Genomic DNA, 274,342 nt, shown 5'->3' with positions numbered 1-274,342 from the left:
CCGTGACTTCCAAGGTCACTGCGGAAGGGGAAAGCTCAGAGCCCACGGAAGTTTTTCTGGGCCGGGGCTAACGGTGACCCATTGGGCCTGTCACGAGGCTCCATCTGGGGGAGGTTAGGAAAGGTGGTGTAGCCCACCCGGGTGGCTGAGCGGCTAGTTTCTGCTGCAGGGCCTCACAGGCCCTTGGGAAGCGCCTGACTCAACCTTGGCCAAGAGCTAGGAGAGCGGCCTCCTGGTCACAGGACAGGGGCTTGGGCAGACAGTGCTCCAGGCTCGACCTGGCCTCTGGGTGCCTCCTGGGAGTGGGGAAAGGTGGCCCTGCTCTGTGGGCCCCCCTGGCCTGCTCGGTGGGCACTGGGCAGGGGCGGCCTGTGAAACCCCATCTGCAGAGCTCCACCTGGGAACGTGGTGAATTTATTGCCTATCCATCGAAGAGCTTTGAGCCGCACGCCAGCTTGAATCTGAATGCCTCAGCCAGCCACACTGGCCGTAGGGTGCAAGCGTGACCCGTGTGTGAAACGGGGCAGCTCCTGAGGCCAGGGTTGGGGTGGCGGACCCTGACCTTCCATGTGAAGGGCATCAGCCCGCCGTCCCTGCCAAGCCCGTCACCCGCCCCCTGAGGGCTCCACAGCCCACCTACGCCCGTCTAAGGGCTCAGCCAGCAAGTGTGTATTGAGCACCTAGCACCCTCACTCAACAGGGAAATGAGGTGCCCCATCACCCGCCAGAAGCCAGGAACTAAGAAGTCAAACCTCACCAAGTGCTGGAGAGGAGGTGGCAACTCCCAACTCACACTGCTGGTGGCAATGTCAGATGTCAGTTGGTGCCACCACCTCAGAAAACAGTTTCTCATTGAGCCTATTGACATATGCTTCCCCGTGACACAGCAGTCCCACTGCTAGGCACATGTCCACCACCAGACGCGAATGAGAACGTTCATAGTCCCCAAATGGAAACAAGCCAAATGCCCATCCCCAAGAGCGTGGATAGATCAGGGTAGAATGCTGTGTAACAGGACAGCAATAAAGAATGGGCCAGTCTTACGTGCAACATCATGGGTGAATCCTGTAGATGTTACGTTGAGCAGAAGAAGCCAAATATAAGGGTACACAGTATGATAGCGTCCATCTACATGAAGCTCAGGGACAGGTGACACTAATTCATGGTGATGGAAGTCAGTATAACACTTACTTCAGGGGGTGGGAGTAGACTGGCAAGAGGGAGCTTTCTGGAAATGTTTTATAATTTGAACTGAGTGGTGGTTTGATATAAAAAATATTAAGCTGCACACTTAAGATGTGTGCACTTTTATGATAGCCTCATAAAATTTGTATTTATCTTTCTATTGAGACCCATTGTACAGCAGGCACTTCTAGGTAGTGGCGATTATGGGAACAAAGTGTCCTTGGGGTTTGTTCCTGATGGGGAGAGACAGGCAATAGAGAAATGAAATAGGATGATACGTGCTCTGGGGAAAATAGAGCATAAGAGGCAGGAGTGGGGAGCGCGGCCCCAGCCATTCTATAGGGTGTTCAGGGGACACTCTGATAGGCGAGGTTTAAGAAGAAAGGCCCGTTAAGGGAGGCTGAGCGGCCACGCCGCTCCCTGTGGGCACAAGGCTGCCGGCAGAGCAGCCGCGAAGGCAGAGGCCAGGAGAGAGCGTTCCGATGTGACTCTGCCGGGTTTCCTTCCCTCTGTGCTCCCCCACTCCCACTTCCTCAGGCACCACCAGGGGCCCCACTGGGGAGCCACCAGCCCTCTCCTGGGCCTGCCTTGGCCAAGGGGTGTCCCATGGGAGGGAAGAAGGTAGTGGTGTCCATGTAGGAGGAGCTCCTCCCCTACACCTGCCCCAGGTGCAGGGACAGGGGCTGGGGAAGGAGGTGTGGTGGGGAGAGAGCTGAGGTGGGGTGTGACCTCGCCTGCCATCCACTGGCCTGGAGGTGTGCAAAGGGCCCCGCTGTGGGTCCTGCGTGGGCTCACCTCTTCCCCTGTCCAGGCTGCACCTTCCGCAGCGTCAGCTGGCGCTATCCATAGCGCTCTGCTCCTTGCGGTTCCTGGGCAGGGTGAGCGTGACACGTGGCCCTCTTCTAGCGGATGTGTCACCACCTCCACTTTACAAATGGGGACGCTGAGGCTCTGAAAGAGAGAGGCTGGCAGGGGCTTGTACACGGGTCTGGGGCGGGGGACTCCAGTGTGTGTGTGTGTGTGTGTGTGTGGAGCTAACAAACTCCCCTCTCCAAGGCTCCCCACTCCCATCCCTTCGCAGGTACCAAGTTCGCGTTCCTCTAGGCTATGAGCTCAGTGGCAGTGGAATGGCACCTGGGTCACAGAGGCCTGGTCCCTCCTCCCCTAGGGCACAGCTTTGGTGAGAGTGGCAGGTGGCTCTGGACTCTCTCCTTGTAGCTGGCGGGGGCCCAGGACGGGGCAGGGGCTATGTGACGCTGACCTTCCATCATCAGAGTGAGCTATTTTTATTGTAAAATCACATCCTTCCTATCCTGTGTGCGTGCACATGTTCCAATAAGACTTCTGTACCCACCGCAGAAATCAGAGCTGCAAAGGAAAATACAAGATCCAACGCTACACGCATCAGGTTGGCGAGAATAGGAAGTCAGATAAACCAATCACTGGAGGGCAGTTTGGGGAATGGCAGTCCGTGTCTGGGGTGGGAATGGAAACTAGCAAAGATGTTCGGAAGGGCAGTGTAGCCGCTAAGTGCCCCTGGCAGTTCTGCTTCTTGGTAAAACCTCACAAATAGAAAGTCTTGTCTTAGGCGTGCTTTCAGGTGGTGAAGAGTTGGAGGCTGGAAGTGGCTGTCACTGGGGAACGTGTGGCAGGCAGAAATGTAGACAAAGCTCATATGCACATGTTGAGTGAAAAACAGAAAAAGATAGACACCTACAGCACAGCAGTGTTTATACAAACTAAAAACATGAACACAATAATCTGGTGTATTTCTGCCACTTACTCTGTGACCTTGAGCAAGTGACTGAAGCTCTCCATGCTTCGGTTTCCTCATATGTAGAGTGGGGACAATAACAGCCCCTCCTTCAGAGACAGATGATGATTAAGTAAGACATGACACAAAGTGCTCAGCACCGTGCCTGGCACCCAGTAAGCACCCAATCAATGGTGCCCCACCTTACTGACGTATATGGAAAGCAGATTGGAAGGGCATGTGTTAAACACACAACAGTGGGGTCTGGGGGAGCCAGAAGAGTATTGGGGATGGGCTGAAGGGGAAAGTCCATATTAAGGGAGGCTTTGGGGACCCTGGCGATGCATGGAGTGCCCCAAACCAAGGAGCATGGACTACTCACGCCTACATAGCCCATGTTTAAAGAAAAAAACAAAAATATTGCTAATTGTGTTTTAGAATGGGCTAAATCAGTTTGTCCACTAGACAGTGTCTAGACAGGACAGATAAATAGTGGCCCTGCAGTGTGCCTAGGTCCCCTGTGTTTTCTTGGTTCACTCACCCAATAAATGTTTCCTGAGCACCTGCTCTGTGCCGGGCGCTGTTCTGGACTCTGGGGAGAGGAGCACCAAAGAGAGAAAGAAACGGAGAGCTCCTGCAGGGCTTCCCTTCTAGTTGGCAAGGGACCAACTGCCAAAGAAGACACCTACACCTAATGTCAGGGGCAGTAAGGGTGATGAAGGAAAAGAAAATGGGGAGTGGACTTCTGGCCAAGATGGAGGCATAGGTAGATACACTTTGCCTTCTTGCACAACCAAAAGAAAGACAACAACAAATTTAAAAACAAAAATAGCCAGAACTGTCAGAAAATGGAACTGTATGGATGTCCGACAACCAAGGAGCTAAAGAAGAGACGTTCATGCAGACCAGCAGAAGGGGCGGAGACAGGCAGTGGGGGTGCAGAGGGCACGCGGCAAGTCAGTGGCTGGCGGACTAGGCGGTCCCACATTCCTGTGCGGATACACCACGAGCAACAGTTGGGGAGGGAGGCAGACCGCACAATCCAGGGTTCCAGCGCAAGAAAAGGAAGTCTCAAGACCTCTGAAAGTAAAACCCTGGGGGGGTTGTGGCAGCAGGAGAAACCCCCGGCCTCACAGGAGAGTCCATTGGAGAGACCCATGGGGTCCTAGAACGTACACAAACGCACCCTCCTGGGAATCAGCCATAGAAGGGCCCGGTTTTCTTGTGGGTAGCAGGGGAAGTCACTGAAGGCTGGCCGAGGGCCCAGCAAGCGCCGTTGTTCCCTCTCGGACCCCTCCCCCACCTACGGCGTCACAACGCAGTGACCTGGGTTGCAGCGACCTGAGTCGCCCTCCCTGGTGAATACCGAAGGCTCCGCCCCTTCAGTGTAACAGGTGCGCCCAGGCAAAGAAATGTGGCCCGAATGAAAGAACAGATCAAAGCTCCAAAAACAGAACTAAGCAACGAAGAGAGAGTCAACCTATCAGATGCACGGTTCAAAACACTGGTGATCTGGGTGCTCACTGAATGGGTTGAGTATGGTCGCAAAGGGAGGAAAAAGCCAAGGCTATGCAACGTGAAATGAAGAAAAATATGCAGGGAACCAACAGAAAAGGGAAGGACACTGGGACTCAAATCCACGACTGGGAGCAGAAGGAAGAGAGAAACATTCAGCCAGAACAGAAGGAAGAAACAAGGACTCAAAGAAATGAGGAGAGGCTTTGGAACCTCTGGGACAACTTTGAACGGTCCAACATCCAAATCATAGCGGTGCCAGAAGAAGAGGAAGAGCAAGGAATTGAAACTTTATTTGAAACTTTATTTGAAAAATTAATGAAGGAGAACTTCCCCAATCTGGCCAAGGAAATAGACTTCTAGGAAGTCCAGGGAGCTCAGAGAGTCCCAAAGAAGTTGGACCCAAGGAAGCACACACCAAGGCACATCATAATTACATTCCCCAAGAGTGAAGAGAAGGAGAAAACCTTAAAAGCAGCAAGAGAAAAGGAGACAGTTACCTCCAAAGGAGTTCCCATAAGGCTGTCGGCTGATTTCTCAAAAGAAGCCTTGCAGCAAGAAGGGGCTGGCAAGAAGGATTCAAAGTCCTGAAAGCCAAGAACCTACTTCCAAGAACTCTGTCCAGCAAAGCTCTCATTTAGAACGGAAGGGCAGATAAAGTGCTTTCGGGTAAGGTAAAGCGAAAGGAGCTCACCATCACCAAGCCCTTATTGCATGAAATGTTAACGGGACTTCTCCAAGGAAAAGAAGATCAAAAACTATGAACAGTAAAATGACAACAAACTCACAACTATCAAAAACTGAACCTAAAAAAAATAATAAACTAAGCAAACAACCAGAACAGGAACAGAATCATAGAAATGGAGAACAGAGGGGAGGGCAAGAGGGAAGAATGGGAGAAAGGGTACAGGGAATAAGAAGCGTAAATAGTAGGTACAAAATAGACAGGGGGAGGTTAAGAGTAGTATAGGAAATGGGGAAGCCAAAGAACTCATATGTACGACCATGGACATGAACTAAGGTGGGTGGGAATGCTGGTTGGAGGGGGCTGCAGGGCAGAGGGGAATAAAGGAGAGGGGAAAAAATGGGACAACTTTAATAACATAATCAATAAAATATATATGTTAAAAAAGAAAAAACGGGTGTGTGGTGGCGGGGAACGGGAGTGCGCCCACTACATAGGAGCTTGAGGAGCCTGGTGCTCTGGCCATTTGAGCCCCGCTTCCTTGTTCCTCTGTGTGTCTGCGTGTGGGGGCGGGGGATATGCTGCCTTTTTTCCAGCCACAGATTCTTTCCCAGCGCCTGTCCCCTTGGCGGGGCTCCTTTCACTTTCCCCTCCCCCCTAAGTTCTTCAGAGTGTTGTTTCTGCCTCGTGGTTTGCAGTCCTCACCTCTGATGTTGCAGGAAGCCCATCAGCTTGGGGGTGGAGGTGCCAGTGACGATGACAGGGTAGGGGCCTGGGCCCTCCCTTCCTCCTCCGAGGGCTCCTCTTTGTCACTCCTCTGGTCTGATCCCCTGGGGGATCCACCTTGCTGCCACACTCAAGAGAGTAGGCCCCCCCCCCGCCCCGTTAAAGCGTGGGATCTGGGGTATTTTAATTCTAGCACCGCCCCCTATCAGCCTGGTACTCTGAGCAGATAACCCGACTTCTCTGTGCCTCAGGTTCCTTTTTCTAAATGGGCGTGATAATAAGGATATAGTGCGGGTTACCTGCTGTATACAGAGATCTGCTGATCACCCATTTTGTGCCAGGCTCAGTTCTAGGCACTGGCATTTGGCTGTGAAGGAGCCTTGTCCCAGGCCCTCTGTACCTGACTTTTGGCGAGGGCCGGGGTTCTCACTCTGGCCATGCACTGGAATCACTGGGGAGCCTTGAAAGTGACCGATGCCCTGGGCCCATCTCTGGAGATTCTGACCCAGCCGGCTGGGGGTCCCAGGCATTGGTACTTTTTAAGGCCTCCCGGTGGGGTCTAACGTGCAGCCCAGGTTGAGAACCACAGATAAGAGAAGCTGTACAGTGACTCTGAGCGGTGCCTTGCTCTGAAATCTCCAGCAAATGATGCTGTTCTGTCGACAATCGTCCCATCATTTATTGCTCAGCCTTTCTCCTGGGCGGGACTGAAGCATAGAAGTTTTTAGTTTTGATGAAACCTTTTTTTTTTTTTTTTTTTAAGATTTTATCCATTCACTTTTTTAGAGAGATGGGAAGGGAAGTAGAAAGAGGGAGGGAAGCCTCAAGATGTGGTTGCCTCTCATGTGCCCCTCACCGGGAGCCCGGCCCACAACCCAGGCATGTCCCCCACCCTGGAACCGAACAGCCGACCCCCTGGTTCGCAGGCTGGCGCCCAAGCCACCAAGACACACCAGCTGAGGCTAATTTTGATGAAATCTTATCTACTTTTTCTTTTGTCATTAGTGCCTTTGGTTAAATCATTGCCAAATCTAAAGTCATTCCTAATTTTTTTTCTGAGTTTTAGCTCTTACCTTTAAATCTCTGATTTATTTTGAGTTAATATTTGTATATCCTGTGAGATAAGGGTCCAAACTTCATTCTTTTACATGTGGAAATTCAGTTGTTCCAGCGTCATCTTCTGAAAAGGCCCTTCTTTTCCCATTGAATGGTTTTGGCACCTGTCTAAAGTCAATTGACCATAGACCCTGGCAGGGTAGCTCAGTTGGTTAGAACATCTCGACTTGCCAAGGTTGCAGGTTTGATTCGCAGTCAAGGCACATATAAGACATACAAGAATCAAACAATAAATGCATAAATAAGTGGAAAAGAATTACTGTTCCTTTCCTTCATCAATTAATTAAAGAAAAAAAATCAATGGACCATAAATGTAAGAGCTCTTACTTCTGAACTCCCAATCTATTCCATTGATTTATATGTCTATCCTAATGCCAGTACCACACACTGTCTTGATATTAGTAGCTTTATACTAAGGTTTCCCCTTGTAACGGGGAACCCCTCTGCAGCGTTTGGAGCTTTTTCTCTGTGCAGGTTCTCCTCTTGAATATTCTACCCCACAAATTCTAGCTGCCTTCCACTTCTCCAGACCCTGGCCTCCCTCTCCTTAACTCAGCGCAGCTGAGAGCCCACCCAGTGCCCCGCCCTGCGCTGCAGGGAGGCAGTTGTCTTACCTCCAGGCCAAGGGCGCGTGGACTGAGGACGGTGCTGCTCGCCTTGTTTGCTTTCCTTCCCTCAGAGATCACAGTCCTGTGCCACCAGTTTTCTAACAACTGAAAGTAATTGTTTCTTATACTTTGTCCAGTTTCTTAATTCTCTGTGGCAAAAGGATCGTTTCAGTCCACGGCACTTCCCCATGGACAAGGAAGTCCCTCTCACTCGGGAACTCCCCATGTCCTTCGCCCCTTCTGCAAGGTTCTTCCTGTGCTTTCATTTGGATTACAGTTGTGGGTGCATGCTTGACCCGCGCCCCCCCGCCCCGCACTGGACTGTGCCCATCCCGAGGGAAGGGGGCTTGTCTTACCCATGCCTGCACCTCCAGCGTGTCTCCCAGGGCCTGGCGCAGGGTGGGTTGTGGCGGGCAGGTTTTGTCTGTCCCGCCCCACTTGCCTCAGGTCCGCTTAGATCACATCCCCATCTTTAGAGAACTGCTCCTCCTACTCCAACCAGGTGGTACTGCCGGAACTGCTGTGGAAGTCCCCTCCCAGTCAGGTCCCTGTGAATGACCCAGAGATGGTCATAGGACTCAAACCGGGACAGGCCATCGTCCTTCCCTGGGACTTTTCTACCCCCTGTGGCAAAGGTCCAAGGACAACAACCTGGCGCTGCCTGCAGCCTACATCCCCATTGCACAGAATGAAGCCAACAGAGAAATGGGGATACGAGGGAGAGTAAGGCGCACACCTGCACATGCGCGTGTGCACACACACAGGCAGAGGCGAAAGGACTCAAGTTCCTCCATCCTGGCAAAAATGAGGTCAGCAACATCCCTGGTGTTTTTATGACTTAATTAAGTAAGCCAGTCATTTATTTTATCATTTTTGGCTTATTTTAGTTCTGTCAATTGCAAACCAAAGGGACCTGACTAGTACAAGGCATTTTAATATATTTGCTGAATGACTGGGATTAATTTGCATATGTGCCTCCTTCCCAATTCAGCCAAGGTTGCTTCCAATGAGAACCAGGAAGGTAAAATAAAAATAGTAATGGATAGTCGAGAATATGAAAATATAATTAAGAAGTGAAAATGAAAATCAAATCATAAACATTGAATATAAATCTGAGTCCATAAAGGTCTATAAGGTGCTCTGTTTTTCTTTTTAAGTGCTCTTTTATTTTTATTTAAAAATTTTTAAATATTATTTTCTTTTTAAAAAATGTTTTATTGATTATGCTATTAAAGTTGTCCCATTTTTTCCCCTCTCCTTTATTCCTCTCTGCCCTGCAGCCCCCTCCAACCAGCATTCCCACCCACCTTAGTTCATGTCCATGGTCGTACATATGAGTTCTTTGGCTTCCCCATTTCCTATACTACTCTTAACCTCCCCCTGTCTGTTTTGTACCTACTATTTACGCTTCTTATTCCCTGTACCCTTTCTCCCATTCTTCCCTCTTGCCCTCCCCTCTGTTCTCCATTTCTATGATTCTGTTCCTGTTCTGGTTGTTTGCTTAGTTTATTATTTTTTTTAGGTTCAGTTTTTGATAGTTGTGAGTTTGTTGTCATTTTACTGTTCATAGTTTTTGATCTTCTTTTCCTTGGAGAAGTCCCGTTAACATTTCATGCAATAAGGGCTTGGTGATGGTGAGCTCCTTTCGCTTTACCTTACCCGAAAGCACTTTATCTGCCCTTCCGTTCTAAATGAGAGCTTTGCTGGACAGAGTTCTTGGAAGTAGGTTCTTGGCTTTCAGGACTTTGAATCCTTCTTGCCAGCCCCTTCTTGCTGCAAGGTTTCTTTTGAGAAATCAGCCGACAGCCTTATGGGAACTCCTTTGGAGGTAACTGTCTCCTTTTCTCTTGCTGCTTTTAAGGTTTTCTCCTTCTCTTCACTCTTGGGGAATGTAATTATGATGTGCCTTGGTGTGTGCTTCCTTGGGTCCAACTTCTTTGGGACTCTCTGAGCTCCCTGGACTTCCTAGAAGTCTATTTCCTTGGCCAGATTGGGGAAGTTCTCCTTCATTAATTTTTCAAATAAAGTTTCAAATAAAGTTTCAATTCCTTGCTCTTCCTCTTCTTCTGGCACCGCTATGATTTGGATGTTGGACCGTTCAAAGTTGTCCCAGAGGTTCCTAAGCCTCTCCTCATTTCTTTGAGTCCTTGTTTCTTCCTTCTGTTCTGGCTGAATGTTTCTCTCTTCCTTCTGCTCCCAGTCGTGGATTTGAGTCCCAGTGTCCTTCCCTTTTCTGTTGGTTCCCTGCATATTTTTCTTCATTTCACGTTGCATAGCCTTGGCTTTTTCCTCCCTTTGCGACCATACTCAACCCATTCAGTGAGCACCCAGATCACCAGTGTTTTGAACCGTGCATCTGATAGGTTGACTCTCTCTTCGTTGCTTAGTTCTGTTTTTGGAGCTTTGATCTGTTCTTTCATTCGGGCCACATTTCTTTGCCTGGGCGCACCTGTTACACTGAAGGGGCGGAGCCTTCGGTATTCACCAGGGAGGGCGACTCAGGTCGCTGCAACCCAGGTCACTGCGTTGTGACGCCGTAGGTGGGGGAGGGGTCCGAGAGGGAACAACGGCGCTTGCTGGGCCCTCGGCCAGCCTTCAGTGACTTCCCCTGCTACCCACAAGAAAACCGGGCCCTTCTATGGCTGATTCCCAGGAGGGTGCGTTTGTGTACGTTCTAGGACCCCATGGGTCTCTCCAATGGACTCTCCTGTGAGGCCGGGGGTTTCTCCTGCTGCCACAACCCCCCCAGGGTTTTACTTTCAGAGGTCTTGAGACTTCCTTTTCTTGCGCTGGAACCCTGGATTGTGCGGTCTGCCTCCCTCCCCAACTGTTGCTCGTGGTGTATCCGCACAGGAATGTGGGACCGCCTAGTCCGCCAGCCACTGACTTGCCGCGTGCCCTCTGCACCCCCACTGCCTGTCTCCGCCCCTTCTGCTGCTCTGCATGAACGTCTCCTCTTTAGCTCCTTGGTTGTCGGACATCCATACAGTTCCATTTTCTGACAGTTCTGGCTATTTTTGTTTTTAAATTTGTTGTTGTCTTTCTTTTGGTTGTGCAAGAAGGCAAAGTGTATCTACCTATGCCTCCATCTTGGCCAGAAGTCAAGAAATCATCAAGGTATTCTATTAAGTGAATGTTACAAGTTTGGGTCTGAGCTTCCTGGCAGCCAGAGCAAAAAAGGAAATGTAGCTACTTAGCTCCCCCACCCCCCCGGAAGACACAGTCTGCATGTTCCCCAGGGGAAAGAAAATATTTCCTAGACAGCAGCTAAATTTCTCCTAAACTTTTCTTTTTAGCACCAAAGGGGAAGTTTCACAAGGGGCTCTGTGGGGAGGTGCTGAGTGATGGGGACCAACGCCACTGCATGAGCACAGCCATAGTCTTTGATGATCCTGCCATGTCTTATCCTTGGAATATGTGTCTAAGGGACAAGGAAGGCTGCCCAATGTAGTTGTTAACCGGCGGCGACCTTGCCTTGACCTCTCAATAGCTCTTGTCACAGTTGGTCACTCCCCACTCTTTGAAACATTTCTTCCCTTGGCTGGCAGCCCTCGCTCCCTTGGCTTCCTTCCTCCTTGCTGGCCTCGAATGGTGGCAGGCCCGGGCTCACAGTCTCTGGACCCTTCCTCATTTTTCCTCTCTCTGCCTCGCCTGGCCCAGGTCCTGCAGACCCTCTTCTGGCTGACAGTCCTTCTTTCCACCCCAGCCCTCTAGTTTAATCTCTACATGGCAGACAGAGAGGTATTTTAAAGGTTTTATTTATGTATTTTCAGAGAGAGGGGAAGGGAGAGAGAAAGAGAGGGAGAGAGACATCAGTCGGTTGCCTCTCGCATGCCTCTAACTGGGGACCTGGCCCACAACCCAGGCGTGCGCCCTGACCAGGAATCAAACCAGCGACCTTTCAGTTTGCAGGCCAGTGATCAGTCCACTGAGCCACACCAGCTCGGGCAAGAGACTCTTTTAAAAACACAAATCAGCTCATATCACTGCCCCTCTCGAAACCCTCCACTGTGATGTTTGCTTTGGCCAATCCAGAATGGAGGGAAATAATAGAAGATTATTTTTGTCTCTCAATGTTCCTCTAAAATTCACAAAGGAACCCCTTCTCCGCCCCCTGAGTGCAGCCAGGACTTTCTGTGCCATGTGTCCTTACAGTGCGGCGATCACCTGAAGTCACCTGGCAGGTTCTATCAGGACGCCCAGTTTTGAGCAGTGGTTACATCTCTGGCCTCCCTGCAGCAGCCTCTCTCCACCTCCCCCGCCATTTGGGCCCCTGCAGACAAGGACGGAAGTCAGTGGATGGGAAGTGGCTGCAACGTTCTTCCTTCACCCTGGGCAAGACGGCCTCTTGCTTTCTGGGCGGCATCACTTCAAGGCAGGCTCCCACCCTGTGGGAGCTGTGATGGCTCCGTTATGGCCACCCCCTTAACTGCAGCTCCTGGGAAGCGGGCAGGGCCTCCCTCCCGGCTGGTTCTGCCTTTCTTTGGACTGGCACACACAGACCCACCCCGTTTGGATCCCCCACCCCACCCGCCCGATAACAGGAGCCCCTGGGCAAGACCACTGCTGCCCCGCTGCGGGCCAGCTCCCCGCATGGTGCTGCAGCCTTTCCTGGAGGTCTCCTGGGCCGCTCACCCCTGGGCTGCCATGACTCCGGGAAGCCCCGCCTCGAGCTCTGCACGTGGCCTCCTGGAAGCACTTCTCCCCGGATTTGGGACTCGAAGGCAGCCCGCCAGCCCGTCCCCTGAAGAGAGTGCTGGAACTCGGGGTGATATCCGCTTGTTCCAAATTAACCTCATCACAAAATTCCCCTTTCCGAATCCACCCTCCTTCCTTTTATACTCTTGAGGTGATCCAGGGATTTCAAGAGTGACATGATTTCTTTCTATTTTCTTTAAAATTTGGACCTCGGCCAGCGGCAACTTAGTTTGCAGCTTCCTTTCCCCTTTATACTGACCTAGTTGCGATTCCCCATGTCCTGTCGCGCTTTCCACCATGCTTACAATGACGAATCTGGAGTCCTTTCCCTGGCCTCCGAGTCCCACATGATCTGACCCTGGAGATCCCACAGAAGTTTAAAATATCAAAATATCAAAGAATATGAGAAATAATTGTATGTAAATACAAATAAATAATTGTTAGTAAATATATAAACTTTATCAAAATGAATGTCTTCCCAGAAAAATATGAAAGGCCAAAATTGGCAGAAAAATATAAAAAAACTTTAACAGGTCAATACCAATAAGTAAAATTATAATTTAAGACTCCAACGTGAAAGAGCCCTGATGGGAACATTTGTGCAGGCGTGGGCCACTAGGCTTTCAAGGGACAGATGGTCATTATCTTATAGAAGTTGTTCCAGGAGACAGGGAATGAGAGGAAGCTGCTCAGTTCCTCATATGACTCAGACCAGATAAGGACAGCAACAGAAAAGGAAAGGAAACGACAAAGCATCTCACTCTGAACACAGATGTTAATACTCTCATAGAAAAAATGATAGAATGCCCACCCAGGGGTAGGGGAAGGACTTTAGACATCCAAAATACAAATCCCTATCCAAAACACTTACAGATCTGCCCTGGCTGGTGTGGCTCAGTGGATAGAGTGCTGGCCTGAGAACCAAAAGGCTGCCAGTTTGATTCTCAGTCAGGGCAGGGCACATACTTGGGTTGCAGGCCAGGTTCCCAGTAGGGAGCCCTCAGGAGGCAAACACACATTGATGTTTCTCCCCCTCTCTTTCTCCCTCCCTTCCCCTCTCTGTAAAAGTAAATAAATAAGATTTTTTAAAAAATTTACAAATCTATGTCAATACTAAGGATTTCTGTTCCACAAATGTCCTCAGAGATAATGTTGACAGACAGGTGGTTGCAATCTAGTGAATAAAGAATTGCGAGTCAGTAAGGGAAAGACAAGAAATGCAACAGAGAAATGGGCAAGAATGTAAACAAAACTCACCTAAGAATTGGCCCAAATGGCAAAAAAATTAATCAAGATGCGCTCAAAGGAGTAATCACTACAGTGAGATATGCCCTGATGGGTGTGGCTCAATAGGTTGAGTGTTGTCCCACAAAGTGAAAGGTTGCTGGTTCGATTCCCGGTCCGGGCACAGGCCTGGGTTGCGGGTTCGGTCCCCAGTGCAAGAGGCAACCAGGCGATGTGTCTCTCTCACGTCGATGTTTCTCTCCCTCTCTTTCTCCCTCCCTTGCCGTCTCTCGAAAAATAAATAAGTAAAATCTTTACAAAAATTACAGTAAGATTTCATTTCATAACCACCAGGCAACTAAATATGTGTTCGGTGAATCATATGGACCTTCAGTGAAGGTGCGGGCGGACACAGCTCCCTGGTCAACCCTTTCGGCATGTGAAGGGTAAACAGCTTCTCCCCTGAGCGATCTGAAATGTCATGCATTCACTTCAAGACCCCCCACTCAGTCTTTGGTAAATGAGCCACAGAGACCCTCGTGCAGATGAGCCAAGAGGCATTTTCAAGGGCGTTGACTACAGTGTCCTCTGTGGAAACGGCAGTGGGGGCAGCCCTGGCATCCGCCCTCAGGAGAATGGATTAGTAAAGGGTAATGGGGGCAGACGGCGGAGCACTGGGCAACGGAATCAGCAGGTAGCTTTTGAAAACACAGTGTTCAAAGAGAAGAGTAAGAAACAAAAATGAGATTCAAAGCATAAGACCGTGTATATAAACTGAAACCACAAATGCACAAATGTGATATTAGATATTTGACAAGAGGCAGGTCATATTTAAGCGGGATGGGGATGGGGATCAAAGCTGCAGGAGGCAAAACCTAAGCCAAAATGAGAGCGGCCCTGTATCCAGTGGCTATTCGTGCGCACTGTGCAATACAGAATAACAATAAACTCAGCTCTCTGCTCCCAAGGACCGAAAGAGAGGTGTGCAAAGTACAGGAACTGGCAATTCACAGAGGAGGCTCAAGCAGCCCAGAAAGATATGAAAAGTATGCAAAGCTCACAAATAATGAAGGGAATGCAAGTTATAGCAACAATGAGATCATGGCTTTTTCATCTATCAGATGAAAAAAGGTGAGGGTATAAACACTATGGATGGAAACCTCCACTGATGGAGCATCTGGGGGAAGTGACTGGGCATGATCAAAAGGTATATTGCTTAGAGCCAGCAAGTTTGCTTATAGGAACGTACGTTTCAAAAGTGCCCACGGTGCAGCGGTTCATTTACAAGGCTGTCACTGCTGCAATGTCTGTAGTAGGGAAGCCGGCGGAAGCTGTGTGCATGTTTGACAGCAGGGGACGGGATTGGTACATTGTCGGCCAGACTGTAACACTCAGTGAAGGTGGCTGTGCATGTACAGACAGGGAAAGCTGAGCAAAACATACTATTTGGCAGGAAGAGTATGGTCTCATTTTTACTGAGAAATTATATACAGTCGTACGTCACTTAACAATGGAGGTAAGTTCTAAGGAATGCTTCAGGAGGCGATTTCATCGTTGTTGGAACATCACAGAGGCGCTTACACTAACCTAGGTGGTCTAGCCTACTGCACGCCGGGGCTGTGTGGTAGAGCCCACCGCTCCTGGGCTCCCAGCCTGTACAGCACGTTACTGTACAAAACAACATGATATTAAATCAAGCACAAGAGAAACTGCTGCAATCAAGAGCCACGTAGTACACAAGATCTATGAGGCTGCTGCCTTTGGATATGAGTCTGGGCTACGTGGGAAGGGTCAGGGCTGAGGTATGAAAACCCGGGGGTAGTTGGGGGGGCTGCAGATGGCTTTTATGGCTGTCCCACTGACTGGGTGAGCGCTCTTGAAGAGTGAGTGTGGCTAGAGAAGGGGTCAGAAAGCACCTTATGAAAATGTTGACCTGAGAAGCCCAGAGCTGTCCCCTGGCAAGGAAGGAAGTGGCCCAGAGTTTGTTAAAAAAAAAAAATCATTTGGATCGGGCTCTGCAGGGGACTTGTTCTCTGAAAATGAAACACCTGTGCCTTCCGCCTGGGGTCCTGTGAGTGACATTCAGCAGAGGAGGTGGAGGGGAGGGTGGGATGACAGCCCGCCCGGAAAGCACCGAGTTGACCTGTGTTGAGTGACAAGAGATCTTCTTCACCTGCAGTGTTATTTAGGCCATTAGGTTGGTTGGGCTCATTGCAGAGGTGAGACTTGTTACTGGGATGGGTCTGAGCAGATGAGTGTCCACAGGAACAGACGGCTGAGAAAAACATGCCTCTAGGGCGTCTGCTTGGGTTTACTTCCATCGCCTGTCTTGCTGGGGCCGCGCTGCTGGCTAATGGCCGACTCTCGCATGGCAGCTACGGGCTATGGAAGTGCTCTGTGTGTGTCTGTATGTGTGAACGGATTTAATCCTCCCCACGGCCCTAGGCGGTAGATGCGGTCATCACCAGCCCCACACCGCTCGCGAAGGCACGGGGGCTCTGAGCAAGCGGCAAGTGGAGGAGCTGGGACCTGAACCCCAGCGCTTCCCGTGCACTCTTAACCGCTATGTTCCACTGACTCTCGGTAACGGGTTAGTTATTATTACAGCAGTAAAAACAGACATTTACTGAGTGCTTTGCCTTTGTGATTTCATTCAATCCTTGCAACAAACCTAAGGAATGGACTAGTTTGGCAGAGAAGAGAAGAGGCTCGTCCAAGGCCACAGAGCTGGTGAGAGGCCACTCCAGGGCCTCGGGTTGGTACCACGTCCCTAGGCCGCGGGTGATAGTGGTCGGCACCAGGCATCCCACGGGGATTTACCATAGCAAGGCTTTTCGGCACTGCTAGAAGTCTGAGAAGATTTCAATGCTCTCACCCTCTGCAGAGCTTTCTGCGGGCTTCAGTTTGCCTGTGACCTCGCTCCTGGACATGGCATTCAGCTTCCTGGCCTTTCCTGCCCTGTCAGGGCCTGGGAGGGCAGGTGGTTGGAGCAGGACCTTGTGAGAATTCAATCTGGCTCCCACGGGGCCTCCGCCAGGGCTGGGGGCCGCCCCGGAGGCAGGCAGAGGGAGAGGGCCCGCCTCGGGTGCCGCTTGGCCATCTTCATAGGGTCTGAGGGTCCATTTTACAAGGGAACACAGGCCAAGCAGAGACAGGGGACTCATACCAGGTCAACGTGGAGGCCTGGAGAAGCAGGAGCAGAGGCAGGACTTGGCCCTGGGTTTCCGAACTGCCAGGTTTGGACTATCCCTCAGCATCCTGCTGAACTCTCCCACCTGGAAGGAAGTTGGTCTCACGTACCCTGGCAGACCCTTCCTGGCCTGCTGTTTGCCAGGGCCCTGGAGGCTGGCTGAGGACTGGTTGCCATAGAGATGGTGGAAAGGACAGTTCCACGGCTGGCAGATGAGGATGGGGGATGGGGCAGGACACCAATATGCTAAACACCCACCAACAGTTGGTCAGGACCACGTCGGGGCGACCAGGGCAGGACCCGCGGCTCCAGGCTCCAGGGAAGGCCACGGGCCTGCTCAAGCTTCTGTCAAGCATCCCGCAGGCCGAGCAGGTGAGGGAGGCCGTGTCGGGGGACTTCCAACTGCCCACTGCCAACCTTCCAAGAGGCAGGCTGGCTCTCTGGGCTCAGGGGTGACCAGGGCTGAGGGAGGCCCTTGAGAAGCTGTGAGACCGGAGCTGAGGCCCAGGTGAGAGTCAGGGAGGCTCGAGGGGGAAGGGACCACGGGGAGGCCTGTGAGGCTGCGGTGAAGACCAGGCGAGGCCAGACGGCGACTCCCAGGCTTCTGGCGGCGTGATTAGGAAACACTGCAGGGGGAGGAGTGTCGGGGGAAAGAGAATGAGTTTCTTCCACTTTGGCTTAACAAGTCCAGGGCCCCGTGGGGCGTTCAGAAGAGCTGTCCGGGGCCCAGAGGCAGCACAGGGCAAGGGTGACAAATCTGGGCTCTGAGGACAGACTCCATGTGTCCAGGTCCTGGCTCCACTTACTGGCTGTGTGGCCTTAGTCCGATGACATTACCTCCCGGAACCTCGGCGTTCTCGTCCGCAGGACGGGTGTGATGGCGGGCGCCCACCTCGCAGGGTCCTTGGGAAGCTGGAATGAGTTAACGAGCGAACGCCCGGGGCCATCACTATGTGAATATTAAGAATGGAGGTGGCTAGCCGTCCGCTTTCGGGCCAGCCAAGGTGCAGAGGAGCGGGGGCCCCCTGGGGAGGTGTGAGGCGGTCTAGGAGCTGGGCTTCCTCTCCTGTCTTCACCCAGAGGAGCCCTGGGAGCGGTGACGGTGTAATTCGGCACCAGCGGCAGAGAGCTCAGAGCACAGGGCGGACGGCGAAGGAGGGCCAGACGTCCAGGGGCCAGAACAAGAAAGGACATGGTTCTGCTGAGGCTGAGGAGTGAGCAGTGTGGGGCGGGCCGGGAGGGTGCTGGGTGTCAGGCCGTGCTGGGTGCAGGCACGCTGACCCTGCCCTTTGCCCTCTGCCCTCTCCCTCCTCAGTCTCTCTCCTTCTCCTCGGAAACCCTCCTTCCCTTTCCAGTGGGCCTGGGAGAGCTTTGCCACAGAAGGCTGGGCTCCACTCCAGCCTGGCTTCCCCTTGGCCCCTGGCCAGCACGCCCTGCCCTTGACCCCTGCAGTCTCCAAGCACAAGCCCAGCCGTAAGTCCAAGCCCTTAGAGCCTCATGGCTTATGCTGGAAGATGAAGACACGAAACCTGCAGAGGAGTCAGCAGTCAAGGGCCTGGAGCTGCATCTCCATCCCTTCCGGCCAAGGGGAGGACCAAGAGCTGGAGCTGCCCAGTGAGTGCGGCCTCCAGTCACCTGAGAGGAGGCCGGGACCCGGATCAGAGTCCGAGGAGGCTGCTGAGCTGGAAGCCCCCAGCACTGAGGAGGCTGAGAGGGATCTGAGCCCTGGGGAACTGCCTCAGCTCACCAGGAGAGGGTCGATCTCAAAGGAGAAATGGTTTGCAGAGGCGACAGAGGAGGGTGAGGAGGAGGAACACAGGGCACCCCACAGAAGGAGGGCGGGGGCTCGGAGAAAGGGGCGGAATTCCTGCGAGGAGGCCTCCGAGGAGGGCGAACCGCAATGCCAAAGGAGCAACCCCAGCACCAACAACCCCCAAGGACCGCAGAGGAGGAGGGCAAGGGCCCCGAAGCTGGAGGGGGCATGGGACCTGGAAAAGTTGCAGCGGCAGCTACAGCAAGACTTGGACTGTGGTGAGCGTGGGGCTCCAGGCCTGGGCGCCCTAGGAAGTTGCACAGCAGGGAGCGAGGCTGGGGAGCAGAGACCTGGGCCCAGGCAGGGCTGGGGTGCTGCAGAGGCTGGGCGGGATTGCCCAGGGGGCCAGGGAGAGGGGAGTCCCTAACTCCTCCCGCTGGGGATAGGCCCCAGGAAGCACCCCTGGAAGGCTTTGCGGGCTGCTGTCCAGGTCTCCAACAGGAGTGGGAAGGCCCAGGCCTTGGGAGATGATGAGACCCTCCTGTTTGTCAACTTCCCTAATCGTACCTTCCACAAACGCCAGGAGGCCACCAGGTAAGGTGGAAGGAGGAGGAGGGTGGGAGCCAAGGGCAGAGAGTAGAGAAGGAGCCAGTTCTCCACGGGACACTGAGTCCCTCATCCTCTCATCCATTCCTCCCTTTATCTATTCACCATCTTCCATCCATCCATCCATCCATCCATCCATCCGCCTGCCTGCCTGCTTGGCCAACTGTCTATTGACATAAACAACTTTTCATTCTCTTCCCATCTTCTATCCACCCATAATTTATTAACTAAGTGACTAATACAACATATATTGAGTATATACTCATGTGTCCTCAGGATATAAAGATTACAAACAGACTTCATCTAGACCTAAGAAGTTCCAGGTCTGCTGGCAAAGCAACAGTAATAGCAGCAGAGTTAGATGGTTGCTCTACGTGGGGCTTGCGCAGGAGACAGTGGGAGCAGAGGGTGAAGAGGACGCGGGTGCACAGCTGTTGGCATTGTCTAGGGGAGGGATGACTGGGCCTGAACCGGGTGGCCCGAGGAGTGGACAGAGGGGTGTCCATTTGGAGGCTGGCTCAGTGGGCCTCAGTGACCGGTTAGAAGTAGCAGGTGAGAATCCGCTCAGCATCCTGATAGCACCCCCAATTCTTACCCTGTCATCTCCTGCTTGAAATCCTTCTCTGCATCCCTGTGCCCTTGGGACAAAGCCCACCTCCCTCAGTCACGAGGCTCCTGCCTCCCACACCCGCTGGTCAAAGAGGCTGGACGGTCATGCTCTCCCTCTCTCCTCTCCTGGGACCGGCCCTCTCCCCCGCTGCCCCGCTCGCTCAGGTGCACCTCTCACCCCTCAAGTCAGGGCCCGCCAGTTCCCCTCCGTGCTCACCTCCGTCACCGCTCTCGCCGCCCCACACTGCGGGGGTGCCGGGCTGTCTGTCCATCCCTGCGCAGAGCCGAGTCTGTGCAGAGCCGAGTCTGTCCATCCCTGCGCACAGGGCAGGTGCCGAGTCTTATCGACCACAGCCTCTCTGGTGCCCTACACAGCACCTGGCACATAGTAGGTGCTCAATAAACATATACTAATTGAATAACTGCATCTACCCCCTTGTCTATCTGTCCATGACTCAGTTTTGCATGAACTCACCAACATTGAGCTTCTGTCCAGGCCAGGCTCTGTTCTGGCTGCCGGGGATACATTGGTGGTGAATGTATCAGGACAGATAAGAAACTCTGCTCTCATGAGGCGTACGTTCGACTTGGGCAGAAGGATAATTAGTAAATGAACAGAGCGTGTAGCTAGAGCAGGACAACACCTGAGGGGGAGATGGGCTGGTCAGGGAGCCTCTCTTTCCCTGACATGCGAGCAAAGGCCTGATTGATGAGAAGGAACTGGCCATGAGATCTGAGGGAAGAACGTTCCAGGCTGATCTAGGCGTTGTCTGTCTATTCAGCCATCCACACCCTTCATGCACCCCCTTCATCCACCCATTGATCACATCACCATTCTGCTTCTTTTTTCCCTATCCATTCATCCACCTGCCTGTCCCTCAAGCCAAAACGCATAAACTAGCCCCATACTCCCCTGCCTGGTCCCTGGCCCCCTGTGAGGCCCCTGGTCCCCACTCACTTCTCCCATTCCCCTTCTTCCCTCGCCCGCCCAAGGAGCCTGCTGCAGACCTGGGAGCAGCAGCGGCGGCAGGAGCGGCAGCAGGCTGAGCTGCGGCGGGCCCGGGAGCAGCGGGTGCAGCAGCAGGTGGCCCGCTGCCTGGCCGCCTACGCACCCAGAGGGAGTCGGGGGCCAGGGGCCTCCCAGCGCAAACTGGAGGAGCTGAGGTAGGAAGCCGGGCTGCGGAGGGCCTGGCGGGGACAGGCAGGAGGTCCCGGGAGACCGGTCCTCACCTTCCCTCAGGGCTGAGCCTCCGCTGCCATCCTCCGACCACTTTGCTGCGCTTTGTAGATACAGCCAATGAGGCTCAGAAGGGGCTGGGCCAGCGCCACCCAGCGAATAACGATCTGTGAAGCTGTCAGACGCTCAGGTTAAATGTTCTACACGCTGTATCACTCTCAAATCTTGTTCTTCTGATTTCCAAGGCCAGGCACACTTACTGTAAAAATTCACATGTCCCCAAAAGAGCTGATGTAGCAGGCGAACTGTACCTATAATCCCACTCCTGAAGACGGCATTGTTGTCAGGCGGAGTCATCTGTTTTAGTCTCTTCCTATATGTTGACTATTTAAAAAAAAACAACCCACAAATGCATATTTAAAGGCAAATCTCTTTTAGACTCATAACTGGCGCATGAGGTATTATCACCATTCCCATGATTCTACAGGTGAGGAAAGGGAGGCTCAGAGAACTTAAATAATCTGCCAAAGGTGGCAAGTGAGCTGCGAAGCTGGGATTCCAACCCGGGCAGCCGGTCAGCCTCCCGGCCCCGCTGCCTGGGCGGGCTCGATGCCCCCCGGTCCTCAGATGGAAGGCGCCAGGGTCCTCCCCGAAAGCCCGGCCAAGGGGACCAGATAGCACTCTGATCGCTGATGCCAGCGACGTGGGATACGTACCGTGGACGTGGGCAGCCCTTTCCAAGCCTCATCCCCGCTCCTCCTGGGAGGTGCCTTCTTTCCAGATCTCAAGTTCATTGCTTTTCACTAAGGCAGGAAGCAGACGGTTACAAACTGCAAGGGGCAGATGTCGTGAGATGAGTTCAAGCTGGGGAGCTTTCATTTTCTGCTGGGGAGCAGGCATTTCCCGCGGGGCCTCTCAGCCCTCCAGCCTGTGACTTTCCTCTGCAGGAGCTGAATGGCGATTCTGCCCTGCCCAGGAGGGAGGGCACGAAGAGCCGCCCTGCAGTGGGGAGGTGATGTGACTTGCTTGTGATCAGGAATGATGACAGGGGACAGGGCTGACACCCACTGGCACTGTTTCCTTTCTCCCTCGGGCACGTGCTCTCTCTGAATCCTAACAGAAATAACCTAAGGGATCAGGCAGGAAAATGTACATGACATCGCAGGCAAGACGAAGACTGAATGGCAGCTCATGTTTCCCAGCCCCCCACCCCTTGTAACTGTTGTAAATTCCCTCTTCAGTGACAAAGACTCCTTGTGGCAGGAACTTCTGTTTCTGGCCATGGGCTTTCAAGTCTATCTCTTTTTCTTTTAAGATTTTATTAATTTTTAGAGAGAGGAGAAGGGAGGGAGGAAGAGAGCAAGAGAAACATCAATGTGTGGTTGCCTCTTGCGTGCTCCCTAGTGGGGACCTGGCCCACAACCCAGCCATGTGCCTTGATTGGGAATTGAACTGGTGACCTTTTGGTTTGCAGGCCGGCACTCAGTCCACTGAGCCACACAAGCCAGAGGTTTACTCACTGGCTTTTAGTGGTAACAAACTGAATTAGGTGAAGGGAGAGTCACAAGAGTAATCAGGATATTTTAACACAACATTTTTTCAAAACACTTCAAATTTATTTTTAGAGAGAAGGGAAGGGAGGGAGGAAGAAAATGAGAGAAACATCAATGTGTGGTTGCCTTTCTCATGCCCCCTACTGGGGACCTGGCGCACATCCCAGACAGGTGCCCTTACAGGGACTCGAACTGCCGACCTTTTGGTTGGGAGGTCAGCATTCAATCCACTGAGCCACATCAGCCAGGGATCAAGTCTCTTGTCTTTTTCTGGAATGAAGGAAGATTCCCTCTCTGGCTCATAGCCAAGGGTCTGGGCCCAGCAAGGCAGTGTTTTCTACAGGGCTCAGTGACCTTGCTGGAGATCCCAGCAAGAGTCAGCCTCTTCTCCCCTCCCGCACTATCTGCCACCACACCCCGTGGCCTCTCTTATGTGCCTCTCAGACCAATGCCCAGACCTGTGTGTGATGCGGCCAGAGGGCCCCTCCTGCTGCCAAGAGGCTCAGCCTGCTGAGCAGACACATTTCTGATAAGTGCACAAACTGGATTTTGTAAGTGGGTTTGTGCTTCTGCAGTGGGAATCTTTCGGGATGTGTTCTTTTATTTGCAACACATTGTTCAGTTCCCATGTCCCATTTCCTAAGCTGTCTGCTTATAAGAACCACAGCGAATGCTGGCAAGCTTGTCCCATCCCTGCTAGAGCACCGAGAAGAAAACAGCCCAGAGCCCAGGGAAGGGCTTTGCCCAAAGCCACAGCCAAGAGCCACAGCTTCCTCCTCACAGGCGCAGTGTGAGAGGGTGCAGGGCGTGGACTGGTTGCAGGAGAGGCTGCGCGAGCAGTGCCCCGTTGCTCAGACGCCAGCGCGGGTCCCTCTCCCTTCAGGGTGGCTGGGAGGAAGCCGAGCCCTGGCTGCACAGCCTGGACACTTCAGCTCGGGGTTAGTCTTTCACGCCCCAGCTGCACAACCTTGGCCAAGGCCCTCAACTCTCCTGAGCCTTAGGGGAGTGCTAGTACAATGGGGCAAAGACTAATACCTACCGCAGTGGCCTCAGGAGGAATCCAGGGCGAGGACAGGAATGAAATGGCTTTGTAAAGGTAAGGGCGGGAGGACACGGAGCCCTCAGTGAGGATGAGTGGCTCACGAGTGGGGATGGGCTGTGTTCGCGGTTAGCTGCCCAGAGGGCCGTCTCCCCGCAGGCGCCAGGAGCGAGAGCGCTTTGCTGAGTACCAGGCCGAGCTGCAGGGCATCCAGCACAGGGTGCAGGCCCGGCCCTACCTGTTCCAGCAGGCCATGCAGGTGAGGGCTGGCCCTGGGCATGCAGGTGGTCTCCCGCGAACACAGCTTCTCACCGGCCCAGTGGAGGGGGGGCCAAGGTGGGAGTGGGCCCCCTTAGATGGGACCCCAGGCTGCTGCCCGTCGGGAAGCCCTGCCCCCCCTCAGTAATCAGAGCCCCACTTGTCCTCGGTGGCCCTGGTGCAGAGTGGGACACCCCTGTGTCTCCTCAGGCCAACGCCCGGCTCACAGTGACCCGGCGTTTCTCCCAGGTGCTGTCGGCACTGGGACTGGATGAGAAACAGCTGCTGGCTGAGGCAAGCAAGGGGGACACGCAGGGCGCCTCCAGGAAGCCCAGGTGAGGCCGTCTAGCTGGCCAAGACATGGGCTCTGCCCCACGGCAGGAGAAGCACCGCCACGGCCGGCCCTCTGGGCCCTTCAGGATCTCCTCCCGCCGTCCCTCCGTCCCCCTTCACCTTGGGCTGAAGTCTGGGGAAAGGCTGAGGGAACTCGGTGGGCAGCCCTGGATCTAAGCTTCGGTCCTGCCCTGTCCATCCTGCATCCCCGCTCCATGACCTGGATGACTGCCACTCTAGCAGTCAGCAGGTCCATCCCCAGGCTCTGTCCTCTCTGTCACCCGAGGAAGGTGGGGCTAGGGTTATCCCCTCACTTCTCCATGAAGAAACTCAAGGCCTGAGGGCCAGGCGCTTTCCCAACAACACGGGAATGAATACACAGCAGAGCCAGTCTGGGACTCTTCGGCCACGTGAGTGGTCACACATCAAGCCTCCATCATGGACGGGTTCCATGCCAGTCACCCCATGCATAGTGTCCCTTACGCTTTAGAGCAGCCTGTTGCAGAGCAGGGATTATAAGGCCTAATTCACAAAAAGGAAACTGAGGTTCAAAGACAGAAAATCACTTCCTCAGGGCCCCACAGCTAAAGAGCCAGATTTAAACCTGTATCATCAATGACAATGGCCTTTCCCCTCCGATAGCCCAGGTGTCCTTGGGCGTGGGGTTGGGGAGCTGCAGAGCCCAGTGGCTTCTCTCCTTGTCCTCTTCTTTAAGGAGCCACAGGTCAACAGGGGAGAGAGTGGAGCACTCTTCTCAGAGCCCCCCGAGGGAAGAACCCATCGGCAGCCAGCCTGAGAGGCAGTCCACCCCAAGACCAGACTGGGAACCCAGTCCCTTCGATAAAAATTAAAGCTTTGTGGAAAATACAGTGTGGGATTTCTGGTGGTGGTGGGAAGAGGCCATGGGTTGGGAGTAGGAAGTGGTGGGTGGGTAGGCAGCAGGTTTAGCTTGTTCCCCCATTCCCCAGGGGCTATGGCTGTTCCAGCCACCAGTGCCCAGCACACGCCACCTTGTGTCTGCTGCTGAGGGGTGGGGCATCTCACAGAGCAACAGCTGTGACCCTCCACCCCCACCCCCCAGTCTCCAGCACATATGCTGGGTCCTAGAAATTCAAGAGTGAACAGGGCAGGATGGCCTCTGCCTTTGAGAACTCCCAGTCAGTTGGGGGAGAGGGGCAGACCTTTAAAGGGGCACACACATCACAGCATAGCAGATGAATGCACAGGGGCTGCCATGCAGCAACTAGGGGTGGGGGTGGGGAGTCAGGAGGGATTGTGTGAACTGGAGTTTTAACTTTAAACTTCAACTCCTAGCCCCACTCAAGGGGGAGAAAAAAAAAACCCTCACACACACAGTTGCACCAAATTTTGCACCCAATTTCAGGGGGTTCACAGGCTCACAGCTCTTCTGGAGCTTCTTAGCAGTTTACTGAGAGCAGGTTAAAGAACCCAATCGGCCCTGGCTGGGTACCTCAGTTGGTTAGAGCTTCAGCCCCATAGCCGAAGTTGAGGGTTAGATATACAAGGATCAACCAATGGATGCATAACTAAGTGGAACAACAAATTGGTGTTTCTTTCTCTCTAAAATCAATAAATATTTTTAAAAATCCAGAGAACGTGGGAAGGCAGCATTTACTGACAATGCTGATTACAGAAACTCAGGCCGGGCTGTGGAGCTCGGGGTCTCGCGGAGAGCATGCTGGATCGTCCAGCACCCGCAGCAGGCACGATCCTAGGGAGTTCATTAGGAGGACGCCTCATTGGAGTGGCGGGAGCGGTCCACGGAAAGTCCGTGAGACAGTGAGCATCCCGTGGCTGGGGTGCACGCGCAGGGAGGCCTGGCAGGCGCCTCCAGCTCCGGGGACGCTGGCTCGGATATCCTCTAGGTCCTCATAGCTCTGGGACCTAGATCTCAAACAAGTCCGTGCACCTGGACGAGTGCACGCTCAGTTGGACCACCGACTCAAAGACCTCCACCCGGCCGGCGGCAGCTGCGATCCAGCATTCGGGCTCCAATGCCGGTCTTCCCATGAACCTCTGGGGCAGGCTCCGAACCGAACGACGGAAGCAGCCGGTCTTAGTTTCCGGCAACACGACAGCCGCTGCTGGGCGACCCGGAAGTTTTCCCATTTTGCGTCGTCGGGGCTCGGTGGCGGCCGGGCTCGGGGCGGACGTACCACCATGGGGTCGTCAAAGAAGCATCGCGGGGAGAAGGAGGCTGCCGGGACGACGGCAGGAGCCGGGACCGGGGGCGCCACCGAGCAGCCGCCGCGACACCGGGAGCACAAAAAACACAAGCACCGGAGTGGCGGCGGCGGCAGCAGCGGGGGCGAACGACGGAAGCGAAGCCGGGAACGGGGGACCGAACGCGGGAGCGGGCGGCGCGAGACCGAGGCCCGCAGCAGTGCGCACGGGCGGGAGCGCAGCCAGGCCGAGCCCTCCGAGCGGCGCGTGAAGCGGGAGAAGCGCGACGATGGCTACGAGGCCGGTGAGGGGCGGGGCGAGCGCAGGGGGCGGGGCGGACGGCCGGGGGTCCCGGGGTACGGCGGCGGCCGCTGGCTGTCTTCAGCACTTGCTAAAAGGCTTTCATAAGGGTATTTGGGATTAAAGGTTGTTTCCTACTACTAATCTCTGAGGACAGAGATTTTGTTTTCCTCAATTGGCTATTCACAGGCCCTCAAATAAATGTAATGAGTGAATGAATGAATGAATGAAGGAAGGAAGTGGTACCAGCGTGTACAGAAGCAAGAAAAAACTTGTTATTGGGTGGGTAAATCTTGTAGAGCGCATAGTAGAGACATGAGGCTGTAAGATAGGTAGGGGTCCGAACACGAAGGACCCTGCTAAGAAATTTGAACTTCGTCCTGAGGGAAGTGGAGAGGCACGCATTTGAGGTGGGGAATGAGTTGAGAGCCATGCATTTGAAGTGGGGAATGCGTTGATCATATTTTGCAAAGATCACTGCATTGAGAACTGGGTCAAGGGTGGTGAAGACCAGAGGCCAGGAGCGGCCTGCACCAAGGCGACAGCAGTGGGCTGCAGAGACCCGGCTAGACTGAAGGGGTAGTTTGGAACAGGGATTAACACGCCTTGAGTGAGGGTGGGAAGGGAAAAAAGGGATTGAGGATGACTGGAATTTCGGCTTGAGCAACTAGGTGGGTTGTGGTGTCATCCACTGAAGTTGAGTTTGGAAGAGAAGCAGACTTGGGGGGGCGAGATAATGAATTCAGTTGGAATTTGGAGAGTGTTGCATTTGAAGTGCATGGGAGAAACCCAAGGTTTGGGCTGGAGAGAGCAGTTTGGGAGAGGTGGGTATTTAGGTGGCAAATGAAGTCCCCTGGGAGACTGGGGCGCGTGAAGCCAGGGGCAGAAGTAGAGCCCAAGAAATGCTAATACTTGAGTTGTAGGTGGAGCAACACACTACAGAAAAGGTGGTGGAATAACCAAAAAGGCAGGAAAACCATTGAATCTGGTGTCATGGGATCTGTGGGAAAAGAGTATTATTAGAGGAAGGAAGTGATCAAAAGTGTCACACGCCACGGGCAGTCAAGCAGTACCAGAGTGGAAAAGAACTCATTGGATTTAGAAGTAAGGAGCTGGTGTCCTTGGAGAGAGTCTGGAAGGGTTCGAAGCCAGGGTCGACGTGGGAGGAAAGAGGAGGAGGGAGGTTGTGGGGAGGGGGGTAGGTAGGACGAGCGTGTGGTGGCAGCTCGGTTGGGGGCAGCTCCACCTGCAAGTGTCTAGCTTCTGTCCGTGTGTCTTTGTGAGGTGGACGGAGGAAGTTTGAAATGCTTCTTTATCTCTTGTGTTCCCAACATCCAACACAGAGCAGGCACCAATAGATGAGTTCTTGACTACACGAATTGCAGAGGACACAGTCACACAGCCAACGCGGTCCCTGCCTTGTGGGGAGTGACAGGCCTAGAAATGACTGACCGTGCTGTGGGTCGGCGGAGGGCAGTTCATCCCGATTGACGTGTAATTGAACAGGACTTCGTGAGGGATGTGGCTTGCGATCTTGGCATTTGGCCAGGGCTTCATCAGTCAGGGCGAGGCCGGAGTGGGCAGTGTGGCTGAAAACACAGAATACACAAAAAGAAGGAGGTAGCAAAGTGAGTGATGCAGAAAGTTGGGCTTTTCAGGTCAAGAAAGGAAGGTATGTAGGCGAGGCGGGCTTCTCAGAGACTGGGACGCAGCTAGAAGGAGTCGCTGGGCTGGGAGAAAGCTGCTGTGTTCTGGCGTCTCAGGAAGGCCTGGCACGAGTGGGGGGCCCTCGTCTGGGCAAGGATGCGGCTCCTTGGCTTTGTGTTCAGCCTCTGAGCCGTGCTTCGTGTCGTTCCAGCCGCCGGTTCCAAGGCCAGCTCAGGAGATGCCTCGTCACTTAGCATCGAGGAGACCAAGTAAGTCCTGTCTCCTTTGTCTCCACTTTTTCCTTCTGGAACAGGTAGGTGTGGAGCGGCTGCTTTAGGGAGGCTTTCATACACGGAGGCAGCCTGGTTGGACCTGGAAGCGCCTTGTGAGCCCTGTTAGCCAGCCGCTTGGGTTCTGGAAGAGCACACGAAGCACCAGGAGGAAGGGCGGCGTTCCGCTGGTCCCCCGCAGGCCCTGACGTGTTCCCTGCCTGGGGGGCCAGGGCCCTCCCCGTGCCCAGACTGCCTGGGTCAGGCCCTGTGCCTGGGACCCTTCGGACCACTCAGTCCCATCCCGTTTTCACCCTTTCTGTCCAGAAATGCATTTTGTGCCCCATTTTATTTTTGTATTTTTGATAGCTCCTAACACTTATATATCTTGTCTTCAGTAAACTCCGGGCAAAGCTGGGGCTGAAACCCTTAGAGGTCAATGCCGTCAAGAAAGGTGAGCATGTGTCTGAGGGCGGGGATGAGGGAGGGCATGAGTGTCGGGGAAGGGGTTAGAGCACAGGTTCGGCACTAGCCGAGAGCTTGGGCGCGCCCTCGCTGATAGGCGCGGGGCTCCTTGCTTTCATAGTGGCTCTTGGCTTATTCTTTAAGGTCGAACAGTCGGCACTGCCTCCTCACCCCAGCCGTTAGGTAGCCTTGGATGGGCTGAGGGATGCGCACGGTTGCCACAAACCGATTGGAGCTGTGTGGGTGTTGAGGTGTTTTTTATAAGTACGATTTGGGGGGCTCGGAAGGCACGGAGGGTCCTGTCGTGCTGCGTGGGATGACACGGGAGTGTGGGGATAAAGTGGGAGTGGGGAAGTGAAGGGCCCTCCCCGCTCTCCTGGCCCCTTCCGGTGCCCCGAGCTGGAAGGAGGCAGGGTGAGTGCCTCCCTCCTCTCCCCACCAGCCATGGGCAGGCATAGCCTCACGTCTGGGCCCCCCTTCCAGAGGCGGGCACCAAGGAGGAGCCCGTGGCAGCCGACATCATCAACCCCATGGCCTTGCGGCAGCGAGAGGAGCTACGAGAAAAGCTGGCGGCTGCCAAAGAAAAGCGCCTCCTGAACCAAAAGCTGGGGTGAGGGGGCCCCAGCCGGGGGGGCAAGGGAAGGGCCCGAGGAGGCTGCCGAGGGGCTCTGCGGTCGGGGTCAGCGAGGAGGAGCTGGGCTCCCAAGGGCTCACTCTCTCCCTCTTCAGGAAGATAAAGACTCTCGGGGAGGACGACCCCTGGCTGGACGACACTGCGGCCTGGATTGAGAGGAGCCGGCAGCTGCAGAAGGAGAAGGACTTGGCAGAGAAGAGGGTGAGCGCTGGGCAGCGGGGACGTCGCTCAGTGCCTCTGGCGCCTGGGTAGCTGGTGCGGCAGGAGGCTGACCTGCGCGGGAGGCGAGGCTGGGCTCAGGGAGGTGGGAGGTTTGGGGTCAGTGGCGTCTGCCTTGGATTCTCGGTGGCTATCCTACAAGGCTGGCCCTTTTTGTGCTTCCACTTGATAAAGCCATGCATGCCTTCAGGCGATCCTAAGTGGCCCTGAGGTCATAGGCCCTTCCCCACCCGCCTTGCCCCGTAGGCCAAGCTGCTGGAGGAGATGGACCAAGAGTTTGGAGTGAGCACACTGGTGGAGGAGGAGTTCGGGCAGAGGCGGCAGGTGAGGGTGCCGGGGCGGCGGGTGGGGGGACCCCGCTGTCTGTGGCGCTGGGATGCCCAGGGCTGCTGTGTCGGGGCTCCTGACTCGGCTGGACCTGCCCCCTTCCTTCTAGAACCTGTACAGTGCCCGGGACCTGCAGGGCCTCACCGTGGAACATGCCATTGATTCCTTCAGAGAAGGGGAGACTATGATCCTTACTCTCAAGGACCAAGGTGGGTCGCACTGGGGTCCCTTGGTTGGGGCACAGGCGCTGCCAAGGTGAGGGCAGGTGCGAGTGGGCACTGCCTCTGTCCCGCCCCAGGCGTGCTGCAGGAGGCAGAGGACGTGCTGGTGAACGCGAACCTGGTGGATAAGGAGCGGGCAGAGAAGAACGTGGAGTTGCGGAAGAAAAAGCCCGACTACCTGCCCTATGCAGAGGACGAGAGTGTGGACGACTTGGCACAGGCAGGCGGGCAGCGCGGGGGCTGGGCAGGGCACCGTGGCGGTGGGGACTGTGAGGCATTGGTGGCTCTGTGGCTTTTCATGGGCCAGGCTGGGTCCCAACCTGTACTCCTTGCCTTGCAGCAAAAACCCCGCTCTATCCTGGCCAAGTACGACGAGGAGCTGGAGGGCGAGCGGCCGCACTCCTTCCGTTTGGAACAGGGCGGCGTGGCCGATGGCCTTCGGGAACGTGAGCTTGAAGAGATCCGGGCCAAGCTGCGGCTGCAAGCTCAGTCCCTGAGCACGGTCGGGCCCCGGCTCGCCTCCGAGTACCTCACGCCGGAGGAGATGGTGAGCCCCATGGCCGCGGCCCACCGTTGTCGCTGGGGCTGTGGTCTCTCCCTCCCATCAGATGAGCTAAGGAGGGAGGCCGCGCCTTCCAGCAGAGCTGTCCTTGCAAAGGAGCAGCGATGGGCAGCCTTGGGGGTTCTGGGACGGCGGCGGGTGTAGGCAGGACAGGGGCCAGTAGCCAGACGGGCCTGCGTTTATGTTCCGGCCCTGCCACGCAGCCAGCCTGTGCCTTGGGCGCGCCAGTTAACTGTGAGTCCGAGGCGCGCCATCTGAAGTGGGGGCTGCCTCTTGAGGCCTGCTGCAGGGTCGGTGGCCATTTGGTGGATCATTTGGTGAGTGGCAATTTTAGAGCTGTATGCGGCTGGCTCAGGGGATCACGTGGCTGAGAGGCCAAGAGCAGGAGTCCGGGGCCACACTACTGAGGCTGACAGTCCAGCTCTCCCCGAGTTGCCGGGAGATCTGGGTGAGGCCCTTCAGCGCTGTGCCTGTTTTCCTCACTTCGCTGGTGAGACGATGCTCACATACCTCATGCCTTTTTTCTGTGTAGGAAGTGTTCATCCTTGTGGGTTGTTAGCTGCCGAGCTCCCTGCTTCCCCCTTCATGTCTCTCCTCTCCTCCCTCAGGTGACCTTTAAAAAGACCAAGCGGAGGGTGAAGAAGATCCGCAAAAAGGAGAAGGAGGTGATAGTGCGGGCCGATGACTTACTGCCTCTTGGGGACCAGACTCAGGATGGGGACTTTGGTTCCAGGTGGGCTTGGATCCAGGGGTGGGTGTGGGGGTGGGCTGGCCTGGGCCGATGCTCACTGGAGAGGTGTCTTTCCTGCAGGCTGCGGGGCCGGGGTCGGCGCCGAGTGCCCGAGGGAGACGAGGAGGCCCAGGAGGAGGAGGAGAAGGAGCCTGTGCCTCAGCCCCCGCAGTCAGATGACACTCGAGTGGAGAACATGGACATCAGTGACGAGGGTGAGGGGCCCCCTGCCAGCAGAGGGTGGGCGGGAAGGGCAGGGAGGAGAGCCCAGGGTCCCAGAGGGCGACCTGAGCAGGCGTCTCCTGTGAATCCACCAGAGGAAGGTGGAGGGCCACCACCTGGGTCCCCGGAGGTGCTGGAGGAAGATGAGGCGGAGCTGGAGCTGCAGAAGCAGCTGGAGAAGGGACGCCGGTTGCGGCAGCTGCAGCAGCTACAGCAGCTGCGAGACAGCGGTGAGAAGGTAGGGACCCTCAAGGCTGGGTGCGGGCACAGGTGGCTGTGGGCCTCAGCAGGACAGGGCGTCGCACCCGACGCCTCACCCAAAGCTCACTTACAGACGGCTGAAGATAACAAGAGTGGACACGGAGTGTGTCGGAAAATACAGGGAGTTATGTTTATGACTTTATGGTAGAAAAAGATTTTTTCCTTTTTTGTGTTAAAATACACATAACAAAATTTATCATGTTACTTTTCAGTGCATGGTTCAGCGGCATTAAGCACAATCACGTCGTTGTGCAAACACCGCTGTGTGTCCCCGTAGCCCCCTCCATCCTGTAAAACAAACTGCTGCGAGTCGGTAGGGACTCCAGGCCCCCGCCCCCAGGCCCTGGCGACCACCGCCCTCCTTTCTGTCTGTGACTTTGACTCCTTAGGGACCTCCTATAAGTGGAACCATAGAATATGCGTCTTCTTGTGATTGGCCTATTTCAAAAGAAAGACTTTTAGAGATGTAAATGTAAATGTAAAACATAAACCATGAAGGAAAAAAACCCTAACATTTTTACTTAAAAATTAAGAACTGAAGTTATCTTTAAAAGGTATCAGGAAGAATGTAAAAAGACAGGTCCAAAGGAGAAGATAGCTGCCCATGTGCATGACCGTCGGTAGATTGGTATCAAGAATATACAAAGGACAAACATTGACAAAACAGAAACGGGCAAAAGAGCCGAGTAGGCAGCTCGGGGAAGGGGAAGGATGACTGGCCGGTCGGCCGCCCAGTGGGGCCCGGCTGCGTTGATGGAGAGGGAAGGAGAGCGTCCGAGGGCACGCCCACGCTGTTTGTCAGAAATGCCAGAGTCTGGCAAAGTCTCGTGTGAGGACGCGGCGCTGCCAGAATTCTTACACTTTTCCTGGGCATGTGAGTCTAATCAGAGAGGGGAAACATCAGCACATTCTTTCAGAGTAGGTTACACGTGTGAGCCTGCATGTAACCTACAGCCCAGTCGGCCCCTCCCGAGTCTGGGCCCCGGACATGTGCCCGCGCGCGTGGGGCACGAGCCTGTAGCTGCACCCTGTGTGGTGACGGAAGAAGTCCACCCTGGGTGCGCAGGAGGCATGGGTGAGGTCTGTCCTCATTGTGGAAGGCGCTCTTGTAGCAAAAAGCTAATGAACTAGAGCCACTCACGTCAAGATTAACTTTTAAAATACTAAAAAAAAAAAAAAATCGTAGGAGAATTATACGGTCCAGACTGTACACCGTTTAGAAAAGGCCTAGCAAAATAACGCAGTTGTTTGTGGGTGAGTCTTGACGTGGGGAAACTGTAAAGAAGGCCAGGGAAGTATGACCACAGACAGAGAGCCTGAAGGGTATTGTTTTTCAACTCAGCTGCCTAGGTGTTTGGTTATTTTTGTTTCAAAAGACATACGCATTGTTATGACGTTCATTAAAGAAATAAATGTAATATAATACAATGGAAAGGAAAGGGTGCAGAAATGGATGTGGTGACTAGAAACTTCTCTGAGGAGGTTGCTTTCGAGGGCAGAGCAGTGGGCTGCGGGCTGAGGAGGTTTTTCAGAGGGGCAGTCCCAGGTAATCCTCGTGTGCTGATGGCGGTGAGGCAGCAGAGGGGACCGAGTGGGTGCAGTCAGGGGGCATAATGTCAGGGGCAGAGTTTTGAGGGGTCTCAGCCATGCCAGGTAGGAGGGTGGCCTGAGGTAGGAGCCATGCCGGGCATCTGCGAAAGGAGGGAAGGCAGGGGGCATGGGTGGCGGGGGCACTCAGTGCTGGGAGCCTGTGGAAGCTCCAGAGGGCATCTGAGCACCCCGAGGCGTCAGGGAAGGGGCTCTAGAAGGGGTGGGTGGCAAAGAAGTGGCAAGAGAGGCCCTGGTGTGCTCCAGGTCCTGGGGGAAGGTGTGGGAGGCTGAGGTGGCGAGTTGAGGGGCTTTGCAAAAGGGTCGGCAGCGGCCTGGTCATGAGGGCCATGTAGGATTTAGGATGTTGATTCAAAGGGCAGTAGGGAGCCATTGATGGCTTTGGAGCAGAGGAGCGACCTAGTCTAGTGAGGCTGGTGCAGATGCAGAGTGGAGCGCGGACTGGGGTCAGGGAGGACATGGAGGCCATCAGAGGTCTACGGCAGGCAGTGAGAGTGGCTTGTCTTGCTGCTCCCAGGGAGGACCTGGGGTTCCTGGGTCGCCATGGCACCGCCCCAGGACCCTCTGGGTTTGCCCACAGCTGCTCCCTCCTCCAGGTGGTGGAGATTGTGAAGAAGCTGGAGTCCCGCCAGAGGGGCTGGGAGGAGGAGGAGGACCCGGAGCGGAAGGGGACCATCGTGTTCAACGCCACGTCAGAGTTCTGTCGCACCCTGGGGGAGATCCCCACCTACGGGCTGGCTGGCAACCGCGAGGAGCAGGAGGAGCTCATGGTGGGCATTCAGGCAGCCCCCCACCACCGCTGACCTGCTCTGCTCGGGGCTGGGGGCGGACTGTGGACAGCAGGGTTGGCCCTAGTGCTCCTCAGGGATGGGCCGGGGCTGATGCTGTCTTCTGTCCTCAGGACTTCGAACGAGACGAGGACCGCTCGGCCAATGGCGGCTCCGAGTCTGATGGGGAGGAGAACATCGGCTGGAGCACAGTGAACCTGGATGAGGAGAAGCAGCACCAGGACGTGAGGAGGGGGGCGAGGAGGGGCCGGGAGGGCGGAAGGGTGGGCACCACACCGCCTGGTGGGAGCGGGGCCTGGGCCGGAGGCAGGCTGCTCAGTGTCTCAGCGCCTCAGTCCCCTAGGCTTCTGAGGACGCAGCGAGGCATGCGGGCACACGGGGTCTGGGGCATGGAAAGGGCAGCAGTCATGCACGGTGGGGGTGACCGGTGGGCAAGGGGAGAGAGAGTCCACGTGGCCCGCTCACCCCTGTGTGTGTGCCGCCCCCCAGTTCTCTGCCTCCTCCACCACCATCCTGGACGAGGAGCCCATCGTGAACAGAGGGCTGGCGGCCGCGCTGCTCCTGTGTCAGAACAAAGGTGAGGGGCTCCGGGCCACCATGAGCCTCTGTAGGGGCCCGGGCGCTACAACAGCCAGGAGCTGGCACGGCCTCTTCTGGTCCCCTCTGCTGTGTCCTATTCCCAGTGCTGGGGACCTCTCCTTTTGCTCCTGGTTGTGGGGCAGTGACAGAAGTGTATGGCCTGCCCTTCATCACCCCAGTTTTGATGGCTTTGCTCACATGTCCCCCCACAAAGTACCATTCATCCCCCAGCGCTCAGTGTCTCCTCTGAGGAAGAATGGGGCAGGGGGAGGGGGACTCGAAGCAGCCCAGGCTGTGGCACAGAGACCCTGGCATTAGGGTCCCAACTCCGCCATTTACCTGGTCAGTGGCCCTTAACATGGGTTAATTTCTCCAAGTCTCTTCCATTTGCCTGCAAAACAGGGCTGATGTCCTTACCCCCGCAGCCCGGCTGTGAGGGTCCCGCAGGGCCTTCTGTGCAGTCGGGGGTGCCAGGCCTGCCCTGGGGCTGCATCTGGGCCTGGGGGGCAGCCTGGAGCCTCACCGCCTCCCCCCCGCAGGGCTGCTGGAGACGACAGTGCAGAAGGTGGCCCGGGTGAAGGCGCCCAACAAGTCCCTGCCGTCGGCGGTGTACTGCATCGAGGACAAGATGTGAGTGTGGCGGCGCTGGGGGCTGGCGCTGGCCCGGCGCTGCCCAGCCCCCGGGCAGGGTGGGCGGTGGCTGGCCCTGAAGCCCCTTCTGTCTTGGGCCAGGGCCATCGATGACAAGTACAGCCGGCGGGAGGAGTACCGCGGCTTCACCCAGGACTTCAAGGAGAAGGACGGCTACAAGCCCGACGTCAAGATCGAGTATGTGGATGAGACGGGCCGGAAACTCACACCTAAGGAGGTGAGGGCCTCTGCGGGGCCCGGGGGCGCTGTGGGGCCCGGGGGCGCTGTGGGGACCGTTGGCCACTGGCCGGGCTCCCTGGAGAAGTGTCTGACGCTGGGTGCCTCCGCCGCCTCCTCTGTGGTGGGCTTAACAGCCTCCTCGCGGGCCTGGCCTCCCGCGGGAGGGTCAGACAGGTGCCTCGGTCCCTTTGCCCACCTGCCCCCTCAGTGGCTTGACCTCCCCTCACGGCCACCATTCTGGCGGCCAGTGTCCAGGCCCCGGACTCACTCCTGTGCTTTCCCAGGCCCCCAGCTCCGTCTGGTGGCCCTTGCCCGACTGTCCTGCCCCGCTCCCTGTCTCCCACCGCCACTCCACTCCACCTGCACTGCTCTCCACATATGCCCGCGTTTGCTGGGCCCCCCACGCCGCGCCCCCCCACACGTGTCCGGGCCTGGCCTCAGCCCAGCGCGTCTTGCCCGGGAGCCCATGGGCCCCAGCGCAGCACATCCCTCTCCGGGGCCCGCCTCCCCTTCTCTGGCCCCCTGCCCACCGCCGCAGGTCGGGGGTTCACCACTCCTCCCCCGCCCTGTGGGCACAGGCAGCTCTAATGCGGTCCCTGCCCTGTGTCCCCAGGCTTTCCGGCAGCTGTCCCACCGCTTCCATGGGAAAGGCTCAGGCAAGATGAAGACGGAGCGGCGGATGAAGAAGCTGGATGAGGAGGCGGTAGGTGGCCCACGGGGACGTGGGGTGGCTTCCACACCTCCTGGTGCTGGCCTGGCTGGTGGGCTGGGGCTGCTTCCTCGCGCTGACTGGCCGTGACCCCACAGCTCCTGAAGAAAATGAGCTCCAGCGACACGCCCCTGGGCACCGTGGCTTTGCTCCAGGAGAAGCAGAAGGCGCAGAAGACGCCGTACATCGTGCTCAGTGGCAGTGGCAAGAGCATGAACGCGTGAGTGGGCCGGGTGAGGGGGCCGGGCGGGCGGCGGGGGGCCTGGTGCCGCACTGCAGCCTCACGCCCTTCTTCTCTCTGCAGGAACACCATCACCAAGTGAGGCCGCCCTCGCTTCGACCCCCGCCCCGACTTTAATATTAAATAAAGTTCCCTTCTTATTTTTTCCTCCCTGGTCATGGTGCAGATTCCAGGGTTAGACCTGGGAGAGGCAGGCGGTGCTGGGAGGGACATCAGCACCATCCTCAGGCAGGCTCAGTGGTCTGCTGTGGGACCCCAGGCACGTTCCTGAACCTCTCTGAGCCTTAGTTCCGCCACTTGTACAGGGTGTCTTAGGAAGATTAAACGAGCTCATTCATTCATTCATTCATTCATTCACTTCGAATTCAGAGGTGAGGTGGCTTAGCGTCTGGCCTTTGCTAGGCGCGGTCTGGTCATCAGATGACACGAGTAACTGAAGATGAAGGCAGAGTACAAGCCTGGATCCTCTGCGACAGTCCCTCCCTGACCCTGCCGCCAGCCAGCTGAAGACAGGCCAGTGGCGTATGTTCTCGGCCCCGTCCCCCACCACCCCAGCTCTGGTAGCACAGGCCCTGGGCCATTGCCGAAGGTCACACCTGGTCCCCTGTACGGCAGGCTTTCTGGTAAGAAATGGAAGAGACTCAGGCCCCTGGCCTCCAGTGGCACACGAGTCCCTGCCGCCAGGGCCCGGGACTGCCCAGCCAGGTAGGGCAGGGACCGGGCTCGTGGGGTGGAGGAGCCTCCCCACGCTCCTCACGCTCGGGCCCCGTGGTCTGTGTGGGGCACGCAGGGTCCTCAGGGTGGGAGTGCCTTCGAGCGCCTCCCAGGCGCCCTGTCCCAGGACCAGCACCGCGGGAAGGCGAGCGTCCTGGGGTGAGCTCTGCGAAGGAGGCCTGAGGGCGCTGCTGAGGGACCTGCCAGAGCCTTGAAAGGGAAAGATGGCGCGTGGCTCCCGTAGGAGTTGGACAGAACCAGTGTCCTGCCCCCACCTGCACCCAAATGCATTCCAGATGGTTCAGATTTTTCTAAAAATGAAAAATGTAAGCAAAGAACAAAATACAGTTAGTTGCCTTAACTGATTGCTTTTGACGGCAGTTTCTGCATGGCACAGTCGCCCTCTCTTGAGCTTGTCGTCTCCCCGTCTTGAGGTCCAATTCTGATTTAGTTTGTGCCTTGGCCCCTTCCTCAGCCCTTCAGGGAGGTGCCCACAAGGGATCTAGATTGAGTTTAGGATCTGGGGACTCAGCCCATTTCTCCCAAAGGCCTACGCGGCCCATCTGCTGTTGACAGTCCTGTGTCGTGTCCCTGGCCTGGCAGCTCCAGCCCTGGCCCAGTCCTGGCGGAGCTCCTGCTTTATCCCCTGCGGTCAGCGGCCTGCGTAGGTGGCTGTGGCCATTGCTGGAGCCAGGGGTGTCTCCTCCTTGGTCACTGGCCTGGGTCTCCCTCCACTCACCGTCTGCACGGTTCTGGCACGTTCCCCAGCCTCCAGAACCCCTCTTCTTGGCTCCCACATGGGATGGTAGCTGCTGCTTCCAGTTGCTCAATGATATCTCAGTGTTTGACTTTTGCCTTTATAATTCTCAAAGATCTTTTTAACATTTTACATAAAATTCTCATGGATAAAGTAACTGGTAAGAGTTTCAATCTCCTGCCTGGGCTCTGATTGATTCAGGCACCAGGTTTTAAAAAAAGATTTTACTTATTTTTAGAGAGAGGGGAAGGGAGGAAGAAAGAGACACACCAATATGTGGTTGTCTCTCATGCGCCCTCCTGGGGACCTGGCCTGCAGCCCAGGCATGTGCCCTGATTGGGAACTGAACCCGCGGCCCATTGGTTCGTAGGCTGACACTCAATCCACTGAGCCACACCAGCCAGGGCCAGGCACTGAATCTTTATACTGAAATTGGTTTAAAAGGAAGAAAAAGAAAAAAAAAATCAAGAATTCCCCTGCCTCTCTTGTACTGATTATATTTCAGAGTAACCTAATAGCTGACAATGGTAAGCTTTTCCTTACAGAAAAATTCCAGCTAAAGATAGAGAACTAATGAGATAATTAGGAAACCGCCATTTTGCAATGCCTAATTAATGAAGGATGTAGGCAATTGGTGATCAGCGGCCACTAAACCTTCAGGTGAAAGCTGATAGGAAAATTTACAACAAGCGTATGTTGCCATAGGGTCCTGAAGCCACTTACCAACTTTGACATCATTAAAAGCGGAACAGGCCTCCTGGTGTGACGTAGTAGCATCACCTCTGAAGTATTCTTTCCAGAATAATGGCCCCTAGGTTTACCTACCAGTTTAAAAAAAAGGGGGGGACAGAGGAATATGTTAGTCATCCCCACTAGGGAGATTCTACAGGCGAATGAGCTGGTTTAATACGATGTAAAAGGTGAGCGATTAAAAAGGTGCGAGAGACATTGAGAGGAACACAATGGACTCTTTGTTTGGATCCTGATTCAAATTGGAAAAATCATTTTTGAGATAATCAGGCAAATTTGAACAGACTGGTTATTAGATGATATTAAGGAATTAATTTTGTTGGGTATGGTACTGGCATGGGGGTTAGGAAAACAAATTCTTATCTGTTAGAGATGCATATACAGGAATGTAACTTACCCATTACATACATATGTATAATCCAACATTAAAAAATAAAAAGCCCTGACCTGCCTGGCTTAGTGGGTTGGGCGTTGTCATGTAAAGTGAAAGGTCACCAGTCCGATTCCTGGGCAGGGCACATGTCTGGGTTGCGGGCCAGGTCCCCAGTCGGGGGTGTGTGAGAGGCAACCTTTCTATCTATTGCACATCGATGTTTCTTTCCCTCTCTTCTCTCTCCCTTCCTCTCTCTAAAAATGAAATAAGTAAAAAAAAAAAAAAAAAAGCCCATTATAAAACTTTGTTTAAAAAGAGAGCTGAAAAATGTTGGCTTAGCAACAGAAAAAAGTACATATGTTCAGCCAAAGACATGACCAAGAATGTTCAGAACAACGCTATTTATAACCATCCCATATTGGAAACCCAAATGTCCATCAACAGTAGAATGGATAAATGGTGGATATTCATATAATGGAATGAATAACATGGATGAATCTCAGACACGATAGAGGTAAAGACCAGGCATAGAATTATATGCTGCTTCAGTTTAATACACAAACGGGTCAGAGTAATCTACGCTATTAGAAGTCAGCATATTGCTTTTCGAGGTAAAGCCTGAAAGAGAGCCAGAGGGGCCTGAGGAGCAACAATGTCTGAGGGCAGAAGGCGATGTCCCAGCTCTGAGGAAATTCTTCCTCCCTCTGCCTTTTTATGTTTTTCTGTTCAGGCTCCGGACGAACGGGACGGTGCTTACCTGCGCTGGGGTGGGGAACTCTCCTTGCTCATCCTGCTGGTCCAACTGTTAATCCCTTCCAGAAACTCGCTCACAGACACACCCAGAAATGATGTTTTACCAGCTATGGGGCATCCCTTAGCCCAGTCAAGTTGACATGTAAAATTAGCCATCACACTGAGTCACCTAAAATGGTCTAGAAAATTACTTTTCTGTTTAAACAAAAGCAGTGGTTTCTCTTCCGCACAAGCAATATTTGCTATATGTCCTGCTTTCTGTTGTTTTTCTCCAAGTTTTTAATACTTTTTTAAAAACAATATTTTATTTATTTTTAAAGAAAGGGATGGAAAAAGAGAGGGAGAGAAACATCGATGTGTGGTTGCCTCTCACATGCCCCTCACTGGAGACCTGGCCTGCAACCCAGGCCTGTGCCCTGACTGGGAATGGAACCGGTGACCCTTTGGTTTGCAGGGTGGCGCTCAAGCCACTGAGCCACACCAGCCAGAGCCACCCTTAACATTGTCACATGTGTATTAACCAAGTCTAAACTTGGTCAATAGATCTTTCTCCCTTCAAACTATATAAAGCCTTCAGAACCCTTAAATTATAACTGTTCCCTCTAGTCTTGTTTTTGTTCTGCAGAACTTGATCTTGACTTTTTAAGAACCGTCCCCAAATTAGCATCATCATTAATGAACTTGCTCCTCAGATCTCTCCCTGGGGTCATTTTCATTCTTTCTGAAGTTCATCTTCTAGGAGTTCCTTCCATCTGTTGGTGGTAACCCCCACACCCTGCCGGCCCCGAGTGGCGGCACCTTGGTACAGGGCAGGGACGGCCGCGCTCGCTGGGGCGAGCATCACCCTGGGTCCCGCTGGCTGTTTGCCTGAGGCTCTAGTGCCCCGGATCAATGGAGTCAGCCTTTCTCGGGGCCTGTTGGCAGGCCCCGCCTGCCAATCCCGCAAGTCCCCCTCCCGGACTCTTCAGCCACCAGGTCTTGCCATCTCAGGTGACTCTCATCAAAATCCCTTGGGCTGGCATCGCAGGCTCCGCAGCCCCCAGATTTAACAGGCCCAACACCCACTCGGCGTTACCTGCCCGTCCTCCAGCCCCTGGCCTTCCCTCCTCTGTGCGCCTGCCCTAGGGGACACTTAGCGGTGCTGAATTTCTCTGTCAATACATGCTCCATCTTGGGGACTGCGGGAGAGACAGGAGGGATCCCCCAAAGTGTCTGATTTGTCAGCCCTGGACAGAAAGGGGGAACAAAAAAGGGGAGGGCGTCACTGCCGAGGCCTCCCCTCACAAAGCTACGTGTGGCCGCGGGCAGTAGAGGACTGATCACACCTTGGCTGCTAAAATGCTGAATTACTGGGGGATGTGAGGTGACTGGGCGACCTGCGTGAGAGAGGAAGACAGCTGGAGGCTTCAGGGATGAGGCGAAGAAGACAGATGAGCCCGAAGGCTTCAGCGGTTTCTAGAAGGGGGCTGTTGAAACAATGGGGAGGGGAGTCCCTGGGGAGAAAACCCCTTTAGAGATTAGAGTTTTGAGGTTTCAGCCCCTCTGCTCACCTTACAATGTCCCACGGCCTCCTGAATCCCATGTCATTTTCTGAAGCAGGGTTTCTGGAGGGGACATGCGTAGCCACAGATGCCGCGGTGAGGCCCCTGCACCTGATCTGGGGACTTTACAATGAAAAGCCTGGGGCAGCTCCCACTTCCCTCCCAGCCCTCGTGAGCACAAGCTTATCTGTATACCCCAGAGGGGAGCGACTGACAAGGCCTCCGTAGTGAATACCCCCGTGGGTGGGGAGCTTGTGGTACCAGCAGTGGACTGGTCACAATTGCTGTTGGACCCTTTGGCTGGACAGAGGCTGTCGCTACCGTATTGTATAACTGGGGTGGGATGGTTTGGGGTGTTGCGGCCCACGTTGTTGTTGACTGGTTGATTGGACGTGCTTATGGTGACCCCTGCTGGTAGCTTCTATAAATGCTGTCTAAATATGGAGCCAGGAACTGATTACGCGTCACATCAGCCAAGGGTCTGCAGTCGGGACCACAGTGCACACCACGAGGGGGAGAAGAGTCTCCTCGTAGGACAACTAATGAGAACAGAGCGATACCCAGCACCACCTCCTCGCTTCACCTGGGATAGCTAGTCACAACGTTTCTGGTACTTGGCACCTCGTTGTCAACGAGCAAGGGTTACATAATGGTGTGGCTGTGACCAGTGGTCAGACTCTGTCGTTAACAGTAACGGAAAAAAATCGCTGCCACCACTGGCACTTGGTAGACAGCCTTGGCTGTTGCTAATGCTTTATTCTCGTCACCAGGCAAGGCTCACGACGTGCCTTTACACCTTCCACAGGGCCTTCAGCTTCTCTTGCAACGTGCCATAAATTCAAACACAACATGGGCCCGTTGGTGACCTGGCTTTCTGTGACACGGATGACAGCGTGACAGCGGTGCCTGCTGAGGAACGTCCCACACTGCCGTGCGGCCCCTCGGGCACAGGCAGGCGGGGATGCTTGGGCCTTGCATGATGACAAAATCTAGGGAGCTGCAGCCCGACTCGCTTCCTTGGGGGACACGTGGGGCAACTTACGAAGTCGATTGCTGGCCTGACACCTCCAACTACATACAGAGAAAGAGGCGCTACACCAGCTTAGCTCCTTTGTCCATGGAAGGCAGCAGACTCCACTTTTAAGAATTTCACAAAAGCTATTGTCCTGGGCCACCAGGCAAGGGGCTGGGCCTGAATGGGCCCCTGCACAGGAAGCCCTGAGGATCCGGAAGCTGTGAACCAAGCCCAGCCACTGAGCCCCCTGACCCTGGATGCATGGCCTTGTCTCAGCTTTGGAAATCATTCCACCGGTACTTGCAGGCCTCGGGGCTTGTGCACCTATGGATGTCCTCCTGCCACTGCGAGGTGCGAGCTCCCATGCAGGTCACGGAACACCAGGTGCTGGCCAGATTCAATGGCCGGCCCTGCCTTGCCACGCTTTGCCGGAGGACTTCCCTGCCGCTGAAGCCTCGTCTGCCCACACACCTGCCTACACACATGGGCAGCCCGGGCCGACACCCCTGTCAACAGGGACCGGTGGGGGTTGAAGGGAAGAGAGTCTGGCTGCCTGGCTCCTCCGGGGCTGTTGTTGAAGTGGCTCCTGAAGTTCCCTACAAAGGAAACTTCCAGTGTGCTCCCCTGTAGTTTAACCCTACCACAGAACGCATCCTGAGCTGAAAGAAAGAACATAATAGGACACAAAACAGAAAGGATACGCTTGAAAAGCTAAGAGACATGGAAGATAGGAAGGTCTGAATACTAGAAATTCTAGAGAGAAATGTAACCATGGATGGAGAACATCTCTGAAGAAATAACGGTGACACCTTTCCTGGAGTAACAGAAACATGAAGCACCTTGGATAAAAAAACCCAACAAACCCAAAACCCAGAGCACCAAAAGGAGAGAAAAGGAATTACCCACACTTACACACATTATATAGAACTTTAAGAGAATCAGACATAATGTTTAACAGAGAGAGCAAAAACATCGTATACATGGGAATGATAATCAACTGATATCAGATTGTTCAATAGCACCACTGGATGCAAGAAGACAAAAGTAATATTTTCAAAGTGTTGAAGGAAAAGAATTTGAATCTAGAACTTCCTATCTATCCAAACTGTCTTTCAGCTATAACCAATGAGTCCCAATATACCAATTATTACAGTAAGTTAAGTGAATTAAACATTTCAGTTCAAAGACAAATAGTGAGCCTTGGCCAGTGACTTGGTTGGAGCGTCCTGTGTGACAAAAGATTATGGGTTCGATTCCTGGTCAGGGAACATACCTAGATTGTGGGTTCGATCCCCAGTCAGGGCATGTACAAGAGGCAACCGATCAATGTTTCTCTCTCACATCAATGTTTCTCTCTCCCCCCACCCCGTTCCTCTCTCTCTAAAAATCAATAAACATATCCTCAAGTGATGATAAAAAAAAAAAGATAAAAAGTGATTCAATTTTTAAGAACCCAGCTAACACCTAGTGACACCTAAAGCGTGGGAACGTGCACTGACTGAAAGTCAAAGGATGGAATATGACTTATTAGGCAAAGTCCTACCCAGAAGAGATCCAGGACAGCTCCACTAGCATCAGATGCGACAAACCGAGATATCAAGCATCTGCAGCAGTGGGAAGAGTCCCTCTGTAATAAAGGGCTCAATGACAAAAAGAGGTAGCAATCTTCACATGTTGTACTTAATACAATAAACTCTAGATATGCGAAGCAAAAATGGAGACTGCAGAAGAAATCAGTAATCCCACCTCAAGGACCCACGGCCGGTGAACATCCATAGGCACGGCCACTGTGGAAAACATTTCCCAGCGCTGCCTCAGGCGGTGACAGAGGAATTCCACACCCAGGCACTGACCCAAAAGAAACTCTCCCACATGAACACAAACACATCCAAGAGTGGTTACGCCACACAAACACAGGAAGAGCCCGAAGGCCAAAAGCAGAGGAGTGACTGGATAAAACGTGATGCAGACCCACGGAGAAATAATATTGACAATCAAACAAACTGCAGTGACACACAGCGAGAGGGAGAATCACACAAGTGCATAATTAAAGGAAAGGCGTCCTCTCCCAAATACGACAGTCTGTTAATGTTTTCATAAGGTTAAAAATAACTTTTAAAAACTCTTTTAAAAATACATGTACATATAAGAATGTACCTAAAAAGAAAGCAGCCCTGGCTGGTGTGGCTCAGTGGATTGACTGCCAGCCTGTGAGCTGAGGGGTCGCTGGTTCGATTCCCCATCAGCACACATGCCTGGGTTGCCGGCTAGGTCCCTGGTTGGGGGTGTGTGAGGAGCAACGAATCGATGTATCTCTTGCACATCGATGTTTCTCTCCTTCTCCTCCCCTCTCTCTAAAAATAAATAGAATCTTAAAAAAGTAAGATGAAAACAAGGGCGTATGAAATTCAAGAAGATGGTTACCTTGGGTGGGAGAACAGAGAGTAGGATGGGGAGGGGAGGTTTGTGGTTGCCTGGGTTATTGTCAAAGTCCTAGCTTTTGTGGCAGTGGGTCTGAAGGTGTTTACACTATCAAAAATATCCAACTAAATATTTAAATACATTTTGTAGACCAAAAGAGGAATCAAAACAGAAATTAGAAAACACTCTAAACTATACTTTACACCTATCGGAATGACTATTATTAAAAGGAAAAAAGCCAAACAAACAAGAAAGTAATGTGTTGGTGAGGATGTGGAGAAATTGGAACCCTTGTGCATTGCTGGTGGGAATGTAAAACGGTGCAGCCACTATGGGGGGAAGCAGTATAGCAGTAGCTCCTTTAAAAATTAAATATAGAATTACCATATGGTGCTGCTAATCTACTCCTGGGCACATAACCAAAAGAATCGAATGCAGGGTCTCTAGGAGGCATTTGCACAGCCATGTTCAGAGCAGCATTATTCACAATAGTTGAAGGTGGAAGGAATCCCAAGTGTCCACTGACAGGCGAACGGGTAAGTCAAATGTAGCATATTAACACACGCACAGTGGAATATCATTCAACCCTAAAAAGGAAAGGAAATTCTGACACATGCTACCCTGCGAATGAACCTTGAGGACTCAGTGAAATAAGCCAGACACAAAAGGACAACAAATACTGTATGATTCCACGTATCTGAGGCATCCAGTCAAACCCATGGAACCCGACGCGAGGTGTGCTCGCCAGGGCGGGGCGGGGGCGCGTGGGGAGGTGTTCACGGCTATGCCAACATTCTGGAGGTTGGTTTGTTGCACGATAACGTGGCTGCACCGAGCAGTACTGAACTGTACTTTTTAAAATGGATAATATAGTAAATTTTATGTGTATTTTAATACAACTTTAAAAATCAAGATACAGGTAGGCACAGAGCTGCATCAGGGCAAATTTCAGCCTCCTCACAAATCCCCCACTTCACAGGGCAAACAGTACCATGAGAAGGGCATGGCCCCGAAACGATCCCTTTAACCCAGTGATCAAAATCAGCTTGACATCTGCCCTGGCTGGTGTGGCTCAGTGGATTGAGCACCGGCCTGCAAACCAAAGGGTCACTGGTTCGATTCCCAGGGCACAGGCCTGGGTTGTGGGCCAGGTCCCCAGTAGGGGATGCATGAGAGGCAACCACACATTGATGTTTCTCTCCCTCTTTCTCCCTCCTTTCCCTACTCTAAAAATAAATAAATAAGATGTTTAAAAAAAAAAAAAAAAAAAGCTTGACATCTATACCGTTTGTCTCATGATATGCAATGCGCACACGTCAGCTCTAGGCTATGTTTGCTAAAACTGTCTAACCCCAACCTGACCTTGCAAAGACAATGACACGAACCCAAATGTAGGGCATTTTTATAAGGTAACTGGACCGAACTTGCCAAGAGTCCATTTTATAAAGAACAAAAACAGCTTAAGGCGTCTCCTATTCTAAATTAAAAGAAACTAAAGAGATGTAACAATTAAAGACAAAAACTATGTGTTGTGTCTACAGAGAACTAGAATATGTAAATGTTCTACCCTGATGAAGGGTATTACAGGTACTTATTTTATAATTCTTTGGGTTTGAAAATTCCCTTAATAGTTTTGGGGGAGGACAGTGAGGAGGTAAAGCTGAATGTTAATGAGCTAAGCACCCAACCAGAAAGGTCAGAAAGCCACAGAATAAACCCAAAGGGAGTATGTGAGTGCAGGGGGACCAGGACGAGAGGGGGCATTAACTAGAAGGAAGGTCACAGTGAAGAGAAATGACAGCAAAAAGCTGGTATTTGGAAGAGACTAAATAAACTTCTCCCAAGCCCGACAAGATAAAAAGGAGAGGAACCACAAATGAACAATATTAGATATAAATAAGATATAACTTTAGATACAGTCAAGATCACGAACGGAAGGTGATTCTACAAAAAATTTTGTACCAACAATTTTGAAACCATAGGTAAAAAAATGAGGAAGTAGGAATATATTTTTCCTTGAAAATATAACTGATCCCAGAACAGAAACCCGAGCGATTATTAATAACAACGTAGAGTTAAAAATCCACCATTTCCAAAATGCCAAGCACAGTTGGTTTTACCGTAAGCTTTACCTAAAGGGAGAGAAATGCAAACTTCCAATCTTCTACAAGCACATAAAAACAAAGGCGAGAGAACATTCTCCAAGCCATTCTAGGAGGTTGCCGTGACTCTGACGCAGAAACCAGGTAAGGGCAGTGTGGGAAAGGGGGAGCTTGAGCCACCTCCCCTGTGCACCTGGACGCCAAATCCTCCAATACACCAAAAACAATTCTAGCAATTTACTGAGAAGCATATCCTGACCCTCTCATTCCAGGAATGCAAGGACGTTGTAATGTGAGCAACTGTGTCAAGATATGTCACCACATTTGCAGATGAAAGGATTGCCTAGCGTGCTCCTGGGCACATACACGGGGTGGGGCAAAAGTAGGCTTACTGTTATTTGTATGGAAGATAACAATTAATAAATAATACAAGAATAAACCGGGCTTCACATATTCACAACTGCAAGCCTGCTTTTGCCCCGCCTCGTGGACGGGGGCTGGATGACCAGGGCGGAAGAGAAGGCGGCCGCGCTGCGCGGGGAAGCCCTAGCGGAAACGGCCTGGCTGCAACGGTTGGTCCTCAAGGGAGAGAGGCGCTGAGGCCGCAGGGCCACAAGTCCCAGGCCTGGCTGCAGCAGGGGTCAGTACCGCCAGGCAACCAATCACAAGGGCTGCCCACGGCGCTGGGGAGGGGAAAAGGGCTTGTGGAACGCTCAGCTCATTCTGGAAGATCTATTTACACAGCTGGAGTCCACCACCGAGCTGGGCAACAGTGGCAACCAAGCTTCAGGGAATGACAAAGGGGAGCCGCAGGCAGAATACAGGTCTCTACCTCCACCGGGGTTCTGAGCTCCAACCCCCCAGGAGCTGAATGGCTGATGAGAGATGGAGAAGTGGAGATGGAAAGGTTTTAGGGGAGAAAAGAGTCTATTAGGTAAATAGCAGAATCACTGAGAGCTGGAGGAAAACGCAAGGCCAAGACTGCAGACACAATGTCGAAGCAATCACATGCAGTGGGCAACAGTCAAAGGAGTACTTAGAGGAAAACTCAGAGCCCTAAGTATCCTGAAAAACGAGATTGAAATTAAGTCAACACATACAGCTCAGAAGCTAAAAATGAGAGAATAAACCCAAAGAAACAGGAAAAGGCTAAAAAAAAATAGACATTTTGCAAAGCTAGTCAAAGAAAACACACAGACACCGGGGCAGATGCTTGCGGGTTCGATTCACTCTCGCGCCTTGTCCCTTCTCCTGGTATAAGAAGCAGGTCACTAGGGTCAGGTGGGGCTCATATTGCCTCCCCCCACCCCCCAACCTCCTACTCAGCCCTGGCCACAGCGATTGCTCAGGGGAGGGCAAGCGACTGAGCAAAACCAGTTGGCCTTCCCTGTGATACATGAATCCTGATGAAGGAATTCTTTGTAAGGACTGAGTGGAGACGGGAACTTCTGAGGAAAACACTTGTAGAAAGGGACCATCAGCTGAGAGGAGCAGAGATACAAGCAAGGGAGAGCTCCGATGGCGCGCCGCCAGCCCTGGCTCAACTCAGGCCAAAGCTCTGCTCTCAGACCCCAGGCCAACGGGGCTCTTGCTTGCTTCAATTAGATTTAATTGCTGATTCAATTAGATTTAGTCACTTATTAGTAATATACGAAAGCCCTAAATACAAATTATTGTGCATTACTTTTTTTGCCCCCAAACCTTAAATATACATGAAATATATGATTCTCAAAAAAAAAATTATCAAAATTGACTCAATAGAAAACTTGAATCAGAGAAAGTTAAAAGGCAAAAGATCCACCCCTAAAAAGACACCAAGCACAGATGTTTTTATAAATACATTTTACCAAACATTGAAGAAGTAATTCCTTTGTAGAAATTCAAGCCAGAAGAAGATGAAATGTTTCTAAACCCATTCCACATGCTAGCATAATTCTGTTACCAAAATGCAACAGGGAGATCAGATCGTTGAAACAAAAAGTGAAATTGGCCCAGAGAAAGATACAAAAATCCCAACTAAGGAAATATAAAACTAAGCAAGGTTTACATCAGCATGTGAAAATAGTTCCACAGTGGGAAGCCTATCGATGAAAATCGGTACAATAAAACAAAATCTTTTGGTTGTCTCCACAGATGTCAAAATTCATCATGATGTGCTGAACACAGGAAAAATCCCACAGTAAGCTAGGACAGGAGACACCTTCAGCCTCATGAAGGTTACCCACCAGAAACCTAAAGCAAGACTCGGATGTCTTCATGAAACCTGAGAACCACTCCCGCTAACAGAGGAACAAACAAGGGTGCCATTCAGCATTGTACTACAGGTCCTGGCCTCTATAGTCCAAGAAAAAGAAAGGATCAGATGAATCTACCTCTAGGAGAAGACCTGGCTTTTAATCGGAAAGAAAAGAGAATCGACTGAAGAGTGAGTTAGAATTAGAAAATTCAGTTAGATCAATTAGGTGAGCCCAGGAGGACCGACAGCTTTCCTACACACCAGCAATGGTTAGAAATGTAATTTTAAAAGACCCATTCATAACAATAAATAACTCTTAAGATTCCTAAGACTAAATTGAACTGGAAACATTAGTGACTCATATGAAGACAACACTTTACAAAAGGACAAACATAACCTCATTTTTGGATAAGAAAATTCAGGAGCCCTCACTGGGTAGCTCAGTTGGTTAGAGCATCGGTCCCAATATGCCAAGGTTGCAGGTTCAATCCACAGTAAGGGCACATACAAGAGTCAACCAGTGAATGCATCAATAAATGGAAAACAAATTGATGTTTTTCTAAAAATAAGTAAAGCTTTTTTAAAGAGTCAAAAGTGTTAAGATAGCACTTCACTCCAAATCACACCATGAGATTTAAATCCATGCTGATAAAAATCTCAATAAAAATGAAAATTGACAAGCCCACTCTAGAAGTTTTTATGTAAAAAGGATATGAAATCTTCAAGGAACAGTGGGACAGGGATGAGGGAGCTGTATCAATCATGCTATAAAACGTGGTTATGTGCACACAGACCAACAGGACAGAGTAGGAATTTCAAAGAGAGACGTATATATGCAGGAATGTAGTTTATTTTAAAAAGGTGTTTTAAATCAGTGAGGAAAGAATGACCCATTCAATAAATGGTATAGAGACCAGTGGCCATCCCTTTATGAAAGAAATTAACTATTTCCCATAAAAAATAAACACAAACAAGTTAAAAAAACACACACCTATGTATCTCTACTTCATGAGGTTTGTATGTATACATTTTTAAACATGTATGTACACATACGTATATATTTAAAGCTATAATAAGCAAGCATAAGAGAGTGAATGAGGAGCAGGCACATGAGGAAAGGTTGAAGTCCCATTGGATTACAATGGGAAGTAAAAAGACAGGAAGATCCATGGGCACATTTGTAGGGTTGGTAAGGGGGAAGTGAGAGTTCTCACCCGTGGCTACTATTTTCTTCTCTTTTTTAATCCTCACCCAAGGACATGCTTATTGATTCTGGAGAGGAAGAGAAACATCGACATAGGAGAGAAACATTAATTGGTTGCCTCTCCTACACCCCCCAACAGGGGACTGAACCTGCAACCTAGGCATGTGCCCCGAGTAGGAATTGAACCCGCAGCTTCACAGTTTACATGACGATGCTCCAACCAAGAAAGCCACACCGGCCAGGGCTGGCTACTACTACTTAAGTATAAGCTGTGGAACTAGCAGGGGAAGGGGGAATGCATAGACAAGTTTTGATATACACCCCAGAGTAGATCTGCTAGGCAGTGCTGAGGGTCCATTTGAAGTTCATAATGATGACTTTAAGGTCAAACCAGCGAGCCCATTGGTGGTTCTAACAGTTACAGGCACAGAGCTGAATGACTGGGTCGGCTGGGGTTAGGTTTCAGGAGATGACTAAAGGGGAGGAAGACAATGGAGTGGAAGGTGTGGGCCATGGAATCCATGTTGCACAAGGAGGAAAGTGAAGATAGGAGAATAATGGTGAGAACATGGTGGGGCTGGAGGATGAAGATAAAGAATTTTTTGCAGAGGTGGTAGTTGAGCAAGTAAGCAAGAAAGCCAGGAAGTGGTGATTGTACAGGTATTTGAATTTAAAAGGTGCTGCAATTTCTATTGCTGTCAGGAGTCCAGGGATGAGGGATATAGGCAGCAGGTATGGAATAGAAGAGCATTAGTGATGGGGATATCAAGGAACTAAAGGAGTTTGGCGCTGAATGGGCCCATCCACAGGGTGTACGAAATAGACTAGGCAGAGGTGAAAGACTCTAGGCCAGGAGATTAACTCTTTGATGTCTGAGCAGTGACTAGAAGGTCAACACCAGCTCTGACTGGCGTGGCTCAGTTGGATGGATGTCCTTCCACAAAGTGAAAGGTCACGGTTCAGTTCCCGGTCAGGACGCATGCCTGGGTTGCAGGGTCGGTCAATGTTTCCCTCTCACGTCTATGTTTCTCTACCTTTCTCCCTCCCTTCCCTTCTCTCTAAAAATAAATAAAATTTTACAAAGAGGAAAAAAAAAAGGTCAATGCCAGCAATGAGGAGGGAAGAGCGTATAGTCAGAGGTTAAAAAAAAAACAACAAAAAAAACCCCGTAGGTGGGACGATGTGGTTTGCAGAGGGCCGAGGAGCGACAGTCTGAGTTGCCACAGGGGCCAGCAACCAGGGGGTGCACACGGCTGCATGGAGGCAGGCACTCCCGCAGCCACAGGCAACTAGAAGGGCAGGGCCAACAGCTTACGAGGCACTATGAAATTCACCCTGAGTGTTTCTAGAGGTAACTGGGACTAGGTCCCATGGCTGCGATCCTGGATCAGTGCTGATTATAAGCAGGCAATAAAGCGGGACTGTCCCCGGTTGTAAAATACGTGCAACGAGGGACCGCATAGGGCCTGACACTAAGCGCCCAATGAGAGAGAACTTAGAAAAGACCCCAGCCATTCCCTGTTTCCTGCCCACCAGCCCACTTGCCCCTGAGGCCTCCACCAAGGAGAAATTTCTGACTTCACCACAGGTCCCTCCACCCTCCAGAGAGCCACTCGGACACCAGCACATGTCACCACCCACCAGGGGTTTAATTCTCCTAGGTCAGAGGTCAGTTCAGAGAGGGGTTCTGCACTGTCCCCATCCAGGGCAGGCAAGATCTGCAGAGCACCCTGGGAATGTCCAAGCTCAGAGGAGCCAAGGACCAGTCTGTGAGTAAGAGAAGTCGGTCCTGGGGTCTCAGGCTGCCTCCTCCTCTTCGCTCTCCTCCTCACTCTCGTGATACTGCCTGCGGTTGGTGTTAACAAAGAGGTCAGAATCGTCTTCGGAGCTGGACTCTTCTGCTGATGACTGTGGCTCAGCGGGGAGTTCGGGCTGAGCCTGCCTTCATGGGGGAAAAGGGCAGAGTTAGCCCGATGCCTTCTGGGAAAGCCAGATCTGCAACCAAGAAGCCTCACAAAGAGGACCCTATGGCCAAGCAGTCAGGGCTCAATGAGTCAGACAGGGACAGAGTCAGAGCACAGAGCTCTGCCCAGTCAAGAGAACAGACTACAGATCACTCATCCCCCTACCTCGAAAGTTTATTAGAGTTTATGCTTTTAATAATAATGACTCTACTACCAACACGCAATGTATCCACATTGCATACCAGATACCATATTAAGCAATTTTACAAGCTCCTTTAATCCTCACGAGGCTATAGGTGAGGAAATCCAGGCTTAAGAGATTAAGTAACCTGCTTAAAACCCCCCATTTATAAGTGGGAAAGCCCAGGTTTTAACCCACAACATCCAACTTTCAAGTCATACATATAAACACACAGGTAGGAGCTCTGACCAGAAGAAAGGGAGGCTCTTTTCCACACACCCCTCCCCCCGGCCCCCGCCAAAGCACTAAAGCCCAATGCCCTATCTTCTGTCTTCTCAACTCTAAAGCTTGATCCTAACCTGTTCCTGTTGTTGTTGTGTTTCTCAGCCACTTCAGAGAAGGCCTCAGGCCTGTGTCAAGAGAAAAGCGAGGGTCAGAAAGAACAGAGAAATCTTTCAGCATAAAAACTGCCTCCAGCTGTCCCTACCTGGGATGCCATAATCTTTCCTCCCCCAATTTCACAGCTAGGAAGTCGATCCCCCCAGAAGTCAGGCATCAGGCAACCAATGACCAAGGGGACCACCTACCAGAGCCCTTCCTTCTGCAGAGAGCGCACATGGTCTTTGCAGAGGACAAAGGAGATCTCAGCCTTTACCTTTTCTCCCTCTTCAATAGGGTCAACAATGAGAAAGTCCCCTGCAGGCGGAGAAAAAGCAGAATCAGTCCAGCTTGCAGAGGTAAAACCAAGGTCACAGGAAATGGCTCTATCTCCTAGAGGCTGCCTCTCTCACCTCTCTTGATCCAGATGTTCTTGCGGTACTTGGAGGGCATGCTCACCAGGAAGCGCTGCCCTTGGGCTGTCTCTACTTCATGCAGATTGTTCCCTGGGGTCCTCAGTACCTGGTCCGGGACACCAAGAACCAGTTGGCCTCATCAGCCCGCTCAACGACCTAGTGAGCTGCACTGCACCCTCCCCTTACCCTAGGGGCCCAGCAGGAGCTTGTGCCCAGTGCTACTCACCCTCACGATCTGCTGCTGGTCAGAGGGTACCATGTGCTCCCCCAGCACCTCCTTCACCACGTGCTTCCTTTTGGTGGCCTGAGACATGCTGGGTCCTAGCCCAGGGCGGTGAGGGATGCAGAGGCTGTCAACTCCTCCTCTTTAGTTTCTTGGATGGCAGGGTGAGAACCCAGGACTGTTTTGAAGACAGGGAGGGACTTTTTACTGAGCAGTAACACAGCGTCCTGGGTAAGAACATGGGCTCTGAAATCTAATTGCTTGCATTGAAATCCTACCTTGACTATTTCCTGTGGACAAAAAAAAAGGGTTCTATGGAAAGTAACCTTACAAGTTGTTCCTAAATGGGCAGGTCATGGCATAGAATTATGCCTCAGGCAACTTCTTTAGTGAAATGTGTTTTTGTGTGTGTGTGTTTATGTATTTAAGATTTTATGTACTTACATATTTTTAGAGAAAGGGGAAGGGAAGAGAAGGAGAGAAACATCAACATGAGAGTGAAACATCGACTGGTTACCTCCCGTAAGTGCTCTGACTGGGGGCTGACTCTGCAACCCAGGCATGTGTCCTGACCAGGAATTGAACTGGTAACCCTTTGCTCTGAGGGATGATGCCAACCAATTGAGCCACACTGGTCAGGGCAGTGAAAGGTTTTTAAGGCAGCCAAGCAATACCCCTTGAAAGCATGCCCGACCTCGCAGAACATATACTCTTGTTAACTATCCTGTAATCCAATCCCTGCCTTGCTTTCTCCCACCCCCATGTACCCTTCTTAGCTCCCTCAACTTCAAGTGCATAAAAGGAACCGCAAAAATGTAAATCTCCGAAGCATTTAAGATCTTCCTCCCTGGCATATATTGTCAGGTTGGCTCAAATAAACTCATAAAAATTCTCTCCAGGTTTGGCTGTTCTCACGTTGCAATTCTTACTGTTCAACTTCTCTAGGCTTCTGAGAAAAACAGTAGCTAACCCAGAACACTGTTATTAGGAAGAGATGATGTAAGCAAGGCACTTAGCACTGTGCATGACACATAGAAATAACTCGTGTTGTTCTAAGTACTAGCGTAATCACAAAAACTAAATAAATCACGCTGGCAATCACTCAGGTAGGATGAAATGAACTGCATCGTCTTCAATATACTTGTACATCCAAGGGTAGCACAGCTACACAACATGGATGCGCAATCTCTCAACACACCACAGGCAGAGACCAATTAGGAGACCACCGCAACGATCCCAGCCAGGAACGAGTCCATTAAAGGGCGAGATAAGCAGGCTTGGCTTAGGGCATTTGCTGTATTTCTGCCTTGGGTTCTGAGATGTCAAGGACTGGCACCACCGAGACTGGTGGTTTCCAAAACAAACTCCAAAGTGCTATATCTAGCTGCCGTTCCCTGGCTTCCCTCCCTTCCATATCCCGGAGGAAAGACGCTCTGAGAGAGACCCACACTTACTTTCTGACCCTCTTCCCCCGCGGGCGCTGCCTAATCGACCCCGTTCTCCACGCTGGAAGTCGGGAGCGGCTGGCTCACGACTCACTTTGCAGCTGAGCTAACGAAAGCCCAGAAAAGGAGTTTGCTGGCTGTCCACAACGGTGGGTCGGCGGGGACTCAGGTTTCGGTTCCAGCCAGCCTCGTAAATGCCCGGCCGCGCTGAGGGAAACACTAACAGGTCTACGTCGGACCCTTCCGAGCGCCGTACTTCCGGCGCTCTTTGGTAAGCCTCCGGCCACACTTCTTCCTCTTTGTCCGTCCCACTAACTCTTCCCCCGCTAGGTAGGCCAAAGCTAGGTCCTCGAGTTCCGGATACCGTGCAGCGGGGAAATGAAGTTTTCTCAACCGAGGCCTCTGCTCCCTGAAGCCGAAATTCCGCCCGAGAACCAAGACTATACAAAGGAGCCTGGCTTCTCGCGAATCGACCGGAAAGGAGCGCCTACTAAGGTCGCGGCCGAGAGCCAGATCCCCTCATCTCTATGGCTCTACGAGGCTAGAAGTGCCAAATTTAACTTTTTAGGCGGCTCTTGAGGCGACCCGGAAGCGGAAGTGGAAGAAAGTTCTAGTGGGTTGAGGTATTAGCGGGAGTAGCCGGGTGGCGGGAGGAGCCGTTACAGGAGCTGAAGCTGTCGGTGAGTGCCAGCCACGGAGCAGGACCTTGTCTGGAGAACAGTGGAGGTGCATGGAGGAAGGGAGGAGACGGGTCGCGACCGCTGCGGCCGGCCGAAGGATGGGCCCTCCAAGAGGGCTTGGCGGCGGGACGCGGCGCGTGGGCGCGGCGGCGCGTGGAGGGGGGCGGGGCGGGGCGGAGCAGTGGCGAGGACCTGGAAGGGCTGGGCGGAGGTGTACGCGCTGTGGCCTGCGTCTGAGAGCAGCTTGTGTGGCGAGCGGGACAGAGGGACCCTTTATTTGCTTTTCAGGCCAGGGAGCTCTTCCAGGCTCTGTCAGTGCCTTCTTTTGCGAGCCAAGGTCACCGAGGATGTGACACCCTCTGGGCGAGCCCTAGCTGCTGACTGGGAATTTTCGCACTGCCCTGCGCGCGCCACCTGATAGGGCAGGATAGTCTTTCCTCTAGGGCAATACCAAAATCCACTTCCCTCAGGGAGTGGAAAAAATTTCTCTCGAGTAGTGGGGAAAACTCTCATTGAACCTCTATCTTATCTGTGAAATGAGGGGTATGAAGTGAGCCGCCCTAATGGCTGGTTCAGCTTTCTCTTAACATGAGATTTGGGCCAGTGGGCCTTTGGGAGCTCCTGGGTTTTCAGCCCTAACCTGCCTTTTCTTGGGATACCCAGGTTAATCCTGATCAAGATGACAACCTCCCAAAAGCACCGAGACTTCGTGGCGGAGCCCATGGGGGAGAAGCCGGTGGGGAGCCTGGCCGGCATTGGTGAAGTCCTGGGCAAGAAGCTGGAGGAGAGGGGCTTTGACAAGGTGTGGGTGGCTGCGTGCAGCTGGGGAGGGCACGGGTGGCCGCCTGCGATACTGCGTGGCAGTTTGGGAGTGGGGAAGTGAGTTTACCTCTTGGGGGGTGGACGGTGATATATAATGTGAAGAGGTAGCCAGAGCCAACCCTGCCTCCTAGGCTCACACGCTTTGAACCGCACAGAAGTGGCCTCCTTGTTTGAGTCTCAGAGCATTGAGCACCTTGTCCTTTACTTTGCCTGTTTTGCAGGCCTACGTGGTCCTTGGCCAGTTTCTGGTGCTAAAGAAAGATGAAGACCTCTTCCGGGAATGGCTAAAGGACACATGCGGCGCCAACGCCAAGCAGTCCCGGGACTGCTTCGGGTGCCTCCGAGAGTGGTGCGACGCCTTCTTGTGATGCTCTCTGCAGAGCCCCCAGTCCCTAACCCAGGTCTTGGAGTCTCCAGAGTTTGTAGCTGAGTAGGGGCTCCTCCCTTGTCCCCTCAAAGGAAACAGTTGCTGTCTGCTCGCCTCCGGCACTCTCCAGGGTCTTTGGGGGAGTTCTCTCCCCTCACCATTTCACCTTTTTTGGAATTCTTGTTCTTGCATGCATCCGCCTTCTCCTTCCCCTTCCAGTTTCAGGTCAATAACTACCAGCTTTTCTGAGTGGATTCCTGGTCCCTTCCCTCACCCCCACCCTCACCTCTGGTCTGTTTTATGCCATTTGGTTTCTCTCTTGGCGGAACAGTCACTGTCCATGTAAAGTTTTTTGAGTCAATAAAGTCAGTGGCCTTCAAGACTGGGCTCCGTGGGTTGAAAAGCAGCTGGGTTGGGAGTTGCCTCTTCCTCAAGGGCTGATCGGTCTGCTGCCCTCCTTATCAGTGCAGATCGAAACTGGCAGCTTCCTCCTCACTCCAGAGGACGGCCACCCTTGCCACGCAAGCCTCGGGCAGGTGCCTTGCAGTGTCTCAATCCCTTAGTAACGTGGGAGAGCGTGTGGGTTGACCCCTTCCTGGGACCCAGATACGCTGTGGTGTTCCAGATGCCGGTTGAGTCAACAGCTGGGCTAGGCAACACCTGGTGGAAAACTCAGTGGGAGTCAAAGGTACCAGGAAGGGGTGGGACCCAATATGGGTAAAAGTTCGCCTGCTACTCGTCATAGGCTCTCTTGGCCTCCAGAGGGAGTAGGCAGGGCTCTCACCACGCTCTCTCGGGGAGGCAGAAAAAGCATGGGTATCACAACCTGGACGGTGTGAGTTACACTTTTCTCTGGTACACTTCCATCCTGTTCTGGTTGAACGCTTAGTGAACCAGGCCCATAGCTAAGGTTTTTTGCAAATATTTTTTTCTTCCACATTAATGAGTAACTATTTCCTCTTTTACAGGTGAGGAAACCAGGGGCTCAGAAACTGATAAATAATACGTTCATGGACTTACTGGTAGGAGGTACCCAGAGTGGCCCACAAGACAACTTGGAAACACATGTACCTGAGAGCCCTGTGTTCCTTGGTCATGCTACTCAGCCTCTCTGAGCCTCGGTTTCCCCACTTGGAAAAAGAGGTGGTTGTAATGTTGGATGGAATGCTAGCTGCGCAGCACGCAACACTGCGTGGCTTTTGGTCCTTCAGTAGAGCAACAGGAACTACTTGCTTACAGAATTTTCCTGAGTGTCACCAGACCTTGAATGTCAGGTTCTTGAGTCTCATGGTTATAGAAATGAGCACTGAACTAAGTATAAGATCAAACAGATAGAGTTTATTAAAAAGAGTTTGTGGTCCTAACTCGCGTAGTTCAGTTGGTTGGGCATTGGCCCAAAAATCAGAAGGTCACCGGTTGGGACGTGAATGAGAGGCTACCAATTGATGTTTCTCTCCCTCCTTTCCCCCTCTCTAAGAATAAACAAATTTTTTTAAAAAATGTTAAAAAAAAAAAAAAAGCTTGTGCACAAGGGAGTTGGCCAGAAAAGAGAAGTTGAGCTTCCAAGGGGTTCTTGTGGGCGGGTTATACTGGGGCCCTGGGATGGGTGTGGGGCTTGGAAACGCGGACGCGGTCGGGTGTCCCACTGTCGTCATCTGGTAGGGGCTGACCCTGAGGCAGTCACAAGGTGTTTGCCACGGTCAGTGGACCGCTCAAAGGGCCCGTAAAATGCTTACACAAATATTGTAGTTACCGTTTAATTGACAGAATACCTTTTGCAGAATATGATGTTAAGAAAGGATGTTACAGCACTTGATACTAACCGAGCTATCTGTGTCCTAGCCTCGTGCCAGAGGCTTGTGATATGTTGTGATAGCTGGGTTTAAGAAGTGCAATATTAAAACACGCCATGAGTCTTAAGCCCAGTGTGTAAAGACACACACTGAGTTATAACTCAGTGGCACAACCAGAAATGAAAAAGAATGTTACGGTTGTACGTTCTTTCTTTAAAGACGTGGCTAGATTAATTTCAACTCTGAGATTTTACAGAAAGGAAGGAGTCCTAGGCAAGCCTGTAATGTGAGTTCTTTCTGTCAGGATGGATTGCAGTTGTTACCCCCTGTGCTGTCACCAGAGCGTTACAGTCTGGTAAGGAGAGACTGACATCAAACAGAAACTGGGATAATTGTGAGAGGTTTTCATGATCTTGGTAGGGGAAAAGTAGGACAAAAAAGTTGATAAAATTGAACTACATTAATAGAAACTTTCACTAAAGACACCATAAACAGAGTGAGGGGCAAGACTCACCCAGAGTGGGGAAGGGTATTTGCAGCACATAAGTAACAAAGCCGCATCCAGAGCACATACCAAACTGCAGTGAAGGAAAAGCAAGTAACAGTAGAAAACTGGATGAGAGACTTGTGAGGCAGCCCTGAGAGGGACAGCCAAGGGGTGGACAAGCCTGCGGAAAGGCACGCCGCCAGAGCCGCCATCGGAACCGCGAGGGAGATGCTTCCGTCCGCCCCCTGGGGAGTCGGGCGGTGCCCAGGGCTGATGAGAGGATGGAGCGACAGGAACTGGTGGGAGTGTGCGGCCCTGGGGAAGCAGTTGGGTGTTTCCTAGTAAAACTGAAGGCCCATCCTGTGACCCAGCAATTCCACGCTCTCAGGGCTCTGACCGAGGACTCCCACAGCAGCTCCAGCACCTACCTGAGCCTTGACAACAGCTTTGTAACAGTCCCCAATGGGAACAACTCATGGCTGTCAATACCAGTGAACGTGAGCTTGTGATACAAGGGTTGAATCTCAAAACATGAAGTAGTGTGGCTCCCTTCTTGTAAAGTTGCTCCGGGGTCTCTACATAGGTGGCAAAATTAAAAGAAGGGCTTATTGCAAAAGTCAGCAGTGGTTGCCTTTGGGGGCAGGAGGCGAGGAGCGGGGAAGCCTGGTGGCGGCGGTGGTGGTTTCCATTTCTTGACCTGTGTGGTGGTCATGCAGGTGGTAATTGTTCAAGTCAACACATATGTCCTGTGCACTTTCCTCTACGTTAGCTAACACCTCAGAACAGTAGGAATATAAAATGGAAAGAAAGATAAAGACCCAGGGATAGAGCGCTTAGGCGAGCAGCTGGACGCTATGGCGGTTCTTAGTGGGGGTGAGTGTTTAGTGCAGGGCCGGCTCTGGGAAGTGCAGGTGGCCCCTTGGAAGGGCACCAGGTGGTCAGCAGGGCCCAGCTTGTGTTACAGGCTGCTGCCTGGGTGGGTGCCAGCCTGAAGCCCAGACTGAGCTGGCAACATGGGCTGTCTCAGGCGCTTCAGGCTGTACTGCGTTTCTGATGTTTTCCTGGATGGGTCCAAGTTCACTTCAGAGTCCCCTCAGCCTTGACCCTTGTACTGTGATGCTGCCACGCAGGCCTAGTGTGCTTGGTGGGGCCACAGCTGCCCCCCACCCCCTGCCTCAGCCCCAACTGCCAGGTGAGGTAATGGAATCAGTTCCTTCCCCGGGATCCCGCCCACTCTGGGTGCCCAGTTTGGCTGCCTGTGGTTCTGGCACTGGGGCCCGCCTGGCAGAACTGTGGGGTGCGCTGCCTGCTTTGCTCTGCTTCTTCGTGGGCCCTTCCCCGTCTCACCCACAGGCTTTGTCTTGGAAGGGCTGGCGCCTGTCTCGCCTCTCCCTCAGGGCTCAGGCGATACCTGTGACAGTCCTAAAGCCCCAAACGCTTTATCTGGGCCCCTTGGTGCATCCCACACAGCTTCCTGGATCAATCCTGGAGCAGCAGGAGACAAAGGGCGTCTAATGTGTGTGTTGTGACAATGTGGCCCCTCAGAGATCCAGCCCCAACTCAGCCAGCAGGCCTGGGTGTCGGAGGAAACAGACCCGGGTGGGGATAGGGAGAAATCAGGTTACCTATGTCGGCCCATGCTGCCCAATGGGACCCGCTTTGTTGGCAGGCATAGGTGGGCCTGGAAGTCACTCACATTGACTCAGTGTCATTGTCCCATCCACCCCCTGCTGCCACTGCACCCAGCCAGAGCTTGCCCCCCACAGCCAGTCTGGTCACGAGTGTTCAGATGTGGCCCAGCGCTTGGGGTGAATCCTGCCCATGCACTCGGGTCCTGAGGGAGCCCTGCTGCCCCGGGAAGGAAGTAGGGGCAGGCTGTGGGACGGACCCAAGCCCGACACATCGGCCCCTGGTGGCAGCTCAGACGGTATGAAGGCTCACAGTAGGTACTCGGGCTGTCAACCCCCCTTTCACACTGTCCCCTCCCTGCAGGGACCAGGACTCTCATGTTACTCCTGACCTTGACAGGTGGTAGCCTAAAAGAGCCAGCTGAGCCCAGGCCTGGTCTCCGGGCCTCCTTTACTCCCCGTGTGACCTGCCACGAGGGGCCTCGCTGCCCTGGGCCTCTGGCTCCTCTTGGCTGCAGGGGATGGCGAGGGTTCAGCCCAGGAGGAGCGGAAGTCCCGGCACCGGAGAGCTCCTCCTTGGGGCAGTTTGCACCGCTGCAGGGCCACAGCTCTCCTTGCCACAGAGTCGCCTTTCCAGGATGGGGTCCACAGGAAAGGGTAACAGAGCCCTGGGGGAAGGGATAAAGGTTAAAGGTTCAATAAAGAGGGTTCGGGGGGCAGCATGAAGGCTCTGGGTGGCCCGATCCCAGGATGAAGGGAACGTCGAGTGCTCACCCCGGTCGGTAAGACCCATTGGCCAGGGCCAAGCAGGTGGTGCCATAAGCAACCTGGGTTGGGCGGTCTGGGCTGCAGTGAAACTGGAGCCTGCCTTGTGGCCAGTGGAGCTGGCCAACCTTGGGCTCACGCCAGGCTCAGGCCTCCTTCTGGAAGCCAGAGTGCTCCTTCAAGGGTCAACAGGATGGAGTCCAGGCTAAGGGCTCTTCTCCAGATGAGACCCAGCCCTGGGAAGTCCTCCCGGGGTGCCCTGCCTGCAGGCGTGCGCCGCTGCACAGTAGGCCCCATGCTCCTGCGGAGCAGTCGGGACTAACACGCTAGGGTGCGGGCCCTCGGGTGCCACCCCAGACGCTGCCACAGGCCCTTCCGCTTTGACCGCCATTTCTGCCTTGTAAAAAGAGAAAATATTCACTGCCTCTGCAGAGCTGCTGAAAGGGTGAGGACATACGTTGAGTCCCTGGCACATACTGAGAGTTCAGTGATTGTCATTTCCCCTCCCCCATCCCTCTTTTCTCACCAAGACAATACTAGCCATTTGACCTTAGGCAAGTGTCCTGACCTCTCTGATAAACTTTCTTCATCTGCAAAATAAAGATGATGCTTATTACTTCGTGCTGCTTATAAGAATAAACCAGGTGAAGAGTCTTTGGTAATTGACCAGTTGGGGTGCAAAAGACTCATCGGCATCAGCACAGAGGAGTGGCAGGTGAGGCAGGGCACGTGAGCTGGGGACTGGGCCTTGGCCAATTTTCCAGGGAATTGGAGATAAGTGTGGCCGTGGCTGAACTCCAAGTGACAGGAGCGCAGACCTGGGAAAGCTGGAGGAGGCTCCTGGCCCTTGGGGCTGCCTCCTCTTCCTTCCCCTGTGTTGCTGGCCTGGTCCTCTTACTGTCCCCCTTCCTGGCTTCTCTCAGGTCAGATCCCTGCCTGGCCTTGGCCACCTCACCAAGCCAACTTCGAGCCAGCCAGCCCTCTCACAAACTGGAGCCTGTCTCTTTAAGGCAGACACCTGAGTCCACAACGAACTGTGACAGTTCCGTGGAATCCCAAGATTGTTTTCACAGCTGGGCCGAGACGGTGGGGTAGCTGGTGAACTAGGCAGTGACCACACTCTGGTGCTGGGAAATGCTGGATGCTTAATCATTTATCATGGTACAGGTGAACCCTTGAACGTCGATGACCGCCCTGAACTAATAGCTCTCTATTGACCAGAAGCCTTCCCAATAACATAAAACAGTCCATTCACACATATTTTGTATGTTACATGTATTATATACTATATTACACGTAAGTAAGCTAGAGAAAAGATATCAATAAAATCCTAAGAGAACACATTTACAGTCCTTATTGAAAAAAAAATCCATGCATAAGTGAACTCCAGCTCAAGCCCCTGTTATTCAAGAGTCAACTGTAATGATGATCACTTAAGCACGAAATGCCACATACTATAAACCACTACCTCTGCCAAGCCCCAGTTAAGATCCTTGACCTTGAGCACCGACCAGACCTCAGTTTCCTAAGGGCAAAAGGCCCGCTTCCCTCTAGCAACATCAGCAACATGTTTAAAAGCAAGTACTGTGCTCATAGCTAAAACACAGGGAAAGAATCCCAACAAAATTCACAAACTTCTTCCATGTTTACTTCAATGCTGGTGTTACCAGATTATTACCCCCCTCAAAAAACCATTGGTTTGGGTTTTTTTTTAAACTAATTTTTGCTGGTACTTCCAGCCCACACCCAGCTTCCCTATGAGTGGCCCAGGCTCTGGCCATCAGTAGAATAACCTTAGAAGAGAATAGTTGTTCCCTTTCTTCAGATGAGGACACTGAGGCTCTGGAAGCTCAAGGGACTTGTCAGAAGTCACCCAGTTAGGAAGTGGCAGAGCTGGTGTGACACACACCCCTCCCGGCCAGCCCTCATTCTGGGTCTCAGTCTGGTTTAAGAGCAAAGATTTGAGTTTGACTGTTGGGGCTCAAAGGGCAGCATCACCATTTACTATGTACCTTCTGGGGTCCTTGGGCAAATCAGTTGTCCCGGTGTCCTGTTTCCTCCTCTGTTAAGTGGAAATGTACATTCCCATTTCATGCTAGTTGTGAGGGTTAAACAGCATCCAGCTCAGCACAGCAATGTCCCTGGTTACCTGCTATTAACATGGTACCATGCCTCCTCTAGGCACTTTACCTAGTGAATCCTCACCGCACCCACGTTTTACAGGAGAGCAAACTGAGGCAGTGAGAGGTTAAGTAACTTCTCCAAGGTACAGTTCGTAAATGGGGTGATAAGAGCTTGCTCACAGCTGTTGATATTTCAGACTGGATGGGCCCCCTGTGAACTGTCCCAATGGTGGCACTTGCGGGGGACTGCCTGCCACTGCCCTTTCCTTCAGAGGACGGGGTGTATCCTGTAGGGTAGGGGAAGAATCTCGCGCACAGGTGTGATGGGGCCTGTCGGCTTCTCCCGTTGGAGCTGAGACGGGGGCCTCACCGGACTGTGCAGCCCTCGCCTACGTCTTCAGCGGGCGCACAGCGGCCGTGGGGCGGGGCCGTGTCTGGTCGGGCGGGGCCTCGGAGCCCTGAGTCCTTAAAAGCGGCGGGGCCAGGATAGCCTGGCAGTGTCGACTATGGCGCATCCCAACGTCCCGCGGATGCTGGGCCTGGCCCTGCTGGCGTTCTGCCTCCTGGCGCTGCCCCGCGACACCGAGGCCCGGCCGGGGGAGGTCTTAGTCGGAGGACGGAGGGACCTGGCCCCCAACGATCCACAGGTTCAGAAGGCGGCGCAGGCGGCCGTGGCCAGCTACAACATGGGCAGCAACAGCCTCTACTACTTCCGAGACACACGCATCCTCAAGGCGCAGAGCCAGGTGCGGCTGGGCCAGTGGGACGGGGCGGTGGGACTGAGGCGGGGAAGGCGCCAAAGTTGGGGAGAGTCAAGAGAGTATTCAGAATATATTAACACAACGTTTTTTTAAAAAAGCTTTTATTCATTTTTAGCGAGAGGGGAAGAGAGGGAGAAAGGGAGAGAAACATTGATGTGAGAGAGATACATTGATTGGTTGCCTCTCGAACGCCCCCAACTGGGGACCTGGCGCACAACCCAGGCCCTGACAGGGAATCCAACCTCCGGCCTCTCGGTTGGGAGATCGGCACTCAATCCACTGAGCCACACAAGCCAGGGCAAACACAACCTATTTTTAAAACTCAGATTCATGCCAAAAATTTACAAGGAGCAAAATACCTAAGTTTGAAGTAGACGGGATCTAGCTCTAAACTTGCACAGCTGTTTCACTAGCTTCACACTAGTCCTTGCCCTGCCCAGTTGATTTCAGAGGGAGATGAGGCATGGGCTTCAGGATGGCTTGTGCACCTGGGTCCGCCTCCTGCCTGGCCCGGGGCCTCTGCCCCTCTCCCCAGGGGTCCCCGCCAGAACGGCCCTTTCCCAGGTCTGAATCCCAAGGCCAGTGTGCTGGATGCACTCAGGAGAAGGGAAGGGGAAATGGGAGGCTGTGGAGAGAGGCGAGGGGTCTGGGTCGGGGCACAGCCCCAGCACCTCTGACCTGTGCTTGCCCTCCGTCCCAGCTGGTGGCTGGCATTAAGTACTACCTGACCGTGGAGATGGGGAGCACAGCCTGCCGGAAGAGTGCGGTGGCAGGAGACCGCATGGATCTCACCACCTGCCCCATGGCCGCGGGAGCACAGGAGGAGGTAACAGCCCTGCGCGGCGCGCGCCACGCTCCCAGCCCCGGGCCCTCGGGTTGGCCAGCTTGAACTAGTCTGGCCGGCTAGACTGAGGCCAGATTGAACCTCTCCCTGCCTTCTGGATGACTCAGCCCCAGGTCAGGGTGGCGCACAGACAGGAGGCTGGGGCTTCCCCATCGAGTAAGAGAGTTGGCCAAAGAGACCAGGGACCTAGTCTCTGCCATCTGACTTGTCCCTTGAGCCGGTGACTGTCCCACACTGGAGGCCCGGGCTGACTGCTGGGAGGAGGCAGGCCTGGACCCAGGCTCACCCTTCCTCTCTCCACACTCTGTCTGCAGAAGCTGCGCTGCGACTTTGAGATCCTAGTGGTTCCCTGGGAGAACACCTCCAAACTTCTAAAGCACCACTGTGTGCCTGTGTAGTACACCCCTGCCGTCGACCCCTGCAGTCGACCCCTGCGGCCCTGGGTGTGGGAGGGAGTGGGCCCGTCGGTGGAGGGCACTTTAGGTCAGTGGGCCGTATCTGTTGCAATAAATTCCTAGCACTGCTTCTTGCATCCGTCTCTTCCGAGTGCTTCACTGCTCCCTCTTCCCCCCACCACTCCCACTCCTGGCAGCTCCGCCCGCGAGCCCCGGCCCAGCCGAGCGGCTGTCCCAGCCCACTGCTGAGAGGTACAGGGTTCAGCCCGAAATCTGGAGTCCTTCAAGCACCCCGGTACCACAGATGTGGGGAACAATACTCCTGATTCTCAATATTCTCAGAGTTAACATATGGGAGACCAAGTCACAGGCACTTAATTGGAGAGGAAAGGGTAGGAGCTGGTGAATTCTCTGGGGAGCGCCTGCGTGCTGCTCCTCCCGCTCAGCCCCCCTGATGACTCAGGTGGCATAAGGGGATGCAGAGGGGTTGGGGAGGTCAGCCAGCAGGGCCCCAGGACTCTGAGCTCCCAGGCTGTGAGATTTCTCCACTCACATGTGGCCCAAAGATGGCGGAGCCCCTGTGGGCCGAGACCAGGAGCGCTGAGACAGTGACTCAAGTACCCATTGCAAGCCCTCCCTGGTGCTTTGCCCTGGGCAGGACCCCCTGAGGGGGCTGGACAAGGAGCTCCCAGAGGCTGAGGTCACACCTGCTGCTCACAGGAGGAAGAAGGGGTAGGCACGGTGTAAGGAAAACAGTTGCAACATTTTCTGCAGGGCTGAATTTGCATCTGCAAATCCTACTTCCCACCCCACCCCTCCACACACCCAGAACTCCTTAACACACCAGACACACAGAGAAACCCAAAGCATACACGTGGATGCTCCCAGACTCCGCACACATGCCCAGGAAAATCACAAACACAACCTAGCAACCCGGAAGCACTCCCACCCCGAAACCACCTGGAGATGCATACGCGATCCCCAAACACAGCACCCCAGAGATCCCCGTGCTCCATCCGGGGCCGTCCAGCACCCATGCCTGGGGCAGGAGAGGCAGTGGCTGGACACCTTGGGAGCAGCAGGTGCGGGAACCATGAGGCCCAGGCAGGCAGAACGCCGTGGCTGTGGAGAGCACCCCCACCCCTGCCCGCTGGCTCCTGACAGGCAAGGCCTCACACCCTGCTGTGGCTACCTGGTCCCCTGCCCAATGCTGGGCCCTAATGTGGAACAGTCCTAGCTCCCAGGCCCTGCCCTCTGCCTTGAAGGCCATGTGCCTTAGAGGCTGGGACTGGGAGGTGTAAAGTAGATGTGGTGCCGAGGAGGTGCTGCTTCTGCTCTGGGGCCTAGGGCCTCCGCCACGATCACATCCAGCCTGGAGGTACAGGGGCGGTTGGCAAAACTGCTTGCCCCCACTCTGGAGTCCCACTTCTGTCCCCCTCCAGCCTGTATGGCATGATGGCTTCACTCTAGCAGGGGTGAGGTGGCTGCTGTAGATAGTGGAAGACCCCTCCTCTGAATGGGAGCCCCCAGAGCCAGGGCTGGGCGTGTGCCTGACTCAGGGCTTGCCCTCTAGCACCCGGCACAGGCCCAGGCACTCAGGCACCTCTGGGTTCATGCCATCCTTATAACGGATACTGACAGTGCTGGTAGGCCTGAGTTCCTGGGCTCTGAGGCCCCGTTCTAGATTCTATGGGTCCCCTAAACGCTGACAACAAGGGGCTAGTCCAGCTGGTTCTTTCTCTCCTGACTCCCAGGCCAGAGAGGGCTCCCCCTCACCGAAGCAGGACAACTGCTCACCTTCCCTCGGGTGCTGGGCCTGGTCCACTTTCCAGCTCACCCCTCTGGCTGCTGCTGGGGCGCGGCTGGGCCAGGCTAGGACACAGGGCCCTGCTGGGGCTGGAGGGGACCACAAAAAGTGCCTTCTGCGTGCAACACTCACGCACGCACACGTGCACACACACAAGTTCTCCCGCCCCGTGCCTCGGCCCAGCCAGGGAAGACGCAGAGCCAGCTGGGGGTTTAACGCTCTGTTGGGGCCCAGCCCTGCAGCCTTGACAATCACTCCGGCATGTCCGGGGTTTGTCCCGACCCGCCCCTGCAGGAAGCATGCCAGAGGCTGAAGTCTGTGTCCGCTGTCTCTGTCCAGGGATCACTTCCGGAAATCCTCTTCTCCAGTCTGTGGGGTGGGATGGGGTGGTGGCTGAGCCGCCAGCCTCTGCCTTCTCAAACGCGGCCGATGGGACTGTTCCTCGGGGCCACTCCTGAGCACGGGTCCCTCCTGCCTGGCCTTCCAGCGTCCCCCTACCGCGGCCCCTCCCTCCTGGTCCTGCCTGGTTCACCTCAAACGCTGTGTCCACGATCTCATCGATGACGGATGCCTGGGAGCGGAACTTCTGTTGATAATGCTCCACCCCAGCCACCAGCTGCAGGAAATGAAACACTAGCTCCTGCTGCCTGTGGGGAGAGGGCAGAGGTGAGCCCTGGCCGACCTGCCTGGCTGGTCCTTCGAGGCCCTCAGAGCCCCCAGATGGCTCTTCTCGCGCGCCTCCTCCTGCCCGCGCCCACACGCTCACATCACCCTTGACCTCCACTTCTAGCCATGGCCACAACTTTTCTGTGTGTGGCCTTGCCTCTCCCTGCCACCCTGTCTGCCTGTACCACAGAGGGCATTAATTGTGTGGCCTCCCAACCCTCCACCTCTACCCGTCCACCGTCTTCCTGCCCCCCCCGCTCCGTGCGCCGGTTCACCTGCCACCTGCCCACTTGCCCATCTGATCACTCTGCCTTCACTCACTCGCCTACCCCTCCATCCACCTCTCTTCCCTGGACCCCTACCCCACCCCTTCACCATGCTGTGTAGTCAGCCATCCACCTAAATTCCCACCTGTTCAGCCACTCTACTACCCACCCAGTAACGCCTTCACCGTCTTCCTGTCTTACTGATCCACCCATCAAATAACACTGAAATCAACCTACGCTGCAAGGTGCTAGGAGAACATAGACATAAACAAGAAACATCCCCTGCCCTCGAGAAGCGCATCTGTAGCGGAGCCAGAAAAGTAAATCAAGTGTGTTTACACTATGACCAGTGCAGACCCAGGATCAGGAAGGGCTTCTGGAGCCAGCGCCGCTTGGCTGAGTTTGGAAGATGTGCGTGTTTGCTAGGCTCAGGCAGGCCTCCTGGTTCCCTGCTCCAGGACCGCGGGGGCATGTCCTGAGTGGCTGGGGCCAGCGTCAGTGAGGGAGGTTTCAGGGGACGGGAGGGTTGGAGGTAGAGATGCCAGGCAAGGTCAAAGCGAGGCGCCTGGACCTTGTTCTCAGGGAGGCAGGAGACCTTGTAGGGTTTCAAACTCAGAGGAGAAGAGAAAAGCCAAAATTGCTTTTAACAAACACCACTCTCTAAATAAATAAAAAGCAAAAAAATTTTAAACAAACAAATGAACACAACACAGAGTGTCCTTGGTGGAGGTGGACTAGCGGGAAGGATTTGGAGGTGAAGGCGCCCCCGAGGGAAATACGGCAGCGGCACCGAGGGCCCAGGCGGGGCTGAGCGCGGAGAGCGGGAGCATGGACAGAGGCCAGGAGGCCCGGGAGGTGGAGCGAGCAGGATGGGAACTCAGCTCTCCCAACGCTTGGCCACTTGAGCCCGGTGCCAGCAACCGCAGACCATTCCAGGGAGAGAGCACAGTGTGGGCAAAGGCCCGGAGGTGGAGAAGTATGTGCTCTGCTTGGGAAACACCGTGGGTGAAGCAAGGGCGTGATGGGGCAGTAGTGGCTGCAGCAACAGAAGCAAGGTTGGCAAAGGCTTGATCGCGGAGGGCCCTTGGCGCTTGGGCTCTGCCGGTGGGTGACGAGAGCCCCGCGGGCGCAGGAGTGAGGCGGCCCCGTCTGCTGCTTTGGAGCCAGTCTGGGGGAGGTGGGGCGAGGCCCAGATTTCAGAGAGAGTGCTCTCTGGGAGCCAGGCAGCAGGAGTCCGTGCCAAGGTGCCCACCTCGAGCACAGCCCTGCGCCCCTGGCTGTCCCGGCCCAGCTGACCACTCAAGTCCGCGGAAACGGGGTATTGCCCGTCAGCCGTGACCCAAGCTGTTCCCTGGCCCACCCGCCTCATCCCTCCACTTTGCTGAAGGCCAACACCGCTGCAGAGGCGGGGTCCTCACGGGCAGGTGCTCGTCGTCCGTGTCCTCTTTGTGTCCTCGGCCCCTGGCCTTGGAGGGGCCCTCATGGCCCTTTTCGTGCGGCTGCGGGACTCTATCGGTGGTGCAGGGTGACTCGTGGTGAGCAGATGCCAAGCTCTGCACATGTGACCCACAGGCTCTTCACACGCCTCAGTGCTGCACCCCCTGCCACGGGGGGCCGTGGACCTTTCCCGGCCAGGCCCGCCGCCACGCCCCAGAACTCTCCCTTTAGACCCAAGGCCTCCCCTCCTTTTGGATCTCCATACTTCTCAGTCATGGTCCCAAATTTTTTCTCGATGAGGCGCTTCTGTTTGGTGTGTTCACTCATCACCTCTTTTGGTTCTGGATGTGGAAAAAAGGGGGGTCAAGGAGGTGCCTGGATTGAAAGGGGGTGGAGGGAGCCCCATGAGCCATGGAGATATTCAAACAGGGGCTCACAAGTTTTTGCCCAGGATGCCCCCACAGAGCTCACTTCTCCAGGCACGCAGTGTGTGGCAGTTTTGTGTGTTCGACTCAGGCCTGGCCAATAGGAACAGCCTATCCTTTTGGCTACAGTGATTGGTTCAGAAATAGACAGGTGATCAATTGGAGCGAAAGAGCAATTTGAGCCAATTAATTTTTTGCTTCAGTTCGTCGGCACTGAGTGTCCATCCCTGATGGAGGGGGCAGGCGAAGGCCCAGGCGACCCCTGAGGACCTTTATTCCTCTGGTGTTAATGCTCCTAAGAGTGGGACCCTGGGGCTCAGATTCTAAAGTTCTGAAGATATTTTTTTTTTTAGATTTTATTTATTTACTTTTAGAGAGAGGGGAAGGGAGGGAGAAAGAGAGGGGGAGATAAACAAGAGTGTACGAGAGATACATCGATTGGTTGCCTCTCACACACCCCTAACTGGGGCCTGGCCCTCAACCCAGGCCTGTGCCCTGAGTGGAGATTGAATCGGCGACCTTTCAGTTCACAAGCTGCTGCTCAGTCCACTGAGCCACGCCAGCCAGGGCTCTGAAGATCTTTAAGCAGGAAACATAGTAATGAGCCCAAAATCAATTCACCCAGAAAGTTAGGTGTGTAAATATGAATATGTACAGGGAACTTTATTTTTGCGAGCACTCTGGACAAGTGCATATCTGGCCTTGACAAAACCCTCAGACAGCCAAAACCATCCCATGTAAAACCACCGCTATAAAATTAAGTTACTAATGGAAACGAATGTTTGGTAAATCATAATTTGGCTAACTAGACATTTTACCAATGGGTCTTTCAAGAATTGACTCTCGGTTTCATTGGCTTTAAAGGATTGCCTTATTCTCTTTTGGACCAAAGTCGTAAGCTTTGAAAGCTCGTGGGGGAAGCAGCCAATTATTTCTTTTTCACATCAGTGTTTGCTTCTCTCCCTCCCTTTCCCTATCTTTCAAAAACTAAAAATTAGCCCTGGCTGGTGTGGCTCAGTGGATTGAGTGCCAGCCTGAGAACCAAGGGGTTGTTGGTTCGATTCCCAGTCAGGGCACGTGCCTGGGTTGCGGGCCAGGTCTCGGGTAGGAGGCATGCGAGAGGCAACCACACATTGATGTTTCTCTCCCTCTCTTTCTTCCTCCCTTCCTCTCTGTCTAAAACTAAAATAAATAAAATCTTTTAAAAAATTAAATTAAAATTAAAAAAGGAGGAAAGAAAGTTCTCCTGAGCCTCGGACTCTAAAACTCTAAAACCGAGCCTGGAATCCTGTGTCCGAGAGCAGAAGGAGGGGGCGCTGATACCTGCTTTGTCGAGCTCTGTCAGCGATTCACACAGCAGCGGCTCCTGGATCCGGGCGGCCCTCTGCGAAGAAGAGGCCTCGGGCTCGGCAGAGTCCCAGGCCTGCCTGTCCCTGGAGCAGCCGCCACTGGCCTGCCCTCCAGCCTCTGTGCCCCCCGCCCCGTGTTTCCCTGACTGGTCTCCCTGCCCCGCCCCACTAGGTACCTCCTGCTTCACTTTCTCCAGGCCTCTGAGCAGCGCCATCTGGAAGTTATCCACCAGCACGGCGATCACGAGGCTGGAGGAGGGAGGGACAGTGGGGTACTCTCAGGGACCAGGCTGGAGGGGAGGCCAGCACTCTTCTCCGGGTTCATCACCGCGTGGCCAGGGAGAGAGGGCTGGGAAGGGGCTGCCCGAGGTGGCGGGGAGGCGGGTGGAGCTGCGAGCAGAGCAGGGGCAGTGTCCTTACTTGAGGAAGATGAAGTACTGGATGATGATGTAAATCATGAGAATGGGGATGATGTACCAGGCCCCTGGGGAGGGGGGAGTTGGAGCCGTGAGTTCCCTGCCGGCCCTCACCGCTCCGTGGCCGGCAAGAATCAGAAGCCCCACTTTGGAGACGGGGTAACCAGCGCCCCACTTCGGGGTGTGCCCACCCGGGCAGCCTCCTGCCTTCCACCCAGCCGAGGGCCTGCCCTACCCTGGTCCCAGCTGTCCAGGTAGATTTCGGACCAGTCGTCCAGAGTGAGCAAGGTGAAGAGGGTGAAGATGGTGGTGAAGATGTTCTGGAAACGCTTGGGGTCAGATTGGCGGAACAGTGCCCGGAGCACCACAGAGAAGAGGACTGGCTGTCAGGGCTGAACCAGGCTCACAGGACCCGTTCACCCTGTCCTCCTGCCCCCCGGTCCCGACCCTCCACCGCACGGCCCCGTGGTCAGGCTCCCGCGCCCCCCGCCCCCCACCCAGCGCAGGATACAGAGGCAGGTAAACATGAGGACAAGGATGGCGGTGATGGATGGCAAGGACCGCACCAGGGTCCCGGTCACTTCCTGGAGGCTGGTCAGGAAGCTGTGGGCAGGGGTTGACAGGGCGGGAGTCAGTGGTGGCGGGGATCTGAGCCCAGGACCCAGAGCTGACGCTCCACCCAAGACTTGCTGGTGACTTGGGAGAGCCCCAGTCCTTCTCTGGAAAGCGAAGAGAATGATCTGACGGGGCCTATCAGAAACAGGCTGGAGTCTGCAGCCTCCCCTCCCCCATCCTTGCAACAGGTCCACGCCTGTGTCCCCTCTTCCTTCAGAGTCCCCACACTGGGGCGGGCCGCTGTGGCCCCACTGACCTGAGCCTCCGCAGGACCCGAATGGCCCTCAGGGCCCGCAGGCTCTTGGAGACCTTGAAGACCCTGAAGACTTTTTGGTTGTAGATGGTGCGCTTGAAGGAGCGGGAGTTGAACTGCATGAGCGTGAAGTCCACCACAGCCATGATCATGATGATGAAGTCTGAGCGCACAGGGTGCCTCAGTATAACCCACAGCACTCCCAGCGCTGGCACCCCCTGGTCCTGTCCCCTTTTGTCCTTAGCCTCCCTCAGGCAGTTCGGTGGCTCCCACCACCCCTCCCACCCCGCCACGGACCCCATCCCTACACACCCAGATTGTTCCAGGCATCACAAAAATAGTCGAGGCCCATAGCAATGATCTTGAGCATAGCTTCCACCACGTAGATGGAGAGGAAAATGGAGTCAAAGGCGATAAAGTACCACTCTGTGGGGACAGCAGGGGCTTGCTCAGGGTCATCCCTGGCAACCCTGGTCCCTCTCTCCTCCTCCCCATGGGAATCTTAACACATGGCCATTTGAGGAGACCCTCACTCTGCCCACATAGCTGTGTGTCTTAAATGCTCTGTGCCTCAGTTTTCTTGTCTACAAATGGTGATAGTAACAGCCTGCCTGATAGAGTTTTCATGAGCATGAAAGGCATTTAACACCGTAAAATGCTTATAATGGAGCCTGAACCAGTGAGCGTGCAAGAAATACCAGCCATTCTTTTTGTTCTTCTCTCCTTAGCTTATGTCCTTTCCCTCATCCTGCTCCCAGGGTTTTAGGGGGCGCCTCCTCAGGTTTCCCACTCTCACCCCTTTAGGGTCTCCTCAGAATCTCCTGGTCCTTCTAGCCCACTTGGGTTCCTGACCCTGGTCCTTGCAAAGCAGCATATTTAGAGCAAACACGCCACCTCGTGGCTGTAGCCTCAAACAACACAGCCTCTAGGCCAGCGGACCTTTCCGTTTCTGGCTGCCTGGCTGACGTCAGCTCTCTCTCTAAGCCTCGTCTCTGATACCCAGCAATGTCATCCGCTTCCCAGGAGAAAGGATCAAAGAAGGTAAGTTATGTGAATCACCGGGCACTACATCAGGCCAGCAGGAAGCCTGGAACAACATCAATAGCCTTCTCCCATGAACAGGGCTCCCGGCTCTTACCGCCCCGGATCTCAACTTCTGCAAAGGTCTGGGCCACAAGCATGATGGTGTTGAGGCAGACAACAAGGAAGATGAAGGCGTCGAAGACCAGGGAGTCAGTCAGGTTCCTGAGCATCTTCCGAAGGCCATGAAAGAGGTGGCAGATGTTTTCCCACAACCAATTGTGCAGCTTCCTGTGAGCCCGCTGGGCTCTGATGGCTATAAGGGAGCCAGAAGGTCAAGTCTGTGTGTGTGTGTGGGGGGGGGGCATGGGGACCCGGGCCTCCTCTCAGGCCGGGCTGCCGTTTGCCTTCGCGCTTGACTGCTTGCTTGCTATTCATCACTAAGGTGCCTCTATGTTGGTCCTGTATTGGTACCGGAGCCTCAGGCCCGACTCCTTCCCTGGTAGATGCCGGCCTGTTTGGGGTCCGGGGTCTGCCTGAGCGCATCTCGAGGGCTCACGCCCTTATACACCCCTGCCGCTCTTTACTCACAAGGCAACTTCTGAGAGGAAAACCCAACCACCCACACCACTCCATGCCCTGGGTAAACTCTTCCTCTCCCTTTAAGATTCTGCTGAAATATCATCTCTTGGCTGCTTTCCCTACCCCTGTCCGTTAGACGCGCACCCCTCTCTGGTTGTTCGTGGGATTGTTGCCATGGTTAGTGACAACTAGCGGCCAAGGTTGGGGGTTGTGCGTTAACAGCCAAGGTCCCTCCTTGCCCCCAAGCAAGGCCCTTATTTAGGTCCTGCTCCCCAGTGTCTGTCCTGAAGAGGCTCAGAGTTTAGTGTGGGAAATATGGGCAGATAGAACCCACAAATGTTATGATATGCAGGACAGGCCTCCATCACTCTGTGGTCTGGGATCAGTTGGTTAAGGGACCACCCCTGGCTCTGAAGCCCCTGGAGGGCGAGTCTTCCCTCTGCCTCCAGGGCCCAGATAGGCCAGGTACTCGGATAAGAGGGAACGTTCGAGAAATGAACATGTGAATGAATAAAGCAGCGACTGAATGAACAAACAACCGAAGTAGGCCTGAAGTGGGTGCCTACTTCTAGGAATGAATGATTGGATGGTGAACAGTCAGGTGAAGTGAATAGCCAATGGAATATACCTGCAGCAAGAGTCGAGCCTCGTGACCTGTGCAAGGGCGGTGCAGGGCCTGGGTTCAGTCTGGGATCTGGGTCGGGCAGTGGGAGCTGGCGGGGAGGGTAGAGACTCACTTTTGCGCTTCTGAAACTGCTCCTCTTCAGCCCAGCTTCCTGAAGTTTTAGAGCAGGAATCCTGAGGGTGGACCTTGTTGGAGACCCTGGAGGCATGTGGGTGCCCTGCATCGGGGGACTCAGTCAAGCCATCAAGCACGCCCTGCGTGGGCACCCGGCGGGGCTCGAGGGTTTCTGGGCTGCTGGACCTGCGCAGGCCAAAGACCCAGGAACCCGCGTGGCGGGACTCCACATAGTGCTCGCTGCGGAGGGCGTCGTGGTGTCCGGCGCCGTGCGGGCGCTCTCTGCGGTGGTGCTCTCCGTGGTGGCCGTGGTGGCTGCGGTGGTGCTCGCTGGGGTCGCAAGGCACGCCTTGGTGGGAGGACCCCGCGTGGAAAGAGTGATGGGAATGGGTCTCTCCATGATGGAGAGGCCTTCGGTGGTGGTGGCCTTGATGATGATGGTGCCTGCCACGGTCGTCAGCGTCACCGTGCTGGGGGCCCCCCTGGTCATAGACCTCACTGTTGCTGTGGGCCTCTTTATGGTGGTAAGGCTCACCTTCAGGTGGGAGCCCACTGTAGTGGAAAACGTCACTCTGGTGGTGAGGCCCACTGTGGCTGTGGGGCCCCCCCTGGGGGTAGGGCTCGCTCTGGGCGTGGGGTCTACTCTCAGGTCTCCTGCTCCCCTGGCGGTGTTCATCAGCGAGGAAGTCCTCAGCATGGGGGCGGCGGGAGAGGAGAGCGCCCCTGGACCCAGCCAGGGCAAGGGGTGTGGGGTGATGCGCTCCACCATGATGGTGGGTGTGGTGGTGGGGGGGCGGCTGGCGGGGGGAGGGGCAGTCACGGAAGTCCTGGAGCGCACCGTGGTGGTGAGGTCCCCCGTGGTGATGGGGCACGTCATGGCGATGGGACCTGTGATGGCCCTGGACTCCACTGTGACCTGGCCTGTGGTGCGGGGACAATGAGCCGGGGTCAGAGAACACATCGGAGTCACTGGCCTCTGCCTCTTTTTGAGCCTTTTTGGCCGTTGAAGGCTGATCCATGACTGATAGGAATCTTGAACGCGAAGAGCTCAAGATGTAAGCCCAGCAGACCCCGGCTGGGTGGCCCTTCTCACCGAAGCTGTGGCAGCAGGGCTCTAGGAGGGCCTGACTCTTCTCACGGAACTCTCCCCTCTGTGACGTCACCGGCAGCCCCCTCCCAGGCCTCAGTCGCAAATGCCTCCCTCTGGGCTGCACTTCAGAGTCAAGGATCTTCGAGACTTTGTGAAATTAGGAAACTGAGGTCAAGAAAAGGGAAGGAATGGTCAAAAGTGACCCATCGGGTCAATGGCAAAGCTAGACAAAGGGTATAGCTATCTCCTACACACACAGAAAGCCGGTGGCTTCGCCCTTCCCCGGGGTCCGCCGTGAAACACCAACTTGCCTGCGGAAAGAGGCGGACCAGATCGATAGGATGGGTCATCTTATGCGGCGAGGACTCCTCGCGCGACTGCCTCCTCATGCGAGTTCACGTGGGACACAAATACGGTCCCGTTCCACGAGCTTTTTCAGAAGCCTTCCGCAGACCTCCCTCCTGGGCCAGCACGCCATCGAGTTCCCGTCATGTTTTTTCCAAGTCTCTGCCAGCGGCCAGCTCATCAGAAACAGACACGAGCTCATGTCAGTCTGCATCGCAGGCCTTTTTTGCTTTCACACCAAGTGGTTAACACACGTCCTGCCCAATGTTTCTCCCACGGGGGGATTTCACCCCCCTTCACTGCCCACTGCCAGGGCCCCCTCGGCGTGGGGCTGGCACTGGCTTACTGAGCAGAGCCTTCTGTAAATCAGACCTGTCGCTTTTCCTCTTCCCCTTGAAGCTGTTGGGTGTAAACTAAGGGAGAGGAGGCGCAGCTGTAGAAACAAATTCCGTGGGACCCTGAAGCACCTGTGCGGGCGGTTTGTTTGTGCCTCCAGCATCCACTTGGGCCCAGGGTCGCGTACACCGCTTGGGTGTCCAGTGGGATGCAACGGCGCAGACCCAGTTCCACGATTCTGTGGCTCAGGGAACACCCAGTTCATCAAGAACGTTTGCTTCCCATGATCACTTGGCGTTCCATAAATCAGGCATCCAGCCTTTACCAAGGCCCAGTGACAAGCCAGAAGCTGCTTTTTAGAATGTAGAATTGTTGGCAGAGGCCGGCATGGCTAAAACTCCACAGGTCGTAACTATGATACTCCTACTGGGACTGGCCAGAGGTACCACATGGCGTCTTTGGCTGACACCTAAGTCAGGCACGTGGATATACCAGGCATGATGCCCAGGTGGTAGGGCAGCTTGTATCACAGCCTTTTGAAGAGCCTTTTTCAGATCCAGACCTAACACTGTCATATTTATAGTTTACCCAGTACATGAGTCAAAGCACCTTGTCCACAAGTGATAGCTTTTGGCTCCAAAACCCAAAATGCATACCATGCATCACTCCTCTTTCTTTATGGTGCATGGTGTGGGGGGACAGCAACACGTCTCTCCCGTTAGAAGATATCTGACATTCCCCAGACCTCCGGTCCCCGAGCAACTTTCCTACTGTGGCAGGCCCTGGAGCATCCGCAGGGTTCCTCTCTGACTCCCTGGCACACCTATGTCTACGGCACCTGAGGTGCTTGATGTTTCCTGCTCAGAGTTCAGTTAGCATAACGGCATTGATTGAATGTATCAGCATAATGTTCTCTGTGTTGTCAAAACGATAGCGGTCCCTCTGGACCTTGCAGTTTGCAGGAGAATGGAAAAACCTGTTCTATGTAAATGCAAACTGTGTGTAATTTACCATACTCAGGGGAATGTAAGAGAAAGCATGTGCTAGTTCAATAGCCACACACCAGTTGCTGGGGTTTGTATTGATTTTCTCCAATAAAGACACCACATCTAGAATTGCAGCTGGGATTGGCATCGCCGCATCATTGAGTTTTCTTTTTCGCCTGTAAAAAAAGGTGAGTTATAAGGGGATACATTTGGAATCACTGCCTTTGCATCTCTCACACCCTTGGTGGTGGCGCTAATCTGCAATTTCCCCGGGGCTGTGTTATCGCTTTTGGTTTGTAACTTGGCAGGGGAAAATTTCAGGGGTCCCACCTGGCCCTCTTTTTTGCAAGGTCAGGAAGCCGGTGGGAGGTCCTGTCAGCTACCGCAGGCTGACCTCAAAGTACATTCTGGGAGGGGGGAGTAACCACTGTACCCATCTGAGGGCCTCAGGAGTGTGGCCTTGGAGCTCTAAAGGCCTCTGGTGCTAATTGGTCTCCATGGGTGTAATATTCAAATTAACATCTGTAGCTGCAGTGAATTTATCATTTTAGCTGAGCTGAAACTATGTTTCTCAGAATCCTCTTCCCTGCAGTCCTGACTTCGCGGGGGCCTCAAGTGACATTTTGTGCAAGATCTGGAGAGTAGGAGTGAAACAGCAGTTGTAGCCTTTTTCCACTAGGACGGTTGGCACGGGGCCACCAGAAGCCGTCACAGCTCATCCACAATGACCTTCCCTGCTAGCTTGCCGTGGTGGCACCTGGCTCCATGACTCCTCCAGCTTTCTCTGGATCCTCCAACTTCTGTTGCTCCTGTTCCAGGGGTATGTTTAGCTCCCTGACAGTGTGCCAGCTTCTCCTGTAGGTCACATGCGCCATCCAAGGTGAAGGCTGAGATGCAGCAAAATGTGGATGCAGCTTCTGGTCCATGCGGTGGGTTCCAACCCCCCCCCCCCCCGCTCACATGCCAGTGTGTCTTGCTCCCCCCACCGCACAGTCATCCCAACTGTCTGCCGGCTGCTTTAGGCTCCAACACCAGCTAAAGGGACAACGGGCTTCCATAGCCAACCCTCACGACTACGTGGTGAGAAAGGGTCTTCTCCCCACAGTACACCTCTACCATATATAGTCGCTCCCAATAACTTTGTTTCTCTGATCAAATCCTGACTGATATAGTAACTTTAAAAGACATACAGACTGCCAGTTTTCTTTGTTAGAAGAGCCTTAGAGCACCATCCACGTCTCTTGTGTCTGTGCGCACTGTGGCAAGTCGATCAATGTCTCTGGTTGACTCCTTGTCTTAGCCAAGTGCTCATGCCAGGCTTTGTTTTGCTCCTGAGCAGCGCTGCATGAACATTGAGCCAGGAGCAGCCCTGTTGCTTGAGGAAAGAGGGGAAAGTAGTATGGTAGAGGGAGTGTATAAATAGCCCCACTTCTGCCCCTGCCTTCTATCCAGAATGCCCCTTGAAATGTGACTTTGCAGTATCTAGGTTCCTGCTCCTCAAATATGGACGGGCCTTGTGACTTGATTTGGCCAATTAAATGTGGCAGAAGTGCTGAATTGTCTCTTGAAAGACTTGCGAGAACTCGCCCGTTTTCCCTCACTCTCCTGCACCCACACTTGGCCAATGAGAACAAGCCCAGGCTCATCTGCTAAAGATAAGAGAGACCAGATTTCTCTATATTCTTTCCACCACATGAGGCTATGGAGGGAAGCTGACTTTCTGCAGTCTGGAAGGGAACCCTCACCAAAGCCCAGCCATGCTGGCACCGTGTCCTCAAACTTCCAGCTCCAGAAGCTGTGAGAAATAAATGTGTGTTGTTTAAACAAACAAACAAACAAACAAACAACCAGGAAACATAAGAGAGACCACATGGAGCACAGCTGAGCCGCCTTGGCCGAGGCCATCTTAGACGAGCCAGCCCCCAGCCACCCTGCCGGCTGACCCATGAGTGAGCTCAGCGTAAGGAGATCGGTCAAGCTCAGCCCAGTTCAGTGGAACCACAGAGATGAACCATAGTCTAGTGAGAAATAGTAAGTTTTTAAAAGCCATTATAGTTTGGGGTGGTTTGTCACATAGCACATAGCTAACTGATACAGGCAGCATGGGAAAAGTGACATTTGAACTGGGTTTTGAAGAATGGATAGAAGCTCTCCAGGTGGAGCAGAAGGAAAAAAGCACTGTGGGCAAAGAATGGAGGTTTGAATGGGCGCGGCACCTTCGGGCAGTGATATGCTGGTTTAATACCCATTTCTCCACATGTAGTTCTGCTGTGAGTGTTGGTTGGTATTTTTATTTTTGTTAATGAGTAACAAACTTTTCTCATGGAGGGCCAAGCAGTAAATGGTTTAAGCTTTGGGGGCCATAGAGTCTCCATCGCAACTACTCAACTCTGCAATTGTGTAAAATGCCACAGAACAATAAGCAAATGAATGGGTGTGGTTGTGTTCCAATAAATCTTTATTTACAAAAACAGATGGTGGGCTGGATTTGGCTTGTAGTGTGCCAATCCCTGGTCTACATGAACAACAAACCAATAAATCAAATTCTGGTTTGTAGAGTTTGTTGATTTGTAGTATAACTATTCCCACCGTGGCTGATTCCCACCGCCAAGGTAAAGTCACTGAACACTGTTTGGATGAGATGTGCCTAAGGAGCACATGATTCTGTAGGATTCCGACCAGACACATACCATAGAGACAGATACCCTTAACAGTATAAATAACAGTAAAATCTAGTAAACTAATTAGGAAGTAATGAGTTGTATTTATTATCTTTGTTATTAATATGATTGATTTAATGGTAAGTTTATACAATAATATAACTTTTAACTTTTCATATATTTAAATTGTGCTCAACAACTGGCTGGTAAAATTCAGCTTTTAAGAGCTAGTAAGAGCCAGCCCTGGCTGGTGTGGCTCAGTAGATTGAGTGCCGTCTGTGAACCAAAGGGTCGCTGGCTGGATTCCGGGTCAGGGCACATGCCTGGGTTGCAGGCCAGGTCCCCAGTCGGGGGCGTGTGAGGGGCAACCACACATTGATGTTTCTCTCCCTCTCTTCCTCCCTCCCTTCTCCTCTCTAAAAATAAATAAATAAATAAAATCTTAAAACAAAACAAAAAAGAGCTAGTGAGAGCCAGCCCCGCCATACCGGCGGGTCCAGGGAATGCTGCCTAATCCAGTGTGGCTTGAACGTGATGGGGACGGAGGGACGATGGGAGATGTGACTGGAAGGTTTTGGGGATCAAGCTAGGTTGAGCCTTGTGGGCCTGGGAAGAGAGGGTTTCCAGAAGGATCGCTCTGCCTACAGAGAGGAGGCTGCATGTGCTGTGGGGAGCCTGAGGCAGCTGTGGGGAGCGTGAGGAGGCTGTGGCTATAACCAGTAGAGAAACTCTGAAGACGTGGACAAAGACATGTGCTGAGGAAGGAGTGGGGTATGCCAGTTATTCAGGAGTCAGAACAACAACCAGGACATGGGGACAGGTAGGTGGCGCTGGAGAAAGGGTGAGGGAGACGTTAAAGAGGCACCAAGGACTGGGGCTTGAGTGTGGGGAACCACCCTGCCTGGTATCGGGGACTGTAGCCCAGCGTGAGCAAGGGCTGACCTGTTAGTCCCAACTGGAACAGCAGAAACGCGGGCCGGCAGGCATGAACCGATGCAGGCACAGGCGGCCCCCCCGCCCCCCCCCGGGAAACTTCACGGGACGAGGTCCCCACACTTGAGTACCTACTTGAATGGGGGTGTCAGCCCCTGAAACTGAGAGCATTGGGGGAGCTGGTTTTGGCAGAAAAATGAGATGTTTGGGTTTGAACATTGTGCATTTGCTGCCCTGGGGACACCCACCAGGAAGGGAGCTCTGGGCCGGAGACACAGCTGGGACAGAGGGCCAAGGTCTTGCCTCTTGTGGCTCCAGCTCCTGGGAGTGTCCTCGCTCCTGCCTCTGGCCTGGCTCTAGGCCACCACCTCTGGAAGCCACATCCTTTCTCTGGGCTTCCTTTCAGTCTCCCCACTTGTAATGGGGTATTAGGCTCTGACTCCCATGCCCTGCGTGGATGAAAACCCCATGAGACTGGGACAGGGGTGGAGGAGGCTGTTTCTGTCCTGTCCTTTGCCCAGCGGAGCATGCCAGGGACTCTCGGGGCAGAGAGGGCTGGCTGGCTGGGGTCCCCAGATTCCTGCAGTACCCCTGGTTCACAGGAGCTAATCTCAGGTTTATGAGGTTGAGGAAGGGCCGCGACGCTCCCCTCCCCCATCACACCCCCTCTCCTCGGCGCTCTGCCCGCCAGCCCCCCTTCCACTCCACCAGCTCCTCCTGGGAAGCTGCCCAATGGAGGTGGCAGATCTCTGTTTCCTCTCTCTGTGCCCCGTCTTTCTTACCTCTGCCCCTTCCTCTCCCACTCGAGCCCCCCCCAGGGGGCTTATCTCAGGCGGCCCTTTGAGAGTGAGCCTGCAGGGCTGCTGGGTGTGTGTGAGTGGGTGGGACAATGGGTCCCAGCGGTGGGAATGGGCTCAGGATCCCAAGCGCTCTGCTTTCCGTCCTAGATCAGCTTCTCCCAGCTGGGTGAGCCTGGGCACTTCACCTTTTTTTTTTTTTACCTCAGTTTCCCCTTCTGTAAAAGAGGTACGAGAATAATACATATCTCATCAAGGAGTTGTAAGAATCACGTAAATTAAAATACATAAAGCACGGAGGGAAGCACCCAGCCATAGCAAGTGCTCAGGAAACGTTAATGAGTGTCCTTGCTCTCGGGAACATGCCTTCTCCTGGCAGCGCTTGCACCTTATTGAAGGCTTTGCTCCTGCCACCTCAGTGACTCCCCATCCTCTACAACAGAGAGCCCTGTCTGGGTGCTGCTGTGTCAGGAGTGAGCTGTGCCTGGGCTGTGACGGTGACCCCGTCCGCGGTGGGGACAGCCTGGCTCCCCCTGCTGGTCATCTCCCACCATTCCATTTGCTGCACTGTCCCATGCAGAACAATCTGAACTTCGGAGCATGACATTCAAGGCCTCTCACAGCCTGGCCGTGGTGTCTGTCTGGAGCACCCTCCCCTGTCCCTGCTCTCAGCAGGGACATCCCTCCTCCAGGGGGCCTCTCCAGTCGGCTCAGGCAGGCGCTCCTGTCCTCCTTTGTTCCCGCCACTCTTGGCCCATCCTTCGATAACCATCGACAGCAAGGCCGCTGCTTGCCCGCACAGCGCCTTTGGGCAAAGTGGCAAAAGGTACCCTTACCTCAAAACGCTTTCTCCCACCTGCCGGGCGGCTCTTGGAATTGATGTGCCAACCTGTAACATCTACAAAGCGAAGGGTGTCGGGTCTGGGGAGCCCTGACAACATCAGGGCTTTAGGGATATTTCCATGAGCCAGGCACTGTACTAGCTGCCTTAGGTCAAGTACTGTTCATTCCCCAGGAGGAAAATACTCATTTGCAAGGTGAGCAAAGTGAGGCTCCAACACTGAGACCAAGGTCACAGAAGCAGTAGGTGGCAGAGCCAGGGTTTCAACCCCGAAGCATTTAAGGAGGTAATCGCCTCCATTAAAGTTGTCACCCTGGTTGCTACTTGCATGTCTGCCTGAGATGTTAGTGGGACCTTCTCCAGGCAGGGACCGCGTCTTACCCATGGCCAACACCCTGGAAACATGCAGAGTGGGCACAGAGCGAGCGGCACCACGTGTGTGTGGATGGAAGGAGCCCCTTTGCAGGGCATCGGGGTCCCAGGGGCTGTTGTCCTGGGTTGTGGCTGAAGCTGGAGATATTTGGACCTCAGAAGAGACCCCCTTCTGAGCCACTGAAGGCTGACATTTAATATCACGCCTACTCAGAGTCTGTGCCTGCTACTGCGCCAAACAGAGAAACCATCTCCCAGGGCCTGATGTTTCCAGTCAGTCCTCGAATCCAGGCTTTTCTGAGCCCAGAGTTGTGCTCTCTGCTCAAGTGGCGCAGGTTTGTGAAGGAGAGCCCACCTGCCGGGGAGGCAGGAGAGGCCTATTAGGGCAAATCTTTAAGTTGAGTTTCCCAGGAGGATCCGGAGCAAGGTGAAGGATGTTCCTGGCAGAGACAGGACCAGAGTCGAGGGCTGGAGCCAGAGGCCGGGGCGGGGGAGCAATGGCAGACGGACAAGTTCTTGGCCTGAGGTCCCAGCATGTCTGTCTCTGCGTAGATGACTTTGTCTAGTACAATTTTTTACTGCTGTTTAATGCTGGAAGCCTGATTGTACATTTGCCTGTCTGTAATTACTGCCTTATTTGCCTTTCCAGAGCTCTCCTGCTAAAAAGTGGGGTGCTATCAAAACAGCCCCCTTTCAAGCCCAGGCTGGGTCATATGACCCGTCATCCGACCGCTGCAATCTCCGTTGCCCAAACAGGCCAATGATTGTCTCCGTGGGAAATGAAGAGGAGCTGCTGGCAACATCTTGGTCTCTCCACTTGCCGTTCTTTGCGGGGAAGGCCCAGGGGGTCGGCCTAGCCTCGGGTGTATGAACTTCTTTATTCGAATGGCCCTGGGACAGCACTTAGGAGCACAGGTTCTGAGGCTACACTGCCTGGGATCAGATCCTAGTGACCACTCTCTAGACATGGCCACTAGGCCATGTTTCAGTTTCAGTTCCATCGCCCATAAAATGGTACCTGTCTCACAGGGTAAGGAGTATAAATCCCCTAAACAAGAGGCTGACACATAGTAGATCATGTTAGCTATGTTCATGGATATGTCAAAGTAGCTGGCTCTACACTGTAAAGTAGAAAAGAAAGTAACAGAAAAAGTCCTGATTCTCTGCCAGTTTTAAGAGGGAACCTTGTTTGCTGTGCTAAAGGACATGAGAGGACATTAAAGGACATTAATGGCCCTCCCTTGTCAGGATTGTCTTCTCCTTGTGGGGAAAAAAGCCGGTGGTGAAGTCAGTGACTCAAAAAGGGGAGGGGAAATTTGGCCCTGGCTGGTGTGGCTCAGTGGATTGAGTGCTGGCCTGCGAACCAAAGGATCACAGGTTTGATTCCCAGTCAGGGCACATGCCTGGGTTGCAGGCCAAGTCCCCAGTAAGGGGCGTACGAGAGGCAACTGCACATTGATGTTTCTCTTTCTCTCTCTTCCCCTTTCTCTAAAAATAAGTTAATTAAAATTTTTAAAAAAGGGGAAGAGGTAAACTTTGGAATTCAGCACCTCCTTACCTGCAACGCTCCTCCTCCTGCCTCAGCTCCGCCCAAGGAGGCGCTGTTCTGCTCCAGTCCCCTGCAGCCCTTCCTCTTTGTTTGCTGCTGCTCCAGTGTCCATGCCCTCACGAGCTCCGTGAGGAGAAAGGCCCCAGCTGCCTCGTTCACCTGTGTCCCCAGGTTACAGCGATCATGCTCAAAAAATGTTGCTGAATCAAATTAAAATAATTTATATTTTCTCAAAGGAAATGAGTGGAGCCTCTGCCAAGAGCGGCAGAGGGTCCCCCTTATCATGGGGCCCACAGCCATTCTTGGGCCCCTGCCTCATCCTCAAATGTGGGGAAATCTGGCTTTCAATGACTGACACACAACATGCACATTTCAAAGATATTTTATTTAAAAAAAAAACCAAATAAACAAAAAGCCCAACCCAAGAACCCTTGGTTCTGGGAGCCTGGGAGCAGCTTAGGCCTGTGGCAAGGGTGGAACCTGGAAGACAGATGGTGTGGGCCCCTCTCATCCCTGTGAGGAAGAACCCCAGGAGGCTGGCAGGCGGAGCCCCATTCTGCGGCCTGCGCTGATCCGCTGGGAAGAGACCTAGAAAAAGGCAGGCTGGACAGTTCTAGACAGGCCTGGGACCACTTGTAAAAGTCACCAACCAGGATGTTACCCGGAAGGAGGACAGGATGGCCTGGACCTTGATCGGGTCTATCAGCACCCTCCCGGAACACCAGGTTGAGACCACCCTACGGAGGTGGGCTCAGATAGGGAGATGCACCTCCAAGTATGGCGCGGGGCTTAAGTCTTTTGGAAGTGGGGGCCCAGATGAGGCAGACCTGGAGGCAGCCCCAGGCCAGACTCCTGGAGCTCAGTGGCCCTGGGGGCCGCGAGGCAGTGCCCGGATGGGCCGAGGCGGCGGGGGATTGTCCAGAACCGGTTCGGGCCGGGCCCGCATACTGACCCGGCGCTTTTGCTTGCGCAGCAGGTAGTTGGAGTACTGTACCTCGGGCATGGCCAGCTTGAGGCAGGCCTCAGTAGCCAGGCCAGCACCACCGCTGGGCAGGTCGTAGCCCATGATGTCCACCTTGCGGCTGGGCTGCCACGGCTGAAGCTGCTTGGTGCGGATCTGTGCGGCGGGCCGTAGCACAGGCTCATTGCCGAAGCAGCGCCGCAGCAGGCGCTCGCGGGCCTCGCGCAGCTCCCGCGCCTCGCGCTCCACGCAGGCACGGCCGGCGTGCGCCACGCGGCGCCAGAACGTGGCGTTGAAGTGGTCGTAGAGGCCGGCGTCGAGCGCGTTCCAGGCGCGCGCGGCCTGCGCCAGAGCCGCGGGAATGCTGGCCATGCGCGAGCTGGCGGCACGCGCGTTGAGCTTAGCGTAGAGCACGTCCTCCAGGTCCCAGGCCAGGAGACGCCGCAGCAGCACGAGCGACTCGTCGAAGTACTCGGCGATCATGACCAGCGAGAACACCTCCTCCACCTGGCGGATGAGGCCCGCCAGGTAGGCGGCGTCGTCGCGCGGGTTGCGCTCGTTGTCGCCGCCCAGGTCGTAGGCCAGCGTGTTGTGCGCGAACATAGCGAAGTGCTCGCCCGCGCGGTAGTAGAGCTCGGGCGCGCGCAGGAAGGCCTCGAGCGATGCATTGGGCACGCGCCGGAAGGCAGGGCAGTACTGGTTGTAGTAGCTGAAGAGCGACTCGAACATGGCCGCCGGCTCGCGCAGGATGGTGACGTAGACGGTGCCCGGCGGCATGAGGCGCTCGAGCTCCGCGCGGTCGAAGCGGAGGTGGCTGGCCAGCACGTGCGGCGGGCGCGTGGCCGGGTGCACGAAGTGCGCCGAGAAGTTGCGAGGATAGCAGAACTGGTGCTCGCAGCTCGGGTGCGGCAGGGCCACCGTTAGGTTGTGGCGCTCGGCGAAGCGGAAGAGGATGTTCTGCACTGTAGTGCCCGCAGTCTTATGCGTCTTCAGGAAGGCCACGGTCATGTGCTTGGGACGTGGTGGCGAGTCCCGCAGAGGCGGGCAACTCAGAGGGAACAGCCTGGGATACCTGCAGGATCCGGGGGGGGGGGTACGGGGAGGAGGGTGTGACAGGTGTGCGGCTTGACCTCTGCCCCGTCCCAAGGGTTGTGGGGTGGGCCACAGAGTGGCTTATTTTGGGCTTTACCCACAGAGCAGTAGAGGGGTATGGTAGGCGGCCTCTAAGATGACCCACGTGATCCCTGCTGGCCTCCTGGCATTCATGCTCTTGTGTATTTCCTTTCCCTTGAGTATGGGCGGGACTTACTGATGCCTCTAAGGAATAGAATAGGGCAGAAATGATCGATGTCACTTGTGAGATTACATTACAAAAAGACTATGGCTTCTAGCTTGGTGTCTTTCTCTAGGAAAGCTCATGCAGGGGGCAGCGAGCTGCCATCTTGTGAGCAGCCCTGTGGGGAGGGACCAGGTGGCAACAGTTCCCAAGGACGGGGGCCTTCAATCCATCCCCGTACTTGAAGAGCTCAAGTCTGCCAGCAACCACACGAGTGAGCGTGGTAGGGGAGCCCTTCCAGTCAGCCCTTCAGATGGCACCGCAGCCCCATTACAGACCTTGGGCCAGAGGCACCCTGCTAAGCCCCACCCAGGTTCCTGACCCACAGAAGTGAAATAATAAATGTTTGATAGGCTCAGCTGCTAAGTTTTGAGGCACTTTGGTTACACACAGAGAGATAATTAATAGAGGGACAATAGCCCTGGGACATCCTGGAGGAACTCTGCTCTCCAGATATGGAAAGTGAGGGCCAGAAGGAGAAAAACCATTTATATAAGTCTGGCAACTCAGATAAAGTCACCAATCCTCTTGCTCTCTAGTTTTCTTTTTCTTTTTTTAAAAGATTTTAGTTATTTAATTTTAAAGGGGAAGGAAGGGAGAAAGAAAGGGAGAGAAACATCGATGTGTGAGAGGTACATCGATCCTGCACACCCCCAACCTGGGACCTGGCCTGCAACCCAGGCATGTGCCCTGACTGGGAATCGAACCAGCGACCCTTTGGTTCACAGGCCTGTGCTCAATCCGCTGAGCCACACCAACCAGGGCTGTTTTCTTTTTCGTGTTTACTTTTTCACTGGCTCCTCACCTTGTGGATGAGTGACTTGGGCTTTGAGGCAACCCATTTGTCATATGATTCTGTTAAGCTCTTTGGATCTTTATTTGTTCCCTCAGCCAATCCCTCCCCCCTTTTTTTAGCATCTCCTATGTGCCAGGCACTGTTGTAGACTCAAGAAATATGATAGTATAAAAAACCGATAACAATCCTATTCTTCATGAAGCTTTCGTTTGTTTCCTTAATCCTGAAACAGGGTGTTCGGGATTACAGGTGACCGTAAACTCTCGTCAGACTCTGAGTCACTCTCCGGTTTCCCTTCTGCCGCCCTAAGCACAGTGTAATGAGTCAGCTCTAAGCAGCTTTGAGAACACCATTGAGATTTCTCGTCGGTGGCCGATCCCAGCTCACAGTAATGTCCCCACAGGCATTAAAGGCCAGCAAAGCATCTGGCAGGGGGCCTGGGCCCGCCGACACCGTTGTCCTGGGCACACCATGTAGAAAGTCAGGGAGTGGAGGCCCCGAGGAGGTGCAGGGATTTGTTGGGGTCGTATGTGAGCCAGGAGTAGGATAAAGGCCCCTATTAGTCGTCGCGTGGAATCCTGTGTCAGGGTGACAGGCTGGGTCACTCATACCGTCATTTCTATTTCACAGAGGAGGAAATGGGCTCAGAGAGGTGAGGGGACTTGCCCAGCACAACAGAAGTGGTGAGAAGTTGCTTGCAGTCCTTTGCGGAGGCAGCCCCGTGATGTTGCGCAGCACTTGGGCTAGAGTCCCAGCTTAGTCACTAACCCTGTGACTTCGAGCAAGTCACTCAGCCCTTTGAGTGAAGATCAATCCCTGCCCCGGGAGGCTGTGTGTGGATATAGAGAGATGTACGGAAAACACTTTCAGGAGAGAGGGAAGGAACAAAGCCCAGCAGAAGACAGACTTCTGGCGGGTGCATGGGATGGGAAGGAGCGCTCTCAGTTCTTGTGCTAACCAGGCAGCTTGGCCACAGGAGGTCCCCTGTCTTCCCCAGCCCCGCCCCCTCCCCAGGCCCCGACCCCTTACCAGCTGAGTTGTGTCCCCTGGTGGATGAGGAGGCTCAAGGTGCTGCACCCGAGCACGAGCAGCAGGATTTTCCGGCGGCTCATCATCTTGGCGGCCTGCTGCAGGCGCTGGAGGATGGGTGGCATGATGGGGTACCCAGCCCTGGGCCGGCCAGGGCGTCGCTATCCAGGACACCCTTCGCCGGCACTCATGGGGGCTCCTGAGGCTCTGGTAGCAGGGCCAGTGTTCCTCAGAGACCTGGCAGGAGAAGGAGGCAAACAGGTTTGTAGTGGGCCCGGGAGCTGGGCTCCGAGCCCCGGCGGGCTGCTGCGAAGCAGGCGCCCAGGAGTGGGGCGAGCAGGGAGGCCCGGGAAGATCAGATTCCTCCCTCCCTCCACCAAGACCCTATCTCCACGTTGCTCCAGATAACTTAGTCTTGGGTGGAATTACAGACTCTGGGGTGTGGCCAGCCCTGTAGGCCACAGCCACTGCCTCCCCTGGGCCCTGTCTCTGCCTCTCTGCCTGCCCCTAATTAGTCTGTCTCCTCGCCGTCTGTGTCCATCTCCTCGCCGTCTGTGTCCGTCTCGCTGATAGACTTGCCTTAGCACCAAGGCTCAGCTCAGAGCACAGAAGCCTCAGCCCAAGGTTTTCCCTCCTCCAGGACTCCTTACCTGATGGCCTCAGTCAAGGGCTGGTCTGGACGCCAGAATCTGAGCTCCTTAGAAACTGACCAAGCCTTCGCCTCCTCAAGCCTCTGACGTAGGGAAGGGGTCAATACTGCAGGCTACTAGGTGCACTGTACTATCATATACTTAATCCTGTTTAATCACTTAGGCCCTAACAGGTATTCCCGCTTTACAGATAAGGAAACTGAGGTGCTAACTGCTGACACCCCTTGTCTGGGCCACACAGCTGGTATTAGCCGAGCCTGGAGTCAGACCTGCTCTTTCTGGCTCCAGAGTCCGTGCCCTCAGACAGGTGTGCTGCTCCCAGAGAGACATCCCCAGCCCGCCCTGGGCGCTGGCACATCGGCGCGCTTCCCAGCCCGGAGCCCTCCTAGCTGGGCTCCCGCTCTGAGGGCCCAAGACCAATAAATCCGTGAGGGAAACAAAGGAACGACTTGCAATCCTGGAACCCTATCTGGATTCCATCCCCAGACACCTGAAACCATGGCCGCCCTGTCGCTCACTTGCAGTGGGGTGGCACGGGAGTGGGGCGGCCCTGGGAGGGCGCGGGGTGCGGGCAGCGCAGAGGGGCTCCTGCCGCTAGCCTGCTGAGAATCTCCCGGAGAAGGCGGGCCAGCATCCCAGGTGAGCGACACTCGGGAGGGCCAAGGGCCTGCTCTCCGGCCACTCGCCCGTCCCCACACATGAATGCCTTGGCTCAAGGGCAGCCCAGCCCTTGGCAGAGCTGGTGGAAAGTCAGCTTCAGTGGCAATGCCTGCCCCCTGGCTCGGCGGGGTCTTTGCCCCAGGGGCCTCAGTCTCCAGGTTCTGGTTCCGCTTCTGCCAGGCATACACCCCTCTCCAAAGGGGAGGAGGAGGCTGGAGCCTGCCGGGCATGTGCGAGTGTGGAACTAGGACACCTGGGTCCCAGGAGGGGTGAGGTAATGTGAAAACTCTTTGACCATCACCCCCCCGCCCCGACTCCGGCGGCCCTGGCTTGGCTTCCAGTCCCTCTTCCCCTTGCCCTGATTAATCCCGGATTACATTGAAACCTGTTTGGGGGGAAGGATGTCCTGGCCACGCCTGTCCCCTCTCTCCAGGCCCCATCACCTCGTTTGGTCCACCAGCTGGCAGACAGACGTAATCCGCCTGGAGCCAAGCAGGGTGAAGGGTCCACCCACAGAGGACAACCAAGGGCATAGCAGAGAAAGCCCAAGTCCTGCGGGTGTTTCCAAGGATTTGCTGGGGCTGGGACCGGGCCGGGGCCCCGCTCTGCCCTGGTGGGCAGCCTTCGGGCGGAAGTCAGGGTCAGCGGCCCCTCAGGATGTAGACCTTTTTCCCTTCGTCATTGATCCTGCCTAGAGGACTTGGTGACCACACAGCTTCCCAAAGGGGCAAAGTAGGAGGGCCAGCCTATTTCCATCTTTGCTAAACTCACTGAAACCACCCTATTTTTCAGAGGACTCTGGGTCAGCCAAAGATGTCAAGCCTTGAGGAAGCTACAGTGGAATTTCCCCTGGGAGATGCTTCAACTGGGCCCCACAGAGAAGCGTGATGGGCTGCCTGGTGGCCCTCCCCGCGCCCCAGGGAGCCGGCCAGCCAGAGCCCAGGGCCAGGCTCACTGGAACAGGGCATCATCGGCGCAAGAATTCTCTGGGCACTGGTTCCTACTTGGCCACTGTCAATGACGGGACGCTCATCCCCTTCAGATACAGCCTGATCCCATTCTGAGCAGCCTTGGCTGTTCATAGGTTCTTTCTGGGATAGCTGGGATCTTCAGCTTGTCCCCTTCCACCTTCCACTCTGCACGGTCGCTAGCGCTGCCCTCCCACACCACAGGGACCATTTTCTCCACGGCAGACCTTCAGGTGTTCGAAAGTGGTAACCCCGTCTCCTCTGGACGGGCACTCGGCCAGGGAAACATTCCAGGTCCCGCAGAGGGTGCCGCTCAGACACCCGAGGCAGCCTGCCTCCCCTTGGGAAGTTCAGTCCTTGGGGATGGAGTCAGGGCACTGGCGCCCAGGAGGGGCTGAGTTTCCCTGGTAGCCTCCAGCCTGGGGTGGGGCGGGGTGGGGCGGGGCTGCCGGGGCCAGGCCCCGGTTCTTGCCCCTCAGATGGCTTCAGACTCCTTCCTGGCCCCTGCCCCCCGCCCCCCGCCTCCCGTCCCCCGTGCCTCCTCCATGGGGAGAGCGTCCCTCAGCCATCCCAGACGGGTCAGTGTGCCCAACCTCATCAGAATATCAGTGCTAATTTTAGTCAGAACACTCTACCTCAGGCTGCTGCCCGGTTTTTGCAAATTGCTTTTCTTTCTCCAGGGAACCAAAGAAGAAAGGGAATAGCTAACCAGAGCTCTGCAAACTGGCCTGGACGTCTACCCACCCCCAAAGGAGCCCTTTTCTCTCTCCGCTCCAAGCTCTAGGGCTGATACCGGTGCATTTAGAGGAGGGCACCCTGGCCTGGACCACCCAGCCCTGACGACCTGGCTGACCCTTGGCTGACCGGAGACTCCGTCCTTACTTGAGGAGGGTACAGCCCAGCTAATGGGGAAACTGCCCCGGGCACTACGGAGGAAGGGACCAACGGCTGAGAAGGCTGCAGATTAGTGTCCCGGGAGATCAAGTACCTTTCCACCTCCCTCCTCCCCTCCCCAGTCCCAGCTTGCGCCAGGTCCCTCTTGCCCCCGTTCCCTGTCATCCATCCCCACGTCATCCCTACCTCCAAATTCCCCTCTCCTCTCCATCACTACCTCCCCCCCACCCCGATTGTCTCAGTTTCATCCCAACCTCCCCCAGGATCTGTCACTGGGATCTGCTCACCGTAGGGGATAGGCCAGATTCGCCCCCTCACCCAGTCCTCCCTCTCTCCCCAGGGGGCAATGAGTCGCCCTCCTCAGACTCTCCAGGCACTGGGTCCCCAGGACACTCTCCCGCCCACCCTTCGTCCCCATCCCGGTCTTGTCCACCCTGCCCCCCCAGCCCCAGGTTGACTACCGCAGTACTCACGCGCGAGGGCTCTGCCTCCGATCTGGGTGGCGGCGGCGGGTGGTCGCCGCTACCTCCCAACCTTTCTGAAATCCGCTGCGGGTCCGAGGGTGCTGGGGCCCTGCGCACCGAGTACCCGTTGCTCGCCTCTCGGAGGCTGGATGGGATCAGGTGGCAGCGTCTGCTGGGCTTCGCTCTTGACTCTGCCCGCTGCCCGCCCCCCATCGCACACTGGAGGCGGGGCGGGGGCGGGGGCCAGCAGCAGCGCTGGGGAGAGGGAGGGGAAGGGGAGGGGGCAGCCCTGGCTGGCGGGCTGCTGCACGTCCTCCGGGCGGCATCTTCAGATGCGGGCATCTTCCACTGGCAATCTTGCTGAGTCCGGACACCAGTGTGGCCAGCTCCTTGCTCTCACTTTACAGAGGGGGAAACTGAGCCCCAGAAGATATCTGGATACCACAGCATTGCTAGACATTGCTAGACTTTCCTGGACCCCACTGGTCATCCTTGGACTGGAGGGTCCTGGGGGAGTTAGAGACACAGGCACACTTATAAGCACCCGCATATGCTCTCTCTCCTCTTCTCCTCCAGCCCTGAGTCTGGTCTCATTTGCCCTCACACCTCTGGGTACTCTTTCCCCTCCAGCCCCTGAGGGAGCTCCTTGCTGCTCATCCATCCCCACTCTTTATCAGGACCCCAGACCCACTCACTCCTGACCAGAGCCTTAGTGGGCCTGGGACCCTGCCCAGGCACTGTGCCTGGGTCTGGCTGCTCCCAGCTCTCTGACGGGGAGCTGTTCTGAAACTTGCAGGGGTGATATATGTAAAGGCTGCGTGTGAGCTCCTGCGTGTGGGGGTGGCCTTGAACTTTCTACAGCCCTCTTAGTTCTTAGCTCCCGCCACCTGGGAGCCACACGAGACACCAAGAGCCGCACATTTAGTTCTGCGGTCCTCCTCGACCCCTGCTTCCTCCTGTGCTGATATGGCAGGGGTCCTGGAGCTGAGGCAGCCACCCAGAGCTGGTACTGGAAGGGGCTGGATTCCATTCTAGACCCACGCAGGTAGATATTGCATGAAGACCCTTACTAAGGAGGAGAAGGGAAAGGGGACACTTAGCAGCAGGAGAACTGCTCGTGGTTCCCGTTTGGCTCCTCAGTCTTCCCATCTGAACAATGGGTTTCCTACCCTGCTTGGGTCTCAGAGCTTTTGGGATAAAAGGGAGCCCCACTTGGGCTGTCACTCTCTGGCCGAAGCTCACCCATCAGTCCTTAGTTTTCTTGCCTCAGAGACCCCCCCCCCCCAATCCGCTTCCCTAGCACATGCACGTGCCTTGGGGCCTGTAGCCTCGGATGACCTGCCATTGGCTCTCCAGTTACAGGGAGCAGAAAGACACTTCCTTTGTGTCAGGAATGGTTCTGCTTGAGCGGGCTGACAAGCTGGAGGGTAGGGCAGCACTGCTTTTCCTTCGTCCTTTCTGGGTCTGGCTTCTCAGAGCATCAGGAGACTGGGATGGTGGTAGTGACAGAAGTGGACGGGTCAAGGTTTGGGCAGGAGCGGGAATTTCCTAGCCAGTCTTTTTCTCTGTCTCCCATAAACCTCACCTGCCCAGGGCCTGGCACCCCGTTCTGTTTTCCCCTGCCGCCGGCTACCTCTCTGTTGGAGGCAGTCAGTGAAACGGAGCATGCTGGCGATCTGAAGGGTGTGGGTGTTTGTGAGGAATGAGACCATTTCACTTGAGTTTCCTGGTTCTCTCCCCCAGCGCGCACAGACACATTGGTAGTGAGCCTGTCGGTCAGAGACAGAGCTAGAATGGCAGAGGAAGCTCGGAGCTAGTGGCACAGGTGGGGAGAGAAGCTGAGTTGACTGGTCAGGACAGGGAGAGGTGGAAGCTGGGCGGGCAAGGGGTACCTGCCCATTTCTCTCTCAGGGCACAGGCCACTGGTGGGAGTGTGTGTGTGTGTGTGTGTGGCAGGAGGCAGGGTCGACCTCCCAGGAGACTGATGGGGATGAGGGAAGAAAAGGTCCTGAGTTTATTTTGGAGATTAAAAAAGACACAAATCCTGTTGCTGGAAAGACTGTTCCATTTCGCTCCCCCTCCTCCCACCCCGTTATCATTTCTTGAGCGTCTCTTGAACGCAAACAGACCCCTGCTTATGTTCTTGGGGATCAAGGTGGGGAGAGGGGCAAGAAAGACGTCAAAACAAATGATGGACGTTATGGGAGCTCCATGGAAGGACAGGAAAACGGGAGAAGGCCTAGCGGAGACGACATCTGAGCAGGCCTGGAAGGTGGAAAAAGGGGCTTTAAGTGTGGCCCTCCCCCCAGGCCGGCAGCTGGAGCTCAGCCCGGGCAGGTCCGCTCCTCGCACGGCTCTGATCCCATTTCAGCGCATTCACCCGGGCCGGGGGGTGGGCGGCAGACAATCAGACACTGTGTTATCACAGGCATCGGCTGCAACTTCCCGCTTTCTGGCGCCCTCAACGCCTGGCCGCCGGGGAATGTGTCCTCAGGGGCTCCTTGGGAACGTAAGCGTCCGGGCCTCCCTCGCCCAATCTGGGAGCCGGGCCGGAAGGCTGGCGGGCGCTCCCGGGGATCAGACACTGAAAGCGGCCCCGCCCCTGCTTCAGTCCCCAGTGTATCCAGCGCAGGGGTCCTACGCCGCACTACAACTCCCAGAAGGCTTCGTGGCGAGGCTGCCTAGAGACCATTGGAGAACAGCAGGGGGGAGGGTCTCTATCCGAAAGGCCTTCCAACCCTGGAGGGGACGTGGCGGACCGCGCTGCCGGAAGTTCCCGGAAGTGGGCCTCCAGTCAGGCCCGAGCTTCCGGTTTGGTCGCGCGCCTTGCCGTGGGTAAGATGGCGGCCGAGCATCCCGAGCCTCCCAAAGGAGAGTTGCAGCTGCCGCCGCCACCACCTGGGCACTATGGCGCCTGGGCTGCCCAAGAGCTTCAAGCCAAACTGGCAGAGATCGGAGCTCCAATCCAGGGTGAGGAGCACTGAGGGTCAAGAGCTGGCAGCGTAGGCCTGCGGGGAAGCGGAGTCTGGTTACCCCGGAGACCCGGGGGCGGGTGGTGGAGGCGAGCTGGCCTGCTCGGCGTGTCCTACGCCATTAATCCTGTGCTTTGCCCAGCAGGGAGTCGCGAGGAGCTGGTGGAACGGCTGCAGACCTACACCCGCCAGGTAAGTGTTGGCAGCAGGATTTCGGGATAGGCCGAGGTTCTGGAGAGGCATTCGTGACTTGTCGGCTCGGTCTTCATTCTTTATGTACCTCCACACAGCAAGCGGGGCTTGCCCTTTTTGCCTGTTAATTGTCTTTACCTGCTCTGTTGTAACCGTGTCTATGCACATACTGGTTCTCCCCAGTGCTCAGCCAGAGTTCTGGCAGAGAGGCACTCGGTAAATTTTGTTGCAAGAACGGGAGCGAACGTCGTTGAGTGGAAGAGCTTGTTCTTGGACTGACCTGGAGTCCTTTCTCTTTGGCAGACTGGCATCGTTCTGAATCGGCCTGTTCTGAGAGGTGAAGATGGGGACAAAGCTGCTCCCCCTCCCATGTCAGCACAGGTAAAGAGATTGTTTCACTTTATCAAATCCCTTTTGCGAGGGGTAGTCCCTTCGTAGTGTCCTGGGGACGCAGCTGGCAGATGGCGCAGGGAGGTGCTGCAGTGGCAGAAGCAGGAGCGCTTCAGTTCTCCCCTGGTCCTGATCCTGGCCTCCTTCCTCAGTGTCTGCTCTTCCAAATCCTACAGGTCATTTAAGATTCAGCTAAAGTATTTGGAAGCCTCACCTGATTTCTCTCCCCTAACCCCCCACCAGCTGGAAGTAATTACCTGCTTCTTTGTCCTCCTGGGGCACACAGTTCCCATGTTATTTACTGAGACAGTAGGGCTCGCTCTTTGATTTGACTTCATACACTCTACATTTAGTCAGTTAATTGGGGCACACTGTCTCCTGCTTTTTTAAGTCCTCTCTAATTTCGTGTCCTTTCTGATCCAGGATGTGACCGTTTTTCTGGAGAGCAGTGGCTCTGACTTGGGGTCCATTGACTTCTGTGTGTGTGGGATAAGGAGTGCTCAGGTGGTCTTTAGAGGTGTTCACGAGTCTCCTGAGCCTGTATGCAAAATCTGTGCTCATGATATTTTTCTGGAGAGAGAGCCGATAGCTCTCATTGGTTAGTGGCCCCAAATTAACATTTTCTCTTGATATTGCTATGGAATATTGTCTTGAATGCAAGAACTGTGTGTCATTTAGTTTTGAATCGTAGCATTTGCATGATAGTAAATTCCCAGATGTCTGCAGTAGATAAGTGCTTCCTCGATTCTGGTCAAATGTTTTCCACAGCTCTCTGGGATTCCCATGCCACCGCCACCCATGGGACTGCCCCCTCTGCAGCCTCCTCCACCACCCCCACCACCTCCGCCAGGCCTCGGCCTTGGCTTTCCTATGGCAGTTGGACCCCGCCCACCCAACTTGGGGCCCCCGCCTCCGCTCCGGGTCGGCGAGCCTGTGGCACTGTCAGAGGAGGAGCGGCTGAAGCTGGCCCAACAGCAGGCGGCGTTGTTGATGCAGCAAGAGGAGCGTGCCAAGCAGGTAGGGCAGCTGGCAGCCTGGCCTGGGTTCTCAAGGGGGAGTGGAGTCTTAGAGCTGGATTCTGGGGCTGAGCTTTCTGGGAAGGTCTGGACCAAAGACTAGAACTTAGGCCCTAGGCTGGAAGAGGACCCCAGGAAGCAGACTGGCCTGAGGGGTATTGGTGCTGGTATGAGCTTGTTTTCTTTTTTAAGCAGGGAGATCATTCATTGAAGGAACATGAGCTCTTGGAGCAGCAGAAGCGGGTAATGCCCTTCGTTTTAACCTTTGACTCCATTGTTCAAGTTCTTAGCTGTCACTTTTAGTGCTTAGTGTCCAAAACAAGATGCACCGTTCAAGGTTACTTCATCCTCAACTAAGTTTCAGTATCTCCCAAATAATTTCACCTTTTTTGTAGCTAAGGGGTTGGCAAATTGTGGACTGTAGGCTGTTTTTGTTGGTTTGTTTGTTTTGTGCATGGACTGCAAGCTAAGAATGGCTTTTACATTTTTAAGAGACTTTAGGGAAAAACTCTACAAGTGTATAAAAGAGCCCCTACAGCGTTTTAAGTATTTATTGTCTGGCCCATTACAGGAAAAGTTTGATGATCCCTTCTAGTCTTATGTGATACCATTTTAGGAGAGGGTTCTGGGCTAATTTAGTCACGTGTATCGGCTATAGACTAAATGTGGTGGATATAAGTTAGGGGATGATACTTAAGACATTCAGCCTCACAGGAGGCTTGTGTCAGTTGCTACATAGTGGAGTATTAGAAAAAAGGTGTTAATAGCACTGGCTATGGCGATATTTATGAAGTACTGTCTTTGCTCAGATTGTGCTAGATCTTGAGGGGTAGTTATAAGAAAAAAATTCACTCTTTGTTAGAAATAACTTAATCTTTTGGACTAAACTCTTGTTACAAAATAGAAGTCAGGGTTTAGCTAAATATCAAATTCTCTGCTAGGAACCGCAAGTCTCCTGGGGTGTTTCTTGGGGTTATTTCCAGGGTGTGCGCGCGCGCGTGTAACGAGAAGGGCCTCTCCAGTTGGATCACTGCCCTGGACGCGTGGGGTGGTGGGGGTGTCAGAGCTCTGGTGGTACCTGGTGGTTCTCCTGGGGCCCATTACCGGGCAGAAATAACTGCGTTTCCAGGGGCTGCCTGCCCAGTGGGTCTCCAGGCTGTGGCTCCACTTCCCCTTCCCCCTCGTAGGCAGCTGTGTTACTGGAGCAGGAGCGGCAGCAGGAGATCGCCAAGATGGGCACCCCAGTCCCTCGGCCCCCACAGGACATGGGCCAGATTGGGGTTCGCACTCCTCTGGGTCCTCGAGGTAAGACCTCGCTGACGGAAGGAGAGGACGAGGAAGGTGATGACGTAGTACTTATTTAAGTGTATACCACGTTTAAAAAGTATACGTGTCAAAAGTACGTAGTTCCGTGAACTTTCATAAACTGAACACACCCATACAGCCAGTACCTGGACCAAGAACCAAAACATAACGGCACCCCACAAGTCCTCCTGGCTCCCTTCCAGCCACCTCTCCCCCTGAGGGTAACCATCAGCCTGACTTTTAGAATGGAGGTAATGTTTAAAAAGACTGTTGTGTCTCTTCTCCCACTGGGTTTCTTTTTTAGTTGCTGCTCCAGTGGGCCCCACTCCCACCGTTTTGCCCATGGGGGCCCCGGTTCCCCGGCCTCGTGGTCCCCCACCACCCCCTGGAGACGAGAACAGAGAGGTGAGACTGCTGGTTGCCTCCTGAGGAGAGGAGAGTGTGGTTTAGAGGGGGGCTATCTCTGGATGTTTAGAGAAGGGTTCTGAGAGAACATGGGAGGGCTTCTGGGAGGAGGGAGCCTATGTAGTTGAGACATGTTTGTGGAGGGCAGGGAGACGTTCCTGGGGCAGAGTCCTGCCGTTCGCTCTGAGGGACGCTAAGGGGTGGTGTGCCCGGTGGGTGGCGCCTGCTCTCTGCTGTCTATGTGGCCGGGCCAGCAGCCTTTCTAGCACAGGGGGTGGACATCCTCGGGAAAGAGGCGCTGAGGTTTTCCCCTCTGCCTGGGTTGTCTCTGGCAGATGGACGACCCCTCTGTGGGCCCCAAGATCCCCCAGGCTCTGGAAAAGATCCTGCAGCTGAAGGAGAGCCGCCAGGAGGAGATGAACTCCCAGCAGGGTGAGTGTGGTGATGTGTCCCGAGGCCGCACAGGCAGGACCCGGAGGGGCTGCGGCCGAGGCGGCATTCCTCTCTCCCTTTCCCGAGGAGGGTTTTAGGGAGAAACTGGCCCTTGATAAAGAGGGGTTGCTGTGAGCGAGTGGCAGGGCGGTGGCCCTGAGAGGAGACTGACGGCCACCTTCGTCCCCACAGAGGAAGAGGAAATGGAAACAGACATGCGCTCGTCCCTGGGCCAGTCAGCATCAGAGACTGAGGAGGACACAGTGTCTGTATCCAAAAAGGAGGTAGGAGCTGGGTCTGGAGGCGGTGGCAGGGGATGGCGTTTGGGCACTAAAATGACTTGCATTCTCAGCGCTGTTTGCAATATCTGCTGTCTTGCTGGCTTTTGTCCCCGGCATCTCGTAGGTATTTTTCGTTTGATTGCCGTAAGTCCTTTGAGTTCTGAGTTCAACGCATGTTTACATTTTAAAGCTAAAAAACCTGAGTTTCTGAGAAGTGTAATTTACCTAGAGGCACACAACTCAAGAGGAGCAGAACTTTGGAGTCTAACTTCAAAGTCTCTCTTATTTAAAAAAAAAAAAAATTAATTATTTTTAGGGAGAGGGGAAGGGAGAAAGAGAAGGAAAGATACATAGATCATTTGCCTCTCGCACGGCCCCAACTAGGGGCCTGGCCTGCAACCCAAGCGTGTGCCCTGACCGGGAATTGAAGTGGCGACGTTTCGGTTTGCGGGAGGATGCCCAACCCGCTGGGCCACCCCAGTCAGGGCTCAAGCCTTCTTTTCTCAGCTTCTAGGGGAAATCGGGGGAGATTAGAGGTTGGGGGCAGGCGTGGTGCTTGGATTCTCTGACCCAGTTGGTCTTACTTGTTTTGGCAGAAAAACCGGAAGCGTAGGAACCGGAAGAAGAAGAAAAAGCCCCAGCGGTCACGGGGGGCATCATCTGAGAGTTCTGGGGACCGAGAGAAAGAGTCAACCCGGTCCCGCGGCTCCGAATCTCCAGCTGCTGATGTTGAAATTGAGTACGTGACTGAAGAGCCTGAAATTTATGAGCCCAACTTCATCTTCTTCAAGAGGATTTTTGAGGCTTTCAAGGTACAAGGAGCAGCCCTCTCAAGGGGCAGAGTTGAACAGGAAAGGGCCAGGGACGGGCAAAGATGGGGTAAGGAGGACATCTTTTCAGTGCCAGGTTCAGGAACTAAGGAGGGGCCCAGGGCTGGGGTTCACATGTTCTTTGCCTCCTCAGCTCACTGATGATGTGAAGAAGGAGAAAGAGAAGGAGCCAGAGAAACTCGACAAACTGGAGAACTCTACAGCCCCCAAAAAGAAGGGCTTCGAGGAGGAGCACAAGGACAGTGATGATGACAGCAGCGACGATGAAGCGGTGAGGCCCACGCCCCCTTGTTGGGAGAGAAGGGCCCCGGGCCGCGGGTGGAGGGGCATCCAATGAGGGACCGCGGAGGACTCTGGTGGGGGGAGAATCCCTGTGGTGGCTGAAGGCCTGGGGTCAGCCGGGCAGTCTGATCAATACCGGAGAGCCCTGCCTTACAGAGATCATTGTCCTGTTCTAGGAGAAGAAGCCAGAAGCCCCCAAGCTGTCCAAGAAGAAGCTGCGCCGAATGAATCGCTTCACTGTGGCTGAACTGAAGCAGGTGAGACGGAGCGGACCCAGCAGGCCCTGGAGCTCCCCCGGCGACCCCGGGGGGTCTGCTTCAGGGAGGAGAGCTTTGAAGGAGGCCTGGGGGCATTTAGGTGTGAGTCTTTGAGAAGGAGAAAGAAAAAGCTGTAGACCGGAGAGGTTGGGGCTATTTTGAGGTGTGTTGCTGTTTTTCAGCTCGTGGCCCGGCCCGATGTTGTGGAGATGCATGATGTGACAGCACAGGACCCCAAGCTCTTGGTCCACCTCAAGGCCACTCGGAATTCTGTGCCCGTGCCACGCCACTGGTGTTTTAAGCGCAAGTACCTGCAGGGCAAGCGAGGCATTGAGAAGCCCCCCTTTGAGCTGCCGGACTTCATCAAACGCACGGGCATCCAGGAGATGCGGGAGGCCCTGCAGGAGAAGGTGAGGCCTGACTGGGGCTCAGCGCTGCCCTGCGGGGCCGCGTCCTGAAGAGCAGCCGCTTCAAAATTGGGTGCTGGTGCCCAAAACCCACCTTTTTATCAATCGTGTAACTATCCATTCTCTATAGTAAAGAAGTCAGCATTGTACATGACACGTAGCGGGAGGGTCAGTCCTCCTGCCTCACTCGGAGCCCTCTGGTTTTGAGTGGCTCCATTGTCCCCCTTGTCTCCTCATCCCCTGGGCCTGCACTTGGCCCCGTCATCCTGACCTGCACATGGTGCGTCCTTTCTCTGCTGGTTGCTTTAGCTTTGTCTATAGTTCTCTGCCTCCAACGTGAGCCCAGTATACTTCGTGACTGGAGATTTGTGATGGTTGGTTGACTTCTTCCATTTAAAAGTTTTAATGAAGTACTTTGAGTAGGCAACAGTTGCATGTCCCGCAAAAATTCAGGAGGTACCAAAGTACCAGGTCAAAACTTGGTGTCCTGGTTGGGCGCTCGTCTTGCCAGCTCTCTCGGGGGCGACTCATGAGTTCAGTTCACATGACGTATATATTTTATTCAACATGGATTCTGTAATTTTGAGGGGTTTGAGCAGGAAGGATTTTGGTGACTTTCTGAATGAGATAAATGATGTTGCACTTTAGCTCTTTTGGGAGTGGGGAGCCAGATCTATTAAGAGTTGAACTTGTTGAATCCTTTTGATGGTGTGTCTTTTGCCGTTCTCCCCAGGAAGAACAGAAGACTATGAAGTCAAAAATGCGAGAGAAGGTTCGGCCCAAGATGGGGAAGATCGACATTGACTACCAGAAGCTGCATGATGCCTTCTTCAAGTGGCAGACCAAGCCAAAGCTGACCATCCATGGGGATCTGTATTATGAGGTTCGGGAGGTTTGGGAGTGGTGACTGGGGCAGCAAGGCTGGGCCTTTGGCGGTGGCTCCGTAACTCCTGGTCTCAAGGGCTTTTGAAGCTGGCACAGTGGCCCCTCTGCTCAGCCTCAGAGTTGTCCATTTACTCACCTTGAGTGGGATGGAATTTGAAATCTTCAAATGAGGCGGTTTTTTGGAGAGGTGCAGACCATGTCTTTGAAGTGATATTTGTTCATGGTGGGTGGTGTAGGGACAGAGGCAGAGGCTTTTAGGAAATATTTAATACTGGGGGAGGGAGAAAACTATTTTTTTTTTCCCTGATCCTTAAAACGTTAATGACTACGATATCCTGGAATTTTTGAGGCGAGAGGATCTTGGCAATCATCCGGTTAAACGCCCTCATTTTAAACGTGAGAAAGCAGGTCTGGAATTTGCCCGCGTTCTCACAGTGGATTAGTTACAGGACTGGGAATCCTGCGTTTCAAGCCCCCTCCTTCCGGCCTCCATCCCGCTCCCTGCTCGAGCCAGGGAAAGCAGCGGTGACAGAGCGGGAGCCAGGCGGCCCTCCGTGGGCCGCCGCCTCATGGGGCTTAGGGCTTCTCATCTCTGTTCCCATGTCCTCTTGCCACCGAGTTCCCAGTGTGTGTCTGGTGTTCACAATACAGCTGCCCTGCTGTTTTCTCAGGGGAAGGAGTTTGAGACCCGACTGAAGGAGAAGAAGCCAGGAGATCTGTCCGATGAGCTCAGGATTTCCTTGGGGATGCCAGTAGGACCAGTGAGTGCCAGTTACCTGACGGGGCACGGAGGAGAGGGTGGGAGTTGGAGCGGAAGGGAGACAAAGGGATAGGCGAGGGCAGATGGTATTTTGTTCCCTTTTTCCTACAGAATGCCCACAAAGTCCCTCCCCCGTGGCTGATTGCCATGCAGCGATATGGACCGCCCCCGTCGTACCCGAACTTGAAAATCCCTGGGCTGAACTCACCCATCCCTGAGGTGAGCGCTCTCCTTCCTTTCATTCTTAGCTGCCTGTGCTGTTAGCTGGAGAGTGATTTTTTTTCTCTCATTTAGCCATGTGTTTTTATTTTTTAAGAGAAAAAAAATGGTTTTTTTTTTTAAAACCTGACATGCTCATATAAAATAATCAGAATTGAGAAGTACGAAGATGGAAACAAATCACCCACAATTTTATCATTCAGAAATAACTGGACTAACATTTGGTGAATGTGTTTCCAGATATCTCTCTGTGGTTTACATGGATGAATATAGAAATAATTTTATGTCAGGAATGGCATTAAATACATTTTTATTTCAGAATTTAAAAAAAAAAAAAAAGCCATTGCCCTGGCCAGCTCAGTTGGTTAGAGTGTTGTCCTGATTTGCCAAGATTGCAGGTTTGATCCTCACTCAGGGTACATAGAAAAAGCAACCAATGAGCCCTGGCTGGCGTGGCTCAGTGGATAAAGCACCAGCCTGTGAATCAAAGGGTCACTGGTTGGATTCCCAGTCAGGGCATGTGCCTGGGTTGTGGGGCAGGTCCCCAGTAGGGGGTGCTCGAGAGGTAACCACACATTGATGTTTCCCTCTCTCCGTCCCTTCCCCTTCCTAAAAATAAGTAAATATTTTTTAGAAAAACAACCAATTAATGCATAAGTGGAACACCAAATCGATGTATCTGTCTCTGCCTCCCTTCCTCCCTCTCTAAGATCAATAAATAAAAATTTTAAAAAAAATTCTTAAACCAAACAGATAATGAAGTCATTGAAGTAAACAAGAAGTTACTTGTTTAGCTTCAGAATTTAAGACAAGTAGATTCTAAAGGCTTTCCAAAAGTTAGGAAAATACCAGTACAAAGTTGGAGTGATGTTTTTTAAAAAGTATGTTTCAAGTTTTAGACAGTACAGGCGACCACAGAGACTGAGTTTAATCACACATTTTCTGTCTCTCATCTCCCTGTACTGTTGCCTCCAGGTTTTTGTTGCCTTTTACTTTTGCTTTATGATGCTTTCTTACATTTACCTTTTCTCGGAAATCATAATCTTCAGAGTTCCTAAGTGTTATTTCTGTGCTCTGGAGTGTGGCTCTTTTGTAGACTTTCAGCGTTTCTGTAGGAGCTCAGGAGTGGAACTGACCTCCATTTCCTCTCCTGCAGAGCTGTTCCTTTGGATACCATGCTGGTGGCTGGGGCAAACCCCCAGTAGATGAGACGGGGAAACCACTCTATGGAGACGTGTTTGGAACCAATGCGGCTGAATTTCAGGTATGGGCTATGGTTGACAAGCTTGATCTTACTTAGGGCCATGAAGTTTTAGAGAAAGTTGGTTTATAGCAGGGGTGTCCAACCTTGTGGCATCTCTGGGCCGCACTGGAAGAAGAAGAGTTGTCTTGGGTCACACATTAAATATATTGCAACACATTAAATACATTGCAACAGGTAATCGCCAAAAAAAAAACAAAAAAAAACCCCTCTTAATGTTTTAAGTAAATTTGCAGTTCTGTGTTGGGCCACATTCATAGTCATCGTTGGCTGCATGCAGCCTGTGGGCCCCGGGTTGCAAACCCCCGGTTTATGGCTTGTCAGTGAGCTGAGTATTGTAATTTTCAAAGTCTGAAAAAGGACATGCATTTTTCTGAGCTGTAATGCAAATGCAAGCCCCCCACTAGAATATGAGGTCCCTCTGGGCAGAGGTTATTTGTTTATTCTGTCAGTATCAGTTGCTCTTTACAACAGTTTGACGCATGATGGGTAGTAAACAGTTAACTGAATGAGTGATCTCTTTCAGACCAAGACTGAAGAAGAAGAGATTGATCGGACCCCTTGGGGGGAGCTGGAGCCATCAGATGAAGAGTCTTCAGAAGAAGAGGAAGAGGAGGAAAGTGATGAAGACAAGCCAGATGAAACAGGCTTTATTACTCCTGCAGACAGGTGGAGAAGTAGAGTCTGCCTCTCTGAACTGGTCGGTCTGTCTTTGGGGACCTGCTCTTTACTTCAAGGCTTGTCCCTCTCTTCACAGTGGCCTCATCACTCCTGGAGGATTCTCCTCCGTGCCTGCTGGAATGGAGACCCCTGAACTCATTGAGCTGAGGAAGAAGAAGATCGAGGAGGCAATGGATGGGTGAGGAAACCAGCCTTCAAGTGATGATATACCACTTCTGGGTAGTATTAAGAACTTTATAAAAGTGTCCCTGCATTTCTTCCCTCCCGACTTTGCACTCTCTCTTGTCGTACGTTTTACATGTTAGAAATCCTGTTCTCCGTGGCCATTAGTTTTGTTTCAGCGGTCAGTTATCTTTTAGAGAGAGTTAAATAATATGAATCATATGTTATTATTTTTTTAAGAAAATTTTATTTATTTTTAGAGAGGGGAAGGGAGGGAGAGAGGGAAACATTAATGTGTGGTTGCCTCTCACGTGCCCCCTACTGGGGGCTTTACCCACAACCCAGGCATGTGCCCTGACTGGGAATCGAACCAGCAACCCTTTGGTTTTCAGGCTGGTACTTAATCCACTGGGCCACACCAGCCAGGGCAGAATCATATACTATTAACCTACATAATTACCATTTCCAAAGTTGTTGTTTTTTTGGGTTTTTTTTTCTGTGTATCATGGTTGATATCTGGTACCACTTTCCTTCTGCCTGAAAGTCTTCCTTCAGCATTTCTTGTTGTGGGTCTGCTGGTCATGAATTCTTTCAGCCCTTGCAGTTTAAAAATGTCTTCATTTGGCCTACCTCTTTGAAAGATTTTTGTCAGGTATAGGATTCTAGATTGACAGTGTTTTTTTTTCTTTCAAGCAGTTTAAAGATGTTCTCTCTTCTTTCTTCTATTGTTTCTGGCAACAAATACGTTGTCTTTATCCTTCTTTTGTTCCTCTGTACATGTATTACTTTTCTCTGGCTGCTTTTTAAGATTTTCTCACTGTTTTGAACAATTCGACTATGCTGTGCATTGTAGTTCAGTGTACTGTGGATTTTTCATGTTTCCTTGGAGTTTGTTAAAGCATCTTCTATCTGGATTTATAGTTTTTATTAATTTGGGGAAAGTTTTGGCCATTATTTCTCCAAATGTATATATTTTTTGTTCCCTTCTCTTTTCTCCTTTGGGAATTCCAATTGTGCATCTATTAGATCTCTCAAAATTGTCCCACTTTTCACTGATTCTCTTAGTTTTTAAAATATATCTTTTCTCTTTGTATTTCATTTTAGAAAATTTCTGTTCCTTTCCTGAAGTTTTTTTTTTAAGATTTTATTTATTTTTAGAGGGGGAAACATCAATGTGTGGTTGCATTTTGTGCGCCCCCTGCTGAGAACCTGACCCTCAACCCAGGCATGTGCCCTACACTGGGAATCGAACCAGTGACCCTTTGGTTCACAGGCCAGCTCTCAATCCACTGAGCCACACCAGCTAGGGCTTTTTCTGAAGTTTCTAGTCTGACTTTAATCACATCTGTTATAGTTTTTTTTCTCTAGCAGTGTGATTTGGGTCTTTTTATTTTTTCCAGTCTTTACCTATGGATATATTTATTGAATTTGAGAGAGAGAGACAGACAGACAGACATCAATGTGAGAGACAAGCATTATTAATTGGTTGCCTCCTGTACGTGCCCTCACCAGGGACCAAACTGGCAACCTGACTGGGGATCGAACCTGCAACATTTTGTTGTATGGAACTATGCTCCAACCAACTGAGCCACCTAGCCAGGGCAGATTTGGGTCTTTTTATATCTTGTTTCTCTCATTTAACTTTTGAACATATGGAATGTAGTTAGAGTAACTTTTTTTTTAAAAGATTTTGTTTATTTTTAGAAAGAGGGAAAGGGATGGAGAAAGAGAGGGAGAGAAAGGTCAGTGTCCACAACTGGGGACCCAGCCTACAACCCAGGCATGTGCTCTGACTGGGAATCGAATTGGCGACCATTTGGTTCACAGGCTGGCACCCAATCCACTGAGCCACGCCAGCCAGAACAGTTATAACAACGTTTTAATGTACTTGCCTGCTAATGCCAACATCTGTGCCAGTTCTGGGTTGATTTAAATTTTTCTCATTAAGGATTGGATTTTCCTGCTGCCTGGCATGCCTGTTAGTTTTTGATTGGATGCTAGATTTCATAAAATGTACCTTGTTAGGTCCAGGATACTTTTGTATTCCTGTAAATCTTTAGGTTTGTTCAAGGATATAGTTAAGGTACAGTGGAACCTCAGTTCTCGAACTTAATTTGTTCCAGAAAACTGTTCGAGGAGAAATTTGTTTAAAAGCCACAAGGCCTTTGTTCATTGCCTGAGAGATGCATGACTGATCATACAGGTATCGACACGAAAGGGTTGTTGGGTAGAGAATTGAGACGGGAAGTTTTATTAGACAACTGGGACAGTTTTTCTGTGAACAACTTGGTTGAGAACTGAATTGTTTGAGAACCAAGGTTTGACTGTACTTGGAACAGTTTGATTCTTTCAGGTCTTGCTTGTCAGGTTCCGGCAGGACTGAAGCAGTCCTCTCCACTACGGAAGCACACAGTGCTCTGTATGCCTAACCCAGTGCCCTGTTAACCAGGAGGTTTCCTCAGTCTGCCTAGTGGGACCAGGCACTATTCCCAGTCCCGAGTAAGTGGCAGGTACTGTTCCCACTGATCCTTCTAGGCGGCTGCCCCCTGGCCTGGGTAGTCTCCTCCCATGCAGTACTCACCTGAGTACTATCAGGGGCCTTCTGAAGGTGTCTTGAGTTCTCGAGTCTCGGGCTGCTTTCTCTTCTCCAGCACCCTGTCCTGTGATCTCCTGCTGCCTTGGTGTCCCTGCACTTTGAGCTGTATCCCTTCAGCTCATGGAGTCCTCCAGCTTCTACATGGGGTACTCCTCGTTCTGTGGTCTGCAGCCTCTCCCTGCGGTAGGCTGGGCAATTGAAGGACTCACTTCATTTGTTACCTGCCTGTCAGGAATCACTGTCCTTCATTGTCTCATGTACAGTAACTTGGAAACCACTATTATACCACTTCTGGATAGTATTAAGGACCTTACATCTGTTTTGCCCTTTTTTTTTTTCGGTTGTTGCAGGTGGGAGGGTATATCTAGTCCCTATTGCTCCTTGTCAGGAAGAAGTCTCAAGTTTTGCATATTCAAGAAAGAAAAGGAAGGGATCTGTGGCTGAGTGTAGTGAGCAGGAATTAGATTGTGAACCCTTTAATCCATGGTAGAGTATGAACTTGATTCAAATTGTGATCAAAAGCCTTAGTGAGTTTTAAGCAAAGGAAGGACAGCATCTGAATTCCGTTTTAAGGCGTTTGCTCTGGCTGCTGTGTGAGAATAGGTTGTCGCCTCTTCGGGGGAGAGGTGGGGATGAAGCCATGGCTGGGTTGATATTGGTAGGTTTGCTCCTGTGTTTCGAATGGAATCCTTTAAACAGCTGGAGAGATTGGCTGTGGTGGGCCCTCACACCAGTGGGTGGGCTGGAGGATTGAGTTCTGTATGTAAAAGTCCAGTCACAACACTGGGCAGGAACTGCTGTAGCCTCTTCTCTCCTCCTCGCTTCTCTGTACCAGAGATCTTTTGGAAACTTCCAGCTTCTGACCCTTAGCCCGTCTTCGTATGTGCGAGTCTTCGCCTCTGATACCTTAAACTTGGTTCAGGGGATCCCTTAAGTCGGTTTCTGTACTCTTTGCAGGCTGTATCCCCTGCAGTCAGCACCGACCCAGTTCTTTCCTCTCATGGGTTTCCTCGGTGTCTCGGAATCTTGCCCGGGTGCTAGGTGGAGGTGCTGTTTGTGTTCCTTTTGCTTCCCTTTCATTTTGTGCTTGACCCCTTTGTTCTTTGCAGAAGTGAGACGCCCCAGCTGTTCACTGTGTTGCCAGAGAAGAGAACGGCCACCGTTGGGGGAGCCATAATGGGATCGACCCACATCTATGACATGTCCACGGTGAACACTTGGAGGACACTGCTTTTGGGGGCTGGATAGGGGGCAGAAGCTAGGGCTTCTGAGCCTCTCTCTGGAAATGACGAGGCTCTGATCCCTTTTCTAGGTTATGAGCCGGAAGGGCCCAGCCCCTGAGCTGCAAGGTGTGGAAGTGGCTCTGGCACCTGAAGAGTTGGAGCTGGACCCCATGGCCATGACCCAGAAGTATGAGGAGCATGTACGGGAGCAGCAGGCACAAGTGGAGAAGGAAGACTTCAGTGACATGGTGGCTGAGCATGCTGCCAAGCAGAAGGTAGGAGCTCAAAGCAGAGCCCTGGCTGGGGACAGGAACTCCTTTTTTAGTGGCATGGTGTCCTCTAGTGGGGAGAGTGAGGGACAGTTCAGTGCCTGCTGCCCTGAGCTTGCTTGGTGCTGAGACCTCAGAGGTGGTGTGGTGGGCCGCCTTCCGTAAGGGCAGGGAAACAGGCACGGGGAGGGGAATCCGGTCTCAGCACTTTCTCCACAGACGTGGGTGGCTGTGTTAGGCTGCCCACCCTTGTTTTGGGGATCAGCGGGTTGTTTAACCTTTTGTAACTTGTTTTTCTTTCTCTCCTTTAGCAAAAGAAACGAAAAGCTCAGCCCCAGGACAGCCGTGGGGGCAGCAAGAAATACAAGGAGTTCAAATTTTAGATCCCCTCACACACCCAGCCGTCCTTTAGACCCTCTGCCTGGATGCCTGGGCTTCACACATGGTTCCCCACAGGCCAGCTCTCCCACATTCCCAAGGGCTTGTCATTTCATGTTCTTATTTTAGACCTGTTTTGTAAATAAAGCTGTTTCCCAAGGAAAGAGATGACTACATAACACTCCTGACCCTCCTTCATCTCCTTTTAGTCCCCTCCTGCAAAAGGACCCAAACAGCCTTTTTCTACACCTTCAGGGCTGCCCCAGTGACCAGGGCAGGCACCTGGATCAGATGGTGTGGTTTAGACTGGTGGTGAAGCCCAAGCAGGGTGGCAGTTGTGTTGTACCACCGCCTGCTTTGTAGGAAGGCTCTGGGGGAAGTACCTGAAGGTCTGGTTTGACCCTACCACTTTGTCCTTGGGGGCTAAAAATAGGCAGCTTAGCACCCTGGCTGGGCCGAGGAAGTAAAGTGGGCTTGGGAAGTAGGCCAGGTCAGGCCTTTCCTAATAGACCTTGTGGTCAGAAGAGTCCAAGTTCTTACCTGGCAGGGAGACAGCTCAAAATCTAGATTGTCCTGAGTCTGTGATGCCGTGGGTGGTTTCAGTCGCGGGGGCTTGCTTTCTCCAGGCATTGGGACAGCTGGGTTAAAAGGCATTTGCTGAGCACTGGGAAGATGTCTCCTGCTGCTGTAGCACCGGTGTTGGTGGAAGTGCACCAACAGAGGTGCCCATGTGCAGGAGGCTTCAAGATGGTTTCTGGAGCAGGGAGTGTGGGAAATCCCATGGAGGACGTGCCAGTTGAGCAAGGCGTTGGGGAACAGAATTTTAGGTATTTTCTAAGAAACATTCCAAGAGGAATAAATTGAAGGCAGGGGTGGCGGGCCTTGGGCCTCTGAGATGGTTCTTTGGGAGGGTGGGGCTATAGGGACAGAAAGGGGTTGGTTCCAGAACGGCTAGGGCTGTTTTTTAATTCACTCGTGCCAAGGGCCTTTTGGACTCTAGGTCCTTGAGCTCCCCCTTCCTACACTGGAGAGAAGCAGGAGCGGAAACTTCACGGCCGGCCGCCGGGTGTTCGCTCCCTTCGCTAGCGTTGGCGAAGAAACCCCGGAGGCTGCCCGGCTGGGTGCCAGGTCCGCGGTGGAAAAGCGGGCTGGGATGGGCAGCGGGTTTTGCTTGGGCTCTGCAGACCCGAGGGGGCCGAGGCGCGCTCCCGCGGCAGCCCCCCCCCCACCGCGAACCGGGGCCGCGCCCCGGAAAAGCGGGGTTTCCGCTGGCCTGGCCTCTGCGGCCGAGAGGACGAAGCGGGGGAGGGGAGGACTGCTCCGGCCAGCTGCCGCTCGAGCGGCGGATCTGAGGGAAGGGCTCGGCCATGCGCGCGCAAGTAGGAGACCCTTTAAAGCCTCGGGAGTGAGGGGCGCGCGCCCACAGACCGCCTGAGCCAAGAGCACTAGCCCCGGCCCCGCCCCTCGGCGCTGGGTGGGGCCGGTACTAGGCTGGGCTCCCCGCCCCCTTCCCGGACACGCCCACCCAGTGTCTCGGCGGCGCGAGCCGCAACAGGCAGCGGCGGGCGAGCGCGAGGACTGCGCGCCGTGAGGCCCCGCGCCTGCGTGCAGCCTCTCGCTCGCTCGCGCGCTCGGGCGGGCGGGCTGAGGAGACGAGTCGAGCCCCCGCCGCTGCTGCCGCCCGGGGGAAAAACCTGGGCGTCCGCTTGGCGTTGCCTCGATTGCCATAACCCCGCGCCCCTCACCCGCGGCCGGGCCATGGCGGAACGCGGAGGGGTGGGCGGTGGTCCCGGAGGCGCCGGGGGTGGCAGCGGCCAGCGGGGCTCTGGGGTCGCCCAGTCTCCGCAGCAGCAGCCAGCGCCGCAGCAGCCGACGCCGCAGCAGCCAACGCCCCCCAAGCTGGCCCAGGCCACCTCATCGTCCTCGTCCACCTCGGCGGCGGCCGCCTCCTCCTCGTCTTCGTCCACCTCCACCTCCATGGCCGTAGCGGTGGCCTCGGGTTCCGCGCCTCCGGGCGGCCCGGGGCCAGGCCGCACCCCCGCCCCGGTGCAGATGAACCTGTACGCCACCTGGGAGGTGGACCGGAGCTCGTCCAGCTGCGTGCCCAGGTGAGAGTCGGGCGGGGGACCGGGCCCTCGGGCAAGGGCTATGATAGGCCCCCACCTCCCACTCTACTCTGTCCCATCGCCCAAGGGGACGCCCCCTTCCTAGACGCCCCCTCTCTACACTCCTCCTGGCTGCCCCGCCGCCCAGCCGCCCAGCCTGGCCCCTGCCTGGCCTCCCAAGACTCTTCCCGCGGAGACCCCGCCCTCTCCTGGCAGCCCCACCTTCTGTGTCGGGCCGGGACCACCCTCTTCCCTCCCAAAGCGGGGCCTTCGGGATTTTTAAGCCCTGGGCCTTCCTCTCCTTGCTCTGACAGAATCCAGCCTTCCGGACAGTTTCCCCGCATAAATCAGACTTTTTTCCCTGCCTTGCTGGTGCCCGTGGGCTGTATATATGTTACATAGATGTGGTATAGATCTCTTTTAATATTATTTCCCAATATACTCAGCATGTGCCAAAGTCGGCTGTCACCTTCTTCTGCCAGGGAAAGCTCGTATATTATTAACCCTAGGGGCCTCTCGTTAGTCGTCAGTGCACATGGTCATTTGAATTGAAAATTACACACATTCCGTCCCGGCCTCTCTGGTCTTGTAAAAGTCCTATTTAGTGTGACTTCAAGTGTAGTTTTCATCCCCTCCTTCTCCCTCCAGTAACTGGTCACAAATTCTCCTCGCCCTGTAGGTCTACAAAAAATTACTGCCTTGTTCCTAAATTCAGTCCACTCCTGTCTTTCGGAATCATCTGGGGACTTTCCTTCCATTGGTAAAATTTGCCCGAGTTTGGGATATTTTCTGTTTCCGTATTGGCAGGGCGGTCGTTCGACAGCTCTTGCGGGGCAGCGTGCACTGTCTTCCACTTTTCCCCTGGAATGGACGCTGCGGAGCAGGTGTTGCCCAGCAAGCCCAGAGAGGTGCCTGGAGGTGATCTCTTTGTCGCCTCTGAGTTGATTCTGTTGCCCTGTTGTCTTGGACTCACTTTTTACTGTTAGCCCAGCCTTGGGCAGATGGCTGTAGGGGGATAGGGAGCATTGCGGGGCTCCACCCTCAACTGTATTTTTCTTTTCTCCCCCTTTATTTTGAATTCTGTTATGCATACAGAATTTTGTCTATATGTGTATGTCCTAGATACACTATTAAGACATGATGAGAAGTGCATCTCTAGCCTTGGCTCAGCTGGAGAAATAGGCGTTACCGACTTGTGTCGGTGCCCTCAGGGTGCCCCTTCCCACCACGTTCCCTTCCTCCCCCTCAGCGGTAAACATTATTCTGAATTGTGTGGTTTTCATTTCCCTTGTCTTTCAAAACTAGTGTCATTATATATGTGCATCTCTAAATAATGTTTTTAAACTTTGAATGTTTTTCAAGTTTATGTAAATGCCATTATACTCTATGTGTTCTGTGACCTATTTTAGTGTTTTTTTCACTTAACATTAGGTTTGTGAGGCGCACCACCGCTTTATGGTAACTGTAGTTTAAATATTTTCACTAATGGATAGAATTTCATTATATGAATGTGTCTTAGTTCTCCTTTTGAGGAACATTTGGGTTGTTTCCTGTTTGTTAACATAAACAGTCACGCTGTAAATACTTTTGTCCAGGACTCCTGGTGTTCCTTGCACAAGTTTCCCTCGGTTGTCCTTCTCTGTAGGGTGGAATTGTGTTGGTGGAGTGTACATCTGGAACTTTTAAGATAACACTAGTTTGCTTCCCACACGCTGCCCCTGCTCTCCAGGTGCTTTGTGTTTCAGCATTCATTTTACCTACTTACACTTTCTTTTTCTCCTGTCCTTCCTTTAGGGTAATCAGGGACCATGTTAGTTTAGTTTGCTTTGGCCAGCGCCCTAGCACAATACCCAGCTCAGGTGGGAGTTCAGTGTGTTTGATTCTGCCCCTCTCTCGGCCTGAGCAGGCCTCTCTCTGTGCAGGCCCGTCTCTGGATGAAGTATTCTAATCCGCCTCTCTGAAACGGAAAAGCACGGCACCCATGCCACGCGGACCTAGTGGGTTAGTACAGGCTTGCTTGCCCACCCTTCACATCTCTCCCTGTGTTTGGTGACATTTGGACATCTGCAGCTGACTTCTCTAGCGTGTTAGGTTGAAAAGCATGAGCCGGCTGGCAAGAAGCTGCTGTGCAACGGGAGTTGGAGGGGTGGGAGGGTTGGGGGGTGGAGGGGGTGTGTGGGGCATGTAAGTAAAATCACTGATTGCTATTGATTTTGGGTCTGCTCCATTAGTCACTGAAAAGTTCTCATTTATTAGCCCAAGAAACAGCCAGGCATCCTGACCAAATCAGTAATTATTATGTTAACTTGGTGTGAGAGGCTCAGGCTGGCTTATTTTCACCTGCAGGGAGTATGCAGTGTGTCATGTCTACGACCGGTCCTTGAGGTTGTCAGCTGTTCCGCTCTGACTTTTTCATCTGTCACCCTTGTGCCTGCTGGCTCCTTGTGGAACACTTGTGCTCTTTGGAGCATGCCGTTTTATCTGCAGGGTGGAAAATAACACCCTGTGGGGGAAAAATGGCTTGCTGTTGGTCCTTCGAATTCTTAGAGTCATCTGGTTAATTTGAGGTCTCCTTGGTGTACTCGTTTATGTTGTTTAGGACGTATCGGCAGTGTGCACTCTGTATGCAGTCTAGGATGAACATTCTTGTCTTGTGTAACTTGAGACACGAACATGAGATATATGCTCTTAAGACATGTGAACATGACTGTGACATAAGAATGTTATAGGAGCCAGTCTTGTGAAATGTGATTCTCTACCTAGTGCAGAGTTGAAAAGTTGAGTGTTAGGGTGGTCATGCTCCTTTCCTTGCTCCCTATAGAAATATTTTCCAATAATTTGCTATTGGAAAAAAAAATCCCTTCCCTTTTATTAGATATTAAAAAAAGATGAGCGTTGAAGTTGTTTCTCAGGAATGTACTGTGTTCTTTTTTTTTTTTTTTTTCAATCTTCAGCCAAAGAGGGGATAAATACAGAAGTAACGCCTGCTTGAGTGTGGTTGGTAGGGTAATAATATGAGTGTAATAATTTATAGTTTTAATTTGAACATTTCATCTAAAATGTCATAAGATGTACTTGAATGTGATATTGTTATGTTATAGAATTAACATGCTTATGATTTTATAATAAAAAAGGGGCGTTATTTGTGCTGGACCCTGGGGGGGGGGTGTTTATTTATTTTAGAGAGAGGAAATGGGAGGTTGGGAGAGAGAGATGGGAACATCGATTTGAAAAACATTGATCAGTTGCCTCCAGTACGTGCCCCAAGATGGAACCTGCAACCCTAGGTATGGGCCCTGATTGGAAATGGAACCCTCCGCCTTTTGGCGTGGGGGGCAGTGCTCCCACCAGTTGAGCCTCCTGGCCAGGGCTGAACTCTGCTTTTATTTAACATCTAAATTTCCTGAGGACCCATAGTAATTTAAAAAAACTTTTTATGGTTGAAGAGTATACGTATAGTTAGCTTTAAAATAATTAGATTATTCTAGTCATTGCCATTTTTACCAGCTTTTTTTTTAAATAAAAAGATTAATACATGTTCATGATTAGAAATTTTAGCAGTACAGGAAAATGGAAAAGGTAAGGGAAAAAAAGCCCTAGTCCTATCTCTGTTCTCACTCCCTAGAGGTAATCACTGGGAAACACAGTTGGTTTTTACGATTCTGTTATGAGTAGGTAGATCTACTATAGTTTTGTGAAATTCATGGCTTTCTTTCTTTTCTTTTTTAAAGACTTTATTTATTTTACTTCTTAGAGAGAAAGAGAGGGAGAGAAACATCATTATGTGAGAGATACATTGATTGGTTGCCAGACCCCCGCAGCCAGGGACCTGGCCCACAATGCAGGCACGTGCTCTCCCTGGGGATCGAACCCGAGATCTTTTGGTTTCACAGGCCAACGTTCAGTCCACTGAGCCACACCAGCCAGGGTAGAATTCACAGCTTTCGAAATTGGCCTCGTTTTCCTGCCATACCAAGTAGTACTTTTCTACTATGCATGGTCCGTGACACGAAGAGCAGTGTGGCACCCTCGTAGGCACTATGTGGCGTGTTGCTTGATGTTAAGGAAACGGTTTTAAAGTTTCATATTGATTCCTTCTGTTTGGTTTGTATATGAAGTTTTCTCTGAGTTTGTTTTCTGTTTTTGAATAGCTTAAGTAGGAGGGGCAAAGAAATTATTTAAATTATTAAATTTCACAAGTATACAACATTTCCTCAGTGGTGTAAAACTATAGGAGACAGAACATGCTCTGCTGTATTACTCCAACTATACCACATTTGTCTTTGAACAAAGCACATTTGCATATCCTTATCTCTGTGTATACTTAGGGAAGGAGTTCAGTAGTTATTTAGTCACATTTCTCCTTAGACCACATTTTTTTTTTAAAACGGGTACTGAAGTTAGGTCTCATTGTATGTATTAGAACTGAAGGTGGCGGCCGTGGCTAAGTGCGCATGACTGGCCTGCGCAGGTGTTTTGTCAAGGCAGCCAGGGGTACCTGCCCCCTTGCCACGAAAGCACTAGGCAGCCAGGGTTTTTGCCTTGTGTGCTTATTGTACACCGGGCAAACTCTTCCACACCTTAGTTTTTTTCATCCACTGCTTGGGAATACTTTTATTTATTCTCCTTTCTAAGAGGTGGGTGAAATAGTCAATAAAAATAAAAGGTCCAGCACAAATAATGCCCCTTTTTTATTACAAAATCATTTATTACAAATTCATAAGCATGTAATTCTGTAACATAACGGTATCATCCTCAAGCACACCATGTGACATTTGAGGTGAAATGTTCAAATTAAAACTATACATTTTTACACCCATGTCATTGCTCTAGAAACCACACTCAAGCAGGTGTTACTTCTGCTGGACCCTGTATAATAGGAGCCATAGCTTCATGGGACAAAGTGCTTGAATGATAGCTATAAAGTAAATGTAATTGATTAAATAAGAGAGACCTGGCGAAATTTCTGGTATTTCCCTAGCATTAAAAGTCTTAAAAGCATATTCGTATCTTAGAAGATTTGAATTTCACATTGTGAGTGTTGTAATAGGATCTCTCTCTGGCTGGGTAATCCTATCCATCGTTCCTGTGGAAGCTCAGATTCCTTAAGGCAGAAAGAGAATGACTTTCACAGAGTCCGTTTTACGTGTATTGATTTACAGATCTTTTGGACACATATTAATGGTTATGTGATTTCTTTTTAAACGAGTTTTCCAGTTTCTAAGCTGAACCAGGAAGCCGCCACTGTTGCTGTTAGCGCTTGCCTCAGTGTGTGCGAGGGAGGTGCAAGTCAGAAAACGTGTGGGCTGTGTCTTTTCACCACTTCACCCCAGGAGGCTTTATCCTATTTTGACCTGGACTTGAAGGCTCAGTGGGTCCTCTGAAATTTGGAGTCAGCTTGGCTTGCATCTGCAGCATCACATTCTGGGTGTACTTTGGGACCCCAGGGTGGATGTGGGAATGATTGCAAGAGCTGGTCTTTTTCCAGTCTGGGTTCAGAGTGACATTAAGGGCTCTTGAGAAAAGACAAGATTTGAAGTTGGTCTTAGATCATCTTTCAGAGGCCCATTGGGTTGGAATTGAGCAGGGCGGTTTGGTTCCAGATTGACAAGCACTGGCAGAATCCTCCGTTCTCTAGGCCTAGTTAGAAGGATAACCAGCAAAGCTTCTGAGGGCTTTAGAAAATCAAGAGGTGCCTAGGTAACGATTCTAGACTATTTCCCTCTTACTGCCATTCATGGCCGGTTGTCTGGTTAGAAAGCCTACTGGACCTGCATTCCCTGTAGTCGTAGTACAAACCAAAGAATAGCTGTAGTTGCAGCTCAGAGAACCGCTTCGGCAGACCTGCGGCCAGCCTCTGCCTTGGGTAGCACAGTAGTAGAGAAGGGGAGTTAATGATAATACATTGTTACTTCGCTTATTTATCTTCTAGAACACATTTCCTTAAAACATTCCATTTGACATTCAATTACATCTTTAGGTCATAAGCTGTTTTATCATTAAAGCTGTGCTGGCCAATACAGTAGCCACTAACTGTATGTGGTCTGGGTGTGTATGGGAGGCAACTGATGGATGTTTCTCTCCCATCAATGTCCCCCCCTCGCCCCCATCTCTCTAAAAATCAATAAACATATTCTTGGGTGAGGATTAAAGTAAGTAAGTAAATAAATAAAATGAGTCTCGCTTCGCTTTTTCAAGGGCTCATTAGTTTTGTTAGTTTTTTTGGTGTTACCTCCTAGTCTGCTCACTCCTTCCAGGAGGGAATTTGCTTCCTGGTGCCTCCTTGCCATTTGTTTCCCACATTTTTAGGTCTTAATATCTGTTGAGAAAACTGCCTGGAGGCATTAACTCCAAAATGGTGTTTAGATGGTAGGATTATGTGTGATATTAATTTTTGTCCTTATATATTATTTGGTGATTTCTAAACTTTCTACAATAAATATATATTACAGAACATACAAGTAAATGTCTTTAAAATACACATTTAAAAATACATATTGACACTACTTGATCATATACCTCAGAGGAATGAACATTACAAATTTTTTATCACAATTGAGCTGTAAAAAAAAAGTACATATTGAATGGATGAAGACATGGGGGGACTGAAGTTTCACTCCACTCATTACCTTTCCTGGTTCTAGAATTGCTTGTTCATTTTTATTGATAGAAAAATTGTGACTGTGGAACATTCTAGAACATTGCTTTCTTCATGGTGGGTGGATAGTGAGGCACAGGTGGTGAGGTAATATCGGTAATGGCACATTTATTTAATGTTTGTGTAAATTCTCTTAGAATGTAAAGCACACTAAAGGCCAATCTTTCTGAGCCAGAACAGTATCCTCCTCTTTTCTCTGTGGGAACCGTGACCCTGTGCACTCCCAGACACACCTGTGGCTCATGGAGCCTTCTGCACTCTCGGTGCTGTCAGTTCTGTGAACAGGACACTAGGTAATAGTCCATAGATTATTTTTGCAGAAAAAGAAGTTTAGAACTCTGATGTGCATCTTAGAAATCACACTGTGAGTAATTTATCCTTCATTTTTTTTTTTGTGACCTAATACAGATGTAGGTAGATATGAAAGGAGGGATGTTTTAAAACTTGATTCCTAGTACAATACCTGTTCCTCTCTTTGTAGACTGCAAAACTCCTCCAGTTGACAGGGTGCCTCTCAGAGTGTTATTGTGAACAAGGTCTCCCCCAGGTAATGTTTTGGATATAATTGGCATGCTAATAGTCCCAGAGGAAATTTAGCCCGGTTGTTGTGCTTAGACACAGGCAGGTGTTTTTTCTTTCCAAAGAATTTTGCGTGTTTGTGTCTGTCTGTCTCTGTGTTTCCTTTTGTTCTTCTTTTCATAGGTGAGATAGTCTTTCTAAGAAAATTTTTTTTCTTTATCCTCACCCAAGGACATGTTTTCTCATTGCTTTTAGCTTCAAGATTTAGAGAGCAGCTTTGTCCTGTTTTATGGTACCTCTCAAAAATATTGCACTCTGCTGTTTGTAGTTCTACCCATCCTCTGCAGCCTGGTCTCCTCCCAGAAAGTAACCGCCCATAGCGGTTCAGGGCGAAGTTAAAAATGAAAATCAGATCATGCCTCTCCCCTCTTCATAAGCTTCCCAGTTCATTCATTTAGCAAATGTTTGCAGACAAACTGGTCTGTGCCACAGACAAGATCCTTGATTTTGTGAAGTATACTATCTAGTGGGTGAAAATAAGAGATGGTATAAAATAACTTTTAATAATACTTTGAATAAAACTCCTTTTTATGACTTAGGGGTACTTCCTGATTGTGGCTTCTCCTGTGTCTCCGCCCTCATCTTTCTAAATAGAGAATTCTTTATTTAAAATGCTAAAAAAATTCAAAACGCCACTTTGATAGTTTCCTCTGATACTTAACAACTATTAGTTTGGGAAAGGTCTTCTTTAAATTCCATCTAATGCTGTTCTCCGCAATCTGAATATTGTTAATGCTGACCTATTCTCAGAGGAAGAGGAGGAAAGGAAAGATTGTTGAGTTATCAAATTATCTGAAGTTATATCTGAAGGCTTGTACCTCATCATTTTTTAGCTTATACTAAAATCTTGAAAAGTTAAAAAAAAATGAATTTAATCCCAGTAGTAAAATCTACTTAAAATTAAAAGTTCTACAGTTAGAAGCTTGGCTCTGGGCAAGCGGGGTCGAGGTGCTGTCACCCCTGCCTTGGGGCTTGTGCACTGGCCGTTCTCTCTACCTGGATGCTCTGTCCCCAGATCATCATGTGGCTGGCTCCTGGGTATCATCAAGGTCATCATTCAATTCACCTGCCACCTTGAAAGCTGACCTCACCTGCTCAGGGCATTATGGGAGTTTATACAGTAAATCGTCTTCACAAGTAATTATTATCATTTAAAATAATCCTGTTCGTTTATATACAGTAATTACTTTGTAGGTGCTTAATGAATATATTTGTCAAATGAACAATGCCTGTTTATTTATCATGTTTATTGAGTGAAAATCTATTTACACAATTCATTCACTTAGCAAATATTTATTGAGTACTTTGGTGTGCCAAGCACTGTTCTAGGTGCTGGGGAAATGGCAGCAAACAGGCTGATTAACAAAGTTCATACTCTCCTAGTGTACTTGCTAGTGGAGGGAGACAGATATAAAACAAGTAACTAGATTGTGAACTTTGTTAATTATTCAGGGAGTGAGTAGTGCCGTGATGAAAAATAAGGCAGAGCGGGGACTGAGAGCATCGGGGGAAAGGCTGCCTTAAATGGGGTGGTCAGAGGCCACCTCTGGTGAGATGGCGTTGGAACTGATGCCTGAATGAGGTGAGCCTGGCTACTAAGTGCTAAATGAAGGTGCCACCGGAAGCTTCAGAGGTGGGGATTGAGATCCCTTTCCCAGAAAGGGAAATCCAGGTCCAGCGAGGTGAGGGCATTTTTGCTAGGCTACCTAGCTTAGAGGTAGGTGGAGCAGGGATTTGTCTTCATGACTCATGACTGTCTGACACCAGAGCTATTTCTCTGTTTAAACTTGGTCTCCCAAGCCCTGTCTGGTTCTCAAAGTTGACATAGAATATTTAATGCTTTATGCTTTATCGTGTTGGAATTATAGAATGCTGCTCTATTACCAAATTATAGACAGTGAGATGCCTCATAGCCTAGTGACTGTGAGTATCAGTTCCGGAGCCAGTGGCCAGGATTTTAGTTCTGACTGTTGTTTACCATTAGCGTGACTTGGGCAAATTATTTCACCTCTCTAATGCTTCACTTTCCTCGTCTGTAAAGCGGGCATAATAATTGTCCCTATCCCTCATTTATAATGAGAGTTAAATGAAGTTAATACAAGTTCAATGCTTATGTGGCATATAGAAAATACTTTAAAATATTAGCTATTACTATTATTATTTCTATCTAAATGCCGGTCCAGCGTCTCTGTCTCCTTCACACCCTCCCAAAACTGCTTTCTTTCTAGAAATAGGGCAATTCTCTGTTAATATTCTGATTTCCTCATTAGGACCATAACAAGGCCTTGAGTTCACTTTAGACACAGATCCTGCCAAGCCCCAAGCTTAATAGACTAGAAAGTCAAAGCAAAATATTTTGGTTCTCTGAAGCAGTGGCTGAGTCGGGATCCTGTTTCTACATCCTGCCAGCTTATATGAACGGAAGAGATGGTGCTGGCCCCGCCTGCAAACCACAACTTTGTTTTGAGCCAACTTGACTTGACAGCTTCCCTATTCTACCTGCTGACTTCTTTAGCTTTGCTTTGGCAGCCAGAAGAGCAACTAAACCGGTTTATAGCTAGCCATTTATCACCAATAAAAGTTGAGTGACTCCAAGGAAAATTGAAGGTTTAAATAGAGTTGATTTTTTTCTCTTGTTTCCTTAAGCTTTCCTTTTTATCTCTCAAACTGTAAAAATATCACTCTCCTTTTACAAGAGAAACCTGAAAATACATAAAAGATCTATCATGAAACATTTAGATCTTTGTTTTGTATGTTATTTTTCTCCATTAATAAGCACCAAGCCTTTATTTTCCCGTTTTGGTTGGAAATCTACAGGTATATTTACATGTTTCTGGTTCTTCCTGAAAAATGAAACAGACTAAACTTTTCTCAGGTGTAGGTAATCATGATGAGTGAGATCTCACAGTGAACATCAGGGCTTGGAACGAAGAGTGTAGACTGGTACCTGGTGTGTAACTATTTTTAAACTTGTGTTTGCCCTTTTAGTTTTGCTTTTGTCTTTGTTTCTCTCCATGGCTGTCAATATGCCTTCTTTCAGCTTTGTTGCTTCTTATAATATACCATGGGCTGAAGAACCAGATAATCAAATATGTTAAGAATGGGCTCTGAGATCAAGGGGCTGTAAAATATAATGTAGAGAATATAGTCAACATATTGTATTATGTAACTACATACGGTGTCAGGTGGTACTTGAAATATCAGAGGGATCATTGTGTAAAGTATGTATTGTGTGTAACCACTATGCAAGAATGAATGGGCTTTGAATACAGGGCTAAGAATAATGGGCATTATAAACTGAGAACATGAGAGTCGCAGCTGGGGTCTTTTGGGGCAAAAAAGAAACATTTTGCTTACTTCTTCATGTAGGTTGTGCTCTAGAGAGGGAGGATTGCTGGTAAGTTTAAGGTTGGGTTTAGTTTTCTAAAGTCTTGGGGAGTGAGGAGCCCTATTGAAGGTACAGTTAGAGATACAAGTCATGTGTTTGGATTGGAGAATTATGGATTAGTAAATAAAGCCCTATGTCTCGTGCTTGGTTAGATTTCTTTGATTACCTCTGAGCAAGTCACTTTTCTTCCTGATTTATTTTTATTTCATTTCATTTCATTTTTATTTTGAGGTTATGTTTATTAAAGCTGGGGACAGCAAAAGAAGGAAAGGCTCAGGACAGAAGAAGCAGCAGAAGAGAGCCTAGGCGGGGTCAGCCCGGGACGAGCTGCCGCTGCCCGTTGCTCCCTTAGGGCTTAGGGGACGCGCGCCTGAGAGGGAGGAAAGGTGTGGGCATGCTCCTGGAAGGGAGAGGGTGCCTCTTCCTGCTTTTTAAAAGCAAGAATACCTTTTTTTGTTGTTACCTTATTGATTTGTTATGAAGAGAAACAAAATGTTTGTAAATGTTTGAGCATCTGTATTCATGGACATCATTACCTTAACATCCTTGGGTGATGTCAGTGAAGCTATGAGTATGATGGCGTATTTGTAGACCTGTGGTAGACCTGATTCACGTTAGTCATCATTTGTATCACTTCACAGGTAGGTTTTTGTCTGGCACTTTTCAGCTCATATCCAGTGGAATGTGGCAGTGTTACCTACCTTAAGTCTATTGTCTGATGAAATTGTCTTATCAAAATTAAAAGATGTGGAAAGTAGTCTGCAGCATTCTGTCATCTCTGCCACGTACCATGTTTGCTGTGGATGAAAATGAATAAGCAACTCTGGAAACCAAGGTCCTCTGGGAACATAAAAACTCTGTGGCTATTAATGGATTTAATTGTACTTCCTCTCTGCCACCAAAATGTGCAATAAATTGTTTATGCCCTTGCATTTAATGGCGAGAATTGTTCGTTAACTATATGTAATACCATTATTGCTTTGTTTTTATTAATTGTAGATAATCCCCTCTATTTTTCCTTTAAAAAACTTATAAAAAGGAATAGCTATAATATTATTAAACATTGCTTATTAATCTTTTCAGTTGATTCTTCTCTTCACGGAGAAAAAGGAAAGAATCTCATTGGAGAAACAAAAACTTGGGCTGGAAATGGGAAGTACTCTTCTAAACTAAATTTGGCGTAAGATTGGTTTGGTATGCTTTGGACTTAGGCCAGGTGATGTGTTTACTTAGTTCTCAGGGGGCCTCACTGATAAATGAATGTCATGTCTCAACGTGGTTAGGCATCATCTTACTTGAGTTCATTTAATAGAAGATTGTATAGACAAAGGATTGTTTGGGATGGCACTCTATTTGGATTTTGTTTTGCTTTGCTTTGCTTTGTTTTGTTTGATGCCCATTCAAGTATTTCCTCCTATTGTTATAATATATCTGGAGGAAAAATGTATCAGCTAGTTGCTATAATTTTTTTTTAAACCATCAGCCCAAAATGCTTTGGCTTTAGAATTTGGTCTCTTATTTGGTTTTACCTCACCACGTGGGTTTGGATAAGTCTCTGTAAGTCTTCCTCTACCTGTTAGTAACTTCATTTAGTCCGCAGATAGCTACTGAGCATACATGCCAGTCACCATTTTAGACACCGAGGAGAGAACAGTCAATAAAAACAGATAAAATCCCAGCTCTCCCTGCTGGGGTTACCTTCCAGGGGACAGGCAAGGTGGGCAGCAAATGAGTGAGCCAGTGTTACAGGGTGTGTCAGATGGGGAAAATTAAGGTGGGCAAGGGGAATAAGTGAGGCAGAGAGAGCATTACAGTTTTGGATAAGGTGATCCGGAACACCTCAGACGGTGAGCAGTCCTTGCGGAGCACACATTTAGGCAAGTCAGTAGAGGAAACAGCAAGTACTGGTGGGTTCCAGGAACACCCAGGAGGCCAGCGGACTGGATCCACATGAGCGTGGCGGAGGGTACCTGGAGAGAAAGTCAGAGAAGTGAACAGGACCAAACCTCATAGGCCCTTGGAGGACTCTGGCTTTGACCTTGAGTGAGATGGGAAGCCATTTGGGGGTTTTGGCCAGAAAAGAGGCATGATAATGACTTCTACATTAAAATAACCACTAGTTGCTGGGTGTAGAAGAGTCTGAAAAGAAGGACAGAGGTGGAAGCAGGGAGTCCAGATGGGAGTATTATGATGATGCAGCGGGAGCTGATGTTGGCTTGGACCAGGGTGGCAGAGGTGGAGGAGATGAGAAGTCTTCAGATTCTGGGTATATTTTCAAGACTGAAGAATTGGATTATGGATTAGATTTGGGGTATGATGGGAGAAAAGGATTCAAGGATGACTTCCAAATTCCATTTAACATCCTTTTGTCAATTTTCTGTTTTTTCTTGCTTGTTTTGTACCAAAGAGTTAATTATTATTGTCATTTCTATCTTAAGTGACATTGTATGAGAAAAGAGATGTTACAGAACTCTTCAAAGCTCTTGAGGAAGTTTATTTCTACTTTTGCCATTAGTAAGTAGTTGGGAATAAATTTCCTTGGGAATTTACTGGGTGATGGAATAATCCATAGGTTGGCAGCTGATTGTGTTAAAAATGTAGATAAATTCTTTTTATGCTGTGGGCCATGTTGATGCTATTGGAGCAGCTGAGTATTAACATCCCTAATTATTCTGGTGTCATAATTGCTTGGTCTGGTATCTCCTCTGTGAATCTTACTTATTTTGATGGTTTTTGATGAGGGAGCTTTATTGCAGGAGCCATAAACAAGTATAGCACGTATCCTTTGTCAGTAACCCAGTGAAACTGGAAAGTAAAAAACATCTGTTTTTCCCCCTCCTAAATGACTAGTTTGCTACAGTAGACAGCCTGTCTGTGCTTCCTAGGAGCTGCTCTGTAAGAAGGAATCCTGCTGCATAATGATCTAATTTGTGTAATCTTGAAGGTGGAGCTATTTTTGAAAGAGAACAGAAAAATAATGGAGCCCTTTGCTTGTGAATGCTAAATTGGCTCTAACTGATCTAAAAGGAAAAGGACTCTTGTCGTTGGAACTCTTATTTTCCTCTTGTTCTGCTCACCGCTAGATCAAGTTTATGATAGGTATATTTAGGTAATTACTCTTGAAAATGGCACCTGGGCTCTTTTTCTCCCTTCTCCTCCTTCTCTTCTTTTTTCTTCTTTTTTAGATAAGTGTATTACTTAACTTGTGATTTGGATCATGTGAATAGCATAAAAGAACAACTACTAAGTTCAGGAATTAGAATTCTCTTTACAGTTCTTTTGATAGGCTGATGGGTTGTAACTGGTTCTCAACACTCTCAAGACTTGATGGTTCCTTTTACATCCTGAAATGAAATTCCCAGACAATAAAACTTACCATATTTACAACATTTTAATTGTAATATAAAGGAAAAAATGAAAGGAGGGCTTTTCATAATACAATATGTATTTCTAAATGCTAATTCCCAGAAGACATCTGTAAGTGTTCACAGCGCATTAGAAACTATAGCCGTCAGGTGCTTGCAGGTACACATGGCTTATCTCTGAACATGACACCCATAAATAGAGACTGATACAGGTGTATTGCGTGGGTGACTCAGATGATATGTGGCAATGCCGTCGGTGTATGATTTTTAGAATGGTGAATAAATCTTCATCCAGTTCTACACAAAACAAAATACAGTCTTTCCTCTGTTTACACAGTAGTTAACAATTCCTGGAAAATTCAGTGTACATTAAATCGTGAAAAATGTAGGTAAGTTTTAGTGTAAAACTCTATTTAGTTCTAGGCTTAGGTAATTATAAACCGCCTTTTATTTACATGCATATGTGTCTGCAGGACCAAACACAGATTTATTGTGAAACTAATGAAGCTTAAGCCTCAAGGCCCTTCATCCACACCTGCTACTTCCATGGCCCGATGCTTAATTTTTGAAGAAAACTTTTAGTTGAAGTTTAATACATACTTAGAAAAGTACACATAAGTACAGGTGATGAATTTTTACAAATTGAACATACCCACATAACTAGCACCCATATCAGGAAACAGAACATTACCAATACCCCAAAACATTACCTTGTCTCCTTCTAATCACTATCTGTTCCTTCCACCAAAGATAACTAGTATCCTAACTTTTCATGGCATTAGTTTTGCCTGCTTTTGTACTTCATACACTGTACACTCTCGCATCTAACTTCTCTTGCTCAACCTGATGTTTGTGTGATTAATCCGCATTATTGCATATAGTTGCAGTTCATATATTCTTGTTGTATGGCATTCCATGTCTGACTGCGTCACAATTTATTTAACCGTTCTGCTGATGACGGTCATATGGAAGATTTCCAGTTTGGAGCTATTATGAATAGTGCTACTGTGAACAGTTTTGAACATGTCTGTTGGTGGATATGAGCATTGTCATGCACTTCATTTTGTTTTCCTTGAGTTTATAACCAGGAGTAGAATTGCAGGATCAGGGGATATAAGCATGTTCAGCTTAGTAACACCAACAGGTGGTATTCTTTATCTTTCTCATTTCAGCCATTCTGGTTGGAGGAAAAGTGGTGTCTCCAGTGGTTTTAATTTGCATTTCCCTCATGACATTGAGTACCTTTTCATAAACTCGCCAGTCATTTGGAATATTGTCTTTTATGAGTTGTGTGTTCAGGTCACTGCCCAATGGACCTGGCCTGTTACTGCATAAAAAGGTGATAAGATTTTGGAATATAAGTTGTGAAGGAGGAAGGATACCGTCTGTACAATTTTAATATGGAATATACTCAATACTCATAAGATAGTCTCCACAGTTAAATACCCATAGAGAACAGATGCTTGCCCTTTTTTCATTTTTAAAAAATATTTATTTTTTAGAGAGAGAGGAAGGGGGAGAGAAAAAGAGGGAGAGAAACATCGAAGTGAATGAGAAACATCAATTGGTCGCCTCTCACACGTGCCCAACCAGGGACTGAACCCACAGCCTAGGCATGGGCCCTGACTGGGAATTGAACCGGAGACCTTTAGCTATGGGACAATACCCAAAAAACTGAGCCACACCTGTCAGGGCAGATTCTTTTAAATTGCATTTTGGTTTTATTTGAAGTTTCAATGTTTGATTATTTTTCTTCCTGATTTTATTTTTTTAAGTAGTTCATATCCCCTAATAGTTTTTTGTCTTACTTATTTTTACCAAAGTTATACATGTATATTTCTTTAATATTTTATTTATTTTTAGAGAGAGGGGAAGGGAGGGAGAGAGAAGGAGAGAAACATCAATGTGTGAGAAAACATCAATTTGCTGCCTCTTGCACGTTCCCCAACCTGGGACCCGTCTGCAACCCAGGCATTTTCCCTGACTGGGAATTGAACTGGCAACCTTTCACTTTGTGGGCCGATGCTCAGCCAGATGAGCCATGCCAGTCAGGGCTATACGTATATTTTAGAGTCAAGTTGTTCTCCAAGGCTTATTTCAAAAGAATCTTTTGATGTAATCTGGTGAATTCCAAATATGGAAGATTGTTTGGGTTGGTTTTTTTGTTTGTTTGTTTTTTGGTTTTTTTTTTACCATTACCTCATTCTCCCAATAAAATTGTAATTTTGGTTTGATTATTATTCAGGGTTTTATTATTATGTTTATGGAAAGGCAAGTCACTGTTGAGCTGTATAGTAAACTATGATTTTCCTTTTCTGGCCAACTTTGATTTTTCCTCACATTAATAATTGTCTTTTTAGTTTTGTTTAATAATGGCTAATATTAATTGGACACATAATATGTACTAGGTGCTATTCTAATTGCTGTCCATGTGTTAATTTATTTAATCATCAGATTACGGAGGCACAGAGCGGTTAGGTGCCTTGCCCAAGACAGTGATATCGTCAGAGGAACCCTGGCAGTCTGGCCTCCGAATCTGCGCTCTTAACTACCATGCTACATTGTTTTTTCTATGAATATATACCTAAACATTTATTTTATTGAGGTAAAACTTAAATGCAATGAAATGCATAGATCTCAGGTTTATAGTTTGATGAGTTTTGACAAACATACATTTGTGTAATCAATACCTTAATCAAGATACAGAACATTTTTATCTCTTTCAGTCAACCCTGCCTCTCAGGCAATTACTGTTCTGGTTTATATCACCATAGGTTAGTTTTGTTTGTTTTTGAACCTCATATAAAGGGAACCATAGAGTGTGTATTCTTGTGTTGCCCTTTTGCCAGATTCATCCACGGTGTGTTTGTTAGTTCATTCCTTTTTATCATCAGTAGTGTTTCATTGAAACAGATACTACAATTTGTTTATTCATTCTCCTGTCGATGGACATATGGGTTGTTTACAGTTTTTGGCTTTTATGAATAAAGCTGCTCTGAACATTCTTATACAAGTCTTTTTATAGACACACATTTTCATTTCTTTGGGGGTAAATAAGTAGGAGTGGAATGGTAGCTCTTAGTGTAGGAGTATGTTTAACTTTTTTTAAAAAAGATTTTGTTTATTTTTAGAGAGAGTGGAAGGGAGGGAGAAAGAGAGAGAAACATTGTTCAATTGCCTCTCGCCCGCCCCCAATCTGGGGCCTGGCCCGCAACCCAGCCACGTGCCCTGACAGGGAACTGAACCGGCGGCCCTGCGGTTCCCACACTGGCACGCAGTCCACTGAGCACACCAGCCAGGGCTGTGTGTTTAACTTGTAGCAAACTGGACTTTCCAGAAGTGGTTGTATTACATTCCCACATACTGTGGCAGATTCTGAGGTGGCTCTCAGTCTTTGTTTTTATGCCCTAGTGTAACCCCCTCCCCTTGAGTGTGGGTGGGACCCGGGACTCTATTCTTCCCGATAAAAAATGGCAAAGGTGACAGGATGTACAGGATCGTGTTGCATCAGATTGTAACGCCCACCTCGTGAGGAGACTTCCCCGCTGGCCTTGGAGGAGCAAGCTGCCGCGTGGCGAGCTATGGAGGGCGCCCCGTGGCAGGGAGCCGAGGGCGCTTCGAGTCCACAGGCTGCCCTGAACGCGGCCCTCAGCCCCGCAGCCCGCGAGGAGCTTCGCGCTGCCAGCGGCCAGGTGAGTCTGGGAACAGACCCTGCGGCCCTGAAGCCTCGCGTGAGGCCCCAGCCCCCGCAGGCGCCTGACGGAAGCCGCGCCGGAGACCCAGCCGAGCGGCGGCGGGGCTTGCAGCCCCCTGCACCTGAGCTGGTGAGCCCGGCTGTTGGCGGCCGCTCAACCGGCGGGGCCACCGCTGGGCAGCGGTGGGTACCGAATGCTGGCCGAGTCCGGAAGTTCCTGTTGCTCCGGGTTTCTCCCGACGGTCGGTTTTTCAGCCTTCTGCATTTTAGCCGTCTTTCTGGGTATGAAATGGTCGCTTCTTGGGATTTTAATTTGCATTTCCTTAATGACTAATGACATTGACTGCATGCTGATTGCTGTTTGAATTATCTTCTTTTGTGAAGTATCTGTTCTTGTCTGTTTTATCAGTTGTCTTCTAATAATTTATTTGTAGCAGTTGTTTATATATTACAGATCAAGTTCTTTCCGATACATGTGTGTGAGTGTGTGCACATATGTGTATCTGATATTTATTTTCTTCTGTGACTGGGACAAACCCCCACATACCTCTCTCCTCACCCAGCTTCCCAGCGTTAACACGTTGCCACATTTATCCTATTATGCTGTCTTTCTGTAAGTTAGTTTTTCTGAGCCATTTGAGACTGAGCTGCAAACTCGGTGCCCTGTCGCCACTAAATATTTGTGTGTATTTCCCCCACTTAAAGGCTCTCCTAAAGAACTACCGCGTGGCCACTCGGTCAGGGAGTTAGCACCGATCGGACCCTCTCTCCGGTCCATAGACTCCGCTCAGTCTGCCTCCTGCCCCAACCGTGTCTCCCTTTGGCTTTGGTGCAAAAATCCCACTTAGGAACATGCATTGGATGTCGTTGTCATAGCTCTTCCTGTTCTCCCATCTGGAATAGCCCTTAGGCTTTCTCTGTCATTCATGTCCTCAGCAGTCCTACCTTTAGGAGGAGGATCTGCAAGCCAAATCCGTGAATATTTCCTCAGGCCAGACTTAGGATGTGATTTCTAAACAAAAATGTCACGGAAATGATGCTGTTATTTTCTCAGTACATCACATCAAGGGGCACATGATGCTAACCAGTCCCGTCACTGGCGATGTTAACCTTGATCATCTGCTCATGCGGATGCCTGCCAGGTATCTTGACTTTTCATCACTGTAGGTGTTGTTTTTCTTTTCGTAACTGGTATTTTGTGTGAGACGATTTGAGAGTATGCTAGTATCCTGCTCCTCATCAAACTTCAAACTGCCGGCATTAGTGCCTGCCTAAATCGGCAACCACTATACAGTTGCCAAATTATTACTATTTTTTTTGCTTCCATGATTCCTTGTACACTTATAAATTGTCCTTCTCCTGTAAGGGCAGCTAGGTGGCTGAAAGGCTGGGGGCTGCAGCCATCTGCAGGCTCTGTCACTCACGTGTCTGGCAGCCAAGGCTGCGGCTGGAACCACCTACCAGTGGCTTTTCCATGTGGCTCTTGGGCTTCCTTATATCATGGTGGCTGGGTTCCCAGAGCAAGCACAACAAGGGAGTGAGCCAGGTGGGAACCGTATCACCTTTCCTCACTCAGTCTGGGAAGCCACGCTGTGTCATCTCTGCTGCATTCTGTGCATAAGAAGGCATTAAGCTCGGCCCACATTCAAGGGCAGGGGAATTTGTCTCTAACTTTTCATGAGAGGACTGTCAAAAGAAATTGTAGACATGTTTTAAACTGGCATAGCATTTAAAATATTTTATGAATGAATGGAAGAGTTTTTCATTTGTACAGTTGAACTTGTTTAGTACTTTTAATTCATGTTTAAAGTTTTAAAATATATATACTTTTATAGATACATGAAAAGAATCATACCATGTATACATGTATTGTTTAGTGATGTCTATTGTTTTCCTGTTTCACCTTTTCTCTCCACTTTCTCATTTTGCATCACCTCCTACTAGGTAACTCATATGTGTGTCTTCATTTTTTTCTCCATTCTCGTATAATGTGGAAATGTATATACATATACATACAGTGGATTGAAGATACAGTTTAAAAAATAGCATCATACTAAAACTGATTTTTGCCTTGGCTGTTGTAGTTCAGTTGGATGGAGTGCCGTCCCATACACCAAAAGGTTGGGAGTTTGATTCCTATCAGGGCTTTAAAAAAAACTGATTTTTGCATCTTGCTTTTCTCACTGAACACCTCGTAGAAATCACTATAAGTCAAGAGATGTTTTTTTCTGTTTTGTTCTTAATGGCTTGCATATATTCTATTCTCTGATTTGTTTGTTTGATCATAAAGGGATAGGAGACTGGACTCGGGATAAGAATGGAACGGGAGAGGCTTTCTGGAAAAGGCAGGTGGAATGAGACAGAGAGGAGCACTCAATGGACCAGATCTGTCATCTAAGGAGACAGGGCAGTTACAAAAATGTGGTGGGGAGCTGTGGTGGTTGATTTTGTCCGAGAAACGAATGTTTTTGCGTACAGTGAATTTGCATACCAGGCAATTGAAGACACAGGCCATGCGCGTAAGTCCAAGGGTAGGATTGCAGTTGCAGCTGATGGACAGAGCTGTGAGGTAGAATAGATGGTCACTTGAGAGAGAGCTGTATTTTGCCAATGTGCTGTTGCTAGTGTAGACCCAGAATGTGAGATTTCTTCCTTCCAGGCCAGCATCCTGTATATTTACATTTGATGCGGTTAAGTTCTGTTCTTTAAAAAGCTGCCCGTTTTTTTAGAAGCAGAGTTTTTATTTTCACTTTATATAATACGGGCTGAGAGAATCTTTTGCTAAATATAACAATGTGAGACACTTAAAGACATTTAAAATTTGAAACCAGAGCTATCAGATTGGAACTTCCTTGATCTCTCAAGTGAAACCAACCTAGGCTACATGTGTAATTAGCATCACTGAATTCTCTTTTATGTTGGAGAGAGGATTTGTAGTACTCAGTAAAGGATGCATACTGAATAGGACAGACCCATTATTTTACTGAATCTCTTAACCCTAGGTAACCACGTTGATCCATTGGGATGGTGAGGATGTTTAAAATGCTGGTGGCCTCGAAGTCAGTAGTGGAAAATAATAATGCCATTTCCTTTTTAGGAACAAAAAAATCTACCCCTTCCCAACTCCCACTCCAGGAAAGTTAAGAGGAATGGTTGGGGGTTTTTTTGTTTGTTTGTTTGTTTTTAGATTGGGTTACTGAAGTTCAAAGCTAGAGATAGCCCATGAGCTCTGGGTAAATGGTAGAGTTGAAATGATAAAAGTTCTATTGATTTAATTTTGATCAGGGGAAGGGAAGTGAAATGTGCTCCTGCTATTGTTTTTCCAGGAACTTCAACAGACAACATCAGATGTCAATTATATGTAAAGTATGCTGGGAAAGCTACAAAGATGAATATGTTACAGGCCTGTCTTGGTGTAAACGGCTAACAGCAATACAAAGCGTATTGAAATCAGTACGAAGCAGAGGTACATGCTGAAGTAGCACAGGAGAAAAGGGCATTAATTCCTCTGTAGAATCTGGTATTGGAATTGGAGTTTTGTCTTCAACGTTTTGTTCTGGAAACATTTTTTAAATACACAAAAGTAGAGAAAGTGGGTAATGAATCCCTATGAACTCATCACCCAGCTTCATTATCAGCTCAAGGCTGTGTCATGTTTCCCCGCCCTCCCCCACTTTCACCCCTAGATTATTGTGGAGCAAATCCCAGACATCATAGGATTCCTCCTATAACAATTTCAGTATGTATGTCTAAGAGATAGGACCACTTTTAAAAAATACATAACAGTAATACCATTATCCCTCCTAAAATAACAGCAAGTCCTTAATTTGCAATTTACAGTCAGTTGAGCTGGACTTCACAGAGAAGATTTTAATAGGTGGTGAATGAGAGAAAGGGGATTCAGGCTCAGGGAACAGCGTGTGCAAAGCAGAGAAATGTGCAGAAGTGAAAGGTAGTAAAAGTCTGATTCAGGGCTGTGGCAATGGAAGTGGAAAGGAAATGGCAAGCGTGAGTCATTGTGGAGGAAAACTCAATGGGATTTTCCAGTCGAGGATAGCACGTGTGTCTTCTCTGGGTTTCTGGTTAGCAGTGTTTGAGTGGTCACTCCGAGCCGTGTAGAACAGGCTCAGCACAGTGGTCCTCCTCTCCGCCGGCACTTGTGAATAAACCTCTGTTGGCGCACAGCCGCATCCGTTTGTTCACACGTGTCTATGGCTGCTTTCGCCCTGCGATAGCATTGTTGAGTAGTTGCAACAGAGACTATGGCCTGCCAAGCCCCAAATGTTTACTGCTTGGCCCTTTATAGAAAAAGTAAGTTTCTCTAAGAATTTCTCTTCCTGTTAGATTGTTATTTGGTTATTTTGTTCATCATCTTTCTCCCCCAAATAGAGGCCCAGGGACTTTTGTGTCTTTTGTTCTCTGCTCTATACCCAAGTGCCAGACACTAATTAGGCACCCAGTAAATAATTGTTGAATAAATAAACGAGTGCATGCATTAGTCTTTTTGCTCCTCTTCTGCATTAGACATTGGAGCTTCTTGGGGGGACAAGGATGGTGTATTTTTAGGTGGAAATGATGCTAATATAGAAATCTGTTATAATTTCCTCCCAACAAAGTTTAGCAAATTGTTTCATCAATACAATGGAGTCTAAAATTTTTTTTTTTAATTTATCCTCACCCAAGGACATGTTTTCATTGCTTTTAGAGAGAAAGGAAGGGGGAAAGAGAGAGAAACATTGATGTGAGAGAGACACATTGATTGGTTGCCTTCTCATACATGCCCCGACCAGGAATCAAACCTGCAATCTGGGTATATTCCCTGGCTGGGAATCGAACCTGTGACCTTTCAGTCTGTGGGATGATGCTCCAACCAACTGAGCCACGTCAGCCAGGGCAATACAATGAAGTCTTAAGCAGCAGTTAAAACTAGTAATTATGGAAACCATAGAAATGTGGGAACACATTTATGATGGGTCAGAATCCTAAACACTGACTTTCTAGAATATATATGAATATGGACAAAGACTAGAAGGTACTGCAAAAATTAAGTCATTGTTTTAAGACAGTGGATTTTTTGGGTGTTTTTCTCTCCAAAAAAATTTTAATGCTACAAGCATACCTTGGAGATATTGTGGGTTAGGTTCAGACCACCACAATAAAGTGAATATTGCAAAAAAGCAAGTTACAGGAATGTTTTGGTTTCCCAGTGGATCTGAAAGTTATGCCTACACTATACTGTAGTCTGTTAAATGTAGAGTAGCATTATGTCTAAAATAAACAGTATACATACCTTAATTAAAATACTTTATTGCTTTAAAAATGCTATCATCTGAGTCTTCAGCAAGTTGTAATCTTTTTGCTGATGGAGAATCTTGCCTTTAATTTGTAAAAAAGTGCACTATCTGTGAAGGGAAGTAAAGCAAAGAGCAATAAAATGAGGTATGCTTCATTGTTTTCTCATTTCAATGGTAATTTTTAAAATACATAATTTTTCCATGCCTTCCTCCCCACCTTCCATCTCCGCACCATGTCCAGAGATCTAACCTTTAGTGTGGATCACAAATAATGCAGTAATCGAAAATTAGAGTTTATGTGGAATCTCGGCATTGGGAGGATTGATGGGCATTATGGACTGCTGTTTCACTTTATCCCTCGATAAACAACTGCAGTATGCCTTCCAGCAGCAAGCATGCCTGGAAGCATCCTTGGGTAGACCCTGAGTTGGGTTTATAAGTTTTCATTTAGACAAAAGCCCTTTTATTTGAAGTGCAGCAGGAACAGGCATGGTGGAAACAAGTGGTCTAGGTGACAATGGCCTACATTTGTGTTCCTCCCCACTCTCACTCAGCGAGCGTGTCCTGGTTAGCTTTCTCCATGGCGCCACCGAACGGCGGTGTTCCTCCCGCGGGTTCATTCGGTCGTTTGGGGTAGTCATTCAGTTTTCCTCCCATGTCCCTTTCAGGCTGCCTTTAAAAACATGGATAAGTCTTTTCTTTGTACCTCTGTTTTTCCAAATTTTTGTTCTCTCATCTCCCAAGGACGTGGTGAGTTTGCAGTCTTTTTATTTAAACAGATTTGTGTTTGTCCTACCAAACTACACTTCTAGGTTATATATAGTTGAGTTTCCAGCCATTGTTTCTAGGCTTCATCCGAGTGTCCTGTTCGAACAGCACAAAACAAAATACAGAATGATTGTGCAATTTCAGAAGCTTACGCTTTAAGGGAATATTACCTCCCAGGTATAGCAAATGGGAAGATGATGAAGTACTTATTTTAATTTAAAATAAAACCTAAAGCCCTTCCAGTAGTCACAAGAGTTACGTTATATGACTCTCTGCCCTGCGTACTAATCTGACTGCCTCCTACTCCCTCGCAGGTTGCCCCCTTGTAGCCATGCAGGCCTCCTGCTCTTTATGTCCCCAGCATTGTACTGTGTTAACAGCCAGTGGCTTGTCTTGTCACACTCTATTGAAAGTAACTGACTTTTTCCTTGGAATCTCTTTTCCTAAGTTGAGTTGAACCTAGCTCTCTCCAAAGGCAATTCCTGGTGTTAAGTGGGAACTGTTCCTGTCAGAGCCTCCTGCTGCCATTAATAAATGAAAAAGGATGTTGTCAGCCAGCATAATGCTCTGCTTATGAAATTGCAATTACTGATGCTGCCTTTTGTGAAGTTCTCACGATATAAATGGCACAAGTTATTTGATAAGTTATGACTCTAGAGAATTCCTTACATAGTCAGCCAACATTTCTTTTTCCTCCTCAGAGCGGGGGTATACACATAACATTAATAAGTTTGCATGGATTGCCATACACTTTACACTGAGCTGGTTTTCCTGCCTGTGCTGTCGCGTCTATGAGAGTATAAGGGATTTCTGTAATAGTACAGAGATAGAGGGAGTAACCTTTTTCTGCCTTAGTCTCATTGATGGTTCATGGTCTTGAAATAATAAAAAAGCACTTATCACATGACTGATTGCTTCATGATCTTTTGAGAAACTACCAAAGCTCTTACCAAATGCCTCTGGATTTTAATGGCATGTGTTTACTTCATAGCACATTCCACAAAATACTGAAAGTCTGATGGGTATTCTCTGTGATCCTTTTCTGTTGATTCTATTCCCAAGTCTGTTAATCATGTTTCTTGTCCTGGGTGTTAACTTCCCCAGACTGGTGATCTGCCGAATGGGTAAGTTGAACTCAGTTTCAATAGCTTTTATAATTGTGTAGTAGAGGCCTTTAAAAAAGTTTTTAAATGTCTTTTTCATCCTGTTATCTTTCCTTATTCATTCATCCATCCATCTGTTCATCTGTTTTTCCATCTAACACTTACTGAACATGTACTAGGTATTAGTTGTTATGGAACTTTTTTGATTCTCTTCATAGCGCTGGCCTTAACATATTTCTTTTTGTCTCCTTATTCCATTTTTCTTTTCTATCCTCACACAGACTATTTGCTAATACTCTGGGAACTGTCACTTCTAATTACTGAAGTTAATTTCTTCAGTAGATGATTCTCTTTTTTATTAACTTTAGAATTTTACTTGTTTTATAAATAGGTCGATCACAAATGCTGTTGTACAGACATAAATATGATTTTCTCCTTTCTCGTTTTTACTGTAATCGACTCATGTAACTTCAGAAATGGAGAAACTGTCACTGTCAAATAGAAATACCGTGTGAAAAACAGCTTTGTTGAAATGTGATTTGCATACCATACATTCATTTAAATTCTCTCATTGAAAATGTACAATCCGCCCTGGCTGGTGTGGCTCAATGGACTGAGTGCTGACCTGTGAACCAAGGTGTTGGTGGTTCGATTCCCAATCAGGGCACATGGCTAGATTGCGAGCCAGGTCCCTGGTAGGGAGTGCATGAGAGGCAACCACACATTGATGTTTCTCTCCCTCTCTTCCTCCCTTCCCCTTTATCTAAAAATAAATAAATAAAATATTTTTAAAAATTTAAGAAATTATAAAAAATGTATACAGTTCATTGGTTTTTAGCATATTTACAGACATGTACTTTTACATTTTCAAATAGCCATATTAAAAGGAGAAGTAGCAACAGATGAAGGTAATTTTATTTTTTAAAAAGATTTTTTTAAATTTAATTTTAGACAGGGGGGAAGGGAGGGAGAAAGAGAAGGGAAGAAACATTGATGTTCAAGAGAAACATCAGTCAGCTTTTCCCACATCCTCAACTAGGGACCTGGCCCGCAACCCAGGCATGTGCCCTGATCCCAAATTGAACTGGCAACCTTTTGCTTTGCAGGATAATGTCCAACCCACTGAGCCACACTGGTCAGGGCCAGATGAAATTAATTTTAAAAATATATTTTATTTATTTACCCACTTTATCAAAAGTATCAATATAATAAAAAGAATTTTCCACTGCTACAGTTTTTAAATCTAAATTTATTAAAATTAAATAAAAATTTTAAATGTAGTTTTCTTAGGCGCATTATCCACCTTTTTAAGTGCTTATAACCACATGTGGTTAAATGGTTATCATATTGGACCATGGAGCCCTAGGCTATCTTATTGCAGGATAATACTGCCTTAGGCAATTGTAATATTTATTGAAAATGCAAATTTTCTGACTCTTGGCGATGAAGATATTTTGAGCCATGAATCGCAATTATTTGGCCAATGTAGTTAAGAGACAATGTGTTTCTTTGATAATAGACCGTGAGAGAGAACGGAAGATACAGAAGGAGCCTTTTAAGTTACTCTGAAAGAATGGAAAAATTGGCAAAACATTTCACTTGATTTTCTAACTTTCCAATTTATACATACCCAACCTCAACACATGGATGCACTTAATTGATATTTGGTGCCTATTTTTCTCTTAAATAACTATAATTTTGACTTTTGCATCTAGTTTGTCTCATGAAGCTTTTCAGTGTTTCAAAGAGGAAAAAAGGGCTAGTGTTCTCTATTTCTGGCTTTTTAATCTGCTTTCTCATTTTTTCATGCTCATCTTTTCCTGTAGACTCTTTACGACAAACTTAAAAATCATTGATCAATTTGAAAGTTTGAGAAGTGAAAGTAGTTTCAGATCCCCAAAGATGTTAGTTGGAAATTAGTTACCATCGTTTAAATATTTGGAGCTCACTGTATTGACTCTTAACAGTCTGGCCGTCCTCAAAAGATTAAACAGAGTTTAAACATTTCTCATAGGTATATGCCAATCTTGGATATATATACCTAAGAGAAATGAAAACACGTGTCCATATAAAAACTTGTATGTGAATGTTCATAGCAGCATTACTCATAATAGTTAAAAATTAGAAACAAGTGTCCGTCAACTGATGGAGCGATTAACAAAATGTGTTTTATCCACACAGTAAAATACTATTTAGCAATAAAGTAGAATGAAGTACTGATTCATGCTAAAACGTGGATGAATTTTGAAAACATTATGCTAAGTGAAAGAACCCAGTCACTTCTGGTCAAGATGGAGGCATAGATAAACACAGCTTGCCTGCTCACACAAGCACATCAAAATTACAACTAAACTATGTAGTACAGAACAGTCATTGCTCAGAACTGTCAGAAACCAAGCTGAACAGAAGTCCGACAACTACGGAATTAAAGAAGCCATATCCATCCAGCCTGGTAGGAGGGGCAGAGACATGAAATGGGCTGGTCCAACACCTATGTGTAGTGGATAAAAATTCAGGAGGGATATCTCAGGAACAAGGAGTCTCAGCCCCACACCAGGACCCCAACCCAAGTTTCCAGTGCCAGGAAATAAGTCCTGTTACTTCTGGCTACAAAAACCAGTGGGGATTGATTCAGTGAAAGAAACTTCTGGAGCCTCAAGCAGTTTCTATTAAAGAACCAGCGCATGTACTTACTCAGATTCATTCCTTCTGAGCTCCAGCACCAGGGAAGCAGCTTGAAAGGCACCAGTGGCACACAGGGAAGACCCGAAGTTTCTGGCATCAAGGCAAGAGCTGGAGGATAGCTTTCTCCTAGACAGAAAGGCAGGCAGAGGCCAATGTTCCTTCTCTGAACTCTGTCCCCACAGTCACAGAGCAGGCAGGCAGATGCCATATCTGAGATTCCATCAACCTAGCCAACACTCTGCCCCATCCCGGAGATTCCCTGAGGCTCTACCCCACTCAGCTTATGAGCTCATCAAAGCTGTTAACAGTGGCTTTTCCATATGAATGGCTGGTCTTGGTTCATGCTTTACAACTTCCTAAATTCTCTTAAATAAGCAACAGCTGACCTCAGCGAATCCCTAGCTTCCTGTACCTCTTGCCAGGTGGCCCAGGCCTGGCACTAGCATTGGCCAGCCTAGGTTCATAGCTTGACTTCGCCTGGGAACCCTCCAAGCCCCGCACAAGTAACAGCCTTCTGTAGATTGCTTTGTGGTTCATGCAGGGTGACCCTGGGAAGAACACAGGTGGGGGCTGACCTTGACCTGCAGCACCCGGGAAAACCCAGAGCCTGCGTACACAGTGGACAACTACAGACCATGTCAGATTACCACCACCCTGCCCTTGCACAGCTGATCCTCCACAGAGGGCAGAGGTTGGTGGTCAGTGGTCATAGCCAGTCCTTGCAGCTGACTGACCTGGGTAAATCCCTCCCATTGACCTTCCAATAGCAACCAAGGCTCAACTACAAGAGGAGGGTATACTCAAACCATATGAAAGGCACATCTCAAGTACCCAGCTTGAGTGATAGGGGAGGCTCTGCCACTGGACCCTACAGAACACCTACTATATTAGGCCATACTACCAAGACACAGAGTCAAAGCAGCTCTATCTAATACATAGAAACAAACACAGGAAGGCTGCCAAAATGAAGAGACAAAGAAACATGGCCCAAATGAAAGAACAGATCAAAACTCCAGAAAAAGAACTAACCGAAATGGAGATAAGCAATCTGTCAGATGCAGAATTCAAAACACTGGTTATAAGGATGCTCAATGAACTTGGTGAGGACCTCAACAACATAAAAAATATCTAGTCAGAAACAAAGGATACACTAATTGAAATAAAGAACAGTTTACAGGGAAACAACAGAAGAGTGGATGAAGCTGAGAATCAAATCAATGCTATGGAACATAAGGAAGCAAAAAACAACCAATCATAACAACAAGAAGAAAAAAGAATCCAAAAAAATGAGGATAGTGTAAGGGGCCTCTGGGACAACTTTAAGTGTTTTCAACATCTGCATGATAGGGGTGCCAGAGGAGAAGAGAAAGAGCAAGAAATTGGAAATCTATTTGAAAAAACAATGAAGGGAAACTTCTCTGACTTGGTGAAGGAAATAAACATGCAAGTCCAGGAAGCACGGAGAGTCCTAAACAAGAGGGATGCAAATAGGCCCATTCCAAGACACATCATGATTAAAATCCCAAAGGTTAAAGATAAAGAGAGAATCTTAAAAGCAGTGAGAGGAAAGCAGTTAGTTACCCACAGGGGAGTTCCTGTAAGACTGTCAGCTGATTTCTCAAAAGAAACTTTGCAGCCTAAAATGAATTGATAAGAAATACTCAAAGTCATGAAAAGTGGGGACTTACAGCCAAGATTGCTCTACCCATCAAAGCTATCATTTAGAATTGAAGGGCAGATAAAGAGCTTCCCAAACAAGATAAAACTAAAGGAGTTCATCATCATCAAACCATTATTATATGACATCTTAAAGGGACTTATTTAAGAAAAAGAAGACGACCAAAACTATGACCAGTAAAATGGCAATAAGTAAACATCTATCAACAATTGGATCTAAAAAACAAACCAAACAAACAAGAAGAACAGAGACAGAATCATGGATAAGGAGAGTGTTTTGATAGTTGCCAGGTTGGGGGCTGGGTGCTTTGGAGGAATGGGTGAAGAGGTGAGGGGATTAAGAAGTTCAAATAGGTAGTTATAGAATAGCCACGAAGATGTTAAGTACAGGAAATGGAGTAGCCAAGGAACTTATATGCAGGACCCATAGACATGAACAAAGATGTGGGGGTGCCTGAGGAAATATGGGGTACTGGGTGGAGGGGGGCAAAGGAGGAAAAATTGGGACAACTGTAATAGTATAATCAATAAAATATAATTTAAAAGAAGCCAATCACATATTTTGTGATTCTATTTATATGAAATGTCCAGAATAAGCAAATTCATGGAGACAGAAAGCGTATTAGTGGTTGCCGAGGACTTGTGGGACTGGGGGGAAATAGGAATTGACTGCTAGCTCCTGGGTATGGGGTTTCTTTGGGGGATGATGAAAATGTTCCAAAGTGGATTGTGCTGTTGGTTGCACAACTCTGAATACAGTAACAACGATTGAATTGTACACTTTAAGTGGATGAATTGTATACCATAGGAATTATCTCCAAGAAGTTGAGAGGCAATAGTTCTGATAATTCGTGCTCATAGTTTATAACCTCCCCACATGGACTTTACCTTCTCTTTCTTTAGCTTTTCCCCTTCAAATAAAAATAATAAGAAATAAAGCTAAAAACCTTCCTTTTTCTCTTTATTACTCTTCTTCAGCCCATATTTCATTGCTTTCCTGACCACTCCTACCAATCATCTTCAGCATTTTTCATATGTAACATATTATTATCCTTTTATAAATTTATGTCTTATGAGTCTCATTAGACACTGAGACCCTGGAGAGAGAAAATGCTGGGGGTTAATGTTTAATCAGAGGCAGAGCTGAAGAGCACTGCATGTACTCTGTCATTTACCCCCCTGTGCGGGCTCCTGCCTCCACAGCTAGGAAGCAGCAAGGAGAGGATTTGAACCTAGGTCTGCTTGACTCTAAAGCCTGTATGCAAGTCCATGTCCTTAATGACCCTACTGCTCTGTCTTTTCATAATCTCTGCAGCTGAAAGCTCAGTGGTCCAGTCTGTATGTTAAATATTTGCTGATTAATTGTTGTGTATTCTGATGCCTAACTTTTTTCCTGAAACATTCCAAGTGACAGATAAAAATGTATCACTAGGCGTTTTGTATAGTCCAAAGACCGCCTGCTAGAAACACTGAATTTCCTTGGAATCCTTTATAGTCTTGAAAAATTGTGTAAACGCAGCATTTTACCCTTTGTGTTTGTGTGTGTTCAAATACAAAATTTATTCCTTCCTATTCCCCTGACCCCAATTCCAGGTAAAACTGTTTTTGGAATCCTGTTTCTCTGGTGTGATCCTGGTGCACTGAGGTGTGTGTATACTGCTTCCAGAAGCAGAAGTGTGTGATCTGCTTCGTAATTTTCGATACTATTCCAAATCCTACATATCCAGCACTGACTTTTCCTTTTTGCCCCAGGCCCGTATATCCTAGTGCTTGATGTCTGCATTTGGATGTTCAATCCGCATCATAAATTTAACAGAACTAGAATAGAACTCTTCAAGTATAAAATAATTTATTTATTGATTTATTTTTAGAGAGGGGGGAAGGGAGGGAGGAAGAGAGGGAGAGAAACATCAATATGTGGTTGCCTCTTGTGAGCCCCACACTGGGGACCTGGCTGCAACCTAGGCCTGTGCCCTGACTGGGAATTGAACCAGCGATCCTTTGGTTCACAGGCCGGCACTCAGTCTACTGAGCCACACCAACCAGGGCTGGAAAAGAACTCTCGATTCTCCCTGTAGCCTCAAACCTATTTTTCCTCCAATTTCCTCCAATTCAGTAAATGGTGCTGTCACTCACCTATCAGCCTGAGCTAAACACCTAGGAATTCTTCTATATTCTTTTTTAAACCTGCTACGTCTAATCCATTAGCAAGAGCTGTTGATTCTTCTTTGAAGATACCTTGAAACCATTCCCATTTCTCCTGTTTCCTTTGCTTTCTCTGTAGTCCAAGCCATTAACACCTGCATCGTGCAGTAGCCACCTAACTGGCCTGCTTCCACTGTCCGCTTGCTCTCACCCTTTGCAGTTCTCTACCCAGCAAAAGTGATCATTTTAAAATGCAAATCTGGTTATTTTACTCTCCTGCTTAATACTCTCCAATAAAACCCAAACTTCTTTTCATGGCCTACAAGATTCTGTTTGTCTTGATTTCTCTCTGCCTCTCCAGCCTCATCTCTTACCTCCCTTCACCTAGTTCACCACATTTCTATCACACTGGCCTTTTCTCTGTTCATTCTCTCTTTAAGGCCTTTGCACTTGCAGCTCTCTGCCTGAAGTTGCTTTGATCTCAAGTAGTTACTTGGCAGTCTCCTGTGTCATTCAGATCTCAGCTCAGGTAGGCCTTCTCTAGCTGCCGCGTCTGATTTGACATATGTGCCTCTAGTTACTTTTAAAATATGTTACTTTTAGCCCTGACTGGGTGGTTCAGTGGATTGAGCACCGGCCTGTGAACCAGCAGTTTGCCAGTTTGATTCCTAGTCAGGGCACATGCCTGGGTTGCGGGCCAGGTCCCCAACTGGGGGTATGTGAGAGGCAACCAAATGATTTTTCTCTCTCACATTTATGTTTCCCTCTCCTTCTCTCTCCCTTCCCCTCTCTCTAAAAGTGAGATAAATAAAATCTTAAAATAATGTTCCTTTAACTTCTTTTCTATTACATATCCTATCCAAAATTATCTTATTTTTATCTTCTCTTCTGCACCCGCACCCCTCCAAAAAACAAGTTTTACAGAAGAGCAATTATACTGTCATGGTGCCCAAATGTTCCTGGAATACAGTAGGTCCTTACTGCATATGTGTTGAATAAGCAATTGCTTTTTCCCTTGTGCATCAGACCAGTGTAAGGGTTGGAGCTGTGGTGAACTGAGAGTGTAGAGACTGCGCTCAATTAGAAACGAAAGCCAACAGAAGCCTCTGGTGCTTTGCCTGTTCATAGCTGACTTAGTCATAATAACCCAAAACTGCAGACAACCAATCACAAGATGAATGAACGAACAAAGGACTATTATGTGGCATTAGAAAGGAATGACATACTCATATGTGGTGTAACATGGATGAACCTTAAAAACATCATACTGAGTGAAAGGAAGCCATACTAGAAGAGCACATACTCCACTTTTATGAAACTCTAAAAAAGGCATCTAGCTGTGGCCAGGTGGCTTTTGGGTATCATCCCGGCACATTCCTGGGTTGCAGGTTCAATCCCTGGTTGGGGCACATGCGGGAGGCAGCTTATAGATGGACCTTTCTCTCTCACAGTCGATGTTTCTCTCTCTGTCTCTGTCTCTCTCTTTCTAAAAGTCAATAAACATTCCTTAGGTGAGGAATTAAAAGAAAAAAAGATCTAATCTACAGTAACAGAAAAGTGCTTGACTGGGGATGGGAGCAGATTGACTGGGATGGGACACAAGAAAATTAAGTTTTAGGGTTATGGAAACTTTAGGGTGGTAATCACACAGGTGTATAAATTTGTCAAAACTTACCAAAATGTGCAATTAAAATTAGTCCATTTTATTACATATAAACTCTAGCTCAGTAAAGCTGATGAAAAATCTGATGCCTGCATGCAAGAGCACTGGGGTTTCTTTTGTTTTATTTACCTCCCTACTGCTTGGGCGGATAGCTTTAAATTTCAAGGTCCCCTAGCCTCCTGCTGACTCATCCTAAACATGCTGGCCTTCTTGTTTATGAGTAAATATCAACATCTTTTGGGCCTCTTGTCTTCTATCTCTAGTTGGCAAAGCATCTTTTTAATTGTAGCGCTATTGGTTATTTTCAGATGTGCTGTTGGAATTTGGCCAGTTGGGCTTCAATACCAAAGTACAAGTACTTCCAACAGAAGTATGGCTATTTTACAATACAACAGGAAAAGAAATGCAGTTCATTTAGCTTGATAGGAGAACATAAACATGAATATTTTAAACTTTCAGTTGTTTTAGATATGATGACTTGTGTATTTTGTCCATAGTGTAGATGTACCACTTCAAAAATCTTACTCTTTATGATTTATTCTGTTCCTATCAATTTAGTGGCTGAACTAAAAACTATCTACATTGAAGTGTGGTGACTAGAAGACTGTCTAATGATCAACCTCTTGCTCTGACATTAATAGAATTTAGTATCTATCAAGCAAGTTTTCATATTTTGGTTTTTTCCCTTCATAGAAGCATCTAGTTCTTTCTTCCTTTCTGAAGAGTTTTTAATTCATAAGTGATACAAGAATACCACCTTACAAAACATTTAAGCCACATGTCAAGTGTGATGTGAAAATCCTCCCAAAGCTCCCTTACTTCTCTCGCCCTCCTCAGACTAAATCACGATGAAGAATTTGGCATCTACTACATTCTAGATCTTGCCCCAAACATTTAAGTGCATATATGTACAGATTCACATAAATATTTTGTTTAAACAGAATCACCAGGATTTGTTCAGCTTGCTCATTTCCCATGGCAGGGTATCTTGGAGATTTTTCCGTTTCTGTGCTTAGGGGTCTCTCTCATTCTTTTTAATGGCTGTATAGTATTCCATAGAAGAGACAAAACACAGTTTATTTAACTAATTCCACTAAATGGATATTTAGTTCACTTATCATTTTCACTCTAACACTCAATCAGAAAGTGAATTTAGAATAATGTAAATAATCCTTGAGGGTTTTTTCTTTTTAATTCAGTTTTGTAACTTTTTATACTACATTTTAAAAAAGCTTATGGGGGTGAGAAGTACCTCTCTGATACTGTAATGTTGAAACGACATTGTTTGCAAACTTTTGCAAGAAATGGTTGAATATCAGTTCTCTGTGATCGTGGCTTTTACTTATCATTGTATCTTCAGGGCTTTCTCTTAAGCGTGATTACAAAACCATAACAACTATAAGTAGTTAGAAGATTATTTTAAATTTTTACCCGGTCAGTTTAAAAGCATATATCTCTAAGGATTAAACTAGAACCATATGAGAAGGCAGCAGTTAGTTATAGAGGATTAATATTTCTCCATTGAGCTGGAGTCAAGCACATGTGAAAAATGCCCCCCCTTCTTTTTTTCAGTTTGAAATCCTATTAATATACATCATTGCTGTGGAACTTTCTGTCATCCTGTATTGATGACCAGCTGTTGCTGGTTTATTAGCTCTTGAAATATTAAAAACAAACACACAAAAAACCATTTTCTTACTTTTTCTTGTCCCGTATATAGGAAGATCCACAAATATGGAAAATTCTGATGTTTAAGCAGAATTAGAAAGTTACAGTTTAAGCAAAGGGGTTTGAGTATCTCAAACACTCTGATGATATAAGCACATTTCCTCAGCTCCTCCTGGCTGACATTTGTTTTAGCCACCCAAGAAGGGCCAAGCTACCATCCTGTTAGGTTTTGATTGCTTGCTTAGTTATGAAACAGTCTGAGCATACTATTTTTTTTCACATTACGTGGCCTTGTTGTTAACCTCATCTTCCCTCCCCCCTTTCTCTTTTTGGTTTCTGGTTTGTCACACGCTGAAGAACGATGGTGGTGTAGTTGGTAGAAATTATTACATTTCTCTGGTGGTTTGAGTTTTCTTGGCTGTAAGTTTCCTTCCTCTTGGGACTGGATGAGACAACCTCTTATGTCTGAGGGTTTAAATTCTTGTTAACCTTTTAATTTATTTGATTAAGATGTATTTGAAAAGAAAACCATTTCCTCTATTCAAGAATTGCTTTGGCAAGAAGTTGGAAATCCTAGAACCTTGTTGCAGAGGAATGTGTAGCTGTTTGTTGTAAATGAGTGTGCTCAGATCCTTGAAAGCATCTCTCACTGTTAGTGTGCAAATAGACGCATTCAGTGGGAAGGAGGCTGTACTTTAAGGCAATGAAGCAAAAGCTTCAGAGGGCAAAGGATGAAGTGAGGGACAGAGTTAATAAGTGGGAGACCTGGCTCATGGATTTTGTTCACTGACTAACCTTGCGACATTTGACTTCCATACCTCACATCGTTTCTTTGCCCTGAGTCATTAGATAGTAAGTTTACTGTGGATGAATAAGGTGGTGTTTATAAGAGGGCTCCAGTGTCTACCAAGCAGTTGCTCGTATATGTGCAATGTTGTCTGTTATCCTCCATAAGGGTGTCAGGTCCAGGGGCCTTTGGTTTGTCTTTGAGTACAGCTCACAGGACGTAGGAGGTTTATTTACTGAGCATCTACTATATACCAGACATTTTGTAGGTTTGGGAAATAGAGTGGTGAGCAAACTAGGTAAACTTCCCCGCCTTCATGGGGATTAGGTTTTAGTTGGGGAAACACCTGCATGAGAGAGTGCAAGTAAAATACGTGTATAGCGTGTTAGATGGTGACAAGTGCTAAACAGAAAAAATAAAGTAGGAAAAGATAGGAAGTGACAGAGTAGGTAGTGTGGCTTAATATTATTGTAATGGCTGGCTTGCTTGCTTGCTTGCTTCCTTCCTTCCTTCCATCTGGCCACGCAGACAGGCCAGGGTCAACAACATGGGGCTACAGCGGGTGCTGCTCCCTCATCCCACCATTTGCTGCCTGGCTAAAGATAAGGAAATAAGAGTTGGAAGTACGGGTTTCCTTATTTTTATTATTATTTATTGATTGATTTTTAGAGAGAGGGGAAGAGAGGGAGAAGGAGAGGGAGAAAAATACCAACATATGGGAGAAACATTAGTCAACTGCCTCTTGAAATGCCCCAGCCGAGAACCTGGCCTACAACCCAAATACATGCCCTGACTGGGAATTGAACCAGTGACCTTTTGTTTTGTGGGATAACACCCAACCCACTGAGCCACCACAGTCAGGGCGGATTTCCTTTTTAAAACTATGCATAGCCCTGGCCAGGTAGCTCAGTTGGTTAGAGCACTGTCCTGCAGGTTCAGTCCCTGGTCAGGGCACATATAAGAATCAATCAATGAATGCATAAGTAAGTGGAACAACAAATGGATGTTTCTCTCTCTCTCTCTTTCTCTCTAAAATCAATTAAAAAATTAAAAATGAAAAAAGACACTTGTCCTGACTGGTGTGGCTTAGTGATTTGAGTGCCAGCCTGTGAACCAAAGGGTCACTGGTTTGATTCCCAGTTGTTGGGCCAGGTCCCCAGTAGGGTGCACGTGAGAGGCAACCACACATTGATGGTTCTCTCCCTCTCTTTCTCCTTTCCTTCCCCCCTCTCTAAAAATAAATAAATAAAATCTTTAAAAATACAAAATAAAAGACTGATAAATATTAAAAAGTAAACAAAACTATGCATAATATTTTATGCATTCGAAAGCATTGTTCTGAGGAGGGTCCCACAGGGTCCCACTGGCTCCCGCAGGCTGCCAGAGGGACCCGGAGCAGAGGAAAGGTTAAGGACCCTGCCACAGAGGGTCATCCGTCTAAGCACATGGGATTGAAATATGTTTATTTCTCTGTTACGCTCGATGTGATAATGATAAGGTAGACTTCTCCATGTTAATTTTCCTGTTATATCTGGTAATTGTGGCTTTTCAGTTTTTCTTTAAATGAGTTGAAGCTATCATTCATTTTTGAGGCTAGTGTTGTAGGATAGTCATTTTTTCGTTTGTTCTGCAGAGCCCTGGGGTGCCCTGAAGTCTTCCTGGAGACCCGATGGTCATTTTAAATTAATGCCTCGGTCTTTCCCATCCAGATTAGTCTAAACAAGTTAGTCAGATGCCTGGCCTTGAGGAAGGCAAAAATAAAGAGAATAGATTGAGGGGTTGGTGCACATTACAGGACGCAAACAACGCAGATTGTTAACAGATGCAGAAGTGGGTGAACCACTGATTTAACTCCTTAGGTGTATATCACTGAGCCGCTATCAAGACCTCGCTCTGGTATCTGTTTTCTGTATAAGGGGAAGACATTCTGAGAGTATTTATTTTCCTTCTCACCCTTCCCAGCTTTTGTTTTTTATTTCTTGAGCATCATGTCAGCTAGTAATATAGATTAAAAATAAAAACAGCCTTACTCTTGATCTGGGGAGATACAGACAACTGGATAACCAACAGAATATGTTATGGTAAGAGACAGGGTAGCAACCAGCCTAAATTCTAGGGAGAACACAGGAGTGGGGGCTGCCCCGAAGCGGGTGGTGGGGGTGTGGTCCCAGGAGGCCTCCAGAACCAGTGGCACCAGAACTGAGTCAAGAAAAAAGCCACAGCCTTGCTTCGTTGCTCACTGCTGTTCATTTGATCTCTTCTAACTGAAAGACCTTCTTTGGTTTAATGCGGGATCAGCTGATGCTCTCTGGCCCACAACCTGCTTTTCTATAGCCCGCAAGCTGTACCTTTTTAAGTAACTGAAAAAAAAGAAATAAAAGCAATATAGTATTTTGTGATTTGTGAAAATTTATTGAAATTCACATTTCTGTGTCCATAAATTAAACTTCATTGGAACACAGACACATTCATTCACGTATTGTCCATGGCTGCTTTTTTTTCTCCCTCAAGTGGTATAGTTGAGTATTTGGAACAGAGATGGTATGGCCCATACGGCCTCAGATATTTAGGCCCTTTATAGAACAAGTTTGTCAGTTCCTGCTTTAATGCTTTTAATGCCCTGTGACATGCAAGAGGCTGAAAAAATGTTGGTAGTCAAAAGGAATGCATGAAATCTGGTTATCTTCTGTCTGCTGGTTGCAAGTCGTGCACAGGAAATGCTTGAGACTTCTCTTTTCCTATTTCCCACTAAAACATAATGCACACACACCTAAGTGCACAGTTACAGGCATTTACATCATTCTTGTTTTGTCTATTTTGAATTTAGTTACGGGGATTTTTAAATATTTCTCAGAAAGAAACTATCTGGTATGAGTCAATGTGTGCTTGCCTGAAGAGCAGGAAGTACGAGGTCCATTCCTAGCTGTGCTATAAACTAGCCAGAGGACATCAGATCAGAAAAGCCCTTTAACTTCTTTGCAGGTCTCTCCAAGTGATAGGGTCAATGGGTGAGTAATCTAGGTAATCTCTAGGTACCTTTCAGCTAGGTAGAGACATTGCTGTTTGGTGGCAGGACCCTGCACTTTGGCATCAGACTGACCTGCGTGTGAATCCTGGCTCTGACCAGCTGACTGATCTTATCTAAAGATAAGCAACTTATCTAAACTCTCAGTGCCTTCGCTAGCTCCTCTGAAAGTGTGGCTACGAGAAGGACCTTAAAAAGAACAAAATGAGTCTGTGTTCTTACAACTCCTGGCACTACAGGGGGGATAAATTGTGATGGGAAGAGACGACCCAGTGGTGAACACACAACATGGTATACAGGTGATGTATTATAGAGTTGTACACCTAAAACCTATATAATTTTATTAACCAGTGTCACCCCAATAAAATCAATAAAAAAAGTAAAAAAACAAAACAAAACTCTTGGCATTAATATGTATTTAATCTAGTGTAACCATGGTAATTATTATCAGTCTGTGAACTCTTACTGTATACTATGAGACATTTTAAAAAGGGAAAATCTGCCCTGGCTGGTGTGGCTCAGTGGACTCAGTGGTGGCCTGCAAACCAAAGGGTCACTGGTTCAATTCCCAGTCAAGGCACATGCCTAGGTTGCGGGCCAGGTTCCTGGTAAGGGGTACACAAGAGGCAACCACACATTGATGTTTCTCTCCCTCTCTTTCTCCTCTCTCTAAAAATAAATAAAAATTTTTTTTAAAAAGCAAAGATTTCCTTGTAGTTAGTTTTCATCATTTAGTACTAGCCCATCAGCTAGTACATTTGCGTTTTTGCTGGTAACTGACTTCCTAAAACACTGAGTTCTTTGAACCAAAACGTTTCCTAACTGGTAAATTTTCTAGCTCATGTTTTAACTTGAATTGACACATAAAGTTCTTGTCTAGGCTTGTAAATACATTCAATCACATTATCATTTTGCCATGCTTAAAGCAAGTGATAATAGGGAAGAAATTTCGTGGATCCTCTCATCTTTCCTCTGTATCAACTACTTTCTTTCCTTTTCACTCATTTTCAATAAGTGAGTTGTTTAAGGAATAATTTCAATTCTCCATAGGAAGGTTAGTTCTGATGAGACTTAAGGAGTTCTAATGTTTGTTTAGCATAATTTTTGATGGTTTAGAGGTACTTAGTCAGGACACTGCATTTTCTGTCTTTGAATAATTTTCTTTTGATCTTAATTCATAAAAGTTTATTAAATACTAATTATATAGTTTTTCAAGCAAACTCAATGTATGAAATATTTGTGTTTATGATTTGTTTAATGAAAAAGATGTGGTCTTTCTTTAAATAGGCAGCTTTCCCAGTAGAATCAAGGTAATCACTGTTTGAATTACATAAAACTGTATTATATATCAGTACATAGTATGCTAGACAAGTATTAGACTGTGTGGTAAAGAGCAGAGACTTTGGAGTCATATATGGATTCTGCTGTGTATAATGTGCACCCATGTTTTTGGCCCAAATTTTCAGGAAAAAAAACTTTTAAGTTTTTCATTCAGTTTTTTATTTCTTTGTATTTAGACACTTATTTTCTGTATTATAAAGGAATTTTAGCATTTTTTAACATACGGTACAAGAAATTTTATGTAACAATAATTACAAACACAAGAACGGATACAAGGTATTTAAGGTACTACCCATGTATAATGCGCATCCTTATTTTTCCCTCAGAAATTGGGCAAAAAATTACACATTATACACAATAAAATATAGTATTGTAGCTCCGATTCAAAGCCTGGCTTTGCCATGTGCTTACTAGCTGTGTGTGTTCTTCCTCATGGGAATCGTAGCACTCGGGGGTTGTGAAGATGCAATGAAATTATGCAGGTGAGGTGCTTGGCCTGCTGCCTGATGCTCAGCAAGTGCTTTCATCTCACCTACTGTTACTAGATCATGTTAGAGGTCTGTACACCATATTGTCTTTGAAGCCTCAGGTTTTTGCTACCTAGTATCAAACTTCAGCCTTAGTGAGCTAGTGATAGTTCCCCTTAATTTCATGGCCTCTTTCTTTTCTATACTTTTACCTATACTCTGTCTGCCTAGGACACCTTTTTTATTTCTTTGTCTGCTGACTGACTTAACCTTCGGAGCTCAGTTCAAAGGACATCGCTGCAAAGCCTTCCTTCGCCCTCTTCCATGTGCACACCTCTCTCTGCCTTCCATTGTATTGGAAGGAACTGTTTACTTGGCATCCGTCAGGCTGGGGAGCCCCTCAAGGGCCTGGGCGCTCCGCTTTGGAAAACGGTGTGGTGGTGGGCTGCACGGAGGCCCTCAGGGCCTGTGTGTCCAGATGGGAAAGGCAAGTGCTGAAACAGCCCTACGTGTACACAGTGCTGCGATCCAGCCCAGAACGCAGTGGTATGATAGGACCTTGGACACATCAAAGAAGCATTTCTCTAAGGAGGTGATTTCTCTAAGGAGGTGATGTGTAGTTAAGTCAAAATCAGAATGATGTGTGGCAGTTACTCAGTGAAAACAGGGGAGACTTCCAGGCGGAGAACAGCACCTGAAAGGGATGACTTCGGGCAAGTTACTGAGCTCCTCTGTGCTTGGTTCTCTCATTTGCAGTAAGAACAGTAACCACCTCACAGCATTGCTGTGTACACAAAGATGGCCTTTACAGTCATTGTCTTCTAATTAACATTTCTGAAACAAAGCACCATCGCTTCATCGAGGCTGGTTTCCAGGTCCAAGTTTATTTCGTGAATTGCTAAATATGTGGGTCCACGGACTGCACTTTTCCTTGTAGCCTTGTTCTTTACCTGGTCTAAAGCCTTTCTCAGGCCTTAATAACCAGAACAGGGTATTCTGTTTTGTTTTGTTTCTTTGTTTTAATTCTAGAGATCCAACTCTGCCTTTCATCGCTGCGTAAGCCTCATGATGCACCGGACTTGGTAGGTCAGTGGCATTACCAGTTAGGCTATTTTCATCTTCAAGAAACAGAAAAACCAACAAGAAGCCTGGAGACAGGGTGAATCCAGTATTGGTAAATTCAGCAGCTGAACTTCATTTTCTCTTCTGCCCTTCCACCTTCAGTGCGCTGGCTTGTCCTAGTCTCAGGTAGTCTGTCATAATCCCAGGGTCACAGATAGACACCAGAATATACAGCTGAAAAAGAGGGACTGTTTTTTCCCCCATGTCTCTCTCTTTATCGTGGACATTTGGGTTGTTTCCACCTTTTGGCTATTGTGAGTAAGGCAGCTAGAGAAAAGGAAATCAAAACCTAGGTAGGTTCCTCTGCCACCGTCACACAGCTGGTGCAGGCAGTGGCAGGCCTGCTGGGGAAAGCACCGGGCCGGGGTGAGAGTTACTTGTTTGGGGCTTTACTTCTCCTTTGACTCCTAGTCATTGGGGTGTTTCCTTGTTCTGAGACACATTGTTAGTCATGACAGGGTTTCCAGCAGAGCTGTGACTGGAAACCAATTTGCAACTGGCAGACCAGGTAACCCCTGAACAAGTAAATCCCAGCGGAACCAGAAAACTGGGTCTTGCTTTCCTTAATTGGAGCCTGACTTAGAATCCGATATTGAACTGAAAAAATAGTAGTAGCCATTAGAAAAAGAATTTAAATTACTGTCTGTCCATATTTAGAATTTCTTGCAATCATTTCCACTGTATGTAACACTGAAATCCTTTGTGGTTGTCTGCTGCAAAAATGAATCTTTGACCTGGCAACTGTAAATGCTTTTGACACCATTGGGAATTTTGAGAATTCTTAATTTAATCTGTGCTTGTCCAGGGGTGGAGGCAGGGATGAGGGAGAGCTCTATCCTTTTGTAGTGAAGATTATGTTGTTTGTGAGCAGAGGCCTGTGCTTCTGGAACGGACCTTACTCGCCGCTAGTGATTATGAGCAGGAGAAGTGCCATAGGCTACCTTGTATTTTGGAAGGCAGTGAAGAGCCAGCCAAGCACAGAGATGAGTGGGAGGTGGCTGGCACCGGAGGGCCCCGTAGCGGTCGGAGCAGCACTGTGGGGCAGGGGGCAGAGGGTTTTAGCAGAGTGCGAAGAAAGAGAGGCCCCGGCGTGCTGCTAATGACTCGAACTTCCTCTGCATAGCACGGTAACATGCCTCTCCCTGGGCTTTCGTGAGGTTAGGACATCAACTGCTTTTCTCATTTTCCCCATCCCAAACTGCATGGGTTATCCCTTTAATTTAACTGGTTCGTATTCTCTTTTGTAATAACTTAGCTCTTGTCAAGCAGGGACTTGTGCTGCCAAAGAGAGCAGGAAGGCCCTCTGGTTCCTTGTCTAGGCAATGTCTGCAGCCCGCGCCCCCATGCACTCCTGCTGCTCAGATGTACAGGTCTCCCTGAAGGGAAGGAGGAGCATTAAAGGAGAGTTACGCTTCACTCAGCAGGTTTTTGTGAACGACCAGTGAGTTTTGAGTTCTCATTGTTACCTTCCACTGAGTCACTGTTCACATTTCTTCTGTGTACCTTCGTTTTCTGATTGGTGAAATGTGGATGATGCTGACTGCGGAAGAAGGTTGAGAGGAACTGATAATAAAAGAGGCTGGACTGCATCAAGGCTGGACGGGGCCTTCCCCACAGAGAAGGGCACAGGCGGTGGCGCTCCTGCGTCCGCCTGGGCAGAGCTGGCCACGGCCGGGGCCGAGTGCAGGTGTGAGGCTGCATTTCTTCTCTCATGAGCTAAAAATATAATTGAGGAGAGGTGACCTTCACAGGAAGATGGCCATGGCCGGGGATGTGCAGTGTCTAGCTTCAAGGAAACAATACGCAGGTACAGTGGATAGAACCTTCTAAGTAGTTCAGACAGTGACTCAGGAAGTACTTTTTTCTTAGTAGGAATACCATAGTCCAGACTCAGTCTGGTAAATGGGGATCGATGTCCTGTACTTTTACACTTTTCTAGATTAAATGAGTCTGATAAACTATAATAAATATTTTTCTTTTCAATTAGTTGAGGAAAAGACTATATTTCAAAAAGTGAGACAAAAAAAGAATGTTCACATTATATATGTGTATCTCCTGATAGATGTGCACACCACCACCTGGTAGGTAGCCTCGCCAGCTAAAATAGAGCCTGAATTTGTTAAAACCTCTAGATCTTGCTACAGGTGTATAGGGAATGCAAGGGACAGTGGAACAGTATATGTTTTGAGGGACGCAGTTAGCAAGTTTCAAACTACAGGTGCTTTATAGGAGAACAAACCAGTTTCTTCAACAAATAAATGATAAGGGGGAAAAAGGATAGAGAGGGAACCTATAGGTAGACTTAAGAGATGAACGAATCAATAGTAATATACAGATCTGATCAGAGAAACAAAAGGAAGGAAAAATGTGAGTCAGTCTGAGAAACATGGATACTGTGTATTGGATGTATTGAGAAACATTGTTAACTATATCAAGTATGAAAATGGTATGATGGATATGTTTTAAAAGAATATTCTTTGGAGATGTATATTGAAATAGTTACAAAAGAAGAGAAAGGGTGCCTGGGACTTGTTTCATGATAGTCCATGCAGGGGAGCAGGCAGGAGCGTGGATGGCACGGGTGGCCGTGCATTGAGCTGAGTGTTGGATAAATCGAGTTCTTTATAGTGTCCTACTGTGTGTGTGCTTGAAATTTTCCAAATATAAAGTTAAAACTTTTTTATATTTAAAAATATATAAAGATCAATATCCTAACAGATGGGAACCAAGGGGTTACTTGGAACCGGGGTAGCGGTGGACGACTGCGCAGGGCGCGCAGAGCTCGCGAGTGTTGGGAGTGTCTCTCTCGATGGTGGGAGTGGTTGCCCAGGTGCATATTATTTTGAGACCCATCAAATTGTTCATTTCAAATGGATTCATTTTATTGTATGTAAATTATACTGTACTCAAGTTCATTTAAAAATTGATTTAAAAATATCAACAGCTTTCAGCCCTGGCTGTGTGGCTGAGTTGTTCAGAGCATCGTCCCGATAAGCCAGGGTTGACAGTTTGATCCCCCATCAGGGCACATGCGGGAACCAACCAATGAATGCATAACTAAGTGGAGCAGCAAATTGACGTTTCTCACTCACTGCCTTTCTTTTTCTCCCCCTTCCTCTCTCTTCAATCAATATAAAAAAATTAAAAAATATTAAGTGTTTTCACATGTTGTACACAGTGTCAAGCGGTAATTTCAGAGGTCTGATGCTATCTTGCACTGCCAGGCAGTGGGATTCACTGACTTGTGCTGCATCTCAACTTTTTTCTCCCGACTTAAAACAAACTTTTGTCATTTGCACTTCTGATTTTGCTGTAGCATCATCATCTTTCTTGCGGCCATACAGTCAACTTGAATTTTGTGATAAGTTTGTTTATGTGTCTGTCATCTGAATGGAAATAAGCCTTTGATGCTGGGAGGGACATTTAGCCATGTCTGCTGGTAAGTCATTGAACACTCATTTCATTATAATAATCAAGAACTAAGTGTGAACATGAGCTAAAAACTGTTCAGTTAGATTCTAATTTTGATTTATGTTTCATCCAGTCTACCAACCAACAAACCAGTCAGGCAGTCAGCATTTATTAAATACATCTGTGCACTGACTACTGGCTGAGCTGGGTTCTGGGTTTAAGAGAATGAACATGATCCGGTCCTGCCCTTAAGGATGTAACTTTCAGGGTGGGAAGGGGGTCGGGTTTACATACACTTTCAGCAGCGTGGTCAGGGCCACAGTACAAGCAGATGCAGGAAACCATGGTGCCACGTTTATGTTCTGACACAGCGCCCTCCTCCGTCCCCCCTGCCTGGTAAGTCATGTGAGTCAATAGGGAAAATGGCAGGCAGTTTGAACAAAAGGAATGTTCCTTTTACCGCATAAATTTGTTTTTGTTTTTGTTTTAGATCTCAAGTGCAGAGTTGACTTTATCACACTATTTAGTTCATTGAACATTACATGGACACTGCGAGACCCTCTCTTTATTATTTCCCATCACTGTCACTTTCCATCTCTCCTACCGTCCCCACCCCCGTTTTCATTATCATCTTCTCTGACTTGTCTTGGATATGTTCGTATCCTTCACAGTGGTTTTTGTAAGTTTATGTAAATAATATTACTATCCTTTATATAATAATATCCTTTCATGTTTTTTAATTTATATAAATAATATATTATTGTAGCTATATTTTAAGTTACATTCATGTTAGCTACTTTATTGGATTTTGTCACTTGTATCCACATTTTATTTATCTGTTCCCCTAGTGAAGGACACCTCGATTGTTCTGCAACCCCTGCACCACAGACAGTGCTCTAATGAAAATCCTCACATGCATCTTCTTAGGGCGGTGTCCATGAGCTTCTCTAGCTACGCACCAACAAGTGTGTGTTAGGTCACGGACTATACTCATACTTAATTTCACTAAGTGTTGCATGGTTGCTCCCTTTAGATTCCCACCACAGAGCGCAGCACTTAGTATCTGACTTTCAAACATTTGTCCATTTGGTGGATGTAGTGTGTTATCTTGTTTTTTGTTTGTTTTCTTTTAAAATTTTTCTTACTGCAAAAAGCTTTATTGTTTCCATTTGGTGCAGGGCATGGGAGAGGCTCCAGGGTAGGTAAAAGGCTGCCTCTGGTTTCAGGGATTGGCTCAGGCAAAAGTCAGGCACCAGGGGGATGCAGAGAAGCCCCTCCAAGGCCTCTAGTTCAAAGGCTCCTAGTCCTACTTGAGGATGAGCCTTTCAAAGAGCTGCTCGCCAGGTCCAGCCTGGGGGCGACCAGCCTGTGGGGGGGGGCGGTTAGGCAGGTGTCGCCTGCCTTCTTAATGAGTATCACCTGCTCACCTACCACGTGGGTGTCCAGGAAGTCCCAGAGCTGAGGGTCTGTGTGGGTAGAGCCCAGGGCCTGCAGATCTGAAAGGGCCTGGTTCTGGTTGTTCTCCTGACTGTGGCAGCTCCCATGGTGCCCCGAGTTTTACCCCACTCATCTTGGGAAGGCTTCAGCACGTTCCCAGAGAACGCAGCCAGTGTGCTGGTTTTGCGTCGTACTTCTCGGCCAGCTCTCTGGAGAAGGGCCCTCGGCCTCCAGAGCCACATTGTCATGGTGGAAATAGAAGCCCAGCAAGAGGTAGGGGTAGGAGGCCCGCAGGTGCAGGAGGCAACTGACTGCAGCCTCCACCTCACGGAATAATTCCGACAAGTTTGGGAGTTTATGGTTGCTCAGTAGTAAGGAATTAAGGGAAAAAAAAAAAAAAAAAAGCGGTGTTGGCTGCTTTTGGAGGCCGAGGATGGCTGAGGTGGTTCTGAAGGTGGTAATTGGAAAAGAGGTTGGGGGGTGGTCAGAGGCTGGAAGAAGGGGTGTCTCTGGGTCTTTTCTGTCTAAACGCTGTTGAAACAAGAGACAGATCTGGGGGACCACTGAGGGCACTGCCTGTCTTGTTTTAATTCATATTTCTGTGATTACTAGTGAGGCTGCAGGCCTCTGTACATCCTGGTTAGTCTTAGGGTTTTCCTTTTATGAATGACTTTATATCCTTTTCTTATTTTTTTTTTCCAACGAAGTTCCTTTTATGTTCTACATATTAATCCTAAATCAATTATAAATGTTGCAGGTGTCACCTTCTGTCATTCACACATCTATTACCTTTGTTTATAGTGTCTTTTACTCAGCAGAAATCCTTTGTTTTGATACAGTCATCCCTTTCACTTTTTTGAAGTTAGAAAAATGTGCTTTTTGATATATTATTTTAAAAATCTATTCCCATCCTTAGGTCAACTAGGAAATTATCCTGTATTTTCTAGTTAGAAGAAATATTAATTTTATATGTGTCTCTTAAATTTGTATTGTCTCCAGCTTGATCTTTCCGTTGATCTCTAAATGTGGATACCTACTGCCTACCTGATAGCTCCATCTGAGTATCTAACACACCCCAAACTCAGCCTTGCCAGATTCTTTATTTTATCCCTTACTCATCCAAGTAAATGGGCACCACCCCCCTACCCTGTGGCGTAAGCCAACAACCTGGGGAGCACCTTTGCTTCTTTCCTTTGCCATGGCCTCTCCACACCCAGCCTGTCAGCAAGTTCTGTATATTCTAACTTCAGAATCTGTCTCAAACCTGGGCCTATTGTTTCAGCTTTGCCTGCCACTGCCCTAAACCCAGTCACCACCATCTGTCCTCTGGACCCAGGCAGCGGCCTTCCCAGTGCCCCCCGCCCCCTCCCCGCCCCGACTACTTTCTCTCTAGCCTCTCTCCGAATTCTTAGTAGCTAGTCACCTTTTCCAGACATTAGTCAAGGCAAGTCACTTCCCGGCCTAATGAGAACCTCTGATCCACCTCTAATCACCCCCCTCAACACCAGCCAGACCTGTCCTTGTGCCTCAGTCTAACCTCTCTCATTCCCTTCCTCGTTCTGCTCCAGCCCGGAGGGCTATTTTTTGTTTCACAACAAGTCTGTTCCGGCCTCGGGGCATTTGCTCCCTCACCTAGAATGTTCTGCCTCTAGCTATTTGCACGGCTGGTTGTTATCTTTCAGTTCTTGGCACTTTGTTATCACCTCAGTGTAGCCTTCCCCAACCACTCAAAATCAGGACCCTTGCCCCATTCTCCTTTCTGTGTCTTACTTTGCAGTAGTCATTATGACTCTCCGATGTTCTGTCCCCTGTGTATTGTATGTATCTGCTGTGTCTCTGCCTCGCCCCAGCGTCACAGCTCGCTTTACGGAGCAGAGCACTGGGTCTGTCTTGCTCCTGGCTGCTCGGGTTTGTGGCGATGCTCCAGGACACAATGGCAGTTAGGAACCATTTTGAATGGAGGAGTGGGCTTCAGAGCCATTGTGCCCTGCAGCCAGGAGAGGCAGCGCTGCCGCTGGAGGCGAGTGGAAAGACGGCTGTTCTTTCAGAGCCTGAGATTTGCCTCTGGCTCTGCCACTTGGCTGGTTTTGAGACCTTGGGCAAGTCAATTTCCTCCTCTAGGTGTGTTTTGTCATTTATAGAGTGGAGATAACCACACATGCGGGATTGGCGTTTTGTAAGGAGTAAGTGAGATCACTTAGGAAAACACCTAGCAGATGCCAGGCAGCGTGTGCCCTGCCTCTGTCTCAAAACCGTCTATCTCAGAGCTGCCTCCCAAGTTCTGAAAGCTCATTTCCGCCTCTGAGCCAGCTCCCAAACCCTGAGTGTCTGGTATGGAAAAGGGTATTTCTAACAGGTTTGGTTGCGTTAAGGAAATTTTAAGGTAATACTATTAAATTGCACAGATGAATAGCCATCCTGATCCACTGTGGAAACAGGTGAAAACAACTAGCAACGAGGGACATCACTTAATGACAGTGCGAGTCCCATTCTGTGTTGTCTAAACTACTAAACCTGTTTCGTATCCTGTCATTCTCCTCTTGTGCCTCCCGCAGACTTCTTTCCTCTCTGTCTCCTCTCTGGCTTCACCAGCAGCCGCTGGAGGCCTCTTTGTTGACTGGCACTTAGGGCTAAGGATGTCGCTAACCCCCGTACAAGTCACCAGAACAGCTAGTAATGCTCTTGGTTTATAATATAATACAGGTCAAAAGATTTCTTAGATTTTTGCCTGCGAGCAGGTTTGAGGTCTGAGAGTTCCTGCAGAAACAGATTTGCTTATATGCATTATCCAGGCTCAGATATTTGGCAGACCTTTTTGTTAAATGTACCATAAAATAGTTCTTTCTTCCTTTTTTTATCATGAATTTAATTATTTACAAAAATGTCTAATGAGACCAGTAAGAATTATGTCAGTACTACTTGTCCTGATTAAGTGTGATACTAAACAAGACGTTGAACTTCCTTCTTTTTCAGATGTCCATACTACGTACTTCTTGTTTATTTTCATTTCTCAGCGATAGGAAAAGCTAGTTTAACATATCCATAAAACACACCTATTCCTGCAGTGTATATAAATTGCTCCAGGTCTGTTACCTCTGCCCTTGCCTGCGATACCCTGTTCACTCAGTTCCTTTACACCGCAGCCTGGGCTGAGGAGCCTCCGCCGCACCGCAAGCTGACCATCCTTTCTCCTGAGTTCAGAGAAGCGAGGGCTGCATGAAGCTTCTTCAGCTTTCCCTGGCCTTCCTCACTTCTGGATACCAAATGACACTATTTATCCTTGGCCTTGCTGATTTGGATAAGCAAATATAGAAACAGATGGCAGATAACTGGTTTTGTTTGTTTGTTTTTAATGCTCTTTTTTCTCTGTTAACCTGGCTGTGAAAACATTTCTAGTGGCTTATAGGTTAGTATAGTATTTCCCAACTTGGGAATATCCATTTAGATACTTCTTTTCTCTATGCCCTGGCTACAGCCAGGTTGTCCTGGACTGATGGTGCCCCCTGATGGCCTGCAGAGAAACTCAGTCGCGTGGCATCCTCTGTCCCCCGCCTTCACGGGGAATTCTCTCTGCGCTATAATTGACACACTTTTACACTGTCTTGCATTTCAGGTATCTGTGCTTGAGATAATCCCTGTTATCTTCTCATTGGACTTACTTCTTATTTATTGCTACCTTACCTCATAAGTGTCTTATTTCTTCTCATTCATTCATTCTTTTCATTATATATTTTTGAACTAAAAACTTTCCCCAGTTATAGCTAAAAGTACTTGAGTAATGCATCCTTATTAGGGCAAAAGGAAGCACTAGACTTTGAAGTGAAAATAGATGCCAGAATAGACTCACTCTTGCCAACTTCTGAGGTTTCAGAAACACCTAAGGAGTTCCCTCCCGAGGCTTCACAGATTTTGTCAACCTTCTCAGCCTTCTCCAACTGAATTTGCTTGCCTTAAGCATTAGACTTCAAGGCAAATAAAACTGTCATGAATTTTATCTTACTTTATAAATTACTAGCATCTAGTATCTCTGAGCCGTTGTGGGTTCGGTATAAACAGGTAGGCTGGCTTTTCTTCCCTCCTGCTCTCCGTATTTTTAGTGCTATTTTAGATTCTACCCAACTGACCTGCAAACTAGTTTCGGAATACAACCCACTTGTTAAGTTGTACCTTGCAGTGTTTGTGCTTTTTAGCTCATAAATCAGACTGTAGTGAAAGTGACATTGATACCCAGATATCTCTCCTATGGGTTATAGTTTACGGGTTTTACACAACAAAGAGCCATACTACTGAGACCTCATACTTAGCCCTCCAACCCTCCAAAAGAACTCTGCTTCTGCTTCCAGTAATGGAGAAGCCTCGGGTGGGGCGGGGAGCGAAGCAGGATTACCTCACCCTGCCACTGCGGAAGAACCAAAGCCTCCTGAGTACAGGAGTCATGATTCAACAAATCACTCAGACCGGCCCCCATGCCGCCTCCAGAGGACACTTTATGTACTTAAAATAAAAAGTTAAGCCCCCCACATCCAGATGAGCATCACAGAGGAGCCCTGGGGCTGCGGGGGACAGCTAGACAGGGGCGGGATGACTGTGCCTCTAGCCTGGCTGGGTGAGTTAGGAGCAGGAAGCCTTGCTCAAGGGGTGGCTGATGGCTGCCCCCAATAGGGGGGACCTGCACACTGCTTCCTCCCTACCCTCCAGCCCCAGCCCCTGCCCTGGCAGCTTTGGCCTGGGCCTCTCCAGCTCCCCAGGGGCCCACTGGGAGGCTAGAGACTCAGGGTCTGGCCCTTGCGTGACTTAGTCTGAGCTTGGGGGACAGTCCAAGGGTCAGAGGGTGGTTACAGGCTGCTGGGTTGTTGGGTGCCTTTGGGAGCTTTGTTGTTGGGGTATTGACTCCCGTAACCCCAGAGACCCCACCTGTACCCCGGAAAAGCCAGTGGACTGAAGAATCGCCCTGTTCTCTGCTCTGTGCCCCTAACTTGACTTGGAGTAACAGTGCTGGGAAGGAGAGCATTGCTGTCTGGTGGCCCCAGCCTACACAGCCCTGCCATGGACGGGAGGGTAGACGGGGTTGGGGTGGCAACAGCCAGGTCTACAATTTGGCCAAAGTCTCCTTTCCCTGGGGGAGGCCCAGAAGGTGGGCTGTGGCCTGTTAAAAAGACAGCCCCTTCCCCTTGCACACACAGGGCAGGTGCAGTAGTGTCGAAGTTGGTAATAGGAGGGGCCCAGCAAGTGGGCCAGTGACCTAGAGGGTCGTCCTTGCCAGGTGGAACAGACGGAGGGAGGGCAGGGGTGACAGCACTGAAGGGCACTCCTGTCGGTCCTCAGTCTGTGAAGCCCTTCCCCAGTGCCGTGTGTTGTGTACATTTTTCCAGACAAATAGGTGACATTTGGCCAGAGAAGACCTCCTCAAACCCAGGCTGGCCCCATCCGTGTTTTCCTGGAGGGGACCTGTCAGTTCCCGCCCTCCCACTTCAGAGTATGTCTCTTGGTAGGGGAATGTGTTGGAATGGAAATATTTGGAGTCCCTGGAGCATCCCTCACCTCTGGGGGGCTCCTTGGGAGTCTCTGGGGGAGCATGCATTCCTGCTGGGGCCCATGGGATCATGTCTCCCCACCTCCCAGGCTCTCTCCGGGCCTCCCAGCCTGCTTTCTCCGGGTTCCTGGGGGTGCTCACAGCGTGTCAGGCTTAGTCCGTCTCCCTTCCCCAGGAAGGGGCCAGTCTCTGGGAAGGAATGTTCCTGGCCGTCCCGGCATCTCTTCTCTGAGGGTCTCTGACCTGCAGCACTTTGGGAACAGACTGGGCAGCCTTGAGTGGTTTTCTTCTAGAGGCCTTGGGGTACCGCTCCCTCCTGAGAGAGCCATTTCTTCCCTGGTGGAGGCTGTCTCTTGGTGGTAGGAGGGCTCGTGTTAGCCATGAGAAAGTCTCTTTGGGGGCGTCTCCACACAAGACTTCTCTGGGAGGGGTGCTGCGTGTCTCGTGTGTTGGGGAGTGGGGTCAGGGAGGTGGGATTTGGACATGCCAGGTGTTCACACTGGGGTCGTGTTTCTCTTGGTTTGTACCACTCCCCACTGCCTCGCCCCCTCCCCCCAGGAAGGGCACTGCCCGCCCCCGGCCCAGCCGGTCTGTTACTGCCAGCACGATCCCTTTGATTTGTGACGATTTCTGTCTTGCTCTTTCTCTGACTTCCCCTCCACACTTACCGTTCGGTTTGTTTGCTGGGCTGTCAATGAAAAACCCGTGTAAAATTATTCCTGAGTATTACAATGAAAGTGTGAAAACTGAAAAAAATACAAAAAGAGTGATGAGCACCATGGTCTTATTCTTTTTGGTGTTTTAAGAGCCTATCATTATTCAATTTCATGCTTTTAACTTTTCAGAGCTGATATAATCTTTGGGAAAGACTTGCATAATTTTAGTTTGATAGAACCTCAGTGATTATGTAGCTTAGTTTCCCCATCTAACGTGATCTCTTCCAAAAGCTTCGTTAGAAGTTGGCTGGTTAGCCTTGGCCTGAATCCATTTATGGACTCTCCTAATCCTTAGAAGGTTCTTCTGTATGTTCAGCCAACATTTAACTCATGAGAATTTCTACCACCAATCCTGATTAAACCATTTATAGCAAAAAATGGCTCAGGTTTTTTCATTCTAACACAGAAATGCCCTTCAGCTAGCGGACAGCTCTCAGCCTCCTTAGTCTCCCTAGGCAAGCTTTCTCTTAGCTTGTTGGTCTGCTTTTCTTAATGATTTGGGAGTTTTTGTACAATAAAGAAAATAGCCCTATGTCTTTGACATAAGTCATAAAATTTCTCCCCATTTTGTCATTCAGGCTTTGTTGACAGTGGTGTTTTACCATGAAGATTTTTTTCTTAATATAGTAAAATTTATCAATTTTAAAAAATGGCCTCTGCATTTTATATCCTTATATATAATAAAAATAAAGATTATTTTTTATACTTAGGAAGCCCTCATCTACTTTGAAGTTATTGAAAAAATATTTTTCTCGTATTTACTTCAGTGCTTTAATGGATTTGTTCTTATGTTTAAATCTTTGATCCTTATGGAATTTATTTTGCTATAAGAGCTAAGGGTTCAGTTGTTTGTTTTTGTTTTTGTTTTTTTTACAGCTAGCATCCAGTTACTCCAACACCGTTTATTAAATTATTCATTTTGTCCTGTTGATTGTAAATGCCAGTATGTTAAGTTCATGACATAGATTTGGATTTATTCCCAGGATTTTTTCATGTTTTGCTGCCAAGCAAACCCTTACAACATCTTATACCTCCATTTATTGAAATTTTTGACTAAATATAAAATTTCTTACATACTTAGAGTTAAACGTTCAGCCGGTCACCTAGCCAGTCCGAATGGTTTGACTCTTCTTACTTCCTGCGTTACCAGCCTCTTGCTCTGTGCCACCTGCAGGTTCGTAAGCATCTCTTTTACGTCATAATCCAGGCTGCTGACTTAAAATGCTGGCCAGTGTAGGGCTGTCCTTTGCACATCAGAGGAGAGCCACTTCTCACTCTTTTTTATGCCAGAGATGCAATGTGGTAGAAGGAGCTTAGAGTTTTAGTATCAGTTGCAAGACTTTATTTGGGCATCCCGTCTATTCATTCTTTCTCAAACTTTTATTTATATCGGGATAACGTGAGAATCTTTTTAATTGCAGGTTGTGATTCAGTAGATCTGGGGTTGGGCTGAGAGTATCTTTATAATGAGGCCTGAGCCAGGGGTGCCCAACCTGTGGCCCAGAGACCGCATGCAGCCCAGGATGGCTGTGACTGCGGCCCAACACAAAATCGTAAATTTACTTAAAACATGATGAGATTTTTTTTTTGTTTGTTTTCATTAGCGTTTATGTATTTAATGTGAGACCCAAGACAACTCTTCTTCCAATGTGGCCCAGAGATGCCAAAAGTTTGGACAGCCCTACTGGACACGTTAGCCACCATCACTGGAAGGCCCCAAATTCACAAATGGCGTTTGCATCTAGCATGCCATCCCTGACAAAACAAAATGAATCACAAACTGCAGTTCAGCCTACATTGATTCCAGCTATATGGCTTGACGAGAAATTATATTGTTTGCAGGTAGATCAGGTCCATCTGTCTAGTAAAGAGGCTATTTTTTCCCTGATGCAACTTTTTAAATGTCAGTCAGGTGGTTCTGTTAATGAAAATGTCAAAAAAAAAAAAGATTTCTCTCCCAAGCAGTATTAGACTATGGTGTCGTGAAGAGTCTTGCAGTTGAATTAACTTCGTGTAATCAATCCCGCCTTATCAGTTAACTCTCCTTGTAATGGCCTGCTGGCTTCCAGAGACTGTGTGTGGATTATTTAAAGCTCCTTGCTGCTCTCTGGAAGAGGCATTATCTGTGGCATGCCCGCCTTCCTCAAGTAGTGCGTTCTCAAGTGAGCACCTGTGCAGCGGGCTGGTGCTCAGAAGGTGTCCTGGAGCGGCTGCTGGGCACCAGAAGCTGCCTTGTGTGTGTGCATCTATGGCTGACCCCTCCCCGTGTGCACCCAGCCAGACCGGATCTGGCTGCCTCAGGGTCCTTGCTGGCGCAGTTTTGCCATTCTTCGTGTATGCCTGTCAGGTCGTGCCACCAACCCAACCCAAGGGAAACACGAATCAGACATTTAATTTGCCATGAGGTTTGCCCTGATTTAATGTGATGCCCAAATTGGGAGGCCATTTGCAGTTGGGGACTTTTAGGGCAGGGGAGCAGCATTTTAAGAAGTTTGAAAAGTGATGTGCAATTAATTTAGAATGAGTTGTGTAAAAGAAATGCTTTGTCACAAACTTACAGTGTCAAATAATAATATTAAAATGCTTTTAATTTTGTGAGTTTTATAATCATAGATCTGGGAGTCAGAAATTCTTGAATTTCAATTCCTGTTTGCCTCTTACTGATAACCGACTGTATTTACCTTTTTTTTTGAGTTGGGTTCTTATCAGAATGGGAAGGCTAACAAACAGTAACAGTAACACCCGTTTGCTGCATGACCAGAGCAGCCATGTGATATTTTGCAGTTTTAGTAGGGTAAGGTGCAGCAACAGGAGCCATTTCTATTACAAAAAGAAACTGTATAGTGCAAGGAAAAGAACAGGTAAATCTTGGGTTTGATTTTATACAGATAAGTACAGAAATTAGGTAGCCAGCTTTCAGTGGCTTATGGTTGACTTCAGATACAAGCCAATAGAGGGGACGCCTGACTTACAGGGAAGGAAAACAAGCGTAGCCAAGCAGCTTGCTTCCCTAAAAGAATCACGGTGAAACCTGCTCCTGGTACCTGGATAAGGCTTGAAAGAAACTGTCATTTGGTTTACTTTTAGACTAGGTGGAGTTCTTCTAAAACCATCTTGTAGCCATCTTTTACAAGTTGTACTTTATTTTCTCAAGACGTGGAAGTACGTGATGTAATAGCATAGGAAGACAACTGGACATGAGGAATGTTCGTGTTTCTTTGTGATCTCATTGGACTTATGATGTGGTTTTAGGTCGTGTCACTGAGTGGTACACTTGAAAAAGAGTTAAAAGTAGCCGAGGACAGAGGCCAGACTTCGGGGGTTAGGGTGAGGGAGTCAGCAAAGCTCTCCTCAAAAAACAGTAATAAACTGGACAGAGTTGTCAAAAACAACCATTTCAGGGCTCTGGAAATAGAACCAAAGCAAATGACAAACTGAGAAGCATCTACCCACAAGAAACCGCTGAACTTCACCTAAGAATAGTGGGAGGTTTTGATGTCCTTGCCTGGGGTGCTCCCTCCACCCTTTCGTGTGGTAGTTCTCTCAGGGCAGGGCAGACCACGGAAACCCGGAACTTGGCTGCTAGAGGAAGCCCACCTGATTTGGAGCGGAAGGTGGAAGCCCAAGCCCATTGGCATTGTCAGTAAAAGTAATGATCTGAGTAGCAGCTGAACAAGGCCACTCTGGTAGCATAAATGCTGTCACAAATCAACAAGAGACTAGGGACAAGTGAAAACTTAAAAGAGATCCTGGAAACAACACAGGCAGAGAGAGACTTGAGAAGCTCTCTACACATTCCTCACTGACTAGAAACCCGTGCAAGTATGTAGGTGAGACTGGAAAGGGCCCAAGCTATCCGCATATGCCTTGCTGGCTGGGAAGCCGAGTGAAAATGCAGAGGGGGTGCACGAGGGCCCAGCAGAAAGTAAAAGCGGGGCAGACCTGAACTCTGTATTCTGTAACCCCTGCACAAGACCTGAGGGCAGAGGCTGGAAGTGTAGCTGGCTCAAGGTGGGTGAGCACTGTCTTTAACCAATTCACCGACTATTGCTGATCACTAAACTGTGCAGACACGGGGGCAGCCCCTAGGAAGTCAGGTTTAAAAGCAAAAACGAGAATTTTAAAAAAGTAACCAAGTAGAGACATAATGGCTGCACACCGCGGGGGAGACAGATTTTGTAGGTTTAGTCCAGGAATGTTACTGATATGAAAAGACCGACTCAATCAATGTAAATTGTAAAGTATCATCTATTGGGTTAAAAAGAGAGAGAGAGAGAGAGAGAAGCATAGAAGTATGTACTCAAAGACTAGTGGACCCACGTACAGTTTTCCCCCAACTTTTTAAAGTGATTCTCTCTAGAGGTTTATGGGGGTGTTTCTTTACTTTGTGTTTCCAAAATAGATTAGATATTTTTTCTACAGTGTACCATTAATACTTTATAAACACACACACACAGACACTTTTTAAAAAATTACTCATAGCGTAACACTAACTATGGGTACTCAGTCTATAAGCAACACTTAACGTTTCCTTCCATTCCACCTCCTGTATTCCTCTTCTTTTTTTTTTTTTTAATGTCTATTTAGTACATAATAAAAATCTTTGGGGGCAAAACTGATCTTATTCATATTTATTCACTTCTTGCCATCCCATTTCTCTGTTCCTATTATGCATTTCACATAAGGAACCATCTGCATATATTTATACTTTATTAGAGACATATAAATAGTAATTATTTCATACAGCAGTTGGAATTTAACACTGTAACCTATAGTACAGTTACTCCACATTTTTTCTTTCTCCTCCCCCCAAAAATAGCCATTACAACAATCAAAACAAAACCAAAAACAAAGAAGAGCTCTATTTCCCATGTCCTCCAGTTACTAAATATAGAACAGACTGAGTTATAGTAATTCCTAGGCAGGAAAAAGGCTCATATTCTAGGATCAGAATTCCAGTTCATTGCTTCTTTAATTTGGGACCTGGGCTATTTTTCTTTTCTTTTTTTTTTTCTTTTCATTAAAATAGAAAAAACAATCCTAAACCTTTTGTTTGACTTTATTACATGTGACACACAGACTGCTTGATTTAATAAATTTCTAAAGACAGTCAAGACTTTACCATTGAGATGTTATTATTCATTATTTTAAAACTTTTACTTATAAATGTTTTGTATGTAATACTGTGCATTTAAAGGTAAGATGTTATTTAAAAAATCTTAAAAGTTTATTTAATTGTCAATGGGATTAGAGGAAGTTTGCAATAAAGAAGGTAGATCGAAGTAGTTACTCAAATCTTCCCACAGATAATAATTAGAAAGTCTGGAGAAAATATAACAACCTACTAAAAGCACCCAAAAACAGCTAGAGGAGAGTTGACTCCTAAAAAATTGTAATTGGAAAGAGCAAGACTTGGAAGTTTGTGGCTTTTTTTGCCAAAAGTTTTGCTGCAGACCCCATGGTGGCTATAGTGGAATGAAATGACGATGGGAAACTACAGCCTTCTAGGTAAGAGGTGACAGAGAACAGAGGTGAGAGATAGAGGAACAGCTAGAAATTCAAGAGGGAAATCTTGGACGCAAGAGAGTACTGCAAAAAGGGGAAGTCCAGCATCTAAGTAAAAACTTCGCTGAAATCACTAGTTGACTGTTGTGTTGTTAGTCCGGGGTCTGCAGGCAGACAGAACCAACGTGACATATATGAGCAGGTTTATTATAGCAATTGGCTTATGTGATTATGGAAGCCGAGAAGCCCCACTGTCTACAGTCTGCCAGTGGGGGAAACAGGAAAGCTGGTGGTGTAACTTGGCCTGAGTCCAAAGGCCTGGGAATTAGAGGGCTGATGGGGTAGCCCCAGTTGAGTCCAAGGATGTCAATGTCCAAGGGTAGGAGAAGGTGGGTGCTTCAGCTCAAGCAGAGAGAGTAAGCAAATTCTTCCTTCCTCCACCTTTGTTTCTATTTAGGCCTACATAGGCTTGGATGGTGCCCACCCACACTGGGGAGGGCCATCTGCTTTACTCAGTTCACCAACTTAAATGCTCATCTCTTCCAGAAACACTCTTACAGACACACCCAGAAATAATGTTTGACTGGCTATCTGGGCACCCGCCAGCCCAGTCAAGTTGACACAGAATTAACCATCACAACTGTTAAATTACGTACATGCAGGGAGACCCCAGTGGACCTAGCAAAACAAAAATAAAAACCAACAAAACAAAAAACAGGCAGAGGCAAGAGAGGTATCAGTTCTTGAAAGGCAGTCTTATACTATCTGAGAAACGTAAGTTTGATGCTCTTTTTTTTTTTTTTTTTAACCGAGTGCATTTCTAAACTGCACAGCTCAGGCAATAGCGAACTGAAGCCTATTGGCTTCTGAAGACAGATCCTGACATGCAGAGCAGCTAGAAAATTAGAGGGAGATCACAAAGACGCAAAAATCACAGGCTGTGAGCCAGCAGACCTGAGTATAAGCTGTAGCGGTCTTTGGCTGTCTGCCAAATTACACAGATGCAGGGGAGACCCCCAGTTAGCCAGCCTAAAATTACAGTAGCTAGAAGCTGTGAGAACTGAGCAGACCTTTTTTTCTTTTTTCTTTTTTTAATTTAAAGAGAGAGGAGAAGAGAGGGAGAAGGAAAGAGAGAAAAACATCCATGGGCGAGAGAAACATTGATCAGTTCAGTTGCCTCTCACACGCCCCCAACTGGGGACCTGGCCTGCTACCTAGGCATGTTGCTTGACTGGGAATCGAACCAGTGACCTTTCAGTTCTCTGGCCGGCGCGCAGTCCACTGAGCCATACTAGCCAGGGCTGGGGGGGTGGGGGGAGGAAAACATCCATCAATTGCCCATCATATGCGCCGAATGAGGGCCAAACTCGCCATCTTGGTTTGTGCTCTGAAAGGGAACTGAACCCACAGCTTTTTGGTGTGCAGTACTCGGACTGTGCTCCAACTCACTGAGCCACTGGGTCAGGGCTGTAATAGTTTTAAACTAATACCATGTTGTTACTAACAGTGTGATTATTTGATACAGGCTAAGATGTCTGTGCGTGGTTCTTTTTGTTCTTAGAATTGGAATAATACTAGGATCCTTGGCTTACACCAACCAAGAATCAACCCTTGAGCTAGGGAGGGCCCCTGCCACTTGGAATATGACTACACATTTGTTTTTTCCTCTTGTTGAATTATAAAAGGCCTATTGAGCCCTGGCTGGTGTGGCTCAGTGGATTGAGCACCAGCCGGTGAACCAGAGTCACCGGTTCAATTCCCAGAGCTCATGCCTGGGTTGCAGGCCAGGTCCCCAGTAGGGGGTGCACAAGAGGCAACTCCACATTGACGTTTCTCTCCCTATCTTTCTCCTTCCCTTCCCCTCTCTCTAAAAATAAATAAATAAATAAATAAATTTTTAAAGATCTATTTACTTTTTCATGTGAAAGGTAAGAATTTAACGCAAAACCTTTATTTTCTTCCTTCCCCCTCCAGTATTTGGAAACTACTTTCAGTTTTGTGTTGTTGCTGCTAATTTTTGTAACTTTAAATTTTTTAATTTATACTTCTGTTTCTAGTTCCACTAATGCCATTACCTTTAGTTTTTCTCCATCTATCTAAAAATTAAACATAGAGGTGCATATATCTTTTTGAATTAGTGTTTTTGTTTTCTTTGGATAGATACCCTGAAGTGGCTTTGCTGGGTCATGTGGTAGTTCTATTTTTACTTTTTTGAAGAGCCTTTATACTGTTTTTGCACAGCAGCTGCACTGGTTTAACTGAGTGCATTTCTAAACTGCCCACCAGCAGTGCACAGAGACTCCATTTTCTCCACATCCTTGCCAGTACTTGTTATTTGTTGTCTTTTTGGTAATAGCCAATCTGATAGATGTGAGGTGATATCTCATTGTGGTTTTGATTTGCATTTCCCTGATGATTAGTGATGTTGAACATCCTTTCCTATGTCTTTGGCCACCTGTTAGGTCTTCTTTGGAAAAATGCCTGTTCAAGTCCTCTACACGTTATTAAATTGGATTGTTTTAGTGGTGTTAAGTTGTATGAGTTTCTTATATATTTTGGATATTAACCCCTTATTAGATCTATCATTTGCAAATACCTTCTCCCATTCAGTGGATTTTGGCTTTGTTGATGGTTTTCTTCACTATGCAAAAGCTTTATTTTTAGTTTAATGTAATCCTATTTATGTGTTTTTGCTTTTGTTGTCCTTGCTTGGGGAGACGTATCCAAAAAAAAAAACAAAACAAAAAAAACCCATATTACTTAGGATAATGTCAGAAAGTTTACTGCCTGTTTTTGGGGGTTTTTTTTCCCCTGGGAGTGTTTGATGGTTTCTGGTCTTAAGTCTTTAATTTATTAATTTTGAGTTTATTTTTGTGTATGGTATGAAAAAGTCATCCAGTTTCTTTTTCTTTTTTTATTTTTGCATGTAGCTGCCCAGTTTTCCCAGCACCATTTATTGAAGAGACTCTCTTTTCCCCATTGTGTACTCTTGCCTCCTTTATCATAGATTAAATAACCATGTAAGCATGAGTTTACTTCCTTGCTCTCTATTCTGTCCTGTTGATCTATGTGTCTGTTTTTATGTCAACACCATACTGTTTTGGTTACTATAGCTTTGTAGTATAGTTTGAAATCAGACAGCATGATACCTCCAACTTTGTTCTTCCTTTTCAAGATTGCTTTGGTTATTCGGGGTCTTTTGTAGTTCTGTATACACTTTAAGATTATTTGTTCTAGTTCTGTGAAAAATGTCATTGGTATTTTGATAGGAACTTACTTTGTTTTTACAACTGCATAGCTGTCCATCCTATAAATATATAATAATTTATTTAACTTATTTATTTATTTAGTCTCGTGTTGATGGATAATTTAGGTTTTCCAATCTGCTATTAGAAACAACATACATCTGGCCCGGACCAGGTAGGTCAGTTCGTTAGAGCATTGTCCCCATAAGCCAAGGTTGTGGGTTTAATCCCCAGGCAGGGCGCATGCAAGAATCAACCAATGAATGCATAAACAAGTAAAACTACAAATCTCTCTCTCTCCCCCCTTCCCCCTTCCGCTTCCTCTCTCTCTAAAATCAATGAATTAAAAAAAAAAAAACTTTAAAAAGAAAAAAGAGCCCTGGCTGGTATGGCTCAGTCGATTGAGCACTGGCCTGCGAACCAAAGGGTCGCTGGTTTGATTCCCAGTCAGGGCACAGGCCTGGGTTGTGGGCCAGGTCCCCAGTACGGAGCATGCAAGAGGCAACCACATACTTATATTTTTCTCCCTCTTTCCTTCCCTTCCCCTCTCTCTAAAAATAAATAAATAAAATCTTTAAAGAAAAAAGAAACAACACATCTGTAGAATAATAAATTCCTGTATAAAAATGCAGGGTGGCTAGAAATGACAACATTGCCCTCTGTAAGGGTGCGCCAGCCTAGGTTCCCACAAGCATGTATGAGTGCCCATTTCCCCTCGCCCACGGTGTTCAAGGTCTTCCTCCCTCCCTCCCTTCTTCCATTCTTCCTTCCTTCCTTCCTTTAGGGCAGGGGTCCCCAACCTTCCTCCTATCAGTCAGTGGACATCACCTGAGCTCTGCCTTCTGCCTCCCCCGTCCCTCATCCTGGTTCACGGAAAAATTGTCTTCCACAAAACTGGTCCCTGGTGCCAAAAAGTTCAGGGACCGCCACTTCAGGGGGTGGTGGTGGTTTTTGTTAATCCAATGGGAAAGGATGGCAACTGTTTAATGATGAGTCCATCCCTATGAGGCTGACCTAGGAATTACCCCACTTTCACGAAATCAGTGGAAGAGCCCAACTTTCTGTACATTTTACAAGATGCAAAGAAATGCTAACAGATTAAGAAATTAACCACAGGACCTAATTAGAAAAAGATTTGGCAACATGCCCAGCTCATCCCGTGGCAAAGGGAGAAAATACTCTGCATTTTGTGACACTGTTTAGAAAGGGGTAATTTAAATGCCCTCTAATCTGGGCTAGTAATGTCCAATTAAGAATGTGAGCATGAAAACACTTGGGTTTTTTATACGCAGTGTGGTGAAACAGATTATTTTTTTCCTCGCCTCCTTTAAATATATTTACATTGAATGGTGAAGATTGCAGTTTAGTTCAACAAACTGAACATTTCCCATTTTCTTTCAAACCGCTGTACTTAGAGTTAGAGGAATTTAAGGATTGAGAGTAAGACCGAGCCCGTGTCCTTCAGACACATTAGTATGGGCGACTGCAGCTGAAGAAAGAACTTGATGAGTGACAGAAGCAGGGTGGGCCCGAGAAAGGAGAAAGCTCCCGGGGCGAGGGCGCGGGCAGCAGAAGGGGTGTTGTTTAGGGTGACCCAGTGTAGTGAGTAGCAGTAAACACACAGGTTTAGAGACAAGGGAAGGTTTTACAACTTTTTTTTAATCTGGTTTAGGTGACAGAATGTGAAACATGTGTTTTCTTGGCATTAGTGCACTGGCAGAGAGTCAGACTAGAGTTTAGCACCAAAGTTTGTATCTAATTTAGGCAACAGAACCCAGTTAAGAACTAGGTTCTTAACCTAGCACAGACTCAAGCTAGACAATCCTGGCTGCCACCCACTACCTGTATGACCTAGGGCAGGATATTTAACTTCTCTGTGCCTCTGCTTTCTCACCTATAAATGAAGATTACAGTTGTTCTGAGGATTACATTGGCGTATGTAAATCGCATATTGTGGTGCCTGGCTCATAGTGTTATATGCTTGCTGTTATTACTATGTTGTACCTTCACAAAGTGAAACTTTTTTATACTTAAAAGAATATTTTTCTGCCCTGATAGATGTGGCTCAGTAGATTGGGTGTCGTCCCTCAAACCTAAAGGTTACCAGTTTGATTCCTGGTCAGGGCACATGCCTGGGTTGTGGGCCAGGTCCCTGCTTGGGGACGTAGGAGAAGCCGTCCGTTGATGTTTCCTCCCACACATTAATGTTTCTCTCCCTCTCTTTCTCCCTTCCTTTCTCTCTCTCAAAATACTGGGCTGGCCAAAAAGTGCGTTTGGTTTTTTCTGTACCATGGCTCTAGTAGTGCTTAGTTGTCTTTAACTTCCTTCAAAACAATTTTGTTAGACTGTCTTGTGACAGCTGTTAAGTCAGTATGCATTTAACAAAAAACATCCAAATGGGTGAATTTTTGTGCAGTCCATTTTAATATTGGAGATAGAAGAAGATATGCAACATTTTCAGTGTATTATGCTTTATTATTTCAAGAAAGGTAAAAACGCAACTGAAACACAAAAAAAGATTTGTGTAGTATATGGAGTCAGTGCTGCAACTGATTAAATGTGTCAAAAGTGGTTTGTGGTTTCGTGCTGGAGATTTCTCCCTGGATGTCGCCCCACAGTCAGGTAAACCAATTGAGGTTGGTAGCAATCAAGTAGAGACATTAACTGAGAATAATCAACATTATACCACACAGGAGATAGTCGCCAAACTCAAAATATCCAAATCGATAAAGTTATTGGTGAAAGTGAAAAATGTGTTTCTTATTTTACGGAAAAAACTAAACAGACTTTCTGGCCAACCCAATATGTTTAGAGAGAGAGAAATAAAATCTTTTTTTTTGAAGGAATATTTTTCTGGTTACAAAATTAATATGTTATCATTGTAAGAAATGTGGTATATATAGAAGAGCATTTTTAAAAACTCATGTGTAACTTTGCCACTGTGAAACAGGTTTAGTATTTTAGCATCTTACCTCTGAAGCAGCCTTGCATGGCGGTCAGAACCACGGACTCTGGATCCACCCGCTGGGGTTCCTGTTCTGACCCCACCATTATTAATCCCCCTGACTCGCTCTCAGTGTACTCATCTGTAAAATGTGGCTAACAGCGCTGCTCACAGAGTGAAGATTCAGTAAGCTAATAGATAGGAAGCATTTAGAGTAGTGCAAGGCAGAGTAAGTGCGTGTAAGTGCCTTTGTCACTGCTGTCCTTCTCTTTGGGTATGACCAAGAGTCAGAGAATCCCGTCAGTCTCTTAAAGAGAGAGGACAGATGAGTGGGACTGATGGCAGTGGAGCGGGCGGTCAGAAAGTGCCGCAGAGAATAAACGTGCGCGCGCGCTTGCATGACCCAGAGCAAACGATGGCTGAAGGAAAGGCGCTGCAGCGGGGAAAGGGAACTAAAGTAGTTACAAGGGGAGGCTATAGCTTGATGGCAGTGGCCCCCCCGCTTTCCTATGGTTTTGCTTTCTGTGGTTTAGTTACCCACTGTCGGCCATGGTCTGAAATGTGAATTAGAAAATTCTAGAAATAAACAGTTTCTAAGTTTCAAATCTCGTGCCAATCTGCTCTGTCCCGCTAGGGTCAGTGGGGGAAGATTTTTGCCCAGCATATCCTGCCCATTTGTCACTTAGTAGCTGTCCGTTATCAGATTGGCTGTCACCGTATCACAGTACTTGGGTTTAAGTCACCTGTATTTACTTAATAGTGGCCCCAAAGCCCAAGAGTAGTGCTGCTGGCAATTTGGATATGCCACAGAGAGGCCAGAGTGCTTCCTTTAAATGAAAAGGTGAAAGTCCTTGACTTAAAAAGGTACTTCATCTACTCGCATCATCACAAGAAGGGTGAGTATAGTAAAAGAAGATATTTTGAGAGAGACCACATTCACATACCTTTTATTACAGTATATTGTTATAATTGTTTTATTTATTATTCCTTATTGTTGTTAGTCTCCTCCTGTGCCTGATTTATAGATTATACTTTATCACAGATACGTGTGTATAAGAAAAACATAGCACGTACAGGGTTCTGTTCTGGTTTCAGGAATCCACTGGAAGCTTTGGAACTTCCCCTGCAGGTGAGGGGCCCGCTGTAGAGGGAATCTTAGTCCTCCCTGTTGGAAGATAATTTCTTCCTGGGCAGCTGGGGGTCGGGGGGGGGTGCGAAGTGAATAAAACCATGGTTTTTAAACTCAAGTAGAAAATAGGAATGGTATAGTGTGGGTAATAGTAATAATAAAATGGTCCTTTAATTCCATCGGTACAATGAATAAATTCCTACTTGAAATCAAAGAAGACATTTGATTGGTTAACTTTTCTTCCCAAAGGAAAAAAATCCTTATTTTGACTTAAGAATAAATAAATTAGGAAGTGAATGTTCACAACAACAGGGATTCACTGTTGCCTTCTTGTAAATAATAGCTTTTCCCAAGTCAGCTTGGACTCTCGGGAAGATATGTTGATTGTCATGAGAGGCAAACGCTTTATTTTAGGAGTCCCATCAGATGGCTATTAATCCATGTAGTGGGTTGAATAGTGGCCCCCAGAAAAGATGTGTCTGAGTCCTAGCCCTCATGCCTATGAATGCGGCCTGATTTGGAAATAGGGTCTTTCCAGAGATAATTAAAGATAATTAAGAGATGAGGTCATCCTGAATTTGGGGTAGACCCTAAATCCAATGGCTGATGTCCTTGTAAGAGAAAGATAGGAGCGACACAGACAGAAGGTTACGGAGAGGCAGAGGCAGAGGCCGAGGCCGGGGTGCTGTGTCTCAGCCAGGCAGCCCCTGGCGGCGCCAGCAACTACTGCAGTGTCGGAGGCCAGGGCTTCTCCTCCAGAGGCTTCAGGCGGAAGGCAGCCCTGCGGGCCCCTCAATCTTGGCCTTCCCGTCAGCCAAACCGTGAGAATACGTTTCTGTTGTTTTCAGTCACCAAGTTGGGGGTAATTTGTTATTGCAGCCTCGGAAATTAATACAAAGGTGAACATATGGCATGTTTGAACTTGTCATAGAGAAAGTTACGTTATGCAGGCTCACAAAAATATATTTTCTAAGACTTGTGAATCTGTTGTATAAAGCCAAAGTAAGGAATCTTAAAATTTTATGGGTAATAAATTTGGGATGGGGAAAATATATCATTTTAGATAGAAATAATCCCAATAGGCAAAATAAAATAGGCTTTTTCATTTGGAGCCCTGAGCAAAGTTGAAGGGAGAGACATAACAACAGAGAGAGTGTGTCTGTATTAGGCAAATCTATAAGCATACCCATTAAATCTGTCATTAGAGAATAACTTAAAAACCATACTAAAAAATGATACCAGTTAGTTTTATTCCCTATTAATACAAAAAATCATTGCGATTCTTCCCTTGAAAATAGTTATTGGTAGAGTCTAACCTGAGTCTCTTATTCCAGTATCTCAATCCCACGCAACATTTATGATTACTTTGAGACCAGGCTTATTTAATTTTATCTTTTAGTTTATTGCCTCTGACATTTCTGATCTAAAGTTAAATGATTTTTCAGATTATAGGCCTAAAATTTGTACTTCAATCCTGGTTCAGTAGCTCAGTTGTTAGAGCATCATCCCGATACAGCAAGGCTGAGGGTTCGATCCTTAGGGCACTACAAGAATTGACCAATGAATGCATAAATGAGTGGGACAACAAATTGATGGCTGTCTCTCTCTCCCTGCCCCCTAAAATCAATAAAAATTTTTTAAATAAAATAAATGTTGTACCTCATGTGTTGCAGTCCCAATAAGTGGACTTTTAAAATGCTCATTCTTATCCCCACCTCCCTCTTTTCCCAGTGGAGGGTCTTTGAACAGCTGTAATATGGAGCAAATTCTTATTAGAAGCCCTGTGGTTTCACATAGTAAGATAATGCTAGTTCTCATCTGTGAAATTCTTTATCAGGAGTGCCTAAGCGTTGTTTGTTTTTGGAAGCAAATACTGGTCCTGCCTGCAGGTGGGATGGATAGGGAGATCAGAGAAAGATGGACTTATCTCTGGGGGAAAAAAAGCAGCCAGCTGGTTATACAACACTTAAAAAAGTATCGTTTAAAGGTAAAATGGCAAGCTGTTTTAGCCCCCAGCATGAGCTACTTTTTAAATTGTTGATTGTGCTTGTAAGGAAAGACACCTTAAATCTAAATTACACAGTTTTCTTGTTTGTTTAAACATTCTAAGAATCGGCCAGAGGCTGGATGTTGCAAGGCTGGAAAAGGGAAAGGCAAGGGAGCTGAGACAGCAGTTCGGTGCGCCTTTACTGACCCTCTGCTCTCACCGCCCCGGTCTGGGTGCCCTGGTGCCTCTGAACCAGGAAGGAGAGTGGACAGTGCTGCTGCTCGCCTCTCGCTGCTGCTCGCCTCTCGCTGCTGCTCGCCTCTCGCTGCTGCTCGCCTCTCGCTGCTGCTCGCCTCTCGCTGCTGCTCGCCTCTCGCTGCTGCTCGCCTCTCGCTGCTGCTCGCCTCTCGCTGCTGCTGTGCTGCTTTTGAGCTTTACAGAGTAGATTTCTTCCTTGTGTTATTTGGTTTATCAGTCAAGGCTCATTATAGAGGAGATAACGATCAACTCCTCCCCTCTGTGATTTTAAACAGAGTAGACCCTGCGATAATGACGTGGTAGGACATAATTGAAACTCTCTGGATACTTTTTGCTGGATCATTTCTCTTGCGTATAATTCTAGGGAGACACCAGAGGTACTTAAAAATTCTTTTAAAAATATTTTGTTGATTTATTCCATCCAGGTCCCCAGTCACCTCTCTTCCCTACATTCTCAGATAAAACTTAATTTCTCTCTTCCCCCAGAGAATACTGAGAACCACGAGGGACCTTAGATGAGGCCATTTGGTCCTGACATCTTAACAAGCCCCTGAATGCTGAAAACGTGAACTGTTAGACTCATACTAGTCAACATGGAGAAGTTCCTTCTCTGTACCATGTTGCTCTTTTTCCAGCTTGAAATTTTGTTCTCTGTCCTCCCCTCTTCATCTGCAGCTGCTCACATTTCCGAGGAGAAAGGATACCTCACGGCTTTTGTTTTTACTGCTTCCCTTAAACACCTGGTGTTGTCACGAGTGTTCTCCATTTTGCCAAACTGAATGATCCACTCTTCCACCTTAGCTACTCTCAGCAGCGCTCAGCACATCTTCCTAAGCGCTTTCTTCCATAGGTCCATGGGGCAAACCCTCTTTCCCTGCCTCACTTTCCCCCTGGCTGGACCTTTCTATTCTGCCAGGCTCATACGCATTGGTGTGCCCAGGGTTCCAGTCTTGCTACCCGGCCCCACCTTTTTTTTTTAAATGTGCACTTTCCCCTGGAAGACCTCAGCTGTCGCCGTTGTTTTAAGCACCATCTTTATGCTGCGACTCCCACACCTGTATTTCTAGCCTAATCTTTCCCTGGATCTCAGGACTCATAGCTAGCTGCCTACTCTAATTTTTCCATTTGGCTATTGAACTGTCTCAAATTTAATAATGACCTGACTTTTCTGCCCTATTCAACTGAAAGACTTCCCCATTTCCCTCTTTTCAGTAAACAATACTACCATCCTTCACTGAGTTGCTCAAGCCAAAAAAATCCAGAAACATCTTTGAGCTTTCGCTTCCCCCATACCCTGCATTTAATTTATTATCAAGTTCTATCAGTTGTACCAGAATGTTCCTGAATCCCACCCTTCTGCCCGTCTCCACTGTACCGCCTCAGATCAGACCTCCCTGTCTTTCCTGTCTTCTTCCTGTCTTACCCTGCAAAAGCCTCCAGACAGGTCTTCCTGTTTCCACGCTCTCCTTTCTGTGGTCCGTTATTCACATAGTGATAGAATGAACTTGCACGAATCACTGTCTGTGGTCCACTTGTTTATAATTCTTCACTGGCTGCACTGCCCAGTCCAGCTTGTTTGCCTTTCTAACCTCGCATTTTTCTGCTCTCCTCACTCACTGGGCTGCAGACACAGCCAAGCCTCACTGAGCGTTTCCTCCTCATGCCCTCTACAGATTTCCTACATGTACTTCCCTAAATAATTTGTAGTTTATTTTTGCTTGGTTTTGAATTTGATACAGTATTGTACTCTGTAGCCTTCTGCAACTTTGTTTTCAGTCAGTATTGTGTTTGGAGATTAATGCATGTTGAAGTCATTTTCACTGCTGGGTAGCACTTGATTGTACGAATATATCACAGTTTCATTGTCTACTCTTCTGACACTGTACATTTGGGTTCTGCCGAGCGTAACACAAGTATTATCTAGTTTACAGAGAGCTTACTGTTCTCAGTGCTTTTGTACCTATGAATCCTCGCAACAACCCTCGGAGTTGGTATTAACAACCCTCATTTTACTGTGAGGAAACAGAGGCGTTAGAAGATGAAGTTGCCAAGCCGCAGTGACAAAGCTAGTGAAGGCCTTGGGCGCTTTTCTGTGTGTCCCCTGGGGCACAGGGCAGGTGTTTCTCCCAAAGTGGGGTTGCCGAATCCCGGGTTGCACATGTGCTCAACTTCAGGAGCCCAGCCGTTTCCTGAGCGCACAAGTTCTAGCTGACACACCCACCAGCAGCATACGAGTTCCCATTGTGCCACATCTTCGCCCACACTTCGTTTTGCCAGTTTTGTGGGCGTAAAATGATATTTTGATTTCAATTTGCATTTCCCTGATTCCTAATGAGGTTGAGCATATTTTTGTACATTTATTAGCCATTAATGTTTCCTCTTCTGGAAACATGAAACATCTGTTCATGTCTTTTACTCACTTTTCTATTAATTTGCCAGTCTTTTTCTTACTGAATTATAGGAGTTCATTATATTCTAGACCTTTTGTCAGTATTATTAGTTTCAAGCATCTTTTCCAAGTTCATGATTTGTGTTTTCACTCTATGGTGTTTCCTGATAAACAGAATGCCTGATTTTAATAAAATTGAATTTTGCAGTGTTTTTAGTGTCTTATTTAAGAAATCCATTCTTGCCCTGGCTGGATGGCTCAGCTGGTTGGAGCATCACGCAGTGCACACTATAGGTTGCAGATTCAATCCCCATCCAGGGTGCCTACGGGAGGCAGCTGATCAATGTTTCTCTCTCACATCTGTGTCTGTCTCTCTCCCTCTCTCCTCTCCCTCCCCACCCCCACCCTAAGCGTATCTTTGGTGAGGATTAAAAAAGAAGAAATCCATTCTTACCTTATATTATCCCATCTCTCTCTTACAGTTTTGCCTTTCACAATTAAATATTTAATCCACCTAGAGATTATTTTTATATCTAGTGTGAGATAGGATCTAAATTTTTTTTCATTTCATAGTTTATGCTATTCCCAATTATTTTAATACTGTCCTTTTCTTATGTCAAGCTTCTGTATGATTGTAGGATTTTTTTTTCTGGGTGCTCTGGTCTGTTCCATTGATCTCCTTTTCTTTTCCTTCAATACCACATGTGTTGGTTTTGGCTTGAGATAAATGGGCATTCAGGAGGTTGATGGAATATTGTACCTTTTTGACATTTCTCAAGTACAAAAGTTAAATAAAAGGGATGGATGCTCATTTACTGAGGGAAGACACAGTATGGACTGAGAGTGGCATTCTAACATTCTTACTTTAGATAAAGCAGCATTTCCCCCAATAGATTGTCGATCACTTTTCTCTCAGGTTCCTTACGTTTGACTGGATCTTTTTTCTCTAAATTTTTCTAGGCTGTTCAGCTTGACCCTGAAGAAGCTTGTTATGCTGAAAGAAATGGACAAAGATCTTAACTCCGTGGTCATTGCTGTGAAGCTACAGGTGAGTTGAATAGGATTGTTTGTTCAGGATTCAGGGAATCTAGGTAACTTGTGCCCACTGTTGGAGCTTCAGAAATACCCCTGGAGACCTCCCCTCTCTTCCCTCACTCGGCAAAGCAGGTGCACCCGTGGGAAGGCCCCTGAGCTCGTGAGGCCTTCCGGGCACCAGCACTGCCTCTTGGTGAGGCACTCAGCCCCTCTAACCCTCAGTTCCTTCCTCTGAAGAATAAACTTGATTCCTTCTACCCTGCCTGCCTAACGGGCCACTGGGAAGATGAAGTGACACAGATGCTGCAGTGTTTGACAGAGTGTTCAGAAACTGCTAGGGTGGCATGAGGCAGCGTCAGCCTTATTCCCAGGATTTATATGCAAGCAGATGCCTGGGTTGGGGTTTTCTTCGTAGGTTTTATATAGGGTAGAAGAAATTCACAGATTGTTATTTCAGAATTGGAAATTAAAAGTTTACCGGGATGTTTTATATTCTGGGTAATCCCCACATTTAACTCCTTATACTAGACTCAGTATCTTCAAGAGACCCATAATATTTTACATGCCTTCATATTGTAAGCATTCCTGAGTTTTCAGGAAAGAAGGGAAAAACGGAACTACAGAGAAGCTAAGGAATATGTCTGCTGCCAGCTGATCACTGAGTGGCAGAAGTGGAGCTAGAAACTAAAGAGCGGGAGACTTACATCGCCGTTAAACCCGTTACCAGACCCTCGTTAACTGATAAGTCCTTTCTAATAGTGACTCCCTGGAATTTGGTGAGATTCCGAAGTGCCTTGGGAGTCAGTAAATAAGTATTGGATTCTCCAGCTTACGAATTGTGTATTTACTGAATTCTTATTCATCAAAAAGTAGTCAACTATATGGTAACTTCCTACTAACCAGAATATTTTGTTAGCTAGATCAGCTATTATGCAGCAATTTTTTGTACTAACATTGACTTCATTAACATCCATATCTGTACCACTCACAGTATGTGAACCATACACTGAGGTCCTCAGCTCTGTTTCTGAAATAAAATTAATCCTCAAAACTTCAAACATTTTAATTGCTTCTTACGAATTCCTGTGTGTCCCAACTTAGTGTATTCTAACTCCCTGTTCATCTTTGTGCGTGACACTGCGGGTTGAAAGAGCAAATGTGGGAGAAATATGTGCAAGTGGGAACTTTTTCCCCCTTTCTGGATTTTGCACCTGTTTCGAGGTCACGGGCAGTGTTACAGGTCAGGGGGCTTTTTTCTTTTGCTAAAAGCTGTTGCTTTCTAGTGAAAACACTGTTGGCATGGTTTTGAAAAATCCCTGCTGTTCTTGCCATCCCTGCAGTTAAAAGAAATAATTTCCTTTATTCTCTCATTAAATATTTAACATTCTATAAAATTTAAAATTATACCAAAAAACTACAACAAATACCCTGAATTTTTTATTGCTTTATTTCCAAGCAGCTGAAAGTAATTACAGATATTATAACATTAATTTATCCAGTCATTTATTCATTTATTCATTCATTTAATAAGTATTTATTAAGCACCTGTTATGTGCCAAGCATTGTTCGAGGCACAGGGGAAATAGCCGTGGACACAACAGACCAAAACCCTGCCTGCAGGGGCCTTAACATGCTGGCAGAGCAGCTGTTCTCAAAAATGAGACCTGCAGCCCCTGGGCTCCCTGAAACCCTTCCAAAAGGGACAGGAGGACCAAAGCAGTTTCCACGGTAATACTGCAGCGTTATTCGCCCTTCCACTGCGGTGGCGTTTGCATTGAAGTGCAAGTGCAAGTACAGCTGCAGTGGTGGATTAAGAGGGCGGGTCCTGGGTTCACATCAAAGCAGTTGCCCCAGGTTGGGCCAGTAGTCATTTTATTGTTTACCATCAGAATCAAAGGAAGAGAAGAAAGGCCAGTTCTTCTTAAGAATGTCTTTAAATAGTAAAAGTGGTGAATTTACTATATCTCAACCCTGCAGCCCATGCCTTTTTAATATCCCATGTGTTGAAATGGGGAATGCGAATGAAGCACTTCCGCTTCGTAGGAGGGAGGAACGCTGTTGTCTTGGGGATGAGGACCTGTGCAATCAAGGTGCGAACTGAAGGTGCCGCTTTTTCCACGGAACGCCCTTTTTACTTTGAAAGAAGAGCTTGCAAATTGGTTATTCAGACTTGGGTATTTGGCAGGTATTTTCTTGAAAATGAACTTGAAAATTTTCTTGAATTGTCACTTCAAAGGAAACAACTGAGAATATTTTTAACCAATGATAAAAAAAATTTGAGCTTTCAAGTGAAAATCAAAATTCTGGAAAACTTATCTCTGTTACTGTAAGTTTAACAGCTTCCCAATCCTTACAATTCTTACAGACTTTTCTGAAGATACCAGTAGTGATAGTAACAATCATGATTTTTTAAATATTATATAATGAAATGAGTAACTCTAGAAAGATTTGTATAATTCATTCAACCATTATTTTCCAAATGACCAATCTATGAGGTCATACAATTCACTTAAAGAGCAAAATAGACCAGTGTGTTGGATTTTATTTTTAACTTACTATTTGGAATAATTTTGCACTTAGAGGAGAGATGGCAGAAGTAGGACGTAGAGTCCCCATGTGCCCCTTACCCAGCTTCTCCCAGCGCTAACATCTCTCTTAACCATGGTCTGTGTATCAGATCTCAAGAAATTATCGCTGGTGCTACACTGTTAACAAAAATTGCAGATTCTATTGTTTTTCCACTGATGTCCTTTTTCTGTTGATTGGATTTTAATAAATAACAGTATAAAAAGACTTACTGATATGGTTTTGAATTCTGCTTTGCAACTAACCTATAAGAGACTACCACTTGTAGAGTTTTGGTGTAGTATCAAAGAATATTCCACCATGTTCTTTCTTTTTTCTAACTGTCTATCTCTTTGAGTCTGGATTTTTTTCCTTTATATTCAACCAAGGCAATACTTTACAGTAGACTGAATACAGATACAGGTACAGGAATCCAGCTGCTCTCTACTAAGCCAGACATAAAAAGAGATTTGCAGAAATGTACAAGTATGCCATCTCCCTCATACAGTGCTGTTGGGAATATAAAATGGTGCAGGGTTTCCAGACTTTGGAAAACAGCCCAGCAGTTCCTCAAAAGGGTAAACATAGTTACCATATGACCTAGCAATCCCACTCCCAAATATTACCCAAGAACAATGAAAACATGGCCCTGCTGGGTATGGCTTACTGGGCCGGACCTCATTTCACAAAGTGAAAGGTCATGGGTTCGATTCCTGTGGGCCAGGTCCCTGGTTGAGGGTGTGAGAGGGGCAACCATCAATGTTTCTCTTGCACATCAGTGTTTCTCTTCTTCTCTTTGTCCCTCCCTTCCCTACTCTCTAAAAATAATAAAATCTTAAAAAGAAAAATGAAAATGTGTCCCAAAACTGCATACAGTTGTTTATGGCAGCATAGGAGCTATAAAGTGGTGTCACGAGCGCAGGTTCGTGATACAGCCTTTCCTGTAAGTCAGCCGGGCAATGGCTCGGCTCACTGCTGGCTGAGCAGCCTGGCACCAAGGAACAGACAAGAGTCACATGCAGTAACTGTGCTATTCACTCACCTTTTATTGAATGCGGGTTCACTCTAAGTAGAACATCAACATACATTAATATCCTACTCACACTCTTAACAGTCGAAGAGAATTATAACGCACATACAGAGTAATCAGTGGGGGATAATGAACCCGAGTCCCAGAGTCTCCGTCTGCGGGTCCAGGAGAGAGCACAGTGGGCAAGGGAGTTGTCAGCGTCTCGCGAGGAAGGATCTCCAGAGCCAGGCGGGTGGCGGGGCAGAGCCCCTGGCGGCCAATGCCAAGGGAGGTCGGCATGGCATGGAGCAGCGCTGTGGTGTGGGGAGCCCAGCCGTCTCAGCAGTGGTCTGGGGCCTGCCTCAGTTGTACCTTGAGAGCAGTGAACTCCCCCCTTCTGGGCTTTTCAATAAATGTCTTGGCTCCCCTGCTGGCAAGTGTGGAATCCCCCAGGAGCCTATCTGTGGGTGGCCCCGCTCTGCAGACATGGCTGTTCGGATCACATGTGCAGATACCTCAGGTGTGTCTCCTTGCCAGATGTGTCTATCCTCACCGCGTGGGCAGATATCTTAACTGTGGCTCCTTGCCAGATGTGTCTGCTCTGACTTACGTAGTTTCCCTCTTGAACCAAAGTGTCACAGCTGACTGAGCCAGTTTGGTTGATATGAGTGACTCCACTTGGTTTTCTATACTTTAAGCTGTCTTGATTGGACCGATGCCATTTTATTGGTCCTGCTCTCCATAAGTGGAAACAACCCAAGTCCAGTAACTGTTGAATGAATAAATAAAGTGGAGCAGCACCTACAGCTCCAGCTGGAGAGGGGGGCACATGCTCCCTCGTCCAACCGCTGCGCACTCCTCCCCTAGGAGCCGAGCCTTCACCCCAGGGCTGCCCAGCACTGTCCCAGCCCTCCTGGTCTGCGGAAGGCCACCTGCACCTGCCCGCCACTGCCGCCATGGGCTGTGTCAGAAACAATGAGACTGAGGACCAGCACCATGAAGAGAAAGTGCCACGGGAGGCCAACAAAAAGATCGAGAAGCAGCTGCAAAAGGACAAGTAGATCTTCCAGGCCATGCACTGCCTGCTGCTGCTGAGTGCTGGAGAGTCTGATAAAAGCATCATTGTACCATTCTGAAGCAAACAAGGATCCTGCGCGTTAGTGAGTTTAATGGGGATGAGAAGGCCACCAAGTTGCAGGACATTAAAAACAACCTGAAGGCCCTGGCTAGTGTGGCTCAGTGACTGAGTGCCCGGTTCAATTCCCAGTCAGGGTCCATGCCCGACTTTGATTTCCCTCTCAGATTCTGTGAGCATGCCAAGGCTCTGCGGGAGGGCTAGGGAGTGCACGCCTGCTGGGAACACCCCAAGTACCAGCTGTTTGTGCCCAGTACGTCCTGGACAAGGTTGATGCCATCAGGCAGGCTGACTACATACCCAGCAATCAGAACCTGCTTCGCTGCCGTGTCCTGACTTCTGAAATCTTTGAGACCAAGTTCCAGATGGACAAAGTCAACTTCCACATGTTTGGCATGGGCAGCTAGTGCATCGAACGCCGCACAGGGATCCAATGCTTCAGTGATGTGACTGCCATCATCTTAGAGTGGTGGCCAGCAGCAGCTACAATGTGGTAATTCGGGAGGACAGCTATACCAGCCACCTGCAGGAGGCTCTGAACCTCTTCAAGAGCACCTGGAACAACAGATGGCTGCGTACCATCTCAGTGGTTCTGTCCCCCAACAAGCAAGACCTGCTCACTGAGAAAGTCATTGCTGGAAAATCGAAAAGTAAGGAATATTTTCCAGAATTCACTCACTGCACTGCTCCTGAGGCTGCTGCTCCCAAGCCCGGAGAGGACCCACGATGTGACCCTGACCAAGCACTTCATCCATGATGAGTTTCTGAGAGTCAGCGCTGCCAGCGGAGGTGGGTGCCGCCACTGCGACCCCCATTCATCTGCGCTGTGCACACCGCGGACATCTGCCACATGTGTTCGACACCACCGCGACACCATCCTGCATGAGCTGCTCTAAGAAGGGAACCCCCAAATTTAAAGCCTTAAGCACAGTTTATTAAAAGTGAAACATAATTAATTGTACACTCAGTTAATCACCCACCATAGGGCATGACTGACAAAGCAACCTCTCCTCTCCCCTTGGAGTGATTTTGACAAACCACCTTTCTCCCTTTCAGCTTGCTTAAATATTCCAAATTTAGAAAGCTTAAGGCAGCCGTCAGATAAAAAGAAAAAAAGACCACAATGGTTCCCTCTCTCTTTAAGTAATTAAAATAACAGCAAACAGAAATAAAGAAATAAATGAAATATTTTCTTGTGCAGCATTAAAAAGCAATAAAAACTAAATGTAAGCAAAAGTAAATACAAATACATAAATAATGTGTTATATCATACAATGGAATAGTATTTGGCAATAAAATGGAATAAAGTACATCTGTGCTACAACATTGATGAACCTTGAAAACGTTCTGCTAAATGAAAGAAGCCAATCACAAAAGACCACATGTTATGGTTCTATTTATATGAAATGTCCAGAACAGACAAATCCAGAATCAGAAATAAATGAGTGCTTCTAGGGTAGGTAGGGGTGGGGTGATGAGTTAGCAGAGTGACAGCTAAAGAATATCGAGTTTCTTTTGGGGGTGATGAAAATGTTCTAAAATTGATTGTGTTGATGATTGCACAACTCTGAATATACTAAAAGCCAGTGAAGTGTATACTTTAAATGAGTGAAATGTGCGTATTTGAATTATATCCCAGTAAAGCTGTTACTTTAAAATGGATGCTATCTTTTTTCTAAATTGTTTTTTATTTTGGAAAAGATATTTCTATGTAAGCATAATAGATTTATTATAGTTATTTTAAGTGAATTAGTATATATTTTTAAATATCTCAGTTTTAACTCCTAATACGGTAAATATTGATATACCTACATAAACAAAAGTTTTTTGGGGAATCTTCAATAATTTTTAAGAGATTAAAAAGATCCTGAGACTGAAACGTTTAAAAATCATTGTAGTAGAAGGAAAGAGACAATAAACATAATAAATAAGAAAATTATATCCAGGCTTTCCTTGAAATTTAACCCATTCTTGAAAACATTTTGGATAGTGGGAGCCTATCTTCTATTATTTAAATGGGAAAAATAACGTATTCTCCGACATCTAAAACCTCAGCTATTTCCTGGAATATCACTATAGGACTCTTAAGTATCTATGTGATAATCCACTGAAAATTTTTTTTTCTTTAAAAACGAAGCATTTAGCCCTGGCTGGCATGGCTCAGTGGGTTGAGTGCCAGCCTGTGAACCAAAAGGTTGTGGGTTTGATTCCCAGTCAGGGCACATGCCTCGGTTGCTGGCCAGGTCCCCATCCGGGGGTTTGCAAGAGGCAACCAAGTGATATTTCTCTTGCACATTGATATTTCTCTTCCTCTCTTTCTCCCCCCTTCCCCTCTCTCTAAAAAATAAAATAAAATCTTTTTTTTTTAAAGAAGAATTTAAAATACCAGTGACCTAATTTTTAAATACATTAATACTCAGTAATGGGTGTTTTTATGTGCTGTAACAATTTATATATGATACAGTAGTATCATATATAAATTGTTTTGCTTCTGTACTGCATATCAAGGTATACTGTTATATATATATTTTAAATGATATGTAAGGATACTAAAGATACTTTTGAAATTGGACCCCAGGCACCTGGAAGAAGCAAGTGTTGGGACCATGAAGGGCTTAGTCTGGAGAGGGAGGGAAAGGTGAGCGCAGTGATGCTTTAAAAGTGCCTTAGGGTGGGGGTGGTTTGGGGATGGAGGGATTGAACAAGAAGGAAACAGGACTCAGGGACAGAGACAACAGTGTGGTGATTGCTGGGGAGGAGAGGGGTATAAAGTGACTGAAAGGTAATGTAAAAAAAAAATTACAATAAAGATTAAATTTTCAAAAATAAAAATAATAATAGTGCCCAAACTATGGCTGCATTATATTCTACATCCTGTTACCTACATGTGCGATTCATTTGAACAGGTTTGCAATTCAGATAATGCATTCGGGATAAAAATGTTTACAGGTGTTTATAGCACATACTTACTTGGACTGTGACAGTTCACATAACAAGGGCTGCTGTTGGAAGATGGTGTGTCCTGTGGGGAAACGAATAAATAGTATGACAGAAAGAGGATGGAGCACACCAAGCAGCAGGGGACAACATCAGGAGGGAGTTACAGCTTACACGTGGTGGTCGGGGTGGGCCTCACTGAGCAGATGGCATTTATGCAAAGACCTTGAAGGAGCCGAGAGAGGGAGCCCTGCAGATGTCTGGGGGAGGAGGTTCCCAGCAGAGACAAAAGCCTAGGCGGGCATCAGGCGGAGGGGGCAGGATGTGTGCAGGCTGCTGCAAGGCCTCTGGCCTGCCTTCTGTGTGGGTCGGAGGGTTTTGAACAGAAGCGATAGGACCACCCTGGCTGTTGTGTGGAGAATAGACTGAAAGAGGAAGCGGGAAGAGCAGTTAATAGGCTACACCAGTGACTGGCAAGAGATGAGGGTGGCGGCAGAGCTTTGGATTAAGCAACAGGTAGGGTGGAAACACCACTAAGTGAGATGGGAAAGGCTGTGGCTGAAAGAGGTTTGGAGGGAAAGATCCCAAATTCAGCTTCTCACAATATGTTTGAGATGTCTGTTGAACATCCAGGAGGGGATGTTGAATAGAGTTGAGTGTATGAGTTTAGAGTTCAGGAGAGAGGTCTGGGGGAGAGAAATCATTTGGAGATTCATCAACATATTTGGGACCATAAGAGTATATGAGATCACCGGGAGTGGAGTGAATATAAAGAAAGGAGCAAGTGCAAGGATTGAGGCTCCAGGGACCCTGATGTTAGGAAGCCAGGGAGAAGGAGGACCTGAAACCAGGAACGAGCAGCCAGAGGGTAAGAGGATGCCCAGGCGAGGGTAGTGGCCTGGCCGCCAAATGCAGCAGGCGTGGCTGGGCGGAGAGAGCGATCCACTGTGGCCCGGGAGGACGGAACAGTTCACCCATCCCCGGGGGAGGTTATCTGAGACCTTGTCAGTGGCAGTTTTGGTGGACTGGGGGTACAGGACGGCTGACAGGGATGCATTTAAGTGGAAACGAGAGAAGACTTCAAGAGGGCAAAAATAGACAAGTCTTAAGGAGTTTGCTATAAAAGGAAGGTGAGGTTGAGGGTGGTAGCCAGCAGGGCATGTGGGGACAAGAGAGGGCTGGTGTTTTTTTTTTAATGAGAGAAGTAACAGTATGTTATTACTAAGGGAAATGATCCAGAAGAGAGAAGAAAGTTGACCGTGTAGGTGAGGGAAGAATGGCTAGAAGAGTCTGAGTAGATGAGAAGGGATGAAAGCGCACACGGGCCAGTGGCAGGGCAGGAGGGAGGGAGGAGGACGTGCGGACAAACGTGGTCAGGAAGTAGGTGAGTGTGGCGGGTCTGTCGGAGCTCTTTTCCTAGTGTCTCAGTTTTCTCAGCAAAGCAGGAATTGAGGTTACCGGCTTAGAGTGAGGAGAAGGGTCAGGACGGGTGGGAGGGAGGCTTCAGGAAAACCGGAAGGCGAAATCGTCGTCGAGCGGAGTGGGAGAGTGGAAGGACTTGGAGAACGCAGTGGGATCGCTAAGCAGCTGTGCAGGTCTGCCTAAGATTGGGGGCCGTAAATTTAAAGGCAGAACAGTTCGCCTGATTGTATTAGTCTCTGCAGGCATGTTCAGCTGGTGCAATTGGATTTAAATAGGGTCATAATTTCCAAATGTGTAAATCAGAACAACAAGCAAAGGAGTTAAGGGCGTGTGCAAGGACCTGTTTATAAAGATTGATGATGGCATTAAGCTGCACAAGCGGGGGAGGAGGGACAGAGGAGAAGTGAAGGGATGGGAGGATCAATGGGTTGTAGACCTTGGTGGGCTTGAAGGGTTATCATTGTTGGCAAACGATAGAGAATGAGCTGAAAGGTAGGAAGTCAGAGACTGAATGGGATGGATGCAGGCTTGTAATTACTGGTAATGGTAAGGTCCCGAGTGTGATCCTGTGAGCAGCTGGGACCGATGTGAGTGTGAGAACAAGATCGTTGGAAAGAGCAAACGTATGTTGAAATCGTGAAGAGCTATGACTGGAGTAGTATTGGGGAGAGGAATAGTGTGTGAGGAGCCAAACTCAAGCCACGGACAGGAATGACCGGCAGTTCTAGGGGACCGCAACAGCAAGGAATAGAGGGCACTGTAAACATGCGGCATCAGTGCCAGGGGGAGTTGGAAGGGAGGTGGAAGGGAGAAAGTTCTAGAGCTGGTGATGAGGAGCAGGAGGACACCTGTGCCACCTCCAAGCCTGGCAGGATGTGGGTTGTGGGGGTGCCCTTCTATCGGAGGATGGTCGGTGGTGACCCTGGCCCCTACCCTTTGGAAATAGCACACACACACACACACGGATTCTAACAACGGGCAGTATCTCTAAGTAGTACCAAGTGTCCCCTATCCCTGGCAGAAATATATAAACCGCATTTTGGATTCTCCCAGTATCTCTGACATTTATTTTACAGAGATTTCTTAAATCAAAAGCCTAAATAAACTCAGGTAAAAACTTTGTCAAGATTATTGTTCATAATAGAGGTTATTACAAAAAGCATTGTCTAACAGATAAAGCAGTTTTTCCTTTATTATTTTTAATTGGTATAATGCTATTCTAATTACAAAACATTGTGAGATGTATTTAGGAGATTTTCCTTTCTGCAGCAAACAAAATCTGCATTTTATTTTTAAAAAATTAGAAATGGATAAGAAACCTAAAAGTAAAAAACTAAGATTTTTTTATTTCTAAAGGAAAAAATAGCAGAATATCTGCTCCAATACAGCAGAATAACTTCACCACCCTGGAGTAATAAAGATTTCTTAGCTAGGACCCAGAATGTGTTAAACATAAGAGGAAAAAAAATAATAACATTGACTAGATCAGAATTAAGTATTTCATCAAAAGATTATTAAGAAAATGAATAGGCAAAATATTTATAATACATGTGTCTGACAATGTCATGTATAAACTTAAAAACTTACAATTTAGTAACAAGATAAGCAAACTTGGGCAAAAAAGTTTGGTCAGGTACCTACTTCATAAATGGAGATTTACAAATTGCAACCACAGCGGTATTTCACTGAACGTTCCCGTCAGAATCCACGGATCAAAGACAGAGTGCGCCAAGTGCCGCTGGAGGCGTGGGGCGACTGGGGCACAAGATGGCACTGGAACTCCATCTGACAGTTTTTCATAAAATTAAACATGCATCTGCCCTGAGACCCAGCAATTCCTCTTAGGTGTTTGCCCAAGAAAACATAAAACACATGTCCCCACAGCCTTGTACGAGAACGCAGTCTTGGCCATTGTGGCCAATAACTAGAAACAATCTAAATGTGAATGTTCAGCAACAGGCAAATGCATCAAGTATGGTCCACATACCCATAGCATAGAATTCTACTCAGAAGTAAAACAAATGAACTATTGATACGCGCAACAACCTGTGTCCACCTCAAACACATTATGGTGGGCAGGAGAAGCCCTACCAGCATAGTGCGCACAGGATGGTCCCATTTCTATGGACTTTAAGAGCGGACAAAACTAATCTATGGTGAAGGAAATGAGAGCAGTACTTGCCTCTGGGAGTGGCGCAAGGTTGGGGAGGTTTGGAAGGATTTTTCTGGAGCGATAGAGATGTTCTCCCTCTTGATATAGATGTAGGTCGCATGGTATATGCATGTCACTCGTCAGTCTGTGCACTGGAGATGGGCACTTCACTGGGTTTAAATCAAACCTCAATTTTTTAAAAAAAGTAGTTTATAGAAATGTACTGGCATTCCTCAGACCCTCCTGCATATCTCTTTTTATAGTTTAGGAATAGTTTAGCCTAACTTTTTTTTTTTTTTTTTTAAGGCTAGAAACACTGCAATGTCTAACCCAGTTGAAGTTGGAGAGGAGAGTGGGACTAGAAGGAAAGGTTCCTGGAAAAAAATTATATCTGAGCTGAGACCTGAAAGACAAGTTGGTTAGCTGTGTACAGAAGCACGAAAGAGCCCTGGCTGGTGTGGCTCCATGGATGGAGTGCAGTGTGAACAAAGGGTTGCCTGAATTCCTAGTCAGGGCACATACCTGGGTTGTGGGCCAGGTCTCCAGTAGGGGGCGTGCCAGAGGCAACCCACATATCAATGCTTCTTTCTCTCCTTTCCCCTCTCTCTAAGAATAAATAAATAAAATCTTAAAAAAAGAGAGAAAGTACAAAAGAGCATCTGAGAAGAGGGAAAAAAAACAACACGTGAAAAAGCCCAAAGACAGGACAGCACCTCTGAAGTGTCAGAGAGGAAGAGGCAGGCAGAGGTGAGCCTGGGGAGGCCACACCACTCCCTAAGGCACTGGTCCTTGCCCACCTCTTCCTGCAGAGTGTTGGGAGAACTCAGATGCAGTAACAGCTCATTCTTGGGTGAAAACCCTTTAGGAACATACAGCATAATACAGGTAAAACCATTCCCGTGGTGGTGCCCTGATTCTAACACATACAGCAAAGAATGGTGAAATAATTGGGACTGGTAAGAATGTTTTTAGAGTTCAAAAGTTGTTTGCAAATATAATATTTCTTTCAGTCTGATTTTTGGTAGCACGGCTTTGATGTATTTTTTTCTTTTTTCAGGGTTCAAAAAGGATTCTTCGCTCCAACGAGATCATCCTTCCAGCCAGTGGACTGGTGGAAACAGAGCTCCAATTAACCTTCTCCCTTCAGGTGAGAATCTGCTGAATCATAGGTCACTAATATGCCATAGCCAGTCTAGTTGCCAGAGAGGCCTCCAATCTGGAAACTATCTTATCCAAGAGAGGATGTGGCTCCGTGAATTAAAGTCACCCAGTGAGTTAGCCATTGCAGGGACGGATTAAAGTCACCTAGCCAGCGCCAAGGCCCAGGGGGGCTGCTGAGGTATATACCCTGTCTCATTCTCCTGTTTCCTTTCCTTGGATAAGGCTGTTAGCCCACCCGTCCTACCATGCTCTGCGCCATCCTCTCTTAGTGACCCGTAGGACACACCCATTTTGCCCTCACATTGTAATCTCCGTCCAGTCCCCGCTCCTCACGTCTGTCTCTCTTCATCATCTCAGCAGCCCAAATTGAGTGCGTGGAGAAGACACATGAGCGTACGGCAAGGAAAGAGCCTGAACATGCGCTCTGTGCCAGGCGCTGCTCCAGGCAGAGGGGGGTCTGCAGTGAAAAAGACAGGCCAGATAAAGTCATCAGAGAACAAGACAATGTCCAGCGTGGATGGGATGGTGGAGTTGAGGAAGCTGGGTCGCAGGATATGGAGGGGTTGGGTGGCGGGAGGCTTTTGGGAAGGCCTCACCGAGGAGGAGGTATTAGAACTGAGAGCTGAACAGTAGGAAAGAGCCACAGCATGACTGGGGACAGAAGGAGCTGCAGGTGCACACGGTGTGAAGGTCCGACGACAGGCACAGGTTTTGCACAGTCATGCAATTTGAAGCTGGTATGTTAACGTGTGCGATCGTTGCCTTCTTGATGAATGACCCCTCTTTCATGAAATGATCTCTTTGTTCTGTCCTTTGTTCCTTTGGACCGCAGAGCTGCAGAGCCAGGCCCCAATGCAGAATCAGACCCCTGACAGTAATTTAATGACACTGCCTTACCCCCTGACTCCCCTGAGGACAGATGGGAGGCGGTGAAGCACAGAAGGATGACGTGCCCTGTGGCAGGGCCAGAACCCACCAAGGACCCAGTTGCTCATTAACTCTTCTTGACTCTGGTTTATACTTGGCAGTACCCTCACTTCCTGAAGCGAGATGCCAACAAGCTGCAGATCATGTTGCAAAGGAGAAAGCGTTACAAGAACCGGACCATCTTGGGCTATAAGACCCTGGCTGTGGGACTTATCAACATGGCGGAGGTGAGAGGAGCACAGTCTCCAGACTGGCGGCCTTTAAGTCAGAGGGTCTGAGAGGGACACCAGGCCCAGCCACGTCAGCCCAGCGAGTGATTTTCCCAGCCTCTGCTCTCGGGGTTTTATTTTGAAAGTTAATTCTTACATTGGAAAGTCAGGATATACCTTGTTTTTCCAGTACTCTCTCCCACACAAAATATTTTTTTAAATTTTATTTTTATTTATGTATTTAGTTATTTTTATTCCTCACCTGAGGACATGCTTACTAATTGTAGAGAGAGAGGAAGAGAAACGTCAAAGAGGAAAACATCTATTGGTTGCCTCCCATACATGCCCCGACCAGGGACCAAACCTGCAACCTAGGTGTGTGCTCTGACTGGGAATCAAACCCTTGACCTTTTGGTTTCCAGGATGACACTAACCAATCAAGCCACACTGGCCAGAGCAAGTTTTAACTTTTTATAAATTTTTATTATTTATTTATCTATTTTAGAGACAGGGGAAAGGAGGGAGAGAGAAACATCGGTGTGAGACACATCAATAAGTTGCTTCTTGATCAGCTGCTTTCTCGTATGTGCCCGGACCAGGGACCAAACCCAAGACCCAGGCCTGTGCCCTGACCGGGAGTCAGACTGGCTGCCTTTCACTTTGTGGGGTGACGCCCGACCCACTGAGCCACACTGGTCAGGGCAAGTTTTCTAACTTTTTTTTAAAAAATTCAAACTTACAGAAAAGTTGTAAGAATAGTATAAGGAATTCTCATATACCCTTCACCCAGATTCTTTAATATTAACATGTTACCACATTTTCCTTATTTTTCTCTATGTATATATACATTTATACCTATTTCCTTTTCTGAACCATTGAGAGTAAGTTGCAGACATCATGCCTCATCACATTAATTGTGCTGGGTTAAGTTCCTAAGTTATGTAAACACCATGCCTTCCTAAAGATCCAGACATTAACATCTGTACATGATTACCATCTGACCCACAGTCCCGATTCAGACGGTGCCACGTGCTTCAGCAGTATCCTCCCGAGGCCCAGGGTTTGACCTGGGATTGGTTATGTATCGCATTTAACTATGTCTCTTTAGTCTTGAAGTTCAACCAGCAACAGCCCCTCAGATTTTCCTTTTCTTTATGCCCCTGACATTTTTTAAGAGTACAGGCTGGTCACTTTATGGAATGTTCCTCATTTGGGTTTGTCTGATGTTTTCTGAAGATTATGTTCAGCTTATGTATTTATGGCAGAATTACCACAGAAATAATGCTATGTGTTTCTTGTTAATTTGTCCCATTACTAGTGGGGTTAACTTTTATCATTTAATTAAGATGGTGTCTGCCAAGATTTTCAATATAATGCTAGTAAATATTTTGTATTTACCAATGAAAAAAGTATTTTATAGGGAATTTTTTAAAGATTTTATTTATTTATTTTTAGAGAGAGAAAGAAAGGGAGAGAAACATCGATGGGTTGCTTCTAGCACACCCCCAACTGGGGATCTGGCCTGCAGCCCAGGCATGTGCCCTGACTGGGAATTGAACCAGTGACCTTTCAGTTCGCAGGCCAGCACTCAGTCTACTGAGCCACACCAGCCAGGGCTCTTTATTTATTTTGATGCTCTCAATTTATCTCAGATTTGGCCAGTGGGAGCTCTTTTGGGCTGGCTCCTATATCCTTTTTCAGGTGCCCCATCATTCTTCATTTTCTGATATAAGTTACTAGGCTCATTGTGTACTTTTCCTGATCCAGCCTTAGAAGGAGCTGATTCTCTGAAGATACCTGGTTCCCTTTAGTGGAATATGGTATTTAGAAACCAAGATCTAAGTACTAAGAGTGCTCATTTTCCCAACTGGGTTATCACCACTTCTAGACAGATATGCACATATGTATTCATATATATCATATCTATTTCCACATCTCTATCTACCTATCTAATCATGAGCTCACATTCCAGTCAATTCCAATAAAACACCATGGGGGCTCCTTCTAGCCTTTCCACATGTCTGATTCCCTTCCCCAGTGGTAAGAAGCCAGGCTCAGATTGTCCTTGGTGTGTTTGCTCATTTGTGGAGCTCCCCGTATGCCAGTCAGATCCTCTCAGTCCAGACAAGGAAGAAGCAGAAGGGGGCCACAGATCAGTTTTAAAACTTATTTCCATACCTCAGTACATTAAGTAGGAAAAAACTGTGGCCATAGTAAATAAAATGTGTGGGATAGCCCTCACCCATCTTTGTGTCCTCTTCACGCTGGGTGTCCGGCCAAGGGACTGGGGGAGCGAGGGGAAGCAGGCCCCGCCTTCCCAGCTCCGCACCCGCACCCGGACCCTCCTCCTCATTGCGAGGCGAGCGAAGGCGGCTTGTCCAGAGGCCAGCGCCCCCAGCCCAGAGGACTAGCGTATCTGCGAAGGACTTAAGCTAGAATACTGTCCTGAGGATTGGCGGTCATTTTCGATCTTGGGCCTTGCTTTTGATCTGTGAGCGCATGGCGTGACCAGAGGTTGGCACTTCTGGAGGCAGCTTTAAGGTAAAGCCTTGGCAGCAATAGAAGAGCACCATGGATTTGGAAGTTAGTGAGGAAGAAAATGCCTCAGCGGAATCCATGCCCGTTGCCTTGCCTGTCCATCTGACTGATGGACACCGGCAGGCCCGCCGTGCCCTCCGCAGTGTGGCATCTCCATTGCCGCTCTGTGGTCTTAGGTGATGCAGCACCCGAATGAAGGCGCGCTGGTGCTGGGCCTGCACAGCAACGTGAAGGACGTCTCTGTGCCTGTGGCAGAAATAAAGATCTACTCCCTGTCCAGCCAGCCCATTGACCACGAAGGAATCAAATCCAAGCTGTCCGGTAAGATGTCTGCAAGGTCTGAGGCCCGGCCGAGCGAGGAGCCTGTCGCCTAACCTCCATCTGGGGAAGGCGAGTGAGATAGCACCCCAGCGTCCCTGGGAAGGGGAAGTTCGGAGATCCCTGAAACGGTCAGGTGGCCTCCCGTGGCCGTGGCCGTGGCCCTCCTCTGCCCTTGCTGTGCTTCCGCCTGTGAGACCATGGCCGACCAGCCAGTCTCGTGGGCCAGGCCTTCACATGGTGAGGTGACCTTACTGTGGTGTCTACTTCCAGATCGCTCTCCTGATATTGACAATTATTCTGAGGAAGAGGAGGAGAGTTTCTCGTCAGAACAGGAAGGCAGTGACGATCCACTGCATGGGCAGGTAAGCTCCCACAGCCCGGTGTGTGAAGTGTCTGGGAAGCGGTTCCAGGCCCTCTTGGGGTTCCCCACCTTAATCTGTGCCCACCCACCTAGGACCTGTTCTATGAAGATGAGGACCTACGGAAGGTAAAGAAGACCCGGAGGAAACTCACCTCAACCTCCGCCATCACAAGGGTGAGCCTCAGAAAGTCTGGGCAGTGTCTGAGCTGAGCTTTTCATTTGGCTGGGGGTGGGGGCAGGGGTCTGCTCAAGGTTTGTAAAACCTGCACAGGACCCATCCCTCCAGCGTTCCGATGCGCCCCGTGTACCCCTCCTCCACCACCGCCTAATTAAGGATCACGCTTGCAGAGAACCAGCATTACTGATCAGAGCATTTATATTCTAGTTGTTTTAGGATTAAAAAAAATAAAGTAGTTGAGAACCTTTGTTTAAACTTTGGAATAGATAACAGGTCCTCAGGGAGCAGAGCACCCCCAACACCTACACCCCCTCCCCAGGCAGTCACTTCAAATCACGTCCTGTCCACCATGCAGAATGCTGGTCTCCCCTAGGGGGTCTCCATTTTAGCTCATTTGTTGAATTTACCCAGAAGCAATAGCCTAGTGCTCGGAACTGTGGGTTTGATAAAGTTTAATTACATTAGGTATAGTTCCTGCCTAAATAGATGCATAACCCCAGAGACAAATGCCTTTGGGTTATAGGTCTCCTGCACAAGATTTCCTTAGGGGTCACTGTTTTTGGAGAAATCAGAGTTCTGAGACACTTAATACCTGGATGATTCTGTAGTTCCTGTGAGAAAGTGTGGGAGAGGCAAAAAAGTGTTCGAAGTTTTTAGAAGAGAAATTCAGGTTTTTTTCCCCCAAGTCTCCCTGGGCCTCTCCAGTGCAGAGCTAGCCAGGGGGCGCCAGGAGCAGAGATCCTCACCACCTCCGAGGGGGAAATGCGGGCCAGACCTTCTAGGTGTGTGGTTGTGTCTGAGCCTGGCTTGCCGCCATGGGACGACCCCGTCGTCCCTCCATCCTCCCAAGGTGCCACTGGGCTCAGATATGAATCCTCAAGACCATAGCCTTGATTTCCCCCTTGCGCAGTGATGAGAGAGTGTGAGAACTGTGTCGTTGACCTCTGGTGTTTCATCTTTGATTGGCTCTGCAAAGTAATCTGGGCACGTCACCAGGGCCATTGTCCTCTGAGAATGGGGAGAGGCTAGAGCATCGCCCTCTGTTGTAGTTCCTTCTTCTAGGTTTTTCTTTTTCCTGTTCTGTAACCACAAAGAGGCCCTATTTTCTTCCCACGGGGCGCCCTCTGGAACTTTAGAACCACCCCTTCTGTGGTCGCCATAGCCCCGCCCCCCGCTATATGACCAGAGCTCAGTTCTCCTGTTCACAGTACCCACTCCCGCAAAGGTTTTTGTTACTAGCTGCAGGTACTTCCCAGTCTAATTTCCAGACTTAATAATTGTTCTTTAGTTTCTGTCTCCTTTTGTGCACATGCTTTATTCTCTCTCTACCAAGAACATTTTGTTCTAGATGCATTAATTGACTTGCTGTTCTCTGAACATGTCTTATGCTTCTGTCGCTGTGAACTCATATTATGTTCACTACTGTGAATGACCTTTGCACTTGTGGAAGCTCTGCCCTTTCTTGAAGGTATGGCTTAGTCTTACTTGCAAGTTGGTCTTTTCTGTTCCTCAAATAGTGAGTCTGTTTTTCAGGCAGGAAGTACTTATGGCCATTGTGCCAAATTGGAGACAGAGATCAGAAAGGCCCAGTCCATGCCACCAAGGAGCTCCCAGTGTTTAGTGACACTGACGCATCTAAACAACCCAGTGGGGCAGGTGCTAGGAGCTAGAGCTCCGTGTAAGGGGCAGAGCTGGCCTAAGGACCCATGGCCAGCTCTCAGCAGGAGCACCAGAAGGGCCTCAGAGCTTCAGTGACGAGATGTCGAGACCTGGATTTCTCACGACAACTAGAACTTCACCAGCTGGACTTGGGGAGAATGGTTAATCACGGCATAAGATAGCAGTAGAGGGGCGCTGAGGCGCACAACAGCAGGCGGCTCTTCACAGGACTGTGAGCAGTTAGTTTCCACTTGAACATGAGGTTGAGGGTCAAACGTTAAGATGAAGCTAGAAGCAGGCAGAACCAGCCCTCGGGCAGATGTGTGCTTGGGCCCCTGGAGGCCTCTAGGCTGGGGAGTGACATGATGAGATCTGCATTTGGAACGGTGGCTCTAGATTTTAGAGGTAACAGACTGGAAACGGGCTGGTAGGGCGGGTAGGGGCGCCACCCGAAGGCTGCTGCAGTTGACTCCAGGGAGCAAGAGGAGAAAGGCCCAGACGGAAGCAGTAGTGTGCAGCCAGAGCGAGGGCAGGAGTCAGCGAACACGGGGCTGTGGGCGGGAAGGGGAGAGGAAAGACTCCAGGTTTAGGCTTGAGGGACTGGGTGGATGGTGACATAGTAACCGGGGAGGGAACACGGGGGATGACAATGAGTTCCATCTGGGAAATGCTGCGTTTGAGGTCCCTGTATGATACGGAGGTAGAAGTTGCTGGTTGGCACCGTGGATCTGAAGAACGAGAGAAAAGTGTTGAACTGTAGGTGCCCGTGTGGATGATAGCAGAGCGAGTGTGGTGCAGGGCCCTGGGCACCCACGAGACCGCCTCCTTGCCCCGCGCACTGGAATTAGCCGCGCGCATGCCTGCCTTCCCTCACAGGTGTCAAGTGCCAGAGGGTAGAAACTGGCTCTGCCCACCTTCGTGTCCTCCCACCGCTCCTCACACACGTGGGCTATCAGTCTCTCTCTCTTGACTGGCTCACCGTCCGCAAGTGGGTCTTGTTTGAGAACTATTGTGCAATTTGTCCCTACAGCAACCTAACATCAAACAGAAGTTTGTGGCCCTCCTGAAGCGGTTTAAAGTTTCAGATGAGGTATGACCCCTTACTCCCGAGGTTGACGGTGAGTAGATTCCCCTGAGTTGCACCCTCATTCCTGGGGCGCACTCTTCATTGCCACTGGGAGTCAAGATTGCAGGACCCCCAAGTGAGAGGGTAGCTGAAGAAGGGCTTTAAGCTCCTTGAAAAGAGAAAGGCTTCACGTGTAGTACCCATGCTTCTCAGTGTTTGGAGATGGGGTGGCAGGATTACACCTAGCCATTGCTTAATACCAAGACTCTAGTTTGGGAATCAGTAACAAATCCAGTTGTCGTTGTCCCAAGGAAGATGTCATAGGGTGGGAGTGGCCTTGGTGGTCAAACCTTGAGTGACCAAGAATTGGCCATTAATGGAGAAGCAGCCTGGGCTCTGGCTGGCCCGGTGCCGGTTTTCACAGACTTCTCAGTGGACTAAAAAATGGATGAAGACAAAATTGTTGAGAGATGTCCTTGTCACGTGGGCTGTAGGAAGGCAGAGGCAGCCCACTTGGGGTCGTGGGCTTCTGGGTTTCTTGCGCCCATTCTTCAGGAGAGGTGTGTCAGCACTGCCACTTTTCTTCCTGATACCTGGTCCATAGTGTGGGGTATTAGAGGCGCTGCAGCGGGAGGGTGGCCTCCCCACACCCCTGCCCTCGGGGTTGGGTCGCATCAAGACTACCCATGAGTGTGAAGTCATGGCATGTCCCTTAGCGGGCACTAGTGAGGGAGGCCAATGGTGCCTGTCCACGAGGGAGGAGTTGTACATCCACCATCAGTTAATAGGGGTTACCCCCAACTCAAAGGCATTTCCCCCTGCAGGTGGGCTTTGGGCTGGAACACGTGTCCCGGGAGCAGATCCGCGAGGTGGAAGAGGACTTGGATGAACTGTATGACAGTCTGGAGATGTACAACCCCAGTGACAGTGGCCCTGAAATGGAGGAGACGGAGAGCATCCTTAGCACTCCAAAGCCCAAGCTCAAGTGAGGCCCGGCTTCCCCTAGCAAATTGTCTCCTCTCAGCTTTCCTTCCCAGACCTCGTTCCCGTGCTTCCCCTTCCCCCACCCCTCACCCCGCCTATTAACAGGGAGTCTTGGTTCTTCATTCTTGTCGAACATCCAGCTCTCTGGACAGAGATCATGGTTTTTGCCTCTCATTGGCAAAAGTCCTGAAGGGACTCCCCTGAAGTCCTTCCGTCCAGGGCCCTACTTGTCCAGCCTCTGCTGTGCCCTTCCTCACCAGGTGTCCTTGAAGCCCAGGTCGTTGATCTTTCTTGCACACCAGCTCTACCCAGCTCTCCAGAAGCAGCTGTTCTGGGCCCTGCTGGCCACTGACTCTGGCTGTGCTTCTTTACCGCAGGCCCTTCTTTGAGGGGATGTCGCAGTCCAGCTCACAGACGGAGATCGGCAGCCTCAACAGCAAGGGCAGCCTCGGCAAAGACACCACCAGCCCTGTGAGCAAGGCCAATGGCTACGGTGTAGGGGAGCGGGTCCTGGGAAGTGCTGGCCTTTGACACCCCGGGCCCTCTGCCCTTGGCTCGCCTAGTGACCTTAGAAGGGTGACCTCCTCTTGCTTCAACTTCGGGGGTCCTCATCTCAGTCCTGGCTGGGGGCTTAGACTCTGAGGGCATCACTGTGGCCGTCTGGCTGTTGTTTTTGGTCTGATCCCACCATGGCTTAGAGCCCTCCTTCCCAGAGTGCACAGCACCCCAAAACCTCTCCCTCAGCGTCCATCACATGGTGGCTGGGAGCATAGCATCCAGCCAGTGGTGGACCGTTCAGCTCTCCAGGCTGAGGAAGAACAGGTGTGGGCGGGCAAGAAGCGCACAGGTCTGTCTGTTCAGGAGACGCTGAACATATGCAGGTTTATTTATAGAGGGAGCAGTGCTCTCAGACAACTCAGAATTTAGCGGCCAGGTTTCCATTTTGCTGGGTGAGCAAGAAGAGAAAGGAGCTGACTGCTGTAGCACCCCAAGGGCCCCGCGTCATCCTGGACCGTGCCCTGTCCCTGCTTGGGAAGGTTCTTCCAGCGGCGGATCAGAGGCAGGAACCGGGCTGATGCTGTAAATACCTCAGGCCCTGGGAGGTGGCTCTTCCTCTCATTTACGACTAAACACAAGAAGACTAAAGGCAAGAAGATGTCATGCGTGATTTTAGAAACCCCAGTGTCTTTTCCTTAAAGAAACGGAATCCTTTAAGTCCTCCTATTCTTGCCAGTTTAAGAGAGGGAATACAAAACTCACCCTGCAAATACGTATCAATAGTGGGGAAATAACATGAAGTGTGTGAGGTGCCTCATTCCCTGAAAAGCACTTGTGTCTATGGAAGGGCTTACCTCCTGTCCCAAGTGTCTGCAAACCATCAGGAGCCGCCGCGCCGGCGTACTGCCTGCTGCCACCAGGTGGGGCTGTTGTCCACCTAATTCCACTTCCTGGTGAAGGCGCAGCAGGCACAGTCTGACCCTGGAACAGCGGCACCAGGTGGCGCTAGTGAGGACGCAGCACCGAGAATCCCGCAACAGAGAAACCTCAGGCCTGGGCGTGCAGACCCTGCACGTTTCAGCAACTCTCCCACCCAGGCTCCTGTGATCTGGAGCTGAGGGCGCCTCGCTAGGCTATTTATGTTTAGAATGTGGTTGCTCTTTCTCCCGGGGCGGCTGGATGCCCCTGCTGAATTGTCACTGTGCATGTGGACAGATCCTTGACCACTAGGGACAAATCCATCCTAAATATAAATGTAAGTGATGAGGACTTGGCCAAAGGAGGACCATTTCAGTGTCCTCGGAATGCAGAACAGGGCTGTACTGTAACACAGTGCAGTTAAATGGTTGACTGAGGTAATGGCCCCAGAGCCCAAGCATGGCACTGGCGTGGGTGAACGCTCAGGAAATGCTAGGGGCTGTTGGTATTAAATCAGTAAGAGAAATCAGTCTTCACAATAGAATGGCATGAGAGCCCCTGTTTAGGCAAAACATTTATTTGGAGAAAGGGAGGGCTGGGTTGAGAGCCTGTGTTCTAGAGGCAGACTTCTGAGTTTGGATCTTGACCTCACTGGTCCGCTGGCTGTGTGCTTGGAGCAGTTGCCACACCTTCGCTCCCTCATCCGTGCAGCTGTTTAAAGCGCGCTCCCTACAAGGTAGCGTGAAGGTACAGTGGGACGGTGCAGATGGAACCTCGAGCACGGTGTTTAGTCGACGGATGGAATGATTTACGGCAACTGACAGAACTTAGGTGTCTTTTCAGTGAATCTTCCAAATTCTGGTTTCCTTGGCCAGATTTCATACTCGCTTTGCTGATTCTCCATGACATTTCTATTTTGAAGAATCCCATATGTCTTGATGTGGGTGTGCAACTTTGGAATTCTTTCGTGTGAAAGATACTTTGAGAAGGGACTACAGAATGAGGCTGTGCTCTTACGCGAAGAACTTCTGAATGTATTAGGGGAAAAAAGACTGAGATTGTGCCTACGTAGGCAGGCCTACACATGTTCATCCTTTCTCCCTGATTTCCTAGCATTGTTATTAATTTTTCCTTTTGTTCCCTAATTTTTAGAATATTTAGTTTATCACTAAAACCAGATGGGATTTCTGCTCATAGAATTTATTACAGCTGTTGAGTTCTCCCAAGAGTTCAGCACACAGAAGCAGCATCATTTGGCCCTCTAAGCTGATAACCACAGGCCCTGGCAGTCCAGAGAGGCAGACTTTCAGCCAAGGCTGCCTGCTGCTGAAAACTGCTATTTCCATAGCACTGGAAATAACGGTGTTAGAGCCTGGCTAATACTTCATAAAAGTGGTAGCCAAAAATAGTCTCTCCACACACATGCAGGAGCCTGCGCATCCTCTGCAGCATCCAGCGTTGCCCCAGGCACCGTGCTTCGGGCTACTGGCCTCTGCCTCCAGTGCCACGCAATTAGGCAGACAGGGCTCCTGCGCTGCCAGGCTGCCAGCATCCCAGCGTCCTGCGGTGAGGAAAGCCCTCGTGTTTATCGGCTCAGGAATAGAAACACAGAGGGTCAGAGTTTGCTCCTCGCGGGTGGTTGGGAGCACCTAGAAGAGTCAGTCAGTAACTGGCAGTGCCCCCCCACAACCCCTGCTGCCAACCCCGGGCCAAGTTAAAGGCCTGTAGGGGTGGCGGCTTGGCCGTGGAAGTGCACCGTAGCAGTCTGAGGGCTTAACTGGAAGGCACGCTGCCTTAAAACCTTCCAGCAGAATGGTGTCCTCCAGAGGTCCAAAACTGAGTGAAATCCTCTTCAGACCTAAGTCTGAACGGGACTTCAATGTGCTTCTGCTGTTAACACTGGTTACTGTTACACATAATGTGTAAATGACCTGGCTGTGCAGTCTAGAGGCTGCCTGTTGTGTGTGGCTCTGAGTCAAACCACCTCAAGATCTGGGGTCATGGCGTTTGGTTAAAGTGTGTTGGGTCAGTCTTGCAGGTGGCTTCTCAACCAGGGATGATTCTTACCTCCCAAGTAGCATTTGGCAGCAACTGCACACTTCTTTGGTTGTCACAGCAGGAGGCAGGGTGGGGATAAGGGGCTGCTACTGGGATCCAGTGGGTAGAGGCTAGGGATGCTGCTGCACAGCCTGCAGCACACAGGACAGCCCCAGCACAGGGAGGATCTGGCCCAAGGTGTCAATAGCGCCAAGACAGAGAAGCCCCGGTTCAGAGAACGACACAGAGGCCTTCCTCCGTGACCCTTGTTCGGTGCTTCGCCAGGTGACTCCCTTGGCCTGCTAGCCTGGCGCTTCTCAGCGCTCTGTCATTTACTGATGCTTAGAGGAAGGACTTTGAGTAAATAGGAAGAAGTGGGATAGCTTTGATCTTTTCTGTCTTCCTGATTCCCCACAAGAGCCAGAGATTCACTGACTCCGATATTTTTTTCTCCAGAGCATTTGAGATCTTGCTCTGTGGCATTGTTGTCAATAGGTTCAAACAAACTCTTGAACAATTTTAAAAGTATATCTTTTCTCTAAGTACCATGACCCTCAACTGATTGTGACTGATAGTATATGCACAGCCAGAGGACTATTAGCAAATATGAAAATCTGGCTATGTATCTATACTTGACAAATAAATTTTTAATAACTATGAGAAATGTTGATAAGTGTCAGATACAAAGGGAGAATTAATTCACCCTTTGTTCACCCAAATGGCTTAAGACTGGGTGTTTTTTGCTTGGTGTATTCCATTTGAGGGTTTTCTAGGTGTTTGTATGAAGCAAAAAGCATTTGGCTACCATGGATGTCTTTAGTCTCAAAATCAAAGACCTAAACAGTAAGATTCTCCACTATTCTCAGCAGTTTCTGGCAAGTGGGAGGGGCCCCATATGTTCCTCCTGGGCAGGGGGTTTACTGGGTCCAGGGCAGGGCGTTATGGATCCCAGAGCAAAGGCCTCTACACTCTGAGCTGCTCTCCCCAGTGACGTCTTGGGAGAGTTACAACCTCCGGGCTCCGGGCTCCGCATCTCATTGTTACTGATTTAATGATTGTAAAAATAACTGACCCTCCTGAGGCTTAGTCTTCACTGAAATAACTTCCTTATAAGATGAAAATTCCAAAGATTGTATTAGGTCTTTAGATAAGTATTTAAATAAGATACTTTAGATAAGTGAAAGTATTCCAAGTTACTTAGGTACCTAGAAAACAAATTAGTGGTAATTATTTGGATTGGTGATGACTAATTATTATAATTTTTACAGATGGAATTGGCTGCTCTAGAAAAAGTCAAATCTGCGTGGATTAAAAATCAAGATGACAGCTTGACTGAAACAGAAACTCTGGTATGCACGGTTCAGTCTCCTATTTCAGCTGTTTAAAATAGTTTCTGTATGTTTAGAAATAAAGGCAAAAAGACCCTCAGGACCACCAGGGAAATTTTGCCTAAATTTGTAGACTTGTGAATGTCCTGTGTTCTCTTTCTCTTGAAAGCCTTGCCCATGGAACATAACCTGCTCTGGGGACTGTGCTAGTCCCCAAATTAGTGAACCAGAAATGTCCCCATTCTGTCCTTTCATCTGATCAAATGCCAATTTGAATAATTTTTCACTATCACCCTCATTGACTTCTGAGAGAGGTGATGACCCTTGTCTTCCCCTGAAAAACCATCCCTTCCTCCCATGCTGCTCTTACTGTGGCCAGGCAGCCACATCGTTAAATCGCCAAGGACTCACGGGTCAGCTCCTTGCCCCAAGAGGTGCTAGAGCTGCCCAGGGGAGCAGCCCAGGCCCTAGTGACGGGATGGGCTGGCCGGGGTGCACAACTTCGTTACATGTTGAACCCACCGCACATGCATGGGGCAGCTGGATGTGCTGAGCGCTGAAGAGGCAAACGTGAGAGCACGCCTCCGCCACCTCCGAGGTGTGACCTGGCAGTGGGAAAGCCAGCCTGTGCACAGCAGCGGCAGTGGGGTTTCAGCGGGGGAGGACGTCGGAGCTGGGCCTTGCAGCGTAGCTGCAGTTCACCCAGCGGGACCAGGGTCTGGACTGGGCGGGAGGGAGCCGAGAAGGTGACCGATTACCATCTGGGGGTGTGCTGTGCAGCAGCCTCACGGTGGGAGCTGGAAGTTCAGTGGAGTCCCAGAAAAAATTATTTTAGGCTTTTGTTTCTTGTAATAAATAATGCTGCACTAAAGATCCGGTGTATGACAAAACATCAGGCTTGATTCAAGATTAATTTAAAATTTACAGCCCACTCTTTGCAATTCACCAGTAACCTGAGTAACCAGCTTTCGTCCTTGCCCACTCTGGTCTGTACTGCACGGTGGTCATTTAAAACCGGAGTTCAATCCTATTGCTTCCTGATTAAAACGCTCCTTCCTGCCTAGAGAAGCTAGATCCTCAGTTCAGGGTTGTGTGTTGACAAATAGTTTGTAAATGTGGGGGACAGACTGAATGCTAAGACAGCGCCCAGCACGGTGGGTGGGTGGGTGGGTGCACTCTTTACCCAGGAAGAGAGCTCTCACCGGGTGGAGGAGGAGCTTTAGAAAAGCCGGGGGCGCTCTCCTCATGGTGGCGATGGCCCTGGCAGACCCTGCGGGGCTCCTGGTGGCGCTAGGTGAACAGGAACCTTCGCTGCTCCCTTTCCTCCTCGGCAGGAGATCACTGACCAGGACGTGTTTGGAGACGGGAGCACCAGTCTGGTTGTGCCAGAGAAAGTCAGGACACCCATGAAGTCCAGCAGAACAGATCTCCAAGGCTCTGCCTCGCCCAGGTACTCATGACAGGGAGGAACTCTGGAGGGGGTGGGGGTCAAATGAAGGAAACCAAGCCGAAGGCGGGGGCTGCAGCTGCACTTGGCAGAGCTTGTGGCCTGGGGCAGAGTGGGCTGGTGGTGGCTTGGGGTCAAGGGGGTGTTTCAACCCCCACTTTTGCACATGTCTGGCAGCAAAGTGGAAGGGGGACACACCCCCCGGCAGAAGAGGAGCACGCCCCTGAAGGAGCGGCAGCTCTCCAAGCCCTTGAGTGAGAGGACCAACAGCTCCGACAGCGAGCGGTCCCCAGACCTCGGCCACAGCACACAGGTACCCTCTGAGCATCCCTGGGCCTCGGTTCCTGTTTTGTCGTCTTCCTGGGCAGTTAAGTGAGAGGAAAGGAGGACTACCCTGAAATGCTCTAAATAAAAGCCCTAAAAGCAGACCTACGTAGAGAAGTCTAGCCTACTTGTTATTTATTACTCATCTGGAATTGGCTTCAGGGCTGTTTGCAGGGAACCAGGGCTTGGGGGAAGAAATGCTAGTATTGTCCCAGCCTATCATCGGCCCCACATGGCAGTTCCATGCCTTCTGGTTGGGTCTGCCTCCATGAGACATGGGAGTAGAGGGTGCGCATTGACCCGGGTTCTGGAAGGTGGCAGCCGTCAGGGTCTCGTTGGATGCCCGCAGCCTGAACTCTGATTCCTTTAGTGCTGTTGTGGGCCCATCCTTCTGATTTCAGGCTGGCAAATCAAGAGCAAAGCATTTGATTGAAAGACCTTAGAGAATGGGCTGGAACAGAAGCACAGAAGAAGCTGGGCCCGGGGACTGTGCTTTCCTTTTGAAGGCCAGTGGCACCAGGGGTTGGGGAGGGACTTTATCTGAGCTGACACCTCACACAGCTCCGGTTCTTATGCAGTTAACGGCAAGCCTGTCCGTTTACCTGAAAAATGCCATTGAGGGAAAGTTCAATCATTTTCGCCTCCTGAGTTTCCCAGCTGAAAATGAAGCCGAGACTAGAGTAGCCCAGGGCCTGGGGCGATGTGTTGTCCTTCTGGTTCATCTTCGGTCCTGGAATGCCTGTTGGTCCTGTGGCAGCGAGGCTCCGGCGCAGCATGCGTTGCCACTCTCATTAGTTCTCTCCCCAGTGCCCTTATTTCTGCCCCCGTGTGCACCTGCTCAGCGCCCTCCCCCTCCTCCTCTCCTGGTCCTTCCACGCCACCTGTCCCGTCTGCCGGCCTGTTTGTCCCCCTCGTGGGATGCCTCCTGCGCCTCCAGCTTTGTCTGCCCGTCCTGTTAGGAGGGCTGCGTGGCTTTGCTCCCGCGGACACGAGTGTTCCCTGAGGACTCCCTCTACCTGGTCTTTGTCCGTCTCCTTTCCAGTGTGGTCTGACCAGTGGGGCCCTGGGTCTCCCCCACAGATTCCTGGTCTCCGAACCCCTGTTCCAGGAATTCTCCACCCAGTACCGCCCTCAAGCTCCCTGGGGACTGCCTCACAGACACTTTTGTCCCTGCAGATTCCAAGAAAGGTGGTGTATGACCAACTGAATCAGATCCTGGTGTCAGATGCTGCCCTCCCAGAAAATGTCATCCTCGTGAACACCACAGACTGGCAGGGCCAGGTAAAGCGCTGGACCGCAGGGCCCGGGCGGAAAGGTTCTGGAGAGCGCGCGACACCAGGGGCGTGATGAGAGAGGCGGGGCGCTGAGGAATGAGAACAGGATCCCCGTATCTCAGCCTCCTCCCCCCCTGAACTAAGCCCACAGCTCTGGACTCTAGTCACATTTCTGTCATTTTCCAGCCTTTGGGACCTTACGTCACTAACTTTCGGTACATCAGTTTTCTCACCTGTGAAGAAAACAACAGTGTCACCTGCTCTGCCTTCCTCCAGTGTGGCTGTGGGTGTCAGAGAGCATCCCAGGAGCAAGGCCCCTGAGAGGTGCCAGGCGCTCTAACGCCCAGCAGCTGCCCGTAGTTTCTGTGAAGGTGGCTCAGAAGGGGCAGAGCAACCAGCACCCCCACCGCTGTCCACCTAGTTAGATCCCGATGCCGAATCCCTCTTCCGAGCAGTCTGAAGGGCAGAGGACAGGTCCCCACAACTTGGTCTGGGCCCTGCCTGCCCTCTTGGCACCTGTGGGGGAGCCGCGTCCTGGCCCCCTGGCCTTACCGGTGTCCCTGCCCCTTTCCTCCCCGCCCCCAGTACGTGGCAGAGCTGCTCCAGGACCAGCGGAAGCCTGTCGTGTGCACCTGTTCCACCGTGGAGGTCCAGGCCGTGCTGTCCGCCCTGCTCACCCGTATCCAACGCTAGTAAGTACTCGACTCCTCTCCTGCCCTTCGAGGCGCCTCTCACCTCACCCTCCCACCCTGACTTCCAGGCGGTGACAGGACCTGGCCTCGTCAAACCAATAGTCCACACCGGTGCGTGGTGGGGCAGTGGCAGGTCATGGTGCTCGGATGTCCCTGCTGGCCCTCAAGGGTCAGGGCGTGGAAAATGTCATTCACCTGCCCTTCCTGCCTCCCCACCTGGACTCCTGCCACACCTTGACCTGCCTCATCCTCTTAAACCCACGATGAAGAAGGCCAGGAAGAGAGAACCCAGGGTTTACAAAGACCCTTCACTCCGTCCCTCTAACTGTCCCGTGCTGCTTGCAGTCCAGAGTCAGGGTTTCCCTCCCAGGACCTCCCGTGGGACCCAGAGTCCCTGCTGGGCATCCTGGGTTCATGCCCACCTGAGCCCAGGGACGTCGCTGACCTGTCTCCCTGTCAGCCTCAACCAACTCCGCCTTCTAGACAGTGACTGGTCCTCTCAGGTCCTGGATGCCTCCCTATTTTCAAAAGCACCAGCTTATTGCCTTTCTTGTATTATTTTGTTTGTTGGTGTGTTTCACCCTATGGGTTGTTGCGATCAAGTCAAGTCTGAGCTTGGAGCCTTCCTCTGAGGAGGCTGCTGGTGAGCCTCCGGGAGGTAGTCGTGACTTTCCCCTTGCTCCCCAGCTGCAACTGCAACTCCTCGATGCCGAGGCCAGTGAAGGTGGCAGCCCTGGGCGGCCAGACGTACCTAAGCTCTATCCTCCGGTTCTTCGTCAAGTCGCTGGCCAGCAAGACCTCCGACTGGCTTGGCTACATGCGCTTTCTCATCATTCCCCTCGGTAAGACACCAGGCCCCTCCACCTCCACCCCCGCCCCCGGCGTCAGGACGCTGGGTTGGGTCCGCGGAAGGAGCGGTCCGGGCCCACATGCCAGGCGTCACCCCACCCCAACCAGCTCAGCTTCTCTGGCCTCCACCTGCCAGGTTCTCACCCTGTGGCCAAATACTTGGGCTCAGTCGACAGTAGATACAGCAGCACCTTCCTTGATTCTGCCTGGAGAGACCTGTTCAGCCGCTCGGAGCCCCCAGTGTCAGGTAAAGTCCCCTTGTCAGGGATCGAGACAGGATGCGCCTGGTTCAGGGAGAGGCTGCCTTGGCTGGAGGGGGCCACACGCACACCTCGCCCCTCCACAGCTCGCGCTCCCCCAGTCGCTTTGCATGTTTGTCTTCTCGGGTTTATTAAGAGGAGGCCCATCCTCCCTCCCTGGACGCTTTCAGTCTCTGCTGTTTGCTCTGCTCCTACACATCTAGAAATAAGGAGGACCCTGGAGCAGTGCTTGGGGGGACGTGCCTAGTTGTACAGATCAGGTGAGAGCAGAGAATAGCTCCTAAGCAGCCTATTGATAAACAAGTAACCCCACACCAACCGTGTGCTGAAGGACAGAGGGAAGTGGCAGGGACTGGAGCGAGCCGGGGCTCTGAGGCTGAGGAGACGGATGCGTCCCCGCCCCTGAGGAAGTGACGGGCACCGACGGGTGGAGTGGAGTGGAGGGGTCCCCCAGGGCCACGAGGTTGGTATGAGCACAGACGGAGGCCTGGGAGCAAAGCACGGTCAGCCTGGGAGAGAGCGGGGCCCCGGCAGGCAGGGGTCGGGCCAGGAGGGCGAGGACAGCGCTTTGGCCCCTGGTGTCTTCAAGTCAGAACCATCAGATCTGTAGAGCCTCTGATTCCACTCACGGGTCTCCAGAAGGGGCTCTTTAAGTGGGGCACCGGGTTTGCCTGCTGAAGTCAGTCGGAGCTATCTCCTGGCCTTTCTGCAGAGCAACTGGACGTGGTGGGGCGGGTGATGCAGTACGTCAACGGGGCGGGCGTGACGCACCAGCTTCCTGTGGCTGAAGCCATGCTGACCTGCAGGCATAAGTTGTAAGTTTCACTTCAGGATATTACTTATAGGCGGGGCGGGGTAGAGCAATCTCAAGTCTTTGCTTTATCACGTTTTCCTTCCTACCCTGCTTCCCTGTGTAGGAACCTAGGAAAATGTAAGAGACAAAGAGAGACAGTGTCTTTACTGCCTCCCCCCTGGCCCGCCGGCCCTTGCCCTGGGCCTCCGTGCCCGTCTGGGTGCCCTGAGTTCAGAGAGGCCCAGCCTTGGGACAGTAGCTCAGGACTGGGAGCAGGGGGTCTTTTGCCTCCATTTTGTGGCTCCTCATGCCATCCTGAAACCTGGTGGGAAGGTGCCCTGTGGTGCCTGGACTCCCTTAAAGCACAATAGAGTATGAGAAGCCTTCCACACGGGCTCACCCACTAACCGTGACGCTCTCCTGTCTCTCCCGGCAGCCCTGATGAAGACTCATATCAGAAGTTTATCCCCTTCATTGGTGTGAGTACTAACTCCCCTCTCCTCTGTGCCCCGCCTTTCCCAGCCTTCCTGCCCGCCCCCGCAACATGCACATGAAAGACTCATCTAGACAGTGGGTCTCACCTGGAGGCGATTCTTTCCTGGGACATCTGGCGATGTCTGGAAACATTTTGGGTTGTCACAGCTGGAAGTGGGGGTGCTCCTGGGATCTTGTGGGGAGAGTCCAGGATGCTGCTAAATGCCCTGCGTGCACAGAACGGCCCTGCCGTGGGGAATGGTCTGGCCTCACGTGTCAGTGGTGCGGAGGCGGAGAAACGCCAGGCCAGCACAGGTGCTGGCTGCTCCCTTCAGCATCTCCTTCCCGGAATCATGGACCGCCCCCAGGTCATCGCTGGTGTCTCCTGTTTAGTACACCAGGCCCGGAACCTGGTGCCTTGGCCTAGGGAGTGACGCCCAGCACATAGCTTCTGCAGGCCCAGGGAGAAGAAAGCTGCCACAGGAAGAATGGTACATGATGCCCTGAAGAGAAGTCCAAGAAATAGGTTGTTTCCATCTTTAGGGTCAGAAAGACCACTGAGAATAAGGATCTTTTTTCCCTATTGAGTCAAGGGAGGATCTACTAGTGGATTTTGAAACTAAAGGGAATGCCTCATGGATCGCATCGGTGTCAGGTAGTGCCAATCTTCGCTCCTTTTGGCGGTCACTGGGCCATGAGGCCGACCTGCCAAGAGAGGGAGCCCCGAGGGGACAGCTGACCTCCTGCCAGGGCCAAACTAACCATAGAAACACGACTGAGACTCGGATTTCCAAGTACGAGATGATCGAACTTCCCTTCCAGTCAGCTTGTACTCTCTGTGTGGTCTCCTCGAGGCAAAGCTGGTCTCCCAGCCTCTGGGGCAAAGGGGCAGATGAGGGCCCAGCTGCCCCTGTCCCTGTTCTCTGCTCATCTCAGATGCTGGATGTCTTGAGCCATCCTGGGAGATGCCTGAGCCTGGGGACATGTACTTGCCCCTTCTCATGCCTTACAAAGCCTCCCTTCTGGCTGGTCCAGTAAGTCCCTGGCAGCCACCGGGGCTGCTCCCATAGCTGTGTTGGGGGCCCTGGGCCGGGCCTGTAGCCTGGGTGGCACCCAGCTCACATCCTCACGGAGCTGTGGGTCGCTACCCACGCTGGCCTCACAGCCAGGGGAGAGGTATAAAAGACGTGAAATTCAAACAGACAAAGGAGGTGGCAGCCTCCTTCAATGCCAGTGGGGCAAGAGGAGTCGTATCCAGGAAGCTCAGTGTCAGTATGTTACTGCCTGGGATCTAAGGATGCATAGGGAATTTGGGACAAATGTCAGTGAATGGCAGCATTGTGTTCTGAGCAGGGAGCCTCAAGGGGACCATCTGCACATGAGCTTCACTTCACGCCAGCCCCCAGGGTCCACCTTCTGTGGCATCCCAGCTCTGCTGAGCCCCTGCCAGGTGCCAGAGCTCCCGCCTGCCAGTTCACAGGGCTTCGGTCCGTTGACATCACTGCTCTGGCAGTTAGTCTGTCCTCAGCTGTGCCATCTGGCCACTGGAGGGCGCCCTCTATCCTTCCCAGAATTTACTATGGACACCTAAAATTATTGGGAAGCTGGAATGAACCCCACTGCCTTAGAGGGGGTGAAGCTGGGGCCCCTCCTCACTGGCATTCCTCCAGATTCCAGGGAGTCTGGAAAAGAGGGAGCAGGAAGCAGCAGGGCTGCGCCTTGGCTTGGTGCCACAGGGAGGCATGCGGAGCGGTCCTCCCTGCCTCGCTCCCGTCTCCCTTGGCTTTCTGAGGACGGCGCTTCACGTCCCTCTCTGATGTGAGAACAAGGCCTCCTGCATATGTGATCTGAGACAGAAGGTCAGGTGCCCTTGCCCCTGTCCCTGGAGAAGAGCCATGAGGTCTGTGTCCCTACCTCATTGTGTGGAACTGAGTATATTCTCTTAAAGATCCGGGCTACTCTGGATTCGCAAAGATTTTTAAAGCCGATGATCAAATAACATGTAGCGATGGCTGTCGTACCCAAACGCCTGCTTCCAGTTGGATCAGAACGTGTGCCACTTTCATGAGACATGTTCTCTCTCTCTTCTTTCCTCCCAGGTGGTGAAGGTGGGTCTGGTTGAAGACTCTCCTTCCACTACAGGTGAGTGCCAGGCCCCTTTGCTTCTGTGGAGTGAGGGTGGGGCTTCCCGGCCTCCTCTCTCGCCCAGCAGGCCAGAAGGTGAAGACTTTGGGTGGCCTCGGTGAAGCCACAGTTTGAGCAGGACACTGAGCACCCTCACTCCCCAGCAAAGCGCAAGGGGTGGCGGGCGGGTACTAAGGCCCAGAGGAGAGCGGGCTGCCCCCGAGCTAGCGGGGCTCCTCAACTCCTTGCCACCAACAGGTCAGAGGTGGCTTTCACTGGCCAATTGTGTTTGTCACCCGATAGGTGATGGGGACGACTCACCTGTGGTCAGCCTTACCGTGCCCTCCACCTCACCGCCCTCCAGCTCAGGCCTGAGTCGAGATGCCACAGCCACCCCGCCATCCTCCCCGTCCATGAGCAGTGCCCTGGCCGTTGTGGGGTAAGGCGCTCTCCCTCACGCCTGTCCTTCCTGCCGTGCGCGCCATCGGGGTCCGGGACCTCCCTGAGGTCAGAGGGTAGGATGGCAGCAAGGACGCTGGCGTGAGAGTGCGGAGACTTGGCTCGCTGGCCGGGCAAGTCGCCGCACAGCTCTGTCTGCCCTGTCCTCTCACGGTCACAGGGTTGAAGGAGGGGCCCTCTGCAGCCTGTGAAGTGCTGTGCGCGTGTCTCGTCAAGGGACTTCCCCGCGTGGCGGACAGAGCATGGGCGTGGGAGTCAGGCACACCTGGTTTGAGCTGCAGTTCGGTGGTATAATCAGTGACACTTGTTAAAGAACCGTAACGGGGGATTTGTTCACGGTGGGGGCTTGCTCGACAGGGGTAGGGAGCACTGTGATGGGGCTCAACCGGAGCAAGTGAGGGTTTATAGCCAAGGAGCGGTGTGGGGGCCGCAGGTGGAAAATACTGAGAGGACGCACGGGGGGCGGGGGATTCTGGCCAAACTGACGTCATCACAAGATTTTTTTTTTTCTTTAGTAGATTTATGTGGTAGCGTGTATTACTGCCTCATTCCTTTGGGGGGGGGGTATTTATTTTTAGAGGGAAGGGAAAGGAGGGAGAGAGAGAGAGAGAAGCATCCATCAGTTGCCTCTCACACACTCACAACCAGGGACCCGGCCTGCAACTCAGGCCCGTGCCCTGACTGGGAATCAAACCCATGACCTTTCAGTCCACATCCTGGCTCTCAGTCCACTGAGCCATGCCAGCCAAGACGTCACAGGATTCTTGATGAAGGCAGGCCAGGACATCAGGCCCCTCCTGGATGTGGCAGGGGAGGCGGAACCTGATCAGGTATCCAGAATGATCAGATGTGGACCATAGGGGATCCTTACTGACTGACTCAGCAAGATTTTTGCTAAAACTGGATTTTATAAGGAGGTGCACAGATGGGCCTCGAGGAGATACAGGAGCCTGACTGGAGTCGAGCAAAGAACCTTTGTCCCTTGGACAAGTTACTGAGCTTCATTTCTGACTCTTGAGAGTGGAGGTGAAATAGCCAGAGCACAGTGTTGTAAGGTGTGAATAAGAGCGTATGTGTGAGCACCAGGTACTGGGGAGGTGCTTCCGTCGTTCGTGTATCCAGTCTGTCCATCCACGCAGTGGACTGAGGCAGCTGGTATCCTTTCCTGGAGCCTGACTGGGCCCTGGCAGGGTCGAAGCATCACAGATTTTCAGACTGCGTAGGTTGCAGGAGGTGCTGTGGAAAAAGGTGGCGGCGGGGGGCGGAGGGTGGTGGGGAGGGATATCTTTTTTCTTTATCAAAGATTTTATTTATTTTTTAGAGGGGAAAGGAGGGAGACAGAGGGAGAAAAACACCAATGTGTGGGAGATGTTTTGAGGACCTGGGACAGGACAGTCCCTGAAGTCCCTTCCCCTCCTAAATGGGGACCTGGCGGCAACGCAGGCATGGGCCATGACCAGGAATCGAACCGGTGCGCTTTCGGTTTGCAGGCCCACACTCAGTCCACTGAGCCACACCAGCCAGGGTGGGAATTTCTTTAGGATTGAAGGAACCCAAAGGTTAGAGAGCCCACTGTCAGGGAGGCCTCTCTGCAGGCAGCTGACTAGTCCAGGCGGGGCGCCCCCCCACCCCCTGCCCGGGGCAGCGCAGCAGGCGAGAGCTCCGGGAGCTTTGGGAGCCCAGGGGACGGCCCTGGGGCAGGAGGAGAGCTGGCCCGGGCCAGGGATGGAAAGGAGCCCCTGCTGCGCTTCTCCCTCCATTGCCGCTCTTCCCCTTTCCTCTGCCTTCGCCTCTTTCCGTTCCCTCTGATGATGGTCCCTGTAGCAGGGGCAGCAGAAAGGGGAGGCCCTGGACGGCGGCTTTTCCAGAACCACGAGTGACAGTGTGGGTCCCTAAAGATTATGACGTGTTCTGGGAGGAAATCCCACATGTGGCCCCCGTGGCCCCAGGTTCCAGGCTTCCTGAGGGGGCCTGGACACCAGCGCTTACCTCAACCTCCTTCCCAGCCAGTTTCAGCTTGCGTTTCACAGAACTGCTGAAACGAGGCAGAAGAAATGTCAGATGACTTTTGTAGCCTGTGTTCCTATTGTGTCTGACGCCTCCTTTCAAAAAAAAAATCAGCTCTTTTTCTCCTTGGAGCTAAAATTATCCCTGAGCTAGAAGCACCGTAACTAAGTGAACACTGCGGGTCAGCGCTGCCGGCTCCCCTGGGGCTGCCGCAGCCGCGCTCCATCGGCTGGCGGGTTTGCACAGGCGCTGCTTACCCTGTGTGCACACGCGCGTGCACGCACACTGCCGCTGTCTCCCTTTGTGGTTCCCTCGTCCCTGAGCCTTTTCTTTTTCTTTTTTTTGGTTCCCTCGTGGTGATCCATGCCTTCCGCCTCTCCTGGCCTTGTTCTCAGATCAGCCTGCCTCTCACTTCCATGTGAACCACTTTTGTGAGGCTGTAGGGAACCTGGAGCCACTTAGTCCGCCACCTCCTTTCGCCCCTCCCACAGCCCGCTGGTCCCTAACTCCACCCACCACCACCACACGGCCAGGTAGCTGGGAACTGAGGGCAGAGCCTACTCTCCGTTATTGTTCCCCTTCTCCAGGAGCCCCAACAGTCCGTATGGGGACGTGATTGGCCTCCAGGTGGACTACTGGCTGGGCCACCCCGGGGAGCGGAGGAGGGAAGGTGACAAGAGAGACGCCAGCTCCAAGAACACCCTCAAGAGCGTCTTTCGCTCAGTACAGGTTTCCCGCTTGCCCCATGGTGGGGAGGCCCAGCTTTCTGGCACCATGGCAATGACTGTGGTCACCAAAGAGAAGAACAAGAAAGGTAGGTGACATCTGAGACCAGGGGCCATGAGGGCCACCAGACCCACCGTCTCAGGGTCCGGGACGGAATCTTCTTCTGGGAGACCTTGGATGAGGGTACAGCAGAGCGAGTATCATGTGGTCCAGCCAGGGGTCCCCCAGGGGTTCTGCCTTACCTTGTTGGACACGACCATCCTTCTGTAGGGAAGGAGTGACCCCCGGCAAGTCACTGGTTTCCGTCTGCTGCGTATCGGCAGCGCGGGGGCCAAGGCAGCTAGTACCGCCATGAGGAAGCGAGCCTTCAGACCCCTGCCCTCTGCGATGGGCTGTGCAGCAGAGGGGGGCAGCTCCATGCCACAGCCCCGAGGTCACCATGGCCCTGGGGGGCAGTGAGCCCTCACCCAACCGTGGAGGCCATTTGAGCCTTCGTAAGCTTAAGGGCGTAGTTTTAATTTTAAGAGTTAAGGGGGATATAGCCCATGCCAGACAAGAGGGGCAGCTTAAGGCACCAGAGGTAGAGTTGGGGTGGCCCTGGGCCCCAGGACACCGAGACAGGCAGCCCCACTCGCTGTGGGCTGTACACCCGCAGGTCTGGCTGAGCCCCTGCAGCGGCGGCCCCAGGGTCGCCCGGGGCGCTCACAGCGCCCCACTGCCAGCTGCCAGGAAGGAGGCTTCCTCTATCTGCCGGCCCCCTCCTGCGCTCCCACAGCAGCTGGGCCACTTCCTGTTCCCACCTCTGTTCCCCAGAGGTCCCAAGCCCACGGCAGGGGCCTGCCAAAGCCGCAGCTGCACCCCGAGATGGGCCTGGGGAGGATGGTCAGCCCAGCAGTGCCCTCCTCTTGCCTCGTCTCAGGCGGGAGTAGAACAAGGACCACATCCCAGGCAGCGCTGGTGCTGCTGCTGCCCTGCGGCCGCCCTCCCGGTACCACAGGCGCAGCCCTGCAGGGCCTGCGGGTGTCCCCCAGGCCACCAAGAACATCGAGCTGGAAGGGACTTCAGGGACCATCCTGTCCCAGGTCCTCATTACACAGGAAGATCCCTGTGGCCTGGGATGGGGGAGACCGGCGCTGAGATGTGGGAACTCCAAGATCCTGGGAGCAGGGGCTGAAGGAAGGCTTTCTGCAAACCACTTCCGCTTCCCACGGGGAGAGGGGCCGGGAGCAGAGGAGGAGGCGCTTGGCTGCTTCAGCAGGGCTTCACGGGACAGATGGGCTCCCGCTTGCTTTCCAGTTCCTACCATCTTCCTGAGCAAGAAACCTCGAGAAAAAGAGGTGGATTCTAAGAGCCAGGTCATCGAAGGCATCAGCCGCCTCATTTGCTCTGCCAAGCAGCAGCAGACCATGCTGAGAGGTGGGCACAGCTCGGAGAGGGGGCAAGGGACTGCGGGGGCAGGAAAGCGGTGCCCCCAGGGACCCTGGGAGGGCGGCCTCAACAATCCTGGTTGTTCCCTGCCCTTGCTGTCACCCCCAGTGTCCATCGACGGAGTCGAGTGGAGTGACATCAAGTTCTTCCAGCTGGCGGCCCAGTGGCCCACCCATGTCAAGCACTTTCCAGTGGGACTGTTCAGTGGCAGCAAGACCACCTGAGGGCACTGTCTCCAGGCCACTCCCTCCTGGCATTGCCACCAGCCTCGCCACCTGCGGGCAGGAGGAGGCCAGCGGGCCCAGGCTCAGCACCCCTTCCCTGGTGCGGGGCCTGCGTCTCCCTCGCCCAGTCCTGAAGGACACTGCCACTGGGGACACTGCCCCTCCCCACTGCTCCGTCCCCTGGGGCAGACCCCTCCCTTCTCCGCAGCCCCACCCCCAAGGCATGTTGATTTTGCCTTGTGGCACCCGGTCCCTGGAATTGAGTCCTCCAGGCCTGCCTTCCCCTGACTCCCAACCTCTTCCCCCCACGTGGCACCAGTTCTCTTCGCTGAAATAGGAAACCTGGCGGGGAGCCCAGCCCTCCCCTTGCCCTCCCTACAGCCCAGCTGATGGAGCTGCTCAGGCTGAGCCCTCGGGACCCTCCCCGCCTCGCTCCCAGGACTTCTGTGGGAGTGCTGTGTATTCTGCGAGGGAGAGGCCTTTCTGGTCTCCCCCACACGCATCTTCACCGCCCCGCCAGGCCCCCTGTAGCTGCGGCCTGGGTCCTGAGCATTTCTTTGGTTCTTTGCACGGCCAGTCTCTTGGTAGTCCCATGTGACTCACCTGGGCACCGGTCCCTGTCCTGTGCTTCCCCTTGTTGATTCTCCCTCTGCCTCCCCCCCACCCCCAGCACACTCTTGTCTCTTCCTGAAGTTCTGGACTCTGCAGGAGGGGGCAGACCCCCATCGGTGCGTTGTCTGTGGCGCCCCAGCCCCTTTACCCTCGTTCCCAGCACGTCCCTCTGCCCCGCTGTTCGTGCCGTGTTCTTCGCCTCACTCCTGGGCCCCTGGTCTGGGCCAAGACCCCATTCTCCCAGCGCGGGGTCCCTTCCACAGGCTTCATTCCTTCCCTCTCCCCGCGGGCTCAGGGTCTGAGCTTCTCCCCAGCCTCAGCCTGAGTCAGCCTTCTCAGGAGAGGCTGAGCACACTGGGTCAAGATCCCAGCCACAGCCCTCCGTTCCCCACCAGCACCTCCAGAACTTGATCGTTGCCCTCTCACCCCTTCCAGAAGTTTGCACAGAACTTCATTTTGAAAAGTCTCTCATTCTCCATACCTCCCCCGCACTGCTCCAGCCCTGACGCACGGCTCAGCCCGGCCGCCCTGAGCGCCTCCCAGGCGCGTGGCACTCCCAGCCGGAGGGAGTGAGGAGCAGGAGGGACCGAGTGGATGCTGGGTTTTTCATTGAATAAACCGGTGATTTCTTACCAACAAGCAAGCCTTGGACTTCCATGCCTCTCACTGTGACTCAGGATTTGTCCAACCCCCACCCCTGCACAACGCAGCCAGCTTCACGCAGAATCCACTAGGAGCTGGCTTTGGAAAGAAGCAAATACCCATTGTAATTGTAGAAACAGCCATGAAGGTGTCTTGCCAGTAGGGGGCGAACTGAGGTCAGAAACAAGTAATGCCATGGCCATTCCACCTCCCATTTTTTTTCCTGGGACTCATCCCCAGTCCCACCTCCCAAGGCAGCGACACTTCACGACACTTGTCTGAGGATTCGAACTTGGCTTCTCACCCCTACCAGGCTGGCATTGCCTAGTTTCTGGAAGCTGGTAAACGCTGAGGCCAAAGGGCTCTCTGCCTCTGCAGGTGGCGAGGGTGGGACTGGGGTCTGTCACTAGGGCAGTCCAGACCCCTTAACCTTCGAGATGGCAAACAGTCCCAGCCCTGTGTCCTGGTGCCGGGTTCTCCACACCCCCAGGACCGGCCTGCAGGGCGGCCACAGAGGGGCAGACGGCCTGTCATTGGCTCTCCAAACCCTGTGGCCAGATGACCTAAGGGAGGCTCTGGGACCCGGGGGCGTGGCCCTCTGCAAATTCTTAGCCTGGAAAACGGAACTAATCCTGCTTCCTGGGAGACAGTCGGGTGAGGTCTACGAAAGTGTCCCAGGATATGACCTGCACGTCAGCGAGCACACCAAGCTGTACAATATGGTTGGTGGGAGGAAACGCCTCAGACTGAGCCTGAGGCAATGAGAGAACACGAGTGGTCACCAGGGCAGGGCGGCACTGCGGGCACCTGGGAGCCAGGGGTAGTGCCAAGGCGGAGGGGACAAGCGGGCTTGGGTCCCCGCTCAGAACTGAGAGGAGGCAGCAGGCAATGGGGAGGTGACAGTAAGGAGGAGACATGAACTCCAGCCTGCCTGCCGGACTCCAGGGCCTCAGCCTGCCCCCGCCTATGGTCCCTCGCGCCTTCTACAGGGCCTCGCTCTGCTCCACACGGGACCCTCTCTCCCGCATCAGACGTTCCCACACTCCATGGCTCTCTCAGGACCACACAGTGACAGCTCCCATGTTTAAAACACCTTCCTCGATTCTGGAGCCCCTCCAGCTGCCACACTGTCTGCCTTGCACACCCTGGGCTCCACCCGCTCCACCCCCGGCTGTCCTTCCCCACCGTGTGAAGTGCTCCCTCTACACAGGCTTCTCCCTCCATTCCTTAGTGGCTGAGGCCAGAAACTTTGGGGTTGTCCCTGACCCCTCTTTCTCTCAGACGCAAGGTCCAGTCCACCCTTCAGGACATATCCAGATCCCAGCAGCAGCCCCTCGCTGTCCCGGCTGCTGCCACCACCCATGGCTGCATCCTGCAACAGGCTCCTTATTTCTGCTTCCACCTAGTCAGCAGGTAGTCTCTTCTCCACACAAGAGCCAGAGAGAGGAGCCTTTTAAAATGTTAATCAGATTGGGTTAAGTTACTGGTCCAAATGGTCCACCGGCTTCCACTAGGAATATAATGCAAAGCTATCGTCCTAGCCGCCAGGCCTACCTGGTCTGACCTCCCGAGGGCTGCATGATTATCTCACTCACCGACCTCAGGTACATTCCTCAGACACACCCTGGATGTCTGCCTCAGGGCCTTTGCACAAGCCATTCCTCCGGCCTGCCCATGCCATTGCTTCCCCAGGTCCCTGTGGCTTGCCCCTTCATTCGAGTCTTGGCTGGAAAGTCATCTCAGAGAAACCTTCCCTGCTCAGCCTGTCTCAACTAGCACCTTCCTTTTCTCTCACCCTTCTTTGCTTTTATTAGCACTTCTCACTCCTTGGCATTAGTTTTTGTTTGTCTCGCCCCTCGAGAATGCAAGCTCCGAGAAAGCTGTATTCCCCCCCCCCATACATCCTTGGTCCCCAGGGTGTCCCCTGGCTTGTTACAGGCACACAGTATGTGTTGGTGACCGAGAAAGAAGACCCCTTGTCCTGTTGCAACAGGGTCCCTAATCCGGACTTGCAACTCAGACCTTCTGAGGACTCAGCCCAAAGGACACGCGAGCTTCCTCAAAGGCCCTGAAGGAGAAAGACAGACTCCTACTGTGAGCAAAGAGGAGGAAGAGGGTTGTGTAGGAGTGGTTTCCAGGCTCCTAGACACGAGGCAACCCAGACAGGAGGCTTACGACGGAGCCGGCTCGCCCTGCCCCCACCTGGGGCCTGCGGAGCGAAGGAGCAGAACTGTCCGCGAAGCCACCAGAAACAGTCCCCAAAGGCCAAGAGATGGCCTTTTGGTGCAGAAGATGGAAGAGCCCATGTGTAACCTGCACACCAACTCCAGACTCCTTTTATTTTTAATTTAAATAAACTTTTTATTTTACAATAGTTTTAGATTTACTGAAAAGTTGCAAAGATAGAACAAAGCTGCAGTCTACACCTAACCCGGTCTCCCCATTACTAACATGTTACGTTAGTGTTACGTTTACTATAACCAATGAACTAACACTGAGACATTATTATTTACTAAAGCCCATGTTTAACTCAGACTCCTCAGCCCTCCCCTGACGACGTTTCTGCGTTCCAGGATCCCACCCAGGACACCGCACCATGTGGAGTCCTCTGGGCTCTGGCGTTTTCTCCGGCTTTCCCCATTTTTGAGGACCGTGAGGGTTTTGAGGAGTCTTGGTCGGGTGTTTTGCAGGATGCACCTCGACGAGGATTTGCCGGTGCACCCCATCAAGGCCACCTCATCAGCGCCGCCCCTCAATCACGTTCAAGTGGATCGCGGGCGGGGCGCGTTCGGACCAGGCCAGGGCAGCCCCGCCCACACCGCGCTGGGGGCGGCACCCTGCAAGCCGCTCCCTCTCCGTCGCGGAGTGGAATTCCTTCCCCACCCACTGCCCTGTCCCAGGACTGGCGGCACGAGCAGCCCTTGCGCTGTCACCTGCCGCCAGGCTGCTGCCCAGTGCGTCCTGTGGTTTCTGTCACTGAATCCTCAGTGCGGCCCTAGGAAATCAGTTTGGCTGCTACTTCTTTTTTACCAAGGTGGAAGTCAAAGGTCAGAGCTGCCTTCCCAACTCCAGACTCTCGTTTCTAACCACGTATTTGCCTTGAATACTCACAGACGTCTCAAACCTAACGAGGTCAGAATGTGTCCTCAGTCTTCCCCCTTCTAATATGTGACACCGGGATCCCTCTTCTCACTCAAACCAGAAACCAATGAGTCTCTGTGTATCATGAGAGCAGCTCCTGTCCATTCCGCTTCCCCTGCTGGAGTCCCATAGAGGTTTCCTCACAGAACTTTGAACTCTGCTGCCAACCCGTGGTCCCTCGGGCCAGGCCCGGCCTGCCTGTCGCTTCACTTCCAGCTGCTTCCTCCCCTCCCCGCTCCCTCCACCCCCCTTGAGCCACAGCTGACCTTTCAGTAATCAGATCCCTCTTCCCTGCACTTGGGCCTTCACATGCTCTTGGGTCCCCCTCAAATGCTCTCACTGCCCTGCACTTAACCCCTTTGCCAACTCATCACTTCCTCAGAAAGGCTTTCCAACCCCCCTGCCCAAAGCCGGTCGCCGGCCATAAATGTCGGTGCACCACATTAGAATGAGAGTTCCAGGAGGGCGGGGGCTTGGGCTGACCCAGTGCTGCAGCCCCAGCACTGGTCACGCAGCCCAGCAAACACCAGCTAAAGGTAGAGTCGGGGTCCCGCTCCTTGTCCGACACGCACAGGTGGCGGCAAAGGAGCCAGATTGCTAACCCAGGTCATCGGGCTGCAGGCCACCTCTCACGGCCCTCCTCAGAACCCAACTTTCCCAACCATCTGTGCGTCCTGCACACACGCAGCTCCTCCTGTGGGCCAGCTCCTGTCCTAGGTATGATGGCGCCAGGCTGAACACAGGATTGGATCCTTGCCTACATGAGAACCCTTAGACAAGCAGGGGGAGAAAGAAAAAATAGACAATTGCCACACAACGTAAGAGGTTGCGTGGCATCCCCCAGGGAGAACATCTTATCCAGCCTGGGGAGAGGTGCCCAAGATGGTGCCTCAAAAGAATGACACCAGAGCAAAAGATGCCTGACACGGTGGGTGTTCTGGGCACAGGAAATACCAACAACTAGAGATGCAAGAGCCACAGCGGTCCGTGTGGCTGGAAAGCAATGGGGGTGGTGCGGGACCAGGCGGAAGAGGAAGGAAGCGGCCAGGGCCCCAGGGAGCCCCACAGCTGTGATTCCTACCTCTCTGGGTCGGAGTGTAGACTGTGTGCTTCATCCTGAGATCCGTGGGGAGCCGAGAAAGGGTGTTAGGCAGAAAGACAAGAGGATGGACTTTAGAAAGGTGGCCTTGCTACCACACGTGGAAGGAAATGAAACTGGAGACCAGAAGAGTTGGAAGGGTATTACAGCAATTTAGAAAAGATGTAGCCAAGATAGACCAAGGCAAGGGTAGAAGAGGTGGGGAAATGGGACTGCAGCTTTATTGAAGAGATGGGATCAATAGGTTGATTGGGAAACAGGGTCCAAGGAGAGAGAGTCAAGGATCGGGCCTGGCCTCCGGCCATGGGTGAATGGGTGGATGGTGGGACATCCTTGGAGATCTGGGTGGGAGGTGGTTGGTTTGGCACGAGGATGGGGGGCTGTCCATAGGTGGGCATCCAAATGGAACTGAATATATAGGTCTGGACAGAGTCCTGGGGGGTGACCTGCTGGAAGGAGAGCCGGGCTTCCTCAGCGTGTGCGAGAGCTGACCTCAGGCAGACAGCGAGGTCACCCTGGCTGGCGGAGCGCCCTCCATCCGGACTGCATAGGGCACCTACATCCAGCACCAAACATCTTAGCATGTGTTACATTCAGTCTTGCCCTTCTCTCTGCGGCCCCAGAGCCCTCACTTTCACTCTGAGCGGCTCTCTCTCCAGCGGCGCCATAAGCAGCGGAGCCCTATGCTCCATGTTTTTTCTCCCCACACTCCATTATCTAGCACAGGATCTGTTCAGTAGTGAGCTTGATGGTGCTAATAAATAATTACTAGAAATAGTGTCTCTATGTACAAAGCATAATGGTAACATCTGAACTCTGCGACTTCTTTCTCTCGAGGACCCAGCGAGGTAGGTCTTTGGGCCCTCATTCTGCAGATGAGGAAACAGAGAAAGTTAATAGCAAGCCTAAATCTGCACAGCTGTCAGATGGCGAGCAGGGCTTTGAACTGTGCTTGCTCTGCCCCCACAGCCTGTGCACCCTCCTCCTGAGCAGGGAGGGGACCCTTTCCCTTCTGGCTGGGAGGCCACGGGAGGAGGAGGTACAGATTTGCCACGTGGCTGCCAGGACTGGAGCCTCCGGGGAGCCATGAGCAGACTCAATTCTTGGTTCGGTGGCCAAGAAAACTGACACCCAGAGGTGTTCACAATGGCACAAGCCCCCCCCCCCCAGAAGTGTGAGAGGTGCATTGCGTGGGGAGCCATGATGTTTCAGGAGCTTCCGGTCTTGAGCATTTATTGGTGACCTTAATTATGGACATTTCGGGGGGGGGGTGATGTGCTTGGTAAAGCGTCCCCCAGGCCACTTCAAAGCCAGCTTCAGTGGGGTGAGTGCTTCTGGGGATCCCAGGGGGAGGGTGGGAGCAGAGGGAGGGATTTTGAGGGAGAAAACAATATTAAAAGTAGCAAGAACAACTTCCCCAGGCTGGGACCCACAGGGGTAAGCCGATGAGCTCTGCAGAAAGTGGCATAAGGAGCTGAATAACCACCGAGCCTGGGCTCCTTCCTTTCCTCTCCCTTAACTGAGCACCCACCAGCAGCCTGGCATGAGACCAGCAGCTTGGGGGGTGCGGTGCAGAACGGAGCGGATGAAGTAACAGTCCCTTCCTGTGGGAGACACGCAGTGTAATCCTCAGAGACGAGATAAAAAGCCGAGTGGTTGAAAAGGTATGAACACATGCAAGGTCAAGCACTGAGCAAGATAAGAGTCTGGGAACTGGCAGCACAGGCCTGGCCTTCCCTCCGCCAGAGCAGCAGGAGGAGCGGGGCCAGCTGCCCGAAGAGCGTCTGAGCGAAACCGCGGAGATGGCAGGGAGTTGGCTGGAATGCAGGAACAAGCACCCAGCAGAAGTCACAAAGGGAGATGGGAAAAGGTTCTTTCCATTCACCTGGAAAAAAAGATGATTTTAAAAATGTGCTCCTTTAGCCCTGCTGGTGTGGCTCTGTGGATTGAGTGCCAGCCTGTGAACCAAAGGGTCGCTGGTTTGATTCCCAATCGGGGCGTGCGCCTGGGGGTGGAGGGCCGGGTCCCCAGTAGGGGTGTGTGAGTGGCAACCACACACTGATGTTTCTCTTCCCCTGCTGTTTCTTTTCCCCTCTGTCTCCCTCCCCTCCCCTCTGTCTAAAAATGAATAAATAAAATCTTTTTAAAAATGTACTCCTTTGTTAGATGGGGAGAACGCGCAAGGGAAGAGAGCAGGGGCTGCGATGTGTGTCTGGGTTTGGCTGTGTACGGTTTGCCCCTGCATGAGCCTGCGAACCCCTGCACGCGGGGGCACGCGTGTGTTCAGTGCCTCTGGGTGAATCTGCCGGAGGCTGCACGCAATCGTGCTTCTGCGTGGGTGCAAACAAGCACCTTGACCTCAGTTGGAAACAGGGAAAGTCTGTGTTCTTGCTGTCGCCCCCCCAGACTCAATAAGCAGAGACAGGGATTAAATCTCTATGGGCGCTTTATTCAGATGGCCGGCAACCTGAGAAGATGGAGGGTTATATACCCTAAACAAACCGCCTTACGTTTCTTTTCAAGCCTGCCTTTTATTTAAGGAGAGGGAAAGTATGAGTAAGGGAGTTGGAATTCAGGAAAGAGGTTAATCAGATAAAAGCTGCAATCGGGCAATTTCCTCAACATTCTCTTATCTGTTGACCAGTGATTCTTCCTCTGTGTCCTGGGTGGCGGGATGTCTCTCCTTGGAACACAATGGCTCGGATTCCATCTCGGTTGCTGGCAGTGCACACAGGTGGAATGGCTTGTGGTCTCCTGCAGTCAGGGCGGGTCATGCCTTCAGTTCCTGAAACAATAGCTTTTTTCATACAGTGACTACTAAGCTTATTAACTATAGCTTAAAACTAAAATTTTCCAAATCTTGAGTTCCCCCGTCAGGTTATCGTGACCTCTACTCCATGTGGTCAGTGTTGTCCCTTACACATTGGGACAAAATGACCTGGACTGTGGATTAGGGAAGGACACAGTGGTCACCAGGAGGTTGAGCTCCCCAGGAATAGCAGCTGTCTCGCCCCCTGCAGCTGCGCCCCCCCCCCCCCCCACTCGTGGCCTCAGTTTCCTTACTTGTGAAATAAAACTTTCAACCTAGGGGGTGCACCATGGGCACCGCTGCAGGTTTAAAAGCAGCCATGGCCAGGGCCTGGCACCATGAAGCCCCAGTCTGTAGGAGGAGAGCCTCCTAACAGTTTCTTCACCAGAGATTCTGAAACCCAGCCTCGCCAAGATCCACAAAGGTGGCCTGGGCTCCGGATTCTGTTTCCTCCCTGTAAAGTGCAGCCCTGAGCTGATGGAGACTCTGCGCCCAGAGGCAGCCCGATCGCACCCCAGTCAGAGTGCCTCTGGGAGACAGGGCCCTTGTGAGGGCTTCAAAGAACAAAGAAGGACAGACCCCAAATGCAAAAGACTCCCATCTTCGGGGCCCTGGAGGGAAACTGACCAGGCGAAACTGACAAGGATAAACACAAGCTCTGCACTGATGCAAAGAACAGAATGTGAAGGACACAGCAACTGGTAACAGCAGGTGCTTCTGGGCAGCGGAGCTGCATAGCTGAGGACAGTGGTCAGAGAGAAAGAACTACACTTCACTGTAACTTGGATCTGCCTTTTGAATTTTGCATCATATGACTACATTAGCTACCTTTAAAAGTCACTGGGAGCCCTGGCTGGGTAGCTCAGCGGGTTGGAGCATTGTCTCAATATGCCAAGGTTGAGGGTTTGATCCCTGACCGAATCAAACAATGAATACATAAATGGGTGGAGCAACAAATCTCTCTCTTTCTTTCTCCCTCTCTCTGTCTCCCTCCCCTCCTCCCCTCCTCTCTCCCTTTCCAAAAAAAAAAAAAAAAAGGTCACTGTGGAAAAAAATCATTGGTAGAAGCACAGGACTAGGGAGAAGAACCTGTCTGGATAGAACTGGGGCACGCGCAGTCTAAGATTTTAGCTGACAAGCTTACCCTAAGCAGACACAGAGCGGTGGCTGTGAAAGTCAGCCTCACCTGCAACTTCACAGGAGACAGGTGGCATGTTTGTTAAGAGGGGGCCACCCTCTGTGACCTGTGCAGTTCACTCCCTGCTGGATCCCTGGGCTCTGGACTGAGCACCCCATTCTAAGCAGCGTCTGGGCAGACATGCTAAACTACACTCAGAAAAGGAATTTGGGATGGAAAGGGGTCAGGGAACTGGGGCAGGAGTGGGTGAAGGGACAGGGACTGCCAGCCCAGGCAAGAACATCGCAGTCTCTGAATATCTTCATTGACGAAAGGGGCAGATGGATCCTCCTGAAGACAGAGCTTTCGTTCGGTGTGGAGGGCACTGCAGGAAGGTACTGTTGGGGCTATCTAAGGAAAAACGTTCTAACCTTAGAGTAGTCTCACAGCCGAAGTTAGGGAGCTCCCTGTCACAGGACGTGCTTGAGCTAGGGGCACCGGGACATCTCTCTGCCAGAGGTGACGCCAGTGAGATTCTTGCACCCACCAGGATGCCGAAGCCAGTGGAATCTGAGTCTGAGCCCACCCTGACCCATGAGGAACACCCAGATCCCAGGGTACCAGCATCTGGCCTTATTTTGCAGGTTTTGTCCTTCGGGGTGGTTATCCTGTTGTCACCCACTAATGACATCGACCTAGAAACACTGGGGACAGTGCTAGAGTAGCCACCAATCCAGGGGTGCAGAGCATCAGACCAAACTTGGTGCCTGGAAGGGACCTGGTAAGGCCAACAGGTGCACCCTTCGGCCCTTTTTTTTATAACCAACACCTACTGAGTGCTGCTTTGTGCTGGCCAGGGGCTACGGTGGGAGTGAACAAGACAGGCAGGGCTTGGTCTACATTCTAGGGAGGAGACAGGAAACCGACAAGAAAAATGTTAGGAGGGATGCGTGCTATACAGGTAATTAAATGGGTGCATGAGATGGACAGGAGGGCTGCTCTCCATGGGGCGTCGGGACTCAGGGAAAGGCTCTCTGAAGAGGTGACATTTCATCTGAGCCCCAAATGACGTCATCACCTTATCTTGATCGTCTCTCCTCACCAGCATTTGTTGTGGACTTCACCCACAGACGCATCAGTGTATGAGTGTTCGCTTTGTCAGATGCCCGGCTGCCCTTAGCCATCCTTTTCTCCCTTAAGGCCAGAAGTCTCCGTCCCTTCCTAGCCAATAAAGAGCCCTAAGTTGTCGTGAATCCTACAGGGAAAGGGACAGCTCCGAATGAGTTGGGTAGGGGCACGAGTCTCTAGAGACAAATGAGCCTGAGGTCCGTCTTATCTGAGAGATGGGGATTACAGCAGCGCCCAGCTCATGGAGTCTTTGCGAGCATTCGGTTGAGTTAACCCACTTACAGCACCAACGCACCTGACCCACAGCGCTCAGAAAGTGGCAACGCCTCCCGTACACGTCACTTAATGTCCAGTGTCTCGCTGTGGACTCCAGGCTGGCTCCCTGTGCCTCAGTTTCTCTCGCCGTCCTCTCTGGCCGCGGTACTGCGTGCGTTCAGGTTCACCGTTTCATGAACCTGTCCACAGTCCTGCGACCTCACGACGATTTCACAGGAAAGAAATCCAAGACCGCAGGTGTGTGGAGGCGGCTGCTGGGAACCTGCGCCGGGGGCCAGCCCACGCCCCGCCTACGGGGGGCCCCGCCCCGCCCCTGGTGGCCACGCCCAAGTCCTCCCGCTCCTTTAAGGCACCCTGCGGGCAAAGAGTGTGTTTCGCCCCCTCCGACGTCGCTGAGGTAGCGGCTTCACCTTTAAGGCGGCGCGGGGACTGTTGGGAAGGGCGGCGGGATGGAGGCGGTGGGACCCGCTCACGGCAGCCGGTCCGAGTAAAACGGGGAGTGAGCCGGAGTCAGAGCCGGAGCGAGAGCCGGACGCGAGCCGGAGGCGGGCCCGAGCGGGAGGCGCAGGTCCGCGCAGGCCGATTGAGCTGGGAGACTGGGCTCTGGGTCGGCCTAGAAGAGGGGTCGTCGCGGGCGCGGCCTGTGCGGAGACCGGGCCCACCCGCGCGGAGGGGGCGCGGTCCTGGGTGGCCCGGGGCGGGAGCTCGGCCTTTTCGGGGGAAGTGTCCTCTGGGCGTCTCGCCGGCCTTTGGGGAGAGTCGTCGTGGGCGGGGCCTGGGGTGACGGAGAACCCGAGATCTCTGCTCCTCTAGGGGAAGGGTCTTCTACGGTCGGCCTACCCAGGAGGAGGGGCTCTGTGGCCCGGACTGCCTGTTAGGGAGGGGGCTGCCAGAGGGGCTGGAGCTGTACCTCCCGGGGGAGCCGGCGTCTCCCGCATGGGAGTGAGGCCCCACGATCCCTGCAGGACTGTCCCCTGGCACGCCCTACCCTGGCTAATAGAGTCCTCCGGAAAAGCCCCTAGACTGGCTCTCCTGATCCGGCCTGAGCCGGTGATCTGGGCCGAATCCGGGTCCAGCCTCACCACTTGGCCTCACCGCATTGCGTCTCCACGGCCGAGACGGGCTAGGCGCGCCCCCTGTAGGCCGAGAGCAGGCACGGTGCGTGCTGCAGACTAGGGGACCGGGGCACCCCGGGGACCCAGGCGTCCAGAGACCAGAGGTGTTTACCTAATCCGGAGCCGGCGGCGCTGTGGCCCCAGACCCAGCACCCGCCCCCTCGCCTTCACAGGAGCAAGGCCATGGCCACAATGGTGCTTCCGCGAGAGGAGAAGCTGAGCCAGGATGAGATCGTGCTGGGCACCAAGGCCGTCATCCAGGGACTGGAGACCCTGCGCGGGGAGCATCGTGCCCTTCTCGCTCCCTTGGTCGCTCCTGAAGCCGGCGAGGCTGAGCCCGGCTCCCAGGAGCGCTGTGTCCTCCTGCGCCGCTCCTTGGAGGCCATCGAGCTGGGGCTGGGGGAGGCCCAGGTAGGCCGGTCTGCAGTGCTGAGGTGGGAGGTCACAGGAGGGAGGGTTGGAGCCTTCCAGAGGAATTCTGGCAATGTAGCAACAGAATCTGGGCAGGGAACCATCTGTCCCCTGGAGCCCCGTGGTAGGGCCCCAGTAAATGTCTGGAAGAAATGAACGGGCTTTGGAGACTCCAGTGGGGCCTTGCCCCAGGAGAAGCCTGATCACCCTTTAGCTCCTACACAGAGCCCTCTTCCTAGCTTCTCTGCTAGGTAGCAAAGACTGAGTTGCATAGTAGAACAACAAGGAAATCCTTAAGAAGCATCCTCCACTCATTCTTTTATTTACTCATTAACAGGAATTTATCAAATGCCCACTATGTGTCAGGCAATATATTAGGTGCCAGGGATACAAGTCCGAGACAGACAAGGTTCCTAGTCTAGTGCAGTAGAAGGACAGTCAGAAACACACATACATTTGTTACACATTGTGATAAATTCTCCAAAGAAAAGAACAAGATCTTGTAATAGCTTTTAATGGAACGTCTTACATATTGGTCAGGCAAGACTTAAGAGGGAATGGCATTTAAACTAAGACCTGAAGGAAGAAATGGACCAGCCTCTAGAAAAGGGAGGAGGGTGAGAGATGCATGTGCAAAGGTCCTGAGGTAGGAAAGATCTTGTTGTATTGGGAGAACTGGGAGAGGACCGATGTGACTGGAGCTTCATGGGGAAGGACAGATGGACAGGAGAGACCTATGGGGAAGGTAGGGGCCAGATCATGCTGTGCCTTATTAGTGTGGGTTTCATTCTTAGCAAATAGGGGAGCCTTCGGAGGGCTTTAAGCAGTCAAGGGACACATGGTATGACTTAGATTGACTTAGATTTTAAAAGCTCCCTCAGGCTGAGATGTGCAGAATGAACTACAGTGGGTCAAGGATGGAAGCAGGTAGGCAGTAGCTGGGAAACCACTGCTGGGATTTAAATGAGAAACGGTGGCTTGAACTAAACGAGTGGCCATGAGGGTGGACCGGAGGGGACCGGTTGTAGGTGTTCTGGAGAGGTCGGTCCAGGAAGACCTGGGGGACAGTATGCAAGAGGGAGAGAGGAGAGCGGGGCAACTCCCAGGTTTGTGGTGGAGCGAGTTGAGGGGCTGAGAGCCTGCATGCGCAGGAGCCCTGTTTCGGGCTTCTTAGAAGATGCGCTGCCAGGATGATGGGAAGATGGAGAAGGAGTTAGGCTTCAGGGCAAGGAGGCTTGGCCCCCCAGGCCTTGGCTGAGACGCTGGCTGGCTATGTGAATCCTGAACAGGGGCTATCATCTTGGTTTCCTTGTCTTTAAAATAGGAATCATGCCATTTGCTGTATATACTTCCAGGTTGTTTAGGGAATTTTTTTTTTTAAGCTAGTGGTTGTGAAAACACTTGTCATTTAGGCGTTTGCTAGTCCACCGGAAAGTGCGAGGTCCTAAACCGCCTGGCCCTCTGGAGGGGCAACGCGTTGGTCATTCACACCTCGGCCAACGGTTGGCTGCCAGGTGCAGAGGGGAACGCACAGGGACCCCCTCCCAGTGTGCGCAGGCCCTGGCACAGATGGGCAACAGGATGGCATGGAGGCAGTGGAAGGCACCCTACTTTCCTGGGATGGTGGGCCTAAGAGAGAAGACATTTCCTTGTGGAAATGACCCTGGATGTGAAGGATGGAGAAAGGGTAGAGCTCATTCATGCAAGGCCCCAAGGCCAGAAGAGCCTGGAAGCTCGGGACAGGCGTTGTAGAGCTGGTGAGAGGGAGAGGGTTAGGGCTAGGCCCCTGGGTTTGCCTCCCTGCTGCATAGTCCCCCAGACCATCTGGAGTGCGCGCCCTGCCCTCCCTCGGGGTTGCAGAAGGGCAGGGGCTTTCCTGGACCCTTGGCTGGAGTTAGGGCAAGGCCTTTCAGCCATCTGACAGGGTTTGAGGAAGTGTTACAGTGGCAGCGGCTGCAGGGACTTGAGTGCAACCCCCAGGAGAGACAAAGGAAGAAAATGGCGAGCTCGGGAAAGCACAGCACCCCAGCCAGGCCTCCTCAGAGTTGGCCCAGTGTGGGGTGGGGGCTGGCCCATCGATGCAGAGAGCTAGCTGGAGGCCCAGGAAAAGGGATGGACCTTCTTCGAGTCCAGCAGAGCTGGCCAAGGACCCCAGGGCTTCTGCCCCCAGAAGGAGGGAGTTGGGGATCCCCAAGCCTCCTGGGTTCATGTCTTGGACTATGGTCTGTTTGGCACCTTGGGGGAAAACTCTCTTGATAAGAGGAGAACTTGAAGTCTCTCAGCCCTGCAGCTCCTCACAGGCAGGGCCAGACCTTGCCTCGCCCTTCACTGGGCCCCAGCGCCCCAGGAGGCCCTGCCTGGGGTGGACGGGGCTGACCCATATCCTGGCTGGCTGCCACAGGTGATTCTGGCGCTTTCGAGCCACCTGGGGGCCGTAGAGTCGGAGAAGCAGAAGCTGCGGGCTCAGGTGCGGCGCCTGGTGCAGGAGAACCAGTGGCTGCGAGAGGAGCTGGCAGGGACGCAGCAGAAGCTGCAGCGCAGCGAGCAGGCTGTGGCCCAGCTCGAGGAGGAGAAGCAGCACTTGCTGTTCATGAGCCAGATCCGCAAGCTGGACGAGGACACCTCCCCCAGCGTGAGTCCTGCCACAGCCACTGCAAGGCCACCAGACCGCGGGGCCTGGGAGCAGGGAGGGGACAGCATGGAGCACACTCGGCTCCGGCCCAGTCGCTGACACCAGGGCTACCGTGCGCTTCCTTCCTTGATGCTCATCCTGTCTCCCTGCCCAGGAGGAGAAGGGGGAGGTCCCCAAAGACTCCCTGGATGACCTATTCCCCAACGAGGAGGAGCAGAGTCCAGGTGCGGAGGGGCCGCTGGTTCTGGGGCGGGGGTTGGGGGTGGTCCTTGGGACGCAGAGGGCATCAGAAACGGACCAAGTGGCTGCTGTGTTCTCCCCTGCCTCATTTCTGATCATCACATCCCAGCGCACTAGAGCTTAAATGGCAGGTGTTGCATGTTGCTCCTCTTCAGCCCCCAAGCCCTGTGAGGAGCTGGCATCACAGTGCGGAGCTTTGGAGCAGCCCGGCCTGGGTGCAGGTCCCACTGTGCCACTAGTTGCTCTGTGACCACTGGTAGAGTTTCGTTTCCTCCCTGAGCCTCCTTGAGGGTTAAAGGAGGGTGGTGTGCAGCGCTGGGCCCTGGGCCAGGGCTCGCCTTGCTGACGGTGCTGAGCGCGTATCGGAATCTCCCTCTGCAGCCGCGGAGGCAGAAGGCCAGAGGTCGGGGGTTTGCACTGGGATACAGAGCTTGAATAACTGGAACTGGGGCCTTGTCAGCTCTTTCTGGGGGGTGACTTGACCCACTCTAAATGTGGAGAAACTGAGGCAAAATAGTAACTTGCCCAGTGCCACGTCTCAGGTAAGTGAAAGGCATGGTTGGCATGTGCCAGCCCAGCTCAGGGGACAGCTACGTACCTCTGAGCTCCTGCCGTTGGCCTTGCAGCCCCGAGCCCTGGAGGAGGGGATGTGGCTGCCCAGCACGGGGGCTATGAGATCCCAGCACGGCTCCGCACCCTGCACAACCTGGTCATCCAGTACGCCTCTCAGGGCCGCTACGAGGTGGCCGTGCCGCTCTGCAAGCAGGCACTCGAAGACCTGGAGAAGACGTCGGGCCATGACCACCCCGACGTGGCCACCATGCTCAACATCCTGGCGCTGGTCTATCGGTGAGGCCCCTCTGGCCGCAGGCATCCATGGAGCCTTCCCGAAGGCTCCAGCCCTGGGTCGCAAACCCTGGGTGCCTGCGTGGGCTACGACTCAGGCTCCTCCAGGCAGCTGCGCAGCAGAGAGGGGGTCCTGGGTCCAGAGGGGGCTGAGCCCCCGGGTGCCTGGGCCTGGGCTAAAACTGAGACTAAGCCTCAGTCTAGTGGAGGAGGAAGCCTTGGATATAATTGGGGAGGGGGCAGCACATGAGGACTCCAGTGCACCAGGGAGTCGGCACAACGTCTCTGGGGTGTTTGGTGAAAGATGAGTCTGCCCCAAACACAAGGGATTAGAAAAGGTTTCCCACACAGAAAGCAGCATGAGCAAAGGCACTGGGGAGTTCAGGACAAGGCGTGCTGGGCCCGAGGCGGCGGCGGTGGGACCTGGGGGAGTCTGATGCATACCCCAGCACTGTACGTCCTGGTGAGCTGTGAGCGAATTACCCAAAGCCCCCCGCCCCTGGCTCCTGGACGGCAGGGCTGACCAGGTCTCCCCATGCTCTGGGTCATAACCACGCCCACTCAGTAAATACAGAAGGATGATCAAGGGGTCTTGGACGACTATGGGCAGGGCCTGGACTGGACGATAACCCTCTCCATACGTCTCCCTGTCCCCAGGGACCAGAACAAGTACAAGGAGGCTGCTCACCTGCTCAATGATGCCCTGGCCATTCGAGAGAAGACGCTGGGCAAGGACCACCCAGCTGTGAGTGAGGGTGGGTGGAGGTGGGGGCTGCTGCTGCTTTCTGCAGCTCCCAGGTCCCAGAGCCCCTGCCCAGCAGGGCCCTGGGTCACAGAGCCTCTGTTCTCTGACCCCCGCAGGTGGCCGCAACATTAAACAACCTGGCAGTTCTGTATGGCAAGCGGGGCAAGTACAAGGAGGCCGAGCCTCTGTGCAAGCGCGCACTGGAGATCCGGGAGAAGGTGGGAGCAGGCAGGGCTGGGCGGGCCAGGCTGTCAGGCGGGCCAGGCGGGTGGGCGGGCAGGGGCCTGGGCCTGCGCTGAGCCCAGCCGCTGGCTCCCGCTCCCATCCCAGGTCCTGGGCAAGTTTCATCCAGATGTGGCCAAGCAGCTGAGCAACCTGGCGCTGCTGTGCCAGAACCAAGGCAAAGCTGAGGAGGTGGAATACTACTACCGGCGGGCGCTGGAGATCTACGCCACACGCCTGGGGCCTGATGACCCCAACGTGGCCAAGACCAAGAACAATCTGGTACCCTGGGCTGGCTGAAGGGAGGGAGGCAGGAGGCAGGGGGAGGAAGCAAAGGAAAAGGCTCAGCTGCCTGCGCCCCATCCATCCTCCGGCCCTGCCTCTCCAGGCCTCCTGCTACCTGAAGCAGGGCAAGTACCAGGATGCCGAGATCCTGTACAAGGAGATCCTCACCCGTGCTCATGAGAAGGAGTTCGGCTCTGTTAATGGTGAGTCCACAGCTGCCACATGCCCCCAGCTTGCCCAGTGCAGCCTCGCTTGGCCATCAACTTCTACAGCAGCTGGGCAGGCCCTCGTGCCTGGGGTCTGGCGGGTCCCCAGCGCTCGTGAGCACACGTGAGCATGTACACACACCTCCTGAGCCCTGCCTGAGCCATGCACAGCCTTTGCATACCCCATGCCCTTGGCCCAGTCTCTCTCCTTTCTCGACTGGGCAACTCCTGCTCACCGCGAAGGCCCAGCCCAGGTGTCCTCCTCTCTGGGACACTGCCTTCTGGCTCCTGATATTCCGTCATCTCCTGCCCCGGAGTCCTTCGGCCTGGCCCACCCTCCAGGTTCAGCATGTGCCTGAGACTGGGCCTGAGCTGTCTAAGGGTCTGCTCCCCCAAGCCCCTCAAGCACAAGCCTGTGCCACAGTGACCGCTGTCCCAGAGGAGGGTCAGTGTTTTGGATCTGACTTTTGTTCATTCATTCAACAAAGCCCAACCTTGGTCCTTCCTGGCTACCCCTCCCCGCTCCCCAGGCCCCAGTTGTATGTTCAGCCCAACCAGGAGAGGCCTACAGGGCAGGCTGGTGACAGGCTCCTTTCTCTCTCCAGGGGACAACAAACCCATCTGGATGCACGCAGAGGAACGGGAGGACAGCAAGGTAGCTCTGCAGGGCAGGGCTGGGGGGGTGTCCAGGGACGGAGGGCAGAGCTGGGGAATGTGTAGAGGGGAGGGCCTTCTCCTGCTGCCCCTGACCGTTCTTTCCCCCAGGATAAGCGCCGGGATAGCGCCCCCTATGGGGAATATGGCAGCTGGTACAAGGCCTGTAAAGTAGACAGGTGAGGACAGTGGGGCAGGGCTGGTGGGAGAGCAGGCAGCAGGGACCCAGGATCCTGGGTGGGGGTGGGCTGCACAATTAATACTGTTCCCCCCACCCCAGGACCACAGCTCTTCTCTATCAGCTTGTTGTTCAAGGCCTGGGTCATAGGCCACCTGTCCCAAAGTGGCTTTCTGCACGAGGAAAGCTTGATTACATCATTCTTGGGTCTCTCAGCTTTTGGTCCTAGGGGCAATGTCCCACTTAGGGCCCTGGGGCCAGGTCCGTAGCCCTGGGGTAATTCCAAGACAGTGCCATTGGACCCAGCTAGCACAAGCTTGACACTTAGGAGGGGCGAGATCCTGGCTGGCCAGATGGCTCCTTGGAGCCCAGTGCAGGCTGGATGCCCGCATAGGCTCCAGTTCCTGCAGAACACGGAGTTTGAGACAGTCCTGCTGTCCTGTCCACAGTCCCACAGTCAACACCACCCTGCGCAGCTTGGGGGCCCTGTACCGCCGCCAGGGCAAGCTAGAAGCTGCACACACACTGGAGGACTGTGCCAGCCGCAGCCGCAAGCAGGTGGGGCAACAGACGTGAGGGGTGGGCGGGGACCTGCTTGGCCCTGTTGTTTTCCAATCAACCTGGTGCTCCACCTAATGTGCCCTCTGCTTCCTCAGGGCCTGGACCCTGCAAGCCAGACCAAGGTGGTGGAGCTGCTGAAAGACGGCAGTGGGGGGCGGGGAGACCGCCGTGGCAGCCGAGATGTGGCCAGGGGTGCTGGGGCTCGGTCTGAATCCGACCTCGAGGAGGCAGGGCCTGCAGCCGAGTGGAGCGGAGTGAGTGCCGAGGTTAGGGAGGGCCAGGGGGCTGTGTGGCCAGCATGGCACAGAGACAAACCTGTTCACCCCACAGGACGGCAGTGGCTCCTTGCGGCGCAGCGGCTCCTTTGGGAAGCTCCGAGATGCTCTGAGGCGCAGCAGTGAGATGCTGGTGAAGAAGCTGCAGGGTGGTGGCCCCCAGGAACCCCCCAACCCCAGGTCAGCCTTTGCCCCGCTAAGCCCCCCATCCAGGGTGAGCCTCAAGAACCCACCCAACAAACCCCAAAGGGGCTGCTGACCCAGGGTGAACTCCCTCATCTCTCTCAGGCTCCGCCACCCACCAAAACCGTTCCCCTCCCAGCAGCCTCCCTCCCCAACCCTACCCGACCCCGTTCCCCTTCCTTCCCCAGTTCCACCCTGGGCACATCCAGGTCTTCCTTTCCCCTCAGGATGAAGCGGGCCAGTTCCCTCAACTTCCTCAACAAGAGTGTGGAAGAGCCAGTCCAGGTATGGGGTTGCGGGGGGAGGCCCAGGCCCCAGGGCGGGAGGCCGGCATGTCCTGTGTCCCTGCTGAGCTTCCTCAAGCATGTCTCTTCATCCAGCAACATTTCCTGTCTCTTTCCCAGGCCCAACTTTGGGCTGGACACTGGGGAGACGAATTAGGGAAAGCCAGCTCCTGCTTGGGTGGACACGCAAGTGGCCAGTGCCAACACAGTGGCCGTGGAGGGGGGCAGGAGTGTCACAGCACCTGCTGGGGTGTGGGCGGGGCTCAGGGACTCTGGCTGGTCAGACCCCTTCCCCTTCGGGCCAGGGAGGCACAGACTGGCAGCAGCACAAGGTTGAGCCACCTGCCCCCCTCTGCCCACAGCCTGGAGGCACAGGCCTCTCTGACAGCCGCACCCTCAGCTCCAGCTCCATGGACCTGTCCCGACGAAGCTCCCTGGTGGACTAATACTGAAGGGGCAGCCGGTTGCCAGAGCCTCCGCCCGGCACTGCCCCCATCCCCAGCCCTGCGCATGGGCCTGCTGCTTGCCCCGCCTGTCTCTCCCCAGGACCCTTGTCTTTTCTGTTCAATCTCAGGGTAACCTCCTCCCTTGTCATCTCAGCCTGAGCCCTGGAGGCTGGGCCTGCCCCGCTGCAGCTCTACCCCTTATTTATTCCTTTCTTCAGGGTCCCCTCTACCCCAGGTTCAGGGCCAGTGAGAGAGGCTGACAGGGGTCTTCCAGGAGATTCAGTGGCCCACCATCTCCCGACCCCGGAGCCAAGAACACTAAGCACCTGCCCCTGCCCGTCAGCACCCCTGTCCTCCCCCCGGCCGTTGCTTCTGTATATAGAGAAATAAGTTATTGGCCGCGCCCCTCCCCTGAGTCTAAGGTACTGCCCGGGCCTCCCCTCACCCTTCCCTTCTCCAGTGGTACCGCCCAGGCCTTAATCACCCCCATTCCGCGCGGTGGTATCTCCCAGGCTCCATACACATCTCGGGGGCCTCCCCAAAGGGTTTCCTGGGACTTGTAGCGCTCCTCCCGGACTCTGAGGGGTGCGTCCTGCCCCGCCATCACCCCATGCCCCAGGACAGAAAGCCCTCCCCTTCACCGCCGGGCCCTGCCGCGCATCCCGGCCTTATGCACTGCCCTTCCCGCCCGGCCCCGCCCAGGCACGGCCTGACCCCGCCCCGGGCACCGCCAGTTGAGCCATCCAGCCACGCCTCCCACCCTTGCAGCATCTCTCGAGGGACAGTGATGTCCCCCTGTGGCCGGTGGGGCTGCCCCAGTTGGGGGGTGAGGCGGTTGCTCTCTATTTTCGAATGTGGCTGTAGAAATAAAGACGGTTTGAATCCGAGCCATGCTTGTTTTGGGGTTGAGGCCGGGGTTCCCAGCGTCTCTTGGTTGGGGGTGGAGACGGGAAAGTCTGCTAGTGAGTGTGGAGTGTGTGTGTCTCTCATGTCTGATCCCTCGCAGCTGGAGCCCAGATACTCTGCTCCTATCCCGGATTTAGGGGGTGGGGGGCGTTATCTGTGAGATTCTGGAAACTGTGGACTTCGAGCTTTTTCCCTTACTAAGCTGGTACACCTTGAGCGAGTTACCAAGACTCGATTTTTTCATGTATAAACTCTGCATGATGACTTTCCTCTGGGGCCTGTGGCTGTGAGTTAGCGCTAGCACACGAAGAATCCTGGATAAATGAACTTTTACAACTCCGGGAGCTGGGAGGGTAGAGATAATTGTCTTTGTTAGACAGATGTGGAAAGTGTCAACCCCAGCCCTAAATCGAACTTCCAATTCGGGGCCGCCTTGAGCCTCTCGAGCGCCGTCTTCAAGCCCAGGTATGCCTAGAGAATGAACTACAAGCCCCAGGAGGTATGTGCGGGCTGGGAAGCTCGGACTTCCGGGTTTATGTCTGCGCAGGTGTACGCGCGTGTGTGCCTGTGTGCGTGAGTGCGTGCGTGCGTGCGTGTGTGTGTGTGTGTGTGTGTGTGTGTGTGTGTGTTGGGCAATGTAAGAAGACTACAAGTTCCGAGAAGCAACGCGGCGAGGCCCCAGTCGGGAATGTTTGCGGCTGCGCATCGCGGGCGGGGCCTCTGGGGCGGAGCGGCCACCATCTTGGAACGGGAGGCGGAGCAGAGCCGACTGGGAGCGACCGAGCGGGCAGCCGCTGCCGCCATGAACCCCGAATAGTGAGTGAGCCCCGCCCGCGCCGTCCGGCGCAGCCTCGATCCCGAGTACGGGGCTGTACGCTTACCGGGGTTGTCTGGCCTGGGTCAGGACTGCGCGGCGCCCCCCACATCCGGGTCCCTCTTCCGCTGACCCCCCCCTCACATCCGGGTCCTCCCCCTCCCCCGGGGGCCCCAGGACCCTGGCTGCACACCCCGAGTTCTTGCACCGGGGCCCCAGAGACTGCGACCCCGAGAGGCACCACTTGCAGGTCGAGGGACTGGCCTTACAGGGCCTTACCGGTCAGGTGACCCCGCAGCCCTGGTCTGCCCAGGCCTCAGTTTCCCCACCTGGTTGAAAGTGGCGATCTGGTGGCTGACGACGGCCTCAGCGTTTTGGAGCCGTCACCAGATGGTTCCTGGTCTCGGTTCAGACTCGGGCCCTTTAGGTCGGGCCAGAAATCCTTCTGCTCTACCCATTCTCCCGGAATCCGGTTCTTGGGGCTGGCCCTGGAGCTGGTCAGACTCGAGAGGCCGCTCCGCTCTGGGTAGCTCTCCCGCAGGTCCTCTGCCCCGGGGCTGCTGCTTTGCCCTTTGTCTCAGTCTTGCTGCCCTGCTGCTCCCGGAGGCTAGTCCCTTCCCGCCCTCTCCTCACTTTTGCGCAGGCCCCCGCGCCACCGTCACACCCCTTCCCTTAGCTGTCACATTGCTGATGAAGTTGAAATGAATGTGGTATTTGCTCCCCCCCCCCCTCTAGCGGGATTCTCTTTTCTTCAAACTCTTTTTGGTCACTCCCCCTACGAGGAGGTGGCCCACATCTCTGCCCCAGGCTTCTCATTGACAGTTTTCCCCAAGCGTCAGTTATCTTCTTCCCCTCTGCCACTTCCTTTTTCTCCTCTACATCCAGGCCTCATATTTCCTTGGGGAAGTGTGAGGCTCTGGCTGGAGCATAAGGGGGTTTAGAGAGGGGAACTGACAGCGGCTTTGGAATCGGAACCTCGTTTCTAGCCATAAGGTACTTAGCACAGGGCCAGGCATAAGTAGGAACTCAATACATTTTAACTGCTGTCTGTTATTTTTGCCACCTTCTCTTAGAGGCTACATTCCATGTTCTTTACATAGATATTCACTGAACAGTCTCCAGGTCGGGCCCTGGCTCCCACTTCTGGGGCCGCCCCTGCCAGGCCAGGAGCATCACAGGGCAGTGTAGGGGGGTTCCCTAAATAGGTCCTACTGGACTGGAGACCCTGGAGTCTGTCAAGAATCATGGTAGGATACCCAGCTCTGTCACCTAACTTTTTCAACAAGTCATGCCCTTCCCTATGCCTCAGTTTCCTTTCTGTAAAGTGGGAATCATACGCCTTGGGGCCAACTGTGTTGTGGGGGTAGTCAACTGTCCCCTTCGCCGGGCTTGTGGGAGGAATGCGTGAGCACTTTTGGGCTCTAAACCGAGGCATGCCTCGGAGGGGGGGATGCTGTGCTGTGACCCCAGGATGGTGGCAGGTGGGCGTCCTCCCTTCCTTCATACCTTCCCATCCTTTCTCTCTAGTGACTACCTGTTCAAGCTGCTTTTGATCGGTGACTCGGGCGTGGGCAAGTCATGCCTGCTCCTGCGGTTTGCTGTGAGTAAGAAGCCTCCTGTACCACGCATCTGGGTTTCTGGCCGGTGGCTGGAGGGGAAGGGCCAACCCAGAGCACAGAAGTTGCAAGACCTGGGGGACTAAGGATGAAGTTGCAGGACCTGCCAGCAACACAGCTGGCGGAACAAGGGCACACGGCGGGCTGGGCAAATTGGGAGCAGTTAGGAGCTTTGCTGGGGCAGGAAACTTGAGGGAGGCTTCCTAGGTGGGCCTCCAGCTGCTTCACTCAGGCCGTTTCTCTGGCCCCTTGATCTTCCAGGATGACACATACACAGAGAGCTACATCAGCACCATCGGGGTGGACTTCAAGATCCGAACCATTGAGCTGGATGGGAAAACCATCAAACTGCAGATCGTGAGTGTCCATCTTCCCAAAGTTCCTGGTACAGAGGCACCCTCCCCGGAAGGGGAGGGGCTCTGGGCATGGAGCCCAGGGCTGACCCGCCCTTCCCTCCTACTGTCTCACAGTGGGACACAGCTGGCCAGGAGCGGTTCCGGACCATCACATCCAGCTACTACCGGGGGGCTCACGGCATCATTGTGGTGTATGACGTCACCGACCAGGTACTCCTGGGCTCGCCTTCCCCAGCTTTGCCTTCTCAGCCTCAGGTCTTTGGCTCTGGCCTCTTTTTACTTGTCTCATCCTCTCTCTTCCTGATGTGGCCCTGAAAGGAGACTGGACTTGGACTCATGTCACCAAGAGGGAAACAATGTAGAAATAGATCCTCCCTGCTGCGGGGTCTCGGTAGAGCCAGGCCCTGCCTCTCCCCGCCACGCTCGCCACCCTATTTTAGACCTTCCAGGCACCTGTGTTTTGGGGGAGTGTAGCTGATTGGTTGCTGTGCTGGGCCCATGGCCTCTTGTGCGAAGACGCTGGAGAAGCAATCGGAGAGCCTTCGGCAAGGAAGCAAGGGAGCCCTGTGCTCCGGGCCTGGTGTGAGCAGGGGTCAGGGGCCCTGCGTCTGTGTGGCAGCGTGTCGAGCGTCTTTGACAGCAGTGGTGATGTTAACAACCAGAAGTAGTCCCAGCATGCCTTGTAGTTGACAGAGCCTGTCCTGGTGTCTGGCGCGCCTAACACTGCACGGGAGTCGGCGTTGTGTTCCCATGTCACAGATAAGGTGGGGTAGGGCGGTGAGGAGACTGGCTCAGGGTCCTGCAGAGTCTGCTGACTCTACCTGCTTCGTTCTTTCTGCCAAACCTGGTTGCTTGATGAAGACCGGGCTCTGGGGACGGGGAGACTCTTAGATCGGCTCCGGGCCGGGGGGGAGTCCCTCCTCTGAGGGGCAGGGAGGCTCGTCGGCTCCCCAGGGAAACATGGTGCCTCCTGGCGAGTGATCTGTGTGTGAGCTGTGCTCTACTCAGGCAAAGGTCAGCAGGGGCCTCTAACTGCCAAACCCTGTGACCTCATTTCAGTTCTTGCCCAGACTGACCTCTCGTGGCTCTAACTCCATTCTCTTTCCTCTCCTTGAAAAGTTTGCTCTCTCCAGCTCTCCTAGCTCCTGCTACATTAGATGCTCTTTTCAGTGGCATTTTACTGGGTCATCCTGTACTGACCCCCACAGCCCCATATTTTGTGCTCGCTGCCCCTGCCCCGGACTTCCTCCTGGCTCCCCGCTCAGTTTTGGCCACTTGTGGTTTGGCTTCTGTCTTATTTTCTGTGAGTCCTGCGTCTAAATATCTCTCACTGTAGATCTTCTCTGTGTCCTACGTTTTACTGGCACTTTGTGTCAGTATTAATCGTGATCTTCCCAGTATTACCCAGTGAACTAAGTGGCGGGGTCCCCATTTTTCCTGGTGAGGAGCCATGCCTGGAGCGCGGCTAAGTAACTTGCCCATGGTCTCACAGTCAGGACAGGCAAAGCCATGTTTGAATCCAGTGTACTTTGCTTCCAAGTGCACTCTTTCCTGCTCTTTGCCTCTCCTGAGCTCCGGGCCCTGTGTAGAACTCCGCACGCCCCCATGGCCTCATCCTCTCTCCCTGAGCTGGCTCTTGCATCCCTGTTAGCCTGACCGACCACTCTGCCCTCCCCCATCCCGGCGGCCCCATTCTCTCGCATCCTCTCTCAAATCTGTCTCCTCGTAATAACAGCGGTGAATTAAGCGCTTTTTGTGAGACAGGCCCACATTCATAACTTCATGCTCACAACAGTCCCCCCACCCAGGAGGTACTGTTCTATACAAGTGAGGAAACTGAGGCTCAGGTCAGGTGACATATCTAGGGTCACAGAGTCAATGGCAGAGCGGGGGCTGCACCCAGGAAGGTCTGACTGAAACCTGTGCTCTTCCCTGGCTCAGGACACAGCTTCTCTTCCTGGGGTTATTCCAGGCACCTCCCTGTCAGTCTCCATTTTCTTGCTGCTCTGATCTGGCCTCTACACTCCTTTTTCTTTTTCTTTTAATCCTCACCCAAACACATGCTTACTGATTTTAGAGAGACGGGAGGGGAGGGAGAGCGGGAGATAAACATCGATGGGTTGCTTCTCCTATGTGCCCTGACCTGGACAGAACCTGCAACCCAGGCATGTGCCCTGGCCGGGAATCGAACCCATGACCTTTTGGTTTACGGGACAGTGCTCCAACCAGCCGAGCCACACCGGCCAGGGCTGGCTTCTGCACTCCTGCCAGGACTGTCAAGGATTCCTAGAACTCAGGTGTGCTCCTGCCACTCCCTTCTGTGGAAACCTCCACTGGCTCCTGGTTGCCAAAGACGCATCCGAGCTAAGCCCCTCCGTGCCCTCCGTGCACTGCCCGGCCTCCTCGCCCTTGCTGCCCAGAGCCTGTGTCCCAGCGTCTCTCAGCTTCTGCCCACTCTCCAAAGACATCACACCTCTCGCTTCTGGGGCCTGGCATATGGCGGCTCCTCCCCTTGCCCCTTTCCCCATCCCTTCACTGGCTTTTGCGCAAGGCCGGTTTGCCCCTGCAGGCGTAGGTCAGCGGCCCCTCCCCAGGCTGAAGCAGTCCTGGAGCTCCACAGCTGCTGCCTCTGTCCCTGCAGCGCCCAGCACCCTGGCCTGCCATTGTGTGTGCCCTGGGCTCCTCTGGCCTTTCCCGACTGCTTTAGGGCAGGGCCCAGGTTTGACTCCCTCCTTTGTCCCCAGTGCCCAGCATAGAACCCAGCCTGGAACATGGCAGAAGCTATAAGTTTGAACCCTGGTGATATCTGTCATCAGGCCTCTGGCTCCTAAGAAGGGACAGCAGCACAGCCCTAAATGTCTCGTCCTCTGTCTGCAGGCCCGGGGGGCAAGGGGGGGCAGCTGCCAGCAGAGCCAAGTGAGGAGGCTGTTGGCGCCGGCAGGGGGACAATGTTAGGCTCTGTTCCCAGGATTTCTGTCTCCCTCATAAGCCAGGGTCTCCACTGCCACTGGGCCCTGAGACTTCAAACCTTAAAGGGGACTCAGAGGCCCCTGAGAACTTGGTGATTCCTGCTACCCCGTTACTCTCTGCTTCTGTCTGCCTTCCGGCCTGTCGCTTCTGATGCCATTTGGCCCCACTCCGGTTCCCCCGTAGTTGTGCGGCGAGGAGAGGCGAGCAGCGGCAGGCTCGTAGGCCTAGGTGTTTAGGTGTTGGGGCTGTCGGTGGGCGGAGGGTGGTGTGTGTGGCTGGCCTGGGGCTGGCTTTCGGGGTGTCAGATGGAGGAGGCGGGAAGGAGAGCTGAGCCTGGAGGAGAGCGCTTCCTCTGGGTCCCGGAGTCCAGGGCTCCTGCCTCTCGGGAGCCCAGGGCGGCCCCTGCCCTTCACAGCCCCTGCTCTCCAAGCCTCGGGTAACGTGGGAGTTGGGAGCAAAGTGACTTTGGACACTCGCCCCTTTAGGAATCCTACGCCAACGTGAAGCAGTGGCTACAGGAGATCGACCGCTACGCCAGCGAGAATGTCAATAAGCTCCTGGTGGGCAACAAGAGTGACCTCACCACCAAGAAGGTGGTGGACAACACCACAGCCAAGGTGAGCGGGCCGGGGCCGGGCCTCTGCGGGGGGCGCTGGGCTGGCTGCCGCTCACCGCCCCCCTTCTCCTTTCCCCTGTCAGGAGTTTGCAGACTCTCTGGGCATCCCCTTCCTGGAGACGAGCGCCAAGAATGCCACCAACGTGGAGCAGGCGTTCATGACCATGGCCGCTGAAATCAAAAAGCGGATGGGGCCTGGGGCCGCCTCGGGGGGTGAGCGGCCCAACCTCAAGATCGACAGCACCCCTGTGAAGCAAGCTGGTGGCGGCTGTTGCTAGGAGGGGCACATGGGGCGGGCCAGGAGGGGGCACCTTCTCCGGATGATGCCCCTGGAGGGGGCAGGAAGTGCCTCCCTCTCCTGGGGCATTTGAGTCTGTGGCTTTGGGGTGTCCTGGGCTCCCCATCTCCCTCTGGCCTATCTGCCTGCCGTCCTGAGCCGCGGTCCTGACAGGGCCCCTAAGGGAGGACACCCAGGACCTGTGGCTGGGGTGGGGGCGGGGGCTTGCTCTGCTGCTGCCTCTAGGTAACTTTAAAAGATGCCCCACTGTACACCTTTCTTTGGGATGAGGGCTCCTCTGTCCATCTCCCCCCTCTGCCCCCCGTGTATGCTGCAGTGGGTTTCTCCCCTCATCCTTCTCTCCCCCGCGCACCCCTTCCTTAAGAGCTGAGGGTCTCCCTGGCCTCGGCTGCCTCTGGCTGAAGTCAGCGCCCGGGGCCAGGAATGGGACCAGGACGTCCAGGACCTGGGGTCCAGGGCCCTGGGCCAGACCTCAGGATAGGCATGGGGGCCACAGGAGCCCTGCAGCCCACCCCCCGCCCCCTGCCCACAGTCTCTCCTCCCGTCCCTCCCACACTCACAGCTCCAGCCGTCCAGCTGCTGTGGGGTCTGAGCACATCTCGGGCAGGTGGGCGGGCAGCCGAGCTGGGCCTGTGTCTTGTGCCCAGAGGGAGCCTGCTCCTGCCGCCCCCTGCCCTGCCAGAGCCAGGCCCATGTGCTGCCTGCCCACCGTGCCCCTTTGTCCCCAAGGCAGGCGGAGGTGGAAGGCACACTGTGCCAGAGGCCGGGCACCAGCCTTAACCCTCACGCTGCCGGCACCTCGTCCCTTTCCCTGAGGCAGCACATCTGGCTTCCTCTCCCCCTTCCCTGGAGCTGACGAGGGCAGAGCCTCATCCCCTGTTGCTACTTCTCTGGGGAATACGGATGCTACCCAGGGTTGGGGGGCCTCTGCTCAGCCCCTCCCACCCAGGATCCTGGCCCCTGGCCCTCTGGCACAGCTTCTTCCTGCAAAAAACAAAAAAAAAACCTTTGGTCTCTACCTGAGAAGCCATGTCCCTTGTGCTGTCTCTTGCCTGTCCCACCTGTACCCTGCCTTCCAGCTTGTATTTAAGTCCCTGGGTTGCCCTTTGGGGTGCCCTGCCCACTCCCAGGTTCCCCTCTGGTGTCATGTCAGGCATTTTGCAAGGAAAAGCCACTTGGGGAAAAAAACAGAAAGGACAGAAAAAAATAATAAATTTCCACTGGCCCTCGGATGAGCCGCGGGTTTTTGCAAGGAAGTTGTGGTGGCTGGTTGTGGTCTGTGGTGGGAGCAGCCTGCGGTGGGGGATGGAACTGGAGCCCCGGGTTCGGTGGGCTGCGCAGGGGTCTCGGCTTGGGCTGTGTCCAGAAGTTGCAGTGGAAAGCCCTTGACCCACTTCCTGAAGCTAGGAGCTGCCTGCTGGTGCTTCCATGGTCTGCCCCCAGGGCCCCAGCACGGTTCCGGCGGTGCAGGCGGCCACCAGCAAGTGTCGGGTGAGCGCCAACACCCACACAGGCGCACAGGATGTGAAGTCGGGGAGCAGCCGCGGGCCCCAGACACTGCGCCCCGTTGGGCCTGGCCCACATACCTCCAGCCCTCTGGTTCGCCCCCTTCTCTTGGCTGCACTGGGTTCAGGCCAGCTGTTTCTGCCCTCTCGGACAGTGACAAATGCTTCGCACCTAAGACCTCTTGCTAGGTCCTCCTGGCTGGGTGAGGCCGCTAAGTGAGAGCAGGGTTGTGTGTACTGGTCTGAGTGGACCTAGTGTGATTGCGGCTGTGGTGGCTTCATTGTGTGACACGGTGGGTGGAGGGGCGGGCATGCCTACGTGTCCATGAGATTGGAGGAGGGGGCGGTTACGCCCCACCCCGGCCAGGTCGGGGCAGGCGGCGGGCTCACGGAAACCCAGCCCCGCCCGAGGCCGTTCGCACGGCGGTCCCGCCCCAGGCTCCGCCCCGCCGGCTTCGCGGGCTGGAGAGAGGGATCCGCGGGCGAGGGATCGCAGGATGAGCGATCGGGGCCCGGGCAGTCGGCAGCGGACGCGCCGCCCGAGCCCACCGGCCCGTGCCCCGCGGCCCCGCGGCCCCGGTCCCGGACACGCCAGCAGCGTCTCCCGAACCCGCGCCCGAGCCCTGAGGGCCATGCCCGGCCGGCCCTAAGTGCGGGCCGGCGGGGGGGCGTCCCCTTGCGCCCGGGCCCCGCGCTGGCGCCCCCCGGGCTGCCGCCCGGTGCAGGGGCCATGGCGTTCACCTTCGCCGCGTTCTGCTACATGCTCACCCTGGTGCTGTGCGCCTCCCTCATCTTCTTTGTCATCTGGCACGTAAGGCTGGGGCTGGGGGCGGGGTGGGGGGCAGGGGGCTCACGGAGCGGGAGGGGACCAGGCGGATGACGGTCTTAGGGCCCAGGGAAACTTGGAGACTCCTCTCCGCTCGCCCCCATCGCCCGGCTTTTGTTGGCCCCCATTAACATCCCCATCGTCGGCTCCCAGGAGGCCCCCCCTGCCTCCGCTGCCCCCGCCTCGGTGTCGGTATGTTAGTCGGTCCCTTACTCCCTTCCCCTGCCCCGAGCTGGCCTGGGTTGTGTGGGGGGGGAATTTTGGGATTCCTGCCTCTTTCTACATACCACCCCACCCCCCCCAACCATCTAGTTGCCCCCGTTTCTGTTGGGCAGTTTGTCTGTCTGCTCCCTCCTCCTTTGTGGGTTTTTCCAGCTGGAGTGATGGAGCTGGTTACTATGGCAACTGCATCTGTTTACAGGACCCACAGATCGAGGAGCCCATTAACCCTTTCCCTCTCCACCCCCTTCCGTGACCCAGCAGTGATTGGCTCTAAGTGGCCCGGAGACGTGGCCCCCCACCAGCTCACCTGGGGTTTCCCTGCCTCTCCTGTCAGGGTTTCCCCCACCAGGCTCCCTCCCCACTTCGCAGCTCCCCTCTCCTTCCTGCCCCCCCTTCCCCCTTTGTCTGGTGTTCCTTTTGGTCTGTCTGTCACTCTGGCCTGGCCTCACACCTGGCCCCCCAGCATCTCCGTTCCTCACCGCTTCATCCAACCTCCCCGTTCTCTCTCCGGGGCCCTCCGCAGTGCCCCTGCCTGGCTCCCTCCCTGCTGCTACAGAACTATCCGGCCGCCTTCAGCTCGCTGTTTGGGGCCTTTGGTCCCCCTTTGCTGCCTCCCTCCTCTGTCCTTCCTCGACCCCCACCTGATCGCCTCCACACAGCGGGCGCATCTCCCCCCCTTGGACCTGGCCCACTCAGCTGGCCGTCAGCTTCCAGTACGCACCGTTCGGATCCCCCTCCGGTGGGGGTCAGCCCTTTACCCCTCTTCCTGCCTTCCTTCCCTCCTCCCTCCCTCCGTCCCTCCCTTCCTTCTCACTTCCTTCCCATTGCCTCATCTGCTCCTTTCCTGGTCTCCCCACTTCCTCTCTCCTTTCTTTTCCTGGGACGAGCCGCCTGCCTGCTTGGCGGTCCTCCCCAGCTCTTGACCAGCCTCTCCCTCCGCTGTCCCCTGCTGCCTGCCTCTCACATCAGGACTCCACGGACCGGACCAGCTCCTGTGAGTGTGGCCTGAGCCCCCACAGGCGCCTTCACCTCCCCACCTCCGGCTCTCTCTCCCTGGCTTTGTCTTCCTCTTTGGGTCTCTCAGTCGCTTTTTCTTTTCTCTCTCCTTCTCTGTTCCCTTTCCTTCCCTCCATTCCCGCTGGGTCCATCTGGATCTCTCTGAAACTCCTATCTCATCTGGGCCTTGGGCGGCCTGTGGGGTGGGAGCAGGAGGGCTGGAGTCCTGAGGACGGGAAGGGCTTGAGGCTGGGAACACAGAGCTAACCAGCTCCTGTGAGAAAGGCTCCTGGCATTCAAGAAGCCCCTCCACACCCAGAGGCCTCCCACAGCCCCTCCTGGGGGTGCAGCTCTGTCCTTAGGGGGTCCGCACAGAAGTCCTCCATCTAACTTTCTTGTATCCATGCTTCCTGAGAATCAGCTCTGGGTGGCTTTGGGGAAATCAGGGATGAAAAAGACTCATGCTTTGCCCTCCCGGCATTCCCAAACTGGGAGGAAGGGCCCCAGCTTTCTCAACAAATATTTACTGAGCACCTACTACAAGTCAGACACTGTGGCTCAGCTCTCCAGCTGGGCGATTGTAGCTCACCCAGTTGTTTCATCATCGGTAAAATGGGCTCGCGGCGTGTACATCACCCAGCAGGGCCGGCTCAGGGGACGGGGTGGGGACAGGAGGTGTGCTCCTCAATCCAAGTCAGTAAGAACTAGAACCTTCTAGGGCAGGACCCCAGATCCCACCTCACACCCTGAGCCCCAGCCCACTGGTCGCTAGGCAACCCTGATGGTGAGTGACGCGTGTCAGCTGTCACTGTGGGGGATTGTTTGTTCCAGGGGGCTGAGTCAGCGCCCGGCAGCCTGGGGGGTGGGAGGTGAGACACCCGCCTCCTGCTGTGGTACCAGCTCTGGGGCAGACAGACAGCACCCTTCTATTCCCTGCTGGGCCCTGTTGCTGTGCCTGGCAGGCAGGTGGCTGCCCAGCGTCAACAGGGAGTTGGGGCTGCTGCTCCAGATGGCCCCAGCTCCCTCCAGGAAGCCCATGTTCTCTCCCTCCCGGCCGTCTGGGGTCTGGGCTGCTCGGATGTGGTGGGCCTGCTGCCTCATCCCAGGGCTGCCGCTGAGGGGAGGGGACCCCAGAAGGCTCCTCTGCCGGCCCTCCTCCCATGCCAGCTCCCTCTCAGGCCTGTCCAATCACCTCCTTGAACACCTCCCCCCTCCAGTTCCCCTCGTCAGCGAGGATGCTGCCCCACGGGTGCTCCAGCTCCTTAAGGCACCTTGGGCCCCTCTGCCTCCGCTCTGCTGCTGTTCAGCCCTCCAGAGCCTGGCTTCTAAATAGCTCCAGTCCATCGCACCTCCACACCCATGCCGCTCCGTCTTCACTCAGGTCACCATCAACGCCAGACGCTCCGCCGGCCCCTCAGCGGTCTGAGTGATCTAGAGTGTGAACCAGAACGCTGGCGTGCCGCCAACGAGCCGTGTGGCCTTGGACTCCTCACTTAACCTCTCCCAGTTTCCTCATTTGCAAAATGGAAATGGTAATACCAGTACCTACATCATGAGGCTGTCACAAGCATTAAATGAGTTCAGAAATATACAGGCTACTGATGTAGAGGATGCATCGTACACATCTTGGCCGGAAAGGTCGGCCAGTTTGTACTTCTTGATCCATCAGCCCTAAAACGTTGACCTGACCGCCCCACTCTGGGGCATCCTTCTCCTCGGTGACTCCTCATTATTTGTATGGTAAAGTCCAAACAACTAGCAACTGACCCGGTGTCACAGGGAACCCCTGGCTGGCTCTGTGGGCCTCCCCAGCCCGTCTTTCACCGTTTTCTCCTCTCTTCCCACTCACCTCGCAGTTTCATTCTAGCCCCATGGAACCTGCAGCTTCCTGAATATTCTTTCAGCCCCCTGCCTTTGACCCTGCTGTTCCTGCTCCTCAGACTGCCCCACACCCCTGCGCATTTGTCCACCAAACTCCTATTCAGAGCCCAGCCGGAACCCAACATCACCCGCTCGCTGGGTCAGGCACCCACTTCAGGTCCTCCCTGCACCCTGCTGCCCTGAGCACCCTGGAATGCAGTCACAGTTCTCCCAAGCCTAGGGTTCTGCCCGGGCAGGGGCCTCGTCCCAGGCCTCTGGGGTCCCCGTGTTCAGCACAGGGCTTGGCAGAGAAGACACCATCTCTTGGGGCGTTTTGGATGGAGAATTGTGGACATTGCCTGACTTGGGCATCGCTAGGGTTCGTGCCAAACTATTGTGTGACCTTGGGCCAGGACCCGCCCCTCCCTGGGCCTCAGTTTCTCCACGTTTGCAGCAAGCTCCATCTGCTCTGGTCTCCGTGTATTAATTACTATCCCACAGAAGGTCAGGTGCGGGGCCATAAGCTGCTGCCCCAACCCTGACAGGCGCACACCCCTCCCCAGATCATAGCCTTCGACGAGCTGCGGACTGACTTCAAGAACCCCATCGACCAGGGGAACCCAGCGCGGGCAGTAAGTGATACATGTGCTGTGCCGAGGTGTGTCCGTCCGTCTGTCTTTGCATTTGTTGCGGGATAAGGGAGGGTAGGGAACTGGAAGACGGGTGTGTGTGGAGGGGGAGGGGGACTGGGGGCTTTGCCCCTTCCTCTGTCTGTCCCCACCCCCAGAAAACACCTGGCGCGGGCTCCAGGCTCGGGATCCTCCTGGCGGGGCAGCCGTTGCCAGGCTCTGGGCTGTTGCCATGGAGACGCGGGTGAAGGTCCTCCGTGGCGACGGTTGTCATGGGGACGGTGGGGCTGCTTCCCCGCTGCTCTGACAGCGCGGCAGACTGCTCTGGTTCCCCCTGGTGGCCACGTGCAGGACAGTGGCGGGAGCAAGAGAGGGTGGAGGGGCATCCCCAACGCCTCCCACCGCATCGCGGCTTTTTCTTCCCCCTACAGCGCGAGCGTTTAAAAAACATCGAACGCATCTGCTGCCTCCTGAGGAAGGTCAGTTTCAGGGCTGGTGGCAGGCGGCTCCTAGCCCAACCCCAGTGGCCTGCCCGCTCTGGAGCTTGATTGGCTCAGCTACCTGGGAGGGAGTGGGAGGCTAGAGGCCCTTTCAGTTCCCAGGGTTCCGGGTGGGTGGGCCGCTCCAAATCCCAGCTCCCCTCTGTGCCCCTGAAGCTTGGGTCTGTCCAGGCACCAGGCCACTGACCTCTTACCCTCCCTCCCCAGCTGGTGGTCCCCGAATACTCCATCCACGGCCTCTTCTGTCTGATGTTTCTGTGTGCAGCAGAGTGGGTGACCCTGGGCCTCAACATCCCCCTCCTCTTCTACCACCTCTGGAGGTGAGGGGAGCAGCCGCTCGGGGAGGGCGCGGGGCGGGAGCAGGGGCAGGCGGGGCGGGAGCCCTGAGCAGGGGGCACTCAGGCCCCTCCCTGGCCACAGGTACTTCCACCGCCCTGCGGATGGCTCTGAGGTCATGTATGACGCGGTCTCCATCATGAACGCTGACATCCTCAACTACTGCCAGAAGGAGTCCTGGTGCAAACTCGCCTTCTACCTGCTCTCCTTCTTCTATTACCTGTACAGGTGAGCCCTGCCCAGAGCAGTCCAGCCAGGGAAGGGGTGCTCCACGCCCCACGCCTGTCACTCCCAGGAATGGTTGGGGCCCAGGTTCCTGCCCTTTGCCCTTGAGGACTGAGAGCAACCCGGGGTGACAGGGTGGGCAGCCAGTAGCTGGGCCTGCCCAGGACTCGGCTTACGGCTTCGCCTCGTCTTCCCGCAGTATGGTTTATACGCTGGTGAGTTTCTGAGGGGGAAGCCGGCCAGGGAGCAAGCCCAGAACGGACCGGACGCCTGTGCACCCCCAGCCCTGCCCCTCGGCCGCAGAGGCCTCAGCCCTGGGGAGGGAGGGGGCACTGGTGCCCCCAGCCTCCTCTCCACCCCCCCAAACTGCTGCTGCGGGGATCTCCCGCCTTCAGAGCCCCCTCCCCTTGGACCAGGGCGGGGTAGAGCTCTAAACAGGGGCAGGAGCTCCTCTGCCAGCCTGTTGGCATGGCAGTCTGTCCTGGAAGGGGCGGAACCTCTGGCCTTGTCCACTTCGGGGGGACCTTGGGCCCTGCCGAGGGGCAGGGCTTGACCCTGGAAGTTCTGGGCCACCCCCATCGACCCCCACCCTGAGGCTCCCCCTGCAGGTGGGGGGGTACCCACACCCAGAATGAGCAGGCTCAGCAGGGGGACAGCCCCACTCCTAGTCTGCCCTCTCCCCTCCCCCAGGTTCTCTCTTCAGACCCCTTCCCGTCCCCACTTGCCCCCACCCCAGTCCACCCTGTCTCTTGGACCTATTTTCTATGTTGCCTGGAGGAGTCCGCACCCCCTCCCTGGCCATTTGTGACAAAATATGAATAAACTACTGCAAACATGTGGGCCCCAGTTCTGCTCCTGAAAGGCTTGAAGAGGAGATGGGGCAAAGGGACTGTGTAAGGGACACCCTGAGCTAGTAAGCCCCAGCACAGCTAGGCTCACACCGCCAGCCCACAGACCCCTCTGGGGACCCCCTCAGAGGGATCAGAGGCCTCCAAGGTCCTGGCAGCCGCCCCTCCATCAGCAGCCCCCAGACACAGCCGTTCCTAATGGAACCCTTCCAGCTGCCTTCAAGGCAGTGTCCCCTCCCGGTCACCCACTTGAGAGCCCTCCCGGGGTGCCCCTGCTTCTGGACAGCCCCAAGCCTGTTCCCCGAGCAGTGCAGGGGCCCAGAGGCGCCAGCAGCTCCCCTCAGGCCCCAGAAGCAAGGCACACACAAAATCAAGGAAATCAAATCTTCAATGTATGGAAAAGTCAGTGCCAGCGGGGGCCAGGGGTCACCGGACCAGGTGGAAGGTCAGCCAGTAAATGATGAGGGGCTGGAAGGCGGCTGCTCCCAGAGTCAGGTAGAGCTGGAGCTGCTGCCGAGGGGCGGGGCCCCCCATGCTGTCGGGACCCAGGGTCGCTGTTCGCAGAGAGCGCACCTGGAAGAAAGCAGAGCTGGAGCAGAGCTGGGGGCGCGGGGAGAGGGGGAGGCGCGGCCCAGCTCCAACCCGGGAAGAGCAGGCAGGGGGCAGCCCACACTCACAATGAAGTACATGAGCGCAGACGAAGTCCAGGCCAGTGCCACGTAGTAGCCATCACTGCCGAAGAGCAGCCCTGTGAGCACACTGAGGATCATCCTGCAGGGGGCGGGCATGAGGAAAGGGCTGGAGACCACCCCGCCCCCAGAGCCTAGCACAGACCCTGCCCACCACCACCCAGGACCTTCTGCCCCCACAGGGACCTCGACTCCAAATGAACCTGGAAGGTGCAGGACGGGGACTGAGACCCCTTTCACTACCCCAGCTCGAGGCCCTTCTCCCCCACACTCCCCCGTGACCACATTCCTGACCTCCTGACACCCCACAGTTCCTGAGACTGCCCCATACAGCTGGCTCCTCTGCTGGAGCCGAGGTCAAGTGGGGGGCAGAGGCACGTCCAGGGTCACCTTCCAGGCTACGCCTATGCAGGCCAGGAGCGTGGCGCTACAGACCCCCTCCCCAAGGCCAGCCTCCCACCTGGCTCCCCGCTGCTCACCCGACATATTTGTAGCCGCTGTAGGCCAGCAGGTGGAAGGTGCTCAGGTCACTGCGCACGGTGGCCAGGTAGACGCCCAGGAGCAGGGCCAGCACCTCCAGCACGACCCACACCAGTGCTGTGCTTGCACACAGGCCCAGCACCTCTGGGGAGAACCTGTGGCCATGTGGGGGTGGGCGGGGGGCTGAGAGCCAGCCGTCCCGTACAGGGCTGAGCCTGGGGGCGGGGAGTGAGACCTGGCGCAGCTCCCCTGGGGACTGGGAAGAGAGGGGATGAGAGGGGCTTGGACTGACCTTTTCTGAATGCCCAGTGCCATCCCAGCCAGCAACACATAGGTGATGAAGGCCATTGCTGCCAAGAGCCAGAGAGATGCCGTCAGCCTGGTTTCCTCAACCTGAGCCCCCTGCCCCTGCCAGTCGTGGGAGGCCACTGACCTCCCCCACCCCACCCCCCCGCCCGCCATCTCTCCTCATACTTCCTTCCCTGCGTGTCCCAACCTGGCCAGCCTTCACTCAGCCCACAGTGTCCTGCCTGGGATGCCTTGCCCAGCCCAACCCACGCCCCTGTGTAAATGCCACCTGGCCCTTCTCCCAGGACCTCCAGGCCACCTGCCTTGCTGTCCCTGTGCTAGGAAATTCACCAAAATGTCCTGCTGTATCCTAGAACCTACATCATTGGTCAAGGTCATTGCTCATCCTTGACCCACAGGCAGGGCCAAACTGACCTCAGGAAAGACTGTAGGCCCAAAGCGCAGGCTGGGCAGACTCTCCAGGCTGCCCCTGGAGTCCAGACTGTGGGGGTGGCCTCACTGCAGCTGGAAGTTCTAAGTCCGGGCCCTCGTGCTAGCTGCCCCCTTGGCAACCCTGCCAATGCAGTGGCCTCCATGTTTAACTGTTCTCACAAAAGCTCAGAGCCCGTGGGAGCTGGGCTTTCACAGCCTGAGCTGGTCAGTCCTGTCCTCTGCCCGGCTGAAGCACCAGAACTGATGTGCCCACCAGGGGGCAGTAAGGAAACCAGCTCCACCACCCACAAGCTGTGCCAGTCTCTCAGTCTTGACTTCACCACATGAGGTGAGAATGGAGCTCCCACCTTACGCGATGGTACTAAGAGGGAGATAGAACAAAGGATTGAAGAACCTGTGTCCCTCCTGGGGCAACCAGGCTGGCTCGCTGCCCTCCCAGCAGCTTCTCTGAAGACTGGCCTGGTCCTTGCCTTGTGCAGGCCACACAACAGAGAGGAGTCAGACACAGAGTCTGCCAGCCACCGCAGAGAGCAGGCAGTCTGACCTGTGCCCTGTGGGCAGGCAGCTTGGGAACTTAGAAGGGAGGGATGTTTGCGCAGGCCTTGGGGAGCAAGTCAACGATAACTACTATTTGCTGCGTGCTCCTATGGGCCAGGCGCTGTGCCGAGAGCACATCACCTTACTGAGTCTCCACAACAATCCTTTGCCGTAGGGGTTGTTGTTACTCCCGTTTTATAGGAGAGTGACAGTAGCCAGCTAGGGCCCCACAGCTGGAGGGCGCAGGGCCAGGTCCGAAGCTAACGCTCCAGGCTGGGGAGGAACACAGCCCAAGTCAGGAGGCAGGAAGGAGTCAAAAGGGTGTACCCAGAGGTCACTGCAGGCACAAACAGGAAGCTCCTTACTGGTTCCCCCACTGTCTACCTGGTAGCTAGTAACTGCCATACACAAAAGCGCCAAGAGTAGATGCTATATCAGCACATGAGCATCTCTCCGTTGGTGTCTCAGGACACAAGTCCCCCCACACACCCTAGCCCGGGTCAGACTCACTGGGAATATAGAGGTCAGGGGCGTTGAGGTCTTGTCGCGGGGGCAGAGGGACATCACGACTGTACTGCACTTCCCAGTTCTGGCAATGGCAGCACCAGACAGGTCAGGAGGAAAAGACAAGAGAGGAAAGAAGGGGGTTGAGGTCTAGGGGCCAGACTCTGGGGCAGGATGAGGGAGGCAGGGGGGCCACCGGCTCACCTGGTGTGTATAGGGGAAGACCAGTAGCCCTAGCTTCTTGGCCACATAGGCTGTGTCCACGGCGAAAAAATACTTGAGTTTGTTCACAGACACAAAACGGTGCAGCTGGGAGGGGAGAGGGGAGGCTGCTGTGGGCAAGGTGCACCCTGAACCACAGGGTGCTCTTCTGTGTGCTCCTTCCCTGAGGATTAGGTGGGATCCCATGACGCCCCAGCCCTGGCCAGAAATCCTGCCACCCTTGCCCGGGGGAGGGCCACACCTCCTTGTGCACCATGTCCTTCCCATGGGATGCGATGGAGCTGCCATAGGCCATAGCCATGTTGGCCATTGGGTCTCCAAGCAAGTGGTTGACATTGAAGGCTACGTCGGCTCCTGGGGCTGGGTATCCCCCTGGCTGGCTGGAGTAACCACTGCTTGTGTCATCGAAGAGGGGAGGGGGGTCTGGAGCTGCCCGGGCCCTGTGCTTGGAGCCTGTGGGTTTGTAGGTACCAGAGTAGGGGACAGGAAAGTAAGCATGAGCCCAAACCACCGTCTCTTCCCCAGGGCTCCTTTTCCAGAGGTGCTAAATGTAGGCAAAGAAAGCTGAGGCAGCGCCTGGAAGTGGCTGCCCACCTGGGGATTGCTGGGGGCCTTCTCAAGGGAAGTGATCTCTGAACTGAGCTTTGGAGAGTGAGTAGAAGTTTGCTAGGTGGAAAAGATCATTGCGAAGGCATCCCCAAATGAACAAAGGTGGGAACGGCGACAGCGAGGTACCCGAAGACCCTGGACAGTGGTCAGGGACCCTACTAAGGTCATCAAAGAGAAAGGAAGTTCTGCAGGCGAGCTCCGTTCGTGCCCGGGTTGGGCACGGGGATCCCAACTGTGCTGTCACCGCCCGATCTTAGGTTTGAGTCGAGAGGGCGAAGTCCGGGACGCGTGGCCAAGTCGCGCCGGGCAAAAACCTGAATGACAACCGCCGCCCTAGGCTGCGGTCACGGCCGCCCCTTTCCCTCAGGGTGAGCGGGCCGTGCCGCCGACCCTTCTCAGGCGGGTCGGGCCGCGCCCCGCCCGCCCCACGCACCGTGAGCTCCGTAGCCCGAATGATAAGCCATGGCGGTGACGCTCGCTCTGTCTCTCGGAGGACCCGCTGCGCCGCCTCGTGGGTACGAGCACTAATGAGGGAGCCGCTCCGCTCGCTGGGCGCCGACCAGTGTTACGGAGTAGCCAGACACGTCCCCGGACCCCGCTACCGCCGCTGCCATGTCTGTAGCGTCATCCTACGCCACCTGCCATTGGCTCCTCCGTGGCGTCAACTCGTCCCAATTGGCTACTGGCGCTCCATCGCAGAAGTGGATTTGGCAATAGTCGACTTCCGGGAGGGAGGATAGGCGGAGCAATTTGAGGCGCTCTCGGATTGGATGGTGGATTTGTTGGTTCGGCGGAAGCCGCCAATAGATAGGTTAAGGTAGAAGGGTGCTGTGAGTTACTTCCGCGCCTGCGCAGTGGGGTACTTGATGCTTGTGCCACGACTACAGCAGGCGGACAGCAGGCGGAGACCGGGCGCACGCAAGCTGCGGCTGCGGTCCGGGAACCAAGCTTCATTCGCGGCGCGTACTCCAGGAGGGACGGGGGCGGTGGTGCTCTGACCAAGCCCCGCCCCTCTGGTCTTTTGCCCTTCCTTCTCAAGGCTCGCTCTCCCTCCCCGTCTCCTACATTCCTCAAGTCCTGGCCTGAAGCCCAGGCTGCCCGGAAGGTTTTGGTACGAGCCCGGGCCGGACTTGTGACAGTGTAACTAAGTGACTTCCAAGATGCTGACTCCTCCTCGCGCCTCCCACCTCTCCTTTCCGCGCGGGTGCTGTCCGGAGTCCGGTGCTGAAATACTCTACCGCCACTGCCGCCATCCCGCAGACCCCTAGGGCCTGCTGCTGGAAGGTCCTGGGCTCTCGATCCACACAAACACCATTACACGTTTTGAAAAACTGGAGTCCAGAATATCTGAAGTCCCAGAAATTGTGTGGTATAGTTAGGATAGGATCCGGACCAAGGCTTCTCCCATGGTCCAGAGGATTTGAGGGTAGAGAGATATGCTGATTCGCCTCTGAAGCTGCGGTTGAAACACCTGAGTCATTGCTGGTCCTGCGGTCATCTCGAAGTGAGGTCCCCCAAGCCTCACTTTTCTCTCCCCCCAGTTTCTGACCTCTCTCGCCCTCCCCAGAGACAGTCCCCAGGGGCCAATCTTCTCATTTACCTTCAGACACCACTTTCTAAAGAGCAAGATCAGGTCCTCTGTGACCTGCCTCTAGTCAGCTACCCAGTTTCTAGTTACACCAAGTGACCTTCCTGCTCTCCAGACTCAACCCACGTGGTCCAATCTCAGTGCCTTTGCCCAGAAATCCCCGCCACCTGGGATGCCCTTCTCCTTCATATCCATTTGTCCAAAGTGTAGCTATCCTTTAAGAGTCAGTTCAGTGTGTGCCTCTCAGACACAGGGAACAGCGGCCTAACCTGGCTTGGCGTGGAGGCTGATAGCCACGTTCTAGGCTCCCTCTGGGCACCCCAGTTTGCCCTGGATGTAACTTCCACAAGGACAGGGCTGCTGCCATTCTCCACTCCTTCTCTCCACAGTGCCAAGCACAGTATTTGCATATAGGAGACACCCGATAAACATCTGTGCCAATACATAAAGAATGAATGGACGAAACTGTGGGTCAGTCCTTTTCTCTTTCTACCATTTCAGTCATCTCATCTTTAAATGTGCAGAGGTGTTGAAACGAATGGTCTTTGAGTAGCCCTTTTTGGGGGAGAAAACGCAAAACAAAACCCTCCAGTATTGTAGCTCCCTCCCTATGTTCCATCCACTGACTGTCTAGCTTGGGACCTAAGCCCCAGACCAGGGACAGGTGTGAGGCCCCTGAGGGCCAGAGAACAGCACTGGGGCCACGGGTACCTGGGATGGGTCCTCCTATGCAGGACAGTTCCTCCCTGCCCCCCCCCCCACCGCCATGATGAATGTTTGTGCACTGATTGTATCTAGCACCTTTCCATCCCCATTCCTCAGGTGGGATAACTGAGGTTGCGGATGGAGAGTGACCACCGAAGCTCACACAGCCTCGGGCCCTGGGTTTCCTGGCCCCAGCCTCCCGGCTCTAACTGGAACTCAGAGCCGTGTCGAGCTAAGGAAGCTCGTTACATCTTTCTCGGCTGCAACTGACTCCTATCCTACAAGCGAGGCTTCCTGGGCGAGGTCTGGGTGGGCATAGGCTTGGGCCTGCTTCTCAGAAGTACCCACACACCTTCGAGATTTCTTTTCACAGCGAGAGAAACTCGGGCCCCAGAGAGCAAAGTCTCGCCCAAGCGCAAGGGCAGCAGGAGGGGAACCCAGGAGTCTGTTCGTCCAGCCTGGGCTTCTTGGGGGCGGGGGCAGCGCTCGCGGTACCAGGCGCTGCCGGCGGCGCCGCCGGTGCCGCGGGGGCGGGGTCAGCAGCGGGCGGGGCGCCGGGCACCGAGGCCGCCAACGCCGCCGCCGCCGCCGCGCTCGGGCGAGCTCGGCGCACTCCCTCCGCGGCCGCCGAGCCGAGCGGACGCCCTCCGGGGCCGTGCCGCAGCCCTCCGCTCTCCCTCCTATCATGCCCGGGGCCCGGGCCTGGGCCGCCCAAGCAGCCAGGACACCATGCCCGAGGGCGGCGATGGCGACGGCGGGGAGGTGCCCGCGCTCATCCCGGACGGCGAGCCGCTGCGGGAAGAGGTACTGTTTTTGAGTGGCTGTGGGGGTCCTCGAGCCGGGGCCGGAGAGGGAAAGGGGGACAAGGGAAGGGGCGAATCCCAGGATGGAGGCTAAGGTGGGAAGTCCCGGAGCCCCTGCGGCCAATGACGTCATTGAGGTAGCCTGCTTCCTGCGAGGGGTCCCGGGGGCCTAGGGACCCGCGTGGGTGCAGGGATGGGGCAGCTGGGAAGGGATGTAGGGGGCGACTCCCGGTCCCCGCTCCCCCTCGTCCATCCTCTCCCTCTTGTGACGTCAGCGCCTGGCCCCTAGCGTCCCCATTCCGCTGCGCTGCCCCTCTCCCCCAGAGCCCTGGGGTCAGGCCCCTGAGCCTGCCCTAGAAGCTCACAAGGTGCCCGGGTGGAGCCTGCAATGCAGCTGCAGTGGCTGGGACTTGGGTGGGGGGGTAGTGGAGGGAGGAGGGGAAAGAGGAAGGGTGGAGGCCTCTGGTACCCCTGCTCCCTCTCCCTGCTCTGAGGCCCTAGGGCCCATCCTGCTGGTTGGGACCCCCAGGACAGCCCCTCCTCAGTCCTAGCTATGAATAGGATCTACAGGGATGTGGGGCCCAGTGCGAGGCGTTGGGGGGATAAGTGGTGAGTGGATCCATGTGTGTGTTTGGGTGAATGGAGTGTGCTCGTGGGTGCGCAAATGCTGCTCCACGCTCCCCACACCTTGGATGGGAAATATGTATGCGCTCAAGTCAGGTGGGTCTGATGGGTCCCTTGGCCTGGGTAAAGTGGTCATGTGTGCATGCATGTGAGCGTTCTGTCGAGGGTGGGCCTCTCCTGTAGAGCCCGTTGGGTGTGGGTGTCGGGTTGCAGTAGGGGTGGGGTGGAGGGTGTGCCCTGTGGTCAGGTGAGGGTCTGGTGCATTGGAAGTGTAATGTGTGTGCCCTGGGGGTGTGCGTGTGCACATGCATCTGCACACAGTGTATGGTGTGGGGACAGGTGGCTGTGCCCTGGGCGCAGGTGAGGGTCTGGTGTGTCTCCGATGAACAGGCAGCATACACAGCTGCGGCGGGTGGGTCTGTGACCTACAGGTGGGGCGAAGGTGTGCGGAGGAGCGGCGTGCGCATCTGACGGGCCCAGCAGCTCAGGGCGATGTGCACCTGTGGTGGGTGGGGTGATGTGGGGGACAGGCAGGCTGCCCTGGGCTGGGATGGGGGTGGTTCCTTTCCTCTTGGGTCTCTCAAGGCCTGGCGGGGCTAGTATGGGAGAGGTGACCCGGAAGCCCCGCCTTTGCTATTTCCGCCAGACCACCTCGCCCTTCTCCTCTTTCCCCCTCTTCCCGCTGCCTCTGCCCTTCTCTGTCCACAGGCACCTTGGGGGTGAGGTGGAGGACAGGCTGGCAGCCCTGCTAGGAAGGGCGAGCCAAGCCCCCGGGCCAGGCAGGAGCCCTGGCGGCCCAGCAGCTGTGTCCCGCCCCCTCCTCCAACACAGATGGGGAGTGGAGGCCGGCACTCCGTCTGCTCCCCCCAGGCTCACACCTCCCTCGTTCCTTTTCTTCCTTTTTCTCACTTCCTTAAAAAAACCTCTCCCAAGTCTCCTGCTGTCCCCAGCAGAACTCAGGGTAACAGTAATAATATTTATTCCCATGGCCAGACCCCGTGCTGAGATCTTCACACATGATCTCGTTGAATCCTCTCAACAACCCCAGTTTACAGATGAGGAAACTGAGGTCCAGAGAGGATGAGGGACCTGCCCAAGTCATACAGTAAGTGGTGGAGCCAGATCTGGATCCTGGGCAGTCGGGCTCCAAAGCCCGCACCCTTTATACTCTAAGACCCCCGCCACCCTGTCCTCCCACACCGCCAGGTCCAGGAATTGAGGCCCAGAGAGGGCAGGGATGTGACCAGGACCACACAGCAAGTTTGGGGCAGAGCCGGGACCAGAACTCAGTTTTCTCAGTGGTCGGGGGTTCTGCCTTCTCTTGGCAGAGACGGGCCTGTTTTGTCCTAGATGCCCTTCACTGGGAAATGACAGGGCACAGCGGAGGACAGACTTGGGGCAGACTGGCCCAAGTTTGGATCCTGCATCCCTACTGTGAGTTCACTAGGAGGGTGGGGCCTGGAGTGTGATGTTCAGTCTCGCAGGGCCTCAGGTTCCCACCTGTAGAGCAGGGAGTGCAGCACCGCCTCCTGCCCTGGGCTCCAGCGCAGTGGCAGGCACAAGTGATGGCCGGTCCTGAGCTCACCTCCCTCTCTGCCCGCCCTGCAGCAGCGGCCCCTGAAACAGTCCCTGGGAAGCTCCCTGTGCCACGAGTCGAACTGGAAGTGCCTGCTCCTCACGCTGCTCATCCACGCCTGTGGTGCCGTGGTGGCCTGGTGTCGGCTGGCTACGGTGCCCCGGCTGGTCCTGGGGCCCGAGGCAGCCCTGGCCCGTGGGGCCGGGGCCCCGCCGCCCACCTACCCAGCCAGCCCCTGCTCCGACGGCTATCTGTACATCCCACTGGCCTTTGTCTCCCTCCTCTACCTCCTCTACCTGGCTGAGTGCTGGCACTGTCACGTGCGGTCATGCCAGGCGCCGCGCACTGACGCCAATACCGTGCTTGCTCTGATCCACCGGCTGCAGCAGGCGCCACCCTGTGTCTGGTGGAAGGCCACCAGCTACCACTACGTGCGGCGCACCCGCCAGATCACCCGCTACCGGAACGGCGACGCCTACACCACCACGCAGGTCTACCACGAGAGGGCTGATAGTCGCACGGCGCGGGGGGAGTTTGACTACTCAGCCCACGGCGTCCGTGATGTCTCCAAGGAGCTCGTGGGCCTGTCTGACCATGCGGCCACGCGGCTGCGCTTCACCAAGTGCTTCAGCTTCGGCAGCGCCGAGGCCGAGGCTTCATACCTCACCCAGAGGGCCCGCTTCTTCGGCGCCAACGAGGGCCTGGACGACTACCTGGAGGCCCGTGAGGGCATGCACCTGAAGGATGTGGACTTCCGCGACTCCCTCATGGTCTTCGCTGACCCTCACAGCCCACCCTGGTATGCCCGTGCCTGGGTCTTCTGGCTGGTGTCGGCAGCCACGCTGTCCTGGCCCCTGCGCGTGGTGGCAGCCTATGGCACTGCCCACGTGCACTACCAGGTGGAGAAGCTGTTTGGCGCCAGCTCGCCCCCACCCGGGGCCGTGCCCAGCGGGCCCCCGCTCTCCCGTGTGGCCACGGTGGACTTCACTGAGCTCGAGTGGCACATCTGCTCCAACCGGCAGCTGGTGCCCAGCTACTCAGAGGCTGTGGTCATGGGCGCCAGCTCGGGCGCCTACCTCCGCGGCTGCCAGCGCTGCCGCCGCTCCGTCAGCAGCAATTCGCTACCCCCTGCCCGGCCCAGTGGGCCCCGCCTGCCTTTCAGCCGCAGCCGCCTCTCACTGGGAGCTGGGGGCCGGGCCACACCCGGGGTCTTTCGGAGCCTGAGTGGGGGGCCGCTGGGGCGCCGTCGAGAGGACACAGAACCCCTGGAAAGCCCACCATGCTATGAGGACGCCCTTTACTTCCCGGTGCTCATTGTCCATGGGGACAGCGGCTGCCAGGGGGACGGGCAGGGTGCGCTCTGAGACCCCCTTGGGCCCCACCATTCCACGAAGGGCTTCGATGCCTGAGTAATTGTCGTCCAAAACAGGAGGGAACTCAGACCAGCACACAAGGGGAGGGGGTGGGGGGGAGTCCTCAAACAGACTGAAATGCAGACTCTGGGTCATTCCGGGCTTGAACGGATACCGTGGAAGTTGCGTCTATGAACCCTCCCAGCATGGCTCCCGCCCACCACCACCACGTCACACCGCCTGCAATGGCAGACGATCTGTTTTGGGAGCTCAGGCTGGGCAGGGGAGGAAGTTTCCAGAAAGCTGAAATGGAGGAGTCCCGGGGACAGCTGTCGCCTGTAGTACAGGGCCGTCTGTGGGCCTTCCCTGCATGACTGAGGCCATCCTGGGAGCCCTCGAGCCACCCAGAGCACAGATGGGTGGTTTGGGCCATGCCCAGCTGGGCTGACCTCCATGAAGCTGAAGAGCTGGTCATGGTAGCGCCATGGCCTCCGCCCCACTGCCCACCCAAAGTCCTCATCCTCTTCCCCTGACAGCCCCCAGCCCTACCCTCTGGGCCCTGCTCGGGGCCAGCCCCCGACTAGACCTTGCAGCACAGCCCCGCCACTGGGAGCCTGGTTCTCGGAGCACAGCCTGACCCCACGCCACCCCCGGCTCTTCCCCTGGTGTTGCCTCTCCCCCAGCGTCCAGCCCCTCCTTTAACCCGAGGCTGCTTCTCAGGGCCCACCTCGGTCTCGTCACATCCCCGGTACCCGCTCCTGCCCCCCCTCCCAAAGCCAGTGTCTGCCTCTGACAGCCACGCACACACCCTCTGGGCTTCGTCCTCATCACTCCCCTCGACTCCTCTGCTCTTCGTTTTCCCGGGGACCCAGGGCCACGGGGCATCCGAGGGGCCTCAGCCTGACCCAGCCTCCTGGACGATGCCCTTACTCTGCCGCGGAGGCCTCTGCCTCCCTGATCAGCAGGGCCCGGCTGAGGGGATGCCATTCCTCCCTGAAGGAGGAAACGGTCCCTTCCCTTCTGGCTCGGGCTTCCACCCACTCGCACGGGGCTGGTTGGGGAGGGGGAAGGCTGTGAAGATGCAGAGAAAATAAAAAGGTATAAAATGGAAGGTCTTCTCATGTGCATTCCTGAGTGGTAGGTCCAAGGCCACCCCACCAGCGCAATGCGCCAGCCTGGGGTCCAGGAGGGGAGGCGGGGCTGGGCTCCAGCATTCCCAGGGGCAGGGCGAGCTGAGGGGGGCCTCCCTGCCAGCCTGGGGCCTCTGAGACTCAGGTTTGAGTGGCTCTGAGCCGCTGACTCCAACCCACTGCTACCTGGGTCATTTCTCAGGTATTTTCCAAATGGTCCCATTCCAGCCCAGTGGGGGCTCCATTCTGCTGCGGGGTGTGCGAAGGAGTAAGGGAGGGTGATGGGGCCCCGGAGTGGGGAGAAAGAGCTCTGGCCAGTGGCAGGAGTTCCATCCCCGGTGGCCATTGGTGTTAGTGGCCGGGGCAGTGGGCACTGAGCAGGTTGGAGGACACAAAGTGGCAGACAGCCAACCCCAGGTCAGGGCTTGGGATCTGAAGGCAGAACAGGGCTAAGAAGATCCTTGCCCACTGACGAGCTAGGGAGGCCCCTGAACGTGGCACCTTCACATGTACAGCTCTGGTCACTGTGCAAGGGCACCAGGCTGTGGGGCGCCTGTGGGGGGAATCCAGTCTCCTTGAAACCCTGGTGTGGTGCTGCATCCCCCTGGATCAAGAGCACCCTTTCCTAACTCATGCGAAGTCTCCACAGGGCCTAGCGGTGGCCTGGAAGGTGCTGAGGATGGGAGGGATTCTCCCAGGCACAGGCAGGGTCCGGGTCCTCTGGGCGGTGGGAGCCACTGAGGTAAGGCCTCAGGTGCAGTCCCTGCAGCAAGGCACAAGGAGGAGCCGAAGCAAGGAGCCACGGAAGAGTTGCCTGGGGCCTTCCATTCACAACCCTGGAATGAGTCGCTAAACTGGGGCAAACTGGAGCCCTGAAGATGGTTGAGCGGGGGAGGTGATATAAGGGCAGCGCAGCTTGTTAGGATTTTAGCCAAAGGGGGCGGTTAGGGACCAGAGCTGTTCCTGCACATCAGCTCACTGCCTCACTTCTTTGGGAGGGTAGTCAATTCTTTGTAAATAAGCAGCTTAGGCGGAAAACTTTACAGCGCCCAGGCATCCAGGAGGCTGAATGGGCGGGGCCGCTGAACCAGTTCCAGCTCCTCCCCGGGGGGCGGATTCCCTCTTCCAACTGTCCTGCTCTGACGCCGCAGCTCTCTAGCCGCTGTCCATTCTCCTCTCCTCAAAAACAGATCCCCTGTTTTACTGCAGGTGGCAGTGAACCCAGCTCAAAGGCAGCTTGTCTAGCCTCCCTTGCCCATATCGGGTGGCTTTGTGACTTAAATTTTAAGATATGAGATATAAGCAGAATGTGTTGCAAGGGATTTCTAAGAATCCTCCTTGAAATACAAACCATATCGGTAGTGGCTAAGTCTGTCCTCTTGCCTCATCTTGCGTCCAGCGTGGAATGCAGATGTGGTAGTTGGGACTCCAGCAGCTTTCTTGGGTCAGCAGCTGACTTTGAGAATGCTAGCCAAGTGCTGAGGATAGCAGAGCATGACAATGTACCTCAAAACTCAGTAGCTTAAAAAAATCAATAATCATTAGTGTCTCTCCTTGTTTCTGTGGGTCAAGAATTCAGACAAAGCACAGAGAGACGGCTTAGCTCTGCTGCAGGATGTCGAGAACCCCGCCGAAAGCCTGGTGAGCCGGGGCGCCGTCCTCTTCAGGTTCCTTCACTCGCGCGCCTGGCAGCTGCCGCGGGCTGACGGCCCAGGGCCAAACGGGGGCCCCCATGTGGCTTGGGCTTCCTCATAACATCGTGGCTAAGTTCCAAGGACAAGTGTACCTACAGGATGGAATCTGCATTGCCCGTCACGGCCCAGCCTCAGGAGTCGCGTGCATCACTTCTGTCCCTTTCTATTGGTCAAGGTTCTTACAAAGTTCCACCCAGTTTCAAGGAAAGGGAACATCACGCTGTGAGATTTGCACGTGGGATGGGAGGTACACTAGTGGTCTTCAAAACTGCCATCGGTCACTGAGCCACGCGCCCTTCTGTACAGAGCGATCTCTACAGAGCTGTCTGCAAAATGAATGCCAACCTTTTACGATGCTGGTTTGAGGGAGGAAGCGGGTGGCGTGTCAATGTGGGCCTAATGAAGGCAGAATGGCCAGCTCTCCTCATTTTCGGAGTACCTCTGGCCTGTGGTAGATTACATAGGGCCACAAACTCTTTGCAGCTCCTCCCCTTCAGGGGTGGAATCCATTTCCCCCTTCTTTAAGTCTGGGCTGGGCTTGAGACTCGCTTTGGCCGATGGAGTGCGGTGGGGCAGGGGAGGCTGCACCGCGGCTGAGGCTGGGCCTTCAGAGGCCACGCAGCTCCCGCCTGCACTTGCGTGGAGCCGGGGGCCGCCGTGCTGTGAAGATGTCCTGTCTAGCCTCCTGACAGAGGAGAGGCCACACACAGGAGCACTGAGACCCCAGTCAAGAGCCAGCATCAGAGTCCAGAGCCGGGAGGGCCGCCGTTTGGACGTGCCAGCCCCAAGCGAGCCCTGGCTGGCCGCAGCCACTGGAGCGGCCCCAGGGTCACCCACAGACAAACCACCACGTGGATTCCAACCCAAATTACTGACCACAGAACGTCGACAAATAAGAAATCCCCGTTTTACACTCCTAAGTTCTGGAGTGATTTGTTAGCTACATCATGCAACGCTGATACAAGACCCTGGACCCACCTCCGCCACGCGGTGGAGGGTCCCTGGGCCTGCGCAGCCAGGCGGAGAAGGGAACCAGAACCCCCTATATCTGCTGGGTAGCTCCCCTTCCCAGTCCCCCCACATCTCTTGTCTGCGTGTCCGTTCCCCGCCAGAGCCAACACCCAGCTGGGATGCTCCATTCTAATCCGTTTCCAAGAGAGCGAAACTTCAGGAAGCGGGCAGAGCCTTGCTCCAAAATCCCAGAGGCCTCTGTCTTGCTGTCTGATGGAAGCCTAACACGGCATGGATGCACCCAAGCCCCGGGGCTCCAGCCTGCACCCCGGCCTGCTCCCTCCTCACTCTTCCATCTCAGTGAACGGAGTCACCATTCACCCAGCTGCTTAAGCCAGACACCACATGGCAACTCTCTTCTTCTCTTTAAAAAAAAAACAAAACCCAAAAAACTGTATTATGTAAAATTTCAAATATCACAAAAGTAGAGATTGGTGTGATGACACCCTCCATACCCAGAGCCACAGCCGTCATCCACCATGGCCGCTCTTGCACATAATTTTTTAAAAAGATTTTATTTATTTATTTTTAGAGAGAGGGCGAAGGGAGAAAGAAAGAGAGGGAGAGAAACATCAGTGTGCGGTTGCCTCTCATGCACCCCCTACTGGGGACCGGGCCTGCAACCCAGGCATGTGCCCCAACTGGGAATCGAACCAGTAGCCCTTTGGTTCACAGGCCCACCCTCAATCCACTGAGCCACAACAGCCAAGGCTGTGTGTGTGTATATATATATATATATATGTGTATATATATATATATATATATATAGTCTTTCTGTATTTTTTCCATTACCATTTAATCCCCTTTTCCCCCCTCCCCCACACCATGACCACTCTTATTTCACCCCACACAGACCCACTTCACCCCACTCCAAATGGGTTATTTTGAAGAAGATCTAGAAGTTGTAGCATTTCTTCTAAGAACATCTCCTTCACGCCCCCTGTGAAATCTACCCCCTGGGATTCTACCTACAACACACCTCTCTAAACAGCCCCAGGTCCTCTGCAGCCCAAGCCACCGTGATGTTCCAGGCCCCCAGGGGCCCTTCTCCCATGATTGTCGGGGGCTCCCAGACGCCTCTCCGTAGAGTCTCCTCCCACCCTTGTGAAATCGTCTTAAGTGTTACTCAAATCACATCTCTACCCAAAATACAACAGTGTCTCCCACCAAACATCACATAAAATCCAGACTCCTACCCCAGCCCTCAGGTCGCCGTGGGGTCCAGCAGACATTCCCAGTCTCACCCGGAATCCTCTCTCCTTTCCTTACAGAGCCCTGGCCACAGCGGCCTCATGCCTGATTCTAAAACAGGCCACGCTTCTTCCCACCTGGAGGGTCTTGGCACATGACGCCCCCCCTCCTAGAGCCCTCTTCCTTCCGTAGCCTTGGGGGCTCCACTCAGCAGTGGGGATCAGCACATGTGTAAGTCCAATTGTTCTGTTTAAAGCCACCCCTCCCCACTGACCCCACCACTATTCTATTTTTTTAAATGATTCTATTTATTTTTAGAGAGAGGGGAAGAGAGGGAGAAAGAGGAAGAGAAACATCAATCAGTCACCTTTCGCAAGCCACCACAACCTAGGTATATGTCCTGAGTAGGAACTGAACCGGTGACCTTTTGCCTTTCGGAACACCGCCCAGCCAGCTGAGCCGCACCGGTCAGGGTCCCGCCGGCCGTCTTAATCTCAGCTTCCCTCCCTTTGCATTTCCTTTTTGTCACTCACTGTAAGTTGCAATAATTTTTATTTATGTATATATGAATCTATTACTTGTGTCTTCTATTAAAACTAAAGCTACAGGAAGGAAGTGGTCACAGGTGCAGAACTTTGAGTCAGATGGAGTCCCAACTCTGCCACTGTGACCTCAGTGGCCTTGGGCAAGTCACTTACCCTCTCTCTCTGCAGTCATACCAGCTGCAAAATATGGGATAATATGGAAGCTGCTGACTTCAGAGGGTTGTTGTAAGGATTAAATAAGATAACATGCCACCGTGTGCCCTGGCTGGCATGGTTCGGTGGGTTGAGCGCTGGCTTGCAGACTGGGAGGTCGCAGGTTCCATTCCCTGGCAGGGCTGGGTTGTGGGCCATTCCCCGGTTAGGGGTGTGCGAGAGGCAACGCATCAACTGATGTTTCTCTCCCTCTCTCTCTCCCTCCCTTACTCTCTCTCTAAAAACAAATAGATACAATCTTTTTTTTAAAAAAAACTCTGCCGTGTTTAAACAGGGTCTCAAGCACAGTAAATGCTCAATAAATTTAGCTATAGCCATCATGTGTATTATTATTATTACTTATAAATAGCCACTTCATATAACACACACACACACACACACACACACAGAGCCAGCACAGTGCCCGGCGCACAGCAGACACCCAGTCAGTGTGTGTTAAGTG

General features: G+C 51.4%; 14 protein-coding genes, 1 non-coding gene and 1 pseudogene across 20 annotated transcripts; 12 read left to right on the top strand and 4 right to left on the bottom strand.

Moving 5' to 3' along the window:
• Positions 1-16,925: 16,925 nt before the first annotated feature.
• Positions 16,926-24,879, top strand: TSGA10IP (testis specific 10 interacting protein). Its single transcript, XM_054570693.1, has 8 exons — positions 16,926-17,072; positions 17,781-17,914; positions 18,016-18,731; positions 18,900-19,047; positions 20,662-20,832; positions 23,597-23,696; positions 23,906-24,030; positions 24,744-24,879. Exons 1-8 carry the CDS (start codon positions 16,926-16,928, stop codon positions 24,877-24,879), a joined length of 1,677 nt encoding a protein of 558 aa, XP_054426668.1.
• Positions 24,880-26,178: 1,299 nt separating this feature from the next.
• Positions 26,179-37,185, top strand: SART1 (spliceosome associated factor 1, recruiter of U4/U6.U5 tri-snRNP). Its single transcript, XM_054570855.1, has 20 exons — positions 26,179-26,516; positions 28,371-28,428; positions 28,827-28,882; positions 29,377-29,503; positions 29,623-29,728; positions 29,993-30,070; positions 30,183-30,282; positions 30,372-30,514; positions 30,635-30,841; positions 31,465-31,589; positions 31,668-31,801; positions 31,904-32,046; positions 34,274-34,447; positions 34,579-34,689; positions 34,955-35,042; positions 35,584-35,674; positions 35,777-35,912; positions 36,528-36,617; positions 36,722-36,843; positions 36,928-37,185. Exons 1-20 carry the CDS (start codon positions 26,210-26,212, stop codon positions 36,944-36,946), a joined length of 2,415 nt encoding a protein of 804 aa, XP_054426830.1. The 5' UTR covers positions 26,179-26,209; the 3' UTR covers positions 36,947-37,185.
• A 14,695-nt stretch (positions 37,186-51,880) lies between these two features.
• Positions 51,881-55,813, bottom strand: EIF1AD (eukaryotic translation initiation factor 1A domain containing). The gene is made up of 6 exons (XM_054570853.1): positions 55,347-55,813; positions 53,896-54,070; positions 53,667-53,775; positions 53,463-53,571; positions 53,235-53,285; positions 51,881-52,672 (listed from the first exon to the last, which is right to left on the bottom strand). Exons 2-6 carry the CDS (start codon positions 53,980-53,982, stop codon positions 52,528-52,530), a joined length of 501 nt encoding a protein of 166 aa, XP_054426828.1. The 5' UTR covers positions 53,983-54,070; positions 55,347-55,813; the 3' UTR covers positions 51,881-52,527.
• Positions 55,814-55,933: 120 nt separating this feature from the next.
• Positions 55,934-57,586, top strand: BANF1 (BAF nuclear assembly factor 1). The gene is made up of 3 exons (XM_054570854.1): positions 55,934-56,017; positions 56,681-56,819; positions 57,061-57,586. Exons 2-3 carry the CDS (start codon positions 56,697-56,699, stop codon positions 57,205-57,207), a joined length of 270 nt encoding a protein of 89 aa, XP_054426829.1. The 5' UTR covers positions 55,934-56,017; positions 56,681-56,696; the 3' UTR covers positions 57,208-57,586.
• A 1,426-nt stretch (positions 57,587-59,012) lies between these two features.
• On the top strand, positions 59,013-59,174 carry LOC129068667 (small Cajal body-specific RNA 1). Its single transcript, XR_008528943.1, has one exon. It is a non-coding gene; the product is annotated as a small Cajal body-specific RNA 1 (non-coding RNA).
• Positions 59,175-64,464: 5,290 nt separating this feature from the next.
• On the top strand, positions 64,465-66,139 carry CST6 (cystatin E/M). Its single transcript, XM_054570587.1, has 3 exons — positions 64,465-64,748; positions 65,464-65,589; positions 65,922-66,139. The coding sequence occupies exons 1-3, from the start codon at positions 64,509-64,511 to the stop codon at positions 66,003-66,005; spliced, it is 450 nt and encodes a 149-aa protein (XP_054426562.1). The 5' UTR covers positions 64,465-64,508; the 3' UTR covers positions 66,006-66,139.
• Positions 66,140-68,151: 2,012 nt separating this feature from the next.
• Positions 68,152-76,454, bottom strand: CATSPER1 (cation channel sperm associated 1). The gene is made up of 13 exons (XM_054570692.1): positions 75,808-76,454; positions 75,576-75,763; positions 74,375-74,572; positions 73,549-73,662; positions 73,240-73,399; positions 72,880-72,971; positions 72,604-72,747; positions 72,373-72,436; positions 72,129-72,201; positions 71,927-71,987; positions 70,444-70,519; positions 68,342-68,456; positions 68,152-68,178 (listed from the first exon to the last, which is right to left on the bottom strand). The coding sequence occupies exons 1-13, from the start codon at positions 76,452-76,454 to the stop codon at positions 68,152-68,154; spliced, it is 1,959 nt and encodes a 652-aa protein (XP_054426667.1).
• Positions 76,455-85,937: 9,483 nt separating this feature from the next.
• On the bottom strand, positions 85,938-93,398 carry GAL3ST3 (galactose-3-O-sulfotransferase 3). Its single transcript, XM_054570586.1, has 3 exons — positions 93,254-93,398; positions 89,609-89,845; positions 85,938-87,519 (listed from the first exon to the last, which is right to left on the bottom strand). Exons 2-3 carry the CDS (start codon positions 89,731-89,733, stop codon positions 86,346-86,348), a joined length of 1,299 nt encoding a protein of 432 aa, XP_054426561.1. The 5' UTR covers positions 89,734-89,845; positions 93,254-93,398; the 3' UTR covers positions 85,938-86,345.
• Positions 93,399-96,027: 2,629 nt separating this feature from the next.
• On the top strand, positions 96,028-110,611 carry SF3B2 (splicing factor 3b subunit 2). Of its 3 annotated transcripts, none has more exons than XM_054570851.1 (22): positions 96,028-96,214; positions 96,362-96,408; positions 96,712-96,789; positions 97,567-97,815; positions 98,010-98,057; positions 99,002-99,119; positions 99,424-99,524; positions 99,860-99,956; positions 100,149-100,240; positions 100,834-101,049; positions 101,201-101,338; positions 101,526-101,606; positions 101,789-102,016; positions 102,747-102,896; positions 103,570-103,659; positions 103,770-103,877; positions 105,034-105,141; positions 105,665-105,807; positions 105,896-105,997; positions 109,687-109,786; positions 109,890-110,075; positions 110,381-110,611. In XM_054570851.1, exons 1-22 carry the CDS (start codon positions 96,085-96,087, stop codon positions 110,450-110,452), a joined length of 2,682 nt encoding a protein of 893 aa, XP_054426826.1. In that variant the 5' UTR covers positions 96,028-96,084; the 3' UTR covers positions 110,453-110,611. The 3 variants fall into 3 exon arrangements, with proteins under 3 accessions (XP_054426826.1, XP_054426825.1, XP_054426827.1); XM_054570850.1 differs by having other exon boundaries at positions 98,007-98,057; XM_054570852.1 differs by lacking the exon at positions 98,010-98,057.
• A 1,426-nt stretch (positions 110,612-112,037) lies between these two features.
• PACS1 (phosphofurin acidic cluster sorting protein 1) lies at positions 112,038-223,303 on the top strand. 3 transcript variants are annotated; one of them, XM_054570847.1, is made up of 24 exons: positions 112,038-112,555; positions 183,496-183,583; positions 195,848-195,937; positions 196,980-197,105; positions 199,802-199,946; positions 200,217-200,308; positions 200,401-200,481; positions 203,175-203,234; positions 204,035-204,195; positions 204,572-204,665; positions 208,916-208,996; positions 210,310-210,425; positions 210,600-210,735; positions 211,923-212,027; positions 212,606-212,712; positions 213,400-213,554; positions 213,698-213,808; positions 214,534-214,636; positions 215,051-215,093; positions 217,188-217,230; positions 217,516-217,651; positions 220,266-220,492; positions 221,701-221,820; positions 221,941-223,303. In XM_054570847.1, exons 1-24 carry the CDS (start codon positions 112,206-112,208, stop codon positions 222,054-222,056), a joined length of 2,886 nt encoding a protein of 961 aa, XP_054426822.1. In that variant the 5' UTR covers positions 112,038-112,205; the 3' UTR covers positions 222,057-223,303. The 3 variants fall into 3 exon arrangements, with proteins under 3 accessions (XP_054426822.1, XP_054426824.1, XP_054426823.1); XM_054570849.1 differs by lacking the exon at positions 112,038-112,555 and adding an exon at positions 130,169-130,234; XM_054570848.1 differs by lacking the exon at positions 112,038-112,555 and adding an exon at positions 155,671-155,788.
• LOC129068560 (guanine nucleotide-binding protein G(s) subunit alpha-like) lies at positions 187,988-189,252 on the top strand (annotated as a pseudogene).
• Positions 223,304-232,991: 9,688 nt separating the features above from the next.
• Positions 232,992-243,036, top strand: KLC2 (kinesin light chain 2). Of its 2 annotated transcripts, none has more exons than XM_054570844.1 (16): positions 232,992-233,277; positions 234,169-234,406; positions 236,808-237,038; positions 237,193-237,262; positions 237,905-238,127; positions 238,782-238,869; positions 238,986-239,087; positions 239,200-239,373; positions 239,480-239,579; positions 240,188-240,237; positions 240,348-240,415; positions 240,864-240,972; positions 241,071-241,229; positions 241,306-241,430; positions 241,661-241,718; positions 242,080-243,036. In XM_054570844.1, the coding sequence occupies exons 1-16, from the start codon at positions 233,054-233,056 to the stop codon at positions 242,161-242,163; spliced, it is 2,103 nt and encodes a 700-aa protein (XP_054426819.1). In that variant the 5' UTR covers positions 232,992-233,053; the 3' UTR covers positions 242,164-243,036. The 2 variants fall into 2 exon arrangements, with proteins under 2 accessions (XP_054426819.1, XP_054426821.1); XM_054570846.1 differs by lacking the exon at positions 232,992-233,277 and adding an exon at positions 233,288-233,448.
• A 674-nt stretch (positions 243,037-243,710) lies between these two features.
• Positions 243,711-250,987, top strand: RAB1B (RAB1B, member RAS oncogene family). The gene is made up of 6 exons (XM_054570843.1): positions 243,711-243,885; positions 245,411-245,483; positions 245,761-245,856; positions 245,970-246,065; positions 249,311-249,442; positions 249,525-250,987. Exons 1-6 carry the CDS (start codon positions 243,758-243,760, stop codon positions 249,717-249,719), a joined length of 720 nt encoding a protein of 239 aa, XP_054426818.1. The 5' UTR covers positions 243,711-243,757; the 3' UTR covers positions 249,720-250,987.
• Positions 250,988-251,940: 953 nt separating this feature from the next.
• On the top strand, positions 251,941-257,559 carry CNIH2 (cornichon family AMPA receptor auxiliary protein 2). The gene is made up of 6 exons (XM_054570585.1): positions 251,941-252,055; positions 255,712-255,780; positions 256,209-256,256; positions 256,485-256,597; positions 256,698-256,841; positions 257,038-257,559. Exons 1-6 carry the CDS (start codon positions 251,975-251,977, stop codon positions 257,063-257,065), a joined length of 483 nt encoding a protein of 160 aa, XP_054426560.1. The 5' UTR covers positions 251,941-251,974; the 3' UTR covers positions 257,066-257,559.
• A 497-nt stretch (positions 257,560-258,056) lies between these two features.
• YIF1A (Yip1 interacting factor homolog A, membrane trafficking protein) lies at positions 258,057-262,105 on the bottom strand. Its single transcript, XM_054570584.1, has 8 exons — positions 261,902-262,105; positions 261,101-261,312; positions 260,842-260,946; positions 260,644-260,722; positions 259,148-259,205; positions 258,855-259,010; positions 258,364-258,457; positions 258,057-258,259 (listed from the first exon to the last, which is right to left on the bottom strand). Exons 1-8 carry the CDS (start codon positions 261,930-261,932, stop codon positions 258,113-258,115), a joined length of 882 nt encoding a protein of 293 aa, XP_054426559.1. The 5' UTR covers positions 261,933-262,105; the 3' UTR covers positions 258,057-258,112.
• Positions 262,106-264,426: 2,321 nt separating this feature from the next.
• TMEM151A (transmembrane protein 151A) lies at positions 264,427-269,197 on the top strand. Its single transcript, XM_054570582.1, has 2 exons — positions 264,427-264,565; positions 266,797-269,197. Exons 1-2 carry the CDS (start codon positions 264,491-264,493, stop codon positions 268,126-268,128), a joined length of 1,407 nt encoding a protein of 468 aa, XP_054426557.1. The 5' UTR covers positions 264,427-264,490; the 3' UTR covers positions 268,129-269,197.
• Positions 269,198-274,342: the final 5,145 nt, after the last annotated feature.

The sequence above is a fragment of the Pteronotus mesoamericanus genome, unplaced genomic scaffold, assembly GCF_021234165.1.
Source record: "Pteronotus mesoamericanus isolate MK-2021 breed Mesoamerican mustached bat unplaced genomic scaffold, CSHL_Meso_final contig_214, whole genome shotgun sequence".
In the NCBI taxonomy this organism is placed as follows: domain Eukaryota; kingdom Metazoa; phylum Chordata; class Mammalia; order Chiroptera; family Mormoopidae; genus Pteronotus; species Pteronotus mesoamericanus.
Note: the sequence above shows the minus strand (reverse complement) of the source record. Positions and strands in the feature narration are given on the sequence as shown.

Excerpts from the sequence above, each read along its gene's own strand:
- TSGA10IP (XM_054570693.1), top strand. The coding sequence starts at position 16,926 with ATGGGGCAGGACACCAATATGCTAAACACCCACCAACAGTTGGTCAGG. Across the intron at positions 20,833-23,596 it reads CGCAAACTGGAGGAGCTGAG|GCGCCAGGAGCGAGAGCGCT; the intron begins GTAGGAAGCCGG and ends GTCTCCCCGCAG. Across the intron at positions 23,697-23,905 it reads TGTTCCAGCAGGCCATGCAG|GCCAACGCCCGGCTCACAGT; the intron begins GTGAGGGCTGGC and ends GTGTCTCCTCAG.
- SART1 (XM_054570855.1), top strand. The coding sequence starts at position 26,210 with ATGGGGTCGTCAAAGAAGCATCGCGGGGAGAAGGAGGCTGCCGGGACG. Across the intron at positions 30,071-30,182 it reads AGTTCGGGCAGAGGCGGCAG|AACCTGTACAGTGCCCGGGA; the intron begins GTGAGGGTGCCG and ends CCTTCCTTCTAG. Across the intron at positions 35,913-36,527 it reads GGAAACTCACACCTAAGGAG|GCTTTCCGGCAGCTGTCCCA; the intron begins GTGAGGGCCTCT and ends CTGTGTCCCCAG.
- EIF1AD (XM_054570853.1), bottom strand. The coding sequence starts at position 53,982 with ATGTCTCAGGCCACCAAAAGGAAGCACGTGGTGAAGGAGGTGCTGGGG. Across the intron at positions 53,776-53,895 it reads ACCAGCAGCAGATCGTGAGG|GTACTGAGGACCCCAGGGAA; the intron begins GTGAGTAGCACT and ends GTCCCGGACCAG. Across the intron at positions 52,673-53,234 it reads CACAACAACAACAGGAACAG|GCAGGCTCAGCCCGAACTCC; the intron begins GTTAGGATCAAG and ends TCCCCCATGAAG.
- BANF1 (XM_054570854.1), top strand. The coding sequence starts at position 56,697 with ATGACAACCTCCCAAAAGCACCGAGACTTCGTGGCGGAGCCCATGGGG. Across the intron at positions 56,820-57,060 it reads AGGAGAGGGGCTTTGACAAG|GCCTACGTGGTCCTTGGCCA; the intron begins GTGTGGGTGGCT and ends CCTGTTTTGCAG.
- CST6 (XM_054570587.1), top strand. The coding sequence starts at position 64,509 with ATGGCGCATCCCAACGTCCCGCGGATGCTGGGCCTGGCCCTGCTGGCG. Across the intron at positions 64,749-65,463 it reads TCCTCAAGGCGCAGAGCCAG|CTGGTGGCTGGCATTAAGTA; the intron begins GTGCGGCTGGGC and ends CCTCCGTCCCAG. Across the intron at positions 65,590-65,921 it reads CCGCGGGAGCACAGGAGGAG|AAGCTGCGCTGCGACTTTGA; the intron begins GTAACAGCCCTG and ends CTCTGTCTGCAG.
- CATSPER1 (XM_054570692.1), bottom strand. The coding sequence starts at position 76,454 with ATGACGTGCCCCATCACCACGGGGGACCTCACCACCACGGTGCGCTCC. Across the intron at positions 74,573-75,575 it reads GCAGTTTCAGAAGCGCAAAA|CCATCAGAGCCCAGCGGGCT; the intron begins GTGAGTCTCTAC and ends GCTCCCTTATAG. Across the intron at positions 72,748-72,879 it reads CCTCATGTTTACCTGCCTCT|TCCTCTTCTCTGTGGTGCTC; the intron begins GTATCCTGCGCT and ends CCTGACAGCCAG.
- GAL3ST3 (XM_054570586.1), bottom strand. The coding sequence starts at position 89,733 with ATGCCACCCATCCTCCAGCGCCTGCAGCAGGCCGCCAAGATGATGAGC. Across the intron at positions 87,520-89,608 it reads CAGGGGACACAACTCAGCTG|GTATCCCAGGCTGTTCCCTC; the intron begins GTAAGGGGTCGG and ends CGGATCCTGCAG.
- SF3B2 (XM_054570850.1), top strand. The coding sequence starts at position 96,085 with ATGGCGGCCGAGCATCCCGAGCCTCCCAAAGGAGAGTTGCAGCTGCCG. Across the intron at positions 101,050-101,200 it reads GGATTTTTGAGGCTTTCAAG|CTCACTGATGATGTGAAGAA; the intron begins GTACAAGGAGCA and ends TTGCCTCCTCAG. Across the intron at positions 101,339-101,525 it reads ACAGCAGCGACGATGAAGCG|GAGAAGAAGCCAGAAGCCCC; the intron begins GTGAGGCCCACG and ends GTCCTGTTCTAG.
- PACS1 (XM_054570847.1), top strand. The coding sequence starts at position 112,206 with ATGGCGGAACGCGGAGGGGTGGGCGGTGGTCCCGGAGGCGCCGGGGGT. Across the intron at positions 210,736-211,922 it reads ACCTCGGCCACAGCACACAG|ATTCCAAGAAAGGTGGTGTA; the intron begins GTACCCTCTGAG and ends TTGTCCCTGCAG. Across the intron at positions 212,713-213,399 it reads CTCACCCGTATCCAACGCTA|CTGCAACTGCAACTCCTCGA; the intron begins GTAAGTACTCGA and ends CTTGCTCCCCAG.
- KLC2 (XM_054570844.1), top strand. The coding sequence starts at position 233,054 with ATGAACCTGTCCACAGTCCTGCGACCTCACGACGATTTCACAGGAAAG. Across the intron at positions 239,088-239,199 it reads CACTGGAGATCCGGGAGAAG|GTCCTGGGCAAGTTTCATCC; the intron begins GTGGGAGCAGGC and ends CTCCCATCCCAG. Across the intron at positions 241,230-241,305 it reads CTGCAGCCGAGTGGAGCGGA|GACGGCAGTGGCTCCTTGCG; the intron begins GTGAGTGCCGAG and ends TTCACCCCACAG.
- RAB1B (XM_054570843.1), top strand. The coding sequence starts at position 243,758 with ATGTTTGCGGCTGCGCATCGCGGGCGGGGCCTCTGGGGCGGAGCGGCC. Across the intron at positions 245,484-245,760 it reads GCCTGCTCCTGCGGTTTGCT|GATGACACATACACAGAGAG; the intron begins GTGAGTAAGAAG and ends TTGATCTTCCAG. Across the intron at positions 249,443-249,524 it reads TGGACAACACCACAGCCAAG|GAGTTTGCAGACTCTCTGGG; the intron begins GTGAGCGGGCCG and ends TTCCCCTGTCAG.
- CNIH2 (XM_054570585.1), top strand. The coding sequence starts at position 251,975 with ATGGCGTTCACCTTCGCCGCGTTCTGCTACATGCTCACCCTGGTGCTG. Across the intron at positions 256,598-256,697 it reads CTCTTCTACCACCTCTGGAG|GTACTTCCACCGCCCTGCGG; the intron begins GTGAGGGGAGCA and ends CCCTGGCCACAG. Across the intron at positions 256,842-257,037 it reads TTCTTCTATTACCTGTACAG|TATGGTTTATACGCTGGTGA; the intron begins GTGAGCCCTGCC and ends GTCTTCCCGCAG.
- YIF1A (XM_054570584.1), bottom strand. The coding sequence starts at position 261,932 with ATGGCTTATCATTCGGGCTACGGAGCTCACG. Across the intron at positions 260,947-261,100 it reads AGGACATGGTGCACAAGGAG|CTGCACCGTTTTGTGTCTGT; the intron begins GTGTGGCCCTCC and ends CTCCCCTCCCAG. Across the intron at positions 259,206-260,643 it reads CCCTGACCTCTATATTCCCA|CAATGGCCTTCATCACCTAT; the intron begins GTGAGTCTGACC and ends GGCTCTTGGCAG.
- TMEM151A (XM_054570582.1), top strand. The coding sequence starts at position 264,491 with ATGCCCGAGGGCGGCGATGGCGACGGCGGGGAGGTGCCCGCGCTCATC. Across the intron at positions 264,566-266,796 it reads GCGAGCCGCTGCGGGAAGAG|CAGCGGCCCCTGAAACAGTC; the intron begins GTACTGTTTTTG and ends CCCGCCCTGCAG.